This window comes from Saimiri boliviensis, chromosome 13 (assembly GCF_048565385.1).
Source record: "Saimiri boliviensis isolate mSaiBol1 chromosome 13, mSaiBol1.pri, whole genome shotgun sequence".
Lineage (NCBI taxonomy): Eukaryota > Metazoa > Chordata > Mammalia > Primates > Cebidae > Saimiri > Saimiri boliviensis.
In genome coordinates this window covers 93,338,453-93,626,810 of record NC_133461.1, presented here as the reverse complement: position 1 = coordinate 93,626,810, position 288,358 = coordinate 93,338,453, and the positions used below count along the sequence as shown (strand labels likewise).

General features: G+C 39.1%; 2 protein-coding genes and 1 long non-coding RNA gene across 5 annotated transcripts; 2 read left to right on the top strand and 1 right to left on the bottom strand.

Moving 5' to 3' along the window:
• The first annotated feature begins 53,632 nt into the window (after nt 1-53,632).
• On the top strand, nt 53,633-245,912 carry LOC141580851 (uncharacterized). Of its 2 annotated transcripts, XR_012513236.1 has the most exons (6): nt 53,633-53,792; nt 207,849-207,937; nt 224,129-224,292; nt 224,891-224,972; nt 239,975-240,165; nt 242,923-245,912. It is a non-coding gene; the product is annotated as an uncharacterized LOC141580851 (long non-coding RNA). The 2 variants fall into 2 exon arrangements; XR_012513237.1 differs by lacking the exons at nt 53,633-53,792; nt 207,849-207,937 and adding an exon at nt 214,135-214,253.
• LOC101045716 (arylamine N-acetyltransferase 1) lies at nt 109,778-123,211 on the bottom strand. 2 transcript variants are annotated; one of them, XM_003935569.3, is made up of 3 exons: nt 123,122-123,211; nt 113,562-113,640; nt 109,778-111,053 (listed from the first exon to the last, which is right to left on the bottom strand). In XM_003935569.3, the coding sequence occupies exon 3, from the start codon at nt 111,045-111,047 to the stop codon at nt 110,175-110,177; it is 873 nt and encodes a 290-aa protein (XP_003935618.1). In that variant the 5' UTR covers nt 111,048-111,053; nt 113,562-113,640; nt 123,122-123,211; the 3' UTR covers nt 109,778-110,174. The 2 variants fall into 2 exon arrangements, with proteins under 2 accessions (XP_003935618.1, XP_010344408.1); XM_010346106.3 differs by lacking the exon at nt 113,562-113,640.
• A 6,015-nt stretch (nt 245,913-251,927) lies between the features above and the next one.
• On the top strand, nt 251,928-282,828 carry ASAH1 (N-acylsphingosine amidohydrolase 1). The gene is made up of 14 exons (XM_003935568.4): nt 251,928-252,082; nt 261,959-262,005; nt 266,657-266,747; nt 267,973-268,059; nt 270,499-270,577; nt 273,987-274,061; nt 275,568-275,613; nt 276,060-276,204; nt 277,043-277,097; nt 277,521-277,602; nt 279,264-279,395; nt 279,500-279,623; nt 280,056-280,112; nt 281,343-282,828. The coding sequence occupies exons 1-14, from the start codon at nt 252,005-252,007 to the stop codon at nt 281,430-281,432; spliced, it is 1,188 nt and encodes a 395-aa protein (XP_003935617.2). The 5' UTR covers nt 251,928-252,004; the 3' UTR covers nt 281,433-282,828.
• Nucleotides 282,829-288,358: the final 5,530 nt, after the last annotated feature.

Below are 288,358 nucleotides of genomic sequence, written 5' to 3'. Positions count from 1 at the left end.
GTAGATTTCAAAAGTCTGGCCCTGTATTCAATGAAGTAAGAATGGTTCTTTAACTGTTTTGCTATTTATTTCTTTACATTACAGAAAAATGTATCAGGCCCCAATTGCATGTTTCTGTAAATAAAAATTCCCTATTATTAAAATTACTCTTGGTCTGGATGTGGTGGTTCATGCCTGTAATCCCAGCACTTTGAGAGGCTGAGGCAGGAAGATTGCTTGAGCCCAGGTATCCAAGACCAGGCTGGTCAACATGTTGAAACCCTGACTCCACAAAAAATACAAAGATTAGCTAGGCATGATAGTACATGCCTGTAGTTCCAGCTACTTGAGAAGCTGAAGTGGGAATTTGAGTCCAGGAGGTTGAGGCTGCAGTGAGCTTCTACACTTCAGCCTGGGCAACCGAGCAACATCCTGTCTAAAATAAAATAACAATGTCAATACTGCTTGGCTTATAATTTTAAAAAAATACACCATATAAATTCTGATTAAAGAAATATAATAAAAGTAGCTCTGCAACTTTAGATAAGTCACTTAATCTCCCAGAGCCTCAGTTTCCTCATCTATTACAGAGTGGAGTTGAACTATATGATCACAAAATCTAGAACAGTGATTTTTCACCAATGGGATATAATTAGTATCTATAAAAGTTATACATGGTTTGTATTATTTTTTCCTATTTCTTTATATAATGTTACACTATTAAAGGAGGCATGTCAAAATCCCACATCACCTTTGATAGGATTCCAGAAGAAAACCCTTTGCGATTTCAACCCACATTCCCTTCCATCTTCAATTTAAAAAAGAATTACAAAAAAAAAACTGAAGTGAAAAGTTAAATTAGAATAATGTTCCTGTGTATAGTTTTTTTCCCTCTTTCCAGTGTTTTTCTCCTCGATACATGTAATTGGTAATTAAATACATTTCTGCTGGTCTTGTGGCCATATGCCTACAATAAGGAAAAATACATTTGTGCTTTTTTTCCCCTCCACTCCTTTTGTTCTCAGTGCTGACTTTTGTCGCAGTGAGCTGTCCAGATTCCCGTGTGCTGGTATCCATGGGCTCCGTCTTACCAAGCTGCCAGTCTCTAGTGTCACACCTTACTGCCTTTAAAGATTGCCCTTGCTGTGGGAAGTGTGGTGATTCCAAGCCTCCTCCCTTCTTGGGCTGCAAGGCGAAACCCAGTGAATGTGTGTGTTCAAACAGGAACTAGAACTCTGGTACTTTTCTGTCACCCATGAGGACCCAAACCTGTTACCATAGCTGCCCTTCTCATTCTTTCCATCTGCACATCCTCCCCACCTGCCATGGGCTGTCACCAGAAGCAGGGGTAGTGGGAGCCCTGAAGAGAGGAATTGAGGAAAGAGGTGCTTTCTCCTTCTAAATGATGAGAAATAGGGTCCATGGAACTCCTAGGGGCTATCTTTGCTTCTGTGATATATGAAATCTGTCCACATAGAAATTCCCTTGATGGATTTGGACAAAGTAAATTGAAAACCTGCTGAAAAGGATTCACAGTTCTAGACACCATTAATAATATTTGTGATTCATGGGAGGTCGTACAGGAGTATTGAAGAAGTTGCTTCCAAATCTCATGGATGACATTGAGAGGTTCAGTACTTCAGTGGAGAAAGTAACTGCAGATGTGATGAAAATAGCAAGAGAGCTAGAGGACGTAGAGCCTGAAGATGTGACTAAATTGCTGCAATTTCATTATAAAACAACATCAAAGATGCTGAAATGCCAAAGATTTAGAATATTTCGAAAACTAAGTTTATAAAGCAGCAGCAAGGTTTCAGAGGTTTGACACCGATTTAGAAAGAAGTTCTACTGCAGGTAACATGCCATAAAACAGCATTACATGCCACAGAGAAAACTTTAGTGTAAAGAGCCAATGGATGCAGCAAACTTCATTGTTATCTTAGTTTTAAAAATTCCACAGGCACCCCAATTTATAGCAACCACAACACAATTAGTCAGCAACCATCAACATTGAAGCAAGATCCTCCACCAGCAAAAATATTACATCTTACTAAACATTCAGATAATCATTAGCATTTTTTAGCAATAAAATATTTTATTTTTTAAATTTTACTTCTAAGTTTTGGGGTACATGTGCAGATCTTGCAGGATTGCTACATAGACATACACATGCCATACTCTATCCCCCTGTCACCTACATTGGATATTTCTCCTAATGTTATCCCTCCCCAATCTACCCATCCCTTGCTATCCCTCCCCTAGTCCCCCAGCCTCCACAGACCCTGGTGTGTGATGGTTCCCTCCCTGTGTCCATATGTTCTCATTGTTCAACACCTGTTTATGAGTGAGAATATGTGGTATTTGGTTTTCTGTTCTTCTGTCAGTTTGCTGAGAATGATGGTTTACAGATTGATCCATGTCTCTGCAAAGGACATGAATTCATCCTTTTTTGTGGCTGCATCGTATTCCGTGGTGTATATGTGCCATATTTTCTTTATCCAGTCTATCATTGATGGGCATTTGGGTTGGTTCCAAGTCTTTGCTATTGTAAACATTGCTGCAATGAACATACCTGTACATGTGTCTTTCTAATAGAACTATTTGTAATCCTTTGGTTATATACTCAGTAATGGGATTGCTGGGTCAAATGGTATTTCTATGTCTAGATCCTTGAGGAATCACCACACTGTCTTCCACAATGGTTGAACTAATTTACATTCTCACCAAGAGTGTAAAAGCATTTCTATTTCTCCACATTCTCTCCAGTATCTATTGTTTCCAGATTTCTTAATGATCACCATTCTAACTGGTATGAGATGGTATCTCAATGTGGTTTTCATTTGCATTTCTCTAATGACCAGTGATGATGAGCATTTATTCATATATTTGTTGGCCTAATATATGTCTTCTTTTGAAAAGTGCCTGTTCATATCCTTTGCCCACGTTTGATGGAGTTTTTATTTTCTTATACATTTGTTGTAGTTCTTTGTAGATTCTGGATATTAGCCCTTTGTCAGATGGGTAGCTTGCAAAAATTGTTTTCCTTTCTGTTGGTTGCTGGTTCACTTTACTGATTGTTTCTTTTGCTGTACAGAAGCTCTGAAGTTTAATTAGATCCCATTTGCCTATTTTGGCTTTTGTTGCTCATGCTTTTGGTGTTTTAGTCATGAAGTGCTTGTCTATGCCTATGTCCTGAATGGTTTTTCCTAGGTTTTCTTCTAGGGCTTTTATGGTGTTAGGTCTTATATTTAAGTCTTTAATCTATCTGGAGTTCATTTTTGTATAAGGTGTAGGGAAGGGGTCCAGTTTCAGCTTTCTGCTCATGACTAGCCAGTTTTCCCAACATCATTTACTATACAGGAAGTCCTTCCCCCATTGCCTGTTTTTGTCAGGTTTGTCAAAGATCAGATGGTTGTAGGTGTTACTTCTGAGGCCTCTGTTCTGTTCCATTGGTCTATATCTCTGTTTTGGTATCAGTACCATACTGTTTTGAATACAATAGCCCTATTATTGGGTGGGAATCTATGTCTCCTTATAGGTCATTAAGAACTTGCTTTATGTATCTAGGTGCTCCTGTATTGGGTACATATATATTTAGGATTATTAACTCTTCTTGTTGCATTGATCCTTTTACCATTATGTAATGTCCATCTTTTTCTCTTTTGATCTTTGTTGGTTTAAAGTCCATTTTATCAGAGACTAGGATTGAAAACCCTGCTTTTCTTTTGCTCTCCATTTGCTTGGTAAATCTTCCTCCATCCCTTTATTTTGAGTCTATGTGTGTCTTTGCATGTGAGATGGGTTTCCTGAATATAGCACACCGATGGATCTTGATTTTTTATCCTATTTGCCAGTCTGTGTCTTTCGATTGGGGCATTTAGCCCATTTACGTTTAAGGTTAATATTGTTATGTATGAATTTGATCCTGCCATTTTGATACTACCTGGTTGTTTTTCCCATTAGTTGATACATTTTCTTCATTGTGTTGATGGTCTTTACCATTTGGTATGTTTTTGCAGTGGCTGGCACTGGTTGTTCCTTACCATATTTAGTGCTTCATTCAGGAGCTCTTGTAAGGCCGGCCTGGTGGTGATGAAATCTGTCAGCAATTGCTTGTCCACAAAGGATTTTATTTCTCCCTCACTTATGAAGCTTAGTTTCCTGGGATATCAAATTCTGGGTTGAAAATTCTTTTCTCTAAGGATGTTAAATATTGGCCCCTACTCTTTTCTGCCTTGCAGGGTTTCTGCTGAGAGAGCCTCTGTGAGTCTGATGGGCTTCCCTTTGTGGGTAACCTGACCTTTCTCTCTGGCTGCCCTTAGCATTTTTTCCTTCATTTTAACCCTGGTGAATCTGACAATTATGTGCCTTGGGGTTGCTCTTCTTGAGGAATATATTGCTGGTTTTTCTCTGTATTTCTGGTATTTCCCTGTATTTGAATGTTGGCCTGCCTTTCTAGGTTGGGGAAGTTCTTTTGGCTAATATCCTGAAGAACGTTTTCCAGCTTGAATTCATTCTCTCCGTCACATTCAGGTACACTGATCAAACCTAGATTAGGTCTTTTCACATAATCCCATATTTCTTGGAGGCTTTTAAAAAATTTCTTTTCACTCTTTTTTCTCTAATTTTACCTTCTCGTTTTATTTCATTGAATTGATGATCTTCAATCTCAGGTATCCTTTCTTCTGCTTCATTGATTCTGCTATTGAAACTTGTGTTTGCTTCATGAAGTTCTCTTACTGTGTTTTACAGCTCCATCAAGTTATTTATGTTTCTCTCTAAGCTGGTTATTCTGTTTAGCATTTCATGTAACCTTTTTTCAATGTTCTTAATTTCTTTACATTGGGTTAGAACATTTCTTTAGCTCAGAGAAGTTTGTTACTGCCCACCTTCTGAAGCCTGCTTCTCTCAATTCATTAAACTCATTCTCCATCCAGTTTTGTTCCCTTGCTGGTGAGGAGTTGTGATCCCTTGGAGGAGGAGAGGCCTTCTGGTTTTTGGTGGTATCATCCTTTTTGCACTGGTTTCTTCCCATCTTCATGGATTTATCTACCTTTGGTCTTTGAAGTTGGTGACTTTTGGAGGGGTTCTCTGAGTGGATGTCCTTTCTGTTGATATTGAAGGTATTTCTTTAGTTTTTTAGTTTTTCTTCTAACAGTCCAGCCCCTCTGCTATAGGACTGCTAGAGGTACACTCCAGACCCTGCTTACCTGGGAATCATCCATAGGGCCTGCTGAACAGCAAGGATTGCTGCCTGTTCTTTCCTCTGGTTGCTTCATCGCAGAAGAGTACCCACCAGATGTCAGAGCTCTCCTGTATGAGGTGTCTCTTTGGATATATGGGAGTCAGGAAGCTGATTGAGGAGGCAATCCGTCCCTTATCAGAGCTCGAGTGCTGTGCTGGGAGCTCTGTTGCCCTATTCAGAGCTGCTGGGCACAGACAATTAAGTCTGCTGCAGCGGAACTCACAACCACCCCTTTTCCCAGGCAAGTTGGAGCATTATTTATAAGCCCCTGACACACTGCTGCCTTTTTTCAGAGATGCCCTTCCCTGCAAAGGGGAAGTCTAGTCACAGTCTGCTTGCAGAGATGTTGCTGCACTGCCGTGGGCTCTGCCCAGCTGCTATGTAAACTTCCTTTTGATTTTGTTTACACAGGTAAGGTTAGAACTGCCTTGGTAATGGTAGACGCCCTCCCCCCACCACCAGCTTGACTATCCTGGGTCAAGCTCAAACTGCTGTCCTGGCTGCAAAACTCTCAAGCCAGTGGGATTCAGTTTGCTGGTCTTTATGGGGATGGGACCCTCTGAGCCAGATCACTTGGCTCCCTGCCGTCAGCACCCGTTTTACAGGGGAATGGGTGGCTCTGTCTTCTAGGCATTCCAGGCACCAGTTAAAATGACCACCCAGATTTGTGCTGGAAACCTGCAGCACAGGCTAAAACAGCCACCCAGATTTGTGATGGAAGCCATGGTGCTTGTCTGCCTGGCAGGAATCTCCTGGTCTGTGTGCTTGGTTGGAAATGCAGAGATCACTCACCTTCTGCATTGCTCTCACTGGAAACTGCACTCTGGAGCTTTTCCTATTTGGTCATCTTGGCAGAAGTCCTTTGTATTATTTAAATAATGAGCAAGATTGAATATTCTTTTTCAAACTCATACACAGAGCCTTTGGCTTGTGGGAAATCTTAGAATATACACCAAGAGTTGAACAAAATGGTATGTGATAGATATGATTGAATAGCGCCAAATTTGATCTGCCGTTACTATAGATCTGTGACTTTGATGTCCATTACATAAGTGACCTAAATATATGTGTGCTTAACATAAAATATATGTAAAATAATTCCTGATATTGATAATAACTTCCATTTTTATAAGCTTTCTGTATGCTGGGGAAACGACAAAATACTTGAATAAAGTTTAAAGGAAAAAACTATTAAAAATAACACTACCTACAATAATTCTAAGTAGTATATAACAACTTAACTTTGACCACAAAGGAAAAAAAAAAGTAACAGACACATTTTAACATTTTTATATTGTCTATTCCTTAACCGATTGTTGTAGTTTCTGTTCTTTTTGATAGTTTTATCTTTTATTTATTTTTATTTTTTTGAGATAGAGTCTCACTCTGTCACTCAGGCTGGAGTGGATGGGTGACAACCAGGCAACCTTCATCTCTTGGGTTCAAGTGATTGTCCTGCCTCAGCCTCCCAAGTAGCTGGGATTACAGGTGCATGCCACCAAACCCAGCTAATACTTGGTATTTTTAGTAGAGATGACATCTATTTAGTAGACATTTTGCCATGTTGACCCGGCTGGTCTTGAACTCAACCTCAGGTGATCTGCATGTCTTGGCTTCCCAAAGTACTGGTATTACAGGCATGAGCCACTGCACCCAGCAAGTTTTATCTTTCAGTCTTCCTACTTGAGATATAAATGGTTTACTTCCCACAATTACAGTACTACAGTAGTCTTAATTTGTCTGTATTCTTTATTTTGCCAATGAGTTTTATACTTTCAGATGTTTTTATTGTTACCCATTAGCATCCTTTACTTTCAGACTGAAGAACTCCCTTTAGCATTTCTTGTAAGACAGGTTTGGTGGTGGTGAGTTCTTTCAGCTTTTGATTGACTGGGAAAGTCTTCATCTTTCCTTCATGTTTGATGGGAAGCTTTACCAGATAGAGTACTCTTGATTGACAGCTTTTTTTCTCTTCAGCATTTTGCATATATTATCCCATTCTCTCTCTTGTCCTTCAGGGTTTCTATTGATAAATCCGTTGAAAGCTGTACTGGGGCTCTGTTGAATGTGCTATGTTTTTTCGCTCTGGATTCTTTGAATATTTGTTCTTTGTATTTGAGTTTTAACAATTTGAATGTAATGTGCCTTGGGAAAATCCTCTTTGGATTGAATTTTATTTATGATCACCTAGCTTCCTGTACCTGAATACAATTATAGTCTTTCTTTAGATTTGGGAAATTTTCAGCCATTATTTCTGTAAGTATCCTTTGTAGATATTTTTCTCTCTCATCTCCTTTAGAAATTCCTATTATGTGAAGGTTAGTTTGTTGGATAGTGGTCCATAATTCTTATAGGACTTCTTCGCCCTTTTTTATTCTTTTTTACTCTTTTATCCTCTGATTGAGTAATTGCATATGTTCTGTCTTCAACTACATTGATTCTTTTCTCTGTTTGAGCAAGTCTGCTGTTGATGTTTTCTAATGAGTTTTTCCAATTTAGTTATTATATTCTTTATTTCTGAGATTTCTATTTGGTTTTCAAAATTGCTTCTATTTCATTTTAAAATTTCTAATTTTGTTCCTGGATTGTCTTCCAAATTATATTTAGTTTTCTATTTATATTTTATTGTGATTCCCTGAACATCTTTAAAATGACTGATCTTATTTTGAGACATTTCATAGATTTTTAATTTTCGTAGACCCTTTGTTAGTTTCTTTTGTTGGTGTTATATTTCCCTGTGTTTTCAGAATCCTTGCCTTTTACACTAATACCTTTGCATGTAAGGAGACAGCCACCTCTTCAGCTATTGCAGGTGTTCTTTAGTGGTGTTAGATTTTTACTTATTAGTATCAAAACTTACTTTCTTTTTTTTTTTTTTTTTGAGACAGAGTTTCGCTCTTGTTACCCAGGCTGGAGTGCAATGGCGTGATCTCAGCTCACCACAACCTCCGCCTCCTGGGTTCAGGCAATTCTCCTGCCTCAGCCTCCGGAGTAGCTGGGATTACAGGCACGCGCCACCATGCCCAGCTAATTTTTTGCACCTTTAGTAGAGACGGGGTTTCACCATTTTGACCAGGATGGTCTCGTTCTCTTGACCTCGTTATCCACCCGCCTCGGCCTCCCAAAGTTCTGGGATTACAGGCTTGAGCCACCGCGCCCGGCCTCAAAACTTAATTTCTATCCTGCTGTTGTTCCTCTTCTGAGAAGAATTTATAGTGCATACCAGAACCAGAACAGTACCCTGGAACTGACTTTCTGCCCTACCATTATTTCCTGGTTTGGGAAGGTCTTACACTGAACACTGGAACTTAAATGCTGCACTAGAACTAAATCACAGCCCTGCCTTTGTTTCCTAGTCTGGTGAAAATTTATAGTGAGCACCAGAACTCAAATGTCATCCTTTTAGTTGTTCAGGCCAGGGGATGTCCCCAGGCAAACGCCTGGGATTTATGGAAAATAAGACTAGGGATTGGGGCCTTCCCATGAATTATGCCCCCTGCAGTGCAGTGAGTGGTACTGGCCAGTCTCTTCAGTATGGCATTCTCACCGATCTGAACATAGAGTGGCTACCAAGTTGCTGCAATCAGTGCCGTGCACTTTGGCCTCAACTCACCTCAGGAGGTTCACTTCTCTTGGCATGCCTACTGGTTCTTGTAGGTCAGGACAAAAGTGGGTTTCCCACAGAGATTCTCAGATCTATGAGGAGATTGGCTGTCTACCTTCAATTCTCTCCTCTCATTCAGCAGCTTTGGGCTTAGGAAAATTTTCTGTGAGTGGCATTATGCTGACTTGGGGAGAGGATGGCACAGTCTGAAATGACTGTTGCTTTTACCAGTTGTGGTTTCTTTTGATTCTGTGGGTCCAGGGTGTTTCTTTATTTTCTTTATCTGAATTCTGGTAAATTTATGATGCTTCTCTTGTCTTTGAATAGTTTATAATTGTATTTTGGTTGGAGGAGTGATGCCAAGGCATCTTCTATTCCACCATTTTGCTGACATCATCCCCTAATTGGACTCTTAAACTCTTCCATGGCCCATTTCTTTCATGGATAATTGTCTAATTGCGGTGGTGGGGTTTTTTTGTTTTTGTTTTTGTTTTTGAAGGGCAAAGACTGGTATTCTTACTCTGCTAGCTTGCTGATATCATCAATGAGTTTTATTTTTTATTATAAATGTAATGCATAAATGTGAGAAAGACAATGGGAAGTGGGACTGACAGAGGCAAAAATTTTGGTTTTTTAATGCTTCTCTTAGAAGAAATCATTATTACAGTTTGAGAACATTTTTATGTGTCTATAGGTATGACCATAAATTTTTTTCCTCATTGGCACGCATAGTCTATTATTATTAACCATAAATTATTCCATTTCATAATTAAGCTATAATTTAAAACCATTTCTCTATAAAAGATACTTAGTTTATATTTTTTGTCATTACATATTATGCTATAATCTTTATACTTACACATGATTTCAGATATGTATTTACTTCTATAATGAATTCTTGTAAGTGAAAGTGCTGAGTAAAAGTGTCTACATGTTTGTATAGATATTGCCAGATTGCTCTATAAAAGAGTTTACCAATTTTATTCTCTGACTAAAAGTGTATGAGAGTGCCTATATTCCATAGCCTTGGTAACACTGAGTACAACTTCATGCTCTTCACCATGTGATGGGTAAAAATTGTTGCTGTTGTTTTCATTTTTTTCTATAAATATGAATGACATTGAAAATCTTCATGTTTAGTGTATATTGGTACTGTTTTTTCTCTTCAAACTACTCATTTATGTACTTTTGACATTTTTATTAATTTGCAAGTTAGTTACATATTAGGGAAATTATTCCTTTATTATATTAAATGCTATCAGATATGTTGAAAATATACTTCCAGCTTTTCATTTATAGGTTAAATCTCTTCATGTTTTTAAACTGTAATTTTTTTCCATATTCATGAGTGGTATTTCTTGATAATCTATTTTTTGCGAGCTGTTTTTCTTTTCAAAAAAATTCATCTTTTGTTTTAAATACAGGGAGAACATGTACAGGTTTGTTACGTGGAAATATTGTGTGATGCTAAGGTTGAGAGTATGGATCCTGCCACCCAGCTAGTGAGCATAGTACCCAATAGATAGTTTTTAAACCTGCTCCCTCTTTTCCCCATCTAGTAGTTCATGGTGTCTATTGTTTTCATATTTATAACCATGTGTACTCAATGTTTCACTCCCACTTATAAATGAGAACATGACTTTCCTGTTTCTGCATTAATTTGTTTAGGATTATGGCCCTCGGCTTCATCCATGTTGCTGCAAAAGACAGTATTTTGTTCCTTTTAATGACTGTGTTGTATTCTGTGGTGGATAGATATCACATTTTCTTTACCCAGTCCACCATTGATGGTCACCCGGGTTAATTCTATGTCTTTACTGTTATGAATAACAGAGCAGTGAATATATGAATACATGTGGCTTTTTAGTAGAATTATTTATTTTCTTTTGTTTGTATAACCAGTAGTGGGGTTGCCAGGTTGAATAATAGCCCTGTTTTAAGTTATTTGAAAAACCTCCAGACTGCTTTTCACAGTGGCTGAACTAATTTACATTCTCACCAACAGCGTGTAAGCATCCCCTTTTCTCTGAAGCCTCACCAACATCTATTTAAAAAAAAAATTGTAATAATTACCATTCTGACTGATGTGGATAACTCATTGTGGTTTTGATTTGCATTTCTCTGAGGATTTGTGATGCTGATCATTTTTTCATGTTTGTTGGCCACTTGGATATCTTCTTTTGGGAAGGGTCTGTTCATGTCCTTCACCCATTTTTTAATGTGGTTATTTCTTGTTTATTTGTTGACTTGTTTAAGTTTCCTATAGATTTTGTATATTAGGCCTTTGTTGGATACGTAATTTGCAAGTATCTTCTCCCATTCTGTAGGTTGTCTGTTTGCTATTCATAAATTGTTAAAATTTTAAGTTTTCAAGTTGATATTCATCTTTTCTTATATAATTTTTACCACGTTTTGAAATTTTCTTTATCTCATTATTTTCAGCATGTTCATTTGTATTCCTTTATAATTTCATTTTTACCAGTAATATTTTTATCTATCTAGAAAGTTATTTTGAAGCTTTTTGGAACTCCATCTCATCCTGTTCCCCAAAAGCTAGCCAATTACCCAATACCATTTATTGAGTCATCTATCTTTCCCACATTGATATGAAATGTGATATTTATTTGGCTATAAATTCTTTCATATATTTAGACATATTTTTCTTGTACTTCAAAAGGAATCTGTTTTTCTTCTTAAACCAGCACAAAGTTTTCCTAGTTACCTAGCTGTTTGTTTATTATATAAGTTTTACTCTCTGAGGGGCCTGTTTTGAGTTCTGTTTGAACTGGAGTGCTTTTTGGACCTGATAAGATTTTCAGGGTGAAATCAGAACATTCAGCAGACAGTTGGGCAAATGGGTCTTAATCTTTGAAGAGAAATCAAGAGTAAGATACAACAGTTGAGAGCAATTAGTTTGTAGGTGATAGAAAAAAAAAACATGAGAGTGAATGAGAATTCATTGAGAGAAATTCTGAGGAAGATGTAAACTGGGAGGCTTTCAATGTGGTGGAATTTTTCCACACTTGTAAGCATTTCTGTCAAATGTTGATTCTTAAAATTTCTTTGCTTTTAAAAATGTCTACCAACAGGAGAGACAATATACTGAAATATTCATCTAGAGTTGAAAATCAGAAAATCAGTGAATATTAAGTAGAGGTTAGGACTCTTACATACTTGAAACTTTAAAACACTGACTTTTAAATTTTATTGTGACCTCTGTGATAGTATGGATGTGGTGATTTGGGTGTGAAAGTGTGTGTGTTGGGGTGGGGGGGGGGTGTTAATCTTGTTCTTCATTAATCTGAACTCTTAGAGGTCAGAAACTGTCTTGTTAATTTTTTAATCCTGGAAGCAGAAAAGGTGCTCAATAAATGTTATAATCAAATATACCAAGCTGCCCAAGAGTAGGCCAACAAACTTGTTTTATTGAACCAAACAGGCAGGAGATAAGTTTCTGTAGTTGTAATAATCTTAACTTCAGTGTGGACATTGCCAGCTCTTTTAGATTTAAATTATCTTTGCTTAGACTGATAACTTGTGGATCACTTGTGAATTATGGGCTGCTATAATTAATTATTCTAAATCAGCTCAAGAGCTGACCTTGTATGTATGGACTATTATTAAAAAATAAAAATTAGATTTAAAAAAACATCAAGTAGACTGAAGTTTGCTGGTTTTAGAGGATTAGGCTATAAAAACTGCCACCTTTTTTACTTTTTAAATTGAGAAAGGTGTTTCATCTATAGGATGTAAAGCAATTCTATTTACACATACATTATCTCACACACATCCCACATCCTAGCCTTCACAAGTGCTGCCTTGTAAAGAGGAGGGGAAGGCAGATGTCCTCCAGGGAAAAAAGTGCTAGCACATTGTAGGAGTTACCAGCAGAGTCAGTCTACTTTTCCTGTCTGGGTGAGTTTCTTGCTGATGTTACCCTTTGTCCATGCTCAGATTTTAGGAAATCTATACATTTTTTTAAATTCTTGGGTCTGGATTAGTAGCTCAGAGCTCAGAGTTTGATGGAGCATAATTGAGAGACTATAATGGTGAAGAGCAAGATGTCTTTGTCAGGGTTGAGGATGGAGTTGAAGAAGACTTCATTGTTTCCAAAACCCATTTTTAAGAAATAATTTTTAAAAGTTTACCAATAATTTTGTATCTTCTTTGACTCTTTAATCAGCAATAATGACTCAATCATTCACATCTTTGAATAGTACAAAATATTTTGACATAGTTATCCATTACAGAAACCATAGTGTCTGAGAATGACTGATTAAATATTAGGAATTTGAAGAAATCCATGGGTCATCTAAACAGCATATATCAATTTAAAGTGAAAAAATTATTTCATGTACTTATTCAAATCCATTAGAATAGGTGTTTCTGTGTTGTAGTTTGTATGCTTTAGTTTTACAAAATAAAGCTCTTCCTTTTCATTGATCAATATTTGAGATTCTTCTGGATGTTTGATCAGTGAGGCTCTCTCAGTAACAAAGAGAATTAATCTGCAGATTCTAATATAGTTCTGTTTTTCAAATATTTGGTGCTTCCCAGTTTTATGTAAAAAGTCAAACAGAATCATCTATTTTTGGCCAATTTGAGTTTGGATAGAACTAAATATCATAGAAATCAGTACTAAGTATTACATCACCCATACAGTATCCATTTTTGAATTTTTGATTCAGTTTATGTGCTCATCCTGTGTCCTAAAATATACAAAGCTAAAGCACCTAGCACACTGTCTGTCATTAAGTAGGGTCTCAAAATTAATGTCTTTCACTGAAAATTTAGAAGATTTTTAAGGGAAAGAAACTAACATTCATATGTAGAAAATTATGAGGGATAATAGGAGACACTTGGGAGTATTGTAAAGTGACTTTCATTATAAGTAATCAACTTTTATTATTGTATTTTAGTCAGGAGGAGGATGTAGAACACTGATGCATAAAAAATGTATATGCATTTACACACAGAATCTCCAGAAAATATTGTCTTTTTCCACATTTTTTTCTCTAAGTTTCAGAGCATTGATGGTTAAATGTTTTAGATTAAGTGACTCATAAGCCTATTCTGCCAGATTTGGATGGTTGCGAGCCTCTACAGTTTTGTTAATGAGTGTCTGCACAGCAGCTTCCATGCCATTTGCCAAGAAACAACAGACACTGGATATTAATGTAAAAAGTGTCTGCATTGGCTTGTGACATACCAGCATGCATATTTCTCTAAACATCTTTTATAAAAGACTAAGAAATATAGTGTTACATGCCAAGTATAGGGCTCTTAAAGTTTTTAATAGACATGAGAAATGTGCTCCCACTGACAGAGGGATCAGGTTTCTAAAGTGTCATACCATAGGTAATTTCAGGGTGAGAAAAGGAGTGGAAATGAGTGCTCACTTCTGCCTGGGAGGCAGATGATGTGGTTGCATCACAGGGAGTAGGAGGTGGAGAGGGTAGAAGATGCCGAACGAGAAGAGCAGAGCGCCTGGAAAGAACCTCAGTAGATGACAGAGCAATGAAATTTATTCTTTAGAAAACCAGAGTTGTGAAATATTCAAGAGAGGGAACAATGTCTAGATAGATGGATAGAACATTTCTGTGAAGTCTATTATTTTAAATCCCTGGATGTTCCCTGTTAGAAGATATATAATAAAAATCCACTGTATTCTTTAAGGTTGCCTACCTGCTTTCCCATATGGCCTCTGTGCAAAGACAAAACCAAGTGCACTTCTTGGGCTTAAAGATAATACTTTAAAGCATCTTGTTTAGGCCAGACATGATGGCTCATGCTTGTAGTCCCAGCGTTTTGGGAGACTGAGGGGGCAGATGACTTGAGCTCAGGAGTTCGAGACCAGCCTGAGCAACATGGCAAAACCCTGTCTCTATGAACAATACAAAAATTAGCTGGGTATGGTGGCTACGTGCCCGTCATCCCAGCTTCTTGGGAGGCTGAGTTGGGAGGATTGCTTGAGCCCAGGAGGTTGAAGCTGCAATGAGCCAAAAATGCACCACTGTACTGCAACCTGGCTGACAGAGAAAGACCCTGTCTCAAAAAATAATAAAAATGGAAACTAAAGTATCTTGTTTAAAAGCCGTTATGGTTAATTTTTTATGTCAACTAGGCTGGGTCATTGGGTGCCCAGTTCTCATATGGGAACACCCTCACAGACACACTCAGAAATAATGTTGAATCAATTCAATCCATTGAGGGCCCGAATAGAACAAAAGGTGGAGGAAAGAGGATTTTGCCCCTCCCTGCTTTGTTTTCTGCCTTACCACTTGAGCTGGGACATCTCATCTTCTCTTGCCCTCAGACTGAGATTTATACCATCAGCTCCCCTAGTTCTTGGGCCTTTGGGCTTGATTGAATTCACCACAGTCTTTCCTGAGTCTCCAGTTTAGAGATGGAAGATCATGTGACTTCTCAGTTTCTATAATTGCACTTTCTTGTTATTTATCCTCTACATCAAATACCGGTATCTATTTAATTAAGGACTCATGGACAAAGGTGACAGAGAGAACATGGTGGAGTTGTTATATACAATATCTGAAATTAATAAAAAACTAATTTGTGTGATATACAAGGTACTCCTTGCCATCAACAAGAATAAGACAGAAGTCCTAGGAGAAAAAGGCAAGAATATTAGCAGACAATTTACAGAAATGGTTACAAGCATATGAAGAGAAGCTTTAATTTATTATTAATTATAGAGTTGCTGATTCAAACAGCCATTAGCTATTATTTTACTCCCATAAGACTGGCAAGATATTAAAAAGTTGGATAAGACCTAGACATCCTCACCCATTTATCTACCACATGTGGGAATATAGGAGATAGACTTGGCAGCCATTCTGCAGAGTGAGCTAGAAGTACGGTGGCAAATACACACACACACACACACACACACACACACACACACACGGTCCTAGGTGAGAGTGTTGGTGTGATTATATATGATATATTACAAATTACAGCAATTCTGCTTCTCAGATACATTACAAATAAATTCTCACCAAGTCCATATGGGATCATGAAACTGTTCATTTATAGCAGTGTTTGTGGTGGCAGAGAGTTGGAGGCAATCAGGGAGAGTAGGTAGAGAAAATTGATGCTTGCATACCATAGAGTTAGTAGTAACAGATTAGATGTACACAAAGCCATATGGATTAGAGTTTTAAACTATTGTGTTAAGTGAAAGTAGAATGAGATCCATTTATGTAAGTTTAAAATGCATGCCTACATACATACACATGGGCATATACACACAAACAATATGCATTTTATTGCTAAAGTTTTACAGAGACAAACCCCAGCCATTTAGAATGAAAAAAATGAATAGTATTTAACTTCAAAGAGGGAAATTTATAATAACTTGGCATTTTAGCCCTTCTTGAGCTTTTCTCTGTCTCCCTTGCAGAGTCTAATTACAGTTTAGAGTGACAGCTCTGTGCACTGATCTAAACTAACACATTGAACATATATATATATGTATATATATACTGTGTACAAAGTTTATAGAATTTGTTGTGATTATCACATTCATGCTATAACAACCTATGATAGATCACAGCATCTGACAGTGGAAGTCCTCCTGAATCAGGATGCAAAGTATAGTATTTCACAAATCTGTTTTCTTCAATTATTTTTGGTAATATCTTTTTCATTGTAGAAAATGTAGAAAAATATAAGAAGAAAATTTTAAAAGTACCTATGATCTCACCATTCAGGACAGCTACCTTCAACATTTGATGAATATATGTATGAATTATCCTTTTTGTCTATGCTATTACAAAACTGTGATCATATCATATTGTAGTTATTTTCTTATACAATGGCTTTGTTCCAGATATATTTTAATTTGGCTTATATAGATATACACAAAATAAATAAAAAATGAGTAGAAGAGAAAGGAGAATGATAGGAAAAATTAGACTAGGGAAGGCAAGAGAAAGTCAGCTGTGAGGTCAGTATACAGTGTGTGATGAGCTCCAGTATGTTTCAGAGAAGTGGACCATATACTGGCAGCCAATGTTACAATCCAGGGCATGATTTCTAGAGTTTATAAAACATATACTTCCATGAAATCATGTGATGCACAGCTCTTGCTGACAGTTGGCCTAAGGAACTCCTCTCTCAAATCGTAATCAGTAGACAAAGAATTAGAGCCTTCTTAATGTTTTCCCAGTAATTACAAAACTATTCTTTCTGGGTCTTGGGAAAATCTCTTTGCAAAGTCTGCATCTGCATCTGATGAGGGGTTCACATTCAAAATACACAAGGAGCTTAAATAACTCAATAGCAAGAAAACAAATAACCCAGTTAAAGATGGGCACAGGACCTGAATAGCTATTTCTTAAAAGAAGATAGACAAAAGGCCAACAGATAGATGAAAATATGCCCAACATCATTAATCGTTAGGGAAATACAGTCAAAAACACAATGAGATACCACCTTGCACCTGTTAGAATGGCTATTATCAAAAAGGTAAAGGAAACTGAGACAGGAGGATTGCTTGTGCCCAGGCGTTTGAGGCTTCAGTAAGCTCTGATCATGCCACTGCACTCCAGCCTGGGCAATACAGTGACACCGTTAAAAAAAAAAAGGGCAACAAATAACAAGTGTTGGTGAGGATATGGAGGTAAGGGAACCCTTGTACACTGTTGGTGGGAGTTTAAATTATTATACCCTCTATGGGAAAAAGCATGAAAGCTCTTCAAAAAAATTAAAAATAAAATTAATGTGATCTAGCATTCCTACTACTGCGTATATATTCAAAGAAAATGAAATCAGTATGTTGAAGATACATCTGCAGTCATATTTATTGCAGCATTATTCACAATAGCCAGATATGGAATCAAAAGTATTCATTAACAGATGAATGGATAAAGAAAATGTGGTATATATACACAATGGAACACTATTCTGCTATAAAAACGAAAGTAATTTTGTGACTTGCAACAACATGGATGAACCTGGAGGACGTTATATTAAGTGAAATCATCCATGTACAGAAAGGCAAATACTGCTTGATCTCACTCACAAGTATAACCTAAAAATTTTGATCTGGCAGAAGTAGGGAGTAGAATGGTGGTTGCCAAAGAATTGGGCAATGGTGGTTGGGCGTTGAGAAGATGCTGGTCAAAGGATCCAAAATTTCAGATAGATTAGGAGGAGTAAGTTCAAGAGATGCATTGTACAACTTGGTGACTATAGTTAGTGATATGGTTTGGCTCTGTTTCCCCACCCAAATTTGGTAGAATTGTAATCCCCAGGTGTCAAGGGAGTGACCTGGTGGGAGGTGATTGTATCATGAGGGCAGTCTCCCCCATGCTGCTCTTATGATGGTGAGTTTGCATGAAATCTGGTCTAAAAGTGGCAGTTTCCACTGCGCACTCCTTCTCCTGCCACCTTATCAAGAAGGTACTTGCTTCTCCTTCCCCTTCTGCCATTGATATGTTTCCTGAGGCCTCCCCAGCCAGGCAGAATTGTGAGTCAATTAAACCTCTTTCCTTTACAAATTACCTAGTCTCAGGTGGTTCTTTATAGCAATGTGAAAATGGACTAATACAGTTAGTGACAATATATTGTATTATCAAAAATGCTAAAGGAGTAGATTTTAAATATTCTCACCAGAAAAATAACTTTGTGAAGTAATAATGTGTTAATACTGCTTTTCAAAAGTGTATATGCATTTCAGAACATCATGTTGTAAGTGATAAAAACACACAGTTTTATTTCTCAAACAATTTTATTTGTTAATTAAAGCAAATAAATGAACTAGTATGTGGGGCTGGTACCACAACATCTAGGACACAGGAGCTCTGTGTCAAGGGTTCCTGCTTTATTACGTGGCTTTATTGTCACTGCATTATACCTTTGTAAAATATAGTTGTGTGTTTTCCAGCCTAAAAAACGTGGTTAAGCAACTGAATGTGTCCTTGAAGAAAAATAACTGCTAGTAATATCATCAGAAGCCAGACCCAAAAGGCTTTATAAGACCTATTTAATCCTTTTAAATGCAAATGTATTTAAATATGTACCTTCATGTATTCATTTGAAATAAGCTGCTAACTCTAAATATTTAAATATGCCCAGCTGCACTCCTGTAAATTGTGCAGAGCAAATTTTATTTTCTACCTATCATTTTCTGCTGTATTTCACACGCATGAAAAGCCAACGCTCTGATTTCAGTTTTAGTCAATAAATATTTGTGATTGAGGATGTGTTTTCAATCACCGCCCTGGGCAATATGGTAAATGTCACTTGTCCCTAGTTCAAATGGACTTTGAGACTATATTATGTCTCATCAGCTATTCTTCTTTAGTAAAATACCCTGAGAGAAGGTTGCATATTAAGAAATAATGTATTATTCCTCGGGAAGATTTATGTTTTTATAGAACATATTTGTATTCTTACTTCTGTATCTTTACTCTTCTCCAGGCAAAGTGATAAATCTAATAAATGTTTTAAAATTCCATCAATGGCCTCCCTCCTGTATATCCAGTTGCTCTTTCTTTATTCTTATAAATATTGAAATGCCTGCAGTATCTTCTGTGTCTCTTGCCCTTATTCACCCTCTCCTTACAATTTACAGCCAAAGATCTTCCCACTGTCCTATTACTCAACTCATATTTCTCCTTCCACTGCAATTCTGGCTCTACTCCTTCACCAAAAACAATTTGCTAATTAAAAAAATAAAAATTTAATAAGTAAACTTATTTTCATAATTTATAAATTACAATTTATTATATTTAATAAATTTTTATAACTGCAGACTTTTAAATAACTGTAAAAAGAATACCTGTATATACTTCACATAGATTTGCCAATTACTAACATGTTGTCACATTTACTTAATCTCTGTCTCTTCATTTTCCCAAATATCTTTTTAGAATAAATTGCCAACATCAGTATACCTCACTTCTAAATACTTTAGGTATTTCTTAAGAACAGAGGCATAGTTTCCCATAATGACTGCAATTTGCATATGCACAAAATTAACAATAATTCTATAATAGAACCTAAAACGTAGTCCTTACTCAAAATTTCCTAATTGTTACGAAAATATCTTTAGAGCCATTTTGGTTTTGGTTTCTGCTTTCATTTAATCATAACTTCTCAATCTCTTTTAGTCTAAAACATACAATTTCCTTTTATTGTTTTTGTTTTGAGGTGATCTTTTTGAAATATCCAGGTCGTATCTTCCAGAATGTCCTGCATTCCAGATTTGTCATATCCTCTGGGGTGGCAGGTAGGATATATGAATTATTTGTCCCCTGTGGCAGGCAATGCATTATTTACTTCATTGGTCTTTCAGATAGCTATTATGACCATTCCCAGGTCTCAGAGTACTCCCTAAAACTTTCAGGATACCCTTCCTCTTATTGGGAGATAAAACTCCAGACACTCATTTTCCACTTCCCCCAATTCTATCAGTAAAGAACACTAATTATAGCCAGGTACAGTGATATGTTCCTATGGTCCCAGCTACTTGGAAGGCTGAGATAGGAGTATCACTTGAGCCCAGGAGTTCGAGGTTGCAGAGAGTTATAACCTTGCTACTGCACTGTAGCCTAGGTGACAGAGTGAGCAAGCCCCTATCAAAAAAGAAAACACACACACACACACACACACTCACAACAATAATTAGATGTTAATATGACTTTAATAATTTTTTATTATAATCCTAGTAATCTTATTTTCTCATTTTCAACAATCAAAATGTTTCCCCTATAGACTCTGAGTTGTCAGGGAAATTTAGGGTAACAGGTGCATCTTAAAAATGAAGAAACAGAAAACCATGTACAGAATAAATTTTGAATACCAAAAGACTTTCATCAAATTCAACATATTGACTTTTATTCAGCACTCACTACATGCCATGCATTGTGGTTGTGGACACACAGATAAGTAAGAAATGATAGCTGTCCTCTGGCGACTTGCAGTCTGATTACAGACACAAGAAATTTCATACAAGCCAGTCCCTCTCAAGGCCCTGTAAAGACACAAATAGTAAAGAACAAGACAAGAGAGGGAGCTATGCTATGTCCATGGTGACCCCAGGGGCCTAATGGAGAATGGCAGGTGAACCAGGATCTACTGGACAGTCAAGATCTTGCCTAAAATTGAAGGGATGGAGAGGGAGGAGCAGTAAAAATTCCACATTCCGTTGGCAAAATTTAGTGCCAAGTATATCTCACAAAGAGACAAAAATCTGTTTAAAGGAGCATTAAGGAATAAGTACAACATGGAGATGGATATTTTCATCTGGGTTCTTTCAGTGCTGTGTGGGTGACTGATTCCTCAGTATTCATAGGAAGTGCACTGGCAAATTTCTACCTAGATTTTTTAGCCAACCTGTTTCAAGTGGTAGACACCAGGATGATAGGAATGGGTTGCAGATTTCTAGCAATATACAGTTTCAGCTTTGTAGCCTCTTGTCCCTAATTCTGCTCATGCAACCCAGCTCTAGGGTCTGCAGCTGAGCCATGAATTTATAAGCTGCTCTCTGCAAGGGATATATAATTGTCCTATGGGAGGGTCCCCTGCCTGATCTCTGTCTTCAGACACTAGGTAAATAAAATCTCTGAAATATTGATGAATAGAAATGACTATTAATAATGGGAAAAGGAAACAGCAAGATCACCCATGTGAAAAGAGAGAGCACACTTCACTTGAAATCCAAGCTGTTGTGATCATGCTTAGCCATCCCTGATTGTTTAGTGGGAGGGCAATGAACCCAGCACTAGAGGACATTCTGTCACAGAGAGAATGCAGCTGGAGGAATGATTGAAATCACTGTGTGGGTGGCAAAGGAAGAAAAACCTTTGTTAAGGAAAGAACAGTCAGTATTTTAATATTGCTACTCTTGCACTAGGAAGCCAAGAATTCCCATTGGCTCTGCCTTGTGGGATAACAGACAGGATGCTTGGACACCCTTGGAGTGGAATGAATGGGGAGCTGTTGGAAGACAGCTGTTCCCACACTGGCACCAGCTTTTGAGCATCCTCCTCCTTTCATCAATTTCAGCATCAGAATCTCTGTTGGAGAGAATGGTGAGGCCCCTGCCTGAAGGGAGTCTAAGATACAGGCACTCAAAAGTGGTTATTGTGTGCTTACTATGGGCTGACACTGTGATCCTCAGTGGAAATCCAGTGATGAGTAAGGTAAGCCTAGTCCTTGCCCCCTTGGGATTCTGGGAAAGATAGAAAAGTCAGTCAGTCAAAATCAAGTAGACAAGGATTAACTGCAAAAGGGCTTATTAAGAAGGTGATGTTGAAGCTCAGGTGAGGGTATCTAAGCAAGTGCTTGGTGGGTCAGGAGGAGAAGGTGAGGTAGTAATGAGCAGGGAAAACTTTCAGGAAGGAATGACTGAACTGCAACTTGAAGCATAAACAGAAATTAAGCAGGAAATGGAATGAAGACAGTGTTCCAAGTAGAGAAAAATCTATGGCCATGGTGTATGATCTGATGCACAATTTTATTTATTTATATTTTTTAATTATAGGCTTATTGGGCACAAGTGCTGTTTTGTTACATGGATATATTACCTGGTTGTAAAGCCTAGGCCTTCAGTGTAGCCATCACCTGAACAGTCTACATTTTACCCATTAAGTAATTTCTCATCTCTCACCGCCCCCATCCTTTTATCCTTCTGAATCTCCAAGTCTGTCATTCCACTCTATGTTCAAGTGTGCACCTTACTTAGCTCCCACTTATAAGTGACACTATGTGGCATTTGACTGTCTGTTTCTGAAATCACCTAAGATAATGGTCTCTAGTTCTGTGTTGCTACAAGTTCCATCATGTGTGTTGCTAAAAAGACATGATTTTAGTATTTTTTATGACTGAGTAGTATTCATATATGTATACATATGTATGTATATATATCACATATATATCTCACATTTTCTTTATTCATTCATCTATTGATGGACCCTTAGGTTGATTCTATATCTTTGCTATTGTGAATAGTGCTGCAGTAAACATGCTAGTGCAGATACCTTTTTGGTATAATGATTTCTTTCCTTTTGGGTAGAAACTCAGAAGTGAAATTGCTGGATTGAATGGTAGTTCTATTTTTAGTTCTTTGAAAACTCTCATTACTGTTTTGCATAGAGCCTGCACTAATCTGCATTCTCACCAACAGTGTATAAGCTTTCCTTTTGCTTCATAATGCACAGTTTCCTACAATTTACTCTCCCTGAGGAATGGAGAACAATGAGATGGGAACAGAGTGGAAAACCAAGTCGGGAGACTGTTTTAATTGCTCAAGTGGAAGATGATTGTAAAGGCAAAACTGACGTCTTTCCCTTAGACTCATCGTATCCACCATTTTGGTAATAAAGGCTACCATGTGTCTTGGGGGGAACAATACACACTGTGGCCTGGCAGAGGATGGGGACAGGGGAGAGAGAGCTTCAGGAAGAATAGCTAATGGATGCAGGAGTTAATACCTAAGAAAAGGGATGATCTGTGCAGCAAACTATGATGGCACACATTTGCCTATATACAAACCTGCACATCCTGCACATGTACCCATGAACTTAAAATTTGAGTAAAAAAAAAAAAGAGTACCATGTGTCATGGCTTAGAAGTTTTGCACCTTGGCTGGGCGCGGTGGCTCAAGCCTTTAATCCCAGCACTTTGGGAGGCCGAGGTGGGTGGATCACAAGGTCGAGTGATCGAGACCAACCTGGTCAACATGGTGAAACCCCGTCTCTACTAAAAATACAAACAATTAGCTGGGCATGGTGGCGCGTGCCTGTAATCCCAGCAACTCAGGAGGCTAAGGCAGGAGAATTGCCTGAACCCAGGAGGCGGAGGTTGCGGTGAGCCGAGATCGCGCCATTACACTCCAGCCTGGGTAACAAGAGCGAAACTCCATCTCAAAAAAAAAAAAAGAAGTTTTGCACCTGATGTAAATTTTATTATTTTATTTTATTTATTTTTTGTTTAAGACAGAGTCTCACTGTGTTGCTCAGGCTGGAGTGCAGTGTTGCGATCTCGGTTCACTGCTGCCTTCACCTTCTGGGTTCAAGGGATTCTCCTGCCTCAGCCTCCCGAGTAGCTAGGATTATGGATGCACATCACCACACCCAGCTAATTTTGTTTATATTTCTAGTAGAGAGGGGGTTTCACCATGTTGGCCAAGCTGGTCTGGACCCTATGTAAATTTTATTACAATTCACACAATCACTATGCAAACAGAATTGTAGACTAACATATACCAATTGAGCTGTAGATATTGCTTGCTTTCTTTATTCAGGAAGCCACTTCTTTTGAAGTCTGGCTCCCTTGCAATGCAACTAAAAATTTGCCCAAAATTGTTTATAATTTTACTTTAAGAATAATTCCGTTTTGTGCTTGGTGGTGACCACTGATGTAGAGAGCTGCTTTGAAAACTTCTACAAAGACATTTGGCTAGGTGACTAGGAAAGGGAGGAAGTTAAGCATGATCCCAGGTTTCTGAGTATGGGAGACTATAATTGGGGCCCCAGTGAAGGAGCAAATCTGGACTAGGGGCCTGGGATGGGATTGCAGAAGATTCTTGAATGTATGAAGGAAGAAAGATTCTTTTTCTGGATCCTATTATTGCTGAAATGACCCACATAGGAAAGAGCCTAGACAACATCAAAGACAAAAAAGGAATATGGCAGTGAATTTAAAATTGACCTTCACCTAATGAAACAAACATAGCTCCATGGATTTTTCAGTCATTGTTGACCCAGAAATTATGCATTTCCAACCCTTTATTTAACTGGTGAGCAGGAGGCCTGCACAGGTTAAGTCACTTGAGCAAGGTCATATAGTAAGAGAACTTAATTTCTTTATGTCGACTAATTGCAAAACAACATAAGTTGCTTGACATATGTGTGGTATATCCTTCTGTGTACACAAACTAGCTGTAATTTATACTTTGCTAAAATCTCTTTTTAAATTTTCTTTTCTATTAATGGAATAATTTTCTGAAATTTGCAACACATTTTCTTTCATTACCATTTGTGTCTCTGCAATGAGGATCTTCTTTAAAAATCCCTCAAAAGGTAACTATATTAAGCAATAATTTGGATAATCTAAGTCCTTGATATTAGGAGCCTTTTCATTCTCTTCTTCCTGCCTTTTCTCTTTTGTTGTTCCTCTCCTCCAGACTAATCAGAACAAACAATATGTTAGGGTACTTTAAACCGTGTGTGTAGGTATGTGTATGTGTGTGCCTCTGTGTGTGTGTGCCTGTGTGTATGTGTAGTCATTGAGTATTTATTTAGCAGAGAACTTGGCTGTGCTTCATGGGGAAGGAGAGAAGAGCCATCAGGCGCCCCCTGAACCTCTCTCTTCTACTGTCCAGCACAGTTTCATTCTTGCCTCAAATGTGAACACTTGTTCCACAAAATAACAATGTTGCCATTAACCTGAGCCATCCTCCTTAGATAGGAGCTTGTGTTTCTAAGTGTTCCCCTTGGGGACTTCAATCCTGGTTCCCATACTAAGAAGTTTGTCAAATAATTCCTTTCAATTTTCTCATGGAGAGAGATTCCAGTGAGTTTCATTTCCTCCACCTTTTCATGTTCCCAGTGTCTCATCCTTAAATCTCTGGTCCCAGGGTGCTCAGGACTCCAGGACCTGGTCTTTCGAGGGTCTGTCCTCTGGAGAAGAACCATTTGTCACTCTCTAGCAATAGTTTTTTTGTGTGTTTTTTTTGTTTTTGTTTTTTATCTTTAGGGCACTACTCTCAGATATAGAATTAAGTTATCTAATTAAATACCCAATACTTTGTTTTTACCCTCTTGCTTGTAATTACTGTGTCTGTTTTAAATCCTGGATCTTGAACTTTATTAACACCTATGTTTTTCGCCAGTATACCCCAGCAGCTGGCAAAGTACTTGACAACTGATTGATGATAATATCAGCTGCAATAGTGAATTAATTAAATTAATCAAAAGGACCAATACTGTGTTATCCATTGTACAAAACAGGGTTAGGTTCATCTGTGGATGGCAACATCTAAGAAAACTATGGCTTAAATAAGATGAAAGCTTATTTATTTTTTTATCTTAAATGATGGAAATACGTGGTCCATGGTGTAGGGTGGTTTTATGACGTTCTCAGGGACCCAGAATCCTTCTATCTTGTGGTTCTGCACCCTCAGTATGTGGCTTCTGCCTCATAGTCCAAGATAGCAGTATGAATTCCAGCTATCATGTTTGCTTACAGCAATAAGGCAAAGGGGGCTTGTATCAGTTATCATGCTGCAGTGAAGAAATACCCAAGACTGGGTAATTTACAAAGGAAAGAGGTTTTACTGACTCGCAGTTCAGCATGGCTAGGGAGGCCTCAGGAAACTTACAATTATAGTGGAACAGGAAACAAACATGTCCTTCTTCACATGGTGGCAGCAAGGAGAAGTGGAGAGCAAAGGCTGGGCAAAACCCCTTATAAAACCATCAGATCTCCTGAGATCTTGGGAGGTGTAACTATCACGAGAACAGCATGGAGGTAACCGCCCCCATAATTCAGTTACCTTTCCACAGCAAGTAGGGATTATGAGAACTGCAATTCAAGATGAAATATGGGTGGGTACACAGCCAAACTATATGAAAGCTAAAGATGGAATGGCTATTTTTTTTAAGGATATTTGCTATGTACCAAACAGCTTTCCCCTGGAATTCATATGTTGATGCCTTTATCTTCAATATGGTATTTGGAGATGAGGCACTTGGAAAGTAATAAGGCTATATGAGATCATGAAGGTGAGGCCCTCATGATGTGATGAGTACCCTTACGAGAGACACAAGAGAGCTGTGTGCGCATTCTTTCTCTCTTTGCCTTCTCTCTCTCTCTCCCCCCACTGTCTCCAGCCTCAAGTGTACAAAGAAGAGGCTGTGTGAGCACAAGTGAGATGACAGCTGCTTATAGACCAAGAGAAGAGCCCTCAGAATGAAACTACCTTGCTGGCACTTTGATCTTTTACTTCCCAGCCTCCAGAATTCTGACTAATAAATTAATGTTGCTTAAGCCACCTAGTCAATGGTATTTTGTTATAGCAGACTGAACTAATACAATACTTTTTAAATGACATACATGATACTTTCAATATGGGTAGATCATAGTTATATGACCATACTTAGCTACAAGGGAAGCTGAGAAAAATAATCCATGCTCTGAATAGCTTTGTGCCCAGTTAAAAACCGGGTATCCTATTAGAAAGGAAGAGGAGAATGGATACTGTCAACTTGGCATCCAAACATACCCTTTTTATGCAAACTTTGTTTCTAAATAAAGACAATAGCAGAATTTTGTCTTTGTCTAACATGAGGCAATCATCCCTTAGACAACTAAAAACATGATAACTGTCTCCAAAAAAGATGGTTTAAAAACTAGTCAACCCACATTCCCTGACTTAATACCCTGAATTTAAATGATGAAATATAAGGGTAATGAGTATTAACACATTTGGTGTTATATGGTACGAGAATGAGAGAAAATAAACTTGGCTAGTATGTACACAAATGTATTCATATCAAAATAAGTGTAAAATACTCATAATCACTGTAGTCCTTTTTTTCTACAGCTGGTCACGTTGCTGTCACTGGTATTTATAACTATCCTCTTCCATGATGCATTCTATATTTCCTTTGCCCTCAGCAAACACATCAGCTGGTCATGGTTCCCTGTCTGGTAGTTTGACCCAAACTTGATTCTTGAAAGGTCTGAGCCATTAGTGGTTCTGCTTGTATTGGTTTTAGTCTGATACTGACTTTAATCACAGGACATGACAGTATTCAAAAGTACTCTAGGGGATCTCCCGCATTCCATATACTCCTACTTGCCCTCATTGAGTAGTGGCAGCCTACTTTCCCCTTGACAGTACAAATCTCTCCTGCCAGTACGGTAATCCCTTCTTTGTCTGTGGATACATGAGCATATGGAGCCTAAAGTATTCAGGTGGTAGTCTCAGCTACCATTGCTGTTTCCCCTATTGGAAACACGTCTCCTGTGTGAACGAAGGCTTGTAGACCTGCTGCTTAATACGAAGTTCTGAATATTGAAAAGATGTAGAGGTGGTGTTCAGAGGAGCCAGTCTTTTGAGTGCCACGACGTGGTTCCTGAACTCACAAATCCTGGTGGTGGAAGAAATAGCACTAATTATTGATTTTTGATTTAGAGGATATACCACAACCTAGAAGATTTATAGGATATACCACATCCTAGGCTAGAAGATATTACTTCAGCCTCACAAGCTTCCTTCAGGTGACATTGTAATTTTGAAAGGTCATTCTACAAATCTATCAGGTCAACAAACAGAGAATAATAGGCAGCAATATGAGATGATCAGTGAACTCTATAAGCATAAGTCAATAGCCTCACTTCAGTCACTGTAAAATGAGTTTCTTGGTAATAAGCAATTTTGTGCTAGCACGAAGGTGAATAAGGCAGTCATGGATGAGGATTTTTGCAGATACTTTGCAGGTAGGAAGGCAAATCTGTATTCCCAAGGTCTGTTCTAGTAAGAATAAACTGGTGCCTCCTGTATGATAGAAGTTGTTATGTGTAATCAATCAGCCACGAGGTGACTGGCTGGTCTTCCCAGAGAATGATGCTTTCCACTCCATCCAGCCTTCCTACAGTCCCCTATAATTCAAGCCTGTTAGGTTACCTTCCAATTTTGGCTGTTGTATAAGATTGGGCTACCAAGCTTATACTCTGAGTTTGACCTCTTCCTTTAGGGGTAACTGCTTATTAGCAATTTATTGTTTTCCAGATTTTCAGGGCCACCTAAATCCCCTGTGCTGTTTCTTTTATTCCTCCTGCACAGTTGCTTATGAAATGTGAATATTGCTACTGTCCATGGTTTTATCTTACCTATACATATTTTGGATTATTTGGGTATCTTGTCACTTTGTTAAAGATGTGCTTCATGGCTGTGTGTGTATATGTGTGTGTATGTGTGTGTGTGTGTTCTAATATATTCTAGATGCTGCTTCTGGTTTTCTTTCTTTGGGTCATAGAGTGAGAGAATTCAGGGAGATTAAAAATGATGCCTCTGCTACAAATATTCTGTTTTCAGGTTCTATTAATATTATTTCAAAGCTCCCCAGTCATCTTAATGTGCTGCCAGAATTGAGAATAATTTCTCTAGAGGAGTGGAGAAAGAATAATATTTGATCAAGCATCTAGATTTGCTGTCTTCCTTTCGCTGCAAGACTAAAGGGTACTAACAGAAGTTGGAGAAGTCTTAAGAGACCTCTGTACATCCAAGCTCAAGGTTCATCCACCAGTATCCAAGCCAGGGTTCAAGCTTGTCTTTATCCCTAGAGGATCCCTGGGCAAGGAGCTCCCTGCTGCTATGTGATTAAATTTGATTAAAATTCAGCACAAACACCTGAAAATTTTCACAGTCAGTGTTCTCTGGGACAAGATTTCTCACAGCCATTCTTAGCCATGACTGAACCGTGTGTTTGACCAAAATTTCTCATTTACCGTAATGCTTGATACATAGGTTGGCTCCCTCATTAAGTAGGTTGCAGGTAGTTCAGGACAACTTATATATTCTAAGGCCTTAGGTATTTTTGAGATACCATCCTAAGTTTCTGGTTTTCAGTATTGCTATTTAACTCTAGGTTTTGGTCTGTGGAAACAAAATAAAACTAAAACTAAAACAATTAAACCTCTTGCCCCCACAAACAAAACAAAACAAAAAGCATTAAACTTTCTCCCAAATGTAAGGATAATTAGTTATTTCAGACTAGGAATGTTAGGCATAGGGGCTTCAGAACCTTTGTTTCTTTATCTCTTTGGCCCACTTCTCTTTATACCTCCTAGTGACTCTCTGGATTTTCTCCACATGTGGGTTCAGTTTCTAGCATGTTTATTGCAGCAGCTGCTATAGTTGTTATGGTCAGAACCTGGTTCTCCAAAGTGAATATTGATTCTGCATGGTTTCCTTATCCAAAATATCAGTTCTCTTGTCTGCCAAGGCTTTCCTCTGAGGACAATTCATGTCCTGTTCCCTTGTGTAGCTTCCAGTGGCAGGTAGTCTACTTCACATTTTTTGGAGCAGTAATTTAAAGGAATTGATTTAAGGCCCCATAGAGTGATGTCACTCATGCTTCCTAAGTCAGAAGACCTGAGTTTTAGTCCTGGCTTTGTTAGAAAACAGATGACTTTGGATTCAGTGTTATCTGCTGAGATAACTAAAAGAGACTGGGGTAGGGTTGAATATCCTCAGACAGAATTGAGGGACTTGTATAATGTTCTTAATACTAAGAGCAGGGATCTTACAATAGACATGGCATTCACTCACTTTTCCTTGTTGAGTCTTTTTCACTGATATGCAGTGCTTTGGGGATGTTAATACTCTACCAGGTGTCAGCCTGTATTCTGGATTGAACTTGTGATTGTTTCACAGTTTTCCTTTGTGATAGGGATGTAAGTAGAATTGGGCCATTATACCTTCTTCAAATGTGCTCATAATAGGATTTTTGTAATCATGGTATCTGGGGACTCTATTGCTCTTAGCAATCAAAAGTGGACCTTGTACCATATGTCATCAAGACAAAGTTCCAAGAGGTCACTAGATAAACTCATCACAGGCAAATGTCGATGCTCACTGTATTCTTTCTCCTTAAAATTGCACTTGTCATTAAAAAAATGAGGGGGCCAGTGAGGTGGCTCACACCTGTAATCCCAGCACTTTGGGAGGCCAAGGCAGGTAGACCATTTGAGGTCAGGAGTTTGAGACCACTTGGCCAATATGGTGAGACCACATCTCTACTAAAAATACAAAAATTAGCCAGGCATGGTGACAGGTGCCTATACTCCTAGCTACTTGGGAGGCTGATGTAGGAGAATTGCTTGAACCCGAGAAGTGGAGGTCACAGTGAGCCAAGATCGCACCACTGCAATCCTGCCTGGGTGACAGATTAAGACTCTGTCTCAAAAACAGAGAGAGAGAGAGAGAGAGAGAGAGAGAAAGGGGGGGGGGGTTTAGTCTTAATACACTTTTTTAAAAAATTTAAATTAAAAAGCCTATAACAGGCCAGGCACGGTAACTCACACCTGTAATCCCAGCACTGTGGGAGGCTGAGGCAGGCAGATCACAAAGTCAAGAGATTTAGACTGTCTCTACTAAAAATACAAAAATTAGCTGGGTGTAGTGGCGCACACCTGTAATCCCAGCTACTCAGGAGGCTGAGGAAGGAGAATCGCTTGAACCCAGGAGGCAGAGGTTGCAGTGAGCCAAGATTGTGCAACTGCACTCCAGCCTGGTAGCCAGAGTGAGACTCTGTCATAAATAATAAAATTTATCATCTTAATGATTTTTAAGTGTACAGTTCAGTAGTGTTACATATATTCAAATTTTTGTGCAACCAATTACAACACCTTTCCATCTTACAAAACCAAAGCAACTGCTCCCCATTCCCTTCTCTTACCCCCGGCAACTGCCACTTGGCCTTCTGTTTCCACAGATTTGACTACTATAGGTATCACATATAATGGAATCATACAGTATTTGTCTTTTTCTGACTGCCTTATTTCATTTAGCACAATGTCCTCAAGGTTCACTCATGTTGTAGGATGAGAATTTCATTCCTTTTTAAAGCTGAATAATATTTAATTGTGTGATATAGCACATTTTGTTTAACCATTCATCAATTGATGGACTCTCAGAATAGTGTGGCTATGAACATGAGTGTGCAAATATCTCTTCATGACCTTGCTTTCAATTCCATTGTGTATTTACTCAGAAGTAGAATTGCTGGATCATATGATAATCCTATTTTTAACTTTTTGAGAAATTGTATTACTTTTTTCCATAGTGACTGCACCATTTTGGATTCCTACCAAGAACCCACAAGGGTTCCAGTTTCTCCACATTCTTGCCAATGCTTATTATTTTCTTGTTGTCATTTGTTTTTGGTAGTAACTATCCTAATGAGTGTGAAGTAATGTTGTGGCTTTGATTTGCATTTTCCTGATGATTAGCAATGTTGAGCATATTTTCATGTGCTTATTCGCCATACATATATCATCACTGGGAAAATGTCTATTCAAGTCATTTGCCCATTTTAAAATTGAGTTCTTTGTTTTGTTGTTGCTGCTGAATTGTAGGAGTTATTTTATATTGTGGATATTAACCTCTTATTAGATATCTGATTTATAAATATTTTCTCCCATTTCATAGGTTGCCTTTTCACTCTCTTGATTTTGCCCTTTGATGCCCAGAAGTTTTAAATCTTGGTGTCCAATTTATCTATTTTTACTTTTGTTGTCTGTGCTTTTGGTGTCATCCAAGAAATTCCTGCCAAATCCAATGTCATGAAGCTTTCACACTGTGTTTTCTTCTTAGTGTTTTACAGTTTTAGGTCCTATGTTTGGGTCTAACATTTAGATCCATTTTGAGTTAATTTTTGCACAGTGTTTAGCTTCTATAACTTTTTGAGATGGTTAATATCCCTGAAATTGGCTCTCTCCTTTCTGCTCTAATTCTGACAAGCTTTTCAAGGTCAGTGAATTTGCCTAAGATCTTGCCTGTCAGACTTATCTCAAACGTAAAAGTTCATTTTGATGACAGCTCCAAAGGGACTACAAGAACTGGATGAGGCAGGTCCTGTACTGCAAATAACTGAAGGAGATGATTTGTATGAAAGAACCTTCAAAAGTATAAAATGATAATCACATGTGCATGGAATAATATTGGTTCTACTGGAAGTACACACTAACCACATTTTTAAATTGATTTCTGTGAGGTGAAGATGGATGAGTATACTTAGAAATAGGGAGATTTAGGTAACTACAAAAGGATGCCTGTGCCAAATATATTATGTGACTAAATGTAATATGAATAAAGCACAGGTGTGTGCATGTATAATATGTAATATAATAATATGTGTACACACACATACATATGTGTATACTTTTTCATGTATTCTCTTTCTTGCTTTTTTTCTTTGCCTTCCATCCTCAGTAACTAGTCTGGTTTCCTTGCAAAGGTTTGTCTGCTCTAAAGCAAATTGAAATCCAATCACAGGTAAAAGAACCCCTTTCAGTGCCCTTGAGTACATTGTAGTTTACACCGAAGGAAATGTAGAAGTACTCATGTGTGAGCCTTTCCTGGTCGGCTCACATGTCCTTGGCAGGACACTTCCTCCCGGAAGCAGAGATAGGGTACAGTGTAGAAGCCATATGCTCACAGACGTGACAAGGACTTAATTGGATCAGGGAAAGGAGAGAGGCGTACTGATTGTGAGAAGTGGTGCTGAGTAGTTGGCAGGTGTGTTTGGGTGTGGGAGAAGAATTTGCATTTGGATAGGTGCCCGGATCTGAGGGTGGAAACTGGAAATTAGATAGGCAGGTGCCGGTGAGAAGCAGAGCTAAAGGAAAAGACGGGAAATAGAAAATGAAATTGTGGTGGTGGAGTTGCACTGGCGAGGGGTGTAAAAGAAGAAATAGAAATCTTGGGGAGCAGGAAATCCAAATGAAAGAAGAGAAACTCACCAGGGCATATGGAAAAGTCTAGACAGTACTTATACTAAAAAAGAACAAGAAAACAAGAATGAATGTAGAAGTGACTCTTCTAGAGTAAAATGAAGAGCATGCCATGCCGTTTTTTAGAGGAAGGTAGGAGTGTAATAAAGAACAAAGTATGATGATTGTATGAGGAGAGTAGAAACATGTAAAGGAGATTCATTAATATGAAGATAAGGAAATAGGTTTTATTTATTATTTAAAAGAGAAGAATTTCAGAGCATCTGAGTTTTTCTATATTTTTTTTTCAGAATGCACAGAGTTTTGCCAGTGATCCTCTTAAAACTGGAATTTAATTTCCTTTTTCCTTGAGGCATTGACCCTATATGCTACATTTTCATTTTTGTATGTATAATAAAGGAAATACACATCAACAAACATGAATTTCCACAGCATTTCCTCTAACATTTTATATTAAAGAATATCTTGTGTAAGTATTTATTTTCCTAATTCAGTGTCGTATATAAAGTGTGTTTACTACGTTTGGAGGATCAGAAACTATTAAAGGAAATGTCACATTAGGACCATGTGGTTTTGAATTACATAGCTGCTCTTATGCTAGTGGTAGGATTATATCTTAGAAACTCCTTTCTCATTATGTTCTACGGCAGGAATTGACAAACTTTTCTCTAAAGGGCCACATAGTAAACAATTTGGATTTTGCTGGCTACTTGATGCTACATGGTCAACAAAACTTAATCTGTTATTTACAAAAGCAGCCATAAACAAAACAAAATTGAGTGAGCATGGTTGTCTTCCAGTAATATTTTGCAGACATTGAAATTTGAATTTTATATAATTTTCTCTTTCTTTTTTTGAGAGGAAGTCTCGCTCTGTTGCCTAAGTGGGAGTGCAGTGACTCAATCTTGGCTCACCACAACCTCCGATTCTGGGTTCAAGTGATTCTCCTGCCTCAGCCTCCTGAATAGCTGGGACTGCAGGTGTGTGCCACCATGCCCAGATAATATTTTGCATTTTTAGTAGAGACGAAGTTTCACCATGTTAGCCAGGATGGTCTCTATCTCCTGACCTTGTGATCTGCCTGCCTCAGCCTCCCAAAGTGTTGAGATTACAAGTGTGAGCCACCACGCCCAGCCTATATAATTTTCTTTTGGCATTAAATATTATTATTCTTTTTTTTAACCATCTAAAAATGTGAAAACCATTCTCAGCTTTCAGGTTGTGCCAAAACAAGTTGCCAGTCAGATTTGGCCATAGGTTTTAATTTACCGAATCATGCTTTGTGTTACTACACAGTGATTTCTTGTCATTTCATTTGCTTGTCAGAATTTCACTTAGTAATTTTTTTCTGATGTTTTGTAAATCAATTTTTCAGAACATTTACATTTCCAGAGACCCCACTATTTCTAAGAGACGTACATTAATTTTCAGAAACACAGAATATGTAACTCTTTTCTGTGTGGTGTAGTACACAGAAACTAGAGTTTCTGCTAGTGTAGTAATTCTACACTAGCAGAGGGAATGATTTTGTAAAAGCACAAGTTGGATTTAATTATTAGAGTTTTGCCTTCAAAAAATAGCTAGATTTGAGTCTTCAGAATAAATATGAGAAAATGCCAAATGTAATTATTGGTTTATAGCCAGCAGTAAGATTTTTTTCAGAACTGAAGAACAAGCTAAACTTCATTATTTTAGACTAATCAAAGTAAAGCTTAGTAAAGACTTATAATCCAATGTAAGTCCATCTGATAATATGGTTGATTAAATTATTTTCAGGAAATCCAATCTACTTTAATAAAAGATAAGTATGGTTTAATGTAAATGAGTGTATCTAACTTACTTAAGAATACTTAAGCATTCTTTATGTTTCTTATAGGAATAAGTTGTTTCAATATCATTTTTATATAATTTACTTAATCTATCTGTAAAGAAAGATTTTGATGTCCAAAACAAAGATACAGCTCAGCTTACTCTGTTCTAATGATTTCAAATGCCTTTCTGGGGTTTGAAGTGTCATAGCTACATGCTGATACATGCCTTTTAGAATTAATAACTTTGAGAAAATGATGAGGTGCCTTCACTTTATAGATAATGTGATGTTGTGAGAAGAGACTGTTTTGTAACTATTCTACAAAGAAATTTTGCTTATGCCTTTCAGATTGCTAACAAGTTAAACCAAGTATGATCTCTGATCTTGTGGTTGCTGACAAGAAGAAGGAAAAGGGAAGATTAAAAGTCTGAATAAACATAGAGTGAAAGGATAATAAAATGAGTATTGTTAGGTCCTTAATAGGGCTCAATGTATGGTACCTATCTTCCCCACCCAATTCAGAAATCAGTTGAAAAATAACACTGGAAGTAGGCTTGGAATAGACCAAATTATCAGCTTTATAAAGGCCAAGCTGTTAAAGGGGTTTATAATATACCTTTGGCAAATTGTCTTTAATACTGAACGCTATCATAAGAAAGCGTACTCAGCTAGTCACTATTTGTCCCAGTGGAGGCCAGCTCTTTGTATACATTCTGCATGGAGGACCATGCAGAGCGCTGCAGCAATAAATGCCCATCCATGCAGAGCAATATGAGATAAAGGGAGAGAAGGCATTGAGTGAAGTAGTGAAGTAAGGGGCAGATACCTAGAATTTTTGGTTTATTTACTCTCCAACTGAGAAATGTTTACATCTGGGTTTAGGGTACAGTTTGTTCAATACATTGAATAAATTAATGAGTACATAAATAATGCTGGAATTTCCTAGGACTTGGGGTAGTCCTCCACTAGGCTGTGGCTGGCTGAACCCACCATAATCAGGCAAAGTGTAGCACCTTTCCACCATTCATAGGCCAAGCCTCTGAGCTACAAAGGGAACCTCCATTGGGAATACTGGAGGAAGAAGATAGGTTTTGAATGGATGGCAGAATCCTATGGAAGCAAACTTAAGCTCGTCTCCTACCCCAGCCTTAGCTTTTACTGCTCTCTTTCTTTTAGTTCTTACCATGACTTGTCATCCATACTCCATACTGTCCTCATTGTCTGGAATAACTGTCTATAATCTCCCCCAAGGAATTCCTGTCCATTATCCAATTCAAGGCCTGTTGCAAGGAACATCTTTGAAACCTACCCAACCTAACCAAGCTATTGTCCTCATCACATTAAACCATGCCCAAACCATGAGATTGGTTATCATGGGAAGTAATCTGGGCTTCTGGAAAGATATTGATGGTTGGAGTAAAATACTAATTGCTGCACTCTAATGCTGTTCTCAAATCTCAGAATCTGTGGGCACCTATATCTCTTATGCCAGACTTATGGGATACAAATATGAATAAGATTGTCTCTCATGAAAGGTCATTCCAGCAGAAGTAAGAGACATGCAACAAGGTATCAGAAGGGCTGCAGAGGATGTGAACTGTAAAGTGCTGTAGAAACACATTAAGACACAGTTAGTTCTGTGGGTAAAGGAGAAAGATCGGCAGGGAAGATGGGATTAGGGAGGTACATGTAATGTAGAAAGACTTTGTACATACACGTCACAGGAGCCTCCTACAGATGAAGACGTTTCAATTAGGCAGGAGGAATACAGTTTACAGGTTTATTTAACTGCATAGTGAACATAGTTAATAATAACATATTATATATTTCAAAAGTGCTAAAAGAATAGATTTAAATGTTCGCACCACAAAAGAAATAGGTAGGTAAGGTGATGGATATGTTAACTAGCTTGACGAATTTTTCTGTAATTTACAGATTTTATCATTATATATTGTGTGCATGTATCAAAATATCACATGTACACCATAAGTATATACAATTATATATTGAGAAAAAATTGAACAAATATAAACACAAAAAGGAGAGGCACATATACACGTACAAAGAAATCCCTTACTGTTTTGCTGGGTACTGCCCTGGCTGTGATATCTGGAACTAAGACTTCGTCTTATAACCATGAAAGGGACCACCTGAGGACAAACCTCACCTGCAAGGTTAGGTCAAACCTGTCAAGGAAGGCAAAACAAAAAAATGAAAAGAAAATCGGTTCCTGACTTTGTTGACCTACTGAATTAAGCAACCCTGAGGCAGGCTTACCTTTGGACTTCTTGTCGTATGAGATAACACGTTACCCTTTTCATTTAAGTCAGTTGAAATGAAGTTTTCTATTACAAGAATCAAAAGCACCGTAAAGAACATGTAATTCAATGCTAATTCAGTTTATGCTTCCAAAACATTGCTTAACTGATTCTCTCATAGCAACAATCAACTATTACAACATTCTTCATAGAAGAGACTATTCAAAGAGAAAAGTGAAATTATATATACATGTTTGTAATACGTAACTATCTAAGAAGTGTCTGAATTTCTTTAATGCATTTCTGATTCATCCTGCCATGTATACTCAGCCTGGGCTACAGGCAAGAATGTTTTCCACAGGTCTGCTGCCTCACTACTGCTGTCATCTTTTAATGATGGCTTGTTGCTGCAATCCAGAGAAACGGCACTTACTGACAAAATAGTAGCTTCCCAGTTTCACCTGGGAAAGAGACTATACCCATGTGCTGTGAAAATTGTTGCTTTGAGGGTCAGACTGCTGATTAAAAATGATTGGAAGTTAGAGCCGGCAACATGGTGATGCTGTTTGCTAGGTTTGCAGGGCCCTCCATGCATGCTCCACAGCTCCTGCGTTGCTCCAGATCTGCCTGGCTACTAACTGACATGCCATTGACAGACTGTGCCTTATCTAAGGGAGTTAGGCAGAACGCTGATCTGATCCTGCAACTCTGCTGAGATTATGTGAGCAACCAGAAAAAAGGTTCTGATAAATAAGTGTAACATTTGTCGAATCCTCACCAAACTTAATGTATGAGATTTAGAAAGATTGGTAAGGGAATGGAGAGAAGCAAGAAGAAATGATTAGTAACTTAACTGTATAAAGGAATGACTTGTTAACTGTATAAGGAGTATTATAGGAAGCGTGTATTTGTATAAAGTGTCCCTATGAGAACATCCTGAATTAAACTCAGACTGAGACTCTGTTATCTCTTATTTGTACAGAAAGCACAGAAATTTGGTAAAATATTAAATTGGTCCTCAGATAGGATTGAACAAAGTACGAGAAGGAGCAGGTACCCAATGGATAAGAGAGGAAGCAGCATTATGGCATAATAGAATGCCCACTGGAGAGGGATTTAGATCCTGAATACAACCCTCGTCTTTCTGGCTATGTAATTCTGGGATAAGTGAGTATATTATCTGTAACATGGACGTAATTACACATACTATGTCCATCTCATTCAGCCCCTGCAATATTTAGAGTACAATAACCCAAATCCAATTTACCAACAAATTAGAGAGCTGGAGTTTATGAAATTGTCATTTGTTGGGATGAGTTTTAAAATTTGAAGGTATAGCATTAAAACATAATTCAATAAAGACTAATTTCCAGGCTCAAATGCAATATACTTCAAGTGTAGCTTTTTATATGCAACTTATCCATAAATGGAACTAAGAATATGTGTAGAAGGAAATAGGTAGCATTTCTTTAGTGTAATATCCTTAATGATAAATCTCCTCACCTGAACGTCTGATGTGCAATGTAGAACAAAGTTTTGAGCCTCTACTCTTTGGTGAAGGCTTGATATGTAAATAACTTATTCTGCTGATTAAAGTAGTTCCTTAACTTTAGTCCCAGGAAACAGGTAACAAGGTTAGTATTTTGTTATTAAAATTAAGGAGTCCTGCCAAAAGACTCTAAGAACTGATAAACAGTTTCAGTAAAGTTAAGGGATATAAACTCGGTGTACAAAAATCAGCAGCACTTCTATACATCAGTAACTTTATAGCTAAGAGCCAGATCAAGAACATAACCCCATTTAGAATATCCACAAGAAAAATGAAATACCTGGGAATACATCTAACCTAAGAGATGAAAGACCTCTACAAAGAGCACTTCAATACACTGCAAAAAGAAATCAGAGACAACACACAAACAGAAAAATTTTCATGGTCATAGATTGGAAGAATCAATATCATTAAAATGATACTGCTCAAATTTTACAGATACAATGCTAAGCCTATCAAATACCAACATCATTTTCACAGAAATAAACAAACTATCGTAAAACCCATATAAACCAAAAAAGAAGCCAAATAGCCAAAGCAATCCTAAGCAAAAAGAGCAAGGGGCATCATATTGCCCACTTTCAAACTATATTATACAGCTACAGTAACCAAAACAGCATGGAACTGGTACAAAAACAGACACATAGATCAATGCAATAGAATAGAGAACCTAGAAATAAAGCTGAATACCTACAACTATCTTATATTCAATAAGATCAACAAAAATAAGCAATGGGGAAAGGACTTCCTTTTCAGTAAGTGCTGCTGAGATAACTGGCTAGACATATGCAGAAGAATGAAACTAGACCCTTTTCACCAGGTACAAAAATCCATTTTTTTTTTTGATAGCTTAGTGCATTTTATTGGTTTTCTTTCAGAGTCATTCTACAAAAGAGCAAAGTTAAAAACCAAGGCCCTGGCAAGAGGGTTTGAACCTTCCTCATTCTAGGAGCCCCCCACCAACTCCTCCATGTCCCCAGCTGTGTCACTGCTGCAGTTCATGGGGGGTGGGGGGCTTGCTATTTTTGCCCCCCACCAAACCCGAAAAGGGAAAGACCTACCATCTAGAAACGCCTTCCCCTCACCCCAATCTCCCTGAAGTTGCTCCTGGTTACAGAAGGCAATGGCAGGAACTGTTGGGGTCCTGCAGGAGTTCTGAACCCTGATAGACTAAAGATTTAAGTACAAGAACTCAGACTATAAATTCTGTAAAGAAAATCTAGGAAATTCCCTTCTAGATATTGGCTTTGGCAAAGAACTTATGGCTAAGTCCCCAAAAGCAATGGCAGAAAAACAAAAATTGAGAAGTGGGACCTAAATAAACTAAAGGGTATCTGCACAGCAAAAAAATTACTAAACAGGCAACCTATGGAATGGGAGAAAATATTCTCAAACTGCGCATCTGACAAAGATCTAATATCCAGAATCTATAGCGAACTTAACAAGCAAAAAATAAATAATCCAGTTAAAAAATTGAAAAAGAACATGACCAGACACCTCACAAAAGTAGACATACAAGTGGCCAACAAACATGAAAAAACACTCATCATCGCTAATCACCAGAGAAATGCAAATCAAAACCACAATGAGATACCATCTCATATAAGTCAGAATGGCAATTATTAAAAAGTCAAAAAATGACAGATACTAGCAAGATTGCAGAGAAAATAGAAGCTTCTATAGTGTTGGTGGGAATGCAAATTGGTTCATCCACTCTGGAAAGCACTTGGAGATTTCTCAAAAACTTAGAACTACCATTCATTCTAGCAATCCTATAACTGGGTATATACCCAAAGGAAAATAAATTGTTCTACGAAAAAATGCACACACTTATATACTTTTCACAGCACTCTTCACAATAGCAGAGAATGGAATGAACCTAGGGGCAACCTAGTCACCTGTAAGTGGTAGGCTGGATAGAAAAAAAAAATGCATTATTTATATATCATGGAATACTGTGCAGCCATACAAGGAATGAAATCATGTCCTTTGAGCAACGTGGACACAGCTGCAGGCCATTATTCTGTAAATTAACGCAGGAACAGAAAAGCAAACACAGCATGTTCTCACTTATACGTAGGCACTGAACACCGAGTGTACATGAACATAAAGATGGGAACAGTAGATACTGGGGAATAGTAGAGGGGCAAGGAAGCGAGGAGTATGAGCTGAAAAATTACCTATTGGGTACCATACTCACTTCTGGGTGATGGGATCATACATATCCCAAACTTTAGCATCATGCAATATACCCATGTAACAAACCTGCACATGTATGCCCAAATCAAATATCAAAAATAAAATGATTTCTATAAAAACACCCCACCACCACCACACACAGACACACAAAAGAAAATTAAGGAGTCTAACCAGTATTCCTTGAGTGAGTCTGTGTTTGAATCCAGGATTTTCAGCAGAAAATAGCTGTAAGCCCACTCTATCCTTTCAGCCTGTGCTCTGTTAAGATCTCCAGATCTTCATTTTAGAAAAGAAGTTGGCATCAAATGTTGGGGCAATATCCAGCAAATTAATGGCATTATAATTTGAAAGGAGTAGGCCATGTCTCTAAAAAAGGGGTGCAAGTAGACTACTATTTAAACTTATCAATGGGGTGTCATATTAAAAGTGTCAAATTGAATTGAATACTTTGGTGAAGATTGAGATTTACCAGAGTGAAAATTTTACTTGAAAATTCTGGTGGCAAGAGGGCTTTAGCTTAGCTTTATCTAACTTAAGGTGAGTAATTGAGGTAGTTGTGGACAGAGATCCTGCCAAGTTCTAGCTGAGGTAAGCTCTAGGTTCAAATTTAGAAGTCGTTCATCTAGCACTACAGATCGTAGAAAATCCACCCTCGCATACATCAATAGCAATCTGTGCCACAGTCACATTTCAAGTCAGAATCATATTGAGAGCAGCTTGTTCCCAAATCTGCTGTCATTAATAATCTCAACAGCCAAGTCCATGGTTTCCCACTGGGTTTTATTGTACTTTAGGTTTTTTTTTTTTTTTAAATGACATTTCTACCGTTAAATTGAATCAATCCTTAAGTGGCTTTGTTTGTATTTCCTGGACAGCTTCACCAGTAGCGTTCTTTTGTTGTTGCTCCTGGAGATCCTTCCCAAGCCAAGAACACTGAGGCACAAGTCACATGTTTCTCAACATTCAACAAACAAGATTGGCTTCAGACTATTAATACTTTGATAATAAAAAAGAAAAGAAAGGGTTTTTGGCAGTTGGTACAGATAATTAAAACTTTTTCTGTTTGGAGAATGGTACGCATCAGTTTAGAGTTCTTCACTTTTCCTGGTGTCAGTTTCAGCTCTATTGAGATTGAGATTGAAGGTGAAATGACCTTTTAGATGCAACTGAAAATTATATATGATTATGTGCAAAGAGGAGCTATTTTGTGATTCATACAGCTGGCCTATAAATCAGAAAGATGGCTACAGTCTCTCCTGGATTTATCTCATAAAGTGACATCCAGTGATAGTGAATTATGTCTTTGGATGAATTTTGCCAGATAGTTAAAAACAATTATACATTGAGATATATTCTCTAGGAGAATAATTCTCTAATCTATGATAAACTATTGGTAAAGTTTAGCGGGAAATAGAATCAACTAGAATTTTGCAGTATACAAAAGACATTGAAAATGTCATCCCCCCAAAAAAAGAAAATGTCCTCCCAACTAAAAAAAGAAAATGTCCTCCTTTAAAAGACTTGTGGGAGGATTGCAGAGAAACAAGTAACATGAAAGACAAATAAATCAAATATTCCAGAATTTATATAAACACTGGGGATGGTGGAAAGATGTGAGAGAGCAGGAGATGATTGCATTCAAACTAGAAAGTTTAGTCATTTATGAAGTAATGAGCCTTGACCCAGTCCTAAAAGAAATGTTGGAGCAGCGTTGATGAAAATGTATACAAACAACATGTATACTTTTCATTTCTCAGAATTTCATGACTTAGAGACATTTTTAAGGATGTTTACTGTAGCATTTTTATGACAACAAAATGCTTGCAACAAATTAAAGATCCTGATTGAGAGGATTAAATAAATTATATGTAAATGTATAATATAAATATAATAGATAAATATAATAAATAATATTTATCCATTTAATACTAGACTCAAGAAATTAAGTTAGAAAATTGTCCTAAATCATCCTGATTTAGAGGATTAAATAAATTGTGTATCTATTCAATATTATCTATTAACAGACTAATACAGTAATTTAGAAAACAAAAGTAATATGCTATCTATATACTTCTCTATTATTAGGATGTTTTTAAAAACAAAATAGAACATTAAAGTTTTATTCTGCCCTGATTTGCCTCTTTCCTGCCTCCTTCCTTCTTTCTTTATACAGAACGAATAGCACTTAAATAAATTAAGATACATTCATGGAATCATACTTTGGAGAAAACAAAGTGACATGGGAAAATTCCCAAGTTATCTTAACTTCTAAGCCAAGTTAGATAAAGTTTGCAAAGTTACAATCCAAAATTTGCCAATAAAAAAGTATAGGAGAAATGGAAAAAATGATTAGATGATCATACACTAAAATGTTAGTGGAAAGTGGTAACAGGTTATTTTAATTTTCTTCTGTAGATTTGCTTGCTGAATTTTCTCAATAAATATATCTTACCTTTATAATTAATGTTTAAGAATAATATAAATTTATGAGGAAGTGGGGAAAAAAAGGTGTGATTGGGAAAGGTGGCAGGAGATTTTTCCTGAGAAAGGGGTTATTCCTGAAGCAGGATAGTGAGGCAAAACAAAGACCAGTTTCCCTGAAACCACAGGGTAATGTTGAGGCTAAATAAATGTGGAATATAGTGGATGGAATGCCTGGAATGCTAGACTCAAGAAATTAAGTTAGGAAACTGCCCTTGACTCTTGCACAGAACAAACTGAGGTAAGCTCTAGGTTGTTCATATTTAGAAGTCGTTGATCTAGGACTATTGATCGTAGAAAATCCACCTTTGCATACATCAACAGCGATCTGTGCCACAGTCACATTTCAAGTCAGAATCATGCTGAGAGCAGCTTGTTCTCAAATCTGCCATGGTACCAGAACCACAATTTTTCTGGGAATGTTGTCTCTGCAGTAGTATTTATGATGGCCATGTAAATACAAATGCATTCAGATCAAACAGATACTGATCATGGGTCAATTCACTGTGTAAGTGAGACCCATAACTGGAGAAAATAGTATATCGTTGTTTGGTAATTGATATGGTTTGGCTGTGTCCCCACCAAAATCTCAGCTTGAATAGTGGCTCCCATAATCCCCATGTGTCATGGGAGGGAGTCTCTGGGAGGTGACTGCATCATGGAGGTGGGTTTTTCCCATCCTGTTCTTGTGATAGTGAATAAGTCTCACCAGAGCTGATAGTTCTATAAAGAGCAGTTTCCCTACACATGCCCTCTTGCCTGCTGCCATGTAAGATGTGCCTTTGCTCCTCCTTCACCTTCTACCATGATTATGAAGCCACCCAGCAATGTGGAACTGTGACTCCATCAAACCTCTTTTTCTTTATAAATTACCCAGTCTCGGTTATGTCTTTGTTAGTAGCATGGAACAGACTAATACAATAATTTAGAAAACAAAAGTAATATAACACTATCTATACACTTTTGTATTATTAAGATTTTTTTTTAAAAAATAGAACATTAAAGTTTCATTCTGTCCTGATTTGCCTCTTTCCTCCTTCCTTCTTCTTCTTTATATAGAATGAATAGCACTATGCATTGTTATTCTGTAACATGCCTTTTTTCACACAGCACACCTGTCTTTCCAGGTTTAATACACAGAACCTACAGAGGTCATTTCAAGCTAAGTTCTGATGCATTTTCTTCTGCATCATAATTTGTCATCTGAATTGATTCAGATCAAAGCCCATTCCAAGTTTGCTTAAAGAACTTAGTAACATATCCCAAATGGCCCAGCTCACAAGTGTAGAGCTGGTTTAGATGTAGCCCTTCTGACTCAAGCAAGTGTTTTTTTTTTTTTATCTTCATTAACTGCTTACTTGCCCCTCTGTGAAAATTGCTGAAAAATTAATGTACTAGGTCCCTTCTTTAATTATAAAGGGTAATTAAATTTTCTAAGGCAAGTATGTCTGGGCAAACTGGGTTCCTTTATGAGTTAATATTGTCCTCACTGAAGGAAGAAAATAGGAAGACCACACTGTAAAGACAGCTTTGCCAATTTCTCTGGTTGACCAGATCCCATGTAAGGAATAATAAAAAAAAGAGAAGCCATCCCATAGCTATTAAGACATTACAGTGTTGTGTGTTTGATGACACTCAAACATCAAGAAGGAAAATGTATTCTGTGGACCAGGGCATGATAAAAGAATAAAGCAAAAATAATCACTCCCCTGGCCAAGTTCTCAGAGGAACTATGCACAAGTTTCTTGCTCAGAGCAAATTCATCATGCTGTTCCTGGGAGATCTTAATTCCCTCGCTAGCCCAAAATAAGACAGTAAATCAATTCACAATTTCAATGTGATAAATTTTCCATGACTCTGTCAAGAATTTGGAATTTATACCTTCAACATACTTTTTTTTTTTTTCAGAGACAGGGTCTTGCTGTCACTCGGGCTAGAGTGCAGTGGCATGATCATAGCTCCCTGTAACCTCAAACTCCTAGTCTTAAGCAGTCCTCTTGCCTCAGCCTCCTGAGTACCTGAAACTACAGGCACCCACCATACCTAGCTCATTTATTTTTTATTTTTTATTTTTATAGAGATGGAGTCTTACTATGTTACCCAGAGTAGTCTCCAACTTCTGGGCTCAAGTGATCCTCCTTCCTTGGCCTGTGAGCCACTGTGCCTGGCCCAAAGTACTTCCTGAGCTCTTCCTCCCAGCTTCCTGATGAGGCAGGTTAGTATTATGTGATTTGGATACCACAAGGCTAATCTGAGGGTGTGGGAAGTTAAAGTCATGTACCCCAGACTTCATAGATACTCTGCATAGCAAAACTGAGATGCTTTGGAAAGATATTAAGTGTGCCTTTATGCTACATAGGCATTTCTTACTCAGGTCTGTCTGAGAAAATCAAAATATCTGCTGTGCAGCACTGTATTTGTTCCTGTGGAGTGACAGGCATTTCCCATGCCAAAACCTTCTGTTTTACTGTATCACAGAGTGTACTTGGTCCCAGCCTGCCTTCATGCTCTCTTTATTTAGTCAATAGCTTTCCCAGGGACTCTCTGCTGTGTTAGTGGAGACACCCAGGAAAGTGATGCCACCCTTGACCTTGAGTTGCTCACAACTGATTTGAGAGAAAAGTATACATATTTGTAGAGCAATGTACTCAAAACCATGAATTACTATACAGCAACCCACATCTTTATTCTCTTCTAAGACTCCAGGGAAATATAAATAAGTGGACACTGAGAGTGCTGATAAATAGTCTTGATATTACCTGTCATGATTTATAAAGGATATTTTAAAACCGTATTTCAAGAAGTGGATTCAGTGCCCATTAAGGCCTTTCTTCATCATAGGCAGTGACAACAGCTACAACATTATATTCTCCTCTCTGCATAAGCTTTGGCATCATCCTAAGAGGCATTACAAAATATCACCACCACCATGGCATAGTTTTAGGGAACTCTTTGTCTATAACATTTTCATCTTTATCTGTCATCAGGAACTCCACCATCATATTTTCATTCCAATATAGTGTAGGAAGCCGTGTGATGGAGCAGAAAACCACAGACATTGTTAGATCCAGGTTGGATTTTTGTTATATCATTTAATTAAATTTGTAGCCTTAGAAACACAGTAGTTTTGTCATGAGGGCCCCTGTTAAATCATTGCAGAAAGCCTCTGAGAAATGTGCTAAGTGCTGGTTAGCAGCTTGTATAGGAATTTCTGTCTTCTTCAGCGGCTGGCTTCTTAGCCATTAATAGGAGTTTCAACACAAATTTCTAAGAAATAAGTTATGGTAAGCAAAAATCCAGTAAATTTTGCAACATTATACGTTTGTCAAAAATAAAACCATAAGAGGTAAAGATGTGTTTTTTTTTAAAACACATATTAGTGGAGACATATGGATTGGCCAATTAGGACCAAGTTTCTACTTTGTACACATTGAAAAGTAATTTTCCTTTTAAAAAGCAAGTAAAATGAAGAATATATATGAATATTTGTATGAAATTCAGTACACTAACAGATTTCTGTTCTTTCAGAATTTTATATAATACATATATATACCCTCAACAATTAAATATATATTATATATATGCAGATAGGTGGAGATGTTTTATATATTATATATATTATATATTATATGATGATCCACTGGTTGTTCAGAAGACTAGTTAATTTAAATATATGTATATGTATGTTTACATGGGTGTATATATAATATAATAAATATATATACATATATGTGTATATATTATGCACACATACATATACGTATATTTATATGCTTGCCTCTTCACAGGAAGAGTGGATCATCATTCCTAAAATAATACTTGTGACAATTTCTATCTTTAAACTGAGTTCATAATTATGATCACCAGCTCCACATTTCTTAAGAGTTAGGCACTCACTATACAATGCAATGTGAGGCAATTAGAAACAGTATGACAGTCCAACAAGCATTTATAATGTAGATGGGCCAAACAATGTGGACAATACACTTATTTATTTACTTACTTACTTATTTTTGAGACAGAGTGTCTCTTTGTTACCCTGGCTGGAGTGTAGTGGCATGATCTCGGCTCACTGTCTCTTGGGTTCAAGTACTTGTTGTGCCTCAGCCTCCCAAGTAGTTGGGCTTACAGGCATACACATCCCCATGCCTGGCTAATTTTTGTATTTTTGTAGAGATGGGGTTTCACTATATTGACCAGGCTGGTCTCAAACTCCTGGCCTCAAGTGATTCACCAGTCTTGGCCTCCCAAAGTGCTGGGATTGCAGGTGTGAGCCACCATCCCTGGCCAATACATTTGTTTTTTAACTTTGAATTTCCTCCATGAGTGATATCAGTGAATTTTTGAGTGAAACAATATGGCCTCACTGAGCAGAGGAGACAGACTGTGGGAGTCAGACCAGATAATTGTTAGCTCTGCCAATTTCTATGTAGGTCAGCTTTAATTCTCTTAAGGAGGAATAAGATAATTTGTAGGGTTATTGTAAAGATTAGCAATAATATACGTAACTGCCTAACCCAGCTCCTAATAAACAGTAGTATCTAATTCCTATTCCAGTTGAAAAGATGGAGGAATCACCAAGACTTGGAGGGACAAAAAAAGGGTGTGTGTGTGTGTGTGTGTATGTGTGTGTGTGTGTAAGGCCGTATTACCTAGATGCAGAGTGGATCACCACCACCATAGCATAGTTTTAGGGATCTCTTTGTCTATAACGTTTTCATCTTTATCTGTCATCAGAAATTCCATCATTATATTTTCATTCCAATATAGTGTAGGAAGCAGTGTGATGCAGCGGAAAACTGTGAACCTTAGACCCAGCTTAGATTTGTGTTCTATCCTTTAATTAAATATGTAACCTTAGATAATTCAACTTGTTTCTCTGAATCTTGATTTTTTTTATTTATAAGATTATGTGATATCAAGTTGGTAAATGCCTAAAACAAAACACTGAATACAAAATTAGGGAGCAAGGCCAGCTTGATTCTACCTGGGAGAAATGATACAGAAAGAGTGCAGTCAATGTGGAAAGTGTTACAGCTTCTAGGAAGACTGTCATCAATACAGCTAAGCATAACAGGGCATGCAAAATACAGACAGATGGAGATCATGTATAAAAATGAGTATAAAAGGGTTTTCTCCTTGGGCTTATGGGAGTCTAAAACATCTAGGACTCATACTCCTACCTTCATCTGTGTCATCGTTAGCTACTTGACCTTGATTTTTTCTTTCTCTTTTTTTTTTTTTGACTGGAGTCTCGCTCTGTCGCTCAGGCTGGAGTGCAATGATGCGATCTTGGCTCACTGCCACCTTCACCTCCCAGGTTCAATTGATTTTCCTGCCTCAGCCTCCTGAGTAGCTGGGATTACAGGCATATGCCAACACACCCAGCTAATTTTTTTTTTTTTTTGTATTTTTAGTAGAGATGGGGTTTTACCATATTGATCAGGCTGGTCTCGAACTCCGGACCTCGTGATCCACCCACTTCAGCCTCCCAAAGTGCTGGGATTACAGCCGTGAGCCACTGCGCCCAGCCTATGACCTCAATTTTTATGCACCATTTCTGAGCTCCTCTTGACTTGTAAATTAGAATGGCCATATTCAATTACACAAGAATCACAGAAAGTAAAGAAAGAGCCAAGTGGAGAAAGATAAGATAACCTAGGTAGCCTAAAACTCCTCATAGAATGAAAAGTTGAAGGACTAGAGACAGAAGGCCACTAAAACATGTCAAGCATCAATGATCTGGACTTAATAATGAGAGCAAAGATGATTTAAGTAGTGGCTTTTTGAAGGCAGATCAGCAAGGAAGAGTTCTGTGAGGTTCTTTGGAGGGGTTTTTTCTAACCAGCCCTCAGTATTCATGAAGAAGGACTGTCTGGTTTCCGAGCTCCAACTCTCAGGCTTTATTTTCTGCCACACAGGTTGTAGTTTGTGTGGCTAAGCTCTCATTTAAGGCTCTCTGTCCTCTTACTGTTTTTAAAACTCCGACAACTCTTTTCCTGTATTTAGACAATTATTTACTATGTGAATCTCCGTCTCGCTCTAGGATGCTGAAGACCTTAAGCATTTATCTTCCCAGGTCTGTGCCATGTGATCTAGGGTCAGCCCATCAGATATCCTTGCCTGGCACGGCTAGGCAAAGAAGCATGGATAATGCAGCCACCTCTCTGTGCTACTGGTTGGGACTTTAGCAGTGACATCCTTTTTCCAAGGGAAGTAGTAGCAGTGATGCTAGTGTGCCCTGGGTCCAGGGTTGACGGCAGCAGTGTCCTCTCTCTTTAGCCTTGCTTAAGTGATTTAGTTCCAAATCTCATTCTAGGACTTGGAGAGTGAGAGAAGAGACCCTGGATCAGTGACTTGCAAACTACAGTGTGTGTAAGAACCACAGGAGTTCCTGTTATAAAACCCCAGATATGCAAGCCCCACCACCTGAAATCTTGATTCCACAGTGTAGGGAAGGGACCCCCACATGTTCCTTTTATTTTTAAATTTTATTTTATTTTATTTGAGATGGAGTCTTGCTCTGTTGTCCAGGCTGGAGTGCAGTGGCATGATCTCGGCTCACTGCAACCTCTGCCTCCCTGGCTCAAGTGATTCTTTTGCCTCAGCCTCCTGAGTATCTGGGATTACAGGTGCTCTACCCCATGCCCAGCTAATTTTTGTACTTTTAGTAGAGATGGGGTTTCACCATGTTGGCCAGGCTGGTCTCTAACACCTGATATCAAGTGATCCACCCACCTCAGCCTCCCAAAGTGTTGGGATTACAGGCATGAGCCACCCACTGCACCTGCTCAAATCTTCCCTTTTAATCAGCACCCAGGAGATGTTGATACAGGTGACCTGTGGAAGATGACTTGGGAAGTAATTCCTGGAATGATCAGTGTGAATGATGCTGAAAGCAGTTAATCTGCAAGTGGCTGCTTAGGACACAACACTCTCCCTGTTTACTCACAAAGGAAATTAAGCTACAGAGTTTCACTTGGAGTTATTCTAGGAACCTTGACTCACACTCCAGTGCTTTATAAATCCAAAATTCTCCCTATTTGATTTTACAAATCTTGCTGGACTGCTTTATCTTGTGAAAGATTGGCCAGCAGCGGTTCTGGTAATCTTATCTGATCTCGATTATGAGTGTCTCTGACTCTCAGAAGCAGTAAATTGTTTCTGTAATTCTATTCTTTTCTGTGAAATCCTGGAGCACAGCACTGAACACAGGTTGCTATGTAAAGTTTTACTCTTGCAAAAGCAAATGAAACATGGAACATTTAATTTCTTCCACTTGAGCTGTAGTCAGCCAACGTACTCATTAAAACTCTGCCTCCTTTCATAGAAGCAGATGGGAAAGAGTCCTAAGGTCCTTTTTTTTTTTAAGGATGAAAAAGGAATTTCATAAAAGAAGCTTAGCCAATACTAAATGCAGCAAAATATCCTGAACAGTTGCTTCTGTGACTTGAAAGGCTGCAAACTGTCTCACAACATCTTTATAGAATAATAATGACAATTTTTAGAAAATCCTAAACTAGAGGGGAGAAAGAAACTCTACCTTTAAAGTAATGAAATAGGCTGGGCGCGGTGGCTCACACCTGTAATCCCAGTGCTTTGGGAGGCCGAGGCAGATGGATCACCTGAGATCAGGAGCTCCAGACCAGCCTGGACAACATGGTAAAACCCCGTCTCTACTAAAAATACAAAAATCAGCTGGGCATGGTGGAACGCACCTGTAATTCCAGCTACTCTGGAGGCTGAAGCAGGAGAATCTATTGAACCTGGGAGGCAGAGGTTGCAGTAAGCAGAGATCAGGCCACTGCATGCCAGCCTGGGTGACAGAGTGAGACTCCGTCTCAAAATAAATAAATAAATAAAATTTAAAAATAAATAATGAAATAAAAACTACTTGAACATTCTCAATCCTTCAGGGCTCTAGTACAGGTGTCCCCAGGCTTTTTGCACAGGGGGCCAGTTCACTGTCCCTCAGACCATTGGAGGGCCGCCACGTACTGTGCTCCTCTCACTGACCACCAGTGAGAGAGGTGCCCCTTCCTGAAGTGCGGCGGGGGGCCGGATAAATGGCCTCAGGGGGCCGCATGTGGCGAGGGCCATAGTTTGGGGATGCCTGCTCTAGTATTTACAAATTTTGAGAGAAAACTAATTTCTGAAAATTCTTTTCTGATCGCCATCCTTTTGCTTTCTAAAGAAAAGCATGCTTACAAGATGATGTATTTGGTAGGGTTCAATCTACCTTTTCAGTCATACAAAAATAAGATGCCTAAGGTCTTTTTGGATTTTGCCCATGTCCACCTTAATCACAAGCCTCTCCTCAGTCTTTTTCTACAGGAGAGTTAGCCATTAGATAGATATCATCTCAAATGTAGTACCAGTTCAATATGGGCATATTGGTACTCAATGTATATTCAATCAAGACAGCATGAAAAAGCCTCACTTTCTCACTCTCCATCCTTATTCTATGACTAAAACCACTGTTGATGTAACCTTTCGGGGAAGATAATAACAGTGAGCTGCTAGTGAGGCTCCAGGCATCTGGAATCTTACTATGAACTCCCCAATTCATTCCTGGCCATCTACACTGCGACAAACATGCAGTCCACTTAAAGTAAATGACAGGCCGTTAAAACCAGTGGTAGTTTCCAGAAAGAACAGGCTTGAGCCTCCCTAAAGAAGCAAAAGCTCTTGACATTGGTCCACCTCCACCAAGGATACATTAAGGCTAATGTGGCTAGAGGTGTTGGCATTTCTTGCTGCTTCAGCTCTTTAGCATACTTTTTCCAGTATTGTCTAAACAGTATTTTAAACAAACTGGCATCTGTTCTACACCAGCTTCCTAAAAACCCTGAGAGATATAACACACAAGATAGCATAGCACACACACACACACACACACACACACACACACACACCAAGCTAACATTCAGAAAGATGTTAGACTCTGTTATGGGTTAAAGCATGCTGTCTTCCCCCATTCATATGCTGAAGTCCTAATCCCCAATACTTCAGAATATGACTTTACTTGAAAACAGGATATTTACAAAGGTAATTCAGTGAAAACAAAGTCATTAGGGTAGACCCTGATCCAATATTATAAAAAGGGGAAATTTAGAGATAAGCCCACAGGGAGAACATCATGTAAAGATAAAGGCAGAGATCAGAATGATGCTTCCGCAAGTCAAGGAATGCCAAAGATTGCCACCAAGTCACCAGAAGATGAGGGGGAGGCATGGCACGGAAGACAACACTTTAATCTGACTTCTAGCCTCCAGAACCGTGAGAAAATAGGTTTCTGTGGTTTAAACCACTCAGCATGTGGTACATTGTTTTGGGACCCTTTGAAAATTACTGTAGACTCTATCCCATATTTATTTTATCAAGCTATGAGGTTGTGTTATCTATTGGTTGTTTAGGTTGAATGGAATATGATTCAATGGCTACCTCTTGGAAGGAAGAATCTGTTCATTATACTCTTGATATCAGAAATCTGGAACATGTGGCGTATTCCTTTGTCCACTGATGGAGGAATGTCAGAATAAAGTCACTAGGAAGATGTCAGTTTCACTAGTGTTTATGAGACTTCTTTGTTAGCATCAGTAAAAATGCATTCAGACTCTCCCCAGTGCAGAGAATCATGGTGGGTTATTGAGATATGTGGAATCATAGCTAGTTTGGTTAAAACAGCACCTCCCTAGAATAGATCATCAAAAAAGCAAGGGAGCACTGATTAGTGCTTCCCAAATGCAGGTGTGCATGTAAATCGCCTGTATATTGTTCGAGTTCAGGTTGATTTAGTGACAATTCAGATTGATTTACTAAAGAGCTCCCAGCTGATGTTGATGCTCCTGTTCCAGCTGGCCACACTTTAAGTAGCAAACTCGTGTGCTAAATGAGAGCGCTGGCACCTCACAGCTGCCAACAGTCTTCCAGGCCTGAGTCAACCAGGCGTGATTTCATAGGTGGGATGTGCTGCGGTATTTCAGAGGAGAGTTGCCATTAGAGAGCCTTGAAGGACTTGATATTCCACACGGAAAAGATGGGAGCCATGGCAGGTCCATATAGCAGTGCTTAGGGAGCAAAGAGACCAGAAAAAGTGGCGCTAGAACAAAGGAACCAGGCTGACTGGCATGGTGAGTGGTTGGAAGAAAGCCGTGGATAACAAAGATGGAAAGGTATGTAAGTTCAGGTGGGGCAGCTGGCTGGCTCTGTAATGAGGAAGAGCTAACAGATGGACACTGCAATTGCTTCTGACTGGCCTGGACAACAGAGTGTATTCCCTGGCCAGGAGGTAATGCTATTTGGGTTCTGCAGTTGAACAGGATTTCAATAGAGGTTCTGAGGTTAAGTGAAGTGGCTGCTTGGAATGGATGAGACTGTTAAGCTCAGTTAAAATACAGAGTTGAGGTTTTCCTCCCTGTCTAGGTAGGGCCTTGTCATAGGTTTTGAGGCTGAGTTGAATGCTGTTTACACTCCCAGGTGTGATAGAATTAGCCTCCGCTCTGTGCTGAGATGTGCTGTGGTGGTCATCTCCAAAGCCTCCCCTTAGTGTGGACTGTGAGGCCATACTGAGTGCTGTTTAAACTTCCGGGTGTTTAAAAATTGTTCTCTGCTCTTTGCCAAAATGCACAGTGGTGAGTGTCTCTTTCCCTGGATGGGAATTTGGGTAGGGTCTGAGGCAACCCAGGTAGGGCTTCCCTCCATTTCTGGCTGGGAGAGATCAGTTGACTTCATAGGTGAGCTATGCTGTTTGCTGATATATCTGACTTGGCACCATGAGTGGCAGGGACATAGAGCTACCACCAATATCTGCATTCCGATTGCTGCAGGGTCTGCCTCCTTGCTTTGTTTATATTTTACCTCAGGTGGAATTGGCATGCCATTAACCCCTGAATTCCCTGTGAGATGAGCACAAAGCGGGCTTTCTGGGAAATGTCTCAGAATGTAAGAGAAGCTGATATCCATCTCCAGTTCTCTCTTTCCACTGCAGAAACCAAGGGCCATGGGTAATCGAGTGGTGGTGTGCTGACTTAGGGCATGGGGAGGAGTTATGTGGTCAAAGTGAGACAGTTCCTTCTACCCTTTCAATGCTACCTTTACTCAGGTTTTTCATCTACATATGTGTCTCAAGCCTATTTCCAAACTTTGGGGTTTTCACCAACGTGCCCTGTGGTTACTTGCTAGTTGAACTATCTGTGGAGGGTAGTTGGTATGCTTTGCCTCTGTGTCCCCACCCAAATCTCATGTCTAATTGTAATTCCCAGTGTTGGAGGAGGGGCCTGGTGGGAAGTGATTGAATTACAGGGCAGACTTCCCCCTTGCTGTTCCCATGATTGAGTTCTCACAAGATCTGCTTGTTTGAAGATGTGTAGCACCTCCTTCTTTGCACTCTCTGTGTCCTGTCAGTCTTGTGAAAATGTCCCCACTTCCCCTTCACCTTCTGCCACAATTGTAAGTGTCCTGAGGCCTCCCCAGAAGCAGAAGCCTGTAGAGCCCACAGAACCATGAGCCAATTAAATCTTCTTTTCTTCTAAGTTAATCGGTCTCAGGTAATTCTTTATAATAGTGTGAAAACAGACTAATATAGTAGTAAAGCCCAGGGCATCCTTCCTATTCCACTATGTTGCTTACCACATTTTAGGTGCTCTTAACACACACACAAAGAAACAATGGAAGGTGCCGGATATACAGATTCGCTTTATCCAGCCTGGTTGTTGGAAATAGGCATTATTCCCAGCCTGTGTGAGATATGAATATTGTTTCTCTTAATCCTTTTTGGTTGTGCTTTCCCCAGCTTTAGATATTTTTCTCACATATGTGCACTGATTAGTACTCAGCTGAATAGTTGAAGGCAACCCTCTTGTAGATCTCTTCAGTACTTCGCACTGAAAAGTTGGGCCACTCCACTCTCCCCACACACTCTATCTTGTATCCTAAACTCAGAGAGTCTGCTGGTCTTCACATAGGATTCCCGTTCCTTCATTTCACACTGGAATCTCTTTCAAGGCATTACGGTAATAGTAGATACCACATAATTTTTTTTAATGCCTTTCAGGAATCACTCCCCTTTGTTGTCTCATAGCCAATGTCCTTAAAACCATTATTTTACTTTTTTGTGTCAATTTTGTATCTTTTCAGGTGGGAGGGGAAATCCTATTACTACTCAACCTTGGACAGAAGTAGAAGTTACTGAGGCAATTGTAAATTTTATAAAATCTACTCTGGGCTGACTCTTGAGGGAAGCTGTGTTTCATAAGATGGCTTAGAATTGTATGCTGCTTTGATCTTAGGTCATCTCCATCTAAACCTGTGTTCCCAAGATCTTCCTTCGCTATAGGCTGGAAATGCCAAGCCCCACCCACTATACCAACACGCTACATAGTGGACCGGATAATACACATTAAAATATTAAAACAAGGAGTTTATGAATGTTAGAGATAAGAAACAATCGTTCAAAGGAAAAATGACCTATTTTCAAGTGAGACAATGAAAAGTTATTATTTACTTTCTGAATATCCTGCCAAAAGCAGACAGTTACTTTCCTCAAGTGACTCAACTGTATACTCTCAAAAGAGCTAGCTCTCATGTTTTTGTGAATTTCAAAAAAAAAATGACATAGACAGTGATAAACACACAAACATTATTTGCTTCTGGAGAAGGTAAATTTTCTATATGTGCTTTTAAAATTTTTCTCTTATAATTTTTATAAGGTATTGTGATTCTGATTAATAACGCATCCAGGGCCATGTTGTTTCTTAGCCTTTTGTATTCTTATGTGAAAAAATTTTTAGACATTTACCTGCTCGGAGGTCAGTTACCAAACTTAGAATAATGGTAAACTGTCTTTTATACAAATGTTTTCCAGATGACTTCTGGATAGCACCAAAGGTTTATACCAGGCGTCCCCAAACTTTTTACACAGGGGGCCAGTTCACTTTCCCTCAGACCGTTGGAGGGTCGCCACATACTGTGCTCCTCTCACTGACCACCAATGAAAGAGGTGCCCCTTCCTGAAGTGTGGTGGGGGGCCGGATAAATGGCCTCAGGGGGCCACATGCGGCCCATGGGCTGTAGTTTGGGGATGCCTGGTTTATACTGTCACCTTGTAACTCTTGATGGTTTGGTACTTAAAATCTAGAAAAGATGCCAAAATAAATAGGTATACCTATTATGTTCCATATTTTTAATAAGCTCTGATGATAGTGTTTAAATTACCTGGATATCAAGTCTGTAGAATGGGAATGCATTTACTACAACAGAAAAACTCAACCTATTCTTGGATAGTAATATATACATAAAATATTGTTAATAAGAATATATTTCAGCTCTTTTAACCTTTTAGGACAGTAGACGCATCATTATTTTCATGGGTAAATACTAACACAATGACTGCCAAAAAGTTGATTTCCAAGAATATTTATTTCCAGATTTAAAATACCTTTGTCAGCCAGTGACAATTAGAATAAATACTTTACAGATAAATTAGAAGAAGCTTGTCCAACCTGAGGCCCGTGAGCTGCATGCAGCCCAGGGTTGCTTTGAATGTGGCCCAACACAAATTCAAACCTTCTTAAAACATTAGGAGATTTTTTTTTTTTGGCGATTTTTTCTTTTTTTTTGGTTTATCAGCTATCACTAGTTTTAAATGTATTTTATGTGTGGCTCACAACAATTCTTCTTTTTCCATGGTGGCCCAGGGAAGCCAAAAGATTGGATACCCCTGGATTAGAGCACTCCAGGAGTTTGTCAGTGCCCTCACTAATCCAAATAAGTTCTTACCCTTAGGGTAATACTGGATCAAATTCTTATGAAGTAGATATGTATTATGTCAAAGGATTAAAACGGCGATGATGGGAGATCTCCAATTACCCTTTGACATTTACCTCTTCTTCTTTCTGTCTCCCCATTTCTTTCTCTCCCACCTCGAATCTTGATTTACCAAGTGCATTAGTTCTCTATTACACATAACAAATTACTACAAATTCAGCTTCTTAAAGGAGCACCCACTTCTTATCTCATAGTTCCTGTGGGTCAAGAGGGAAGACATAGCTTCAGTGAGTCATCTGTTTAGGGTTTCACAAGGCTACAGTTAAAATGCCAGAGGGGCTGCAGTGCTAGATGAAGGTTTGGCTGAGAGGTTCTACTTCCAAACTCAGGTAGGTTATTAGAATTCAGTTCCTTAAGGCCATGTCTTTGAGGTCCTCGTTTTCTGGCTAGATGCCATCTGAGTATTGCTCACAGCTCTTTGAAGCTATCTTCAGCTCCTTGCCACATGGCTACCCCCATTGTTCATTGTTCCCTTCACAACACCTCAGCTGTCCATCCAACAAAAGGCTAATATCCAGAATCTACAAACAACTTAAACAAATTTACAAGAAAAATAACAACCTCATCAAAAGTGGACAAAGGATATGAACAGATACCTCTCAAAAGAAGACATTTATGCAGCCAACAAAAACATGAAAAAAGCTCATCCTCACTGGTCATTAGAGAAATGCAAATCAAAACCACCATGGGATACCATCTCACGCCAGTCAAATTGTCCCCAGGACAATCACTCCTGCTTTGAGTCTCTTCTAAAGAGCTTATGCTATTAGGCCAGCCCACCCAGAATGATTTCCTTTTGATTAAATTAAAGTCAGTAGATCAGGAGCTTTCATTACATTTTCAAAATCCTTTGACCTTTGCCATATACCATAACCTAGTCACAGGACTAAAATCTACCATATTCATCGATCTCACTCACATTCAAAGAGGACTGTGCACACCTTTGGCTGGGATTATTAGGGACTATCTTAGAATTTTGCCTACAACACCAGCAAGCCACAAGACTTTCAAAAAACAACTCTTAAAAAATGCTATTCTACTAGCTATTGGGATGAGACTGTGCCAGTGTAAGAGGCATGAAAAACTAGAACATTTTCCAGCTGTTCCAACTACAGGTTTCATAGCAATTAAAGGCAAAAAGCTGAACCAAACTATAAGGACCCTTGTCTTTTCTCTTCACCTATAAAATTCCAATCCTGTTTGACTCTGGGAGTTATCTGGCCTTCGGGGGCTTTGTGATATGCATTAGCTGAAAAGAAAGCTTCAGCTTCTATTTGAGACACTTAAACTACTTTCTTGTGAAAATGATGACTATTAGAGTAACCTACTTTCTTCTATTTGATACTGTTGGTTAGCCATCTAAGAAAATTCAGAAACAAAACCAGTTTCAGTCTTGTCAAGAACAGATTTCTAATCTTCCCTCACACCTACTCAGAGGTGCCTGCTATAAGCTACGTGATAGAAATGGAAACTTCTGGAAGAAAGCAAAATAAGAATAATCTCAGATGCTTCATGAAAGGACTGAACCAGATATTCTTGAGTTTTGACACTAGGAAATAGACTCATGAGCACAGGCTTTCAAGTGTGAGCTAAGATGATTGACACTGTGAATGGACACTCGACAAACTGCATTAGAGTACATGTGGGACAAGATACTGAGAACTGCTTTAGTCTCCCAAAGTAGTTGGATAAGCAAAGTAGACTGTTTTCTAAGGTCAGTGGAACAAGAGTACAAGAATTGTAGTTATTTATTTTTAAAACATGATTCTGTTTCCTGATAGGCATTCAAAGAAACCCTTTGCATTTCTTCTTGATGAGCCCACCTTCAATTTAGCAAGCTATGCTTCTGCAAACTGGAATAGAACTGTTTGGTATCTTATTCCAATGGACTGCTCAGAATTCAGAGAAAATATTCTATAAGAAATCTATCGATTATAAGCAAATCACTGAAGAACAATGATGACTCTAGTAATGAAATTCAGAACAATGATTTTAAAATGGATAAGGCTTTGAAAAATTACCACTACTTCTTGTTGACAGGCATGGAGTGAAATTTTACTTATTCAGCTACTAATCATATGTAAACAAGCCTTTTGGAGATCGTACCACTGGTTTAAAATATGATGATTCTGTAGTATATATGACCTATTTTGATTGTCTATATCTGCAGAACTTCTTATAATAAAATATTGTACAAGATGCCTTTACAAAATCTCTTGAATTCAATAGCATGTATTTGCAAAGATTCAACAGGAACATTTTTCATTTGTGTGTGTGTGTGTGTGTGTTTGTTTGTTTAGAAATATAAGAGAATTTTAATGAAATGAAAATGCCTATGTAGTAATCAAAAAGTGAGAAGAAAGTCATACTTTACTCCCATTTTTGGTTCTTTTTTTTTTTATTATTATACCTTATGTTCAGGGGTGCATGTACAGAATGTGTATGTTTGTTACATTGGTATACACGTGCCGTGGTGATTTGCTGCACCCATCAACCCGTCATCTACATTAGATATTTCTCCTAATGCTATCCTTCCCCTAGTTCCCTCACCCCACAACAGGCCCCAGTGTGTGATGTCCCACTCCCTGTGTCCATGTGTTCTCATTGTTCAAGTCCCACTTAAGTGTGAGAACATGCAGTGTTTGGTTTTCTGTTCTTGTGTTAGTTTGCTGAGAATTATGGCTACCAGCTTCATCCATGTCCCTGCAAAGGACATGAACTCATCCTTTTTATGGCTGCATAGTATTCCACAGTGTATATGTGTCACATTTTCTTTATCCAGGCTACCATTGATAGGTGTTTGGATTGGTTCCAAGTCTTTCCTATTGTGAACAGTGCCACAGTAGACATATATATGCATGTGTCTTTATAGCACAATGATTTATAATCCTTTGGATATATACCCAGTAATGGAATTGCTGGGTCAAATGGTATTTCTGGTTCTAGTTCCTTGAGAAATTGCCACACTGTCTTCCACAGTGGTTGAACTAATTTACACTCCCACCAACAGTATAAAAGAGTTCCTATTTCTCCACATCCTCTCCAGCATCTATTGTTTCATGACTTTTTAATGACCGCCATTCCGACTGGCATGAGATGGTATCTCATTGTGGTTTTGATTTGCATTTCTCTAATGACCAGTGATAATGAGCTTTTTTTTATGTGTTCGTTGGCTGCATAAATGTCTTCTTTTGAGAGGTGTCTGTTTGTATCCTTTGCCCACTTTCGATGGGGTTGTTATTTTTCTTGTCTATTTGTTTTAAGTTGTTTGTAGATTCTGGATATTAGCCCTTTGTCAGATGGATATATTGCAAAAGATTTTTCCCATTCTGTAGTTTGCCTGTTCACTCTGATGATAGTTTCTTTTGCTGTGCAGAAGCTCTTTAGTTTAATTATCCCATTTGTCAATTTTGGCTTTTGTTGCCATTGCTTTCAGTATTTTAGTCATGAAGTCCTTGCCATTCCTGTGTCCTGAATGGTATTGCCTAGGTTTTCTTCTAGGGTTTTTATGGTTTTAGGTCTTACATGTAAGTTTTTAATCCATCTTAAGTTAATTTTTGTATAAGGTGTAACGAAGGGGTCCAGTTTCAGTTTTCTGCACATAGCTAGCCAGTTTTCCCAATACCATTTAATAAATAGTGAATCATTTCCTCATTGTTTATTTTTGTTAGGTTTGTCAAAGATCGGTTGGTTGTAGATATGTGGTGTTATTTCTGAGGCCTCTGTTCTGTTCCATTGGTCTATATATCTGTTTTGGTCCCGGTATCATGCTGTTTTTGTTACTATAGCCTTGTAGTGTAGTTTGAAGTCAGGTAGCATGATATTTCCAATTTTATGCTTTTTGCTTAGGATTGTCTTGGCTATGTGGGCTTTTTCTTGTTCCATATGAAATTTAAAGTAGTTTTTTTCTAATTATGTGAAGAAAGTAATGGGGATAGCATTGAACCTATAAATTGCTTTTGGCAGTATGGCCATTTTCACAATATTGATTCTTCCTCAATAGGAATCTTTTTTTACTGCAAGGATATACAGTCATGTGCTGTATGTGATGGACCACATATGTGACAGTGGTCACATAAGACTGTAATACTGTATGATTACTGTACCTTTTCTGTGTTTAGATATATGCTTACCATTGTGTTACAATAGCCTGCAATATACAGTAATGTGCTACACAGGTTTCTAGCCTAGAAGTAATAGGCTGTCTCATAGAACCTAGATGTGTGCCTATATCATCTAGGTTTGTGTAAGTATACTCTATGATGTTTCCACGATGACAAAGTTCTTCTAGAAATGTGGCCTAGTACATGAACTATGGCTTATCAAATCCTAACCTTATAGGCTCTGAAGATCTTGAAGAAGGAGGGATTTCTGTACAGTTAGATATTGGAGTTTAAACTTGGTAGAGGTGAATTTTGATATTCATGGACTCAAGCTGAGAGGAGCAATACAATTATTTATGGAAGATTGAATATATATTTTAAAAAACTGACCTTAGAGGTATTACTAGGTCCCAAGACATAAATTAATTCTATAGCCTTAGTATTGTATTATTTTTGTTAGCCATACAACAAGAATGTCATTATGTATTAGTTAACATTAAAATAATACCAAGCAAGAAAATTGCTGAATAAACTTGATTGGTTAAATCCTTGCATTTGGCTATTAGGTAGAGAGACTCAGAAAATAAAACTTCTGTCCTGCCCTTGTGTAAGCAAACACAGCTGGGAAAAACCTTATATTCCCAAAAGCTTTTCATTCTGTGAAAGCCATGAAGACAGGAATCTCCTGAAAGCCATCAGTATCAGGGACATTCTCAATGTCATGCTGCCTAAGATCTAATTTTTAAAAAATCAAAACAGATTGAAGGCTGCAAACAGTCACTCATGCCTGTAATCCCAGCACTTTGGTAGGCCAAGGCAGGTGGATCACTTGAGGTCAGGAGTTTGAGATCAGCCTGGCCAACATGGCAAAACCCTATCTCTACTCAAAATACAAAAATTAGCCAGGTGTGGTGGAGTGCACCAATAGTCCCAGGTACTCAGGAAGCTGAGACAGGAGAATCACTTGAACCCAAGAGGCAGAGGTTGCAGTGAGCCAAGATCACACCACAGCTAGCAACAGAGCAAGACTCTGTCTCAAAAAAAAAAAAAGAAAGAAAGAAAAAGGCTGATTCAAACATGGTCCTTTCTAAATTGTCAATTGCCAAGTAATTACTTGCATTACAAACAGTATTGATAAATCACATGTCTTCTTTCTTTTGAAGGATAATCATCAGAGGTAGGCCTGCTGTTTAACAATGGGAGAGACAGGGTTATATGTGGCACTCAATGCTCCACCTGCATCTTTCTTCATATTCCCATGCCCAGCTGTGATGGTCAGTAGACAAGTGGATCCAGAGAATTCTGAAAAGGGCGTGGTGATGACGGCCCGGGTTGCTTTGGGATGGTAAATTGGATCATGCTATTAAGTAAGATACTCTGACCAGCAGAGGGGATGGCTATAGAGGAAGGGACTATAGAATGCATAGGGAAGAGGGGAGAGGATTAGCATTACCAGGAGGTGACCTAGCCCGTAATCAGCTCCAGTGGGGCTCAAGTTTGTCCTAGTAGCCTTTCTTTAATTTTCTTTCTTCTTCTTCTTCTTTTTTTATATTTTATTTATTTATTTTTATTTTTATTATTTTTTGAGACAGAGTGTCGCTCTGTCACTCAGGCTGGAGTACAATAGTGCAACCTCGAGTCACTGCAACCTCTGCCTCCTGGGTTCAAGAGGTTCTCCTGCCTCAGCCTCCTGAGTAGTTGGAATTACAGGTGACTGCCACAATGTCAAGCTAAGTTTTGTATTTTTAGTAGAAACGGGGTTTCCCCATGTTGTCCAGGCTGGTCTCAAACTCCTGACCTCAGGTGATCCACCCACCTCAACCTCCCAAAGTGCTTGGATTACAGGCAAGAGCCAACACACCTGGCCCCAGTAGCCTTTATTTTCTAAGGGACCAGAAGGAGGAGTTCACTGAAGTGCTGGAAAAGCTTCTTCCAAAATGTGTGTAAAGAAGTGGTTTGAGTGGTGCAATGGGTGAGCTCTGGTGGACCGGGCATGTGACAACTGACTGCACTTTAAGGAAGGACTTGATGCCCAGCTTCTGGAAGCACTGTTAGTGAACAGCTTTTAGCTGTGAGCTCCTCCACAGTTTCAAATAGCAAAGAGTTTCATCATTCAGGAGCACTTCTGGGTCAGTGACCCACTGTGGCAGGTGTAGAAAAGTCCAGACATTTAGTTTCACATCAAGACAATTCTGATGGGTCACATATGCCCCTCTGGGACTGTCTGAGGCTTTTTGAGACCAGCAGCAAAGTTCTGTGTTTTTTCTCTTCAATCCTACTTCTGCCTCATCCCTTCTACAGGTGTGAATGCTTAAAAATATCCTATGCACCAAACTTTTTCTCAGCATCTGCTTCCAGAGAACCTGATAAATGCACATTCAAATTAGGCTAATTTGAGGAGGATTTAATAAAGGGACTCTTCACAAAGTGTAGACAACATGAAAGGCAGCCACAAGGGATAGTGCATTAGCCCAGGGATATTAACAGGAACTGTTATTGCTTTTTGGCTCATAGGGAGTAAAGGAAGAAGAAGATAAGGAACGCAGAAGAAGACAGTTGTCATGGGACAAGGGCGTGAAAGCAGTGGGCTTCCAGGTGAAGGGATTCAGCCAGACCCAAGTAACTCTGCAAAGCGTATTAGGGAAACAGTACTGAAAACAAAATTTTCTCTAAATGTAGAAAACCTCTCCGAAGTAGAAGGGTAATAGGAAAAGAAAACAGTTTTATTATTGAATAAGCATTGAGCCAGAATACAATGTACATCCCAGACAAGAAATTACAGAGGTAGAAATCTCATCCTTTTATAAAGCCAAGAACATACAACCCATTACATGTTTTCAAGAGAAACAACTGGTCCTTGAGTAAGAGGGCTAGACAGCACCGTTTATCACACCTAGTTCAACCTAGATTCACCTGATAACCAAGGTGACCATCTTGTTAACTAATTGGATTTATCCGGAGGAACAGCAGATTCTTCATATCTTTATGACAAAAGATAGATCTTTTGCAACTTGGAACAAAACAGTCACTGAAGTTTAGCTCCTCCCTCTCACCCCTATGGAAAATAGGGATGATAACTTTCTTGATATTTACATTTCAGAGATGGCTCCCAGATCCTTGAAAAAGACATTCTAGAGTCACAAAGCTGGCAAGCAGCTTATTGCTTCTAAAAAGATGTACACACATTTCAGAGACACAAAAAGAACGTACCATTACATGTTTTCTGAAGTAAATGCTCTAAGCAAGGGGAAGAAGAGGTCTCTTCCCTTATTTTCAGCAGGAAGAAATAAACCCCTTATTTTTAGTTTTTATTTGTCTTTACCAGAGTCACTAGAACACATACAACCTGGCTCTTCTTCCTTCTAATTTCCTGTAAGACTCCACATTGACTGAATCTAACAGGAAGCAGAAGGCAAAGAAACCTGTTAATGCAGTCCATATAGCATGCCTTCCTGAGACAACAGCAGGGTAGAAATGAATGGAGAGTGTATCCAAGGAAGCTAGCAGATATCTGACACCCAGAGGAGCTTAGAAGAGGGAGAAGGTTTCAAGATGTATGAATAAAAATGTCAAATGCTCTAGAGAAATCAAGTGAGATAAGACTTGAAAAAATACCCACCGGACTTAAAGACAGATTTATCCATCTTCAACAATTTCAGTTGAGTAATAAGAGTAGAAAGTATGTTGGGCTAGTTTGAGCAGTGACCAGAATGTCAGGAAGTAGAGATAAATGGAAAGAACTCTTCCACCGTGATTGTGATGAGAAGGACAGAGGCTGTACAGATAATATTTACTCTACTTTCTAGAGTGTAAGACGCTTTTTAGGATGGCACATATGAACGTGTATAATCACTACTAAAACATATTTTGTCAGACCAGGCATGGTGGCTCATGCCCATAATCTCAGCACTTTGGGAGACGGAGACAGTTAGATCACAAGGTCAGGAGTTCAAGACCAGCCTGGCCAAGATGGTGAAACCGCATCTCTACTAAAAATACAAAAATTAGCTAGGTGCCTGTAATTCCAGCTACTTAGGAGGCTGAGGCAAGAGAATCACTTGAATCTGGGTGGCAGAGGTTGCCCTGAGCTGAGACCACGCCACTGTACTCCAGCCTGGGCGGAAATAAATAAAAATTAAGAATGTTGTGTCAAATAACATTAAAGATTTTACTGCATTAAAGATTTTAATAGAAAAGGGTCCTGATCCAGATTTTAAGAGAGGGTTCTTGGATCTCACACAAGAAATAATTCAGGACAAGTCCACAGTTCAAAGCAAAAGGAAGTTTGTTAAGAAAGCAAAGGATTAAAAGAATACCTACTCCATAGACAGAGCAGCCCCAAGGTGTGCTGGTTGCCCATTTTATGGTTATTTCTTGATTATATGCTAAACAAGGGATGAGTTATTCATGCCTCCCCTCTTTAGACCAAAATGAGGACAACCAGAGGTCACTCCTGTGGCCGTATTTATTTTGGTGGGTTTTGACCGGCTTCTTTACTGCAACATGTTTTATCAGCAAGGTCTTTACGACCTGCATCTTGCACCGACCTCCTATTTCATCCTGTGATTTAGAATGCCTTAACTTTCTGGGAATGCAACCCAGTAGGTTTCAGCCTCATTTTACCCAACTCCAATTCAAGATGGAGTTGCTCTGGTTCACAATCCTCTGCCAATGGCTGGGAATTCAGTTTTTCAGGTTTCTCTTGGGGTTACCTTGGCCCAGAAGGAATCTGTTCAGTTGGTTGGGGGTGGGGGCTTAGGATTTTAGTTTTGGCTTATGGTAAGCATGTAGATGGTGTTGAGCTAGGCAGACTGAAGAAATTGAGTCAAGTTTTATGAACTGGAGAGAGTAAATTAGGGAAATACTTGGGTTGCCAGGCAATGTGGAAGTCTCATGGAACTTGGAGTGGCACCAATCTGTCTATGATCTGTCTCAGAACAATGTGAAATCAGTCATTTAAGAAAATATGCACTGAATTTAGCTCTCATTGCCCTGATAGGTAAGACAAAAATTAAATGAGTTACATAGTTTTCATTTTTTGAAATAGAATAATTTTATTTATAGACAATTATTTTTGAAATTGAATATGGGGATGAATCTAGAATTAATACCCATCTGTAAAAGCCATTGAATAACATATCAGGTAATGTTCTCAGCTCCAATTTGTGGAAGATAGAGAAACATTCACAGAGGATTAATTATAATGAAGAAACTAAAGGCTGGGGAAAAAACGCAGCTGAAGGGGATGTTACCCTTAGGAAAAAAAATTTGTCATGTAGCCTTAGGGGGACAAAGGGAATAACAGAGAAAGAGAAAAAATGTTAAACTTTAACATGTTAAAGACATTTCTACAGGAGTTTGAAAAAATACGGTCCAAAGTGTTGCTTCCTGATATTTTGACAACAAATGAAAAGGTTAGCATTTAGAATTAGGTGGTTAACAGATCTGCTAACTGCCTCTCTGAAATATCAGATGTCTCAACTGAGCTTTAGAAAGAGCTGGCTAAACATCAATGCATGCATGGCTGAGTTCTCTGAAGTGTGTCTGCTTGAAAAGTTGACATTCCATGCTATTGATTTGTGTGTGTGTGTGTAGGTAAACATTTTTGTTTTTGTTTTTTTTATTCTCTCAGCATTATTCAAGTATAACCGATGGATGAAAATTATGTTTATGGCATACAGTGTGATGGTTTGATTTATTTATACTATGTATGATGAAACCAAGCTTGTTAACATATCCATCGCTTTAACTTACCTTTTTTTTGTGGTGAACATTTAACATCTATTCTCTTAGCAGTGTTCAAGTTGATAGTATCTTACTATTAGCCATAGTCACAGGGATATATAATAGATTTCCAGAAATTATTCCTCTAGGTAAATGAAAACTTTTTATCCTTTGAGCAACATCTCTTTGGCTAAATGAATGACTATTATTTTATGGTAACCTGTGATCCTATTTTGGTCAAGTTTTAAATCTTAACATATTTGGTAGGCTTCCCAAAATCAAATTTTAGCTTCAAAATTAAGTCTTTTTTCACTTCTAACTCTGGGATGCTACAGAGGGTGCCAGAAGCATCCAAAAGAGAGATAAACAGGATTATTTGATATGTTAAATTATATAAGAAACATTGTCAAATAAGAAATGATGTTTAACCTTCAAGTTATATTTTAATGAATATGTTATTAATATATGTTCCAAAGTTGTATGGGATTTCTAAAATTCTAATATGCCTGGGTATATGTTGTTGGTCATAATTATGACTGATACAACAATCAACATAATAACATAATGCTTACTATGTTAAACTGTAGACTGCAGAAATAACCAAATTTCTTTATCAATTGTGTCTTCAACTATGACTCTTTTAAGTCATTTCCACAGTTAATTACTTAATTCTGATGCAGTTTGTGAAAACTTCACAAGCATGAAAATCGTAGAGTATTGAGTCTTTAAGGAGGTTCATGAAAAGGATGGAAAGGATCCTGACAAGCATGCTTAGGTACAAGTTTCTGATAACTTCAGGATCATATCATTTGAGGTAAGAATTCCTGGAATTGTAAGGAAGAGATGGATTGGTTTATAATACTGCTAACTCAAGCAGGGCAAAAATTAGTTGAATAGCCGTAAAATGTTTTACCAGATTTTCGCAGTTAATCAGTCAGTATTGAAATTGTTTAGATATGCATTTGAATAAACTCTATAATCCAAGTCAAATTACCTATGATAACCCATCATTTATCAGTGCTATGATCCTAAATTGGAGAAACAAAAATTTTAAGAGAGATTTAAGAGAATAGAAGCCCATTGGTAAGCCTGAACTCATGGAGAGCATGGACGGCTGCCCCATTCTTCCTGAGTCCTTAAAGCTCTTGTTATTAAAGATCTGTATTGTACAATACATCATAGAAGAGATAAAATGACCTAAATTAAAAACATATGTTGGTGTGGTAACTGTTCTAAATTGCTAAAATGGTTTATGACCAATGTTTGATGTGTCAAACCCATATTCTTGGGAAGACAATAGAAACTTCAGGTACATTTTTGCTACCTGTTGGGCCATTTAAACATTTATAGTGGGATTTCATTCTTTATTTTCAGTGCATGTTTTCTGCTTGTATAAAAGCTTTCCCATGCAAAAGGGCTGATACAACAGTAGCTAAAAGATTATTAGAAAACATGTTTTTCTCATGGGACATTCCTGGAGAAATATCCAGTGAAAGAAGTACCTGTTTCATTGAGCAAATTATGAAACAGTTAAATAAGGTATTATAGAATCTACAGGATTTGGCAACTTTAACTGAATTGCCTGGATTGCTTTGGTCAAAGATACCGAAAATTAATGACAGTCAGATTTATTTATAATGTAAAGCATAAGTTGACATCTTGTACGATAGACACAGGAAGGCCTGTGCCTCTAATAATAGAACCTCATGTATCTTCCAATACTAAATTCTGATATAACAAAATGCTGCAAGGCTTTAATGCATTGTTTCAAGGTATATTTTCATGAGGTAAAAAAGCTTTTTATGGTTCACTGGCTGAGGACAGTCAAACCCTTCACAATCTAGACTGTAGAAGTTGAATATTCTGAGGACAACATCAAAGAAAGACCACCCTTGCCATACACGCTGCAGCCAAACTTTGTGACCTTAAACCTTGGGTCAGTAGTTTCTCAACTCCAGACTCATGGAAGGGCCACTCCAGGCTCTTGGAACCATACACCCAACAGATCTTAAATAAAACTAACCAGGGAAGTTTCTCCCCAGAAACACATGACAACCTTGATGTAGACAACTTTTCTCCAACATCACACCTCAAGACTTCTCTACTATGATGAGACTCTAAGGAACAGTAGAAGTGAAAAGGGGGCTGGGCGTGGTGGCTCAAGCCTGTAATCCCAGGACTTTGGGAGGCCGAGGCAGGTGGATCACGAGGTCGAGAGATCGAGACCATCCTGGTCAACATAGTGAAACCCCGTCTCTTCTAAAAATACAAAAAAGTAGCTGGGCATGGTGGCGCTTGCCTGTAATCCCAGCTACTCAGGAGGCTGAGGCAGGAGAATTGCTTGAACCCAGGAGGTGGGGGTTGCGGTGAGCCGAGATCGCGCCATTGCACTCCAGCCTGTGTAACAAGAGCGAAACTCCGTCTCAAAAAAAAAAAAAAAAAAAGAAGTGAAAAGGGGGTCTGTTGTGTGCACTCATTGTGTATGCTTTTATTAAGGATTTTGCAGCCAGCCTTATACATGGACAACCTTAGGCCATCATAGATGGAAGGTAAAGGGCCACCATAGGTGAGAAATTTTAATGGTACTTTCATTGCCTCATAATCAGTCAGACACAACATGAGTTCACCTCTTAACCTACATCACAGGTTAAAGAGAACATTGCCAGGAGGACTTCACTCATCTGGAGGGGCATCGTTTGTTAGGTCTCTTTTTCCAAGCTTTGGAATAAATGAGGCAATTATTAGAAATTTATCCTTCATAAAAGGTTCTATAGCAGAATCTACTCAGACTATGGTTACACAACAAGCTTTAAATTCTCTTGCAAAAGTTGTTCCCAAATAATAGAATTGCTCTAGATTACTTACAGGCCAACAGAGAAGTATCTGTGCGGTTGCTGACACTTTTAGTTGCACAGGGAGGAAAACATTGATTCTATAGAGATTCCATTGTAAGAAATTAATGAACCAGGTGCTTGTTTAAAATGAATAGGCTCTGTCAAGCTTATTATTTGATCTATTTGATTTCAGATGGTTTGGTTCAAGGAGGCCCTGTCTAAAAAATATACTCTAAACTCAATATTATCTTCCTGATGTTCAAAATAGTAGTCTCCCTCATATGCTGTATTCTCTCAAAAGTTGTAAATGTTTGCAAGCAGCCATCTCTAGGATGTCAAATAATCTCTCATCAACTGAAAGGATAAGAGTTCAAAAAAATGTGTGACCATGAGAGCACCATAACCTATGAATGACATGCTGAGACCAGAAACCCCAAATGATGGTGACAAAGAGTAGCACTAAGAATCAAAGTTTTTGTCACCCAAAGTGAGAATCTGACCAAATAGGGGGAATTTTTTTTTTTTTTTAACAAAATTATGTGATGTCATTGTTTTGGACTGAACTCATGCTCTAGACTCCATCTAGTGTTCATGAAAAGGATGGCAAAAACCGTAATAGAGTGACTTATGTTAAGGGTGACATCATCTAAGATTAAAAACTAAGATTTTAAGAAAACAAACAGATCCTGGAACAGACCAGGTTTTGTATTTCTCCTATAAATAGTAGATTCCAACACAAAGAGTTCCCCTCTACCTTTACCAAAAAATTACCTGATATTTACCATGGTGAAAGTGACATTAGTGACTAAAGTTCTGGTCAGTTTCTCAAAATCGAGAGGATGACTAAAAGGGGGAAATTGTTAAATTAAGTTTAGCCTAAAGCTGCCTCCCTACCTATTTTAAGTTCAACCTAAAGTTTTCTCCACACATAGTAAACTGAAACTTAGCTGAATGTGTACAAAGATTAACCTACTGTTGTGCCAATCACCAAGTTTTGGCCAATCAAAGGGGGCCAACTAGTCAAACTGTATTTAAATAAGGCAAATGTCACTTAAAAATTTTTTGTTCTTTAAAATTTTTTTATGTAAATCAGATTTTGTTTAAGATGTGGGGTTTTGTTATATGAATAACTTCTTTGGTAGTGATTTCTGAGATTTTGGTGAACCATCACCTGAGCAGTATATACTGCTCAATGTGTAGTGTTTTATCCCTCTCCAGCCCCCACCCTTCCCCCTGAGCCCCTAAAGTCCAATGTACCATTCTGAGGCCTTTGTACTCTCATAGTTTCTCTCTCATGTGTGAATGAGAACATATGATGTTTGATTTTTCTTTCCTGATTGACTTCACTTAGAATAATAGTCTCCAACTCCATCCAGGCTGCCATGAATGACATTAATTTGTTCCTTTTTATGGCTGAGTAGTATTCATATATATGTGTGTACATATGCATATGTGTGTATATGTGTGTGTGTAAACACACACACACACATACATATATCACATTTTCCTTATTCACTTGTTGATTGATGGGCATTTGGGCTGAGTCCATATTTTTGCAACTGAAAATTATGTTGCTATAAACATACATATGCAAGTATCTTTTTTGTGTAATGACTTCTTTTCCTCTGCGTAGATACCTAGCAGTGGGGATTGCTTGATCAAATGATAGATCTACTTTTAGTTATTTAAGGAATTTCCACAGTTTTCAAAAGTAGTTGTACTAGTTTACATTTCCAACAGTGTAATAGTGTTCCTTTTTCACCACATCCATGCCACATCCGTATTATTTTTTGATTATTTGATTATGGCCATTCCTGCAGGAGTGAGGTGGTATTGCATTCTGGTTTTGATTTCCATTTCCCTGATAATTAGTAATAGTGAGCATTTTTCCATATGCTCATTGGCCATTTGAATGTCTTCTTTTGAGAATTGTCTATTCATGTCTTTAGCCCACTTTTTGATGGGATTTTTTGTTTTTTTCTTACTGATTTGTTTGAGAGCTTTGTAGATTCTGAATATTAGTCCTTTGTCAGATGTATAGACTGTGAAGATTTTCTCTCTGTGAGTCATGTATTCACTCTGCTGATTATTTCTTTTACTGTGCAGAGCTCTTTTTAGTTTCATTAACTCCCATCGACTTAGCTTTGTTGTTGTTACATTGGCTTTTGGGTTCTTGGTCACGAAGTCTTTGCCCAAGCCAATGTCTAGAAGGTTGCTTCTGATGTTATTTTCTAGAATGTTTATGGTTTCAGGTGTTATATGGTTTCAGGTCTTTGATCCATCTTGATTTGATTTTTGTATAAGGTGGGAGATGCGGATACAGTTTCATTCTCCTACATGTGGCTTACCAATTATCCCAGCACCATTAGTTGCATAGGGTGTCCTTTTCCCCCTTTGTTTTTGTTTGCTTTGTAAAAGATCAGTTGGCTGTAAGTATTTGGGTTTATTTCTGGGTTCTCTATTCTGTTCAATTGGTCTGTGTGACTGTTTTTATACCAATGCCATGCTATTTTGGGAACTATAACCTTATAGTATAGCTTGAAATCAGGTAATATGACGCCTCTGGATTTGTTCTTTTCGCTTAGTCTTACTTTGGCTCTGTGGGCTCTTTAGTTCTATATGGATTATCGGATTTTTTTTTTCACTTCTGTGAAGAATGATAGTGGTATTTTGATGGGAATTGGTTTAGGTTTGTAGATTGCTGTTGGCAATAGTCATTTTCACAATATTTATTCTACCCATCCATGAGCATGGAATGTGTTTCCATTTGTTTGTGTCATCTATGATTTCTTTCAGTACTGTTTCATGGTTTTTCTTGTAGAGGTCTTTCACCTCCTTGGTTAGGTATATTCCTAAGTGTTTTATTTCTTTGCAGCTCTGTAAAATGGGTTGAGTTCTTGATTTGATTCTCTGCTTGGCCACTGTTGTTATATAGCAGAGATAGTGATTTGTGTGCATTAATTTTGTATTAGTGAGATTTGTTTTGTGGCCTATTGTGATTGATTGATCTATTTCTTTGGGATAGTTCATTGATAGTGTATAGAAAAGCTACTGATTTTTATATGTTGATTTTCTATTCTGCCATTTTATGAAATTCATTTATGTATTTGAACAGTTTTTGGTGATGACTTTAGGGTTTTCTATGTAAAATATCACATCATGTGCAAACAAATATAATTTTACTTCTTCCTTTCCAATTTGGAAGCTTTTTATTTCTGTTTCTTGCCTAACTGTTCTGTCTAGAGCAGTACTGCATTGAATAGGATTAGTGAAAATGAGCACGTATATCTAGTTCCTGATCCTAGAGGAAGGCTTTCAGCTCTTCAGCATTGACTATGAAGACAGCTATGGACATGTCATGTATAGCCTTCTTTGTTAAAATATATCATTTCTAACCTATTTTGTTGAGAGTTCTTATCAAGCTCAGGCCTGGGGGACGGGGTGACACGTTTAATGTAAAACTGTTCTTCCTGTCCTCTTTAGTGTATGTTTTCTTATTCTTCTGTTATATCCAGGTGCTGTGATCTCTATCCCAAATTTCTTGTCTTCGGTGAAGGTGGTTCATAGGTGCAGACAGCACTCAGTAGTCCTATTCCACCATCTTGCTGATGTCATTTTGTCACTGTTGATTGAGGAGAAATCCAAATCCTTCCCCAAACAGATGTGTTGGAGGCAAATGTATCTTTAAATTGTTAAAGTTTTAAAGGCTGGTAACTTCTCCAGCCCACTTCCCTGAGGACAGTTTGTTGAATTCCGTGATTGTCTCCTCTTTACCAAAAGAGTTGCAAAAAAAACCACAAATTTATGTTTAAATTAGTGAATTTAAGCTGAATTTTTGGATTTTACTGCAGAACTTGAGATCAGTGGAGGAGTTTCTGGGCGGGTTGAGGCATCAGTGTTTGGGCAGGTTAATAATTTGAAATTTCTTTGGATATTTAATATTGAAGCTAAATGGAGGAAGGATGAAAAGGCTCAGTTTCTGCTGTAAGCCGTTGCTCTGCACAGAAGCAGTGCAGCCCTCACTCCTAGCTTGTATCCTACCCAGCACAAAAAGCCTTTAAATCGCTCACACCTTTTTCTTGGAAAAGGTTTTCCCTTTGGGGCTTTAATCATTTACCCCCTACCAGCTTCTAGATCAGGCATCCCCAAACTTTTTACACAGGGGGCCAGTTCACTGTCCCTCAGACCGTTGGAGGGCCGCCACATACTGTGCTCCTCTCACTGACCACCAATGAAAGAGGTGCCCCTTCCTGAAGTGTGGCGGGGGGCCGGATAAATGCGGCCCGCAGGCTGTAGTTTGGGACTCCTGTTCTAGATTATCAAGTTATCCCTTCTAATCACATGTTACACTCCCTGAGAGGAGTTTGGTTAAATGTAGTTTCTTCCTTTCTGTTTCTTGTTATTTTAAAATGTATACGTTATTGATTAGATTGGGGCTTTATGGGACTGTCTACCTGGTCTGATCTTTAATCCAACTCAATTTGGGAACCAGTGACAAACAAATAATCAAAAGAAAAGCAAACACATTTCAGTGTCAATTTGTTAGAAAAGACTGGGCTGCACCATACCACATCCCCAAATTCTTGTAAAAAATCAATAGCAGGATGATTAGGCTATTATGGCTGTCTAGGCTGTGATTCTCAAAGAGGTAGATCCAGTTGAAAGAACACACACATACATCCCTCATGGTTGAAACTGTGTTTAGTCAAACATAATATAAATCATGGCAATTTAAAGGGAGAACGTTAAAGTAAGCTGTTGATTCCTCGACTTAGACATTTCATCATAGTCGATGTCACCATGCCACATTTTTGTGTAATGGGGATTGGGTTCCTTTTTTCTTTTCTTTCTTTTTCTCTTGTCTAATGCTTGATTAACACTTGCACCAACTCACGAGAGTGTAGTAAAATTGGGGCTATTGGAATTGTGCCTGTTTTGGTAGAAGGTGTTTGAGAAGGGAAGTGGGTATGTTTTCCTTTTTAGTTTTTCTTTCAGAACAAAGCTGCCCACACATTCCCAAATAAGAGAAATGTGGGGAGAAAAGGCGTATTTTTGCTTGGGAAGATTGTGTTCTCTTTAATGTGCAGGCTATTTCAATGGAAATGATGCCTTGGAAAGGACAATTGTTATTTATAAAGGAAGCTCTCTTTAGAGGCAAGACTTGTCTGAAATTCCTAAAATGTTATTTATGCTTTAGAACATTTCTCTGAGTTTCCAGCAGTCCCTTTTTCTGTTCGCCTACTATTTAGGGACCCTAATTTCTTGGTGACTTGTTGAGGATGATCAGAGTTATGAACAGGGCAATACTACATTTTAAAATTCCCTTTGAATCCTGTATTCTGACTTTGTCTTCTTCACCTTAACTCCACCGGCCACTCAATGCCTTCAGAGCCTGTAACATCACACTGGGTCAGCCAGTGGAGGTCATGCTGTCCCACCTGCTAGGCCTACATCTGTCTGTGTTTTTCTCAATTCCGTTTTTTAGGGAAAAACTTCCTTTATGATTGGTAAGATTTGTGGAATTTTGCTGGCAAATGGGAGTTGCTTTGCATTAAAACGTGCAAGCTGTGACTCAAGTGCTCTCCTCTAACAGCAGCCAGAATTTAACAAGCATTTACTCAATTCCTGTTTTAAGAAGTTTACATATATTAACTCATTTCAGCCTCACGACATTCCTAATGACACGCTTTCCTTTGCTCCATTTTCAGATTAGGAAAAGGAGGCTCAGAGTGGTTGGGTAATTTGCCTGAAATCAATTAAGTGGCAGAGCTAGAAGTTGAACCAAGGCAGTCAGCTTTGGGGCCTTAACAGGCCATCATTGTGCTGTGCCCTGCTAGTTAATTCCACTCACTCCTGACTGCCCACCAGCTTGCTCCCACAGTGTACCCAGGCCAGACCTACTTCCTTGGGCAAGTGGATCATTTCTTCATCTTTGCTCTAAGTAGTCAGGTAGAAAAGTCTGATAGATTCTTTGGGGGCCTGGCCAGTTATCCTTCTTTTTTCCCCTCCTTTCCAACAATCTACTTGTTTAAGTCGATTCCATAATTCAGATTACTTTGAAGAAGAATGTCTCTATTAGACCTTGAGCCTAAACTATGTGTTTTTTTTCCAACTTTTGCTAGAACACTGTTGTGGTATCAAAGCGTTGTCCAACTATTAATATATTTGGCTTTCATTTGGCTGTTATTCTTTATATAGTTTCCTAGGAGTTTTCTAGAGAAGCTAGGGGTAAGTGGCAGAAAAGAATTCCTTGGACCATTTAGGAATATTCCTTGATCCTAAACCAAGATCCTTTCAGCAACACAGTATTTGATCCTAAATCCTTAACACTGTGAGCCTATATTAGGTTTGAATTCTGGATATTCAAGTCACTAGTTTTATGTGCATTTTAATGGGGATTTAAATTTACTTAATATTTGCACATCTTAATGAAGATTTACATTCTCAAAGAAGTATGAGAATTTTTGTATCTGGGCAGCTATCTACACTGATCAGGGTTTTCAAGTCACAAGCAACAGAGACTGACTAAAGCAGGCTTAGAAGTGAGATTATGAATGACAGAAACTACCGTAGAGCCAATTTGATGGATAGCTATCAGAGAGATAAACCAAGAGAGTTTATCAGTTTATTTCATCTCTCTTTTTCTCTCTTGGACCATAGGCTTCTTTTTGCTTATCAGCTGCATTCTTTTCTCTCTGTATATACCAGCTGGTTCCTTCTGCTTACATTTAGATTTCACTGTCTCCACATTAGAAAGCACAGGGATATTTGACAGCCTCTTTCTCTCTCTGTCTGTCTGTCTCTCTCTCTGTCTCTCTCTCTCTCTCTGTCTGTTTTTTTCTCTCTCATGCACACACACGCCACACATATATACAAATACACACATCATTATCTCTTCACTTTAGTTTCTACAGATAATTGACTGTGTTTTTTTCTGTTTACCAATCCCAAATTTCTAGGATAAAAAAGTAATCAAAATTATCTTTTCAAGTCAAGCCATAGGCACTGTTGGTCATCCTATGGATGGACTTCCCTCAAACCATTTAATCAGGGAGTTCAGGGAGGGGGCTGTGGTCCTTTCTTCAGTTCAGTTCAGAAGGGGTTGTGGAAAAAGTCCTCAAAATGTGTCTAAATCATGTATTTTACTAGTAAGACTATTTCACATTAAAGTGAAGATACTAGGTTATGCCAAAATGGAGGCTTCCTATTGAATTCTTGTGTGTCAAAAGAAAGGTTCCTTCATAGGTATGTTAGACATATACTGCAGCATAGCAAATTACTCCAAAACTCAGTGGCATAAAATAACATTTATTACCTTGCAATTTCTGTAAGTCAGGAATTCAGGTGTGGCTTAGCTGGAGCTTCTGCATCATAGTCTCTCACAAGTTGCAGTCAAAGGGTCTTCTGGGGCTCTAGTTATCTGATGGCTCAACTGGGGAAGGGTCCACTCCCAATCTCACATATGTGGTGATTGGCAGAACTGGGTTTCTCACAGGGTGTTGGATGGATGGAACCAATTTCCAGCCTTTGGTGGGAGGCTTCCCTCAGTTCCTCACCATGTAGGCCTCTGCATAGGGAAACTTACAACATATGACAGCTGACTTTATCAGCGTTAGCAAGCGAGAGAGCAGAAGAGTCACAGTCTTTTACTATCTAACCTTAGAAATGACATACTTTTGCTAGTATTCTATTCATTAGAATAAATAGACCATGTTTATTATACATGGTGGTTGTACAAGGACACTGATGCTAGGAGGTGGGAATCACTGGAAGACATTTTAAAAGTCTGCCTACTCTGGTGCCTAATGCTCACCATCCCTCCCAAATGCAAAATTTATTCTTAAATCTTCCACAGAGGTCTAATCCTATTACAAGGAGAAGCCATGATTTGAGCCCCTTTCCCTTAGAATTGGATTGGTTTATTTTAAATGAGAAATTCCTCATCTTCCTAGAATAAATTGAGAAGTTGCTTTGTAATATTACTTACAAACAGAGAAATTAACATTTGTAAACTAAGAATGTTGACCAAAGAAGACTAAAGTAAGACTAATATTTTCAGCCTGACTTTACAGCTTTCCTTCATTTGCTGACCAAAAAACCCCAGGTTCTATATTTTTAGCCCTCATTTTAGAAATGAAGATACCCACCAATAGAAGATTAGCTGGAAAATGAAAGAAAAACACTACTTCTTGCTACTCACTGCAGTATCAAAATTGCCTAGCCAGAGTTTCTGCTTTTTTAGTATTACATTTTTGGGTTAGCTCTGGACAATACCCATCATTCTGTGGGTGTGATAGCACCAGGTGCTGTTGGTAAGATGTAAGATGAAGGAAAAGTTGGGCAAACTGCACAGCAGTGCATTTTATGTGCTAGAGAAATTATGCAGACAGTGAGCTTTAAATGGAGTAAGAAATGGGAAACAAAGTGATAGCCGAAATTGGCTGGGAAGGCTTTGGAGAGATAAGAATGGAAGCAAGGCTTAAAGAATGAGTCAAAATTAAGTGAAGAAGATAGAGTGACATTATAGGCAGCTGAACTTCCAGCTGTGACAGAGAAAAAGACTTAAATTTTGAAGAAAAGTTTTCACAAGGCACTCAGTACATGAGCTATGCAATTAGACAGCAAATAGCACCTATTGATAGTGATTCTGCAATGATCAGGTACCACAGAGTATACAGAGAAGTAAGTACAAACACTGATTCTTACCCTTATGGAATGGTCCATCTAGTTGGAAAGATAAGGCATTAATGTAGAGTAATAAAAGGCTGAAAATAAAACCTCCTGATGAGTAATACACATAACAAAGGTTACAGGTGTTCAAAAGTGTGAGGAATCATTTCTATGGTGAGATTTATGGTGGCTTTAAGCAATTGTATCTTCCTAAACTCTCTTTGAACCCAGAAATGGAATGCTAGGTTGTTTGGACAGGTGGACACAAGTGAGGTAGTGGTGGCGGTAATGAGTATTTCGTATACAGAGAATAGCGCAAGCAAAAGTGACAAGTCAGAAAAAGGCAAGATTTTTGGAGAACAATTTTATGTAGAACATAGGAATTACTTGATTTTGCACAGGGAAGTATGACTAAGCACAGTGGGGGTGGCATTTTGAAAAAAAGGAAAAGGACCATTTCAGCCAAAACCAGGGAACACAACCTGGAGCTTCGGTTCTTAATGAATTATGGAACAGAAAGCATTTCCATTTGTTCTCTTGTAGGTGGTAGGGTGACCAGAGTATTTTCCATTTTAGCTCTCCCTGCATCTATAATTCAGAACTAGACAAGAGCAATGACTGAGGTGCTGTTTTTATAAATTGTTGTCTTGGGCAGCTGGGAATGGTTTTAAATGATACTGTTTGGAACTGACTTATTCTGGAGCACAATCAATCAGTTCATCTTCTCCATTTTACTGCTATTTTTGTGCGTGTAGAAGAATGGGGGTAACTTTTATTTTCCTATTATATTCCAGTGATCTTGCAGAGGCAAATTATCATGACCAAATACATAACAATTGTAACGAAATAAAGCTATTGATAGATACAAAGGTGTGTTGGTGGTCACTGGGGCCTCTGTTGTGTTTATTTCTAATTTTCCGTAGTCTTTATACTATATCTGACTTTAGCAGTGCCCTTTAGGTTCTTATAATTTGCTGCTTTAATTTGCCTTGCACCACGTATGCACTAATGCCTTGTGTTTAAGTGTGTCGTCTGGGGACCAGAAACCTTTGACTTTCAGGCCTCATCTCAGATCTAAGGAATCGGAATCTGCATTTTAACACATTCTTTTAGCTGATCTGTATGCACATACAAGTTTGTAAAACACTGGTATAATACATCCAAAGTTCCTGCCCGAAGGAAATAACAGATGCAGGGCTTCCCTTGGCCTCCAAGCCCTGCATTAATGATGGACACCAGTTTCAGCCCTTGAGAATCTCTTGGCCTTGAATCTTCCATAAGGGGTTTTGGTGTGCTAGAGAAAGATTTTAAAAATGGGTGCTAAGGTAATATGAAATCATGGAAATTCACCATGGGATTATATAAGGAGATGTGGCTTCCAATTTACTCTTCGTCTTTCAACTGGACCACTAAGCTCATCGCGGAGCTCATGAAGGAATAGGGCCACAGCACTGGCATTTTTCTGGGACTAATACTTATATGTGTGAAAAGCAGGTGCAGCTGGAAGGCAGAACACCTTCCTTTCTAGATCCCCAGAAATTAAGGATCCATTTTACACTGACTTCATATGTATCCCAGAGCTGAGGCAAAAGCCCAAGAGGGAAATGTCATGGGGTGGGGCGAGGCAGCACCTACAGTGTACTTTGCTGCAAGGTCAATTCAACCGTAATCAGCCCACTCTGTGATCAGCCCACCCCCCAAAGAAACTAGCAGCCCCCTGCAGTAATAACCATTCACTGTAACCACTGTCAGCTACCTCCAAAACTGCTGCCCGCACCAGTGATCTGCCAGCACACCCAAAGGACAAGTGCCATCTCATAGCACAAAGTAATTCCTGGAACCCTCAAAAGGCCAAGAGATCAGGGAACTAAGTGCAAAAGAGAATAGAGGTTTAAGACCTAAGAGAAACTCATTTATGACCCTTGGGTGTCCATGAGAAAAACATGAGACCAAAAAAGTGGTCAGTGGCACCTTGACCGTGTTCCACAAGAGGAATCAGAGTCTCTAGCAGTCCCTTTTCGATTCCTCCACGTGACATCAAAGATGGCAAAAAGGAAAGAGGAGGAAATGTGGAAGGAAATGGAAGAATAAGTCTTAGGTGGAGAGATTTTAAGTTTTCCAAAAAGCCAATGAAATCTTACATTTTTTTTCTCAGGACAAATCATGCCAACAAGAAAGGAAGCAATCAGAAAGACCAAACATGTAATTAAAAGAGTGTTTCATTCACCTGAAAAAAATTCCCAGAGGAGTAACTGGATCCAAAAGAGAAAAAGTAGAAAGACCTTTTATACAATATTTACATAGTCTGAATATCAGCTTTTAATTGAGCTGATTTTTGATGATGGAGCTTTAAAAATTTTTTTTTATTCAAATCTCTTATTACCAGGTTTTAACCAGGACAAACAACCAATATCCCTGACATTTGAATCTTCCAGGTGACTCAGAACCAACCAAACAGAAACACATAAGGCATCTCCAGAGAGGTGCAGGGCAATCCCCTCAAGAGCCAGAGCCACCCCAAAGGCAGCTCAAAGAAAGGAAAGTTTAACTCCCCACCAATGGAGCACACCCGCATTTTTGTCTGGCCCTGTTTTCCAGGCCACATTCTTCCCAGCTGACCACACACACAAGCTGACCTTCAAGTGTGCCCTATCAGTGGAAGATTAAAAGAGACAGTTGGTGAGACAGGAAATCAAAAGCTGTCCATGGAAGGTGAAAGGATCAATAACAGATGGGTACTCCAAAAAGTCAAGAGCCACATAAATATCAAAGTAATTCTTCTTTTGAGTTAAAGGATTTACACCTCCAAGGGATTGATTTCCTGACCCAGTATTGAACCCAGGTCATGGTAGTAAAGGCAGAGAATCCTAATCACCAGGCTATAGGATCAAGTTCCTTGGTAGTAAATCCCACAGGGGATCCAGAATGAGCATTTGAGAATTTAAAGGATTTTAACTTTGCTTCAGGGCAGATTTTTTGCTCTTTAATTTAGTCAGTAGGCTAATTTCTAAGGCTAGCCATGACATCAGTATGTGTCTTTCTTTTAATTTGATCCTTCCATCAATACAAATGAGGTAATTATTTAGGGAGCTCTCTAAAAATCTTTTATTTTTTAATTTAGGGGTCTTTCTAATTTAAAGGATTCATCTCTTGGCCACTGACAATTAGAATTTCCAAGGGTGCCCTTGTTCCAATAGTGACTCAATCCAATAAGCCTCTTCATGGAAAGCTCAAAAAATTTCAGGAGGAAATTTTCCAGGTTTAGAATAAGTTTTCTCATACAAACAAGAAGTGTTTCTGGAGAGGGCATAGAAGAGGCAGTCCCAGTGATGAAAAAAAAAGAAAAAATTCCTGCCAAGAATAGGCTAAGAAAGCAAAAGACTCTTGCTGCCTCAGACAGTTAAGGGTGGGTGTCTGTGCATACTCCAGTATCCCACAAATTTGGAGAGTGTTGCCAGTCTCAGGCTTGTTAATCTCTGACACTGGGCAGGCCCTCTTGGAATTGGATTTTTCTAGGACTCAACAGGCAGTAAGAGTTGAAACGATAAAAGCCCCTTCTAGATGGAACTTATTAAGACAAACACCCCTGAGAGCTTACCATGTTCAGAACAGAGTGTGCTGCTTAAAATTTGGCATGTCTTGGGTTCCCAGGCTTTTTTCAGATGGACCAGTGGATGTGGCCTGATAATTTCCTCCCCTGCTGCCCCACATGGTGAACAAGAGAGACTGCTCCTGCTTTGTTAAGTTAAGCTCTCAAAGACATAAGACGAGAAGAGAACTTCATTCAGTTTTCTATTTTGAAGACCCGTTGCAAAATTTTTCTAAATAGACATTTGTCTGGTCAAAACTGCAAAACTCACCAATCCGCAGAGCTGATTTGAACAATGGCTTCATCAGGGTTTTAGACCCATGTTCTACCCTATAGTACCCCTCTTATGAAAAAATGATACAAAAACACAAAGAAGAACTGTTTCCGGGAGGAAACAGATCGAACAATACAAATATTTACTTCAGAAGTACACCAGAGTCACCTAAGACTAGTCATACAAATGCTTTTATGCCATTGTTCAACACTTTGGAGAGGAAAAAGTGACCATTTGAGATTTCTACTGTCTGCTCAATGGAATTCCACAGTCTGCTCAATGGAATTCCACAGAGACCGGAAGCCTGCCTGAAATACTCGCCATTTCGCCAGACTTTCAGGCACTGGGCTCCCTTGACTGCACTTTCCAGAAGAGCAGAGAGGCTTTTGCAGCCTGCTCACAGCCTCAAAACTGAAAGGACAAAGGCAAAACTTTTCCTTCATCCTCTGAAGATTTGCTGAAAATTAACTGACAAAAAGCAGGTTAACAGGAGAAAAGACATACAAGCTTATTAACGTGCATTAGGGGAAAAAGGGCAGAGGTTAACCCCAACCCAATGGAGTAGAGACACTTACATACTCTTCTTCTTAGGGGAAAGGAAAAAGGGGAGGTGTGCATATTCTATCTGAAGCTAACATGAGACCCATGTTAGATCAGACAGGATATAACACTGCATTGACTAACAAGGCTTTGCTGAGTTATTAAGGGATTTGGAGTGAAAGAAACCTGGTTTCATTGGTTCTACAAGTTTCCATCTATGTGACCTTGGCAAGTTAATTCAACCCTGCTAAGTTTAATCTGGGAAAAGGGTCCTTACCTTATAAAGATGTGATGAGACTAATTAAGAGATTGCCTGGAAAGTATTTAGAAAAGTCTATGGAATGCAGCATCAGCATTACTATAAACAAAGTAAATAAAATTGAAAATAGGCAGTTTAAAAGATTGGTTGTAACCCCTAAATTCACGGAAGAGCCTCTGAAGTATAAAACTTGGCAGCATGTTTTATCTTTACACCACTCCTCAGCCACCCGACTCCTTTATGGCCTCTGAGAATCCCATTCACAGCATAAAAACTCAATTATAATGGAATTTATTCAATGTTAAAGGGATCATCTTGAATTAGTGGGGAAAGTAGGACAAGATATTTAATAAAATCATTTTAGACAATTCAGAAAACTGACTGTCCATCTGAAAAAAAAGTTATATCGTATCTCACTATCCTTCTCCCAAATAGAATCTAGATGGATTTAAACATCTAAACATCAAAATCCCTATAAAGGATAATTAAATTGTACAACAATGTGGTGGTGACCATGAGGAAGAGTAGACCTTCTTCTTACACACACACACACACACACACACACACACACACACACACACAGGCGGAGAGATTCTCTGATGTCTTAGTCCAGTCTCAGTCTTAGGCAGGCCGTGTTTGCCTGCCCGTGGGGTGGGACTTTCTCAGCATTTTTGCCCATTGCCCCCTTCTCCTCATAGTAGATTAACTCTGCCTTATATTTGCAGCTGGCCTTCAGTGGGAGTTTTTCAGCTCTTCCCCGAATGGGAACAAACCTATAATGGTATTGGTAGGGTGTAAAAGAATCATCAGTTTGTAGTTTACATGGCTTCTTCTCATTTTAGTGTATGATGAACATTCTTTCCAGCTGTATGCATTCTAAATCCAGTATGGTTTATTGTTCCTTGCCTGGAGAACTAATGAGTTTCTCTTCTACCCTTTCCCAAGCTGCAATAAATCTTCCTTTAACTTTCTTCTGAGGATGATAGCGCTTTCTGCATTCTTCCAAGGGTTTAGTACTTTTTCTCAATAGGAGAGAAAGTCTCAGGCAGAACTTACACATTTGTGCATTTCCTTTTGCAACCACCAATCCATTCCTGTACACTTACCCTACTGACGAGGGCTGTTTCCAGTCTTCCATCCTAATCATAATCTTTCTGATGAGCACCTGTTGACAACCTGTGGAAAAGAGCATGCAATGAGGATGGACAACCTTTGTCCCCCTCCCGCCACATGTGGCTCCACCAGCTGTTACAGATTGATAAGCCAGCCCACACAGGGGTTCCAACAATTTTGTTAAATGTATAACTAATTTCCTCTTACCCACTTGCCTTCCAGGTTCCGCCACAGGTGAGCTAGTCTACGGATATAATCTCTGCTTAAGATTCCTGTTCCTCCTAGTGATTTAGCTGTTTGGTTGACTTACAAAGTCAGCTCTCTCATTGGTTCAATAAAAGTTATGATTATGTACTTCACCTGACTTTTTCTCTGTTTTGGTGTGGAAGTGACACTCTTCCCAGCTTTTGACATTTCAGGCAGAAGTAGAAATCCAAAGATTAATAAAAGTAATGACTCAAATGGGACAGAAAGAATAGGAATATAATGCAACCGATTGTTCAGCTAAAGATTTAATTTGCAGTGTTGTTCGGATTCGGAAAAAATTATTTTGATAATTCCAAAAAATATTGAAGAGTTATAGTTTAGAAGAGAATAAGACAAATAGCCCATTTTGTAAAGAAAGAGTTTAGTAAAGTACTGCATATTTAGAATTTCGAGAAGGCAATGCTGGTTAATCCCCACATGCGTGAATAAACTGAATAGCCAGGGAGGGTGGAGGGAAGGTCTTTGGGTCTTTGAAAGCTGAGCAGCAAACTGGGTTCTGTGTTTACTCCTGGGCTTGCTTGGTGTCTAAAGCAATGAGCACATGGGAATAAGGCTCATTCACTATAGCCCGGAGAGACTAGTAATGACACACTATTCGTGTACCTAGCAAGGAGAGAGATTAACCACCATCGAAGGACACTGATACCTTCATGTCTTTGGCTCTGGCCCAGAAAGACATTATTACAAAGTGGACCAGTTTTATCAATCAAAGCATGAAGAAAATCTCCTAGCCTGTGGCATCAAGGGAGAGAAATGACAGTAAAGTTGACTGATTCGGCCCCTGTGCTGAAAAAAATCGAGAGATGGTATTGAATTTATCCTTTCACAAGAGACTCTTTAGTTTTCCAAACCTTAACTGATAGTGTAAAACAAAATTTAGATAACAGATATGAAATCCTAGAAACTTAGAGTCAAGGGCATATTAATCCTCTCTTTTCATTTTTACCTGATATAGGCATTTGAAATAACTAATGGGAATTTTACTCAAAGAATTATGCAACTGTTAAAAAGAAATTCATTCTCTGCTTTCATCTCTCGAAGGGATCCAATTCATAACTCAGAGCTGCAATTAAAAATTCACATCTTCCATTTTCTGTTTCGTTCTTATTCTCTGGCAGTTTCGGAGTCTCCCCACATGTCACATGAGCCCAGACCATATTGTCAAATCCTGGGCCTAAATGACATTTGACCTAGTCTGTGCCCATTCCCACATCCCACAGCTCTTCACTATGTAACACTCATGGGCAAATTCTCCCCATTTATCCCACCTCTTCTGTCCTGTCTCGTTCAGCTCACTCTCTTAATTCTGTAATGTTAAAGTAGAGAAACAAGCCTCACAGACTTCCTCAGGGTTGGATTTGGAAGACACAAAAGAAGTTGGGGAACATTCTCACTCCAACAAATGTCATCCCTATTGCACAGGACTTCGTCAACAAATGACTAACACCTCCAGAAACATGTTGAGTGGTGGGAAAGCTAGTACTTCCTAAGGCACTCTATTCTATTTGTTTTTGCCAAAATTATTGGAAAAAGTACTAAATTTTTTTTAGATATTAACCAAGTCTGGATGCTTTAATACTGGTAAGAATCAAAGAGTAGTGAGACTTTAAGCAAGAACATAGAAGGAAAACAAATAATAAAATAACATGTGACAGAAGATTGTTAGGGTTAAAGAGATCTAATAAAGTCCAGTTTATCCTTTAGATTTATGTTACAGGATTTAATTTTTTGTCAGGTATATTAAACACTCAGAATATTTTATACTGTGCTCTATGCTGCCTGTCTTAGCTTCATATAACTTGTTTTCTGGTTAAGCTATTTGTGTATATATGTATAATCTGAAGAAAAATGACTTTTAAACATTCAAAAATATATAAGGAAATGTTTTTCTAATTTTATTTTTAATTGACAATCATACATATTTATGGGATCAAACATGACATTTTGATGTATATTTACATGGTGGAATGATTATATCAAGCGAATGGATACACTTATCAACTCAAATACTTATCATTTTGTAGCAAAGCATTTAAAACCTACTTTTTAGCAATTTTAAATATGTAATGTATAATTGTTTCTTATAGTCACCATTTTGTGCAATAGATTTTTAAAGCTTATTCCGCCTATCTAAATGTAACTTGGTACACTTTGATCAACAATTCTCTTTCCCCATCCAGTCCCTTCCCCAAGCCTCTGATAAACACCATTCTATCCTCTACTTTTATGAATTCAACTTTTTTAGATTCTCCTTGTAACTGAGATCATGTAGTATTTTTTTCTTTCTGTGTCTGGCTTATTTTGTTTAACATAATGTCTTCCAAGTTCATCTATGTCATCATAAATCACAGAATTTACTTCTTTTAAAAAGCTGAATCATATTCCATTGTATATATTTACCACATTTTCTTTATCTGTTTATCTTTTGATGGGCACAGGTCATAGTTCTATTTTGATTTTTTTGAGGAATCTCCATACTATTTTTCATAATGTTTACACTAATTAAATTTCCCACCAGCAGTGTACAAGGGCTTCCTTTTCTCCATATCATTGTCAACACATGATATCTTTCATCTTTTTGATAATAGCCATTGTAACAGGTATGAGATGATATCTCATTGTGTAAATGTCTCATTTATTTGTGCTTTCCTGATGGTTAGTGATGTTGAGCATTTCTCCATATACCTATTGGCCATTTGTGTGCCTTCTGTTGAGAAATGTCTATTCAGATGCTTTGCCCATTTTACAGTTGGTTGTTTTCTTACTGTTAAGTTGTTTGGGATCCTTAACATATTTTGGAGAGATTAATCCCTTATCAGATGTATGGTTTGCAAATATTTTCTCTCAGTGTAGATTGTCTCTTAGCTCTGTTGATTGTATCGTTTGTTGAATAGAAGCCTTTTAATTGGATGCCATCCCATTTGTCTGTTTTTGCTTTTGTGTCTATGCTTTTAGGGTCATTTCCAAAAACATCATTGCCAAAACCAGTGCCATAGAGCTTTTTCCCTATCTTTTCTTCTAGTAGTTATACATTTTCAGATTCTACATTTAAATTTCAAATCCATTTTGAGATTATTTTTATATGTGGTTTCAGATACAAATGGATACAGGTGGTTACCAGTTGTCTCAACAGCATTTATTAAAGAGAGTATCTTTTCCAAAGATGAATTAGCCAAAAATGCATGGAATTTTTTTTTTGGCTTTCTCTTCTGTTCCAATGGCCTCTGTGTATGTTTTTAATGCCAGTACCATGCTGTTTTGATTACAATTACATTATAACATGTTTTAAAACCAAGGATTGTGATTACTGTTCTTTTTGCTCAAGATTTGTTCTTTTTTCTCTCAAGATTCTTTTGGCTATTGGGATTTTATTTCATGGTTCTCTATGAAGTTTAGGATGACTTTTTCTGTTTCTGTGAGAAATATCATTGAAGTTTCGATGGAGATTCCTTTGAATCTGTGGATTACTTTGGTTAGTATAAACATTTTAATAATAGTGTTTTTTTTTTCCAATCCATGAACACAAGTTACCTTTTCATTTATTTATGACTCTTGCAATTTCTTTCATGAGTGATTTACAGTTTTCAGGGTACAGATCATTTACCTCCTTTGTTACATTTATTCCAAAGTATTTCATTGTAAATAAATATTGTTTTAAATATTATAAATAAGATTTTTTTCATAATTTTGTGAGGGGCTAGTGTTTAGCATTAGTGTATAGAAGTGCTACTGATTTTTGTGTCCCAAATCTTTGCTTAACTAATTTATTAGTCGGACACTTTTTTGGTGATGTTTTCAGGGTATTCTATATATAAGATCATATAGTCTCCCAATAGGGTCAGTTTAACTTCTTCTTTTCTGATTTGTATACCTTTTATTTCTTTTTCTTGCTTAATTGTTCCGACTAGGACTTCTAGTGCTATGTTGAAGAGAAGTGGTGAAAGTGATCATCTCTATTGTTCTCGATCTTAAAGCAAAAGCTTTCTACTTTTTATGATTGGGCATGATGTTAGCTATAGGCATTTCATATGTGGCTTTTATTGTGTTGAGGTAATGCAACTTTTAAAAGTTTTTTTAACATTAATATTTTTATTAAAATGTATATTATAAATATAAATATTAATATATATTTTGGACAAATTGTATTTGTCAAATATGATTTGAAATATCATAATTGTACACATTTCTGTAGTACAGTGTGCTGTTTTGATATATGTATATAATGTGGCATGAATAAATCAAGTTAATTAACATATCTATTACCTCAGTTACCTATCATTTTTTATGGTGAAACATTTTAAAATTAATCTCATTTATTTTGAAATATATAATACATTATTATTGATTATAGTCAGCCTGCTATACAACAGATCTCAAAAACTATTCCTCCTATCCATCTGAAACTTCTTACCCACTGATCAGCAAGTCTTCATTCCCTGCATCCCCATTCCCATCCCACTAGCCTTTGGTAACCATCTTTCCACTCTCTACTTCTACAAGTTCATCTCTGTTAGATTCTGCATATAAGTCGGGTTTTGTAGTATTTGTCTTTCTTTGCAAGGCTTATTAGCATAATCTCCTCCAGATTCAGGCATCCTATCTCAGTGATGGGATTTCTCCCCGTTTTAAGACTGATAGTATTCCCTTGTGTATGTACACCACATATTCTTTATTCGTCCATTGATGGGCACTTAGATTGAAATGAATAGCACCATATCTTGGCTATTGTGAGTAGTGCTGCGATGAAAATCAGAGTGCAGATATCCCTTTCTACTAAATATTACATTTCTACTAAATATTACATTTAATTTCTTTGAATGTATACCCAGAAGCAGAACTACTGGGTGCTATAGTGGCTCTATTTTAGTTTTTTTGTTTTTTTTTTAAAAAAAACAAAAAAACAAAAAAAAAAAACCTTCACACTGTTAGAAATAGAAACCACCGTCTTTTTTAAAACCTAATCTTGAGAGTGACACACTGTCTCTTCAATTAGTAGCCTTTTATCTCAGCTTAAGAATACTCTTTAGTAACCCCTGTAAAGCAGGCCTAGTAGTGATGAACTCTCTCAGCTTTTGTTTATCTGAAAAAGCTTTTATTTCTCCTTTATTTTTTAAGGACACCTATGCTGAGTAAAGTATTTCTGTTTGGAAGGTTTTCTTTTTCACTATGGCACTTTGACTATATCATCCCATTCTCTCCTTGCCTACAGGGTTTCTGCTAAGAAATACACTGAAAACCATATTAGGGCTCCTTTAAGTATGATGTTTCTTATCTCTGCTGCTTTCAGTGGTCTTTCTATGTCTTTCTTTATACTAATTTGATTATGATGTAGTCTGGTTAACTTTCCTCTGGGTGAAATTAGATTGGCAGCCTGAGCTTTCTGGATGTTGTCATCTTTCCCAAAATATGGGAAATTTTAAGCCATTCTTTGCTTAAATATGCTTTCCAAGCCTTTTCCTCTATCTTTGAGAACTCTCACTATGTGAAATTCAGTTCACTTGCTGGCATCCCAGAATTCCTGGAGGCCACCTTTTTTTTTAACTAGATTTTTTCTTTTTTTTTTTTATATTATACTTTAAGTTCTGGGTTACATGTGCAGATTGTGCAGGTTTGTTACATAGGTATACACGTGCCATGGTGGTAGTTGGCTGCATCTATCGGCCCATCATCTAAATTAGGTAATTCTCCTAATGCTATCCCTCCCCAATCCCACCCCCTGCTATTCTTCCCCTAGCCCCCCACTCCCATGTGTGATGTTTCCCTCCCTGTGCCCATGTGTTCTCATTGTTTAACACCCATTTATGAGTGAGAACATGCACTGTTTGGTCTCTGTTCTTGTGTCAGTTTACTGAGAATGATGGTTTCCAGTTTCATCCATGTCCCTGTAAAGGACATGAACTCATCCTTTTTTATGGCTGCATAGTATTCCATCATGTATATATGTGTCATATTTTCTTTATCCAGGCTACCATTGATGGGTGTTTGGGTTGGTTCCAAGTCTTTGCTATTGTGAACAGTGCTGCAATAAACATATGTGTGCTTGTGTCTTTATAATAGAATAAATTATAATCCTTTGGGTATATACTCAGTAACGGAATTGCTGGGACAAATATATTTCTATTTCTAGATCCTTGAGGAATTGCCATACTGTCTTCCACAATGGTTGAACTAATTTACACTCCCACCAACAGTGTAAAAGCGTTCCTTTTTTTCTACATCCTCTCCAGCATCTGTTATCTCCTGATTTTTTAATGATCGCCATTCTAACTGGTATGAGGTGGTATCTCAATGTGGTTTTGATTTGCATTTCTCTAATGACCAGTGATGATGAGCTTTTTTTCATACATTTGTTGGCTGCATAAATGTCTTCTTTTGAAAAGTGCCTGTTCATATCCTTTGCCTACTTTTTGATGGGGTTGTTTGTTTTTTGTTGTAAATTTGTTTAAGTTCTTTATAGATTCTAGATAGTAGCCCTTTGTCAGATGGGTAGATTGCAAAACATTTTTCCCATTCTGTAGGTTGCCTGTTCACTCTATTGATAGTGTCACTTGCTGTGCAGAAGCTCTTAAGTTGAATTAGATCCCATTTATCTATTTTAGCTTTGTTGCCATGGCTTTTGGTGTTTTAGTCATGAAGTCCTTGCCCATGCCTATGTTGTGAATGGTATTGCCTAGGTTTTCTTCTAGAGGTTTTATGGTGTTAGGCCTCATGTTTAAATCTTTAATCCATCTAGAGTTAATTTTTCTATAAGGTGTAAGGAAGGGATCCAATCAGCTTTCCACATATGGCTAGCGAGTTTTCCAAACACCATTTATTGAATAGGAAATCCTTTCCCTATTGCTTGTTTTTTTCAGATTTGTCAAAGATGAGATGGTTGTAGTTGCATGGTGTTCTTTCTGAGGCCTCTGTATCTCTGTTTTGGTACCAGCACTGTGCTGTTTTGACTATTGTATCCGTGTAATATAGTTTGAAGTCAGATAGCATGATGCCTCCAGCTTTGTTCTTTTTGCTTAGAATTGTCTTGGCTATGCAGGCTCGTTTTTTGGTTCCACATGAAGTTTAAGGTGTTTTTTTCGAATTCTGTAAAGAAAGTCAATGGTAGCTTGATGGGGATAGCATTGAATGTATAAATTATTTGGGCAATATGGCCATTTTCATGATATTGATTCTTCCTAACCATGAACATCGAATGTTTTTCCATCTGTTTGTGTCCTCTCTTATTTCCTTGAGCAGTGACTTGTAGTTCTCTTGAAGAGGTTCTTCACATCCTTTGTTAGTTGCATTCCTAGGTATTTTATTCTCTTAGCAGCAATTGTGAATGGGAGTTCACTCATAATTTGGCTCTCTGTCTATATCTGGTGTATAGTAATGCTTGCAATTTTTGCACATCGATTTTGTATCCTGAGACTTTGCTGAAGTTGCTTATCAGCTTAAGGAGATTTTGGGCTGAGTTAGTGGGGTTTTCTAACTCTACAATCATGCTATCTGCAAGCAGGGACAATTTGACATCCTCTCTTCTTATTCGAATATCCTTTATTTCTTTCTCTGGTCTTTATTTTTTTCCGTAGCCAGAACTTCCAATACTGTGTTAAATAGGAGTGGTGAGAAAGGGCATCCTTGTCCTGTGCCAGTTTTCAAAGGGAATGCTTCCATTTTTTTGCCGATTCAGTATGATACTGGCTGTGGGTTTGTCATAAATAGCTCTTATTATTTTGAGATATGATCCATCGATGCCTAGTTTGTTGAGAGTTTTTAGCATAAAGCACTGTTGAATTTTGTCAAAGGCCTTCTCTGCATCTATTGAGATAATCAGGTGGTTTTGTCTTTGGTTCTGTTTATGTGATGGATTATGTTTATGGATTTGTGGATCTTGAACCAGCCTTGCATCCCTAGGATGAAGCTGACTTGATTGTGATGGATAACTTTTTGATGTGCTGTTGGATTCGTTTTGCCAGTATTTTATTGAAGATTTTTGCATCACTATTTATCATGAATATTGGCCTGAAATTTTCTTTTTTAGTTGCATCTCTGCCAGGTTTTGATGTCAGGATGATGTTGGTCTCATAAAATGAGTTAGGGAGGATTCCCTCTTTGTGTATTGTTTCAAATAGTTTCAGAAGGAATGGTACCAGCTCCTCTTTGTACCTCTGGTAGAATTCAGCTGTAAACCCATCTGGTCCTGCACTTTTTTTGGTTGGTAGGCTATTAATTGCTATGGAGGCCTTCTTTATTCTTTTTTATTCTTTTTGCTTTTTGCTTCTCTGATAGAATAATTTCGAACATCTTGTTTCTGAGCTCACCAATTCTTTTTTCTGCATGGTCAATTTGCTATTGGTGTTTTCTATTAAATTTGTTAGTTCACTTATTCTTTATGTCTAAGATTTCTGTTTTGCTTTTTATTATTTCCATTACCTTGTAAAAACCTCTCATTTTTTTATGAATTTTTTAGATTTTATTTAATTTTTAATCCATGCATTCTTGTAGTTCCCTGAATTTCTGAATTCTTGGTCAGTCATTTCATAAATCTCCATTTCTTCCGAGTTAATTACTGGAGCTTTATTAATTTCTTTTGTTGGTATCATATTTCCATAATATTTTATAAGTCTTACGTTTTTACACTGATGGCTGCACACTTGATGAGACTGCCATTTCTTCTGGCCTTTGCAGGTTTTCTTTGGTAGAGATATATATTTACTATTTAGTCTAGCTTGAGATTCTGAATGTGCTGGCTGATGGCAACACTGGACAGACATACCTTGGTGTCAGGTTTTGTAGTTGTGCTAGGTCACATCCTATTCTTTGAGGTGAAATGATATTGTTGGCTGAGCTCCATTGTCCAGTGAGACCACTGGCTGGACTCTGAGGCAAGGTGGGATTGCTGGCTTGGTTTTGCAATTGTCCTGATTGAGGAGAGTTGCATATTGTCTTTCCTAGGTAAGAGTGCTGTTGTCTGGAATCTATAGCTGGGCATAGCTGTGTGCTAGACTCTGAGGCTGAGTGAGATCTCTAATATTGTTGCTTAGCCACATAAGGTGGTAAGGGCCAGAAGATATGTATGGACTTGGGCTTGCCTCCTGGTCTAGGGTATATTTAAACAGAGCACTAAGGCTTGGTGGAATCATCACTCTGAAGCTGGGGTTAGCTGAGACTAGATACTTTCCTCTGTGGGTAATAGCTGACCTGCAGTTGTCTCCTGGCTTGTGGAAGATTTTAGGAGAGCACTAGGGCTTAGTTGGATCACCTCTCTGCTGGTAGGTTTGGGCAAAACCAGATGCTGCCTCTGTAAATCACTGACCTCTAGTTACTGAGGTCTGGGCAAGATTAAATGCAAGCACCAGAACTTTGTTGGATCACTTTTTCATGATTAGGGTTGGGTAGGGCGAGATGCTCATTCTGTAGGTAATCATTCACCTAAATTTGCCTCTTAACCTGGGGAAGACAATGAAATCACACAGGCTATATGAGGAAAGCTGGCTAGAGATTTGAGCCTGGAAGACTCATAAACTGTGTTTCCTGCAGCATGATGCTGTTGGCTCATTTCTCTGGTAGATGCCTCCACTAGCTAGAAAGTGGAAAAAGCACTGAGAACCCTTTGCTGGTCCCTATGAGCCCTATCCTCATTCTTTGTTTCTAACTGGCTTCTGGTGGTCTAGCTTTACCAGTACTCCTAATGTGTCTTATGGGACAAGACAATAGTGAGCCTCCTGCAAAGAGTCCCATAATGATGGGGAAGCTGAATGTCTACCTCTAACTCACATTACTGCTATAAAAATTGTGATCCTAGGGGAATTATCTATGTGACACTCTCTTCCACCTTCGGGGAGGAGAGCAGTAACCCTCAAAGAGAACCATTCCTCTTACTGTTCGATCATGGCCTTTCTTGGTTCTGTGCTCCAAGAGGTGTACCGAACCTCACTACTGAGTTCTGGGATCTTCAGGATGCTATTCGTGCCTTGGGATAGTAGCTGGCTGGATTTCTGAGGGGTAGCGTGGGGTGGGCTGCGAAGCCAGAGAACTCTTATTACACCATTGTGCTGCCATCACTTGGAATATCTTTATTCAAGCATCTGAGCTAAGAATATTCTTTAAATTTTTAGAAATTCCTTAAAAGGAAACTTTGTAAAAAATAAACATTGAGGAACAAAGTTTATTATTCTTACATACTTGTTAGAATATGTTAGATAATGAAAATCTGAGGCTGAGCCTCTCCACACATTGGAATACCTCCTTGGTAGAAATTAATATGGTTGGAGAAGTTGTAATTGATATCCTGTGGGGTGGATGGAATGCTAGAGATGAAGTGCTCATAGCTGCCAACAATGTGCATCTTTTCCACCAGAGGAGCTCCCCACTTTGTCTTGCTTGGTTGCTGTCTACTCACCATGAGGGACATGCATTCTCTGCACATTTTGAACACTTTTTAGATCTTATTTTAGGAATAGTCTAGAATTGCACTGTGGTGGAGGCATAAAATGATGAATGTCCCAAACAAGCTCTAAATGGGTAACCTAACCCAGCAGAAGTGTGGGAGGCCTTCCAGGTACTTGAGGGTGATCAATAGAACTCAGAGTAGTCCTCCAGTGGAACTCCAAGGTCATTCTTTGTTCTGATAAAGATGACATATAATGGGGTCTCTCTTCTGTAGACTCTGCCCATGAGAACATAGACCTTTTCCTTCCATTCCTGTCATGTCCTCATCAGGACATTACACACTCAGCCATTTGAGATGCAAAAAAGAATTCCAACATGTACATTCCACACAACTTTACTGTAAAGTTTGGAATCTCATACCAGGTTTTTCCATCCAGAATTCTCATTCTTGTAATCGTCCTCAAACTGCTCTGCTCAATTCTCAGCCTCTTTTTCTGATTCTTCCTTTCTCTCTGCTTTATAAAAACTGATTTATAGTGCCCTGACCCTCTTGCCTTATATCAGTTGTCAAATAAAAACAAATCCAGAGTTGCAGTAGGGAGAATGCTCTCATCTCAGAAATCCATAAGCAACTCAAATTAAACAAACAAAAAGGGCTTTTCTTTTATATGGTGTTGGGAAAGGTCAACAATAAAGGTGGGTTGAGCAGATGAGGCGTAGTATTCAGAATGCATGACCTGATTTGACTGGATATGTGTCTTGCTGGGGTTTGCCAGTTCTTGAGATAAGCTGATAAGGGTGAATACTCTGAATTTTAATGTTTGTTCAAAGTTGAGAGTAAGGTAAAGTTTAATATCCTTTGGGGAAGAGAGAAGCCTCCTTAAAGTTTGGTTAAGGTCAAGCAGAGGGTAAGAATGGGCAATTATGAAGTGTAGTTCTGAGCTTTGGGTCAGCGTTACAATCACCTGGGACACTTAAAGAATCTCAATGTTCAGGCAGCATCCCAAACCAATTACAACATAATATCCAGAGGATTCAGACCCTGGCCTCGTTATTTTTTAAAGCATCCTAGGTGACTCCAGGTGCAGCTTCACTAGACTACATTAGCTCTACATGAGCTCCCGGAACAATCTGGCCAATCTGGTGTCTTTAACATCATACCGTGTATGATACTGACATCAAAGTCATTATCTTGAGCTTGACTTTCTATCCTGTATTCCAGATCCATATATTCACATGTCAGATAGATGTTAAACTTGGATTTTTCCATATACTTCACTTCAGCGTTTTCCAAACTGAACCCATTATTTAGCCTGACTCTTCATCTTCTTTCTCCTAACAATACAACCATTTACTTACTCTGTCACCAAGTCTGAATCCTGAGAGTGTCCCTCAGTGCCTCCCACTCTGGCCTTCTCTACCTATGGTTAGTTACCAAATTCTTTTGATCCTGCCTCTTAGATATTGCTCTAATCCTGTTCTATTTCTGTAGTCTCACAAACTTGACCTGGTCCAGGCCCTGATCTCTTATCTCCTGGACTAGTGCAAGAGTGTCCTAAATCATCTCAGCCTGGACTCATTTCCACCATGCCCATCATTCTTGCCTGCACCAGACTTACTTTTTCTATCCAGGTTTCAACAAAAAATTACATGGCACATAGAGAAATAGGAGAGTATAAACCATACACTGGGGGGGAAACAGCAGGTAGCACAAATGGACTGAGAGTGACCAGATGTCAAGTTTGCCAGAAAAAGACTTTAAAATAGCCATTATTAGCATTATAGCTTGAAATACTTCCCACCATTCTCTAGTTGTTTCTTCACTTTCCTGATTGTTTCCTTTGCTGTGTAGAAGCTTCTCAGTTTGATGCAATACCACTTGTCTATTTTTGCTTTGGTTACCTATGTTTTTGAGGTCTTGCCCCCAAAAAATTTTTGCCCAAACCAGTGTCCTGAAGCATCTCCCCAGTGTTTCCTCCTAGTAATTCCATAGCTTCGGGCCATACACGTATGTGTTTAATCCATTTTAAGTTGATTTTTGTATATAGTGAGAGATAGAGCTCTTATTTTATTCTTCAACATGTGGTTATCAAGCTTTATTGGCACCATTTATTGAAGAAACTTTCCTTTCTCCAAAGTATGTTGTTGGTGCCTTGTTGAAAATCAAGTTGGCTATAAATGTGTGGATTTAATTCTAGGTCATCTATTCTATTCCATTGATCCATGTGTCTGTTTTTATGCCAGTACCATGTTGTCTTGGATATTACAGCTGTGTAGTATAATTTGAAGTCAGGTAGTGTGATGCTTCTAGCTTTGTTCTTTTTGCTCAGGATTCCTTTGGCTATTTTTTGTGGTTCCTTATAAATTTTAGTATTGCTTTTTCTATTTCTGTGAAGAATGTCATTGGAATTTTGATTACATTAAATTTGCAGATCATTCTGGGTAGTACAGACATTTTAATAATTTTTTTAATTCATAAGCACATGATATTTCATTTTTGTTCCTCTCTGATTTCTTTCATTCATTGTTTTTAATAGTTTAAATTATAGAAATCTTTCACTTTTTTGGTTTATTATTACCTATTTTATTTTCTTGTAACTATTTTAAATGAATTTTTTCCCTTGATTTCTGTTTCATATTGTTTACTGTTGTCATTTAGAGTTACAATTTTTACGTGTTGATTTGGTATCCTGCAACTTTAGTGAATTTGTCAGTTTTAATAGTTTTTTGGTGGAGTTTTGTGTTTTTTTTAATGTAAGATCATGTTGTCTGCAAACCATGATAATTTAACCTCTTCCTTTCCAATTTGGAAGCTTTGATTACCTTCCCAGCTTAATTTCTCTGACTAGGAGTAGAAGTACCATGTTGAATAAAAAGGGGGAAAGTGGGCATCTTTGTCTTGTTTCATATCTTAATAGAAAGGCTTTCCTTTTTTCCTATCCAGTATAATGTTAGCTGTGAGCTTGTCATATAGAGCCCTTACTGTTTGGAAGGATGTTCCTCCTATACCCAGTTTGTTGTGATTTTATCATGAAGGAATGTAATTGTATTAAATGCTTTTCATTATCTATCGAAATGATTATGGTTTTTGTCCTTGATTCTGTTGATGAAATGTATCACTTCTTTTGGTATATTAAGCCATGTTGGATTCACCCTGGGGTGAATCTCTTTGTGCTTCTTTTGTATTAAAGTCAATTTTATTTGATATGAGTATAGCCACTCCTACTCTTTTTAATTTTTGTTGCATGAAATATCTTTTCCATTCCTTTCCTATCAGTCTGTTTGTGTCCTTATAGGTAAATTGAATTTCTTATAAGCAGTTTCAAGTTGTTTTTATAAAAAAAAAAGCCACCTAGCCACTCTATGATTTTGTTTTGTTTTGTTTTGTTTTTTGAGATGAAGTCTCACTCTGTCACTCAGACTGAAGTGCAGTGGCACAAGCTCAGCTCACTGCAACCTGCACCTCCCAGATTCAAGTGCTTTTCCTGCCTCAGCTTCCCAAGTAGCTGGCACTACAGGTATGTGCCATCACGCCCAGTTAATGTTTTGTATTTATAGTAGAGATATGGTATCACCATGTTGGCCAGGCTGATCTTGAACTCCTGACCTCAGGTGATCCACCTACCGTGGCCTCCCAAAGTGCTGAGTTTGCAGATGTGAACCACTGCACCCAGCCCACTCTATGCCTTTTAATTGGAAAACTTAACTCATTTACATTGAACATATTATTGATAGGTAAGGACTTACTCCTGCCATTTTCTTCTTTTTCTATTTTTTCCTAACTCCTCTCTTTTTTCTTCCTTTCTTAATATTTTCTTCTATGGTTAAGCAATTTTCTTTGGTAGTATGCTTTAATTCCTTGATTTTTTATTTTTAGTTTATTATAGGTGTTTGATGATAGCTTTTTAATGGCTGAGACAGTTGGTACTGACAGCAATTCTCACACGGATCCCATTCTGGCCAGGGAGTAACAAGGACTCGACTGCTGGTGGTTATGTGTAAAGAAAGAAAGGGATGGTCTCAGTTCTGCCAAGGATAAATTTAGTGTACACCATGAAACTAAACTTAAACTATGCTAAAAATCAGGCCTGAGATCTGAGTGTAAGACTGAGCATGAGGTCGTCAGGATACTTGTCAGATGGAGGTTCACCATACTCTGCCAGTCTGGTAGGTTACTGGTATAGCTAAGGCACCAGCTTGAAGACGACACTTCAAGAGATTGGGGTGCACTGTTAATTACCTACTGCTGAGTAATAAGTGGCTTAAAACAGAAACAATTTATTAATTTGTTTCTTTGATTTGGGGGACGTAAGGAACTGGTTTGCAGCCAACAGCTAGAGAGCAACTGAAGCCTGTCAATAGCCATGTGAGGGCATTTGGAAGCAAATCCTCCCGAAATTGAGCTTTCAAATGAACTGCAGCACCCAACCCCCAACATGTTGATTATAACCTCAGGAGAGACACTGAGCCAGAACTCTTCAAGTAAACTATTCCTGACCTATGGGAACCACAAGGTAAAAAATATTGGTTGTTTTAAGCTCCCAAGTTTAGGGATTATTTATTATGTAGTGATAGTGGACTATGCACTAAAAAACTATTAAATCTTTATTTATTTATTTATTTATTTATTTATTTATTTATTTATTGCAGAAGTTAGGTTTGCTTTTTCGGCCAGGTTACATATCCAGTCATGAGGACCAAGAGCTTTAGGCAAAAATTGGGACTGGTATGCAAGGAATTTTTCCTTTTCTGAGTCTTACTATTAGGGTGAGAATTGGTCCAACTCATCCTATAAGCTCATTATGTAAAAGGAGAAAAAAAAAATGTGTAAATCATGTTATTCTCAAGGATGACTGTAAAAGGTTTTGCTTCATCTATAATGGCAGCTCTGAGCCTGAAGCCAATTAAATGCAGAACAATATGAGCATCTTGAATGCAGAGAAGATACTTCTTGAAGCACAGAGAGACTGTACTTTTGATGCATGTCTAGATAGTTGAAGGGATGAGGGAAAGGTCATTCTTTCTACCTGAAAAAGTCTCTCAGTAATGTTCCCACCCAGAGTCGTGTGTATGGGGAACACTTGGACAATCACATGTGTCTTTCTGAAAGAATACAAACAGAATTTAAAGGCCCCATTATTGAGGGGTCATATACTGACATCAAGAGCATATTCTGACCTTCCAAAGCCTTCAGAGTGTTTCTTTAAAGTTTTATTTCAGCCGGGCGCGGTGGCTCAAGCCTGTAATCCCAGCACTTTGGGAGGCCGAGGCGGGTGGATCACGAGGTCAAGAGATCGAGACCATCCTTGTCAGCATGGTGAAACCCTGTCTCTACTAAAAATACAAAAAATTAGCTGGTCATGGTGGTGCGTGCCTGTAATCCCAGCTACTCAGGAGGCTGAGGCAGGAGAATTGCCTGAACCCAGGAGGCGGAGGTTGCGGTGAGCCGAGATCACGCCATTGCACTCCAGCCTGGGTAAACAAGAGCGAAACTCTGTCTCAAAAAAAAAAAGTTTTTATTTCAGTGCCCTTAAAGGCGATGAAGCTCTGTTGCCCAGGTCTCCACACATCCCTGTTGCCTCGCACATGGCCTACCTGGGCATTTGCATCGTGTGCTGAAAGCTTTGGAAGCTTTTCAGTTGAAGATCCCTCCCATTGTGCATGGCAATTTAGTCCCCATGACTGTACTTATCACTCACAGAGAAATTAAAAAACAAATGAACAAACAAAAACAAAAGAAACAGATATATGCATGTGACCCTTTTATGATACTGGAGGACCACAAGTTCAGGCATCCAGAATCAGTAGGTTAAACAGAAGGAAGCGAGAGTAGCAGCTAATGTTCTAGTTTGCAAATCAGACACAGCCTTGGCATCATGAAGAAATAAATAATAATAAAGAGGTAAACTGTCCATCAAACAATAGGACCATAGGTCTAATTTCTCATAAAAAATAATGTAGCCAGTCTAATATCACCAGCAGCAGAACTTTCTCATGTAGCCCTGAAAGAGCAAAACAGCAAAGAACAAATCTAATAAATTAGAAGTAGACATTTCTTACACTGGCAAGAAAATAATATTCTTGGTTTTGCCAGGAGAAAAATGAATAATACTCAAGTACTTCATTACATCTGGCAGTAATAGGGGCAGTGAACAGACTGTACTGAGAACATGCTTCTCCCATGGTCAGTCACTTTCCTGTTTTGTTCCTCGCATTAATCTCAATTCATCTTAATCACTTTAAAGTGGGAGAGAGTGGATGATATCATCAGTAGATATTTGTCGGGAGTGGTTATAAATGAAGTTTTAAATATACCTAAGGGACAGTGATACTGCTTTTCACAACCAGTACCTGTCTGTTTCAATGCTTATTCTTGACTTCTCCAGTAAGAAACAGTTGCTCATAATTTGGGTAAAGTCAAGGGCCAGGTCGCATCTCAACACCAGGTTTAAAAAAAGTCATGGCCAGATTCCTATTTCCAGCAGGACAGTAGACCAGACTTTTTTTTTTTTTAACAACCATCCCACCAAAAGCAATTTTAAGGGCTGGATTAAACATTGTTTAAAAATAACTTCAAAAGCAATTTCTGAGCAGGAAAGAAAATAAGAAATGTTCATCAGTGGAAAACAAAGTCAAGAACAGTTAGTGAGCACTGATGGCATATACCAAACTCCGGGAACCTTGGGGTTCTGTTATTCTCCTGGCTGAGGAATGAGGGGAGCAAAAGATAAGCCTAGAGTACATCCAGCGTGCAGATAATAATAGAAAACCGTCTCATAAGGCTGGGTTTCCAAATGCTACATCTCTGGTATAGAAGCAAATTAGAAATACACTCCTAAGAAGAGTACAGCAATGAAACTTATCTTCCTGTACTTTGGCAGAGAAAAATAAATTAATTGTGCAGAGAAGCTGGGCACAGTGGCTTACATCTGTAATCCCAGCATTTAGGGAAGCCAAGAAGGGAGGAGCACATGAACCCAAGAGTTTGAGACCTGCCAGGGCAATGTAGTGAAACTCCATCTCTACAAAAAAAAAAAAAAAAAAAAAAAAAAAAAAGTAATAAAAAATGTAGCTAGATGTGGTGGCACACACCTGTGCTCCCAGCTACTTGGGAGGCTGAGGCAGAAGGATTGCTTGAGCCCAGGAGTGATCATGAGCCAAGATGATTGCAGTGAGCCATGATGATGCCATTGTACTTCATCCTGTGCTACAGAGCAAGACTTTGTCTCAAAAGAAAAGAAAAGAAAATGTACAGAGAATTCACAAAACTAATCCCTTCTCATAAATCTGTTACCTGAGTTCACATACCCTATATTGTCCAGAAAAACTACAACCTAAGAACTCCCTGGGCATCCCACAGTCACATGTCAGGAAGTAAACATAAACACTCTCTGGAGTAATGCATTTTGAACTCTGGACTTTGTCCCTTTATTAAAGTTCCAAGGAAAATAAGCACACAAGAAACAGACACTATGCCCACATGTGTGCATGCAATACACATTTGGGAAATTTCACCTTGATGGAGGGCCAATAAAATCGTGGTGAGTAGAATTCGACCTCTCAAGTCTGGTATTAGAATTACCAGACTCAAAATATAAAAGAGAATGTCTCACATCTTAAAAAAGAGGAGATTGAAACAATAGTAAGAAACAAAGGCCATAACATGAAAATTGAGATTTGAGAAAATAGAAATTCTCAAATACATAAAATAGTATTTGAAACAAAAACTCAAAGTATGGGTCAAACAACAGATTTTATGTGCTAACAAAAGAATTGATATTCAGGAAAACTATTTCAAAAAAAATCCCAAATATAGCAGGAAAACAGAATTTACCTCTAGATTCAATACAATCTCAGTCAAAACCTAATGGACTATTTTTGTAGAAAATGAAAATATGTTCTAAAACGTATGTGAAAATGCAAAGAATCTAGAATAGCCAAAATAATTTAGAAAAATAACAAATGTAGAGGTTTCACATTACCTTAATTAAAGCCTTACTGTAAACCTACAGGAATCATCAGTACAGTGTGTAGTATTGGCATATGTATAGACTTATAGATCAATGAAACAAACAGGAACAAACATGCCTACAAATATGCCCACAATTTTCTTTTTAAAATATCAGTGTAATTCAATAGAGAACGGACATCCTTCTCAACAAATGGTGCTGGAAAAATTCAATATCCAGCCAGATGCAGTGGCTCATGCCTGTAATCCTAGCACTTTGGGAGGCTGAGGCGGGCGGGTCACTTGAGTTCAGGAGTTCAAAACCCACCTGGCCAACATGATGAAACCCTGTCTCTACTAAAAATACAAAAAAAAAAAAATTAATTTGGCATGGTGGCAGACGCCTATAATCCCAGCTACTTGGGAGGCTGAGTCAGGCAAATCGCTTCAACCCAGAGCCAACATCACGCCACTGCACTATAGCCTGGGAAACAGAGTGAGACTCCATCTCAAAAAATAATAATAATAATAACCATATAAATAAATAAGTAGCCAGTCAACCAACCAACCTTTTTCTATACTCTATTCTCACATTATGCATGAAAATTCATTCAAAGCATTTCATAGACCTGAGTATAAAAGCCAATCTGTAAACGTCTAGAAGAAAACCATAGAATACAGTGGATAGATGTATGAATGTATGCGTAGGTATAAAATAAGACTCAACAAATACAAGCTGTAAATAAATTGATAATTGGACTACATCAGATAAATATTTTAATGGAAGTATCTGTTGAACATTAGGGTGTGAGAGATACTAAATATACAAACAAAAAATGTCCAGACCATATGTGAAAATAGAGCTTTGACTTTAAACCTGCACCTACCTGCCCAAGTAACCAACTCCTTATTTCCTGAGACTAGCTTGGTCGTAGAGACCTCAACCAAGGCAGCGCTGAAGGAATCAAAAAACAGAAACAAAGATTGAGTGCATAAGTGGGATCAGAGTGGGACGCCAGGGGTCTGGCAGTATTTCCCAGCTGAAATCTCAGAGCAGACTGTGACTCATGTATTTATTCTTTGTGAACATGTGATTATTTTTAATAACCGGTGCTCAGTGTTTCTCCATAGAATAAACATAGACTGAACAGACAGATAGTGCCTGTTCACTACTAAAACAGAAATAAGCTAGAAAGCACTCTTTGCAACAAGGTCAGATACCTGTGTTTTAGGAACTGGTTTAACTAGCGAGTGACTGGTCCATATTGCCTTCTATTCTAGCAGTTTTCTGCCTAAGGATGGCTCTGTGTTCCTTGCAATCATCTCTTGGCAAACAACATATACTCCATCACACACGCCAAGACCTTCTGTCAAGGCCTTCTCCCAACACTTATTAACAAGAAAAAAAGTAAAATTGAACCAATCCAAATGCCCATCAATGATAGACTGAATAAAGATATGGTACATATACACCATGGAATATTATGCAGCCATAACAAGGAATGAGATCATGTTCTTTGCAGGGACATGGATGAAACTGGAAGCCATATTCCTCAGCAAACTAACAAAGGAACAGAAAAACAAACGCCACACGTTCTCACTCACATGTGGGAGCTGAACAATGAGAACAGGGAGGAGAACAACACACACCAGGGCCTGTCAGGGGGTAGGGGGTGAGAGGAGGAAGAGCATCAGGACAAATGGATAATGTATGGCATGTGGGGCTTAAAACCTAGGTAACAGGTAGATGCGTACAGCAAACCACCATAGCACACATATATCTATGTAATAAACCTGCACATTCTGCACATGTATCCCAGAACTTAAAACAAAAATTTTTTAAAAATAAATACAAACAAGCTAATTTTACAAGTTAGGAAAGAAAAAAATAAAAACAGGAAGCTAGGCTGCTCTAAGTCAGGCTTAGGAACAGGCTTACAGAACACCAAAATTGCCATCTCTAGTGACAATCCAGGACGCCAAACTAATAACTAATAATATATTCTGTAACAATTGGCTCAAAATGGCCAGGACTTGATTCACTACTGACAGCCTCCCTAATTTTTGTCCCCACTTCCAACTTTGGACCAGTCAGAGAAAGCCAAACATAACAAATTGCACAGGATGCTCCGTTTCTCCTTAGCCCACCTGCAGATTTCCCATGCCAGTGGGCTTCATGCAGGACACGTCGATGCCTTCCCTCTTTCCATTAGAACCTCTCCCACTCTTCTGCCTGCCTTTGGGCTCTGACAAAATGCAGTGATTGTGGCTGACTCCCTTGCAAGCTAGGAATGAGGAGCCTCTGCCTGTTCTAGTTTGGGCAGTGTTTCTTTATTTCCATGCATATTATTTCCATTTTACAGTGAAAAAAACCGAAGCACAGAAATGACAAAAATCACCCTTGTTTCTGAGAAAGCCTAGGTGTTTTCATCTCTTTGTTTTGCACTCAGTACATATTCATCTGTCAGTGAAACTCAGTACAGAGATATTCTTTATAAATATTGTTTGAGCAGCTGATCCTAGAAAAAATAATAGGTGTGCTGTTGTTTCTTCATTATATTGTAGGTCTATTTAATTTTGTATTAGGTTGGTACCAAAGTTAATTGCAGTTTTGCCAGTTTCTTTGGCACCAACCTGATAGTCAGGTTCTTGCAAAAACCATTACTTCATGTCTTAGTTTTCTTCTATCAAGCTCATGCCTGTTTTCTTCAAATTATGTTTCTCCTTGTTTGTTCATTTTTGCTTCTATCTCAGTAGAAGCCACAGCAGTTTCTCTGTGCTACCTTTATCACTTGGGAAATGTGTTTCCCTGTCTAGGTATAACAAATTCAGAATAAATCGCCTTTGTTTTTATCCTTTAGTTGGTCATTGTTTAGTTCTGTAGGTGCAAGGTAGTGTAGTCTTGGTTCCTGTTTATCCAAATATAATGACAGAAAAGATGGAAAACATACTCTTCTCACAAAACACCATGAAGTTTTGGCCTCAAAAAATTCCAGTGCATCGACAAAACCAGAAGAGTTAGTGGCAACAAGGGGTTTAGATAAATGCGCGATTACCTGAGACTGCAGGATTGCTGAGGAACAAAGTGGTAACCAGAGGCAGCACTGCCTAAGAGTGGGGAAAATTCTTGGTAATATTTTTAAAGTGCTTATTAGATACCCCTAGGTATTCCTGTAAATACTTGTTAGAGTTCTTTGCAAGCCCAGGAATATTAGGGAGTAGAAGTAAGAGCTGAGACATGTTGATTATTACTGTTAAAGTGACCACATTTTCAACTTGTAGACATTTCGGTTCTGACTGTAAAATGCTTGTAAATGGAATATTTCCCTACTGACCAATAAATAAGTTCAGAATTGTTTTATTTGATATTCGTATTGTTCACTCTTTCCCTTTTCCTAAGGATAGGTACTTCTCTTCCTATTTCTTCCAATAGCCCCATTCCCCATTATCTCATGGAATGGTGGACACTGGTAGTTAATTTTTCAGTGAATCTCTTGTTCCAGTATAACATACACAAAAGTACTCAAGTCACAGGTATAGAGCTTGATACATTTTAAGAAAATGAACACGTCATCAGAATTCACATCAAAACAGGACATCACCAATACCCTAGAAATTGTTTTTGTGGCTCTTTCCAGTAAGTAGCCACTATTCTCAGTACAATCATTATTTGTATGGTTTTCCCCTGTCTATCAATGGAATTGAGTGCAATGTACAGTTTGGTGTCTAGCTTCTTTTTTGCAACATTGTGTTGTGCACAACTGTAATTTATTCAGTCTCTTTGCTAAATGATATTCTAGTGAATAAACATAACACATTTTATTTATCCATGCTGCTATTAATGGGCATGTGGATTGTTTGCAGTCTGGATCAATTATGAATAGTGCTGCTATGAATATTCTTGTATGTGTCTCTTGGTTGACACATATTATATATCCAAGAGTAGAAATGCCAGTGGGAGGCAGATATTCAGCTTTAGTAGATTCTACCAAGATGTTTTCCAAAGTGATTATACAGTTTTCACCAGCAGTGTATGAAGGTTGCATTGCTCCCCTTTCCCATTAATTCTTTTATTTAAATTTTACTTTTAAATATATTTAAAATACTTAAGGTGTACAACACATTTCAATAAACATAAACAGTGAAATGATTACTATGTTTATGATTACTAAGGAAATGCTAAATCTCATCCTATAAATCCACTCTCTTAGGAAATTTTAAGTGTACAACAATAACTGTAATTATCTGGTTTTCAATTTTTATTTATTTTTTCAAGACAAGGTCTCACTCTGTCACCCAGGCGGGAAGTGCAGTGACACCATCATGGCTCACTGCAGCCTCAAACTCATGGGCTCAAGAAATTCTCTTGCCTCAGCCTTTCAAGAAACTACACCCAACTAATTTTTTTTTAATTTTATTTTAGAGATAGAGTCTCACTCTTTTGCCCAGACTGGTCTCGAACTCCTGCCCTCAAGTGATCCTCTTTCCTCAGCCTCCCAAAGAGCTGGGATTACAGGTGTGAGCCACCACACCTGGCTGTAATTATCATAGTATACAGTAGATCTCATCCTATATAACTGCAGGCTTGTACCCTTTGACCTACATGTTTTTGATTTTTCTCTCCTCCCTTCCCCTGTTAAACAAAATTTTACTCTGTTCCTGTGTATTTAACTATTTTTTAGAGTCCACTTATGAAATCATGTGATACTTTTCTGTGGCTTATTTTAGTATAATGACCTCAAGTTTCATCCATGTGGTTGCAAATGGCAGTATCTGCTTCTTTTTTAAGGCTGACTAATATTCCATTCTGTATAAATGTACCACAATTCCGTTGTCCACTAATCTGTCAGTTGACAGGTTGACTTAATATCTGGGCTATTGTGAATAATGCTACAATAAACACCAGAGCACAGATATCAGTACAAGGGGCTAAATTCATTTCCTTTGGGTATATAACCAGCAGACAGATTGTTGAATCATATGATAGTTCTATTTTTATTCTTTGAAAAACCTCCATACTGTTTCCTATAATGGCTGCATTAATTTACATTCCTGCCAACATTGTATGAAAGTTCCCTTTTCTCCACATCATGAAGAGCACTTGTTCTTTCTTGTCTTTTTTAAAATAGTCATTTTAACAGGTGTGAGTGGTTAGCTCACTGCTGTTTTCATTTATATTTCCCTGATGACTAATGATGTGGAGCATTTGTTCATAGAGTTGTTAGGAATTTTTGTGTGTTCTTTGGGAAAATGTTTATGTGGGTCATTTTTTAATCCAGTTACTTGGTTTTTTTGCTATTGAGTTGTATGAATTGCTCTTTTACTTTGGATATTAACCCCTTATCCAATGGATGGTTTGCAAATATTTTCTTCCAGTCTACACACTGCCTTTCCATTTTGTTGATTGTTTTCTTTGCTGGGCAAGTGCTTTTTAGTTTGAAGTGATGCCATTTATCTATTCTTGCTTTTGTTTTCTGAGCTTTTGGTGTGTTATCCAAAAAAAAAAAAAAAAAAAAAAAAAAAAAAAAAAAAATTATTGCTTGGCCAACATCAAGGTTTTCTCATAAGTTTTCTTCTAGGAGTTTTACATTTTCTGGTTTTGTGTGTGATCTTTTATCCATTGAGAGTTCATTTTGGTGTATCTATGTGAGATAAGGATCCACTTTCATTCTTTTGCCTTTGGATATCCAATTTATCTAACACTATGTGTTTAAGTAGCTGTCCTTTCCTCATTGTATCTTCTTAGAAGCAAGTCAAAAATTAACTGACCATATATGTTTGGGTTTATTTCTGAGCTCTCTATTCTGTTCCATTACTGTATGAGTCTGTTTTTACTCCAGTACCATGCAGTTTGGATTAGTATAATTGTGTAATATAATTTGAAATAAGGAAGTGTGATGCCTACCACTTTGTTCTACTTTCTCAATATTACTTTGACTATTTGGGGTATTTCATAGTTTCAAGTGAATTTTCGAATTTTTTAAAATTTCTGTGAAGACTTCTGCCAAGATAGCTGAGCACCCCTAGTGGACCCTTCTAGTCCATGCCGTTCTCTTAACCCTATTACAATAATCGTAAGTTGAAGAGGGAGAACCGTGTAAGAACAAGTCTGCAAATTAAACTCTAGTCCTGATGCTGGAATCCACAAACAGAAAATCTGAGTTATGGATAAGCCAAGATTCTGATTCTGAGGCACAAAACACACTCTTAGATCTTAGGCATCTAATATCCTATCAGTATTTAATCAAGAAAGTGGCAGGCAGATGACAGGGGTCAGGGAGCAAGCAATATAGAACAACTTTTACTAAATAATGACCTAGTACCAAAAACATTACTGACATTAATTGATCCATATAACAAATATTTGTTGGGAGTTTAGTTCTGGCACTGAACTATAAAACCATTATTCCCATTTTATGTCTGAGGAGTTGGAGCCACATATCTAAAAAGTAATTTACCCAGTGTCCACAAGATTTCAGCTCAGACCTATATAAAGAAAAGCTCATGTTTGTTCTCTTATGGCAAAGTGTGGAAGGAAGTAAAGTAATTTAAGAGACTAGAAAGAAGATCAGAGGAAGTCAGCATTGAGGAAGACATACATAGCCCCATAATATCCTAAGTCTTCAAAAATGTAATACAAATTATATTAGCCAACAGTGTTTTAATATACTTTATAGACAATAAGTTTTTTCACAATATTCTATTTACTCATCTACCAATAAAACTTTTCTAGGAGTTCAACAATAAACCAACATTAAAAGCTTTCTAGCATAAATCACTGATTGCCAGGATAACCAAAGGCCATCTTTAAAATACCTTTATTATTATTATTTCAAAAGGTTTGTGGTTATGTTTCTTTAAAAAGCTGTTTAATTACATATGCTGAAATTTTTATGGTGAAATGATTTGATGTCTAGGAGTTTCTTTAAAATAATGTAAGGATACAGAAGGCACCCTTATCAGTTACCAACTGATGGGTCATCGGTTGATAACTGGTGAGCTAGGTAATAAATACACAAGTTTGTTTTACTCCTTATTCTAAATAGTAAAAAATCTATCACCATGTTTGGGCACAAGCTTTCCCTCCAAGGAAATATTAAATATATTTTTCAGTGCTTTTTCTATCTCTTCCTCATTCAGAGTCTTGAACTCTATCAGATCTGTATTGTCCTTATAATTGAATCTCCTATAGGTGAGGGTGAAGCCCACTAAACAGTGAACCCCATCTGGGGTCTGCAAGGAACAAAATGATTTGCTAGTAAATACAGAGGCTGGAGATGTCTGCAAGTATGTATTCATAGACTCAAAATCTTCAATTGTTCGAGGCTCAAGAGTAAAGGAGTAGATTTTTCGGTATTTGCTGCTTTCTATGAGATCGGAATTAAGAAATTCTTCATTTGGAATGTACTGGTCTCTTCTGATTTGGTCTAGATACCAGAATCCATTCTCTTCCGTCAAACGGAAGATGCAAGGCACCTGAGGTTGATCCTTCCCAGAAATCAACTCAAGAGGCTGCCATATCTGATATGAGCGTCCAAACCCAGCATCGACAATGTAGTTCTTGCCATCAATGGTCACCTGTAGGAGAAGGTGAATCATGCCAGTGCTGTATTTTTTGGCTGGAGTGCTATAAACATACCCTCCCAACATCATGGTTCTAAAACCGATTGTGGTCAGAGCCCAGTACAAAAGATAATTGACCTGGAGACACCACCCACCCCGATTTCTTCTCACAATTTGATCAAAAATGGCCTCTAAACCCAAGTCCATGGCTTCCCCACAATGGATGTTAAGGTTCTCAAAGGGAACAGCTCGGATCTGGTGCTGAAGAATGTCAGTTAATGTTTCCAAGTCCAATTTGTTCAGTGACTTCTTATAGCCAATTCTTTCAAGATATGCTTCAATGTCCATGATCCCCTAAGCAAAGAAAACAAAACAAAAGCAAATCATATTACTTTTACACTTGGATTTGAGTAGGCTAATTATGGCTATATTTTAAATATGTAAAAATACAATAGTTGTTAGTATAATTATTTCTAGTGCTTTTATTGTATGAATTCCTTTTACATGCCTAAGTTCACTTAATAGTCCCAGAATCCTATAATAAATGTATTATCACGTCTTCTTTCAAGTGTGAGAAGTCGGAAATCAAGAATAATGATGAGTCAAAAGATAAACAGCTTGTTCATGGTTCTCTTGAATAATGATGAATAAAAGAGAGATTCCAATTGGTATCAATTAAAATAGGCTTGTAAACATCTTCTGATGTAGGCAGAAGAATCATGCAATAGCATGTATAGTGTTCATGGTGCCTGACCCACTCAATTTCCCATTTAGCTGAGCCTTATACAAACTTCCCCACTCAAATAACAGTATTGTTTCACTCATCCATTGATTGATTAACTCAAGAAATAGTTTACTGGATAGCAATAATGTGTTTCCTACTGATCTAGTGCTTGCTTACTCTCGAAAATCTTACATTTTAGTGGGAGTTGGAGTGACACCCATAGGAAACTGAATACATGGATAAAACATGCAATATGTTAGACTGTAGTAAGTGCCCTGGGAAAGCTAAAGCAAAGAAAGGAGTTAGTAAGTGCACAGGGAAAGCTTCCATTTCAAATTAGTTGGTTAAAAAAAAAAATCACTAAGACTTGGAGCATGCCAAAGAATAAGCCCTGAGGATATGTGTGAGGAGGATTGTTCCAAGCAGGGGAAGAGAAAATAACAAGGCCCTAAGCTGAAAACTGCCTTGAGAGTTCAAAAAGCATTCAGGAAGTCAGGGCGACTGGAGCACACGAGTGAGAAGGAGAATGGATTGAGATGCGATCTGATAGGCAACTGCGGCCTTGGAGCTAAGACTGGCATTTTGGCTTTTACTCGAAGTGAAATGAGAAATATAAATGAGAGAGGCCTCAGGGAAGGGTTGTAATTGAACAGTGTTTGCCACAAGCAAAGTGATCTTTCTGGCTACTGTACAGAGAATAGGCTGCCTATACTGAGCCTTATGGACAGTCACATGAACTAGGTGAGACCAGTTTGAACACATAAGCCCTAAGACCAGTGCTGAGCTCATGGATAACATATGACCTAAGTAGGTCCAAGACTTTATTGAGGAACTTCTGCTGAAACGTAAGCATGAACATTCTGCTACAAGGTAGAAGCTGGTGGGGTATTCATTCGAAGCTATTGGTGAGAACCTCTTGAAGAACAATACTAACGAAGAGTTTACCAAGTTTACAAAGAAGTGAAAAACAGGAGAAGGTAGAATGAGGATAGATCTCAATGAAGCTGAAAGCTGTCTTTTAACTTGCAGGTAATGTGAACCAAAAAAATTAATGCCCCTTTATTTTGTTAAATCTTTTAGAAAAAGTTTTTTAAACCTGCCATCATAGAGTCTTCATCTTTGGAGACTCTGATTCTAACAGTGCTGCACAGACCTCAAGAATAACTCTTTTGTGATGTGGTATGGCCGGAGGATGACCTTGTACAAATGGAGCTGCCCTGAGTTGAATGGTGATAAGTGAAGCATCTTCTTTTCCCTTCTGTTACCATTTCTTCTGTATTCTCCTGTTTTTCCTTTCTGACCCAGCTATCCTTCCCATACTGCCGGTTTCCAACTTTCTCTCTTCTTGATGTCTACAACATTATTTCTCCTAAATCTATTAGATGGCATTTCTTCTCAGCCTAACTTGCACCAGCACCCTTTCTTAGCATTTGGACAAGCTCTAAAATTCTATCACTCAGACAAAGAGACAGAACAAATTGTAGCCAGACAATGCTAACCTCTCTCTGCCCCCTAACCTAGAATCTGTACTGAGGATATAAAGAAGAGAGAAAAGCTGATCCGAAAGGAAGAAGGGAGTTTTTACATACCTGAACATTTTGATTCTTACTTAGAATATCATTCCTTCTATTAAGAAATTACTTTACGTCTCTTTATTTGGTATAATTTGTTTACAAGCATTTGTTTCCCCCTTTTTCTTTCTTTCTCTCTTGTATTCTCCTTGTTCCCCTCCCTCCATCCTTCCCCTCCTTTTCTCTTTTTCTTTAAGGTAAAGTGTTGATTTGGAGTTTAGCAACTGCCAGGTCCATTTGAAAGAAGTCAGTTTTGTTAAGAGTCCTGGATAGAGCAATACGTTGTAACCAAATCACACTTGAACATTCTGTGAGTGAACATAAGAAATTGTGCATTACTGATGTTGTGCTTCCAGGTGGAATGCTGAAAGCACTTGGAAAGTAGTTGCCAGGAAAAGAGCTCACTGAAAACACTACTAGCTTTATATATCCACTGGTAGAACCTCTGTGCAGTGATACATCCCTCCCTTTCACCCTTTCATCTTGATCATAAATATAAGACTTAAAGGAGGCAGAGTGAACATGCTTAGGGAGCCCACTGAGAGCTCTCAGAAAGGCACTTAATACCTCTCTTAGTAAGTTGAAAGTAGGTTGATCTTCAGTTTTAATCCAGAAGGCAGAATGCTACTTCTTCCTGGCTTAAATTCTAGAAATAAGATAAAAGAAAGTTAGAAATATGTAACATAACTTCTTTGAAAACAATAGTTTTGTAGATCATAAAGTATGACGACTTCCTAAAAATCACAAAACAGAGGGAATGGACTGCATAGTAAAGTGAAATTTGAGTTGTATAAGAAAGTGTGTAGAAACTAACTACAGAGATGGGTGCAGTGCTGATGGGGCTAGAGCTTTCTGGCTTACAAACCTGGAAGCTGAGGAAACCACCAGGAGCCAGGCTTCCACAGCCTCCAGAGGCAACCCGCCAGTTGATGAACTGCCATGAGATTAGCAAGGAAGAGTAAACCAAGTTCCATGCCCCAAATCAATACCATGCCATATTACCAACACATCAGACCAGGAAGTAGTGGTAGCACCTGGTCTTCCTCTGGGTACAACTATAACTGGGAATGTCGAGACAGATAAACAAGGTAAGGCCCTTAATGTATGATGCTACTCAAAGGAAAGAAGAACCATCTGCATACAGAAGAGAAAGAAGGACCATCTGCATGCAGAAGAGAAAGAAGGACCATCTGCATGCAGAAGAGAAAGAAGGACCATCTGCATACAGAAGAGGAAGAAGGACCATCTGCATGCAGAAGAGAGAGAAGGACCATCTACATACAGAAGAGGAAGAAGGACCATCTGCATACAGAAGAGGAAGAAGGACCATCTACATACAGAATATCTGCCATCAGAGCATCTCTTGTCATATTCACCTCCCCTTACCTCCACTAAAAACACTGAGGAGTCTGTGAAAGGAAATTCAATTTTGGGACCCCAAACTCATTTAGCCAAAGGAAAGAGTCAAGCTGGTAACTGGGTCATGCAAACCTGCCTCCCCATTTTTGGCTCCTAAATAAGATAGCTACAAGATGAAAAGCAACACACATCCCCATATTTTGCCCTCAAGGAAACTCCTTGTGAGCTGTTAAAACCTCACCATGACAAATTGGGAGACATTAACATAATAATAAACCATAAGCTTACAACTGCTTTAATTGACAAAGATGCAACTATATCTCTGATAAATCCTACCTCATTTAGAAACCCCATTCCTCAGAGTAATGAAAAAAATTAACATGGTGGATGTGTCTAATAAGATGATCTCATGTTTTAAGTCCAAACCTATGCCTTACCATTTCATCGGGTTCAGCTCCCTCGCCGCAGGCTCTAAGTGTGACACGCTCAGTAGGTCCCATATGTCTCTTATATGCCCTGGGGCCCCTGTCAGTCTTTTGGGCTGTGATCTTGTCAACATTCAGAATGCCATATCTCTTTTTCATCAAAAGGTGAACTTTTTTTAGAATTGGGGCCAGGAGACCAAAAATACCAAATTACAAAATGTCCTGACAGTGTACCACAATTTAATGCTAGTAATGTTAAAACATCATCTTGTGGCCAAGAAAATGAAACAGAGACACAGAAGCAAATATGAGGCGAGAAGAGAAAGTACCGGAATAAAGAGCAGGAAACAGTAAAACTCCTTTTCGCTTCCCCAATCTTCCTGTTAACATCAGAAGACGAGCGCTGGCTCAAGGATGTTCCCTGCCACTTACGGTCTCAATCAAATACAGATAAAGGGAAAATATTCTCAGCCACTCCAATAAAGGCAGAGATAAACCCAAAGAAACCTGTACCCAACCTTAATACCCTCTACGACAGGAAGCCATAAAAGGAATTGCCCTTATTATACAAGATTGCCTAAAAAGGGGCTCATTATTATATTCCCTGTAAAGAAACCAGGCGGGAGAGGATGGAGATTTGTGCAGGACTTGAGGGCAATAAACAAAATTGTAATGCCCAGGCACCCAGTAGTCCCCAACCCACCTACCTGTCTATCAGCTACCTGCCATCGGCCAGTATTTCTCAGTTGTGAATCTCTGCAGTGCCTTTTTTAGTATTCCTATAGATCCAGACAGCCTGTATTTGTTTGCCTTTACTTGGAAAGAATGGCAACATACGGGGACTGTAATGCCCCAAGGGTATACGGAAAGTCCCACTTACTTTTCCTAAAAACTAAAAGCTGATTTAGAGGATTTAATTTTTCCCCAGGCCTCAATACTCATTCAGCACGTGGATGATCTTCTCCTTTGTTCACACACACTGTCTTTCTCCCAGGAAAATAGTCTACATTTACTCAGCCAGCAAGGAACACAAAGTCTCCAAAGGCAAACAGCTGTGCTTCCTGCAAGTTAAGTATTTGGGCCATATTATCTCAGTTCAAGACTGAGTATTAGCCCTGACAGAGGAGAAAAACTTTAGCTTTCCCAATGCCCATCACCAAGAAACAACTTAGAGAATTTGGGGGGCTGGCAGGCTATTGTGCAAACTGGATACCAAATTTCTCCCCTATGGCTCAGCCTCTATATGCATCCCTAAAAAATCAACAGCCTGATTCCGTCGTGTGGACTCCAGAGAGACAGTCAGCTGTATAACAAATAAAGGAAATGATAACTAATGCCCCAGCCTTAGAGCGCCCAAACTACAAGTTGCCTTTCTCCCTTTTTGTACATGATACTGGAGGTACTGCGTCCAGGGTACTGACCCAGAAATATGGTGAACATCGGAGACCTATAGGCTATTACAGTCAAGAGCTGGACCCTGTAGCTCAAGGGCTGCCTCCTTGTATGAGAGTAATAACAGTCATGGCCCTTCTGTACAAGTCTGTTGAAGAAATAATTATGGGTTTCCCCCTTACCACTTTTGTGCCACATTCTATTGAGACCCTTCTGAATTCTTACCGTACTCAATACCATATTATCTGTCAACCAGTTAGCCTCTTATGCAATTTTGCTGTTATCATCTCCCACTATTACTATTTCCTGCTGTAATAATCTTAGTCCAGCCACTCTCTTGCTGGGCCCTTCCAACAAGACCCCTCATGACTGTGTTCTGATGGCTAACCAACTTCTCACCACGGGGCCAGACCTACAAGAGATGCCACTGGATAATGCTGAGAAAGAATGGTATACAGGTGGGTCTTATTTAAGAGAAGATGGAAATTTTCTAGCAGGACATGCTGTGGTTACGTTACTAGGGGTAACTGAAGCTAGTCCTCTTCCCCAAGCCAGATCAGCTCAATGGCTGAAGTGATTGCCTTTGTTTAAGGTTGACTCGAGCTTGTCAAGTGACAAAAGACAAGGCTGCCAACATTTGCACTGACAGCCACTATGCTTTTGGGGTTGCTCATGACTTTGGGATGCTATGGAAAAAGAGAGGATATTTAACTTCCTCAGGGCAACCCACAGAAAAATGGACAAGTATCAGAGCTGTTAGAAGCTATTCTAAAACCAAAACATTTGGCAATTTAAAAAATCCCATGTAACTCAACATTCGACAACACAAGAAGTCAGGTTAACCAATTGGCTGAAACCACAGCTAAAAAAGAGCAGTATCTGGGCCACCAGGTATGTTATGTAAAATGCAGATTTCCTGCATTTTTTCCTCTGTCCCTTTTGTTAGTGTCATCTTATGTTAAAAATGCAGATTCACTGAGCCAGACAAAGCCATGAATAACTATTTTTCCCTACTCCCCTCTTACATGAATACTGTGCTTCTCAGCATTCCGTCCTTTCCCTTTTAAATTTGGAGCCCTCAAAATAATCTTTGAAGAAAGGCATAGACCTGTCTCCCAGGCGCACATCCTTAACTTTGGCAAATACATCTCCTAAAATGATTGCGACTTGTCTCGTCATTTTCCTTGATTGACAAGTCTATGCCAACCCCAGCTGGACATCTCACCATCCACACCAGATTCGAGCAACAAAAGGTGGAAACAGAGCTATACATACATGAAATGATGAAAAAACAAAATGAAAATACTATGAGATTGAGATTAGAAGAAAAGACCATAACATGAAAATGTTACCCCCCCCCAAAAAAAAAAAAAACGAAACAAAAAAAACCCACAACCAATTCAAGAAGAAAAATAAACGGAATGAAAAAAAAATATTTTACAGGTATCTGGGGCTATAGACCATGTAAAATAAACTCAATAATAAACAGCTAAAAAATAAAGTGAGAATAGTTTTATGAAAAGAAATATTTCATACTTTACTAATTAAGGACAGAAATGGAACTAATTAATGATGAACAGAACACATAATTAATGATCAACAGAAAGGAACTATATAGATACATCACATTGCTTATGTGGAAGAAAAGCTTGCTATTCATAGTAAAGGCTAATGAAATGATAAATCAATTAAGATAGAATCTAATAGAAAGCAGTTAAGGATAATCCAATGTAAAGACAATTGGTGCTTCTACAGTGGAGAACTCAAAAAGTGCAATAGAAAAATGTATGGCACTATTCACAGTAGCAAAGCCACAGAATCAACCTAAATGCCCATCAATGACAGATTGGATGAAGAAAATCTGGTACTTACATGCCATGGAATACAGTGCAGCCACTTGAAAGAACAAGATCATGTCTTTCATGAAAACATGGATGGAGCTGGAGGCTATTACCCTTAGCAAACTAACATAGAAACAGAAAATGAAATACTGCATCTTCTCACTTGTAAGTGGGAGCTAAATGATGAGAATTAACACAAAGAAGGAAACGGCATACACTGGGGCCTTTCACAGGCTAGAGGGTGGGAGGAGGGAGAGGATCAGGAAAAATTACTAATGGGTACTAGGCTTAATACCTGGGGTGATACAACAAACCCCCATGACACAAGTTTACCTATATAACAAACCTATACATGTACCCCTGAACTTAAAAGTTAACCAAAAGGACAGGTGCGGTGGTACACACCTGTAAACCCAGCACTTTGAGAGGCTAAGGTGGGCAGATCACAAGGTCAGAAGTTCGAGACCAACCTGGCCAACATGGTGCAATGCCATTTCTACTAAAAATACAAAACCTAGCTGGGTGTGGTGGCATATGCCTGTAATCCCAGCTACTCCAGAGGCTGAGGCAGGAGAATCACTTGAACCCAGGAGGAGGAGACTGTGGTGAGCCGAGATCGTGCCACTGCACTCCAGCCTGGCGACACAGTGAGATATATTCTTGTTAAATTATTAAAAGTCAAAATTAAAGACTACTCAAGCATCTTGCAGAGAAAGAAAATATTTCATAAAAGAGAAAATATCAGGCCAGCAAGAGAATGTTATGCAGAAATATCCTTCAGTGAAGTAATAAAAGTATATCTTCAAAGTATTGAAGGAAAGTGTTAGCTCCAAATATTCTGGTTAGTATTTCACTTGATCATAAAGGCAACATAAATATCAAGGTAATATCAAACATAAAAGAGCTTAAGAAATGCAATAACTGAGCTATCCTGATAGTTTGTTTCATGGCCAGTGAACAAGTAGATGAATATGAAAAGGAAGAAGTGACAAAGTCACACTAAAGGAGTGTTAGTGAATACTGGCTCCTTTCAATACAGAACAAAGAGTAGAAAGGTTATGAGTTAAGAATATTGAATCAGCCCTTTTAGCTTATATGGAGGTAGAAATATGAAGTTAAAAATTCAGTCTGAAGATCCAGAAAGACCAGATTCTCGGAGACTCCAGTACTGTCAACACTGAAATTGTTAAATGACAAAGTTTTAGGCACAACAGTTGTTAAAGTTTATTAGAACAGACAGCAATTCATGAGTCAGGCAGCACCAGACCACAGGTGGCTCAATGATCTGCTGAGGAAAGGGGAGGGCAAGAGAGAAGCTTTTACAGAATGTTCACAGGAATGAGACAAAGAAAAGATACTGGGTTGGTTAGAGTGAAATGTCCCTAGTTAGAGGTTAGTTGACAGTTGATTGATGAAGTCTCTGGTTTTCTACTCTTTACAGGTAAACAGTAAAATAAATGAAAATGAAACCACAGGAGTCACTCAGTCTGATGGCCCCTCAATTAAAAGATTTTTAACAGAACATATTCTGGTTAAATTATTGAAATGTAAAGCCAAAACATATCTAGCTATAATAAAATAAGGAGGGGTAGTGCTTGAAGGGAATTAGAGAGTACATTCCCTGTCTAAAGTAATTAGAAAACATTGAAATATATATATATATATATCGTGACTCAAATGAGACCCCTTAGACCTATTGGGTTTGGGCACAGTGGCTCATGCCTGTAATCCCGGCAGTTTGGAAGGCTATGGTAGGTGGATCACTTGAGATCAGAAGTTCGAGACTAGCCTGGCCAACACAGTGAAACCCTGTCTCTAATACAAAATACAAAAAAAAAAAAAAAAAATAGCCAGGCATGGTGGCACACACCTATAGTCCCAGCTACTTGGGAGGCTGAAGCAGGAAAATCACTTGAACCCAGGAGGCAGAGGTTGCAGTGAGCCAAGATCATGCCACTGTACTCCAGCCTGAGCAATAGAGTAAGACTCTGTCTCAAAAAAAAAAAAAAAAAAAAAAAAACCCTATTGGTTTCCACCATAAGTACAGAAGGGTATAAAATAAAATAGGCTTGCTCAGGGTACCTAAGAGGGAATGTGGATCTGGCAAGGACTCAGGTCTGAAGTTATCATGGGAATGAAAATGAATGAATAACTTTCAGTAACTTACCTGGATCCCTTCAGATCTCTTTTACCATCTCACAGTGCCCCTGGCCTGCCTTCTGTGTTCTTCTATTTTAGGGCCTGTACCTAGACTCTCTTTGGAGGACTCCTAAGGGCTCCTGAAGCTGCTTTGCCCTCCTTTGCAGGAGCTAAAAGTGCCAGGTATTTATGTCCTGCCAGGGTAATCCTGGATCGATGACTTAGTAGGAGGTCTGGAAAGCCTAGCGTCCTTGCTTTGAGTCTGGGCACACTTTGGAGTTGAAATTCACATCCAGGCTACATCTGGGGTTTTCCTAGCACTTCCTTCAGTCACTTGCACATGGATTCTTGTGTTGGTATCTGGTTTGGGGGAACCTGACTTAGGCCACGTTGGTGGACATTTTAGGAGAACTATGTAAAAGAAAGGTAAGATGCACAGAATGAGGCAACTTCTAGAGGGCGCTGAATGTTGGGCAAAATGCTTGTGTTTTTCTGCAGAGTTCACGGATGTTGTTTAGTTGAATGATCAATTTCAACAGTTGACCAGCTATTGTGATTTATTCCTACATGACATGGCACTTTAGTAATAGATCAGATTCTTAGATGTTGTACACCTGGAGCCCAGGTTGAGCGGCAGAACTCATTGTTCAATTCCAGGTCTCTAGAATCAATATATGTTAAATATACAGCAGTGGTTTTCTTTTTCTTTTTGGTTAAAGAAACATTTATTCTTTCTCTAAAAGAAGTTATAAACAAGAGCCAAACATAAAAGAATTAAAAGCAGATAAGGCCGTGCGCAGTGGCTCACACCTGTAATCCCACACTTTGGGAGGCCAAGGCAGGCGGATCACCTGAGGTCGGGAGTTCAAGACCAGCCTGACCAACATGGAGAAACTCCATCTCTATTAAAAACACAAAATTAACTGGGCCTGGGCACATGCCTGCAGTCCCAGCTACTCGGGAGGCTGAGACAGGAGAATTGCTTGAACCCAGGAGGCAGAGGTTCTGGTAAGCCGATATCACACCACTGCACTCCAGCCTGGGTAACAAGAGCGAAACCCAACTCTAAATAAATAAAACAAATAAAGCAGATTCACGCAGAGGTAGCCTGCCTATGAGATAGGGCTGTTATGCCTTAAGGCTAAAATCAGCACAAGTACAATTACAGACAGATAAAATCTTCTACACCTGCTGCACAGATTTCTGGCATTAATGATTAGAAGAATTATAAGGAGAGCTAATGAGTGGCTTCTCTCTCTCCCCCCGCCCTCTGTGTGTGTGTGTGTGTGTGTGTGTGTGTGTGTGTGTGTATGTGTTGCATGTTTTTCTTTTCCCATTCCTTCTCTTTTCTTTTGTCTCTGCCACCATGAAGGAAGAGCATGGTACCCCACTAAATTGATGATAACAACCTAGCCCCTCCTAAGCTAGCCCTTTGAGTCTCTAGATGAAAAGGAGTTGCTGGACTAGCCACACCCAAAGACCATCATTCAGCAGTTGTTACTGTCCAGAAGGCCTGCATACCGCTCACTGGTCCCACTTAATACCTGCTGGGGCCAGGATGGTGCTGGGGGTACTTGCAACAGGCCAGAAAAGCAAATCTAAAGAAAAAAAGCCGCTACTACTGAAGACAGCAAAGGCCAGACAAAATAAGTCTCTGGGCAGTGTGCAGATAGAGAGTTGACAGTTTAAAAATTCCCTTTGAGGAGGAAGGTGGTATCACCTGTTTTGTGTTTCAAGCATTCAAGAGCAAACAGTGTGCCTGTCTTTTGTTTTTTAATCAGAAAAGAGCAGGTGTACGGTTGTTGTGGGCATCAGTTAGGGCATGGAGCAGCGTCCCGGGTAGAAAGCCCATCAGGCCCCCAGCTCCTAGGGTTGTTTGCCCAGGCCAGTCTCCTCTCTTCTGTAGAATTCTGCAAGTCCATGTTGAGGGGGTGATGCTCTCAGTCTGACAGTGAAGGAGTTAATTTTTTTGTCATTCATTCCTCTTGGAGATCCTCTCTCCTAAGCATGCTTCCACCATGATAAAACTTCCTCCCAGGTGCAGTGACTCACACCTGTAATCCCAGCATTTTGGGAGGCCGAGGAAGCTGGATCACTTGAGCTCAGGAGTTTGAGACCAGCCTGGCCAGGATGGTGAAACCCCGTCTCTACTAAAAATACAAAAAAAAAAAAAAATACAAAAATTAGCCAGGCACAGTGGCCAGTGCCTGTAATCCCAGCTGCTCAGGAGGCTGACGCAGGAGAATCATTTGAACTCAGGAGTAGGAGGTTGCAGTGAGTTGAGATTGTATCACTGTACTCTAGCCTGGGGAACAGAACAAGGCTCTGTCTCAAAAAAAAAAAAAAAAAAAGGAAGAAGAAAAGAAAAACTTCCCTCCAGCAATTCCCATAGACAACGCAAACAACAGAATCTAAACTTCCTGGACATCTGGGATCATTAGAGACTTTTTATCAGGTAGTGCAACAGCAGCAGGAATTATTATGAACTTGCTGCCTGTAGGACTAACTGGGTCCTTTAGGAAACATGCCACTGGGTGAGCATCATTGTTACAAGTAACCAAGAGGAGAATCATGTTGAGAAAGTTGCCTTAAACTTAACTAGCTATCTTTTATTATATGTATTTAATCCTCACAACAACTCCTTTAAGTAAGCAGTATTCATAGCTCCATTTTACTGAAAAAGAAACTGAGTTTTAGAGAAACTAAGTGACTAGTCCAGGTTCTCACAGCTATAAAGTGGCTGTGACTGTAAACCTAACAGTTTGAATCAAGCACCTGTGACTGTCACCACTACGCTGTGGAGTAGTGACAGCATTAGACTCCAAGTATGTGCCAATTAGACTTTCTGAACAAACTTATACTTGAAATGCAGGCATCATGTAGAATCAGCTTTCCTGTACTCACACTTCAGATAGGATCAAACCTCAATTTCAAAGTATGCTGCAAGTCCCTTACAGAGAGTTCCACTTACCAGGTTTTTTCAGCCGGCAACCAGGAACCAGACTGAATGAAATCCTCCCACATCCAAGGGCTATAAGGAAGTCCTCTCACTTCCACAATGTGCAGGGGAAGTACTCTCATTGGCTGTCCAAGTGGCCCCACTCCCAGAGTCACTTTAGGATCACCCCAGGGAACTCTGGGAAATGTAGTTGCAGGGCCTCAGGTTGTTCCTGTGAACCCCTATTCAAATCTTTCCATTAAAAAAGTGTGAAGAGTTGTATTGTTCAATGATCCCCACGCCACCAGCTGGGAGGACTGTGCCCTTGTATTTCAGCTGGTTCCTGCTCTCTGGGAGCCTGACACCAGATGTCCCATGTGTGATGTGGAACGTGAGAGCCTGGAACAGGTCCAGGAAAAGCAACTGGTAACCTAGAGGAGGCAAAAGAGGAAGATGAAAGGTTTTAATCACAGTCCAAGTTTATGGCATACTTTCTTCATCAATTCCCATTAGGCCTCTTTTAAAAAAATTTCTTCCCTTCAGCCATCATCCTCATTCCCACTGGCCTCTCTACCCAAAGGCACTGGGTAATGTGTCTGAAATAATTCCATGGATGAGAGTGACATATGTCATATGGCTTTGTCTATGCTGGTGTTTTTTATTTACATTAATGATACTGGTCTATAACTCCTGCTGTTATGCGTTTTTCTCTACACAATATATTTTTTGTTTATTTATACATAATGTATATGTTTATGGGGTACCATGTGATGTTCTGATACATATATACATTGTGTAATAATCAAATCATGGTAATTAGCACATCTATCACTTCAAACATTTATCATTTCTTTGTTTTGAGAATATTCAGAATTCTCTCTCCTAGCTCTTTGAAATATATAATACATTATTGTTAGCTGTAGTCACCTTACTGTGCAACAGAGTAGCTACATAACATTATACTTTTGATCAACCTCTCTCCATCTCCCCTTCCCCTCATTATCCCAGTTTCTAGTAGCCACTATTCTACTCTTAACCTCTATGAGGTCCTTTTTTTTATTATTATTGCATGTGAGTGAGTTGTCCACAAGTGAGTGTTGCCTTGTGCCGTGCCTTCGACACCTGCTGTCTAGACCATGCCTCTGATGTCCTGCCATGTAAACTTGGGGCTCTATGGAAAGCCTTTCTCTTGGCATGTCCTCTGGCAGGGTAGAGATACTTGAAAACTAATTCCCTGGGACCGCTATTCAGCCCAGGATGATGGGAGTTAGAGATTAAATATCTTCGTGCTCTACCTGGTCAGGTGGAATTATTTTTAGGCTTGTATAACACTGCCTCCTGGTGTTGTCCAGTGGAATCACATTTTCTTTGTTCACAGGTGACTTGTCAATAATGTACCCTTTATTGATTCTCAGACTGCCCTGGTCTCACTGTCCCACTCCTGCACTGGTGCTTCCTTAAATTACCTCCCCAGTAATCTACCTGAATGTGAATCTTTGTCTTAGAGTCTGGTTGAAGGCCAGTTTAGTCAGCTGGTTGTGAAGTGGACTGGAACTTGGATTCCTCCTGCTGGGGTAGCAGATTCCCCTCTGACCCAGGGTGGGTCTAAATGCTCCCTCTGAGGCCTCCAGCCTAGAATCAAGGGCCTTGGAGGCTCTGCCCAGTGCTGTGTTCCACTGCAGTGGGGTCAGCACTAGGTTCCAATGCAAAATCCCACACTCACATTCCTTTTGCATCCTAAGGAAGTAGATTCTCTCTCCGCACTGTGCTGCCTGGGCTTGTGAGGATATTTGTTGAACTTGACGGCCCTGCAGGGGATTGAGTACTGGAGGGTTCTGTTTGGCTACCTTGTTCCACTCTCTATTTTATTATTTTTGATGCTATTGTGATGGATTGTGTTTTCCTGATTTCTTTTTCAGTTAGATCATTATTGGTGTAAAGAAAAGCAACTGATTTTTGTATAATGATTCTGTATCCTGCTACTTTACTAGGTTTATTTATTCTAACAATTTTTATGAAGTTTTTTGGGTTTTCTATATGTAGGATTATGTCTTCGGCAGATAGAAATAATTTTCCTTTTCTTCTTAGGCTTATTTTTTATTTCCTTTTGTTTTGTTTTGTTTTTTAAGTCCTGGCGTATGTGTGTAGGATATGCAGTAGTTTGTTACACAGGTAAATATGTGAGTTGGTAGTTTGCCACACCTATCAACCTATCACCTAAGTATTAAGGCCATCATGCATTAGCTGTTTTTCATGATGCTCTCCTTCCCCCCACCCCTGCCCTCCTCACCCCGACAGGTCCCAATGTGTGTTGTTCCCCTTCCTATGTCCATGTGTTCCCATTTTTCACTTCCCACTTATGAGTGAGAACATGCAGTTTGGTTTTCTGTTCCTGTGTTAGTTTGCTGAGGATGATGGCTTTCAGCTCCATCCATGTCCCTGCAAAGGACATGATTTCATTCCTGTTTATGGCTGTGTACTGTTCTGTGTTATATATGTAGCACATTTTATTTGTCCAGTCTATCAGTGATGGGCATTTAGGTTGATTCCGTGTCTTTGCTATTGTGAATAGTGCTGCAATGAACATACACGTGCATGTATCTTTATAAAAGAATGATATATATTCTTTTGGGTATATACACAGTAATGGGATTGCTACATTAAATGGTATTTCTGGTTCCAGGTCTTTGAGAGATTACCACACCATCTTCCACAATGATTGAACTAACTTACTTTCCCACCAACAATGGAAAAGCATTCCTATCTCTCTGCACCCTTACCAGCATCTGTTTTTCTTGACGTTTCAATAATTGCCATTCTGACTGGAATGAGACGGTATTTCATTGTAGTTTTGACTTGCATTTCTCTAATGATCAGTGATGCTGAGCTCATGGATAAGAAGAATCAATATGAAAATGGCCATGCTGCCCAAAGTAATTTATAGGTTCCATTCTATTCTCATCAAACTACTACTGTCATTCTTCAAAGAATTAGAAATTTTAAAGTTCATATGGAACCAAAAAAGAACCTTTATAGTTAAGACCAATCCTAAACAAAAAGAACAAAGCTGGAGGCATCACACTACCCAACTTCAAACCATACTGTAAGATTATAATAACCAAAACAGCATGGAACTGATACAAAAACAGACAAAGAGACCAATGAAACAGAATAGAGAATTCAGATCAAAGACCACATATCTACAATCATCTGATCTTTGACAAACCTGACAAAAACAAACAATGGGGAAATAATTTGCTATTTAATAAATAGTACTGGGAAAACTGGCTAGTCATATACCAAAAATTGAAACTAGGCCCCTTCCTTAAGTCTTATACAAAAATTAAGTCAAGATGGGTTAAAGACTTAAATGTAGAACCCAAAATTATAAAAACCCTAGAAGAAAATCTAAGCAATACCATTCAGGACGTAGACACAGGCAAAGATTTCATGATGAAAACATCAAAAACAATTGCAACAGGAATGAAAATTGACAAATGGGATCTAATTAAACAAAAGAGCTTCTAAACAGCAAAAGAAACTTGATCAGAGTGAACAGACAACCTACAGAATGGGAGAAAATTTTTACAATCTGACAAATGTCTAATATCCAGAGTCTGTAAGGAACTTAATCAAGTGTACAAGAAATCCAACCCATTAAAAAGTGGGCAAAGGGCATGAACAGACACTTCTCAAAAGAAGACATTTATGTAGCCAAAAAACATATTTTTTAAAAGGCTTATATGTACTTGTTATTTTTTTCTTAACTAATTGCTCTTGTTCTTACATCCCCTTCTATATTCAATAGAAATGGCAAGAGTAGGCATCTTTGCCTTGTAAAGATCTTAGATGAATAGCATTCAGTTTTTCCCACATTAATAAGAAGTTTTTTTGGGGGGTGAGGGGGTGCCAAGATGGCTGACTAAATGCAGCCAGATAGAACAGCTACCACCAAGGGACTAAGATGACTGGTGTACTCCTTACAGACATTCAGAGGGAAGGTACTGAAAGTGAACAGAGGGAACACACAGAAGCTAGACCGAGGGAGGGAAAGCCGGGAACCCCTATATAGGGCTACTGTATACCTGGACTTGTTCCTGTGCCCCCAACAGCTCCAGGGGAACAGGTGAGTTGGATTGGTAAGGAGCAACCCACTTTCACCATGGGCCTCTCAAGCCCCAGCAGGATACCCTTCAACCACCATAGACACTAAAGTTGGGAGCAAACCAGCTGATGTGGGGCCCAAAGGGTTTAGTGCAGGAGCATCTGTAGCAGAGCATGGCCAGGGATAGCCATCACCTTAGGGCTCTACTTGTTCCCATAGAAGACTTAAGCCATTAGAGAACTGTGAGTTATCAGGGTGAACTCTGCAGGGTGGTCTTGCTCATAGATAGGACCAGTCCAATCTGAGCACCCCTCGACTTGCTGGCCTCTCTCAGGGCCCCAGCCTGCCCACACCTTCTTGCAGGGCAGCCTTGGGTGCCCTGGTTGGCCACATCATAGCTTCCTTACTGGCACACTATGCCTAACCTTCAAGGAGCTCCAGCATGGCAGCCCCCATACCTATGCACCAGCCTGCATGCACCCTCTCCACATTGCAACTTCCCCAGGATCCAGTGCAGCTCCTCACATTGCTTTGCTGGCATGTGTTTGCATAGGCAAGTTTTGCTTTCCTTGACCTACCAGTGGGCGAGTATGTGTGCATTCCACCCTGCCACTGCTATGTCAGGAGTACAGTCTGCCACTCCTCCCTCCACCAACCATCATTGCAGATGGAGTCTTGGCAGGCACAGAACCAGCCAGCCCTGCATCCACCAGTGCCTCACTCTTTTGCTAACACTGCTGAGGGAATGGAACTAGGCACAGAGAACAGTGAATCCTCACCTGCCCTAAACAACCACTCCTGCTTACAGGGCACAGAGAAAGCACACAGACTTGTGTTATCTGCCAGCACCCTGCCTCCAAGGCAATACCACCACCAGTGTGACTATGCACACATCTGCAATCAGGCTCCCCTGCAAGCTCCCATATCCCCACCTCCCACCAGCTGCATTACCTCCACTACTGTGATGAAGAGAGGCAGGCACTCTAGTACCTGCTAGCACTCCACCTCAGCTGACAAGTGTGTAACCCACCATGCTGCCACTACCACTGCTGCTGGTACATGTGAACAAAGATGGATCCCGCTGTAGCAGCACTATGAAATGCTTTGGCTGACACCACCCATCAGAGTGTAGTGACCAGTGACCCAGGAGTACCATGACCCCCCCAGAACAGTGGATACCTAACCTCAAGGAGCCAGAGGACAACGTCAGGGCCCAAGACAAGTCCCCCAGAGTTAAAGCATGCAGTCCTGAAGCTGGGAGCTGAGCAGTGCCCCCCTTAAATCTTCTAGAAATAAGGTCAGTCACCTGATTCCACTTTATACTGCAATCAAACCCTCAGGGTCATCAAATAGGATAAAAGGAAAAAAATGCAAACATCAGCAACCTCAAAAAGTGGTGGAACATAAGCCCACAAAGATGAGAAAGAACCAGGGCAAGAACCCTGACAACTCAAACAGCCAGGGTGTTTTCTTTCCTCCACGCAACTGTGTCACCTCTACAGCAAGTGTTCTGATCCAGGCTGAGGTGGCTAAAATGACAGAAATAGAATTCAGAATATATATGAATGAAGATCATTGAGCTACAGGAGTACATTAAAATCCAATCCAAGGAAGCAAAGAATCACAATAAAACAGTGCAGGAGCTGACAGACAAAATAGCCAGTATAGGAAAGAATGTAACTGATCTGACAGAGCTGAAAAACACACTGCAAGAATTTTATAGTGCAATCACAAATCTTAACAGCAAAATAGACCAAGGAGAGGAAAGAATCTCACAGCATGAAGACTAAATTTCTGAAATAAGACAATCAGACAAGAACAGAGAAAAACGAATGAAAAAAAAAATGAACAAAACCTCTGAGAAATAAGGGATTATGTAAGAAGACCAAATCCACAACTCATGTTGTCCCTGAAAGAGATGGGGAAAATGGAACCAACTTAGAAAACATATTTCGGGATATCATCCATGAGAACTTCCCCAACCTAGCTAGACAGACCAACATTCAAATTCAGGCAATGCAGAGAACCCTAGTAAGATACTTCGCAAGAAGATCATCCCCAAGACAGATAATCATTAGATTCTCTAAGGTTAAAAATGAAAGGAAAAAAATGTTGAAGACAGTTAGAGAGAAAGGTCAGGTCACCTAGAAAGGGAAGCCCATCAGACTAACAGCAGACCTCTTAGCCAAAACCCTGCAAGACAGAAGAGATCGGGAGCCAATATTCAGCATTCTTAAAGAAAAGAAATTCCAACCCAGAATATCTGGCCAAACTAAACTTCATAAGCAAGAGAGAAATAAGATCCTTTTCAGACAAGCCAATGCTTAGGGAATTCATTACCACTTGCAAGGGAGTGGTACAAGAGCTCCTGAAGGAAGCACTAAATATGGAAAGAAATGACCATTACCAGTATTAACCTTGAATGTAAATTAGCTAAATGCCCCAATTAAAAGACACAGAGCGGCAAGCTGGATAAAGAATCAACACCCATTGGTATACTGTCTTCAAGAGACCTATCTCACATGTAATGATGCAGACAGGTTCAAAATAAAGGGATAGAAAAAAATGTACCAAGCAAATGGAAAGCAGAAGAGAGCAGAGGTTGCAATCCTAGTTTCAGATGAAACAAACTTTAAACCAAAAAATATCAAAAGAGACAAAGAAGGGCATTATATTGTGATGAAAGGTTCAATTTCACAAGAAGACCTAACTATTCTAAATACGCATGCACCCAGAACAGAAGCACCTGCATTCATAAAGAAATTCTTAAAGACCTTCAAAGAGACTTAGAGTTCCACACAAAAATAGTAGGAGATTTAACACCCCACAGACATTATTATATCATCAAGACAGAAAATTAACAAAGATATTCAGGACCTGAACTCGGCACTGCATGAAATGGACCCGATAGACATCTACAGAACACTCCACCCCAAAACAATAGAATGTATATTCCTCTCCTCACCACATAGCACATACTCTAAAGTCAATCACATAATCAGAAATTAAATACTATTGAAATCATAGCAAACAATTTCTTGGACCACAGTGCAATCACATCAGAAATCAAGACCAACAAGTTCACCATTGACCCAGCAATTGTATTACTGGGTATATACCCAAAGGAATATAAATCATTGTATCATAAAGACATATGCATGTGTATGTTCACTGTGGCACTATTCACAATAGCAAAGTCATGAAACCAACCTAAATGCCCATCAGTAGTAGATTAGATTTTATAAAAAAAGGTGGTGCATATACACTATGGAATACTATGCAGACATAAAAAATAATGAGATCGTGTCCTTTGCAGCAAAATAGATGGAACTGGAGGCCATTATCCTTAGCAAACTAACAAAGGAACAGAATATCAAATGCCATGTGTTCTCATCATTTTGCAACCAATTATATGTGAGGGGAGAGACAGAGGGAGTGGAGCAATAGACACTGGAGCATAATGGAGAGTGGAAGGTGGAAAGAGGCAGAGGATCAGGAAAAATAACTAATGGGTACTATACTTCATACTTGTATGACATAATCTGTACAACAAACCCTCATAACCCAAGTTTAAAAACCTGCACATGTACCCCTAAATTTAAAATAAAAGTTAAATTTAGGCCAGGCATGGTGGTTCATGCCTGTAATCCCAGCATTTTGGGAGGCTGAAGTGGGCAGATCACTTGAGTTTGAGATCAGGACCAACCTGGCCAACATGGTGAAACCCCATCTCTACTAAAAATACAAAAATTAGCCTGGCATAGTGGTGGGTGCCTGTAATCCCAGCTACTTGGCAGGCTGTGACAGGAGAATCATGAACCCAGAAGGCAGAGGTTGCAGTGAGCCAAGATTGCACCACTGCACTCCAGCCTGGGTGAGAGAGAGAAACTCTTGTCTTAAAAATAATAATAATAAATAAATAAATAAAATGTCAGTAACTACATAAATGAAAGGTGCACCTAAGCAACAACCTTAGAAGCCAAGCCAAGGATTTTCCAGCAAATTGTGCTTGTAATCTATGCAGACTGGGTAAATTCCTCTCTTCTCAAAGTCCCAAAATTTCTTGAGGTCCATAGGCCTGTCAAAAACTAACATTCTTTGCTTACTGCAAGGTCAGAAGAAATACGTAAAAATACCATATGGACAAGGTACCAGGCAAGTCTTTCTCAGGGGCTTTTTATCAGCTCTATAAAGTCAAACTCAATTTCTCAAAGCAACCTGATTATATCTGAAAAGTTGCCGTTCCAGTCAAAGCCTTGGTACAGAACCAATGTCTCCAATATGCCCAGTTACAGAAGAAAACATGCTTATTTAACTCATGCAAATAACTATATTGCAATAAAATAATAGTTGCACATCGTTTCCAAATTTTGGAGAAATCAGGTAGAGAGAAAGGTCAGTATTTCAACTTTGCTGACAAAAGTATACTTGGCCAACTGTAGTAAGCTATAAATAACTCAAAAGAGAAATAGTTTTCCTGAGGCTTCTTCAATCAGAGAAGCAGCCATCCAAACAGGATGTTGACCACGCACCAAACAAGATGTTGACCATGCAATCTGAGTATATCTGAAAAGTTGCCATTCTAGTCAAAGCCTTGGTACAGAACCAATGTCTCCAATATGGCCAGTTACGGGAAAAAAATATGCTATTGAACTCATGCAAATAACTATATTGCAATAAAATAGTACTTGCAAATAGTTTCCAAATTTTGGAGAAATCAGGTCGAGAGAAAGGTCAGTGTACCAACTTTGCTCACAAAAGTATACTTTGGCCAATTGCAGTAAGCTATAAGAAGGTCAACAAAAAGTAGTTTTTTCTGATACTTCTTCAATCAGAGTAGCAGCCGTCCAAAGAGGATGTTGACCATGCACCTTGGAACTGCCATCCATAAACCAAAGAACTTTGTGCCAGTCAGGTGAGAGCTGTTTATTGGGCACTGCAGAATCCAGCAGCTCCTCACACAGTTCCAAAGTCAGCCCTAGGTGAAAACAGGTTCCCTGCTCATGAGTATCTCCTTCTTGCACTCCCTGGTTGCATGATCCCGTATATAAGAATTCCATCTTATTAGGGAATTCTTCCGGGCAGTGCTATCCCCATTAAAGTGTTCTCTGACAGCGCCCGAGATAGCATGGGTAATTGAGGTGTGAAGATGATTTTACGTCCTTCATTCATGGGATAATTTCAATTAATGTCCTATCTCAAGGCGGTAAATCATTCATTGCCCAATTAAACTCCTTTAAACTTAATTTGGCTGAAGTTTTTATTTTAACATAGAATAAATTGGCTTGGGGTTCTTTAATGTTAGGTGAGTACCAGGGTCTCCTTTCAGTAAACCTAATCGTTGATGGTGTTATATCAAGGCCTTTGTTTTAACCTCATCAATTTTTATTTGTGTATTCAGTTTTTTAATAACTATCTAAAGATTTCCACTCTGCTAGGATGAGTCCCATGACTCTTCCCCCTCACATTTTTAATTGCAACTTATTCAAAAGTTAAACAGAAAACTGCATTATCTCTTATTAATACTATATAAAAATCTTGTTTAAAAGAGAAAACCATATTCTACATTTATGTTAGGTTATTATCAGTACTAAAGCTAATTTTAATAAAACCTTATAAACAAATCCATCCAACCTCTGTCAGCTTTTGACCACATGAGATTTCCTTAGACCTTTTATATCCTCTTATTTTTCCTATTTTTCTATTTCTCCAACTTTTTAGATTTATCTGATTTTATTAGTATCATCTTTTTTTCATTTTGAAAAAACCTTTTTGAAAAACCTCCATACTAGAAAAAATTAAATTTCCTTTAGCAAAACCACATCTTCATGTCTTTCTTATAACCTTCTTCACCAAAAATACATCTTACTTTCTTTATATATTCTGTATATAGAATTCATTCTCTTATACCTAGTAGTTTTAATTACATATATTAACTTTTATTTTAACTCTTAGAAATTCTAATTTCCAGTGAAAAACATGGGAAGTCATTCTGAACTGTTTATATATGTATTTGTAGGTTAAAATCATTTCATAATGTTTAGAAAGCTGTTTCCTTAGTTTTTTTTATTTTTTTTTTATTTTTATTTTTTTTGAGACGGAGTTTCACTTTTGTTACCCAGGCTGGAGTGCAATGGTGTGATCTTGGCTCACCGCAACCTCCACCTCCTGGGTTCAGGCAATTCTCCTGCCTCAGCCTCCTGGGTAGCTGGGATTACAGGCGTGTGCCACCATGCCCAGCTAATTTTTTGTGTTTTTAGTAGAGATGGGGTTTCACCATGTTGACCGGGATGGTCTCGATCTGTTGACCTCGTGATCCACCCGCCTCGGCCTCCCAAAGGGCTGGGATTACAGGCTTGAGCCACCGCGCCCGGCCTCCTTAGTTTTTTTTTTTATATTAACAGATTGAAATATATTTTATGTCATATTAAAAATAAAATTCTAAAGTATATAAACAAGCATATTTAATAAGTAATGTTTCAATATTTTAAATTACTTAAATGGCTTAGATATTTCATGATTATCTATTACTTTATTTAACATAACATGACTTTAAGATTTTAAGTTACTGAGAAGAATTTTGAAACTATGACACACTCCCTACTGACTTCCCTACTCCTCCTGGGTCCCTTACCCATGGACACAACAGTGAAGTGGCTACACTATCTGTGATATATACCCTGGGGTTCGTTGTTGCATATGGGGAAAGAATTCAGGACAAAGTCATATGTGGGTGGGTTAAGGAGTGGAAAGTTTAATAGAAGAAAGGATATGAGAGAGCATTTCCTTGCAAGAGAGAGGAGAGAGGGGAAGGAGGGAGGGAGAAAAAGAGAGAGAGAGAGAGAGAGAGAGAGAGAGAGAGAGAGAGAATCCGAAAAAGGGCGGATGCAGCAGACCGCAGCAGATTTTATATGCAGGCTGGAGAAAGTGGTGAACATTTCTTCCATGAGGTGGAAAACAAGAGGGACCTATTGTAGAAGACAGATTGCAAGAATGAAAATGCCAGATAGAATGAACTTATTTGAGGAACCAGACGCCCTGATCCTAGGGCTCACAGATTGGTTAGATCAGGTTTGATGTCTGTGTAGTTCGTGGGGAAGGCTGGTTGCCTTGCCCTAATGTTCTTATGCAAATGGGCATTCCAGTTGATCGGTGCCATCTTGCCTGCTCCTTTATATTATAGGTGGCTGGCAGAAAAAGGGAGATACAGCCACCACCTTGAACATGTTCTTAGTTCCTGTGGGCATTCACCCATGCAAACGTCCAGCCTGCAGGCTGCTCCTTGTTAGAAAATGATTTGGGGCTGCTTTTCATTGAAAAGAAAAACCTTACAGAAGACTCCCATACCCTTACTATCTGCCTAAGTAATTTCTTCTTAACTCCTGTACCACAAGGATGGCTATAAAGGGCAGGGCTCACTTGGGTCTTGAATGTACACAGCAATTGTAGAGCTCACAACGGAGGTCAGAGCTGTGAGGTTAATGTCTGACCCTTCCCAGCATAGCCAGGAGGCACAAGTGTGTCAGGGAGAACTCCACAGATGTCCCCAGGCCTCACTATTTGTTTAGAGCCTAAAATCTAATGGCTCCAAGACATAAGCTCACAGAAGTGTCAAACAAGTATGAAAACTGTCACAGAAGCAACATTTTGTGAGTTAAAAATCTAGGGGAGATAGCTTAAACTTACCATACCAGTAGATCTAGGTGAAAATGCCTGAATTGTATTTAACTCTGATAATTCTAAAGACGTTTCTATTTTATTTTACCAACAACTTAAAAACTCGTTTTATTTGCCCAAAATTATTGAAGTCCTACGATATAAAAGGCATCTGAGTTAATTTATATTTTCCTGATATATTTTATTTCAGCACTTACTTTTTCTTTAAGCCAATTAATTAGAGCTCTTTCATATATTGGGTAGTGAAATATATATATGTATAAGCATACAAACATATGAGTCCAAACAATGCTTTTCTTTATTTTATTTTTGAGAGGGTCCCTGAGGGTCTCAAATACTCAGTTAATATTGCTACCAGCTAAGATTAGGAAGTTAAACCCAGAACCCAGGAGAGGAGGAAGAGTGCAGGACTGTGATGAATGTCGCTCACGTAAAGAGACCACCAGGCAGGCTTTGTGTGGGCAATAAGGCCATTTATTTCACACTTGGGTGCAAGCAGGTCAAGCCCCAGAAAGGAGTTAAGCAAATGGGGTAGGAGAGAGGATTTGTTATATAGCCTAGGGCAAATGATTAGTTAAAGGTGGTAATCTGTCTTAGGGAGGGGAAGGGTATCACAGGATGCATGACTACAAGGGTAAGGATTGGTAATCTATCTTGGGGAGGGAAAAGGTGTCACAGGATGCATGATCACAAGGTAGTGGTCATTTATTATAAAAAGGCATGATCATAAGAGTGGAGAGTATTGGTTGTAGTCAGGGGAGGGTGTGGTAGATTACATAGTTACAGGGGTCGGCGTCTTGAGAAACCCAGTATCCAGGGAGAAATTTTTGCAAGGCTGAACAGGAATAATGGACACAGGTTGCAGAGCAATTAGTTGAGACGGTAACAAGTTGTTTTACTTTTTTCTGTGGCCCCCTGGTTACTTGTGGTTGATTCAGACTTTCTGGTTTCTGAAGACCATACAGAGCGGTACGCGTGGGTCACCAATGCTAAAATGGCCAGGCTTGGAGCTGGAGGCCTAACAGGGACCATATGATCACTCTCCTGAATGTCTGATTGCAGCGAGGGTCTTCCCTTCCCTTCCAAATAAACAGCCTAAAATTAATACTTATCATAGTACTCATTTTAATTACTACATTAGCCCTAGGATTAGCCTATGAATGAATCCAAAAAGGACTAGAATAAGTTGAACTGGTAATGAGTTTAAACCAAAACAAATGATTTTGACTCATTAAATTATGATTACTCATAATTACTAAATGCCTTCAATCTATACTAATACCACCTTGGCCTTCATTTCATCTCTAGCAGGAATAATAATTTACCAGTCTCCTCTAATGTCTTCAATTCTATGTCTAGAAGGCATAATGCTGTCAATATTCATCATGAGCTCCCTCGTAACCCTGAATTTGCATTTCATTTTAGCATCCATATTACCCATTATCCTTTGCAGCCTGCAAAGCCACTGTAGGCTTAGCCTTATTAGTTACTGTCTCCAACACCTATGGCCTAGAGTACATATAAAACTTAAACCTTCTTCAGTGCTAAAAATTATACTTCCCCTGAAGGGAAGACCCTCACTGCAAACAGACATTCAGGAGATCCAATATGAAGGTCCTGAGTGTTGCTACCTCTGCTGTTCTCCTCTGTGAATGGGGCTGGACCCCATCCTTCCTCCAATGTAAACAAATGAAAGGATCTGTCACATATGCCTAATACCTACAGATTAATTAATTAATCCATCCTATACAATGGTTTAATTTTTAAATTTTTTTTTAAACTTTTATGTTTCAGGTGTATGTACTGGTTTGTTATATAGGTAAACTACATGTAACAGGAGTTTGGTGTACAGATTAGTTTATCACCCAGGTAATAAGCATAGTACCTGACAGGTAGTTTTTCAGTTCATTACCATCCTCCCACCCTCTACCCTCAAGTAGACCCCAGTGTCTGTTGCTCCCTAATATGTGTCCATGTGTACTCAGTGTTTAGCACCAACTTATAAGTGAGAATATGTGGTATTTTGTTGTCTGTTCCTGTGTTAGTTTGCTTCGGATAATGGCCTCCAGCTCTAGCCATGTTGCTGCAAAGGGCATGATCTTGTTCTTTTTTTATGGCTGCATAGTATTCTATTGTATATATGAACCACATTCTTTTAATCCAGCCTATCATTAATGGGCACCTAGGTTGAGTCCATGTCTTTGCTCTTGTGAATAGTGCAGCACTGAACATGTGAGTGCATGTGTCTTTATGGCAGAATAATTTACATTTCTTTGGGTATACACCCAAAATAGGATTGCTGGGTCAAATGGTCATTTTGTTTTAAATTCTTTGAGAAATCACCAGGGTGCTTTCTACAGTGGCTGAACTAATTTGCGTTCCCACCAGCAGTGAGTAAGTGTTACCTTTCTCCACAACCACATCAGCGTCTGTTATTTTTTGACATTTTAATATTAGCCATTCTGACTGTTGGGGTATGGTATCTCATTGTGGTTTTAATTTGTACTTCTCTGATTGGTGATGTTGAGCCTTTTTGTATATACTTGTTGGTCATGTGTATGTCTTCTTTTGAATAGTGTCTGTTCATATCCTTTTCCCACTTTTTAACATGGCTGTGTTTTGCTTGCGGATCATGCTTTTCTTATCTAAATGCACAAAGGAATGAGTAGCCCCAGCCATAGTAACCACTCATTGTGTATGCTGTGGGCCACTTCCAGAACTGCAGCCCTCACCAGTGACTTATCAGCCATCACACACTCAAGGGTAGTGTTCTCTCAGAGTCTAAAGTAATCCCTGCTACTATTCTCAAAAGCCAAAGAGTTGAGGGAACTCGATTCAAGAGAGAGCAGAACTTTAGACCTAAGAGAAATCTTCCTATGACTCTTGGGACTCCACAAGGAAGGCAGAAGACCTTTTAAAGGGATAGATGGCACACTTTTCTGTGTTCCTTAAGGGGTCTAAGGATCTCTAGAAGTTTCCTCTATATTTTTTTCATGCGGTATCAAAGATGGCAAAAGGAAGGAAGAACAGGTATGAAAGGAAGCGGAAGAACAAGTTACAGAGGAAAAAAGTCACGCCAACAAGAAAGGTACCAAACAGAGGGAGCAAACATTAAAAAAAAAAAAATTTAAGATGGCATCTTGTTCTGTCACCGAGGCTGGAGTGCCTTCTTAAGATCTGGGTTCACTGCAACCTCTGCCTCCCATGTTCAAACAATTCTCCTGTCTCAGCCTCCCAAGTAGCTAAGACTACAGATGTGTGCCACTACACCCAGCTAATTTTTGTATTCTTAGTAGAGACAGGGTTTCACTATGTTGGCCAGACTGGTCTCGAACTCCTGACCTCAAGTAATCTTCCTGCCTCAGCCTGCCAGAGTGCCAGAATTACAGGTGTGAGTCACCTCACCAGGCCAAAAGAATGTCTTAAAGGAAGTTTCAGTTGACTAAAAGCAGAGGCCTTTTTTTTTTCCAAAAAAAAGAAAACTCTATATCCTGAATATCAACTTTTAATTAAGCTGACTTCTGACCATAGAGCTCAAAAAAGCTTTTTTCCTCTAATTGTAAGTCCTACTCAAGTTGTTTTACTGTCACGTCTGCTGATAGATGGGCTTCCATCACCAAACAGGCAGATGTGACCATTCCACAGTGTGGTGTTCTCACTACAAAAAGAAATGGTAACCATGTGAGGTGATAGATGTTCCACTTAGCTTTATTATGATAATCATTTCAAAATGTATATATGTGTCAAAACTTTACACGGTACACCTTAAATATATACAATTTTTGTTTGTTAATTATACCCAATACTACTGGGGAAAAATAAAACCTTTAAACATTGAGCACAGTTTAAAACTTGACAATGACATTTAACTGACAGAAGTTCGATTTTGGTTTTACTTCTCAGAAATAACGTTTATTGCTGGAGAAAGTGATTTAACCTCAATACTACTGAGAGCTCTTGATACTCCCTTTAGTAATCCTAATTTACTACAAGAGTAATTCTCTGATAGAAGAGGATTTAAGAATCTTTGGTGGGTGGGAAGGACTATTGTAGTTGAACAAAACCCATTCATAACTCAATAACTTACCCTGAAGGACAATTGTAGGTACCTGGAAGATACTAACTTAATGATCATCCTCTCTCATAATCTTTTTCTCTGATTGTGTCAAAATTTATGCTCTCAGTAGAGGGCACCTCACTTGAATCTTTCATATTTCACTCCATTGATTTCTCTGATTATGGAGGAAGAAAAGTAGATTTCTTTGCCTAGATTTGGAAGTCTGTGCTATTAATTTCAATTCAAGGAAATGGTTCATAGATTTAAAATCTATCAATTCTAGAAGTTCTATGAGGCATGGGATCTCTAAAATTTGTTTTGGGTTTACTAATTTATTTTGCCTTTGCTAGCAATTTTAGTGACTAAATTTTTTCTAAATTATTTTAACTTCCCTTGTTGTCTCATCATACATATATAAATGATTTTAGTTCTTAGCTTTCCTAAAAACAATTTCGACATCACTTGAATCTTTTCCCTCTGACATTATGACATTCTTTAATCTGTTTTCTCTTATGAAGCTTCTATTTGCATTTTTAAGTTGGAGTAAACTCTCTGGGATGTGATTGTTATGTGTTTTTTTTTTTGTTTTGTTTTTTTGTTTTTTGTTTTTTGTTTTTTTTGAGTTGGAGTCTTGCTCTATTGCCCAGGCTGAAGTACAGTGGGGTGATCTCGGCTCACTCCAACCTCTGCCTCCTGGATTTGAGCAATTCTCCTGCCTCAGCCTTCTGAGTAGCTGGGATTATAGGCACCCACCACTGTGCCTCACTAATTTTTGTATATGTAGGAAAGATGGGGTTTCACCATGTTGGCCACGCCGGTCTTGACCTCCTGACCTCAAGTGATCCACCTGCCTCAGCTCCAAAAGCACTGGGATTACGGGCGTGAGCTACCACACCTAGCCTGCCTTGTGTTCTAATATCATATGGATATTAATTACTGATCTTCCCGTGGACTTGTGGAAGACAAATGATAATGAAAAGGAAAATGTTCTGAAGACTGCTGGAGGTTGGAATGTTAGCATAAAAAGGAGAGAAATCATGGATTCTTCCCTACCATGCATTAGAAGAACACCTTTGAGGACAGCTGGGGAAATTTACTTAAACCAAAGTGAAAGTGTATTAGCTTCAGCATTTAGGCTGACACTTCTATGGTATCGTAGCCTTCAGCTGAGGACATAAAACAGGCACCAACAAAGGTAGGAGGGCTTAGTTCAATCCCCAAGGCTGAGAGAGTTTTTGCAATGGGTACGTTTGCAGTGGGAATCAAACACGGAAGAAAGGAATTCAGGTAGAGCCTGGATGGTAAACTTGTCCCCGTTTAACTTGTGGACGCTCTCATATTGTAGCAGCCTAAGCCAGAGTTACATTCACATTTAAGAGCAGCTGCTTAGAAGAGTCTTCTGCAGTTATGAGATTTGTACATTAATAGGAACAGAAATGGAAAGTCTAGGAGAGAAAGAAATTTTATAGTTTAAGGATTTAACTTGGAGTTTTTGCAAACAGTGATAGAGAGCTCTCTTCCATCGGGAAGAAGGCAATGTAGCGAAGACTGATCGAGGATACAGAAGGTGAAAGGTTTCGAGATTTAGAACTAGAGCAATGGCAATGTAGAGTAGTAGGGCTGAATCCCTTGGGGTGCTTTTGGCTTTAGTAACAAAAAACCCAAATCAAAATGTCTCAACAATAAGGGTATTTACTGCTCTGTTTTTCCACAAGTTCTGAGACAGGATGGATTCCCTGGGCCACAGGTAGCTGAAGCAGGGGCATATACAACTTGAAAATATCCCGAGGGAGGAGATCGGTTTTTTTCTCCTATGGTCTATTTTTTAAAGTATGGGCCAGGCGCAGTGTCTCATAGCTGTAATCCCAGCATTTTCAGAGGCCGAGGTGGGTAGATCACTTGAGGTCAGGAATTGAAGATCAGCCTGGCCAACATGGTGAAACCCTGTCTCTACTAAAAATATAAAAATTAGCTGGGCATGGTGGTACATGCCTGTAATTCCAGCTACTTGGGAGGCTGAGGCAGGAGAATCATTTGAACCTGGGAAGCAGAGGTTGCAGTCAGCCAAGATTGCTCCACTGCACTCCAGCCTGGGCAACAGAGCAAGATTCCGCCCCCCCTCCTCTCTCTCTCTCTCTCTCTCTCTCTCTCTCTCTCTCTCTCTCCATATATATATATATATATATATATATATATATATATACACACACACACATATATATGTGTACACACACACACACACTTCCCAGAAGCCTTCCCTCTAGTAGATCCCGTTTTATGTCTTACTGGTCAGAACGAAGTCACATGTCCATCCCTGAAAATCAGCTGTTGTCAGAAAATAGAAATACCATGATTAATCTAATCAGTATTTACTCCTAAACTGACAATAGGGTGCCCTTTTCTCACTAAAATGAGATTCTAATAGCAAGACAATGAGAGAAAGAATGCTGTTTAGACAAATCGCCATGCCAAGTTTTAAGATTTTCATCAGGACCCTAATGAAAGTGTGAAACACATCAATGTTTCTCAATCTCAGCACTACTGACACCTGGGTTGGATGAGCCTTTGTTGTGAGGGGCTGTCGTGTGCATTGCTTAGCAGCATCTCTGGTCTCACCCACTGGATGCTGATAGCACTACCTAGTGGTAACAAACAAAAAGGTCTCCAGACATTGCCGGTGTCTGCTAGAGGTGGAGAGATGGCTCTTGGTTGAGGATCACAGAACTAGACTAAGAAGCCTACTGAGTTACCCCCCAGTGGCTGTATGGTGTCTTTATGTACTTCAGTGCATTATTAAATTATAAAGTGGGGATAAAAAATATCTGTGTCACAAAATTGCTTAAGAATTGATATAGTTTGGTTCTGTGTCCCCAGCCCAACTCATCTCAAATTGTAATCTCCACATGTCAGGGGAGGGACCAGGTCGGAGGAGATTGGATCATAGGGATGGTTCATGGATTGTGGGGATGGTTTCCCCCATGCTGTTCCCATATAATGAGTGAGTTCTCATGAGAGTTGATGGCTTTAAAACCATCAGAGGGAAGGTGCCTGCTTGCCCTTGCCTTCTGCCATGGTTATAAGTTTCCTGAAACCTCCTCACGATGCTTCCTTTTAAGCCTGTGGAGCTTTAAGTCAGTGAAACCTCTTTCCTTTATAATTTCCCAGTCTCAGATAGTATTCTTTATAGCACTGTGAGAACGGACAAATACAAGAATTAAATGGAAATTTATGATAGTGGTTGTAAACTCTAACATCATGTCCAGATATTAGTTTTTATTGATTTTTCTATAGTTCTAAAATTTCCTTTAATAACCTTGCTCTTTCTTAAAATAATAAAAAGTTAGGACAGTGAGATGTTCCTAAATGTAATGATGCACCTTTCCCTTCCTGCTGGTTATTTATGCATTTATCATTGCCATCTTTCTAACCTTCCCAGAAGAGACAGAAAAAATACTAAGAGTTTCAAGAATTAATCACTTTCTCAGATTGAAATGCAGCAGCAGTGCAAAGTGGTGACAAAGTCAGATGTGTTGGTAATAAGTAAAGCATTCTAATGAAAAATACTGAGAGGAGATAGTTTAAGATCCTATAAAGCATCTCTTTGTACTGAATTGTTGGTCTCTCGTCATCTGTTGTCATGTGTGTCCTGTGTTTGGTGGGTGGCATTTATAGAGGCACAACTCCATTGTTTTTTTTTTCTTTTTTTCCTCATGAGTTCATCCCTACTTTAGTCATTTTGCTTCATGCCTTTGAATGCTGAGATGAAAGAGACTTCAAGATCTCATTACTCTTGGGGCATTTATTCAGAACCTTAATTACATTTCATAATTTCTTTCTTTAAAAGTTGTATAAAGTTGGCTGGGTGTGGTGGCTCACGCCTGCAATCCCAGCACTTTGGGGGTCTGAGGCAGTGGCATCACTTGAGCTCAGGAGTTCAAGACCAGCCTGGACATCAGAGTGAGACATTGTCTATTAAAAACAAATAAAAGTTGTATGAAGTGTGATGTTTTAAAATTGCTATATATTTATTAAAAGTTTTCAAAGCTTTTTTTCCTGTAAATTAATCCTTAGAGCCACCGTCTACTTATAAGACAACCTAGACCTCTGTGTACCCCATAGAAGTATGTCATACATTTTTGTGGTATGTTAATTCTACAAGTTATCAGGGTCTTTTTTTTTTTTAATTAACACCAAAAACTTCTGAGTGCGTGTACTTAGGTGTGTGTGTGTATAACTGGTGGGTAGAAAAGATCCAGTCCCTATCAGGTAGAATGCAAGGAGGAGTTCCTGAGCACTACTTTGAAAGTGAACCTGGGTTTATGGGCTCTGAGTGCAGCTGATCCTAGTACATTTATGTCTAGAAAATAATTAGTTCATTTATGCCTAGAAAAACCCTGTGGATGGACCACAATATTTTAGACCTTAACTCTTCATAGTGGGATTGTGTGGAGCTTTAAAATTTCTTTATTTCTTTATGTACTTTCCAAGTTTGTATTAATATACAGGAATGGCATTTTGAATCAGAAACAAAAGTAAGTCTACCAGTGAGCCCCCATGTGATTATGCATATTATTTGGAAGCAGGAAGTATATACAGTTCCCTGGAGATGTGTCCAAACTTCCAAGGGCAGCATAGCTTTCTTCCTTTGTCCAGCTATTACAGGTGTTACGGAAGCCTAGAAATTGATGGGTCAAGTCAGAAGTTACATCTGAGCATATCTAATTACAAATGTAATTCAGATAAATTACAGAGTCACTTTCTGACTTTAGAATGAGGTTCCTTAATGATATTTGTTCTATTTAGGGACTGCGGTTCTGGAAGCAGTCTATGCTTTTGAACTCTACCTCCTTCACTCTCACTAACCAGGAGTACCTATGCCCTTAGGCACTAGTGTAGTGACCTGCTACAAAGAAAATGCCCAGTGTGGCTCCATGCACTACTGGTTAATAACCATGTTTTATGAAAAGTCTCAGCATTGCTCTGCTGTGCCATGCCAGTAGGTCAGCACTCCCCCACCTCCAGCGAACACAAAGCAGGGCTGGTAGGCTAGTTGTCCTGATTCCATCCAGCCCTAATCGTATTCCTACTCCAGCCCTAGTCAGGATCTGGTTCCAGGGAGCTATACATCAAGCCAGTAGCAGTTAGGATGTCTACTTAAGTCACAGGATCCACAGGTTTGAAAGAGGATATTATGGAGATGCATATAACCGTGTATGTTTTTGTTTTTAAAAACAGCAGGTTTAGGCCAGGTGTGGTGGCTCACGCCTGTAATCCCAGCACTTTGGAAGGCCGAGGCAGGTGGATGACCTTAGGTCAGGAGTTCAAGATCAGCCTGGCCAAAATGATGAAACCCGGTCTCTGCTGAAAATACAAAAATTGACTGGGTGTGGTGGCAGGCGCCTGTATCCCAGCTACTTGGGAGGCAGAGGCAGGAGAATTGCTTGAACCTGGGAGGTAGAGGTTGCAGTGAGCTGAGATCATGCCATTGCACTCCAGCTTGGTGATGCTAAGAGTGAAACTCCATCTCAGAAAAAAAAAAAAAAAAAGGCAGGTTTACAGGTAGCATTTTTATAGTATCCAGTTATACTCAGGAGTTACATGATAGAAGGACCTTCTCTTTAAGGACCTGGATCTGTATGTTTCTGAAAGGTATCTGATATGTATATTTTAGACAGAATCTCACTGTCACCCCGGTTGGAGTACAGTGGTGTGATCTCTGCTCGCTGCAACGTCTGCCTCCCAGGCTCAAGCAGTCTTCATGCCTGGTCACCCAAGTAGCTGAGACTATGGGAGAGCCCCACCATGCCCGGTTAATTTTTGTATTTTAAGTAGAAATGGGATTTCACCATGTTGGCCAGGCTGGTCTTGATCCCCTGACCTCAAGTGATTTGTCTGCCTTAGCATCCCAAAGTGCTGGGATTGTAGGCGTGAGCCACTACACCCAGCCATTATATTCTTTTATTAATCCTCCTATAATTGTATAGGAGGATTAATAAAAGACTATATAAGAATAAATATATTTATATATATATACATATGTAAATATATATATATTTTTATATATTTATATATAAATATATATATTTATATATAGATTAAAAATATATACGGATTAATAAAAGAATATATAAGACTGCTTTGTCAAGCAAAATTAAAATGTAATCAGATTCCAGGCTTCTCAGATCCTGCCCAAAGAGATATATGAGAAAATTTTATCTCATCTGATAATTACCTCTGAGCTGGGCCTCCTGCTTGTGAGACCAATGCAAATGGTGAATGTATCTGCCCTGCCCAGAACAAAAATCTATTATTCTTCAAATGTCACTCCCGAATCATGATAATTTATTTCCTTATCTTTATTGTTAACAACTTAGAAATTACAACTCTTTCACTGAGCTGCTCAAACCATTTTTATTATTACTTTTGAGAATATAGATGTATTTGCACTTTGCATTGTCTTGGGGAGAAATAGCATCAGATAATTACAAAGTTAAGTAGTGAGTTTTCTACCTCAAATCTAGGCTCAGGCCACTTGGCTGCTTAAAATTCTAATTTCCTGAAAAACAAGATCTGTGGAATCACTGGGACTAATAACCAACTGTCTAAATAATATCTTCAGGTAAAGAAAGATAATTCACCCCAACTAGAATTTTTCTGTCTAATCTTTAAATTCCAGGGCTTCTTGTTAACTTGTATAAGAGTTTCTAATTTAAGCCGGATGTGATAGCTCATGCCTATAATCCCAGCACTTTAGGAGTTCAAGGTGTGAGGATGACTTGAGCCTAGGAGTTAGAGACCAGCCCGGGCAACATAGGGAGATCCCACCTCTACAAAAAAAAAATTTTTTTTTATTAGCCATGTGTGGTAGCACCCACCTGTGGTGCCAGCTACTTGAAAGGCTGAAATGGAAGATTGCTTGAGCCGGGGAGGTCAAGTCTGCAGTAAGTTGTGATCACACCACTGTACTCCAACCTGGGTGACAGAGTGAGACCCTGTCTCAATGACAACAACAACAAAAGGCATTTCTAATTCATTTGATCTTAACATCTGGAAAATCTTAAGAATGAAATTTTCTCTTGTGAAATGAAAAATATAAAAAAAAAAGAAACATGCTTTTTTTGTTTTTTGTTTTTTTTGTTTTTTTGTTTTGAGACGGAGTCTTGCTCTGTCACCCAGACTGGAGTGCAGGAGTGCGATCTCGGCTCACTGCAACCTCCACCTCCCGGGTTCAAGCCATTCTCCTTCCTCAGCCTCCTGAGTACCTGGGATTACAGGCACACCACCATGCTCAGCTTGCTTATTTATTTATTTATTTATTTATTTATTAGTGGAGCTCTGCAACCTCTGCCTCCCACACTTAAGCAATCTTCCTGCCTCATCTTCCCAATGAGGCAGGAAGATTGCCTCACTGCGTTACCCATGATGGTCTCTATCTCCTGACCTGATGATCTGCCCACCTCAGCCTCCCAAAGTGCTGGGATTACAGGCGTGAGCCACTGCACCCAGCTGGAAACATGCTTTTTTATATAAAAGTTTTTATTTAAAAATTCCAAGATTTTGTTAAACTAAAACACCGCTAATTGAAAATCAAAGGCATTCAACAAAACCTAGTATTTTGTTGTGTTTTTCTCATACTGTAGACATATTCAATTCAGTCAGCATTTAATTATGTACTGGTCAGAAATGCTCACTTGAGCCTGATCTTAATTCAGGATATTGTATGAATGTGGAAGCCTTTAATATTTGATCCATAGTTTAAAATTATGTATTATTATACAGGGTATCAGTGTATTTATTATCTATTTATTGCCTATCCCTTTTTTTTTTTTTTTTTTTTTTTGAGACTGTCTTGCTCTGTCACCTGGCTGGAATCCAGTGGTGCAGTCTTGGCTCACCACAAACACTGGCTCCCAGTTCAAGAGATTCTCCTACCTCAGCCTCCCAAGTAGCTGGGATTACAGGTATGCAGCACCACACCCAACTAATTTTCATATTTTTAATAGAGATGGGGTTTCACTGTGTTGACCAGGCTGGTCTTGAACTCTTGATCTCAGGTGCTCTCCCCACCTTGGCCTCCCAAAGTGCTGGGATTACAGGCATGAGCCACCGTGCCCGGCCCTATTTATTACATGTCTATATATTTACTTACTTGTTTTTGATTCTTAAAAGTATGACAACTGAATGTAAGGGCAGCTTGCTTTCTTTGTCCAAGACAGAAGGCATAAACCTGGCCTCCTGCGTTAGTGCGGCATACACCATTTCAGTAGTGTGTATCACCACCAGATCCTGGAAAGCAGCTGCTCATGGCTTCTGAGTCTACAGCTGAAACAGGAAAGCAGCTGAGAGAAGTATTAAATCAGTTGTCAGAGTCAGTCCTCAGTAAAGTTTTATGCCTGGGCCAACAAACGTGAAAATAAATCCATATAGGGTAAAAAGGAAATGTTCTTCTTGTCCAATTAAAAGATGATCACTAGAATGATGTCACACTGTGTGGGGCCACACTTTAATATGCTAGGGTGTGTCCAAAGATGCCCAGGACCTCATCAATGAACACCTCCTCCTCTGAAATTACGCTCTGCATGATACATACAGCCCCAGGACACGCACTTTTACATAGGAGTGAACAGAAAATGTTCTGAGGCACTTAATTAAACTTACAACAATAGCCTGGATAATAATTATGGGCAAGTTACCTCTTACATCTCCATTTCTTTATATGTATTAGGGGATTAAGATCATCTCACTCATCAGGTTTTTATAAGAGTTGAATTAAATTAAAACACATATATTAGAATATAAAATGTCAGTAGCAGGCTGGGCATGGTGGCTCACGCTTATAATCCCAGCACTTTGGGAGGCCAAGGCAGGAGGATCACTTGAGGCCAGTAGTTTAAGACCAACCTGGCCAACATGGTGAAAACCTGTCTCTACTAAAAATACAAAATTAGCCAGGCGTGGTCACACGTGCCTGTAATCCCAGCTACTCTGGAGGCTGAGGCAGGAGAATCGCTTGAACCTGGGAGGTGGAGGTTGTAGTGAGCCGAGATCATACCATTACACCCCAGCCTGGGCAACAGAGTGAGACTCTTGTCACAAAATAATAGTAACAGTAATAATAATAAAATTTCAGTAACTACATAAATGAAAGGTGCTCATAAACAACAACCAAAGAACTCCATGAAGTTGTTTCTAAGCTTCACAGTCATGGTGCGGCTGGCACACAGTGTAACCAGCCTGTACTGCAAGGGAATTCAGAGAGAAAAGGCAAGAAAAAGCAAATAAACAAAAGCCTTCTACCTATAAAAAGCGATCAACTTTTCAAATAATCACTTCCCCTTTCCTTGAGATGCTAATGTCTGGGGTAGAAAAACATGTCTTTAGTATATTCCTGCTGGCAATGAAGATTTGGTGAATTCCATGTTGCTTGTTTGATAGCATTACTGAGTTTTGCCCATTTTATTATGTCATTACACGTGCTTTTTCAAACTACACTGTTATCTGATAAGCCTCCCCCAGAGAGAGTGTTGCTGATACCAGCTACCTTGCAGGAATGATTAAAGCAGTTTACAAACATAAAGTAGGTAGCACAGTGCCTGATCAATAAATGTTATTATGAGAGGAAGGGAGGGAAAAGTTGGAAAAAATAATAAAGTGAATACAATTGCTGCCATAAAGCATTTGTTTTCAAGCTTGAAATCCTCAAGGAACCCCTAATTCTACCCAAGGAAAAAAACTGCGGCAAATTCTCTGACAATTTTGATGAGTGAATAATGCATTTTATTTGTTGTTGTAAGTATTTCTTACTGAGATCTCTAAATAAGAAACAACTTCTCTGCAGATGTGATAGACAAACATATACGGGTTTTTTCTTTCTTTCTTTCTTTTTTGGAGATGGAGTCTCTGTCATCCAGGCTGGATGGAGTGCAGGGAGTGCAGTGGTGCAATCTGGGCTCACTGCAACCTCCGCCTCCTGGGTTCAAGCAATTCTCCTGCCTCAGCCTCCTGCGTAGCTGAGATTACAGGTGTGCACCATACCCAGCTAATTTTTGTATTCTTAGTCGAGACAGGATTTCACCATGTTGACCAGGCTGGTCTCAAACTCCTGACCTCAGGTGACCTACCTGCCTCGGCCTCTCAAAGTGCTGGGATTGCAAGTGTGAGCCACTGTGCCTGGCCTGATTTTTTTTTAAGTAGGTATATCTGTTACATATCAATTAAAAAATTAAATTTCATTTTAAAAAGCTAAAACACTGAAAAAATACACGATTCTTCATATTAAAGAAAAGTTCAAAAATATACAAAAATAAAAATATGTATAATCAAGTGCCACATGCCCATTTCCCAATTTTAATAAAAGTTGATACAATCAACTTTTTTTACTTAAACTTGAGTCAAAAGCTAATAAAGCTATAACCAAGACTTATTCATCTACAAAATCTATACTTTGCCTTCCTCACCCACACTGAAATATCTTAAACAAATGAATGGTTATTTCATACATTGAAATGAATTTTACCTTGATAAAAGTGAAAGGAAAATTTTGTCATTAGTATCAGAGGTAACTTCAGGAGCTCAAAGTCGACATAAAGCTGTTCAGTGAATGGACTCCAGAAGGTGGGCTTGGGCAGACATCAGAAGAAAAACATTGCTAACTTACAGTTATAATGTTTTCAGGGACATGTCTAATTGTTTACTTGTAAAACCACATACATATAGACTTTTAATAATACACTGTTTCGAATCCTCTGTTTATAGCATTCTGTTTTGATCAAGTGCAAAGAGTAAAAAGTATATTTATTTTGAGAACTAGTATGTATTATTTTAAGAAGAATTTTAGCTTTTTTAGAAGACAACATAGAAAAAGCTGCAACCACAAAATAATAATGCTGTCTCGTGGGTCTAAAAGTGTGTGTGTGTGTGTGTGTGTGTGTGTGTATGTGTGTGTATGTGTGTGTGTAAAATACGAGACAATAGCATACAAATCGGGGGAATAAATGGATTAAAAGTCGCAATTTTTTTCAGGTTCTTTAAAAGTCTTAGGTTCATAGTGATATATGTGCTGGTCTGTTAGATAGGTAAACTCATGTCATAGGGGTTTGTTGTATAAATTATTTCATCACCCAGGTAATAAACATAGTACCCCATAGGTATTTTTCTGGATCCCCTTTTTTTCCCACCCCCACCCTCAAGTAGACCCCAGTGTGTGTTCCTCCGCTCTATGTGTCCATGTGTTCTCAGCATTTAGTTCCCACTTATAAGTGAGAACATACGATATGTGGTTTTCTGTTCCTGCGTTAGTTTGCTAAGGAGAACGGTCTCTAGTTCCATCCATGTTGCTGCAGAGGACATGATCTAGTTCTTTTTATGGCTACATAGTCATCCAGGGTGTATATGTACCAGATATACATTTTTAAAAGCTAGTCTATCATTGATGGGCATTTAGGTTAATTTCATGTGTTTGCTGTTTTGAATAGTGCTGCAATGTATAAACACATGCATGTGTTTTTATGGTAGAACAATTTATATTCCTTTGTGTATATACCCAATAATGGGATTGCTGGATCAGTGGAAATGCTGTTTTTAGGTCTTTGAGGAAGCACACAGTTTTCCACAGTGGCTGAACTAATTTACACACCTACCAGCGAGTATAAGTGTTTCCTTTTCTCCACAGGCTCACCAGTATGTTACTTATTTTTTTAATAATAACCATTCTGACTGGTGTCAGATAGTATATCATTGTGATTTTTTTTTTACAAAAGTTTATTCTTAAATGTACAACAGTTTCGAGACAACCCTTCATTCTAGCTATAGGTGGCAGAAGATGTTATGGCAAGGAATACAGATGTTTAAATACAAACGAAATCAAGGGTCATCATCTCTTCAGGTGCAAAGACTAGCTTATTTTTTCCAGTTTCTTAATTCCACCTCTGGCCAGGGGCCCCTTCCCTGTGGCCTTCCCTTCTAGCTCCTCAAGTTTCTTCTGCTCCTCTTTTTGTTTCTGCTTGAAAACCTTATCTTCCTTGTCCACCTCCTTGGCCTGCTTCTTGGGCTGTTTCAGAAGTTTCTTCTTGCCACCTCTGTGGCCATACACAGCACCTGACACCCCTTCCACCCATCACTGTGGTTTTGATTTGCAGTTCTCTAATGATCAGTGATGTTGAACTTTTTTAATATGCCTGTTGGCTGCATGTATTTCTTCTTTTGAAAAGTGTTTATGTCCTTTGCCCACTTTTTAATGGGGTTTTTTGGTTTTTGCTTGTAAATGTAAGTTCCTTATAGATTCTGGATATTGGAGGTTTGTCAGAAGTGTAGCTTGCAAGTATTTTCTCTCCTTTGATAAGTTGTCTGTTGATTGACAGTTTCTTTTGCTGTACAGAAGCTCTTTAATTTAATTAGTTCCCATTTGTCGACTTTTAGCAATTAATATTAAGCTTTGTTAAGTCAAGGGACATGTAATCTCTAAAGCAACCACTGCAAGGATAAAATAGGAAAAATTTCCAAACAATGGAGAAAAGAAAAGGAATAATTTAAAAAATTCAACTATTCTTAAAAAAAAAAAGCAAAAAATGAATCAAGTACATATGGGGAAAACAAATGCAATAAGACAATAGATATAAACCTAAAATATCAGCAATTATGTTAAAGCATTTACAAAATACATATTGTCAAATTGGATTTTTCAAAAACAACTATATGCTATTGATGTATGTGTAGCAATATTAAACAAAACAGAAGGCTTGAAAGGAAATGAGGGAAAACTCTAACAACAAAAACAAAAAAGCAAGATGGTGTAGCTATACCAATGTCATACAAGCTAGTCATTAAGACACATGAGAATTAAAAAGAGCACTTCATAATGACAGTATTTCATTTGAAATTATAAAATTCTGAATGTACAATCATAAGAAAGGATTAATTCATCTGGAATTATAAAATTCTGCATGTACAATCATACAATAAAATAAAATCAATATAAATAAAGACGAACTACAAGAAGCAATAGTGAAACCTGGAATCATAATGGGAAATTTCAATGCCTCTCTTAAATTAGTTAATAAAACCAGTGCACAGAAAAATCAGCATGAATAGATTTTTTTATACAACATGGCTAACAAACTTGACTCTCATGAACATATGTAGAAAACTTCACCCCAAAACTTTAAAATACACAATGTTCCCAAACATGTAATGCAAGTGCTAACCAATTCCAAAGGGTTGAAATCATATATACTGTGTGCTTTGCCTACAATGTAATTAAACTGGAAACCAATAACAAAAAGAGGACTAAAACTTTCTAAATATTTGTAATTTTAGAAAGACACATATAACTAAGCCAAGGATCAAAGAAGAAACCATGATAAAAACAGAAAATATTTTGAAAGTATAGCAAAATGTAACAACATATCAAATTTTTGGGATATAGCCCAAGCAATACTTAGAGGAATAATTTATATTCATTTATATGAATTTTAAGCATACATAAGAAAAGTAGAAAGGGGGAAAAATAACCATCTAAAAATATCTAGCTCAAGAAATTAATTAGGAAGTTGTAAATTAAGCCCACGAATTTTAAAAGAAGAATGAATGAAAAGAATAAAGAGGCTGGCCACAGTGGCTCACACTTGTAATTCTAGCACTTTGGGAGGCCAAGGCAGGTGGATCACGAGGTCAGGAGATTGAGATCATCCTGGCTAACATGGTGAAACCCCATCTCTACTAAAAATATGAAAAATTAGCCAGGCTTTGTGGCTGGCAACTATAGTCCCAGCTACTCAGGAGGCTGAGGCAGGAGAATTGCTTGAACCCAGGAGGCAGAGGTTGCAGTGAGCCTAGATTACACTACTGCACTCCAGCCTGGGCAGCACAGTGAAACTCTGTCTCAAAAAAAAAAAAGCAGAAATTATGAAAAAGAAAACAAACAACATTAAAATTTGTTTTCTTAAAGACTACTAATATGGATAAACCCTGGTCAGAGTGACCAAAAGACACAAAGACCAACAATATAGGATTGAAAAGGGGATTATTGTCATGGACTCAGAAACAGTAAAAAGGAAAATTATACCATATTATAACCAATATTATAGCAATAAATTTGAATATGTTGATAAACTTAACAAATTTCTGAAAAACTACAATGCACAAAAAGGTCACAAGAAAAATAGAAATTCTAAATAATCCTGAAACTATTAAAGGAATGGAATCTATAATTTAAAAAATTCATACAAAGAGAACATCCAGCCTAGATTACTTTGCTGAATTCTACTAAATATTTACAAAACTTCTATAAACTTTTCAAGAGAATAGAAAAAGTAAGTACTCCTTTCCTAACTTCTTTTATGAAATTAACCTAATGTTGGTATACAAACTTGATAAGGACATTCCGAAAAGAAAAATTACAGAAGAATCACTCCTGAAATTGAAACAAGCACTCCTGAAACCTGAAAAAATAACATTTAAACATTTGTTTAAACAATGCTTAGATTTGCCAGTAACATCTAAAAAAGATAGTAGCCCACAACCAAGTTGGATTTATTCCAGGAATTGGAGGTAAGCTTGCTATTCAAATATCACTGTACATACGATAAAATGTCATAGAATTTTGCATAAGCATGCATAGAAAAGTGAGTGCGTGCAAAAACTGATGAAATGTTCTACAGGGAAGTAACAGGCAGGATCATCATATGGCAGAAAGCAAAAGGGCCAAGGGAGAAAGCCCGCTCTTGAAAGCTCTTTTTGCAACAGCATTAATCCATTCATAGAGTAGAAAGCCCTCATGACCTAAACACCACTTTTTAGGCCCTACCTCCCACTACTGTTGCATGGGTTATTGTTTCAACATAAATTTTGAAAGGGACAAACGTTCAAATAATAGCATTATTTAAAATATTGTTAAAATATAAAATTATTCTTGATTATTATATATTGACCTCATATTCAACAGCCTTGATAATTACATTGGTGAATTCCAGTAATTTGTAGATTACATAAATAAAAGAAAGCCAAGTGTTATTCATCAAGAAAATCGGAGAATGACCCCAAAGGCATTTTGAAGATCTTCATGGCTGCCTCTCTAATCACAGTCCAAGAGCTTTAGAGCCTTGTGGGCAGAATGGTTTCGGATGATGGGACCAGGGTTCCCTCCATGGGCTCTCTATCAGGGCTGTCTCAGGACCCTGATCCATGCATTCTAATGCAGCTCTCCTTGACAACACTGACTGTTCCAGAAGGCAGATTGTAAACCTTCATGGTGGCTATGTGGTTCTAATTCTGCAGGCTCACATAGTGCCAGAGCTGAGGAGGCAAGACTTTCTTCAATTAAACTTCAAAAAGTGTTATGGCAAGTGATGGGGCCCAGACAAAGATGTCACAGGGGTGGAGCCACCACAGAGAGTTTGCACCAATGTAATGCCTAGTGAAGCAGTGGGAACAGGGACCCCCGGGACTCTGAAAGTGTGAAGCCACCAGTATACAATGCCAGCCTGGGAGAGCACAGGCATGAGACTCCAACTCATGAGAGATGCTTTGTGAGCTCAGCCCAGCAAAGTCACAGGGTTGTCTGAGGCCTTGGGAGCCCAACCCAAGTGTGTCTGAAAGGCAGGCCTTAGAGTCAAAGATTTTTTCCAAGCTTTAAAATGTAGGGCCCTGGCCGGGCGCGGTGGCTCAAACCTGTAATCCCAGCACTTTGGGAGGCCGAGGCGGGTTGATCACGAGGTCGAAAGATCGAGACCATCCTGGTCAACAAGGTGAAACCCCGTCTCTACTAAAAATACAAAAAAACTAGCTGGGCATGGTGGTGCATGCCTGTAATTCCAGCTACTCGGGAGGCTGAGGCAGGAGAATTGCCTGAGACCAGGAGGCGGAGGTTGCGGTGAGCCGAGATCGCGCCATTGCACTCCAGCCTGGGTAACAAGAGCGAAACTCCGTCTCAAAAAAAAAAAAAAAAAAAAAAAAAATGTAGGGCCCTGTTGGTTTGGGAACTTGGGACCTGTTACCCCTTCCTTCTTGCCTATTCCTCCCTTTTAGAATGGGAATGTCTATCCTGCACCTGTCCCACCACTGTATTCTGGAAACATGTAAATAAATTGTTCAATTTCACAGGTTTATCGGGGGAGAGAATTAGCCTCAGGGTGCATCATGCTTCAGTGTCACCATTTCTTCCGTTCTTTAAGGGAACACAGCAAATGATCAGCCATTAAGCTGGGAAGCTTCTTCTTACTCCTAAGGGCTGTTTATCTCTAATGGCCTTTAAGACCCTAGGTGGATAAGAAACTTCTTTTGCCAGCTTCTTTTGAATGTCTGCCTACAAATTCTTAACTCTGCAAATTGTCTTCCATTTAGATAGAACTCTGGACTTTGGACTTACTAGGGCTATTGAGATAGAATTAACATATTCTGTATGTGAGAAGGACATGAGTTTTGGGCTACCACATGCAGAATGCTGTGGTTTGAATGTTTGTCCCCCTCCCCAACTCATGTTGAAACTTGCAATGCAACAGTATTGAGAGATGGGGCTTGATGGGAGGTGTTTACATAACGATAGCAGAGCCCTCATGAATGGATTAATGTGATTGTAAAAAGCACTTCCAGGAGGGGGCTCTCTCTCTTGGTCCTTTCACCTTCCACCACATGAGGATTCAGTGTTCTTCTCCCCTCTGGGGGATGTAGCATGCAAGGTGTGTCTTGGAAGAAGAGAATGGCCTCACCAGATACCAAACGTGCTGGTGCATTGACTTTAGACTTCCCAGTCCTCAGAACTATGAGCCAATACATTTCGGTTTATGAATTACCCCATCTGTGTTATTCTGTTATAGCATCACAAAATAGGCTAAGACAAAAATTAATTTAAAACAGACTACTTACAACAGCATAAACAACACATCAAATAAATAGTAATGAATCTAATGATAGATGCATGAGATCTTTATGCAGAAAATGATTAGACATTATTTAGAGATGTTTTTTAAATCCTAAGTAAATTAAGATTAGATATAAATTAATGAAAACATGTCATTTATTCCTAAATTTATCAATACGTTCAATGAAATCCCCATCTAAATCCCAACAGTTTTTGAATGAAAATTGACGAGCTAATTTTAACATGCATATTAAAATGCAAGTAGTCAAGAATAGTAATACAGTCTTAGAGAAGAACAATGGCGGGAGAATTGCTCTGCTAGATAGCATGACTTATTTAGCTCTAGAAATCAAAATTGAAAAATAGGCTAATGAAATAATAGAGAGCTCAGAAATGACCCACTCACATGGACATCAAATTCATGACAAATATGATACTGCAAAGCAGTGAGAAGAGTTTCTTTTTAAAAATGAAACAATCTGTAGCTCACACCATAAGCAAAAATCAATCCTAGGTGGATTGTAGATCTAAAAGTAAAAGGCAAAACAATAAAGTTTCCAATAAACAGTAGTGCAGAAAATCTTCATGACATTGGGCTATAAGAAAATTTGTACACAAAATGCACTAATAATATGCATAAGACATAAAAGGCACTAATTATAAAGAAAAAAGATGAATCCATTGAAATATAATAATAGAAATGCTGGGTTGCGAATACAGGGTCAAAGTAGCTGAACAGGCCCTTCGGCAATCATCTCCTTACAGGAATTTCAAATGGAACAACTATCCTTGCAAGAAGGCACCCTCAAAAGAGCTAAAGAAATCAAGTGAGGTATCACAGTATCTGGTTTTAGCATAATAACAAGAAAAGACGCACAGTGAACAAGGTAGAAAGGATAATCTTTCATTGCCTAAACCACCTCTCCTCAATCACAGGCATCATAGAGAGGAGAGAGACAATTCCTGCTTGGGAAAGGGAATGGGAGGTGAGTATGGGAATTTGCCTTAGAACTTAGAGTCAGGCCCGCCACAGTGCAGCACAGCACAGGTAGAGCCCCCACAGTGCCTGATTCCAAAGCTGGGGAGGGCACATTTAGACCTTCCCTGGGATAGAAGAGAATTCGCTGCCACAGTGGGAGGAAATCAAGTCCTGGCCTGCTTCACCACTGGCTGACTGAAGCAGAAACATTTCATAAAATACAGTATCCCTTCATGGTAAAAATCTCTCAACAAACTGGGTATGGAAGGAAACGATCTCATGACAATAAAGACTATATATGACAACCCACAGCTAACATACCAAATGGAGAAAAATTAAAAGCCTATCCCCTAAGATCTGGAACAAGACAAATATGCCCACTTTCACCACTTTTACCACTTTTATACATTTTAATAGTACTAGAAGTTGTAGCCAGAGTAGTCAGACAAGGGAAAGAAATAAAGGGCATCTCAATTGGAAAGAAAGAAGTTGGACTATCCTTGTTTGCAGATGACATGGTGTTGTTATATTTAGAAAAACATAAGGACTCCACAAAAAAAAACTGTTCAAATTGATAAATTCACTCAAGTTGCAAGACGCAAAATCAACATTTAAAAATCCACAGCATTTCTGTTTTTTTCTATTTCTGCGAAGAATGTTGTTGGTATTTTGATAGGGATTGTATCGAATCTGTACTTAGCCAATAGCCAATTGCAAAGAATCTTAAAAATAAATCAAGAAAGCAATCCCGTTGAATCCTACTGAATAGCTACTTTTAAATTTTTTAGGCGTAAATTTAACCAAAGGAATGAAAAATCTCTGGAAGGAAAATATAAAACACTGATGAAGGAAGCTGAAGAGGACACAAAGAATGAAAAGAAATCCATGCTCATGGATTAGAAAAATTAATATTATTAAAATGGCCATGCTACTCAAAGTTGGTACAGAGTCAATGCACTTCTTATCAAAATAGCAATGATATTATTCACAGTAATAGAAAAAAAAAATTCTAACATTTGTATGGAACTACAAAAGACCCTGAATAACTGAAGTAATCTAGGGCAAAAAGAATAAAACTAGAAGCTTCACATTTTCTGTCTCAAATTATACTACAAAGCTATGGAAACCAAAGCAGCATGGCATTGGTATAAAAACAGACACATAGACCAACAAAGCAGAATAAAGAACCTAGAAATAAATCCATTACTCCCAATCACCTCATTTTTAAAAACTGTTACATTATAATTATATGTATTTATGAGGTATAATTTGATGTTTCAATACATATATGTGTTGTATAATGATCAAATAAGGGTATTTAGTGTGACCATTACACATTTGTTCTTTCTTTATGGTGAGAACATTCAAAAGCCTCTCTTCTAGCTATTTTGTACTATACAGTATCTTAATGTAAGTTGTCACTATATTGTGTAAGAGAACTTTCAAACTCATTTTTTGAGGCCAGCATTATTCTAATATCAAAGCCAAATAAGGACACTGCAAGAAAAGAAAATTACAGACAAACATTCCAAATGACCATAGATTCAAATATCCTCAACAAATACTGGAGCAGAGCAGGTGCTCAGTAGACCTTTCTTTCTCCCTCCCAAGTCCATTGTAGGCTTCATGCCTGCTTGCCTTTGCTCAGTTTGTACTTTTGGACTGCAAAAACCATTTCTCAACCCCTCAGACCCTACTCAAATAGCATCCCCCTTGCCAAAATTGATTTTCCCTTTATCTAAGTATGAAATCCAACTCTGGAACGAATTTTCCTGACTCAACACCACCCTGATGTCAGAATCAAGTCCACTCATCCAGCCCACCCAGGCTTGGTCCAGAGCCTTGCAACTGGTGGTCCTCAATGATTTTTTTTGTGTTCCAATGAGTTCCCTCTGACTCCCCCAATTCTCCTTCTTCTTTGCTTATCTATACACCATGTCCTTCATGCCTCAGTACTTTTCTTTAAATCTTCTCTGACCCCTGCTGCATAGCACACTCCATCCTCTGACTTCTTACTATGTCCACCCTCGTAAGTTGGGTTATTATTTATTGTTGCCTTATGACATCTCCCCAGTGATTCTTTACATATCTTGTGAAGTTGCTTAAGGTTTAATCTTTCCAAACTGCAAATCATTAGAGACAGGCAGAAACAGTGCCTTCCTTGTATTTCTATGTATCTTTCATGAGGCTAAACACAACGTTGTGCATATGAGTACAGAATAAATATTTGCTTTGATTTGGTTTGTGAGAGCACATGTGTAGATTTATCCCTAGGGCCCTAGCAATATGATTGAAGAAGTATGCTTCATGCTCTAATTCTCTCTGCCATGCTTCTGAAACTTGAGACCTTACAGAAATTTCAGAATGCATGCACAGTTCTTCTGGGGTCTGCAGACTCCCCCAGGGACTGCTAGTCATGCACCAAAACCAGTTCTCTCCTTATTTCTGTGCACATTTCAATATGGCCACTTCTTAGCCTTTTGCTGTAGCATATCGCTGACATTGAGACAATTGCAAAAAAGTGAAAGTGAGGTGTGCCACTTCCAGGCTGGTGCGTCCAAACCAAGCTTCTCAAGAGGATGCCATTAATTTGCATAGCCCCAGAAAATGCTCCAAAATTTCAATTTTACCTTAGACCAATTCCCTAAAATCAGGTATTTCATGCTCTCTCTTTCCTATCTACCTTTTCACCTCATCTACTATTATCAAATAGATGATTATGTAGTATTACCACGTTGAGGATGTGAAGAGTGTCCTGGGACTAGGTGTGCCAAACGACCAAGACACAGTTCCGCCATGGAGATGGTCCCAGTGTTCTAGGCAAGGAACAGACAGCAAATATAAGGCAAATACTGTGCAATAGATGGAGAGCCATAAAAACAAACTGGCCAGGAGAGAGTGAGGAAGAGGATGAGAGAGAAGGTATTTCACAGGGAGGGATTTGTAGTGTTTGGAGGTTAACATTGAGATGTTTAGTGGGGTTGAAGTGTAAGTTGAAAAGACAATCTAGAGAAGTACATGGTGATAGACTTCTAATCTTACAAGCTTTTCTAAAGCTTGTAATCTAAACTCTAGAATTTGAACAGAGAGGAAACTGAATGAAGCCCACAGAAATCTTTATTCAAAACCCAGCATTCCTTCTCCTAACTCTCACTCACCTGTTAGGGAAACTGGTCACAGTCCTGATATTTTATTTACTCCTTCTTCTCTCAAATATATGACTCAATTGTCACCTGTTTGTTATGGATTTTCTGAAAGCCTTACAATTCTATTCATCTATCACTTAAATTGAAAGAACGGTGATAATTTTCACCAGGAAAACTTGATTCATGAGCTCTTCAGCTATAGCTCATGTCTCACTGAGCACTGTAATTCTCTGCTGTCTACACATCCTGGCCAAAGTAGCAAAACTCTGAGTGAAAACCCAGAAATAGAATCTCAATCCAGGTTCAGTGAGTGAAGAGATATTGTCTCTTTTGTTACCAAGTTGATGCTAACTTGGCCCAGAAATAAAATGTAGATCAAAGCCATACATTTTGATATACAAGAAGATCCACACTAAACTTTTATTCTCTTTCGACCTATGTTCAGTGGCTTAATACTCCAAAGACCAGGTTTACCAGGAGTACTGTCCTAGATGTCACCACTGATCATTTTCTATCGAGTTGCCACAAATCCAGGAGAATATTAAACAGGTGTTAAGCAGAAGTTCCCAGAAACATACAGTGTGCATTCTTGCATCTCCTGCTGTTAAGTTTGCCTCTAGTGGTTTTAGTTCTTCCCTGCAGTGTCAACTAGTACCTGCCATTTCCCATCTCCCTCCCCTGTCCCATGACTCCACTCCTGTAACCTAATAATGCCTCTTAGCTGCATTAGATTAATTGCACCATTTGTTAGAAAATCCAAGGAGGATGTAACAAGAGAGAAAGTTAACAGTTGACTCAGGTATTTCTCACTGAATCTTAATCCCATGTGTTCAACGCAGTGAAAATTAAAGGCTAGGATAACTTCAAAACTGGAAGGGTGCTTAAGCCTATATTTAAAAAAAAAAGATGCCCAAAGCCACTCAGCTAATTAGAAACATCCATCTTCTAAGCTGCCTTTTGGACCTTCCTGGACAGCAATATAGATGTTAATAAAGTTGCAACCTGAGTAATCTGAAACTGAAAACTAAGGCTTGTATTCATCTGATTCCAGCTAAGGAAAATGATGAGCAAATCTGAAAGATAAACATAAACATTACTGTTTGGCTTTAGGACAGTGGGATACAAATGTTTTTCCTCCCACTGCATTTATTATTAATAAATATATCTTCATTTCTCAAATGAGGTAAAAACACTAACCCATTACTGTATCCAGGAATTTCATGTAACACTTAATAATATTTATGGGTAATGATAATTACACCAAATAAATATAAGCTGGGAATTCAGGACTTAAAAAAATAAAGCAATTTTCCCATTATTTTTATGTCAGAAACAATTGTTTGCAATTTGTGCAATTTTTAAACACAAAATGTTGGGATTTAGAAGATAAGTCTGACTAATGCTCATATAACTATATAAACAAAGCTTTGGGGTTAATATCAAAGATCAAATCTAAGTTAATTCATTGTATATTCCAAAACCTATCTAATGTCTTTTAATATTTGCTCTTGTTGTAATACAGTGGGTTAGGTAAAAGAGGGAACAAGAAAAAATACTGTAATTCTGAGTATTAATTCTCATTCACTGGAAAGAGACAGATGAGGAAGGAATGAATGAGACTGTCTGTTTATATAATCTTACATGTAGAAAACCCTAAAGGTTTCACCAAAAAACTGTTAAAAGTGATAAATTCAATAAGGTCGTAGGTTATAAAATCAACATACAAAAGTCAGTAGCATTTGTATACACTAACAGGAAACTATCTGGAAAAGAAATTTTTAAAATAATCTCGTTTACAATAGAATCAGAAAAAATACTTAAGATTAAATTTAACCAAGGAGATGAAAGATATCTACACTAAAAGCTATAAAACATTGATAAAAGAAACTGAAGACAACAATAAATGGAAAGATATTCTGTGTTTATAGACTGAAAAAATTAGAATTGTTAAAATGTCCATAATACCCAAAGCAATGATTTACAGATTCAATACAACTCCTTTTAAAGTTCCAATTTTTTTATAAAAATAGTGAAAGAAATCCTAACATTTATATGGAACCGAAAAAGACCCTGAATAGCCAAAACAATATTGATCAAAAAGAACAAAGTAGAAGGCATCACACTTCCTGATTTCAAAAATGTTATGAATCTATTGTAAAAACAAACAAAAAAAAGAAGAAGAAAAAAAAAAAAAAACCAGGCACCTCAACCAATGAAACACAATAGACAATAGAATGCCCAGAAATAACCCCAAGTATTTGTGGTCAGTTGATATTCTACAGATGTGTCAAGAACACAAAATTGGGAAAGAACAGTCACTTTAATAAATGGCATTCTTCGGCACATGGATATACTTATCTCACACTTAAATGCAAAAGTCAACTCAAAATGAATAAAATACTTAGACATAAGACCTGAAACTGTGAAGCTACTAGAAGAAAATTGGGGATACTCTCCATGACGTTGGTGTGGGTGGTAATTTCTTAGATAGGACTCTAAAAAGCACAGGCCACAAGAGCAAAAGTGGACAAATTGGGATTATATTCAACTCAAAAGCTTCTGCACAGCAAAGGAAACAATCAACAGAAGTAACAGACAACCCACAAATGGGGAGAAAATATTTACAAACCATAATCTGATAAGCAACTAATATTCAACATATATAAGGAACTCCAACAATTCAAGAGCAAGAAAAAAAAAGAAAAAGATTTAAAATGGGCAAAGGTTCTGAACAGATATTTCTCAAAAGAATAGAAAGGAACAGCTAACTGATACATGAAAAAATGCTCAGCATCTTTAATCATCAGGGAAATGAAAATTTGAACCACAATGAGATATTGCCTCACACCTGTTAAAATGTCTATACTCCAGAAGAGGAATGCTAAGTGTTGGCAAGGATCTGGAGAATAGGAAACTCTGGTATGCTGTTGGGAACATAAATTACTACAGTCATTTTAGAAAAAAGTATGTAGTTTCCTTAAAAAAACTAAAAATAGAATTACCATATGACCCAGCAATTCCACTCTGGGTATATATTTAAAGGAATTGAAGTTGCTATATTGAAGAGATGTCTGTATTCCCATGTTCATTTCAGCATTATTCACAATAGCCAAGATATGCAAGCAACATAAGTGTCCATCAATGGTAGAAGGTATAAAAAAAATAAAACCTACTATATGTACACAATGGAATACTATACAGCCTTGAAAAGAAGGAAATTAGATGAAGCTAGAGGACATTGTGCTAAGTGAAATAAGCCAGGCATAGAAACACAAATACTGTATAATCTTGTTTGTGGAATCTAAAAGAAAAATGATATCATAGAAACAAAAAGTATAGAGGTGATTACCAGCAGCTAGGGGAGAGGAGGAAGGATGGGGAAAGGGAAGGATGCTGATCAAAGGGTACAAAGTCTCTGTTAGACTGGAGGAATAAGATTTAGTGATTGATTGTACTACATTTTGACCATAATTAATAATAATATGTATTTCACAATTGCTAGAAAGAATGGATTTTTAACATCCTCATAATACCAAAAATATATATATTAGTTGGTAAGGTGATGGATATGTCAATTATCTTGATTGACTCTTTCTACAATGTATATGTAGATCAAAACATCACACTGTACCCCATAAATGTGCACTATTATTATCTGTCAATTATAAGTAAATACTGAAGAGAACTAAAACTTAATCTGTATAAAAATGAAGGAATCATAAGTATGGTGCAAAACTACTGAATTTAATAAAACCAGGCAGCAGGAATATAAGAAGATCATCATAGCTCTGCACATACTTGTTCTCAGATTCTGTTGCCCAGAGATGTGAGGAGATTATAAACCCCTTGAGGACAGTGTATGTTTTCTCCCATTCTTCTAAGTGCCATATAGGCATGAGAGTTAGCATTTGGGAGGTAAAAGGGCTATAGAGATAACACTTTTCTGTAAAAGATGGGGCTTAGGTGTGTGTGCTGAGGTTTGCCCAGAGTTACAGAGCTAGGAAAAACCCTGGGTCTCTCGACTCCTAATCTGATGCTTGCTATTCTTATGCTTGCTACCTCTGGTACACAAATAAATATTATTATAGGGAAAAATCACAACAACTGCCTTCTAAAGCTAAGTTCTCCTGGGCATAAGGACTCCTCTGGATTTCAAATTATTTGTTAAGATGAAGGTCCATTATGATGGAGAAAATGTAATACTTTTCTGTATGTGTTTTTAATGGGATTTGACCTGTGGCACCTTCCTCTGAGAACTTAAGAATTTTCCAGCCATCATTGATTATCTTTATGAAGGTAGCTAGAAAAGAGTGGGAGCTTTACTTTACAGAGGAGGAAACCAAGGGGTGAGGTGACTTCTGGAAGGGACATCAGTGAATGAGTGGCAAAGCTAAAATAATGATGTGTTTAATCTTCATTAGCGAGGGCAGGGACTGAATGTGTCCAAAGGAAATATGGCTTGCTGAGAGTGTTCTAATCAATCATGGTAGATGTAGGTCCAGTCACCAAACAGTCTTACCTCACAGCTGTTTCCCTCACCCTGGGAAACAGACATTCATATGACTTATCTAGTTATATACTTGCTCACATATCAACAGCAATTTATTTTATTGCAAAATGTTCAGTTTCTTCTAACCATCTTTTTCTCTCTTCTTAGTGACCCCAGGGTGCTAGCAAGCCATTCATCACACACAGAACCACACAAGGAGAATGACTCACACACACATCAACAATCTCTGTCTCTGTTTCTTACTTTTCCATCTCAATAGACTGTGTTGAGATTTACTTCATTTCTAAATACTTAGTTGGATTTAAAGTGCATGAAAGGTCAATCTGTCTATTCACTTCTTTATATAACTGCAATGAAACTATAACTATAATATGGGGTACATGCTGTTTGATTTTTTAAAATGGCAATAATGTTGTTTCAAGGCTATTCTCTGATGTTATGGGGTGGCCAAGAATATTTGCTTATTAAGAGGAACCACCCATTAGGGACCAGAAATTGGGTTAGGATGCTGTTTTTTTAATAATCACAACAAATCTATGAGATACATAACCTTAAACCCGTTCTATTGGTGAAGAAACAAGACTATACAACAAGAAATGTCAGAACTGAGATGTGGAATGTGCACCCTCCACTACCACACTGGGCTCCTAGGCACTGGGAAGAGGTGAGACTATTTTCTGTGCCTCAATGTTGTTATTTGGGCCATTTCGCAGTTGCCCTCCAAGTTATTAGCCCTTTATGTGTCTCTGGGGCTGCATGTGGGTGCATAGAATAAGCACATATGTGTCCACAACAGCCTTGCTTTTCCTCTGTGCAGTGATGTATTGGAGGTTTTTTGTTTTTTGTTTTTTTTTTTTGTTTTTTTTTTGAGACGGAGTTTCACTCTTGTTGCCCAGGCTGGAGTGCAATGGCGCGATCTCGGCTCACCGCAACCTCCGCCTCCTGGGTTCAGGCAATTCTCCTGCCTCAGCCTCCTGAGTAGCTGGGATTACAGGCACCCGCCACCATGCCCAGCTAATTTTTAGTATTTTTAGTAGAGACGGGGTTTCACCATGTTGACCAGGATGGTCTCGATCTCTTGACCTCGTGATCCACCCACCTCGGCCTCCCAAAGTGCTGGGATTACAGGCTTGAGCCACCGCGCCCGGCCGGTTTTTAATAAACAGGACAATAAAAGAACATTCCTTCCATGAGGTGGAACACAAGAGAGACCTATTGTAGAAGACCGATGACAAGAATGAAAATACCAGATAGAATGAACTCATTTGAGGAACCAGACACCCTGATCCTAAAGTTCAGGTGGCGGCTGCACCCACGTGTCTTGACTGTAATAAGGATGAAATAAATGGGATGTATTTCTTGCTCATATACTGTTCTTATGCACATGAGTGTGTGTGTCTGTGTGTGTGTGCATCTCTGTGTGCTGGTGTGCTCTAACAGGGCACAGCCAGGAGAGCCCAGTCAGAGAAATCTGCAGCCTCAGTAGCACCGTTCTTTGCCTGACAATAAAACACCATGCAAGACTTGCCGCTGAAGAGAGATCCTGGCCTGCCCCGGAGAACCGACTGAGAATGATAGAATGTGTGCATCTAGCCTCACATGCTTTCCTTCCTCCACAGGCACTTTGCAGATACAACCGCTCGTTTTGGAATGTCTCCCTGGCAGGTGACCTTGAAGCATCCACTCAAGTTCTTTGGGGGTATAATTTGCTCCATCTAGAAATTCAATTAAATTGAATTCAATTTCTCAAATATTTATTAAGTAATAATTATGTGCACAGTAGTGTATTAAATACAAACCATGAAAGATGTAGAGATTAATAAGTTATGATCTTTTGAGGAGTTAATTTTATAACATAATTAAGATATTTATCTGAATAATGATCATAAAAGGCTAAGTGTTAAGAGTCCTTGTTTACCACTGAGCTGAGTCATCGTATTGGTAGAATTTTAACCACCAGAGTAAAGGGTGTTTACTGCATAGAGAAACAGCATAGGCACAGGCTAGGGGAAACAGCATATTTTAGTTTTGACTGGTACATGGATTGCATGAGGGAGAATAAATGACAAGCCTGGCTGCAAGGACAAATTGGGATATATGGTGGACAGAGATGGAGAAAGAATCTTTCCAGATGGTGATCAGAAGGTCACTGGTGACTTTCCCAGAAGGCATTTTGATGAAGTAGTGCAATCAGAAATCAGTTTGAAAAACTATAGTAGAGGAAAGCAGCACTTTGGGAGGCAGAGCAATTAAATGTCAACCAGTCTTATAAGACCTGGAGGTTAAAAGTTTCTATTGTAACAGCATATTCTGCCTGCTATTTTCTTTTTCTAGTGTTTGGCATAAGAGCCATTAACCTAAAGCATCAACTCCTGATTAGCTAATGAAGCATCTTATAAATCAACATAAGGGGTTGCTAATTCTGACTCTACACTCACAGAATTGCAGTTTTCACTGTTGTCATTAGTGGTAGTAGAGCAGCAGGATTAAGTAAATTGCAGTGCTTTAAATGATGATTAAATACAAAAGAATTTCAAAAGATGTTAGTCTGTTCACTGAAAGATGCTGAGCTTGACTGTAATTCGTTAAGCTTTCCACAGCATGTGAAACATGCAAGAAAAGTTCTTTTCCCAAAACTACCTCAGAGAAGGTCATCACCAATTTGGCAGCCATTGCTACTACTTTTTTTTTTTTTTTTTTTTTTTGAGATGGAGTTTCGCTCTTGTCACCCAGGCTGGAGTGCAATGGCGCGATCTCGGCTCACCGCAACCTCCGCCTCCTGGGTTCAGGCAATTCTCCTGCCTCAGCCTCCGGAGTAGCTGGGATTACAGGCACATGCCACCATGCCCAGCTAATTTTTTGTATTTTTAGTAGAGACGGGGTTTCACCATGTTGACCAGGATGGTCTCGATCTCTCGACCTCGTGATCCGCCCGCCTCGGCCTCCCAAAGTGCTGGGATTACAGGCTTGAGCCACCGCGCCCGGCGCTACTACTTTTAAATAATTAGGTTATGGCTTAGCTACAGGGTCTAATTGTAGTCTACAAGTCAATACTATTTCAGTCCCTAAAGGAAATAGGGACTTTTTGCATTTATAACTCAGAATGTTCTACAGTATTTCTAAATAAACTCTGTAATCTGAAGCGGGTTTGTCCTTTTGTCTGCAGAATTGTATCACAACCAATCAGGTCTGTTATTGTTTTTTGAAGTTATTTTTGTTTTGTTTGTGCAGAAATATCTTAGCTATTAGGAATTAAATGTAAGGGATTTTCAACAGTTCCTCCTAGCTCTTTCTGGCAAAAAGGTAATTGAGCAAAAAGGTTAACAGATTCAGAAACTTGAGGTAAAAACATGTAGGAAGAAAAACAGGTTAATTCGGTCCAACTACACCCCTCTTTCTTCATGTCCTTAGTCTGTTGCTTAAGCTTTTTGTTTGCTTTTTGCAAAGAATCTTTTAAGGAGGCAATTTGGATTAATTTAGAGCTCAGAACACAAAATAAGTGAAACTCAGAATCCCAGAGAGAGGCTCACTAAGAAATTCAGGCCCAAAAGAGAGATCCCTTTTACATGCCTCCAGGTGTGAATTAAAAAGATACATCCCACTATTTTTTTCGTGAGAGGGTTCTGATCTCTCTTTTTCTCTCTTTTTTTTTTTTAACATGTCTTGCAAATAAACAATTCTATCCAAATTAAATGTCACCACTGTGACCACTTTAATTCGAGGTTACCTTTAGAAAGGCGGAGCCCACTGCAGTTCTGTCTGACCTAGTCAGACTGAATCCTCCCTATAAGATTGGGTCCTGTTTCTGTCATGACTTTCAAGTGCTCTCTCAAGCACAAAGCCCTGTATTCAAAAGCCAAAAGGATCAAAGTAACCTACCCCAAAGCCCTTAACTGGATCCAATCTAGTTAACTCTTTAATCTAATTTTATTTTGGACCGTGCTCAGACTCTAACTTAATCAGATGTCTCACCTCTTAACTGAATCAAATTCAGTAAAACAGGGGAAGAAGAAAATAAAAGCGGGGGTCGGGGGGCTGGGCTTGGTAACTCACAGCTGTAATCCCAGCACTTTTGGAGGCCAAGGCAGGTGGATCACTTGAGGTCAGGAGTTCAAGACCAGCCTAAACAACATGGTGAAACCCCCTCTCTACTAAAAATACAAAAATTAGCCTGGTGTGGTGGCATACACCTGTAATCCCAGCTACTCAGGAGGCTGAGGCAGGACAATTGCTTGGATCCAGGAGGCAGAGATTGCAGTGAGCTTAGATTGCGCCATTGCACTCCAGCCTGGGCAACAGAGCAAGACTCCATCTCAAAAAAAAAAATAAAAAGAGATAGTAAAAGGAGCAAAGCTTGCTCAGACAAACTTGGAGAGCTCAGAACACAAAATAAGTAGAACTCAGAATCCCAGAGACAGGCTCATTCAGGAATTCAGGCCAAGGAAAGAGATCCCTGGGCCCAGTGGACCCTGGAGGGCACTTGCACGGTTGCTTTCTGTCCCTGGGGTGGTCACTTGAAGTTCAGATCCTGTGGACTGGGTCAGTCTGTTAAAGAAGAACCCAAAATAAGTTAAATTTAACAAACTTTTTTTGAGCAAGAAAAGGGTTCTAGATCCAAGCAACCCTCTAGACTGAACAAAGATGAATCAGAATGCCCCCACCTCCCATGAGGCGAGCTACATTTATAACCAGAAAACTAGAAATGTCAAAGAGACGACCTAATTAGTGCAGTTTGACCAAGGCTTTATTTGAGCATAATTTGTTAGTTTTCGGCCTGGCATTGACAGGGTTTCAGTGCTGTGCTTCCCTGAGATTTGGTCACTTGGTTACACGGGTAAACTTTTAGGTTAAGTTACAGCTTGTTTACACATCATCTATGGTATAGTTCACTGAGGAGACCAATTCGGACAAACCTTATTACCCAAGTGCAAAGGACGCTTTGAGCCAAACTTAATCTAACACTGTATTTAACACACTGAATACATCACCAAGGAAAAAAAAACAATATTCTAGCCGATGTGGTAGTGTGCACCCATAGTCCCAGCTGCTCAGGAGGCTGAGGCAGGAGAATTGCTTGAACCCAGGAGTTCCAGGCTGAGTCACTTAGCTATAATTGCACCACTGTACTCCAGCCTAGGCAACAGAACAAGACACTGTCTCCAAAAACTGAAAAATTTTTTAAATATATTCCTCCTGTCTAATTGAGGCTTTGCACCCTCTGACCACCATCTTCCCATTCCCCTGTATCCCCCCACCAGCCTCTTTTGATCAGTATTTAATTCTGTTTCTTTGATGTTGATTGTTTTAAATTCTGCAAATAAGTGAGAATTTTCTATTTGTCTTTCTGTTTCTGGCTTATTTCATTTATTGTTCTCCACTTCCATCTGTGTTGTCATGGCCTTTCTTTTTTAAGGATTAATAGTATTCCATTATGTCTACATACTATATTTTCTTTTTCTTATTATACTTTAAGTTCTGGGGTACATGTGTAGAACGTGCAGGTTTGTTACACAGATATACATGTGCCATGGTGGTTTGCTGCACCCATCCCCCCATCATCTCCTAATGTTATCCCTCCCCAATCCCCCCACTCCCTGCTATCCCTCCCCTAACCCCCCAATCCCCAACAGGCCCCTGTGTGTGATGTTCACCTCCCTGTGTCCATGTGTTCTTATTGTTCAACTCCCACATATGTGTGAGAGCACGCAGTGTTTGGTTTTCTGTTCTTGTATCAGTTTGCTGAGAATGATGGTTTCCAGATTCATCCATATCCCTGCAAAGGACATGAACTCATTCTTTTTTATGGCTGCATAGTATTCCATGGTGTATATGTGCCATATTTTCTTTATCCAGTCTATCATCGATAGGCATTTGGGTTGGTTCAAAGTCTTTGCTATTGTGAACAGTGCCATAATAAACATACATGTGCATGTGTCTTTATAGTAGAATGATTTATAATCCTTTGGGTATACACCTAGTAATGGGATTCCTGGGACAAATGGTATTTCTAGTTCTAGGTCCTTCAGGAATCGCCACACTGTTTTCCACAGTGGTTGGACTAATTTACACTCCCACCAACAGTGTAAAACCATTCCTATTTCTCCATATCCTCTCCAGCATCTGTTGTCTTCTGATTTTTTAATGATAGCCATTCTAACTTGAATGAGCTGGTATCTCAAAGTGGTTTTGATTTGCATTTCTCTAATGACCAGTGATGATTTTTTTCATGTTTGTTGGCTGTATAAATGTGTTCTTTTGAGAAGTGTCTGTTCATATCCTTCACCCACTTTTTGATAGGGTTGTTCAATTTTTTCCTATGAATTTGTCTAAGTTGTTTGTAGATTCTGGATATTAGCCCTTTGTCAGATGAGTAGATTGCAAAAAATTTTTCCTATTGTGTTGGTTGCCGGTTCACTCTAATGATAGTTTCTTTTACTGTGCAGAAGCTCTTATGCTTAATTAGATCCTACTTGTCTATTTTGGCTTTTGTTGCCATTGCTTTTGGCGTTTTGGTCATGAAGTCCTTGCCTATGCCTATGTCCTGAATGGTATTGCTTAGGTTTCCTTCTACTGTTTTTATGGTGTTAGGTCTTGTGTTTAAATCTTTAATCCATCTGGAGTTGATTTTTGTATAAAGTATGAGGAAGGGATCCAGTTTCAGCTTTCTGCATATGGCTAGCCAGTTTTTCCAACACCATTTATTAAATAGGAAATCCTTTCCCCGATTCTTACTTTTGTCAGGTTTGTCAAAGATCAGATGGTTGTAGATATGTGGCATTACTTCTGAGGCCTCTGTTCTGTTCCATTGGTCTATATGCCTGTTTTGGTACTAGAATCATGTTGTTTTGATTACTGTAGCCTTGTAGTATAGTTTGAAGTCAGGCAGCATGATGCCTCCAGCTTTGTTTTTGGGTTTTTTGTTTGTTTGTTTGTTTGTTTGTTTGTTTGTTTGTTTGTTTGTTTTGCTTAGGATTGTCTTGGCTATATGGTCCCTTTCTGGGACCTCCATATGAAGTTTAAGGTGGTTTTTTCAAATTCTGTAAGGAAAGTCAATGGTAGCTTGATGGGGATAGCATTGAATCTATAAATTACTTTGGACAGTATGGACATTTTCACAATATTGATTCTTCCTAAGCATGAGCCTGGAATGTTTTTCCATCTGTTTGTGTCCTCTCTTGTTTCCTTGAGCAGTGGTTTCTAGTTCTTCTTTAAGAGGTCCTTTGCATCCCTTGTTATTTGTATTTCTAGGTATTTTATCCTCTTTGTAGCAATTGTGAATGAGAATTACCTCATGATTTGGTTCTCTGTTTGTCTGTTATTGTTGTATAGGAATGCTTGTGATTTTTTCATATTGATTTTGTATCCTGAGACTTTGCTGAAGTTGCCTATCAGCTTAAGGAGATTTGGGGCTGAAACTAGGGAGTCTTCCAAATATGCAATCATGTCATCTGCAAATAGAGACAATTTGACTTTCTCTTTTCCTAATTAAATACGCTTGATCTCTTTTTCTTGCCTGATTGCTCTGGTTAGACTTCCAATACTATGTTGAATTGGAAGTGATGAGAGAGGGCATCCTTGTCTAGTGCCACTTTTCAAAGGGAATGCTTCCAGTTTTTGCCCATTCACTATAATATTGGCTGTGGGTTTCTATAAATAGCTCTTATTATTTTGAGATATGTTCCATCAGTATCTAATTTATTGAGAGTTTTTAGCATAAAGGGCTTTTTAACTTTGTTGAAGGCCTTCTCTGCATCTATTGAGATAATCATGTAGTTTTTGTCTTTGGCACTGTTTATGTGATGGATTACGTTTATAGATTTGTGTATGTTGAACCAGCCTTGCATCCCAGGGATAAAGCCGAGTTGATTGTGATGGATAAGTTTTTTGATGTGCTGTTGGATTTGGTTTGCCTCTATTTTATTGATGATTTTTGCATTAATGTTCATCATGGATATTGGTCTGAATTTTTTTTTGGTTGTGTCTCTGCCAGGTTTTGGTATTAAGATGATGTTGATTTCATAAAATGGGTCAGGGAGGATTCCCCATATTTCTGTTGTCTGGAATAGTTTCAGAAGGAATGGTACCAGCTCCTCTTTGTACCACTGGTAGAGGTAGAAATTCTCATAAAATTTGGCTGTGAACCCATCTGGTCCTGGACTTTTTTTGGTTGTTAGGCTATTAATTGCTGCCTCAATTTCAGACCTTGTTATTGGTCTATTCAGGGATTCAGTTTCTTCCTGTTGTAGTCTTGGGAGTGTGTAAGTGTCCAGGAACTTAACCATTTCTTATAGATTTACTGTTTTATGTGCATAGAGGTGTTTGCAGTAATCTCTGATGGTAGTTTGTATTTCTGTGGGATCAATGGAGACATCCCCTTTATCATTTTTTATTGCATCTATTTGATTTTTCTCTCTTTTCTTTTTTATTATTTTGGCTAGCAGTCTATCTTGTTGATCTTTTCAAAAAACCAGCTCCTAGATGTACTGATTTTTTTGAAGGTTTTTTTGTGTCTCTATCTCCCTCAGTTCTGCTCTGATCTTAGTTACTTCTTGTCTTCTGCTAGCTTTTGAATTTGCTTGATCTTACTCCTCTAGTTCTTTTAATTGTGACGTTATGGTATTGATTTAGATCTTTTCTCGCTTCTCGTCTGGGCACTTAGTGCTGTAAATTTCCCTCTAGACCAGGCATCCCCAAACTTTTAACACAGGGGGCCAGTTCACTGGCCCTCAGAACGTTGGAGGGCCACCACATACTGTGCTCCTCTCACTGACCACCAATGAAAGAGGTGCCCCTTCCTGAAGTGCGGCAGGGGGCTGGATAAATGGCCTCAGGGGGCTGCATGCGGCCCACGGGCCGTAGTTTGGGGACACCTGCTCTAGACACCGCTTTAAATGTGTCCCAGAGATTCTGGTACATTATGTCTTCATTCTCATTGGTTTCAAAGAACATCGTTATTTCTGCCTTCATTTCATTATTTATCCAGTAGTCATTCAGGAGCAGCTTGTTCAGTTTCCATGTAGTTGTGCGGTTTTGAGTTAGTTTCTTAGTCCTAGTTCTAATTTGATTGCACTGTGGTCTGAGAGACTGTTTGTTATGATTTCTTTTTTTCTGCATTTGCTGAGGAGTGATTTACTTGCATTTATATGGTCAATTTTAGAGTAAGTTCTATGTGGTGCTGCGAAGAATATATATTCTGTAGATTTGAGGTAGAGAGTTCTTTAGATGCCTGTTAAGTCCACTTGGTCCAGATCTGAGTTCAAGTCCTGGATATCCTTATTAATTTCTGTTCTCTGATGTGTCTAATATTGACTGTGAAGTGTTAAAGTCTCCCACCATTGTTGTCTGGGAGTCTAAGTCTCTTTGTAGGTCATTAAGAACTTGCTTTATGTATCTGGGTGTTCCTGTATTGGGTGCATATATATTTAGGATAGTCAGCTGTTTTCATTGCATTGATCCCTGTACCATTATGTAATATCCTTGTCTCTTTTGATCTTTGTTGGTTTAAATTCTGTTTTATCAGAGAGTAGGATTGTAACCCCTGGTTTTTTTTTTTTTTCTCTCCATTTGCTTGGTAAATCTGTCTCCATCCCTTTGTTTTAATCCTTTGTGTGTTTTTGTATGTGAGATGGGTCTCCTGAATATAGCACACCAATGGGTCTTGACTCTTTATCCAATTTGCTAGTCTGTGTCTTTTGATTGGGGCATTTAGCCCATTTACATTTAAGGTTAAAATTGTTATGTGTGAATTTGATCCTGCCTTTTTGATGCTAGCTGGTCATTTTGCCCAATAGTTGATGCAGTTTCTTCATAATGTCAATGATCTTTACAATTTGGAATGTTTTATGCAGTAGCTAGTACCTGTTGTTCCTTTCCATGTTTACTGCTTCCTTCAAGAACTCTTGTAAGGCTGGCCTGGTGGTGACAAAATCTCTCAGCAGTTTCTTGTCTGTAAAGGATTTTATTCCTCCTGTGAAGTTTAGTTTGACTGGATATGAAATTCTGGGTTGTAAGTTCTTTTCTTTAAGGATGTTGAATATTGACCCCACTTTCTTCTGGCTTGTAGGGTTTCTGCTGAGAGATCTGCCGTGAGTGTGATGGGCTTCCCTTAGTGGGTTACCCGACCTTTCTCTGTGGCTGCCTTTAGCATTTTTTTTCTTTATTTCAACCCTGTTGAATCTCATGATTATGTGCCTTGGGGTTGCTCTTCTTGAGTGGTATCTTTGTGGTGTTCTCTGTATTTTGTGAATTTGAATGTTGGCCTGCCTTGCTAGGTTGAGGAAGTTCTCCTGGATAATATCCTGAAGAGTGTTTTCCAACTTAGTTTCATTTTCCCTGTCACATTCAGGTACACCAGTCAAACATAGATTTGGTCTTTTTACGTAATCTCATATTTCTTGGAGGCTTTGTTCATTTCTTTTCACTCTTTTTTCTCTAATCTTGCCTTCTCACTTTATTTCATGGAGTTGATCTTAATCTCTGATATCCTTTCTTCCACTTGACGGATTTAGCTGTTGAAACTTATGTATGCTTCGTGAAGTTCTCGTGCTGTGTTTTTCAGCTTCATCAAGTTGTTTATGTTTTTCTCTACACTGGTTATTCTAGTTAGCATTTTATCTAACCTTTTTTCAATGTTCTTAGTTTCCTTGCATTGGGTTAGAACATGCTCCTTTAGCTCAGAGAAGTTTGTTATTACACATCTTCTGAAGCCTCCTTCTGTCAATTCATCAAACTCATTCTCCATCCAGTTTTTTCCCTTGCTGGTGAGGAATTGTGATCCCTTGGAGAAGAGGCATTCTGGGTTTTGGCAATTTCAGCCTTTTTGCACTGGTTTCTCCCCATCTTCATGGATTTATCTACCTTTTGGCTTTGAAGTTGGTGACTTTTGGATGGGGTCTCTGAGTGGGCATTCTTTCTGTTGATGTCGAAACTATTTCTTTCTGTTTTTTAGTTTTCCTTCTAACAGTCAGGCCTCTCTGCTGCAGGTCTGCTGGATTTTGCTGGACGTCCACTCCAGACCCTGCTTGCCTGGGAATCTCCAGCAGGGGCTGGAGCATTCCAGGAAAGATTGTTGCCTGTTTCTTCCTCTGGTAGCTTCGTAACAGAAGGGTACCTGCCAGATGTCAGCCAGAGCTCTCCTTTATGAAGTGTCTCTTAGTCAGGATAAACTGTTGTCAGGGAGCCACTTGAGGAGGCAGTCTGTCACTTTTCAGAGCTCAGGTGTTGTTCTGGGAGATCTGTTGCTCCATTCAGAGCTGCTGGGCAGGGACATTTAAGTCTGCTGAAATGGAACCCACAACTGCACCTTTTCCCAGATGTTCTGTCCCAGGAATATGAGGGCTTTATTTATAAGTCCCTGATGGGCTGCTGCCTTTTTTCAGAGATGCCCTGCCCAGCAAGAAGGGAGTCTAGTCACAGGATCCCTGCAGAGGCCTTGCTGAGCTGCCGTGGCTCCACTCAGTTGCTGTGTAAACTTCCCAGCATCTTTGTTGACACAGCTAAGGTTAGAACCACTTACCCAAGCCTCAGCAATGGTGACACCCCTCCCCCCACCAAGCTGGAATGTCCCAGGTTGAGTTCAGACTGCTGTGCTGGCTGCAAGAATTTACAGCCAGTGAATCTTAGCTTGCTGGTCTTCATGGGGGTGGGACAGTCAGCCAGATCACTTGGCTCCCTGGCTTCAGCCTCCGTTTTTTCAGGGGAATGAGCGGTTCTGTCTCACTAGTGTTCCAGGTGCCACAGGGGTATGAGGGGAAAAAAAAACTGCTGCAGCTAAAATGGCCACCCAGTTTTGTGCTAGAAACCTGGGGTGCTGGTGCTGTAGGCACTGGAGGGAATCTCCTGGTGTGCAGGTTGTGAAGAACGTGGGAAAAGTGCAGTATCTGAGCCAGAGTGTCCTGAAAAGTCCCTAATGGCTTCCCTTGGCTAGGAGAGGGAGTTCGCTGGCCCCTTGCACTTCCTGGTTGGGGTGACGCCCTACCCTGCTTTGGTTTGCTCTCCTTAGGCTATACTCACTGTCTAACCAATCCCAGTGAAATGAACCTGGTATCTCAGTTGGAAATGTGGAGATCGCTTGCCTTCTGGCTCTCTCTTGCTGAGAACTGCGGACCAGAGCTGTTCCTATTCAGCCATCTTGGCAGCTTCCCTGTACCACATTTTCTTTAACAACTTTTTTCTGCTGATAGACATTTAGATTGATGACATAACTTGGTGAATATGAAGTGTTCCAATGAACTTTTCAGTGGTGGATAGCTCTTTGATAAACTGATTTTAATCTTTTGGATAAATAACCTGCTGTGGAATTAGTGGATTAGATACTAGTTCTATTTTTAGTTGTGTGGGTTTTTTTTGTTGTTGTTTTTTGTGGGGTTTTTTTTTTTTTGAGGAAACTCCATATAATTTTCCATAATGGCCATATTAATTTACATTTCCCCCAACAGTATAAAAAGGTTCCCGTCTCTCCACTTCCTCACCAACACTTAGCTTTCCTCTTTTTTATAATAGCGTTTCTGACAGATGTGAGGTGCTATCTCATTGTGGTTTTAATTTGCATTGTCTTAATAATTAGTGATATTGAGCATTATTTTGTATATTTGTTGGCCATTTTATATCTTCTTTTGAGAAATGTCTATTCAGGTCTTTTGCTCCTTTTTAAATGGATTATTTGTTTTATTTCTGTTGAGTTGCTTTAGTTCCATATATATTTGGATATTAACTTCTTATCAGATGTTGGGCTTACAAATATTTTCTACCAATTCATAGCTTGTTGCTTCACCCCGTGCTTCCTTTGTTGTACCTGTACTTTTAGGGTCAAAACTAGAAAATCATTGCTTGGACCAATGTCATGTAATTTTCCCCCTATGTTTTCTTCTGGAGGTTTTATACAGTTAGTCTTATGTTTCAGTGTTGAATCTATTTTGAGTTTATTTTTATATATGGCATGAGATAAGGGCCCAATTTTATTCTTCTGTATATGCATATCCAGTTTTCCCAACACTGTTGATTGAAGAGATTGTCCTTTACCCACTGTGTGCATGTGTGTGTGTGTTTGTGTGTGTGTGTGTGTGTGTGTGTGTGTGTGTGTGTGTAGAGACAGACAGAGAGACAGACAGACAGACAGAGACAGAGACACACAGAGAGAGGGAGACGGGATCTCACTCTGTTGCCCAAGCTGGAGTGCAATGGTACAATCTTGGCTCACTGCAGCCTCTGCCTTCCAGATTCAAGTGATTCTTCTGCCTCAGCCACCCAAGCAGCTGGTATTACAGGCATGCACCACCATGCCTGGATACATTTTGTATTTTTAATAGAGACAGAGTTTTACCATGTTACGTAGGCTGGACTCCAACTCCTGAGCTCAAGCAATCTGCTCACCTCAGCCTCCCAAAGCAGTGGAATTAAAGGCATGAGCCACCACACCTAGCCAACACATTGTATATTCTTGGCACATTTGTTGAAAATCAGTTAACAGTATATTTGAGGGTTCACTTCTGGGTTTTTCCTTCTATTCCCTTCAATAAGTCTATATGCCAGTGCCATGCCATTTTAATTACCATTGTTTTGTAGAATGGTTTTAACTCAGGTCGTGTGATACCTCCATCCTTGTTCTTTTGTTCATGACTGCCTTGGCTATTGAAGGCTTTTTGTGGTTCCATATATTATTTGAGAACAGTTAAACCCAGCACATTGACTCACACCTGTAACCCCAGCAGTTTGGGAGGCCAAGACAAGAGAATTGCTTGATGCCAGGAGTTCAAGACCAGCCCAGCAACAAAAGAAAACCCTATCACCTCAAACAACAACAACAAAAATTAGCCAGACATAGCGGCCCATGCCTGTAGTCCCAGCTACTCAGGAGTCTGAGGCAGGAGGATCACTCAAGTCCAGAAGTTCACAGTTATGGTGAACTATAATCATGCCACTGTGTTCCAGCCTGGGCAATGAAGTAAGACCCCATCTCTTAAAAACATTGGGATTTTTTTTTTAAATAACATTGGACTTTGGGTAGTGATTGAATTGAATCTGTAGATTACTTTGGGTGGTATGGACATTAGAACAATATAATTCTTCCAATCCATGAACACAAAATATCTTTTCATTTATTTGTGTCTTGAATTTCTTTCATTAAAATTTTATAATTCTGAGTGTACAGGTTTTTACCTACTTGGTTAAATTTATTCCTATGCAGTTTTTATAGCTATCATAAATATGATTGTTCTTTTGATTTCTTTTTCAGAAAATTCATTGTTACTGTTTAAAAATGCTAGTGATTTTGGTGTGTTGCTTTTGTCTCCTGCCACTTTACTGGATTTGTTTATTAGATCTAATATTTTTGTGACATCTTTAGAGTTTTGTTTGTGTAAGAGAATGTAGCTTCAAACAGAAACAACTTCACTTCTCTTCTTTTAATGCATTTTATTTCATTTTCTATTCTAATTACTCTGGCTAGGACTTCCATTACTATGTTAAATAGAAGTGGTGAGAGTGGGCATTAGTCTCTTGCTCCAAGATCTTAGGGGAAAGTTTCGGTGTTTTGCCATTGAGTATAAAGTTAGCTGTGGGCCTATAATATATTGCCTTTATTGTGTTGAGGCACATGCCTTTCTCTACCTAATTTATTGAGAGTTTTTATTACAAAAAGATATTGAATTTTTAATGCTCTGTGTCTAATGAGATGATCATATGGTTTTTGTGCTTTATTCTGTTAATGTGGTATATTGCATTTATTGATGTGCAGACACTGAACCATCCTTGCATCTCAGGGATAAATTCCACTTCATCACGGTAAATAATCCTTTTAATGTTCTGTGGAATTTAGTTTACTAGTATTTCATTCAAGATTTTTGCATCTGTGTTTATCAAGGATATTAGTCTGTAGGTTTTTTTCTTTCCCTTTGGATGTCCTAATCTGGCATTGGTATTCAGTGTAACGCTGCCTTGTGAAAAGAATTTAGAGGGATTTTCTCCATTTTGACTTTTTGAACAGTTTGTGAAGGATGAGTAGTAGTTCTTTTTAAACAGGTTTAGTTAATTTAAATTCTGAAATTCAGCAGTGAAGACATCATATCCTGGCTTTTCTTTGATGGCAGACTTTTTATTACTGCTTTGATTTTATTACTCCCTATCTGTTCATGTTTTGTATTGCTTCATAGTTTCATATGGGTAGGTTGTATGTATCCAGGAATTTATCCATTTCTTCTAGGCTTTCCAATGTGTTGTCACATGGTTATTTATAATATTCTCTAATTATCCTTTGTATTTCTGTGGTATCAGTTGTGATATCTCCCCTTTTGTCTCTGACTTTATTTATTTAGAGCTTTTAAAAAATTTAGTCTAGCTAAAATTTGTTGACTTTTTTATCTTTTCAGAAAGCTAATTTTTCATTGATCTGTGTATTTTTCCTTAATCTCAATTTTATTTATTTCCGCTCTGATATTTATCATTTTATTTCCTTCTGCTAATCTTGGGTTTGGTTTGTTCTTGCTTTCCTAGTTTCCTTGAAATACATTGTTAGGTTATTTATTTGAAGTCTTGCAGTTTTTTGATGTAGGCGGTTATTGTTATGAACCTCCCTCATAGTACTTCTTTTGCTGCATCCAGTGGATTTGGTGTATTGTATTTCCATTTAACTTGCTTTAAGAAATTTTTAATTTTCTTCTTAATTATTCATTGACCCCTTGATTGTTAGGAGCATGTTTTTTAAATTTCTTCATATTTGTACAGTTTCAAAAGTACCTCTTCTTACTGATTTTTACTTTTGTTCCATTGTGATCTGAGAAAATACATCATATGGCTGACTTTTGACTTTGTTGAGGCTAGCTTTGTGGACTAAAATCAGTTCTATCCTGAAGTATGTTTCATGTGCTGATGAGAAGAACACACGTTTGGTATCAGTTGGTTAAAATGTTCTGTAAATGTCAGTTAGGTCCACATGATAAGAATGTAGTTTAATTCTAATGCTTCTTTTTAATTTTTTGTCTGAACAATCTGTCTATTGCTGAAGGTGGAATATTGAAGTTCCCTACCATTGCTGTATTACAGTCTATCTCCACCTTTCTATCTATAATATTTGTTTTATATATTTTGATGTTCCAATGTTGAGTGCATATACATTTACAATTATTATATCCTCTTGCTGAATTTATCTTTTTATCATTGTATAATGACCTTCTTTGCCTCTTTTTACAGCTTTTTGTTTGAAGTCTATTTTATATGATAGCTACTACTGTTCTTTCATGTTTTTCACTTGCATGGAATATCATTTTTTATTTTTTTCACTCTCAATCTACTTGTGTTTCTATAAATGAGGTTAGTTTCTTGTAGGTAGCATATAGTCAGATCTTTTTGAAAGATCTATTCAGCTGCTATATTTCTTTTAATTGGAGAATTCCATTTATATTCAATGTTACTATTGATAGGCAAGGAGTTACTACTGCCATCACATTATTTTCTTTCTGGATGCCTTTGTAGTTGTCTTTTCTTGTCCTCATTTCTTACTGTTCTCTTTTGTGGATATGTGATTTCCTCTCATAGTATGTCTTAACTTCCTGCTTTTTATTAATAGTGTATCTATTACAGGTTTTTGCTTAGTGGTTGCCATAAGGCTTACAGAAAACAATCTTATAGTTATAATAAGTTATTTTAAATTTGTGACAACCTACCCTTGATCACAAAGTAAAGAAATAAGCAAAGAAAAAAACTAAGGTTTACACTTTCACTTCATTCCTTTATCCCACATTTTGACTTTTTGTTATTGTATTTTTTATCTTTTCTATCTCTTGAAAATTGCAGTCACTATTTTGATAGATTTGTCTATTAGTCTTCAGACTGGAGACATAAGGGCTTTACATACTACGAGTATATTAGAGTATTCTGAATTTCTCTGGGTACTTACTTTACTGGTGAGTTTTATTCCTCTTGATGTTTTCTTGTTGCATGTTAGCATTCTCTCTTCCAGGTTGGAGAAGTTTCTTTAGCATTTTTATAAAACAGGTGGTGATAATGAAATCTCCCAGTTTTTGCTTGTCTAGGAAATTCTTTTTTTCTCTCTCTTTATAAAAATCATCAAATTTATTCTAATATCTAGTTTTTCTTCAAACTGTAGCTACAGGACAATATTTTTGTAATTTAAAATTCATTATCAGGGGTACAGAAAACATTAATAAACTGACAGTGAATGAAATACTAACAGTGAATAAAATTACTAGGCCATGCATTTATAAAAGCCATGTTTCATAGTAAAACATTCTAGTTATACTACTTAACTGAAAGAAACATCCTTTAGCTCCTTACTTCCAATTATAGCACATTCTCATTTTGATGTAATTTATCCTTTTCACCCAGTTACTACTATGCCCAACAAAATGTTTTCAAATCTTATACCTTCCTTTACCAGTTATGAAGTATGACTTCACTGTTACTCTTAAGGAGTTCTTTAAAAGAAATTTGAAATTTAAAGTTTCACTTTGAACCTGTTTAATCAGAAAGTATTCAATATCACTACCATGTGACTTAAAAATGAAATAAAAAACAAAAGTCATGTCTATGTAATCAACGAATTACTTGATAAGACATTTTAACTATTTTACAGTTCTGCTTAGCACAGTAACCTGGTTCCAAGGTACTACAGTGTTTGACATTTTTATTGCAAGCTCTAAACCATAGTGTTATTCCTCTCAACAAGCCATCTCTAAGAAAATGGCAGTTTCAAGTACAAAAATTGTTCTATCCAGTAGGTGGTTTTCTATATAGTCAAGGTAACAGAATTCTTTATAAACTTACATTTTTTAAAATGCAAAATGTCTTGATAATTACCAGCTGTCTCAAAGAATAAAATAAGAAAAATGCAGCAAATAGGAGTACTCATTGATTAACATTACTTTATTTTGAGAAAACCAGAAATGATTCTAAGAAATGAGCAATAATAATAAAAGATGTAATTAATATGCTGTATCTTTTTCAAGTCAAAGCACACTTTTCACCTCAGACACGACAGTTCTGACTTTTACATTCTTAATTCCCTTTGTCCAGAACAGGACCCCATTTTAAATAGAGTTCATTTGAATTGAATTCATAATCTAAAATCATTTTTCCCTACAGGATGTTTTCATTTTCAGTACATAAACTGCTAAGCAACAAATGACTAAGTCAGTTATAAAGAATTTGTTCCAAAATAAATGCTAATTTGCAATAACTGTCAATAGAAACCTATAAACTTCTACCCAAGTCTAAAAGCTACTACAGTGTTGCGGTCAGAACTAATATGATTCTTCCATTTGGTCAGATTTCATTTACTAAATAATACTGTTCAGAAATCCAAAGAAGAAACTTTATTGGGTTTTTCCCAAGCTGCATGATTTTCCAAATGATTTTCTCCTGTTGCAGAGCCTGTTCAGTCCTTCAGTCCTCTTTTAGTCATTTAGCTTCTGCAATGTTTTTGTGGTGTTCCTGTTTCTTCTTTTGCTCCATTTTCCTGACCTCGATCATTTTGGCCAATTTCCAAGACAGTACAGTCCTTGCTAATAACAGTAGAATAAGGGCCAAAATAGGTTGTAAGGAAGCCATATGGATCCTTTGCAGCCCATTGCACAACATACGCAGCCCAAGCCTTTATATCAAACATCTTCATAAACTCTCTTATGAAAACTGGGGCTTATGTTTAAATAGTGACCTCTAACTTTTTCCTGGTATTACTAGTGACCCAATCATGATTTCCGATGACCCTTGGTAGTCTGTCTTCTTGAGTTCTACTGTACATATCTGAGAGACAGTTTAAATTTCTATCAGGGCCACAGATCCATGAGGGCCCCGTTCACCTCTGCCCCTTAGCCTTGGCAAGCGCAGGCTCCTTGTTGTGCAGAGCCAAGCATCCTGGGGGATCCTGGATTGCCCCACCACACCTTGTGCCACCCCTGTTTTTGCTGGACCCTTGTAGAAAACCATGGCAGTGGTTGCCACTAGCCTCCCCTACATCGCCCCAGGGGTTCGGATCCCACTCCCCACTCACCCTTGTCTGGGAAATTCTATGTGTCTCTTTCGTGTTCGAAGGATAGCTTTGCTCAGTACACTATTTCTGGTTGGTTGCTTTTGTTCTTCAGTATTTTGAATATGTCATCTCACTCCCTCCTGACCCCATAAGGTTTCCACTGAGAAGTCTACTATCAGATGTATTCAGATTTCTTTATATGTATGTTCTTGTTTTCTGTTACTGATTTTAGGACACTTTCTTAGTCCTTGATCATTGAGAGTTTGATAATTATATGACTTGGAGTAGTCTTCCTTGGGCTGAATCTGCTTGGGGACTTTGACTATCTTATACCTGGTTGTTTATATCTTTCCCTAGGTTTGCAAAGTTTTCTATTATTAGTTTTTTGAATAAACTTTCTATTCCTGTCTTATTCTCACCTCTCTTTTTAAGGTTAATGCCTTAACATCACCCTTTTGAGAGTGTTTTCTCTATCTCATAAGTGTTCCTCATTCTTTTTCATTCTTTTTTCTCCTCTCACTATGTATTTTCAAATACGCTGTCTTTGAGCTCATGAATCCTTCCCTCTGCTTGATTAATTCTACTGTTGAGAGACTCTCAGGCATTTTCACTATGTCAACTATATTTTCAGCTCTAGGATTTCTATTTGATTTTTGAAAATTATTTCAATCTCTGTTGCATTTCTCACCAGAGAATTCAGAAACAATTCTGTTTCTGAATTGCTTCTCCGTGTCTTATTGAAGTTTATCAAGCTTCCTCAAAACAATGATTTTGAATTCTCCCTCTGAAAGGCCACACATCTGCATCTCTCCATGGTTGGTCACTGGTACCTTATGGTACCACTGATACCTTTTGGTGAGGTCATAGTTCCCCAAACATCCTCGACACTTGTGAACATACATTGATGTCTGGGCATTAAAGATTTAGGTGTTTATTTTAGTCTTCATAGTCTGCCCTTGTGTATACCCATCTGTCTTCAGAGTGCCTTCCAGAAATTCAACATAGACTGGCTGAGTGTCCTAAACCTGTGGTCACTGCAGTCATTACAGCCCTGGAGAGTGCCCTAAGCCCATATATGCTGTGATTCTAGTGCAGACTCCTAGATGTTCAGTTCTGATAGACGTGGAGAAGAACAGAAAGAGTTCCCTGAGTTCTCAGGCGAAGTTACATGCTCACTTTCCTTTCTTTCCCTCAAGCAGAAGGAGATTCTCTGTGCTGCACTGCCTGTAGTTGCAGAAGGGCAACAAAGACACTTCTGTAGCCACTAGAGCTGGTCCAAAGCTAGGTTGCGCTTGAAGCCCATGGCCTTCCAGCCAGTACTGCAGTGACCAAAGGCCTGCAGTCACTACTGCCTGACTGCCACTGATGTTTATTCAAGGCCCAAGGCCACTTTAGTCAGCTGGTGGTGAAGCCTGCCAAGATTTGGATCTGTCCTTCTTGAGTGGCAGATTCCCTTCTGGCCGAGGGTGGGTCTAGAAGCACCATATTGGAGCAATGGCATGAATTCAGGAATTTTGAGGTTCTGCCTACTGCTGCATTGTGCTATGGCAGAGCTGGTCCTACTTTCTAAGGAAAAGTCCATTCTACTTCTTCCTCTCCTTGTTCAAAGCAGAAGGATTCTCTCTCAATGCTGCACTGCCTGGAGTTAGGGGAGGGGCGATAAGAACACTCCCATGACCACCACAGCTGGTTTCACTCTGGGTCGAAGCACAAGCCTACAGCCTCCCAGAACAGTGCATCACTGGGGTTTACCCAAGGACCGTGATTACTATAGCCTGGCTACCACTGAAATTTATTCAGGGCCCAACGCCACTTCAGTCAGCTGTTGTTAAAGGGGACTAGTACTCCTGATGGGGTAGCAGACTTTCATCTGGCCTAGAGCAGGTCTGAATTCTTCCTCCGGTGGACACTGACCTAGAAACAGTAGCAGTGGAATTCTTTTCTTTCTTTCTTTCTTTTTTCTTTTTTTTTTTTTTTTTGAGATGGATGCTTGCTTTGTCACCCAGGCTGGAGTGTAGTGGTACGATCTTGGCTCACTGCAACCTCCACCTCTCGGGTTCAAGCGATTCTTCTGCCTTGGCTTCCTGAGTAGCTGGGACTACAGGCAGCTGCCACCACATCCAGCTAATTTTTGGCAGACACGGGATTTTGCAATGTTGGCTAGGGTGGTCTCGAACTCCTGACCTCAGGGGATTCACCTGCCTTGGCCTCCTAAAGTGCTGGGATTATAGGTGTGAGCCACTGTGCCTGGCCAGTAGCAGGGGAATTCTGCTGAGTGCTGTGTACCACTGTGGTGAGAAAGACACTGAGTTCCAGTGCAGTCTCCCACTCATTTCCTTCTGTTTTCCTTAAGTATAGATTCTGTCACTGCAATGCACTGCCTGGGGCTGGGATAGAGTGGTATAGGCAATGTAAGACTATCCTTCATATCTTCTTCAATTTATCTTTTCTCATTATGCAAAACCAAGTACTATAATCTCTCACCTGATTTTTTGGTTTGTGAAGGTACTTTCTTGTGTAGATTGTTGCTCAATTTAATCTTCCTTCTCAGGGTTGGTGGGGAACTCACTGGAGGGTTCTATTTACCTGTCTTCCATTTTCTTTATAGTGCTGAATGATATTCCATTATCTGTATATAGCACAATTTATCCATTCACCTACTGAAAGTCATCTCAGTTGCATAATGTTTTGGTAGTTATGAATAAAGTTACTATAAATATTTGTTTGTATATTTTTATGTGGACATAAGTCTTCAGCTTCTTTGGTTAAATACCAGTAAGCACAATTGCTAGTTCATAAGGTAAGACCATGTTTAATTTTGAGAAACCACCAAACTGTCTTCAAAAGTGGATATGGCATTTTGCATTTCTATCAGCACTGAGTGAGAGTTTCTTTTGCTCCATATTTCTGCCAACATATGTTGTTGTCAGTGTTCTGGATTTTGGCCATTCCAGTGGGTGTGCTGTGGTATCACCCTGTGGCTTTAATTCACGCTTTTCTGACTATTAGACTATTATTCATATACTTATTTGTCATCTGTATATCTTCTTCGGTGAGATGTGTATTAAAGCCTTTGGCCCATTTTAAAAATCAGATTGTTCATGTCCTTATTTTTGAGTTTATGAGTTCCTTGTATGTTTCGAATAATATTTTTTTGGCTGACAGATCTTTTGCAAATATTTTCTCCCAATCTGTAGCTTGTCCTTTTGTTCTCTTGGCAATGTCTTTTGCAGAGCAGAAGTTTTTATTTTAATGAAGTTCGGCTTATCAGTTCTCTCCTCCATGCATCATGCCTCTGTTGTCGCATCTAAGAAACCATCACCAAACAAAACGCCATCTAGATTTTCTTCAATGTTACCTTCTAGGAATTTTATAGTTTTTTATTTTACATTTATATTTGTGATCTATTTTGAGTCAGTTTTTTCAAAGAGTGTAAGTTCTGTGTCTAGATTCATATTTTTTTAATGTGGATGCCTGAGTGAGCACCATTTGTTGAAAATGTTATCATTTCTCAGTTGAATTCCCTTTAATCCCTTGTCGAAGATCAGTTGACTCATATTAATGTGGATCTATTTCTGGACACTCTGTTCTCTTCAACTCATCTACCTTCCAATACTTTTGCCAATACCACATTTTCTTGAACCCTGTAGCTTTCTGGTGTCTTAAAGTAGCACAGCATCAGTTTTTAATTTCTTCATAGAAATTTAAATTGTTGTTTGTTGTTATCTATGAAATAACTAGCTGATATTTTGGTGGAGAATGTAAAAAATTTATAGATCAAGTTGGGAAGCAGTGAAATCATTACAGTATTGAGTCTTACTCTCCAGGAATATGAAATATCTATTTATTTAGTTCTTCCTTGATATTGTTTATCAGAGTTCCATAGTTTTCCTCATATAGATCTTGTACATATTTTGTTAAATTTGTACCCAAGTATTTTATTTTTGTACGCTAATATAAGTAGTGTGATTTTTTAATGATAGATTCAGTTGTTCATTGCTGGTATATAGAAAGGCCTTTTGGTATCAGTCTTGAACTTTGCATCCTGCTATAATTACTTATTAGTTCCAGGAGGTTTTTGGATCAATTATTTTGGACTTTCCACATAAACATGTCATCTGCAAAGGAAGATCGTTTTATTTTTTTCTTAATCTGTATACCTTTTCTTTTCATTCATTTTCTCATTGCATTAGCTAGGACTTCCAGTATAATAAATGGTGAAAGGGAGTATTCATGCCTTTTTCTTGACCTTAGTGGGAAAGCTTTCAGTTTCTCACCATTAAGCATAATGTAAACTGTAGGACTTTTGTAGGTATTCTTTACCAAGTCGAGGATGTTATCTACTATTCCTAGTTTACTGAGAGTTTTTATTATGCCTGAGTGTTGGATTTTTACAAATACTTTTTGTGCCTCTATTGATAAACTCTTGAGTTTTCTTCTGTATCTTGTTGATGTGACAGAGTACGGTAATTGATTTTCTAATATTAAACCAGTCTTCCATAACAGGGATAAATCTTTCTTGGTCATGGTGTATAATTCTTTTTGCATTGTTAGATTCTGTTTGCTGTTTTCTTGAGGATTTTTGCATCTATATTCATAGAAAGTGTTGGCTTGCAGTTTTCTTTGCTTTTAGTATCTTTGTCTGATTTTGGTATTAGGTTAATAATGGGCAATAAGTATTACCTCTGCTTCTATCTTCTATCTTCTGAGAGAGACTGTAGAGAATTGGCATAATTTCTTTCTTAAATGTTTGATAGAATTTAAAAGTGAATGTATCTATGCCTGACACCTTCAGCTTTGAAAAGTAATTACTGATTCAATTCTTTTAATATGTATATTTAGGTTTCTTTAGAATGTATATTTCTTTTTGTGTGAGTTTTTGCAGATTGCACCTTTCAAGGAATTGGTACATTTCATCTAGGTTATGAAGTTAGTGGACATAGATTTATTCATGATATTCCTTTATTATTATTTTCCTGTCCATAAGATTTGTAGTGATGTCCCCTTCTTCATTGCCAATATTATTCATTTGTGTCGTTCCTCTTTTTTTTCAAGTTACCTTGGCTAGAGCCTTGTCAATTTTATTTTTCTTTTCAAAGAACCAGCTTTTGTTTTCATTGATTTTCTTTACTGAATTCCTGTTTTCAATCTCATGTATTTCTGCTCATATTTATTTTCTTCTGCTTCCTTTGGATTAATTTGCTCTTCATCTCATTTCCTAAGATGAAAACTTAGCAGATTGATTTTACATCTTTCTTCTTTTTTAATATAGGCATTTGATTCTATAAATTTTCCCCTAAGCACTACTTTCACTGCATCCTACAAATTTTGATGATAAATTGGGGTTTTGTTTTCATTTAGTCAAAATTCTATATGCAATTCATTGTCCACATCAATATCATGAGGCATTTCCTCTCTGTTTTCATCTAGAAGTTATACAGTTTCAGGTCTTATATTTAAGGCTCTGATTCATTTTGAGTTGATTTTGGTATATGATGTAAGATGAAGGTCTAATTGACTGTTGGACATGTGGATATCCACTTTCCTCCACACCATTTATTAAAGAGGTAGTTCTTTCCCTCATTGTATTCTTGGCATCTTTGTAAAAAGTCATTTTGGCTGTAAATGTGTGGATTTATTTATGGGCTCCTTAATATGTTCCATTGCCCACTGTGTCCATTTTTATCTTCTTTTGATGTTTTGCTTGGAGTTTTGTTTCTTGAGATGGAGTATTGCTCTGTTGCCCAGGCTGGAGTACAGTGGTGCAATCTCAGCACACCACAGCCTCCACCTCTTGGGTTCAAGTGATCCTCCTGCCTTAGCCTCCCAAGTAGCTGGAACTACAGTTGCACGTCACCATGCCCAGCTAGTTTTTGTATTTTTAGTAGAGATGGGGTTTCCCCATGTTAGCCAGGGTGGTCTCAAACTGCTGACCTCTGATAATCTTCCTGCCTTGGCCCCTGAAAGTGCCGGAATTACAGGCATGAGCCACCATACCCAACCTGATATTATTTTGATTACTAAAGCTTTGTAGTAGATTTTGAAATCAAGTAGAGTGATTTCTCTAGCTTTGTCCTTTCTGTTCAACACTGCTTTGTCAATTCAGAAACTTTTGTGCTTCTATGCAAATTTTAGAATTGTCTTTTCTATTTTTGTGAAAAATTTCATTGGAATTTTGGTAGGGACAGCATTGAATTTGTAGATTGCTTTGAATAGTATCGAATATTGTGTAATATCCTTTCTTCCAATCCATAAACATGAGAATTCTTCACATTTATTTGTCTTCATTTTTTATCAGTATTTTACAGATTTCAGTGTACAAATCTTTCAGCATTTTATTTTTGTGCAAATTATAAATAAGATTTAAATTTTTTGTTATTAGTGTATGGAAACACTACTGATTTTTGTATGCTTGTTTTTCTAAAACTTTGCCAAATTTATCTTTAGTTTTAACAGTTTTATGGTGAAGTCTAAAGTGTTTGTCCATAAGATACATTGCCATCTGCAAACAGAGACAATTTAACTTCCTGATTTAGATGTCTTTTATGTGGGTTTGGGTCATAATCCCAATAGACACAATCCAAACATTATAATCTCTAATGCTGAAATTCTTAAAGATCAAAATCTCTTAAGTCTAAAATTATTAACATCTAAAATCCGGAAAATCACAACCACAGGATAGTTGTTAGGCAGAAACATTACTTTGCTATTGTCCTTTTGAAGAAAAAGCAGGTTTCAATTAAATTCCCAAACCATAATGACAGATTTGAAATTAGGTGCAACCAAAACTTCGAAAAGTGAATTTCAATGTTTTATCAATAAAGTTTGTTTTTCAATTCAGCACAATGCAGTTGGTGAAAAATTCAGGTAAATGAATTGGCCATGTAATAGGGCAACAATGTAAACTTCAGTTTAAAATGCATCATTTGCCTGACGTTGCATTCCTCCCAGCTAATGACATTCCAAAAGCTTTTAATAAATTAGCCACATTTTGAGTTAATTTTTGTATAAGGTGTAAGGAAGGGATCCAGTTTTAGTGTTCTGCATATGGCTAGTCAGTTGTCTCAGTACCATTTATTCAATAGGGAATCCTTTCCCCATTTCTTGTTTTTGTCAGATTTGTCCAAGATCAGATGGTTGTATATGCGTGGTGTTATTTCTGAGGTCTCTGTTCTATTCCATTGGTCTATATACCTGTTTTGGTACCACTATCTTGCCGTTTTGGTTACTATAGTCTTGCTACAAAAAGAATAAACTACCTAGGAATACAGCTTACAAGGGAGGTGAAGGACCTCTTCAAGGAGAACTACAAACCACTGCTCAAGGAAATAAGAGGACACAAACAAATGGAAAAACATTTGTGCTCATGGATAGGATGAATTGATATCATGAAAATGGCCATACTGCCCAAAGTAATTTATGGATTCAATGCTATCTCCATCAAACTACCATTGACTTTCTTCACAGAATTAGGAAAAAGTACTTTAAATTTCGTATGGAACCAAAAAAGAGCCCATATACCCAATATAATCCCAAGCAGAAAGAACAAGCTGGAGGCATCATGCTACCTGACGTATATTTGATCTTAAAAAAGCTTTCACTTTTTCATTGTTGAGTATTATGTTAACTGTGGGCTTTTTGTGTATGACCTTTATTGTGTTGAGGTACAGTCCTTCTATACCTAACTTGAGAGTTTTTAACATGAAGGGTTGCTGATTTTTGTCAAATGCTCTTTTTGTATCAGTTCAGATGATGTTTTTCCTCTATTATGTTAATGTATATCACATCTATTGATTTGCTTATGTTTAACCATCCTGTATCCCAGAAACAAATCACATTTGATGATAGCAAATGATCCTTTTAATGTGCTATTGATTTGGGATTCTTAGTATTTCACTATGGAATTTTACTTCTGTGTTTATCGGGGACATATGCCTGTAATTTTATTTTCTTGCCTGGCTTTTATATCAGGGTAATGCAGTCCTCATAAAATGAGTGTGAAAGTATTTCTTTGTATTAGATATTTGAAAGAGTTTGAGAAAGACCGGTGTCAGTTCTTCTTTACATATTTAGTAGAATTCGTTAGTGCCACCATCAGAGCCTGAGATTCTTATCCTTTTATTTTTAGTTTTCATATAATAATTGCACATATTTATAAGATACAGAGTGTTATTTGGATATGTGTGTGCAATGTGTAATGATCAAATAAGGGAAATTAGCATATCATATCCATCACCTCAAATATTTATCATCTCTTTGTGTTTTCAACATTCAGAATTCTCTCTTGTAGCCTTTTTAAATAACATACAATTAATTATAGTTAACCATATTTACCGTGTAATAGTATATAGCAACATAACTCCTTCCTCCTATCTAGATATAATTTTGCGTCTCTTAACAAACCTCTTGCCATCCTTCCCTCCCCTGACACTTCCTAGGCTCTAATAACCACAGTTCTACTCTCTACTTCTATGAGTTTACAATTTTAGCTCTACATGGAAGATGATGTGGTATTTATCTTCCTGTGCCTGACTCATTTCACTTAGTTCAGGTTCATCCATGTTGCTGTGAATGACAAAATTTTATTCCTTCTGTGGTTGAATAGTATTCCATTAGGTATATATTATATACCTTTTTTTAATCCATCTGTTGATGGTTATTTAAGTTGATCCCTTATTTTAACTACTGTGAATAGTGCTTCAGTAAACATGGAGCTGGGGTGTGGGGAGGGTGCAGATAGTCCTTTGCTATTCTGATTTTCTTTCCTTTGAATAGATTCCACTGGTGGGATTGCTGGATCATATCGTTGTTCTACTCTTAGATTTTTAAGACACTCCTGTCTGTATTGCATAAGATCTGTACAACTTTACATTCCCATCAAGAATGTACAAGTGTTCCACCTTATCCACATCCATACCAGCATCTGTTATTTTTGTCTTTTTTAGAATAGACATTTTAACTGGGGTGAGATAATATCTTATGGTTTTGATTTGCATTTCCCTGATGACTTTTGATGTTGAACATTTTTTTCATATATTTTTGGCGATTTGTATGTCTTTTAATTTTATTTGCATTTTTTTAAAAAATGTCTATTCAGATCCTTTGCCCGCTTTTAAAGCAACTCATTTGGCTGTTGCTCTCAAGTTGTTTGAGTTCCTTATATATTTTGCATATTTGCCCCTGGTTACATGAATAGCTTACAAATATTTTCTCCCATTCTACAGATTTTCTCTTCACTCTGATTGTTTCCTTTGCTATGGAGAAGCTTTTTAGTTTTGTATCATCCTTTTTTATGTTTTATTTTATTGGCTGTGCTTTTGAAATCTTAGTTATAAAATCATTAGGTAGATCAATGTCCTGATGCTTTTTCCTATGTTTTTGCCTTATAGTTTTACAGCTTCAGGACTTACATTTAAGTCTTTACTCAATTTTGAATTGATTTTTATATATGGTGAAAGATGCAGGTCTAGTTTTATTCTTCTGCATGTGGATATCTGGTTTTCCTGGTACAACTTATTTTCTGCTTCTATAAGTTTGACTATTTCAGATACCTCATATAAGTAAAATTGTGCAGTGTTGTCCTTCTGTAACTGACTTATTGCACCTCTGTTTATCTGTGTTTTTGCAAATGATAGACTATCCTTATTTCAGATACCAGTCCATTGTGTGCATACACCACAATCTCTTATCCATCCATTTATTGATGGTTATTTAGGTTGTTACCATATTATGGCTGTATTAGTCAGGGTTCTTTAGAGGGACCAAACTAATAAGATATATATATATACACATATATGTATATATATATATATGAGTTTATTAAGTAGTATTAACTCACATGATCACAAGGTTCCACAATAGGCTGTCTGCAAGCTGAGAAGCAGGGAAGCAGGGAAGCCAGTCCAGGCCCCAAAGCTAAAGAACTTGGAGTCTGATGTTTGAGGGCAGGAAGCATTCAGCACAGGAGAAAGATGTAAGCTGGGAGGCTAAGCCAATCTAGACTTTTCACATTTTTCTGCCTGCTTTTTTTGCTGGCAGCTGATTAGATGGTACCCACCCAGATTAAGGGGTGGGTCTGTCTTTCCCAGGCCATTGACTCAAATATTAATCTCCTTTAGCAACACCGTCACAGATATGCTCAGGATCAGTACTTCGCATCCTTCAATCCAATCAAGTTGACAGTCAGTATTAACTATCACAATGGCTATTGTGTATAATGCTGCAATAAACATAGGAGTGCATACATCTATTTGAGAACCAGATTTCAATTTTTTGGAATATATCCCCAGAGTAGGATTGCTGGATCATATAGTAATTGCATTTTTTTAGGAAGCTTCATACCATTTTCCATAGTTTAAAATAAAATTAACAATGATTTTGGCCAGGCACTGTGGCTCACACCTGTAATCTCAGCACTTGGGGAGGCTGATGCTGGTGAATCACTTGAGCCCAGGAATTTGAGACCAGCCTGGAAAACATGGCAAAATTTTGTCTCTACAAAGAATACAAACATTAGCTAGGCATATTGGCACACACCTGTAGTACCAGCTACTTGGGAGACTGAGGTGAGAGAATGGCCCAAGCCCAGGAAGTCAAGGCTGAAATGAACTGTAGTCACACCACTACACTGCAGCCTGGATGACAGAGTGAGACCCTGTCTCAAAAAAACAAGAAAGAATGATTTTAACAGTACCAGTACAGTAATGCAATGTCAAGTATTTGTTTTTACATTTACCTTTGTAAAGTGAGTTTATGCTTTCATATTCTTTTATCATTTAGCATCCTTTTGTTTCAACTATCATATACTTTTATGTTGTCATTTAGCATTCTTTTGTTTCAACATAAGAATCTCTCTGTAGCATTTCTTTTGAGGCAGATGGGATGGTGATGAATTCCCTCGGGTTTTATTTACCTGGGAACATCTTTATTTTATTTTATTTTTAGACAAGATTTCTTCTGTCACCCAGGTCAGAGTGCAGTGGCATGATTTCGGCTTACTGCAGCCTCAACCTACTGGGCTCAAACTATCCACTTAAATCTCAAAAGTAGCTGGGACTAAAGGTGTACATCACAATGCCTAGTTAATTTTTGAAGAGGTGAGGTTTCATCATGTTGCTGAGACTGGTCTCAAACTCTTGAGCTTGAGTGATCCACCAGCCTCAGCCTCCCAAGTACTGGGATTACAAGCATGAGCCACCACACCCAGCATTATCTGGGAGCATCTTTATTTCCTCCTTCATTTTAAAAAGACAGTTTGCTGGGTATAGAATTCTCGGTTGGCATTTTTCCCCCTCATCCCTCTGAATAGATCATCCTTCTCACTTCTGGCCTGCAAGGTTTCTGCTGAGATATCCACTGATAGTCTTATTAGAGATCCCTTTTCTTTCTTTCTTTCTTTCTTCCTTCCTTCCTTTTTTTCTTTCTTTCTTTCTTTCTCTTTTTCTTTATTTTGAGATGAAGTCTTGTTCTGTTGCTCAAGCTGGAGTGCAGTAGCACAATCTCAGCTCATTGCAACTAGAGGTCCCTTTTATGTGATGGGTCATTTCATATAAAGTGTGCTTTCCCTTACTGCTTTCAAAATTTTCTGTCGTTGACTTTTAAAGATTAATTAATTTTATTGATACAATTATAGACATTTATAGGGTACATCTGATATGTATGCAATGTTTAATTATCACATAAGGGTTATTGGGATATCTATAACCTCAAATACTTATCATTCCTTTGTGCTTGAAATATTCCACATCTTCTCTCCTAGCTATTTTGAAATATACAATAAATTATTCTTAACTATAGTCACCTTACTGTGCTATCAAACACTAGAACTTACTTCTTCTATCAAACTGTATTGTGACAATTCAATCATAACATGCCTTAAAACAGACTTCTTTGGGTTCTATTTGGTGTCTATTTGGGTTCTATTTGGTGTCCTTTAAGTTTTATGAATCTGGATATCCATTTCCATCCTTAAATTTTGAAATTTTCTTGTAATTATTTTTTAAAATAAGCTTTGTGCTTGCGCTCTCTCTCTCTCTCTCTCTCTCTCTCTCTCTCTGTCTCTCTGACAGAGTCTCGCTGTGTTGCCAGGTTGGACTGCAGTGGTACATTCTGGGCTCACTGCAACCTCTGCCTCCTGGGTTCAAGCAATTCTCCTGCCTCAGCCTCCTGAGTAGCTGGGACTACAGGCATGTGCCACCACACTCAGCTAATTTTTTGTATTTTTAGTAGAGATGGGGTTTCACCATGTTGACCAGGATGGTCTCAGTCTCTTGACCTTGTGATTAGCCTGCCTTAGCATCCCAAGGTGCTGGGATTACAGGCATCAGCCACTGCGCCTGGCCACCTCTCTCTTTTTCCTCCTTAGGTTCCCATAATATATATACTGGTTTGCTTGGCAGTATTTCACAAGTCTCTTAGGCTTTCTTTACTGTTTTCTTTTTGTTCTTCTGATTAGATGATTTCAAATGACCCATCTTCAAGTTCATTCATTTCTTTCTTATGCTTGATGAGTTCTGATGTTGAAGCTCTTCATTAAATTTTCAGTTTAGTTATTATATTCTTCAGCTCTAGAATTTCTGTTTGGTTATTATTTGCCTTTTTATCTCTTTGTTCATTTTCTCATATTGTTCATGTGTCGCTTTTCTCTGATTTTGTTTAGTTATCTATGTCCTCTTATAGCTCACTGAGCTTCTTAAGATGATTATTTTAAATTGTTTATCATGTAACTTATAGATCTTTATGTCTGTAAGATTGGTTACAGAAGATTTATTTTGTTTCTTTGCTTGTGTCATATTTCTCTGATACTTCATGTTCCATGTAGCTTTGCATTGGTGTCTGTACATTTAAATAAGCAGCCGCTTTTTCTAGTATTTACAGATTGGATTTAGCAGTGAAAGACCTTTAACAATCAGCCTGGCTAGATATTTTATGAATCTCCCAAAACTTTTTTATGGATGTGCACATTCTGCTACTATCTCTTTTGCCTTGGAGAGAAGTCTCAGGATTGTGCTGCTTCTCCCAATCCTGCAGAGTTTTGCTGGGTGCTAAATGCTGCCTTATCCTTTTCTCTAATACAATGCATTGATATGCTGGGGCATGAGGTACAAGCTCAATTTCCCTTTCGCTCTTCTGAAAAGAAAATTCAGGATTGTGTGCGTTTCCCCAATTGCATTAAGCCATGCCTGGTACTGAAACTCATCCTCTCCTTTTTCCTAGGGAAGTGCACTGAGATGCCAGGATGTTGAGTGCAAGTTCCACTCCTCTCTATTCCTCCTTCAGCGGTGATCTCAGGATTGTGTGACTTCTCCCAATCCTTCAGAAATAAGCTAGCTGCTGAGACACATGTTATCTGCACATCTGTGCCATCTACAGAAATGCATAGCATCTGCTAAGAACTGTGACATCACTAATATCCTTGCCACTGCTAGGGGCCATGCTTGTTGCTGGCGGTTGTGCCAGCCAGGAGGGATGACACTGGCAGGTGCAATCTGTGCTGGGACCTGTGACCAGCACCAACAACTGCAATTAGTGCAATAAGTGCTGGCAGCTGCAACCCATGCTGGATATCAAAGGCTGCATGACTATGGGAGTTTGCAGGCTTCTGAAAATCTCATCAGTTTCAGGGAGACCCACCAAGGACTGTGAGTTATGGGCTGGGGCCATGACGGCTGCTCTTAGGTGTGTAGGTTTGTTGGAGGCCATATGGCTGCTGGAGCCCACACTGCTGTTGGAGGCCATGCCAAATGCTGACAGCTACCCATCCCAAGTCTGTTATTAGCTATGCATAGGTATTCCAACTATGCTGAATCCTTCAGTCCTTTGAATGAGTCAAGACAGGAGCAGTTTTCTTGGACAGTGCCCTATAAGATGGGGATGTTGAATGTAACCCTTTGTCTCCTTTCTCCTTGGAAGAAATTGTGGGCCAAGTGGATCTCTCACAGTGGTGAGCTATGCCAATCTGAAGGAGGGAGAATGTGGGCAAAGTGAAACTGCTCTTTCCCACCTATTTCAATGTGGCCACTCTTGGTTCTGTGCTCTTTTAGGTTGCTGCAACTTCTGCACTGGGTTCTGGTATTCTCACAAAGCTGAAATGTGTGCCACAAGAAGGGAGATCGATATCCTTATTCACAGACAGCCTGAGTAGATGAGAACCCAGTCTAAAAACATGTTCATTGGACAAGGAACATAAGAGAACCATGTTCCTGGACAGTATAGGAAGAAATAAAGGTCTATAGAAGAGCCTTTGAGCTGGAGAAGGAACGTGAGATTAGTCGTCATTAGATACCTTTCTATCTCAAATTCTATCACTCCTCACACATCTATATGTCATGCTCATACGTTCACCACACACCTTTGTGCATCTTTCTTCTGCTAAAAATATCTTTTCTCCATTCCCTTTTACAAGTCTTATAAGTCTTCTCACTTAAGATCCAGTTTGTATGTTGTTTCTATGATTCTCATGATAAAGTTGCTTTCTTTTCTTACTACCAGAGTCTTTGTATACCTTTTTACTATAGAAGCAACCACACTTTGGTGCAACCATTTACAAGTTTTTTCACTATTAGACATGGTTTTATGTCAAGTTTTGTCAATATCTACCTGTGAGACCTGGGCCAAGTGGTATTGCCTCTTTGAGTCTCACCTTCTGTGTAAGATGGCAAAGACAAACTAATTGATCCCTCAGGGACCTTCCAGCCTTATAGTTCTGTTTTTTAATTCCATGGTCCCTTGATCTATAGCAAAACAAATTGTGCACTTTAAATGGCTAGTTTTATGTGTCTTGCGCCATAATATGATCTCTGTGGGAGAAAGTCCCAAAGTGAAGACCAGGGGCCAGAATTCTGAGGGATTAAGGTGGGGAAAGAGAAATTATTCTTGGTGCCTCCAAGTGGTGCCAACATAAAGTTAAGAAAATTACAGAAAGTCACGTGTGTTTTCTGGTTGCCAACTATTCCAAGCTGTGCTTCATTTGTAGTTGGTAAAATTTATATACTTCAACTGAGGCACAGAGAAATACCTTTCTAAAAAGCTGCCTATTTCTGAACTCAATTTTTTCTGCAACTGCTATTTCCAGTGGCACTGATTTTTCTCCTTCAAGTTGTTATATTCATATTTGCCTTAAAATTTGTATAATTTTGTCAATATTTAGCCAGATTCTCAACAGATTAACTCAATCCATCCATTTGAAGTATTAACTCTTTATTTGGTCTATCTTTCTCTTTCTCTTTTCCTCTTTTTCCATAAGATAGCATTTGGAAGCAGCAGAAAACTTACATTTAACATCATAGGTTATCAGGGAGGGTGTCTGGTCTGTATATATACTGCTGTTGACCCCTGGTCTGTATATACTGCTCTAATGTCTGACTTTGTTTGATCTTTTAGCACAGACTCTTTAATTCAGCAGCCACTGGTCTTTGGAATCCTGTGCTAGCATCTCTTAAAATATGAGTGGTTTGGAGGCCAAGGCAGGCAGATCACCTGAGGTCAGGAGTTCAAGACCAGCCTGACTAACATGGTGAAACCTCGTCTTTAAGAAAATAAGAAAAAATATATATGAGTGGTCCTTCCTGATCTTTTAGGCATAATGCCGGTGTCTGCTAATGATGACCACGTGCTTTGCTGTTATCCCCAGTTCTGAGGTTCCTATACCTTGCAGCCTTGACATTCTAACCCAGGTATATCTCCCAGTTGACTACATTTTTCAGCACTTCTGGTTCCATCTCACAATTAGTTTAACTCTCAACTGTTTATCTGACTCCACTTGAGACTTAAGATGCCACCCTAATGTCCACACAAATGGGGACCTCCATCAGCCACCTCTGGCTTATCTAGTACCATGTTGTGTCATAATAACACATTCCAGAGAAATGGAGCACCATTTTTGTTGTTCTAAAATCCCCTCTCAACCAAATACATTTAGGTGATTCTATTTTATCATTACAGTTTCCCCCTTCTTAGAAAATCTTTTTTCTTGCCATTTTCCAGGGGTAAAAGCCTCAATCTCATGTTCTAGTTTCAATGGTTTAAAGATTGCTGGGAATTGATGGGGTAGAGAATCTCTAAGGGACTCAAAAGGGGAAGAAATGGGATGCATTTCAAAATTTATTACTCTACCATAATTAGAGAACATGTCTGTTGAGGTGAAGTCATTTTTTTTTTCTTTTTATGTTCTTAATTCCCACATTACCCTTAGCTCTCTTCAAGCTGCACAGGGTTGCAAACTCAAGCACAGTTGAGTATGCCTCCTCCAAAAGGTCACTGAAACACAGAGACAGGGATCAAGGCTGTCACTTACTCCTGTCAGAATTCCCAGTATGCATACATGAAGGCAAAATTCCAGATTAGATAGTGGGAGTATTCAGCTTTGAGTTTCAATCGACCCAGAAAATTAGTCGTTTGTTCATCATTCAGATTCAAGGTGATTGGGTTCAAGTTTCTTCCTTATTTAAGCCCAGAATGACAAGCTGCCTCTGGCTTCTCACCTTTCCTCTTCACAATCTGTGGGCTTAGTTAAAATTGGTTTCTTCAAAGTGAAAAGAATAAAGAAACCTTGGATAAGGCTGTTAGAGTATTGATCCTAAACTTTAGGAGACAAGTAAGCATAAAGGTAAAATCCTATTAAATTCCAACAACTCTTCCCTAGGTAATTCAAAGTCTTTCTTTTTAGAGAATTTTTTTTTTAAATTTGCGCTCTTCATTTGTAGTGGATAGAGATAATACGGAACTATGTTTAATGGCTCACACCTGTAATCCCAGCACTTTGAAATTAGACAGAACAAAATGTGATGAAATTAGAGACAGAACAAAAGAATGACTTATCTTACACATATTTTCATCTCCAATCTCTTCGTTCAATTGTAGCTAAAACATTGGACAATTGCTTTGGACTTCTCAGCATCCAGTCTTTCCTATCTGGAATGAATTTCAAAAAGTAGAAGCTGGTCCAACATTCTGCATTAGAACCTGAAGGCCAGGCAGATACTCTGTCTTGATGATCATGTGAGAGCTAGGAAGGTGGACATGAGACCTAGACTCAGCCCATCTGATGCTACATTAGGGACTTTGAATCCTGAAGAGTAACGCACAGAATATGGGTGTCTTCTTGTGGTGACTGTGGTGGGTCTAGGGTCCTACAATGTGGCCGTGAGTCTGGGGAGGGGCACAGTCCAGCAGCAGTGGTTGTGGATGTCCAGTGACCTGAGCACGCTCTTTCTGTGGTATGATCTTTAGTAAATCTTGTCTCTTTGTATGGTTGCCTTGTTGCCAAACCTCCTTATCAATTTTAACATTTTTGGATCTCCTTATAATAAATTATTTCTCTGTTTAGATAAGCAGAGTTAATATAGGTGGTTGCAGCTAAGAAGCCTGGCAAGTGCAGAAAAACTAAGCCCAAGGTAAAATCCACCTCTCAGCTCATCTTCCTCTTTCAGCGACCTGATACCTACACACAGCAGCCTGGCATCCTAGCCATTCAGACAAGCAACTGACTCACTTAGTTCTTGGAAACATGTCTTAAGAGGTACATTGGCAAACATGATCTCTATGGGAAGTTGTTGGGAATTTTAGAGGGTCTGCAAACCCAGATGGTCTGAAGTAACTAGGAATATTGCAGAAGAGATTTCTGTCTATGAGGCTACAGCCCACAATTGATCCCATATACTCTGACATTGCTCACAGTTTCCATTTTTCAAGGTCTTCAGTCTGCTAGATGCTACAGAGAAAATGACGCCACAAAAAAAATGCATAAGGGACTAATAGATATCAGTTTCCCTGTGATCCCTTCTGGGGGTATTCACATTTTGAGTAAGAGAGCAATATGATGGTGATAGAATGATGTCCGTGCAGTGAGTGAGCATGGAGGCTTTTTTTATGCCTTTTGGACCGGTCCATCCGTGTTCATTTATATGGTCTGGGTTCCCCTTGGGTCTGTTTCTGTGGATAATTTAAACACTACGATAAATTTTTCTAGCAAGTGTCTGGAAAACTGAAGAGTAATTACTTCCTGATGGCTAAACAAAAGAATTAAAGTGCTGTTTATCTCAGTGCTCTTCTCTTTTTTTCTTGCCAAAAATTCAAACAACCTGCTGTTAGGTACTTTTACCAGAAATAGCATTTGTTACTCTCAAGTGTTTTGTTTGCCCTCCGATGAGATAAGGGACTATTACTTTAAACTGTTACTCTTTTTTGTGGAGGTCATATTGTAACTGGCAGAAGCATCTGGCTGCCCACTGCTTGCAGAAAGAAGTTACAAATAATAACGAATTGTGGTAAGAGGAAGGACGATTTTATTATTCGTGGTAGCAGGGAAAAGCAGAAAAAAAGTGCCACCTTTTCATCTGTGGAGAGAACATGGGAACGTGAGTTTTTAAAGAAAGGGTTCGGAATGCAGAAGAAGCAAAGTGGGTAGGAGGTGCCAGGTGGCGTGACTTGCTCTGTGGTCCTCTTATCGTCCCAATTGGTGAAGGGGCTGGCACCATCGTGGATCCTGCCAGGTTATAAATTAGTCACTCTTCAGCCAGGTGTAGGCTCCATCCTCGAAGTAATCTTTTGTTGAAGAAGAATTCCAGATGTACCTGGTCTCTATCAGAATCCAACTGCTGAGCGTCTAAGGAAATATATGAGCAGATAAGAGAGCATGGGCCAGGTGAGGTGGCTCACACCTGTAATCCCAGCACTTTGAAAGGCCAAAGTGGGTAGACCACTTAAGATCAAGAGTTAGAGACCAGCATAGTCAACGTGATGAAACCCCATCTCTACTAAAAATATCAAAAATTAGCTGGGTGTGGTGTCACATGCCTGTAATCCCAGCTGCTCAGGACACAGGCAGGAGAATCACCTGAACCTAGGAGATGGAGGTTGCAGTGAGCCAGGATCATGCCAATGCACTCCAGCCTGGGCAACAGAGCGAGACTCCATCTCAAAAAAAAAAAGAGAGAGAGAGAGAGTGGTATATGTTTATATGTTTAACAAGCACGTATGTGGATAAATGTGCCTAAGGCATGAGAGTATAGACTGGGAAAGGAAAGGGCGTGCAGGTTCACAGCCCATTCCAAGGCTGTGCTTTAGGATGAGCAGTAACATACATTCATTTTGTCTCGAAGTTGTATCTTGAGACAGGGAAGTGGAAGAGGAAAAAAGAGAGAGAAAAAAATAGTTTAAAATGCAATTTGAGGCTTAGCTGCTAAGCTGCTGGTTACCGTATTGAAGAACCTTTACATGTGGTTCCTCGTCATTATCTGGCTCTCCAAATGACTCCTTGGTAAATGGCACTGACAGCATGGCCAGAGACATCACGTGATCATATTCCCACAGGTGTTACATGAGGGTACTTTGTCTAATTGTTGAGTTTAGTTCTGGTAACAAGTAAGCAAGGGTCATAGTCACAACATGTTCAGAGGTGTTTGGACCAGAGCAACTCCATTTTGAATAGTATTTGGGTAAAACAAGGGTGAGACCTACTGGGCTGCATTCCCAGTCAGTTAAGGCATTCTGAGTCACAGGATGAGACAGGAGATTGGTATGAGATACACAAGTCACAAAGACCTTGCTGATAAAACAGGCTGTGGTAAAGAAGTCAGCCAAATCCCACCAAAACCAAGATGGCGAAGAGGGTGACCTCTGATGGTCCACACTGCTCATTTTACACTAATTATAATGTATTAGCATGCTAGAAGACACTCCCACCAGCGCCATGACAGTTTACAGATGCCGTGGCAAAGTCAGGAAGTTATGCTATATGGTGTAAAAGAGTGAGGAACCCTCAGTTCTGAGAATTGCCCATGCCTTTCCTGGAAAACTCATGAATAATCCACCCCCTGTTTAGCATATAATCAATAAATAAGTATCCTTAGTCCAGCAGCGTAAGCTGCTGGCCTGCCTATGGAGTAACCATTCTTCTGTTCCTTGACTTTCTTAATAAACTTGCTTTCACTTTACCCTCTGGACTCACTCATTATCTGGCATAAGAATTCACCTGAATCCTTTCTGGCACAAGATCTAAGAACCCTTTTTGGGGGTCTGGATTGGGATCCCTTTCTGATAACAAAATGAGAACTGCTAATAAGGATCTGATGCTGTCGCCTGTCTATTTAGTTTTAACTTCTCTCCCTCTCCAAGAGGTTATCAGAAAAGATAGTTAGATAACTCATGTAAAATATTTCTGATCTCTGTAGCACTGAGGTATTGTCTTCTTTGTCTAAAGTGGTTTAAAATTGTTCTTAGAAGAAATATAAAATTAGGAAATTAGTTAGAGTTAAAAGAGACTTTAGTTAAGGGTCCTATAATCTCACTCCCTGATTTAACATTTCTAAAAAACCAAGAACCCAAATGAAGGAGTAACATGATGTGAACTATGTTGAATATTTCTAACTAGTCTCTTGACTCTTCGTCCAGTGCTCTCCCCACTATATCAAGCAGCCAGGACCGTTGTGTTGTTTATATATATTTACTTAGATGTTTACACAAATACCTATGTACGAGTAAACAGATAAATACAAATATTTGAAGGAGAAAGATTAGCAAGACAACATTCACAAGAAAATGTGAGACAGACATCTTCAAGGACCCATCAACTCAGTACTAAAATGCTTTATAAATTTATTATCATCTGGAAACCATCAAGATGACTTCATAAGACATAATTCAAACATCTTTTAGAAGCCATGATTTCCAAGGTCATATAACACATGAGTTTAAAAAAAAAAAAGATGTATTCCTGCTGGGAAACAGAAAAATTGGTCCAACAAGTTTGTAGGAATAAACTATTCTGTAAATGGAAATTATTTCTCCTGATTTTCAAACTGCTGGAGGAGGCTTCACTTCTTTTTTAACTATATCTGCTGACATCTAGTGTTAAGCTTAGTTGGTTGCAGGCACATATCTAGGAAATCTGCATTGGAGAGCTGGGTATTAAACACTCATCCATGAAATGATTTGGGAGTATCAGCTTTTCATTAACCAGTTTTCTCTACACTTGGCCACACTGGGTGAGAGGTATCATTGTTCTATTTGCCTTTCTCTGTTTTGAAAATAACATCTGACAAAATAATTTAGAGAAAGGGGTGATATTGTACCTTGATTTGTTTTGCTGATGAAGAATTCCCTTTTGAATATACTTTATGCTTAGTTTTCCAGTGTTGATGATCTCAGGTAGCAAACGTTATCCTTCTAATTTATGTGGCCTTATTCATTCAAACTCATATTTGTTTCAATTATCTCTTTGGTGAAAGAACAAGAAATCACTGAAACATAGAACTAGAAAGAATTTAGGGCCGGGTGTGGTGGCTCATGCCTGTACTCCCAGCACTTTGGGAGGCCGAGGCAGGTGGATCACCTGAGGTTGGAAATTTGAAACCAGCCTGACCAACATGGAGAAACCCTGTCTCTAATAAAAATACAAAATTACACAGGCATGGTGGCACATGCGTATAATCCCAGCTACTCTGGAGAATCGCTTGAACCAGGAGGTGGAGGTTGCGGTGAGCCAAGATCATGCCATTGCCCTCCAGGCTGGGCAACAAGAGTGAAACTCTGCCTCAAAAAAATAAATAAATAAATAAATAAATAAATAAATAAATAAATTATAGAATTTAGATTCATGGTGTCCAGTTCCCCTCATTAGTGGAAAAATCAAACTCTGTAAAAATATTTTAAAGAGGTTTATTCTAAGCCAATGCGTGACTTCAGCCCAGGGAAAACACAAAACCAAGAATCCTTTTGTAAGTGGTCCTGAACTGGTAGGGTTACATATTACTTCTATACATTTGGGAGACAGGAGTTCCAGGCCAAGACATACATCAGTACATAGAAGCGATACATTGATTCAGCCTGAAGCAGCAGGACATCTCAAACTGAAGGCTTAAAAGCCGTCAGTGGATTTTAGGGATTCTTGATTGACAACCTGTTGAGAAAGTTGTCTAAAGACTTGAAATTAGTAGAAAGGAATGATTGGGTTAAGATAAGGTGGTTGTGGGGGCCAAGGCCTTTGCTTTGCAAGCCTCTTAGGTGGTAGTCATCAGAGTGTATAGACTGTAAACATCTCTTTTCAAACTTTTAAAGGTGTCAGTTTCTAAGCTAATCTCTCCTAGATCCTAGATCATGGAAAGATCTAGAAAGGAAAGGCCTGGTTGCATTAATGGCGTTCTCTATAGATGTAAATTTCCCCCGTAGAAGACAACTTTGCAGTGTCATTTCAAAATATGTCAAAGAAATATATTTTGGCATAAAATATTTTGATTTCCTTCAGAGTTTGCTATCTGTCGTGTGATGTTATAATAGAGTCAGTTTGGAAAGTAAGCCATAGTATATCAGGTTAATAAAAACCCATGTAACAAAATGTTATGGCCAGTAGGGTGTAACTTGACTTTGGCTTTGCATGGCCTTAGTTCTTGTTTTTAATTTGGTATCTTATTGCCATGCACAGTCTGTTTTGTCAGTCTTATTGTTAGAGGCATTTAAACCAGAGCAACTCCATCTTGAATAGGAGCTGGGTAAAATGAGGCTGAAACCTACTGGGTTGCATTCCCAGAAAGTTAAGGCATTATAAGTCACTGGATAAGATAGAAGGTCAGCACATGATACCGGTCATAAAGACCTTGCTGATAAAACAGGATGCAGGAAAGAAGCTGGCCAAAACCCACAAAAACCAAGATGGTGATGAGAGTCACCTCTGGTCATCCCTACTGCTACACTCCCACCAGCACCATGACAGTTTACAAATGCCATGGCAACACTGGGAAATTACCCTATACGGTCTAGAAGGGGAGGCATGAATAATCCACCCCTTGTTTAGCATATCATCAAGAAATAACCATAAAAATGGACGACCAGTAGCCCTGAGGGCTGCTCTGTGGAGTAACCATTCTTTTGTTCCTTTACTTTCATAATAATCTTGCTTTCACTTTACTGTGTGGATTCACCTCAAATTCTTTCTTGTGCGGGATCCAAAAACCCTCTCTTGGGTACAGGATTGGGAGTCCTTTCCAGTGACGTTATGATCTTATTTTAACTTTAATGCTGGTCATTCATGCCTCAACTCCAGAGAGGAGGGGGTATGACAAGGCATATCTGACCTCCCTTCCCATCATGGCTAGGAATTCCATTTTGGGGGTTTCTCTGACATTCCCTTGGCCAAGAAGGGGTCTGTTCAGGCATCTGGGGGAACACAGGATTTTATCTGTGTTTTATACCCTGATCCTTCTTGCACTGGTGGAGGCAGAGAAGAAAACAGGTATGGCTTTCTCAGAATTCATAGCTGATAAGGCCAACCTCAGAATAAGAAATTTAAACCAGAGAAAAAGGAATTTTTGGATCAGTTAGTCTGACTGATGAGAAAACCCAGACCTCAAAAATGTAAGTGTCTTATCCCAGCTCATTCAGCAGACTGGAAGCAAGACCCCGGCTCACATCCGTCTCTGCTGCACCACACTGCCTCCTTCACCACCTGAGAATACAAGAGTGGCAACAAACACCTTTCTTACTTCTGAATGTAAGACATAGGAGGACACTGGAATGGGCAAGTTGTGACATGCTTAAAACCTATGCAATATTTTATGCTCCTGGGTTTTCATATCCTCAGGTGGCTTGCAGTTAATTATAATATCTTTCTCCCCTCTAGCAAGCTTTTAAATGTTATCAAGGAAGAACATTGGTCAATTATCCCTCACAAGACTTTTCCACTACCTTTTATGAGTTATGTGTAGTAATTTTACTTTAACTAGAAAGAAAAGAAAGAAAAAACAAAACAAAAAAGGCTGACACTACACTACTGTCTTCCTAAATATTTTTGTTTTTTCTTGTCTTTTGTACCAGATATTGAAGGCTGCCAGGAGTCATCACTTGCTTTGAAAAAAAAAAAAGGTTCCCTCACCTCCTCTGTGTCACTAATGGTTTCTGGTTTATACATGGAAGCCTCTCTGTAGCTGTGAGCTCTCACTTTCATTTGCCTGGGCTTGAAAACTCAGAATTCATTAATCACTCCACTTGATCTGGTAACAAAAGGCTAGGGAAATGGTTTTCCAGAAAAATGAAAAGATTTCAATCCCAGTAGAGCATGGGAAGGGTTCGCTGGCTCAGAGAGGAGAGGAGGTATACCGCAGTATTACTAAGCAACAAGTCACTAGATGGCAGCTACTCTTTACTATTTAAAGAACCAGAGTGAATAGTTTCTATTTTAGAAAGTGGATTTTTGGGCCTTTATAGGAAGGCATTATAGCACCAGCGCTTGATAGGCAAGGACGAAAGTGAAGCTGCTTGTCGGTGTTATTATAATGAATATACTATTCCTTTTCCTTTCATCTGTGGCTCGGTACAACTATTTTCAGATGCTCTGATTATTTTAACATTTTTATTGACTAGTTATTTGCTTTTTTAACTCTATAGAGGTTACTCATTTTCAAAGGATTAGGAGATTCATTAATCAATAAAACTGTTGGATATGTTTTCTCTTTTAGGAGATTCTTGAAGATCTTGCCATGTTTTTGAACGATGACTCTGAACTTTCACATGAGAGAAACATACTGTGCTATACTTTAAGAATACTGTGAGTCTCTATTGATATACTTCCTATGTTATGGCTCATTTATGTAAGCAGTGAGTATGCATTTATATGTTAAACATGAGGAGCAAATAGAAATGAATCAAACCTTGTTACATAGTTATTTATAAACTATTTGGGCAGTCTCACCTTTTAAACAACTCACTTTTCTTTAAGTTATAGTGAGTCAAACATAAAGGAACAAGACACGTAGATTACAGGAGGAAAAATAATAATTGGGAACTGGAGGACATCTTGGAGGATGGCATGTAAGATCATGTCTGTTTAAGAATGATATAAGTGTAGCTCATGCCTATAATCCCAGCACTTTGGGAGGCTGAGGCAGGTAGATCACCTGAGGTCAGGAGATCAAGACCAGCCTGGCCAACATGGTGACACCCCATCCTTACTAAAAATAGAAAAATTAGCTCAGCATGGTGGCACACACCTGTAATCCCAGCTACTCAGGAGGCTGAGGCAGGAGAATCACTTGAATTCAGGAGGCAGAGGTTACAGTGAACCGAGATTGTATCACCGAACTCCAGCCTGGGCAACAAGAGCGAAACTCCATCTCAAAAAAAATAATAATAATATCAATAGTGGCAGTGGCATCTTAAGATGTGACTGGACAACAGAGCACATAGGGACATATAGATAAGGGAAATTATAAATAAATTTCTAAAAAGATAAGATAGAAAGTTGAAAATACTCTTTGTTCTCACTAGATCATTGATCTTAAGGGAAGGAAACAGATATATCATTTTTAAGGACTTCAAACTTAGGTTTTATCAATCATTTTAATTAAATTAAAATATTTTTAAATGAAAAATCAAAATCGTGCTTTGGCTGTTTGCATGTGGGCTTATGTGAATTATAATTAAATGAAATACGGTGCTATAGATGGATCTGACATCATTGCCCCATTTCTTTTTTGTTTTGTGCAGGTTTGGAGGGTTTTTGTGTTTTGTTTTGTTTTTGTTTTTTTTGAGACAAGAGTTTCACTCTTGTTGCCCAGGCTGGAGTGCAATGGTGCGATCTCGGCTCATTGTAACCTCTGCCTCCCAGGTTCAAGCAATTCTCCTGCCTCAGCCTCCAGGGTAGCTGGGATTACAGGGACCTGCCACCATGCCCAGCTCATTTTTGTATTTTTAGTAGAGATGAGGTTTCACCATGTTGGCCAGGCTGGTCTTAAACTCCTGACCTCAGGTGATCTACCTACCTCGGCCTTTCAAAGTGCTGAGATTACAGGCATAAGCCACCACGCCCAGCCCTCACTGCTCCATTCTTATCTTGAAACAATGTTCTCCCACTTACAATCACCCCAAAACTCCCTCTCCCCATAAAAGATGAATATTTATATTGTTTTTATTACCATGAATTTTCTTTTATGTATATCTACCGAAATTGCCTCTTTTTAACTATTTACTCCTGTCTGTCAGGCTAGGTAAAGTCTGCCATTTTGTAAAGACCTGTTGGGCCTGTTGGCATTTGTAGACAGAAATATCTCACAGTAGGGTGGGAGGCCTTGACCAGGGACAACTTGGCTGAGAGTTCCTGGTCTAACCTCTGGGGACGAAGAGAAGGACTAGGCTTACAATTCGTGCTGAGCAACTCTTCATAACTCTGACTTATTCGAGTGACCTTTCAAGAAATGAAATTAAACCCCAGTTAGAAAAATTAAACGCTCCCTTTTCCATCTAAAAAAAGTAATGTGCATTCTGGAGACACCCGTTGCCTGGCAACAAAATGCATACTTCCTTCTCCTTCAGGGAACTGCCAAAAAAGATATAAATGCTAGGAAGAAAATTGGCCATAAAAGAGACTCAATAAAATAAATCTGGTGATTCTTAGAGTAGGAGGAAAGCAGATTTACAAAATTTGCATGTTGTGTGTTTCTGTGTGTGTGTGTGTGTGTGTGTGTGTGTGTGTGTGTTTCCGTGTGCCTGCCTGCATGCACATGGATTGGGTGGATGGAAAACATGAGATAGAAACACAACAGTCTACAGAATGAATTTATTTGTTTATTCATTGTATTGTGGAATGAGTGGAAATAGGCAGGTATAACGGGAGGATTCCTGCTTTAGAGAAGAGTAGTGTTAGCCATCTGTATTAGTCCGTTCTCATCCTGCTAATAAAAACATGCCCAAGACTCAGTAATTTATAAAGGAAAGAGGTTTAATTGACTCAAAGATGAGCATGACTAGGGTGGCCTGAGAAAACTTATGGCAGAAGGGGAAGCAAACATGTCCTTCTTCACATGGCAGCAGCAAGAAGCAGTGCCAAACACAATGGGGAAAGCCCCCTAGAAAACCATCAGATCTCATGAGAACTCACTCACTATCACGAGAGCAGCATCAGGGTGGACATAAATGAACCCATGATTAAATTACCTTCCACTGGGTTCCTCCCACAACACTGGGGGATTATGCGAACTAAATTTCAAGATGGGATTTGGGTAGGGACATGGTCACACCATATCACCATCCCCCCAAAGCACTAACTGTGCAATTAGTTGAGAGAATAAGAAAAAAAAAAAGAGAGAGTAACAATGATAGAAAAAAGTGACCCTTTTTATTTGTATTGTTTAAGAAACTAAAGCATGGAGAGGTTTGCCTACTTGCAAAAAGTCAGTAACTGATAACTGGCACAGCTGGTTTCCTCTCTCTTAAAGAGTACTTTGAATGTTTCAGAAGTCACATGCACACCCCTCCACCTCTCTACACCTCCTTTTTCCCCTGAAGAAAACTAGATTCCCTTAGTGGTATCTCATATACACTTTTTTATTGTGGTAAATTATACATGACATACAATTTACCATTTTAACCATTTTTAGGTCTGCAGTTTAGTGGCACTAAGAACATTCGCATTGTTATGCAGTCATCAACACTTTCCATCTCCAGAGCTTTCTCATCTTCCCAAAATGAAACTCTGTACCCATTGAATAACCATTCCTCCCATTATTCCCAGCCCCCAGCCCCTGACAACTACTATTCTATTGTCTGCCTCTATAAACTTGACTACTGTAGGTACCTTATACAAGTGGAATCATAAAATGTTCTTTCTTTTGTGGTTGGCGTATTTCACTTAGCATGTCTTCATTATGCACCAGATCTTAAAGGCTGCCCAGAGTCACTGCTTGCTTTATCCATGTCAGAGTTTCAAAGTTTATCCATGTCAGAATTTCCTTTCATTTTATCTATGTACCACATTTTGCTTATCCATTCACTCCTCTGTGGTCACTTTGGTTGTTTCCACCTCTTGGTTATTGTAAATAGTGCTATTATAAACATAGGTGTGACAGTATCACTTCAAAAATTCTGCTTTCTAGTCTTTCTTATTTATACACAGAAGTGGAATTGCTGAATCATATGGTAATTATATAAAGATATCTATGTTTTAAGAACTGCAATACTGTTTACCACAGTGGCTTCACCATTTTCTATCCCCACCAGTACTGCACAGGGTTCCACTTTCTCTATGTCCATGTGAACATCTGTTATTTTCTGGTGTTTGTTTTGTTTTGTTTTGTTTTGTTTTTTGAGATGGAGTCTCGCTCTGTGGCCCAGGTTGGAGTGCAATGGCACTATCTTGGCTCACTGCAACCTCCATCTCCTGGATTCAAGCAAGTCTCCTGCCTCAGCCTCCCAAGAAGCTGGGATTACAGGCACTCCTACCACCATACCTGGATAATTTTTGTATTTTTAGGAGAGACAGGGTTTCACGGTGTTGGCCAGTCTGGTCTCAAACTCCTGACCTCAGGCGATCTGCCCACCTCAACCTCCCAAAGTGCTGGGATTATAGGCATGAGCAACCATGCCTGGCCTATTTTCTGGTTTTGATAGTACAGTAGCCATCCTAATGAGTGTGAGGTTTTATCTTTTTGTGGTTTTGATTTGCATTTCCCTGATGATTAGTGATGCTTAGCATCTTTTCATGTGCTTGTTGACAATTTGTATATCATCTGCAGAAATAACTGTTGAAATCCATTGCTCATTTTTGAATTAGGTTATTTTGCATTGTTGCTTTTAGGAGTTCTCTAAATGATAGGGACAGGAGGAAAGAAATTCTGGGAGGGCAGGTCCAGGGTGAGAGCCTCACCCTGAAGCCTGAAACTGAAGCACAAAGTGAGAATTTACATCCCAGTTTCCTGCTTGAATGGTACCTTTTCCAGCACCACACATGGCCTGCCCCACCCCTTATCCTGTGCCCATAAAAACCCAGGCTCAGCCAGCAGAGAGAAGAAAAGCATGATAGTCTCTAATAAATCTTTGTATTTCTGTGGTCTCAGTTGTTCTGTCTCATTTGTTTATGATTTTACTTACCTGAGTCCTTCTTTTTTTCTTAGTCTAGCTCAAGATTCATCCATTTTATTTATCTTTTTAAAAAGCCAACTTTTCAGTTTTCTTTTTTTCAGATTTTTAAATTTTTTTGTCTCAATTGCAGTTGTTTCTGCTCTAATCTTTATTATTTCTTTCTACTAATTTTGGGTTTGGTTTTAGCTTGCATTTCTAGCTACTTTAGGTGCATTGTTCTGTTGTTTATTTGAAGCCTTTCTACTTTTCAGTGTAGGAGTTTAATGCTATAAACGCCTCTCAGCACTGTTTTTGCAATAGCCCGTAAATTTCGATATGTAGTGCTTCCATTTTTATTTGCATATAGAAATTTTCCATTTTCTTCTTAATTTCTTCATTAATTCATTCATCATTCAGGAGATGTTTAATTTCCATGTGTTTGTGTAGTTTCCAAGATTATTCTTTTTATTAATTTCTGGTTTTGTTCGATTTTTAAAAATGTGTTGAGACTTGTTTTGTGGCCCTAAATGTGGTCTGTTCTGAAGAATGGTCCATGTGCTGATGAGAGGAGCATTGGTATTCCAGCACTGAGTGTACAGTTGTTTAGAATTGTTATATCCTCTTGCTGAATTGACCTGTTTCACATTAGATGGTGCCCTTCTTTGTGGTTTTGTGTTTTTTCACAGTCTGTGACTTGCAGTGTTTTATATGATATAACTTTAGCTACTCCTGCTTTTTATTTGGTTTCCCTTTGCATGGAATATGTTTTTCCAATTTTCCCTTTCAGTCTGTTTATGTCATCGGTGAAATGGTTTTCCTTTAGGCAGAATATAGTTGGGTCATGTTTCTTCATCCACTCAGCCATTCAATGCTTATTTTACATTTCAATAGGTTTTTGAGGAACGGATGATATTTGATTACATAAATATGTTCTCTAGTGGTGATTTCTGATATTTTGGTGCATCTGTTATCCAAGCGGTGTACACTGTACCCAGTGTCTGTTAACTCTGCTGATTATTCCTTTTGCTGTGTAGAAGCTTTTTAGTTTAATTACCTTTTATTAGTATCGATGGATAAGAACCTACTGCTTACATTTTGTTATTTGTTTTCTGGTTGTTTTATAATTCCTCTCTTCTATTCTTCCTTTCTTCCTTGTGGTTAAGTGATATTCTATGATGATATGTTTCAATTCTTTGCTTTATATTTTTAGTGTATCTATTATATGTTCTTACTTTGTGGTTACCATGAGCTATAACAAGTTTTTTGGGTTCTGTAGCTTTTTGAGATGGAGTCTTACTCTGTCACTGAGGCTGGAGTACAGTGGCACAATCTCAGGTCACTGCAACCTCTGCCACCTGGGATTCAGGTGATTCTCCTGCCTCAGCATCCCAAGTAGCTGGGGTCATTGGCACCTGTCACCTCACATGGCTAACTTCTGTATTTTTAGCAGGGAGAAGGGTTCACCATGTTGGCCAGGCTGGTCTGGAACTCCTGACCTCAGGTGATCCACCCACCTCAGCCTCCCAAAGTGCTGGGATTATAGATATAAGCTACCATGCTCAGCCAATAAGTTATTTTAAATGGATGACAATTTATCATAAAGTAATGAACAGAAACAAAAGAAAAACTAAAAAAAGAACTCTGACTTAACCCACGCACACGCATTTTGCCTTTTTTTGTCTCAATATACATATTTTTATATTGACTATCTTGAAATAGGTCACTGTAGCTATTTAGTTTTTGATAGATTTGTCTTTTAGTCATCAGAATACAGTAATTCTTGAATTATATGCCACAATTACAGTATTAGAGTATTCCAACTTTGTCTGTGTACTTACTTTTACATATGCATTTTATACCTTCAATTGTTTTCTTATTGCACCTTAGTGGTATTTTTTTTTCTTTCAGATTGACAAACCCCCTTCAGTATTTCTTGTAAAACATGTCTGATGGTGATGAATTCCTTAGCTTTGGTTTATCTGTGCAAGACTTACCTCTCCATGCTATTTAAATGACATCTCAGTTGACAGGTATTCCCCCACTCCCTTCATCATTTTGAATATATTATATCCCTCCTGATCTCTATGGTTCCTGTTGAAAAGCCTGTTTCCAGATGAATTGGAATGCTGTTTCTCTGGCTGCCTTTTTTTAATACATTTTATTGCACTTCAGGTTCTGGGGTACATGTGCAGAACATGCAGGATTGTTGCATAGGTACATACATGGCATTGTGGTTTGCTGCCTCCATCCACATCACATATATCTGGCATTTGTCCCCATGTTGTCCCTCCCCAACTCCCTACCCACTGCTGTTCATCCTCTAGTCCCCCCAAGAAGACCCCAGTTTGTGATGCCCCCCTCCCTGTATCCACATGTTCTCATTGTTCAACACCGATCTATGAGTGAGAACATGCAGTGTTTGATTTTCTGTTCTTGGGTCAGTTTGCTTAGAATGATGGTTTCCCGATTCATCCATGTCCCTACAAAGGACACAAACTCATCGTTTTTTATGGCTGCATAGTATTCCATGGTGTATATGTGCCACATTTTCCTTGTCCAGTCTATTGTCAATGGGTATTTGAGTTGGTTCCATGTCTTTGCTATTGGGAACAGGGCTGCAATGAACATTCGTGTGCATGTGTCCTTATAGTAGAATGATTTATAATCCTTTGGGTATATACCCAGTAATGGGATTGCTGGGTCAAATGTAATTTCTATTTCTAGGTCCTTGAGGAATCGCCACACTGTCTTCCACAATGGTTGAACTAATTTACACTCCCACCAACAGTGTAAAAGTGTTTCTATTTCTCCATGTCCTCTCCAGCATCTGTTGTCTCCAGATTTTTTAATGATTGCCATTCTAACTGGCATGAGATGGTATCTCAATGTGGTTTGGCTTTGCATTTCTCTAATGACCAGTAATAATGAGCATTTTTTCGTATGTTTGGTGGCACATGCCTGTAGTCCCAGCCACTCCTGAGGCTGAAGCAGGAGAATACCCTGAACCTGGGAGATGGAGGCTGTGGTGAGCCAAGATCATGCCACTGTACTCCAGCCTGGGCAACAGAGTGAGACTTAATCTCAAAAAAAAAAAAAAAATTTCCCTGTGTTCCCAAGTAAATATTCTCACTCTCTTCCCTTTTATTTTCCTCATGGAAGGGGGTTGGACTATTTGGAGTTGGGGAAGGGGTGATACAAACACTCTCATGGCTATCATAGCTGAAACTGCCCTGGGTCAGATTCAAAGTGCACAGCCTCCCAGACCAGTGCGGTACCTGGGCATACCCAAGGTCTACAGCTGCTACTGCCTGACTCCCACTGATGTTTATTCAATGCCCAAAGTCACTTTATTCAGAAGGTGGTGATGCTTTCCAGGACTTGGTTTTGGAACACTAAGACAGCAGATTCCCTTCTGGGTCTGGAAGCTGCATCCAGAAGCAATGGCCTGGAATCAGGAGCTGTGGGATTCTGCCCAGTGCTTTGTTATACTATGGCTGAGCTAGTACCCAATTGCAAGACAAAATTCCCTGTACTCTTTTCTCTCATTTCCCAAGCAGAAGGAATCTCTTTCCATGCTGCTCTGCCTAGAGTCAGGAGAAGGGTGACACAGGCAATCCCATGGCTCCCAGGTCACACCCCAAGCCTACAACCTTTGAGACCAGTATCAGAGTTTGCCCAAGGACCACAGTGCTATGGCCTTGCTGCCACTGATATTTATTCAGGCCTTGAGGCCACTTCAGCTAGCTGGTGGTAAAGGAAGTTGGAACTTGGGTACCCTCTGTTGGAGCAATGGATTACTCTTTGGCCCAGGACTGGTCTAATTTCTTACTTTGTGGGCACTGGTAAAATTCTACCCAATTCTGTTTTCCACTGTGATGACGTGGCAGTCTGTGTGGGACTTTCTCTTCTCTCTCTCTCTCTCTCTCTCTCTCTCTCCCTCTCTCTTTCTTTTTCTCTCTCTTCCTCTCTCTCTCTCTCTCTCTCTCTCTCTCTCTCTCTCTCTCTTTCTCTCTCTCTCTCTCTCTCTTTCTCTCTTTCTCTCTCTCCCCCACTCCCCAAACATACAAATTCCCTCTCCAGGCTGCACTGCCTCGTTCAGGAAGAGGGTAATGTAGGCAATATGAAAATGTCCTTTCTACACTCTTTAATGTTTCTTTTCTTGCTATGATGCAAAAACCAGGTACTATGTGATCTCCCACCCACCCAGTTTTTTAGTTCTTATGAAGGTGTATTATTATATGGGTAGTTGTTTAATTTGGTGTTCCTGTGGGAGTGGGGGTAGGAGGGTAATTGTTCAAGGGTTCCATTAGACCATTTTGCTCTACCTCTCTCTGAAGAGCACATTTGTGACTGTTAACTCATTGACTGAGAGAAAAACAATGGTATATTCCATTATGTCAGTGGCTCTGGATGTTTTCTGGATTACAAATATCTTTGAAAAATAATTAGACATGCACATATGCTCTTGAAAGTGCCTGCTTATATATGCATGCATAAACACCTCCCCACACAGGAAAACACACATAATTTTAGGGTTGTTTTTTTTTAAACTTGGCCAACGTCTATTGGCAAGCCTCTGTCCTGACGCACAACATAAAATGCCTTGTGAATCCCATAAGTTGCTTTCTGGTCTCATCTCTTCCTTTGCATTTCTTTACTCCTCATGGAGAAACCTCCATTTAACAGCCATGATTTTTTATGCAGTCAAATATGAGCTGGGCTCCAGGCAAAAAGTAAATAAAAGCATAGACTGTCTACTAGGCAAATATATAGACCACATTCTTTCAGTGGTGGCTCTGATTAATTTGTTACCTAAGCAGTTGGTGTAAATACAAGAGAGAGAGGCTGTAGTTTCCAGAACAGAAATAAAATCTACATGCTGATGTAGCGTCTGCATAATGAGTTGGAGAAAGTTGGGACTGAAAGGCACGGCAGTGCTCTGTTGCCTCACACCCCCAGCTTTATAAACTAAGATCCAAACAAGCAGAGTGACTCACTCATGGTGAAATAGCTAGTTGGTGGCAGAGCGAGGACTAGGACCTGTTCTGCTGGTTACTAATTGAGAGATTTAATACATAAATCATCAAGTATGTACCTAACCTTCTGACATACGTAATGGTTTATGAAAAACACAAGATGTCATATGCATGTATAAAGATTTAATTTTCTTTAAAGATACAGATCACCATTTTAATTTGCACTTAATGGGGAGTCACTATATTTAGAGTTATGCAGAGCGTCATCCTACAGTTATAAGGGAGATTAAAAAAATAGTAAGTCACAGTAACAGCAAAGGATGCTGACACATGTTTAACAGAAGTAACACTGTGGTTGTCCCTTGCACAATGCAGAGATTAGGGGCACCAAACCCCCAAGCAATTGAGACTCTGTGTATAACTTTTGACTCCACAACAATGTAGCTATTAATAGCTTACTGTTAATCATAAGCCGTACCAATAACATAAACAGTTGATTAACATATATTTTGCATATATATTGTATACTGTATTTTTACAATAAAATAAGCTAAAGAAAAGAAAATATTATTTCAAACACCATGAAGAAGAGAAAATATATCAACTATTCATTAAGTGAAGTGGACCGTCATAAAGGTCTTCATCCTTGCCATCTTCATATTGAGTAGGCTGGGGAGGAAGAGAAAGAACAGAGATGGGTCTTGCTGTCTAGGGGTGGCAGAGGCAGAAGAACATCCACGTGTAAGTGTGCTCGTGAAGTTTAAGACCACATTCAATATCTTTTATACATTTGTGTTTAGAGTGTACAATAAACAGTAAAGTGCTGAACAATGTTTCATCGAAATAACACTATCCTTATTCATTCACCCAACCAGCACTACTCCAAGCACATTTACATACAATGTAGACCATAGAAATTACACTATACTGATTTATTGAGCCACATCAGAATGTTACAAATGTCATTTATGTGTTTATATTTCCCGTGTATAATATGGTGCAGAGAGAGCAGTACAAATGGTTTCATGAAAATAACATTGATTCATTTTACAGTTATCTCTTAATAAAACACAATGTACATGTGTCTCTTCACAGAGATTACACAATACTGTTCAGAATGCTGTAAAAGTTGTTTCACAGATATGACAGTATATTGATTCATTTATACAACTAGCACTCTTAGAAACATCTTTTACCCATAAAATTTTATGAAGTGTATACGATTCACCAGTACAGTGAGTTTTACAGAAAAGACATTACGCTTGTTAATGCATACAAATAACTGTCCTAGTAAAACATCTTTTACACGTGTATCTTAAAAGAATATACACCATGCAGCATCGAGTGCTGAACTCAGTGCTTCATAGAAATAAAACTGATTTATCCATACAAGTTGACCTCTTAGAAATTCCTTTACATGTGTCTTTGGAGAGTGTAAAACATCCAGCACAGGGAGCAGAACAAAGTGTTCCATTAAATAACGTGGGACTGATTTATTTATTCAATTGGCACTCTTAGGAACACATTTACACATCTCCTTAAAAAGTGTATGATGGGGCCGGGCATGGTGGCTCATACCTGTAATCCCAGCACTTTGGGAGGCCGAGGCAATTGGATCACCTGAGATCAGGAGTTTGAGACCAGCCTGGCCAACATGGTGAAACCCTGTCTCAACTAAAACAATAAAAATAATTAAATATATTAGCCAGGCATGGGGGCGGGTGCCTATAATCCCAGCTACTCAGGAGACTGAGGCAGAAAAATCGCTTGAATCTGGGAGGCAGAGGTTGTAGTGAGCCAAAATCTCACCAATGCACTCCAGCCTGGGCCACAGAGCTGGACTCAATCGGAAAAAAAAAAAAAAAGGTGTGTAATGGGCAGAAGAGTGCTAAATGAATGATTCAGTGAAATAAAATCCTACTGATGCAGTTACATAACTATATTTCATATGGTTTGGATATTTGTCCCCTCCAAATCTCATGTTGAAATGTAATCCCCAGTTTTGGAGGTGGGGCCTGATGTGGGGGTGTCTGGGTCATGCAGGCAAATCCTTTATGAATGGGTTGGTGCTATCCTCATGACAAATGAGTGAGTTCTTGTGTTGAGTTCACATGAGATCTGGTTGTTTAAAGGTGCCTGGCCCCTTTTCCCTCTCTCTCCTGCTCACGCCCTCATTGTGGGATATGCTGCTACCCCTTCACTTCTGGTGATGACTGTAAGCTCCCTGAGGCCCGTCACCAGAAGCTAAATAGGTATTAGCACCATGCTTGTATAGTCTGCAGAACCACAACCCAATTAAACCTCTTTGCCTGGCCAACATGATGAAACCCCATCTCTACTAAAAAATACAAAAATTGGCACATGCCTATAATCCCAACTGCTTAGGAGGCTGAGTCGGGAGAATCGCTGGAACTCAGGAGGCCAGAGTTTGCAGTGAGCAGAGCCACTGAACTCCAGCCTGGGCAACAGAATAAGACTCCGACTCAAAAACAACAACAAACCCTCTTTGCTTTATAAATTACCCCACCTCAGGTATTTTTTTATAATATTGCCAAAATCTCCTAGTACAGTACTCTTCAAAATATTTTTAGACATGTATCTGTTGAGAATGTATAGCATGCAGCATAGAGTACTGAATGCAGTACTTCACAGTAATACCACTATACTAAGTCATTCCTACCACTGCCACTCTAAGTATCTTTCATACATGTGCCCTAGAATATATAATGCACAGATTTTTTTTTTGAGACAGTCTCACTCTGTTGCCCAGGCTGGAGTGCAGTGGCATGATCTTGGCTCTCTGCAACCTCTACCTCCAGAGTTCAAGCAATTTTCTGCCTCGGCCTCCCTAGTAGCTGGAATTACAGGTGCCCACCCCTGGACTTGGCTAATTTTTGTATTTTTAGTAGACACAAAGTTTCACCATCTTGGCCAGGCTGGTCTTGAACTCCTGACCTCATGATCCACCCACCTCAGCCTCCCAAAGTACTGATTATAGATGTGAGCCACCACACCCGGCTGAAGCACAGATTATTAAACACAATATTTCAGATGTAAAATGGTCCTGATTCACTTAAAATGAGTACTTTAGAAAATAACTTAATACATAATTCTTTAAAGAATATATACCAGGCAGCAGAGTAGTAAACACAGTAGTTCAAACAAATTATAGTATCTGATTCATTCAGGTAAGTAGAAATCTTAGAAACATCTTTTAAACACATTTGTTTAGAGAATGTATAACATGTAGCACAGAGTTTCCCAGACATTTCACAGTAACGATAAATTCATACAACTAGCACTCAGAAATACCATCATACATGTGTCTTTTGTTCTTTTAAAAACGAGCCTCGCTCTGTGACCCAGGCTGGAGTGCAGTGGTATGATCTCAGCTGACCGCAGCCTCCACCTCCTGGGCTCAGACCATCCTCCCAACTCAGCCTCCTGAGTTGCTGGGACTGTAGATGTGCACCACCATACCTGGCTAAATTTTGTATTTTTTTGTAGAGACAGTTTCACCATGTTGCCAGGTGGGTCTCAAACTCCTGGACTCAAGCAATCCACCCACCTTGGCCTCCCAAAGTGTTGGGATTACAGGTATGAGCATGTGTCTTTACACACTATTTAGCCCAGACTGCAGAACAGAGTATGTCGCATCAAAACACTTGATTCGTGTTTCGTCCAGACAGCAAGGATTCTCATAAACATGACTTACACGTGTCTCTTTAGAGTGCATAACAAGCACAACAGATGGAAATACAGAGCTTTCCATCTGTTGTTGTTATGGGCTCAGTTGTGCACCCCCACAAAATTCATACGAACTCCCAAGCCACAGAAGGTCGGGCCATAACCATATTTACATATAACCATACAGTGAGGCATGGTAGCTCATGCCTGTAATCCCAGCACTTTGGGAGACCAAGGTAAAAGGATCACCTGAGGTCAGGAGCATGAGACCAGCCTGGCCAACATGGTGAAACCCCGTCTCTACTAAAAATACAGAAATCAGCTGATTTTTATATTTTTAGTAGAGACAGGGTGGCACACGCGTGTAATCCCAGCTACTCAAGAGGCTGAGGCAGGAGAATTGCATGAACCCAGGAGGCGGAGGTTGCAGTGAGCCGAGATCGCGCCATTGCACTCCAGCCTAGGCAACAAAGTAAGACTCTGTCTCAAAGATAAAACAAAAAAGAAAATGATATAACCATATTTAGAAATAAGTTTGTAAAGAGATGATTAAGTGAAAACGAGGCAGCCAGGCCTGTTGGCACATGCTTGTGGTCCCAGCTACTTGGGCCATTGCTGGAGCCCATGAGGTTCAGGCACTGTCAGCCGTGATCTCACCAGTGCACTCTATCTTGGGTGGCAGAGCAGGACCTTGTTTAAAAAAAAAAAAGGAGGCAATTAGGATGGAGCTCTAATCCAATCCAATAGGACAGGTATCCTTATAAGAACAGAAAGAGGCTGGGCACAGTGGCTCACACCTGTAATTCCAGCACTTTGGAGGCTGAGGTGGGAGGTCAGGAATTTGAGACCAGCCTGGCCTACATGGCAAAATGCTGTCTACTAAAAATACAAAAATTAGCTGGGCATGATGGTACATGCCTATAATTCCACCTACTTGGGAGGCTGAGACAGGAGAATCACTTGAACCGGGGAGGCAGAGGTTGCAATGAACAGAGATCACACCATTGCACTCCAGTGTGGGCAACAAGAGTGGAACTCCGTCTCAAAAAAAAAAGACCCCAGAAGTGAACATGTACAGAAAAGGAGTCACGTGGGGACAGAATGATAAAGTGGGTCGTCTATAAGCGAGGAAAAGAGGAGGAACCAAATATGCAAACACCTTAGTCATAGACTTCCAGGCTCCGGAACTGTGACAAATGAACTTCAGCTGTTTAAATCTCCCAGCGAATGGTGCTTCATTAAAGTGATCCCAGCAAACTAGTGCCGATTTTGTTAGTGGGAGGCAGAGTGTGTCCGTAACAAAGTTCTAAAAATGTGGAAGTAGATTTGAAACTGGGTAATGGGTGAGGGTTAGAAGAGTTTTGAGGTACAAAACATAGATTACCTTGAAGAGATTGTTGGTAGAAATATGGAAGGTAGAAACAATTCTGATTAGATCTCAAGCGGAAAACAGTATCTTGCTGGAGAATAAAGGCCATCCTTGTTACATCAAGTGGTGAATGCTTGGTTGAATCGTGTTCTAGCATTTTGTAGAAAGTAGAATTTGTGATAAACTTGGTTATTTAACTAACTTAGCAGATTTCTGAGCAAAGTATTAAAAGTGTGGCAAAAATAAAGCAATTTCTGGAAAAAACACCAAGAATGTGGCTGGAAAATCACCCAATAATGAGATTATGAGTGTGACTCATAGATCTACTTAGGCATCTCAGCAGAAGCCAGGAAGAGGGATGGGGCTATACCAGCAAATACACTGACAGCTTGGATGAAAGAGGACAGAGATGGTACACAATGAAAGAAGAATGTCAGACTTCTGGGATTGTACAGGAGGGAACACTAGAGTTGTGAACATGTGTCATCCTTCAAGTAAAGAAAGGAATTACTCTGAAAGTGACTCAGAGATTGGCAGGACTTCAGCTACCACCACAAGCAAAAAGAGCACAGTCACCTCCTTGGGTTTAGCAACCCAGGTCACCACCACCTAGGACCTCAGGGTAGGACTGTCACTCAGGCTTTGGGGTTGGGAGTGTTGCCTTGGGCTCTCCTGGGAGGGTTGTCACCCAGGGCTGTTGAGATTGACTTGGGGTGGCTGGCAAAATATTATGGAAAATATTAGGGAAAGTTATAGGTTATAGTCTTAAATTTTTTGGAAGGCCAAAAGGTTTTATTGGGACAGGTTGAGAGTAACTGGTCCTTTATATTAGGGAAGAGATAGGAACAATAAAAGGCTTTCCCAGTTTAAGTCTGTTTACCCTGCATCCCTTTGTCTCTACTCTGTTTACTCATTTAAATTTTGTGCTGGATGGTCCTCTCAGGGGGAGATCAAAGGGGAATTACCTATAATAGTGTTTACTCTGGGCTGCAGCAACCTAAAGCTTTTATCATTCATAAAACCACTCTTTTAACCATGTTAATTATCCACAAGCATGTTGATTTAAAACCTCTGTTATGAATAAATGTATGGATGTATGGGAAGTCTTGGTCGATAGGCTGCAGTCACCCTCTGAAAGCAGCCAATGACCATCCGTAGCCCACTTGAATCACTGTAATGATGTGAGAGTACCTTTGTTCATCCATTGTTGAGTCAGGGCTGCAGGCCAGACCTCTGGAGGTGGTGGGCTCGTCACAGGGCGATGGGAGCAGGGTTGCTGCCCAGTGTCATGGAGGCAAAGCTTCTTACCTATTGGGCTAGAAAGGTGGGACTGCAACCATGGTGTGCTCAGAAGAAGACACAAGATCAAACCAAAGATAATTATCCTTGAGTCTTAAAAGCTAATGACATTTTTCTGATATGTGTTGGAGTTGCTTGAGACTCATGACCTCTCTCTTCCTTCCAATTTCTGCCTTTTGTAATGGGAATGTCTGTCTTATGCCTGTCTCAGCACTGTGTTTTGGAAAAAGATAACTTGCTTGATTTCACAGGTTTAAACCTGGAAGGGAATTTCTCCTCAGGAGACATCATCCACACTAGATTTAGGTATTCTGATAAGATTTTGGACTTAGAGTTGTTACTTCGGGTTTTGAAATGAGATAAATTTACTTTGCATGTGATAAGGCCATAAATTTGGGGACCCAGTGGATAGAATGTTATGGAATGAAATGTGTCCCCATAAAATGTATATGTGGAGATCCCAAACCCCAGTACCTCAGGGTGTAACTGAATTTGAAGATAAGGTCTTTAAAGAGGTGAATAATTTAAAACGATGCCATACAGTGGAAGCCTAATCCAATTGGTGTCTTTATAGAAGAAGAGATACCTTGGTGGCACCTGCATAGAGGAAAGGCCACATGAGGACACAGTGAAAAGACAGCCATCTGCAACCCCATAAGAGAAGACTCAGGAGAAATCAGACCTGTCACCACTTGAACCTCCAGCCTCCTGACCTGTGAGAATATTAATTTCTCTTGTGTAAGTCTCCCAGTAAATTATATTTTATTCTGTCAGCCCTAGAAAACTAATCCATGGTGTTTTGCAGAAATAATATTATCCTCATTAGGTTAAGCAAACTAATGAGGATAATACTAAAAAAAATCATTTTTAGAAACTAAAATCATTTTTAGAAACATGCTTATACATATATCTTTAAAGTGTGTGTGACATGTGGCAGGGTGCTGAACACAGTGTTTCACATATATAACTATCTTGATTCTTTCATGCAATCAGCACCTTCAAAAACCTTTTTTTTACAAGAGTGTATAACTGCAGCACAAACTAGGAAACCCAGTGTTACTCAGGAAAAAAACAAGATTCTGACTCACTAAGGGAAAAAGAGCTCTTAGAATTGTCATTCACACTTACGTCTACTGAGAGAATATAATGTGCAGCACAGAGTGCTAAGCAAAGTGCTTCACAGATTATCCTGATTAATTATTGCAAATAGAACACTTTGAAATCTTTTAAATGCCTTGATAGATATTGGATAACCTGTGGTACAGACTGCTAAACAAAGCATTTCACTAAAAACACAATTGTGATTCATTCACACAAGTATTCTTACATTTTGTAGGTACATGGCTTTTTGGAGAGTATGTAACATGCTGCATAGACTGTTGAACCCAAGGATAGAAAAAACATCCTAATTTATCCAGGTAAGAAGAGCTTTTAAAAATCATATTCACACTTCCTATATAGAGAGACTATAACATGTAGGGCAGAGTGGTGAACAATGTGTTTCACAGAAATACTGCAGTAACACTATCTTGATTCATTCAGGCCACTAGCACTCTTAGAAATAGCTTTTATACATGACGTTTAGAGCTCATACAGCACAGAGGGCTTGATTTGCTTTGGATTTATGTCTGTATTAGTCCGTTCTCACACTGCTGTAAAGATACTATCTGAGACTGAGTAATTTATAAAGAAAGGAGGTTTAATGGACTCACAATTCTCTGTGGCTGTAGAAGTCTCAGAAAACTTACAACCATGGTTGAAGGTGAAGGGAAAGCAAGGCACGTCTTACATGGTGGCAGGAGAGAGAGTGAAAAGGGGAAAGTGCCAGTACCAAACAACCCTCTCTCATCAGAACTCTATCACAAGAACAGCATGGTGGAAACAGCCTTCATGATTGAATCACCTCTGACCAGGTTCCTCCCTTGACATATGGGGATTATAATTTGAGTTGAGATTTGGGTTGGGACACAGAGCCAGACCATATCTCTACCATATCTCCACCAAATCTCATGTCAAATTATAATCCCCAGTGTTGGAGGTGGGGTCTGATGGAAGGTGATGGGATCATGGGGTTAAAGTTCTCATAAATGGGTTAGCACCATCCACTTGGTGCTGTTCTCATGATACTGAGTGAGTGAGTTATCATGAGATCTGGTCATTTAAAAGTGTGTAGCACTTTTCGCTCTCTCTCTGTCCTGTTCCTGCCTTGTAAGATGCCAGCTCCCATTTTGACTTCTACCATGATTGTAAGTTTCCTGAGGCCTCCCCAGAAACAGAAGCCATGATGCTTCCTGTACAGCCTGCAGAACCATGAGTGAATTAAACATCTTTTCTTTTAAATTACCCAGTCTCAGGCATTTCTTTATAGTAGTGCAAGAATGGACTTAATGCTTAAAAGTACTGAACAGAAATATCGTGTCTTTTTCATGCAGAAGCACTCAGAGGCATCTTTATACATTGTCTTTAGAGAGTGTGTAACATGCAACACTGATTGTTGAACACAGAGTTTCACAGAAATAACCCTATCCTCATTCATCCACAGAGCAAGCATTCTTATAAATATCATTTATACATCTCTTTTTAGAGAATAGCATGCAACTCAGGGTGCTGAACTTAGCAATTCTAGGAGATGACACTAATCTGATTCATTCAGGCCAGTAGCCTTCTTACAATCATCTTTTACATGTGAAATACAAGTTGGTGAATGCGGAGTTTCATGAAAATAGCGCTATCCTGATTCTTTCACATAATTAGCAATCTTAGAAACAAATTTTATATATATCTCAAAGTACAGAATGTTCTCAGCATTACACAGAACAGCATCCTGATTCATTAAGGAAAAAGAATTCTTAGAAACATATGTTATACATGTTTATTTACAGAAAAAACACGTATTTTTAATGTGTGCATGTATAACATGCACCACGGGTAGTAAATTTGTTTCACACAAATAACACTATCTTGATTTATCTGATTCATTTATACAAGTACAGAAGTAACACTGTCCTGATTTTTAGAACAGTGTTACTAAACGCTGTTGGAAACATCTTTTAAACATGTCTGTTTACGGATCTATAACGTACATCTCAGCATGCTAAAGAGAGTGATTCACATAAGTGACACCACCTTGACTCAGTCTGGAGAGAACATTCTTATAAAAATATTTTGCTCGTGTCCCTTTAGAGAGTGTACGTCATGCAGCAGAATGATGAACCCAGTGTTAGACAGAAAGAATGGTGTCTTGATTTGTTCACGTAAAAAGAAACCTTACAGCCAGGTACAGTGACTCACACCTGTAATCCCAGCACTTTGGGAGGCCGAGGCGGGTGGATCACCTGAGGTCAGGAGTTCGAGACTAGCCTGGCCAACATGGCAGAACCCCATTTTTACTAAAAATACAAAAAATTAGCTGGGCGTAGTGGTGGGGATTTTGGTGGATGCCTGTAATTCCAACTACTTGGGAGGCTAAGGCAGGGTGAATGGCTTAAACCAGGGAGACACAGGTTGCAGTGAGCCAAGATTGTGCCACTGCACTCCAGCCTAGGTGACAGAGCAGGACCCTGTCTCAAAAAGGGAAACCTTAGAATCATCTCTCACACTTCTATGGAGAGTGTGTACATCCAGTACAGATTGGTGAACACAAATATTTCAGACAAAACATATGCTGATTAATTAGCATATTAGACACATCTTTATATTGGTGAATGTAGGGTTTCACAAAAATAGATGTGTCTAATACGTTACACACAACTAGCATATTAGACACATCTTTGACAGCTGTCCCTTTTAGAAAATATATAACATGCAGCACAGTGTGATAAACATAGTGTTTGACAAAATAACATTAACGGGCCAGGTGCAGTGGCTTACACCTATTATCCCAGCATTTTGGGAAGCCAAGGTGGGCAGATCACTTGAGGTCAAAAGTTGAAAACCAGCCTGGCCAACATAGTGAAACCTCATCTTTACTAAAAATACAAATAAGAAGAAGAAGAAAGAAGAAGAAAGAAGAAAGAAGAAAGAAGAAAGAAGAAAGAAGAAAGAAGAAAGAAGAAAGAAGAAGAAGAAGAAGAGGAAGAGGAAGAGGAAGAGGAAGAGGAAGAGGAAGAGGAAGAAGCAGCCAGGCTTGATGGTGCATGCCTATAATCCCAGTTACTTGGAAGGCTGAGGCAGGAGAATTGCTTGAACCTGGGAGATGAACGTTGCAGTGAGCCAAGGTCGTGCCACTGCACTCCAGGTTGGGGAACAGAGTGGGACTCCATCTCAAAAAACAAAACCAAACAAACAAAAAAACAACAAAAAACCACCACTATCTTCATTCAGTCACATAAGTACATTTAGAAACCTCACTTAGAGCACTCTTTGAGATGTGTTTCTACATGTTATTATGTCATTTGAGTGTCTAGAACCTGAGGCACAGTGTTTCAGAGCCTCCTGATTTATATTCACATCAAGTATTAGTATTAACAACTTTCACATGTAGCATATTAGCATGTAGAGCATGAAGCACAGAGTGCCAAATACAGTTTTCCCAGAAATAACCTATCTTGATTCATTCTTGCAAATCACATTCTAAAACCCTTTTTTTTTTAAGACTCTTCTTTTATACATCTATGTTGCCAGAGCAGATACAATGAAGCACAGATCTATGAAAACAGTGTTACAAAGCAACAGCCAAAACCTGATCTTTTCACACCAGGCACTGCTAGGAATATCCTGATACAAATATCTTTAGGGAAGAGGTGGATAATTTGATGAGCTGGGGATCTGGGATCTGGCTAAGCTGATGGAACACTTTAGATGCAGGTGCAGATGTGTCTGGCAGAAGTGAACCGAACATGCATGAATCTCCTGCAAACTGGCAGTGATGCTCAGAAAACCTAGGGCGCAGGGCCATGGCCAACACTGGCTGTGGTGATCAGTGAAGGCCTCTGCATTACTAGGCTCAGGTGGAGACCTACAGCACCTGCACAAAGTACAGTTTCACCACTTACAAAAATGTAAAACAAAAATGCAGGCTGGCCATGGTGGCTTATGCCTGTAGTCCCAGCACTTTGGGAGGCCGAGGCAGGTGGATCACATGAGGTCAGTTTGAGATCAGCCTGGCCAATGTGGCAAAACCAGGTCTCTACTAAAAAATACAAAAATTAGTTGGGTGTAGTGGCACATGCCTGTAATCCCAGCTACTCGGGAGGCTGAGGCAGAGGACTTATTTACCTGGAAGATGGACGTTGCAGTGAACTGAGATCACACCACTGCACTCCAGCCTGGGCAACAGAGTAAGAGTTCATCACAAAAAAAGAAAGAAAGAAAAAATGTATATGGATGCAACACACAAGTGCCAGGAGTCAATGGGTCCTCCTGATGGGCCAGCCAGGGATAGTGGCAGATAATGTCTCAAGAAGATACTTTTGCAGTTCTTAGGACCCCTTATTCAGGTGACTGCCAAACCATGGCAGTTCCTTCTTCTCCTGCCAAACCTACCATGACCACCCTTTTGGTAGAGGAGATGTCCTGTCTACCAGAGCCTCCCCATCAGGTGCTGTCTTCTTTTGCCACGGTCAGGGGCAATGTTCTGGTTGGGATGGATGGCTTGGTGGGAGGGTGCAAAAATCAATGAGAAGGGCTGTATAAAATATTCATGTCTAAATAATTTATTCCTCCAATTAGCATTCTTAGAAATATCTTTTATACATGTGTATTTAGACAGTGTATAACAGGCAACAGAGTGGTGATACAGTATTTTATTGAAAAAACACTATCTTCATTCATACCCACAAGTAACATGCTTAGAAACATATTTTATACATTTGCCTTAAGACAGTTTGTAACATACAGAACAGAAAGGTGAACATAGCATTCCATTGAAATAACACTACCATGATTACTATTTGCAACTGCCACTATAAGAAACATCTTTTACATGTCTCTTTGATGAGTGTGTAATATACAGCACAGAGTTTTAGGCATGTGTTTTAATTAAACAACATGAACCAGATTCAGGTATGTTGTACAATTTGGGGGACCAAGTGTCATCTGAACCATTAGGCATCTACATTCAAGGGAAAACAAGCAAGAAAGAAAACAAAATAAATACTGTGACTCTTCTGATGCATCAGCTGTCAAGAGACCATTTTGGGGAGTAGGTGTATAGGGGGTGCCTAAGACCTTTGACATTCAATTTAGGAACTCATTCTTCTCACATTTATCCCATTTTTGGGAGTTGGGCATATAGGGGGTACCTAAGACCTTTGACACTCAATTTAGGAACTCATTCCTCCCACAGTTTCTGTTAGAGGCCAAAAAACCAATTACTAATGAAGAATGTGACTGAGATCTTCTCATGGGTGACCCAGCCCAATCTTTAGGCAACTCAATGTGCATGTAGGAGGACTCATCAAATAAATATTTGATCTGCTTTTAAAATAACAAAAGCCTCTTGAGTTAAAAATGAAATATCCACCCTGGGCAACATAGCAAAACCTCATCTCTATAAAAATTTGCCAGGCGTGGTGGCACATGCCTGTAGTCTCAGCCACCTGAGAGGCTGAGGTGGGAGAATTACTTGAGCCCAGGAAGTGGAGGCTGCAGTCAGCTATGATCATACCACTGCACTCCAGCCTGGGCAGCAGAGTAAGACTGCCCCATCTCAAAGAACAAAAGATGGAATATGATTTGCATGTTTTTTAAAATTCTGTTAAATAGAAAGACAAACATCACATGTTCTCATCAATTTGTAGGACCTAAAAATCAAAATAATTTAGCTCACAGAGATAAGAGGATAGAAGAATGGTTACCAGCGGCTGGGAAAGGTAGTGAGGGGTGAGAGGGAAGGTAGGGATGGTTAATGGGTAAACCCTAAAGACTAATCCAGAAAGCTCCTAGAACTGGTAAATAAATTCACTAAAGTTTCAGGATACAAAATTAATGTACAAAAATCAGTAGCTCTGCTATACACTAGCAGTGACCAAGCTGAGAATCAAATTAAGAACTTAGCTGCTTTTACAATACCTGCAAATATAAAATAAAATACTTAGGAACATTCTTAGCCAAGGAGGTGAAAGATATCTGCAAGGAAACCTACGAAACACTACTGCAAGAAATCAAATGATGCAAACAAATGGAAACACATCAGATGCTCATAGATGGATAGAATCAATATTGTGAAAATGACGATACTGACAAAAGCAATTTACAAATTCAATGTAATTCCCATCAGAATACCACCATCATTCTTCTGCCTGACTTCAAAATAATATGCTGTGAAGCCATAGTAACCAAAAATCATGGTCCTGGCTTAAAAACAGACATATACACTAATGGAACAGATTAGAGAGCTCAGAAATATATCTGTACATTTACAGCCAAGTGGTTTTCAACAAAGGATCCAAGAAGATATAATAATATTCTATTGTATGTACATATATTTAGGGTTTTCTAGATATACAATCATACCATCAGCAGACAGCAACAGTTTGACTTCCTCTTTACTGATTTCAATGCCCTTTATTTTTTATCTCTCTGGTCTGATTGATGTATATACATACATATGTGTAAATATAAAACTCAAAATGGTAAAACTACCAGAAGAAAACATAGGAGAAATGCTTCAGGACATTGGTCTGGAAACAAGATTTTATAAGACCTCAAAAGCACAGGGAACAAAGCAAAAATAAACACAGGGATTATAGCAAACTAAAGAGCCTCTCTGCACAGTAAAGGAAATAGTCAACAAATTGAAAAGACAACACACAGGATGGGAGAAAATATTTGCAAACTACTCATCTGACAGGAGATTAATATCTAGAATATACAAGGAACTCAGGCGTTTTAACAGCAAGTAAATAATCTGATTTTAAAATCAGCAAATGATCTGAACAGACATTTCTCAAAATAAGAGCTACATATGGCCAAGAAAGATATTTTTAAAATGCTCAGCATCATCACTAATCATCAAGGAAATGCAAATGAAAACCACAGTCAGCTATCATCTCACCCTGGTTTGGATGGCTATTATCAAAAATACAAAAAATAACAAATGCTGGCAAGGGTGTAGAGAAAAGTGAATTCTTTTACACTGTTGGTAGAGATATAAATTAGTATAGCCATTATGGAAAACAGTACAAAATTTCCTTAAAAAGCTACAAGCAGGGGCCAGGCATGGTGGCTCACTCCTGTAATCCCAGCCCTTTTGAAGACCAAGGCGGGTGGATCACTTGAGGTCAAGAGTTTGAGACCAGCCTGGCCAACGTAGAGAAACCCTATCTCTACCAAAAACATAAAAAATTAGCCAGGCATGGTGGTGAGTGCCTGGAATCCCAACTACTTGTGAGGCTGAGTTCGAGAATCACTTGAATCTGGGAGGTGGAAGTTGCAGTAAGCCAAGATCACACCACTGCACTCCAGCCTGGGTGACAGAGCAAGACACTGTCTCAAAAAGAAAAAAATATGAATTGAATTCTATGATCCAGCTCTCTACTGGGCACTTATCCAAGAAGGAGGAAATCAGTATATGAAAAAACATATCTGCACCCCATGTTTTTTGCAGAACTATTCACAAGAACCAAGATATGGAACCAACCTAGGTGTCCAGCGGATGAATGCATAAAGAAAATTTGTTATATATACACAATGGAATACCATTCAGCCATAAAAAAGAATAAAATTCTGACATTCATGGCAACATGGATGAAACTGGAGGGTATTATGTGAAGTGAGATAAACTGGAAACAGAAAGTTAAACACTGAATGTTCTTACTCATGTAGAAACTAAAAAAAAAAAGATCTCATAGAAGGAAAAAGTAGAACAGGATACTAGAGGCAGAGAAGGGTAGAGGGAAGGGGGTGATATGGAGAGATTTATTAAAGGACACAGATTACAGCTAGATAGGAGAAATAAGTTCTAATGTTCTATGACACTGTAGGGTGACTACAGTTAGTTAACAATAATATATCACTTCAAATAGCTGGAAAGAGGATATTGAATTTCCAAACACAAAGAAGTGATACATATGTGAGATGATGAATATTCTAATTACCTTAATATGATCATTATACATTACATGTATTACAACACCACTTTGTACCCCATAAATATGAACAATTATATGTCAATATTTTAAAACATTTAACATTTTAAAATATTTTAAAAAGAAAGAAAAATGGTAAGTACACAGAAAAACTGAGAATACCATAACACTCTAATTGTGGTATGCAATCCACTTATGCAATTTTCCTTCAGCTGGCAAGGCCAGCAATATACCTTTACCGTCCTACCAGAAAGTATAGCAACTTTCTGGCTTTGTGTCATAATCTTATTCAGAGAGAACTTGATCACTTTTTGCTTCCACAAGATACTACACTGGTCTATTACACTGATGACATTATGCTGATTGGATCCAGTGAGCAAGAAGCAGCAAACATACTGGACTTATTGGTGAGATTTCTGTGTGCCAGAGGATGGGAAATAGATCAAACTAAAATTCAGGAACCTTCTACCTCAGTGAAATTTCTAGGGGTCCAGTTGTGTTGGGCCCGTTGAGATATTCCTTCTAAAGGTGAAGGGTAAGTTGCTGCATTTGGCCCCTCCTACAACCAAGAAAGAGGCACAATGCCTAGTGGGTTGGAGGCAACACAATTCTCATTTGGGTGTGTCACTCTGGCCCATTTATCAAGTGACCCAAAAGGGTACCAGTTTTGAGTGGGGTCCAGAACAGGAGAAGGCTCTGCAACAGGTCTAGGCTGCTGTACAAGCTGCACTGTCACTTGGTTCACATGATCCAGCAGATCCAATGGTGTTTGAGGTGTAAGTGGCAGATAGGGATGCTATCTGGAGCCTTTGGGAGGCCTACACAGGTGAATCACAGCAGTGGCCTCTCGGATTTAGGAGCAAGGTCCTGCCATCTTCTGCAGATAACTACTCTCCTTTTGAGAGATGGTCTTGGCTCGTTACTGGGCTTTGGTGGAAACTGAACCTTTGACTATACTATGAGTCAACAAGTCAACCATGCAACCTGAACTGCCTATCATGAAGTGGGTACTTTCTGACCCATCTAGCCATAAAGTGGGTTGTGCACAGCAGCATTCCATCATCAAATGGAAGTGGCATATACATGATCGGACCCGAGCACATCCCGAAGGCATAAGTAAGTTCCATGAGGAAATGGCTCAAATGTCCATGGTCTCCACTCCTGCCACCCTGCCTTCTCTCCCCTCACCTGCACCGATGGCCTCATGAGGAGTTCCCTGTGATCAGCTGACAGAGAAGACTAGGGCCTGGTTCACAGATGGTTCTGCATGATATGCAGGCACCACCAGAGAGTGGACAACTGTAGCACTAACAGCCACTTTCTAGGATATCCCTGAAGGGTGGCAGTGAAAGGAAATCTTCCCAGTAGGCTGAATTTTGAGCAGTACACCCAGTTGTGCACTTTGCATGGAAGGAGCAATGGCCAAATGTGCGATTATATACTGATTCCTGGGCTGTAGCCAATGGCTTGGCTGAATGGTCAGGGACTTAGGAGAAGCACGATTGGAAAATTGGTTACAAAGAAGTTTGGGGAAGAGGTATGTGAATGGACCTCTCTGAGTGGTCAAAAACTGTTAAGATATTTGTATCCCATGTGGGTGCTCACCAATGGGTGACCTCAGCAGAGGAGAATTTTAATAATTAAGTGAATAGGATGACCTGTTCTGTGGACACCACTCAGCCTCTTTCCAAGCCACCTGGGCACCCTGGCTTTTGCATACGTCTTTCGAAAAGGCTGCCATAGCTCCTTTTCTCTTACATTCTGTGCACCTACAAGCTTAGCAGTATGTGGAAGCTGCCAAGCTTAACACGTGCACTCCCTGGAGCTATGGCCTGAGCTATATTTGTGCTTCTGTGAGCCAAACCAGAACAGTGGGAATGTGGAGAACAGTGTCCTGAGACTGACCAGTGTAGTGTGGCCCTGTGCCTAGCCTGTGAAACCATTCCTTGCTCCTAGGCTTCTAGGTCAGAGGCAGGAAGAACTGTCATCAAAGTCTGAAATCGCTTCAGAGCCTTTTCTTCATTATCTTGGCCATTAGCACTTGGCTCCCTTTCTCTTAGCAAATTTCTCTAGCAAGTGGTTACTCCACAGCCTGCTTGAATTTCTCTCCTGAGAAAAAAAACTTTTTCCTTTCCGTGCCACATGTCCAGGCTGCAAATTTTCCAAACTTTCACACTGTGCTTTCCTTTTAAATATAAATTCCCACTTTAAATCATTTCTGTGCTCCTGCATCTGAAAATAGGCTGTAAGAAGCAGCCAGACCACATTTTGAATATGCTGCTGCTTAGAAATTTCTTCCACCAGATGCACTAAATCATCATGCTTTAGTTCAAACTTCCACAGATCCCTAGGGCATGAATAGAATATAGCCAAGTTCTTTGCTAAGGCACAACATAAATGATCTTTGCTCCACTTCCCAATAAATTCCTTATTTCTACCTAAGACCTTATCAGTATGGACTGGACTATCCCTATGACTATCAGCATTTTGGTCACAACCATTTAACCAGTTGTAAGAAGTTGCAAAGTTTCTCTTATTTTCCTTTTTCTGAACCTCCCAAACTCTTCCAACCTCTGCTTGTTACCCAATTCCAAAGTCACTTCCATAGTTTCAGATATCTTTATAACAATGCCTCACTCCTTGATACCAATTTTATGTATTAGGCCATTTTTGCATTGCTATAAAGAAATACCTGAGACCAGGTAATTTATAGAAAAAGAGGTTTAGTTGGCTCATGGTTCTGCAGCCTGTAGAGGAAGCACATCATCTGCATCAGCTTCCAGGGGGGCCTCAGGAAGCTTACAGTCATAGAAGAAAGCAAAAAGTGAGTAGGGATCTCATATGGCAAAAGCGATAGCAAGAGAGAAAGAAAGGTGGGTGTGCAACACAGTTTGACTTGACGAGATCTCATGAGAACTCACTATCACAAAAACAGTACCATGCCATCAGGGATCTGCCCTTACGATCTAAACACCTCCCACAGGTCCCACTTCCAGCACTGGGGATTACAGTTCAACATGAGATTCGGGTAGGACATCCAAATCATATCACATTTATATGAAAAATCTAAAATAATCAAATTTATAGAAGCTGAGTAGAATGGTGGTTGCCAAAGGCTGGAAGAAGGAGAAATGGAAAAGTGTCAGTCCAAGGGTACTGTTATGGTTTGGCTTTGTCCCCACACAAATCTCATCTTGAATGGTAGCTCCCAAATTTTCCACGAGTCATGAGAAGGCCCAGTGGGAGGTAACTGAGTCATGGGGACAGGTCTTTTCCATGCTCTTCTCATGATATTGAATAAGTTTCATGAGATCTGATGGTTTTATAAAGAGGAGTTCCCCTGCATACACTCTTACCTGCCATCACGTAGGATGTGACTTGCTTCTTTTTGCCTTCCGTCATGATTGTGAGGCCTCCCCAGCCATGTGGAACTGTAAGTCAAATAAAACTCCTTTCTTTATTAGGAAATAACAAAGGTATATGTCTCTATTAGCAGCATGAAAACAGACTAATACAGGTACAAAGTGTTGTCCATATAAGATAAATAAGTCCTAAAGCTCTACTGTACAGCATAGTGCCTACTAGAAACAATACTATATTGTATGCTTAAAATTTTGCTTAAATGGTAGCTCTTATATGAAAGCTTATCACAAAAATAGTAATACTAAATAAGAGGTCAGGTGAAAGCTTTTGGAACTGACAGATAGGCTTATGGCATAGATTATAGTGATTGTGCCATGGATATATGCTAATCTGTGAACTCACCAAGTTATATATATTAATAATGTAAAGATTTTCACATGTTCAAAATAATGTTTTAAGGGTTATTTTTTGAATGACATAAGGAGGGAATGAAAATACAAGTTGCATTCTGGGAGAAGATGTTGACAATACATTTAACAAGTAAAGGGTATTTTATGATAAATAAAGAGCAACCAGGCATGAGTTATAAGAAAACAATTGCTTAATTTTTTAAAATAGGCCAAAACAAGCAGATATTTCAACAACGGAAAATGTGAAAGCCCATAAAGTTGTGAGTAAATATTCAGCCTTATCAACAGCTGTGGTAATATTTAACAGCTGGTCCTTCAGTGTGAGGAAAGCTCTGACTTGTAGTATTTGCTTATTTCTGTGTTGTAAATATCATAGACTATTCAAGTTTCCAGTGTTAAGAGCCAACTTCAACACTCAATGCTTTAATAACTAGGGAACTGCAAAATAAAACTACAATGAGAGAGCATTTGCAGTCACCAAACTGCAAAATTTTAGTCAGTTAATACCAAAGTTGGCAAGAATAGGAGGCAATGGGAACTGTCATCCATTGTTTGTGGTAGTAAGTAGGATTCATCACCTTGGCTGATTATCTGCCTATTCCACAACTCATAGATTCCACTTTTTTGAATCTTCGCATTTAAGTTATGGACTCAATTTTGACATCCAAGAGTAGATTTTATCTTTCCTACATGATCCTGATAAAAGAAAGTAAAGGGTTATGGTTGGCTTAGCTGTGCTTCCTGTATTTTTACTAGAACAAAAACAGAAATCCAGAAACTTTAGAGCCTGGAGAATAGAAAGAAAACCTATCTCCGACATAGTCTGAGATAAAAACCTAATCCCCAAGGTATCACACCCTTAGGTCTTTGACCCAATCCTTCTTCCAGAACCCACACTTTTTCCAATGCCCATCACATTAGAGACTTTTTACATATAGGCTGGAGAGTGTGAGTATCATTTCTATGCGTAAGAAGAGAGTGAGAGAGTGAAAGAAAAAAAATGAAAGAAGTATAGTTGAGGAAGAAAAGAAAAGTCGTGTTAGAACATGAACGCATTTTCCCACAAAACATTGCTATTTAGAGAAGGTAGTTCCTCACCTCTAGAAATAGTCAAAAAATCAATCATCAGCGTATTTATTATGCACCTAAACTATGTCAGGCATTGTGCTAGACATTGCAAATATGGTGATCGATGATGTAGACATGATCTCTGTCTTGATAAAGTTTACAGATTACTAAGGAAGTCAGACATGAAACAAATAATTCATAAATGATCAATGAAATAATTACAAGTGTGCCAAGTACTGACGAGGAAAATTACAGGATATTTGAGAATTGGTTAATAGGGTGAACAAACTTAGTTTGGAGAAATGTAGGTCAGGGAAGGCTTCCCTAAGGAGGACAGGAGTTAAGCTGGACTCTGATGGGTGAGTAGGTGTTGTAAGTGTTAAGACTTGCATGGGAGAAAATATTCCATGCATTGGAATCCTGTGTGCAGGAACACTGAGATAGGAGACAGCAGGGTGTCTTGGGGGAACTGGTTTTTGGCTGGAAGGGAATGAATGATGAAGAGTGATGAAAAAGCCAGAGAGGAAGTCGGACCCAATCTTCTGAGCAGAGCCTTGGGAGCCATATTGAGAATTCTGAGCGTGGCCATCGGAGCAATGGGAAATCATTAAAAGGCATTAAGCAGGGAAGCTATATTATCAGATCCGCATTTCTAGATCATTCTGGTTGCTGTTTACAGGATGTTTTGAAGATCGAGAGAGTCTATGTAGGAATTCACTGCAGTGGTAGAAGAAAGAAATGATGGTAGCCTAGACTAGGATGTTGGCAGGGAGGGTGGAAAGAAGATGACAGATTTGAGAATTATTTAAAACAATTAACTGTCTTAATGATTAGAATTAAATATAGGTGATAAGGAAAAAAGGGAAGTCAAGGCAACTTCTAAATTTCTGGCTTGAGCATGAAAGTAGATGGTAATGCTATCTACTGAGATGGAGGATGAGCAGATTCAAAAGGAGGAGGGAAAACTGATGAACTCAGTTTCTGACTTGTCTTAAGGTACCTATCAAATGCCACATAAAGATATCAGACATAGAATCTGGACACAGAAGCCTTGGGAGGAAATGAAATCACCCTGGAAAACATTGTAGACTAATACAAGTTAGATAGGACAGAGACCAAGGATTTCCAACAGTAGTGTGATTTAGTGGAGGAGGAGGTCGTGAAAGACTATGGAAATGAAGTCAAGAAAGGACGCAGAAAACCAGCAGGTGGAGTATAATGGAAGCCATTAAAGGGAGGCTTTTTAAGGAAAGGGAAGCGGTCAATTTTATCTAATGTACTGAAAGATCCAATAAAATGAAAATTATCTTTTGCCTTGAAGAGCTCACTGGGTACCTCAGCAAGAGCATTTGTGGCAGAGTGGTTGGCGCAATATCCAGATGGAGAAGTATTGGTGGGTGAGTGAGAGGTGAGGAAAAGAATATAATAAAGTCAGTTCAATGCTTTTAAACTTAAGGCAACAGTAATAAATGCAAAATATTTTTGTATTATGTAGACACGGTAAGTTTGTATTTTGCCAAGCAGAAATTTTTTTTTAATTCTACATACTAGTGTCATTATTTTATTAAGAAGCATTACATTTCAGAAAATAGGAAGGATATAAAGGAATAATGAACAGTCTTCAGAAGAAAACAGTAACCTTAATCTGATTCATATCTGTAACTTGCTATACAGGTAAATAATGGACAGCACTATCTTATTTTTTTCTTATTTTGCCACAGACACCTAAAAAAATATCTCCTGATGGTCTTATAGTCCATGAATCAGTATTTGGGAATTTCCAGTGTAGTTTTCTTTTGAAGACTTTGACTATGAATGGGGGAGAGTGAAGCTACTAACAGGATCCAAGAGAGACATTTTTCTTAACATAGGAGAGACTTGAGTACATGTAAATGTCAATATCTAGAAGTCAGTAGAAAAGAAGAGGTTGAATACACAAGAGAGAGAAGTCATAATTTATGGTATGGTATTCCAGAAAAGGAAGGAGAGATCGGGCTTAAATAGAAGAGGCAACTGCTCCATTGTAGAAGGAGAGAAGTAGAAAGGGATAGAGATAGATATAGACAATACATCTATGATGTATGGCAGAAAATCAAGGCAATTCATTTCTGAAATTTATATTTTCTCTATATAGAAGAAGACAAGGCAATCTTAGAGCAACAGAAGAAATAATAGACAAAGTTTGAGAAGCTTTCAAAGAGTTAAGAGAGATAATATGCCTGAGAAACACAGATTTGCTGCATAGTATTGAGGGCCCAGTAGATTGTCTGCCTTGGATTTATAATGACACCTCATCTGCTGAGTAGAAGTCAATAGTCCAGGTGCAGGTATATAGAAGACATAGATAGTTGTATTCACCCAGGGTTGGGGTTTTACAGAATGGACAATGAAAGGATAAAAGGGAGAAAGTTTAATATTATTGGCAAGTGACTTGTTAAAATGGTGGCCCACAGAACCCAAGCTGCAGAGGAGAGGCCAGGAAGAAAGCAGGTAGGTTGATGAAAACAGAAAAACCCACTGGAGGAGAATATTTCTCTGACCCCTTCGCAGGACTTGTGACAGGGGTGCCTCACTTACTCTGCCTGCCGTTCTCAACCCCTCATGGGAGGGAGTTCACAAGCAAATGAGGCGAGAACTGGAGTGGACAAGCACTGGAACTGGCTAGCCACTTCGGCACCGGTAGGATCAAACTACACTCACTCAGACTCCCTGTGTTCTACCCCTCAGGAGCGAACACACAGGTGAGTAGGTATAAGAGCTGGAGCAAGCGCTTTCAGGCACCAGCAGGAGCGAACTCTGTGCAGACCTCATGGCGACGTCCAGGCAGGGTGCCTGCAACTCCCAAAGCCCCAGAGGATGTGTTACAGTGCTCATTTAGCTCTGCCATCCGTGGACAACTTGAGTGTTAAATGCTCAGTGGGCCCTCTGCCCTTTTGCATGAGGTGGCTGCCCTCCTCCGGTGAAGGCAAAGGGCCAGTGTGACAGCCTTTTGTACCTGCACTGATGGTTCCTGGGCTCTTGTCCAGCATCCAGGAGAAATGAGGTCACACAAACAAATTGAAGGATGGTAAAGGCAGTGTATTTTATTGCCGATAAAAGTGGCTCTCAGCAGGAGGGGGAGCTAAAAAGAGGATGGGGCGGTAGGTAATCTTTCCCTGGAGTCCACCCATCTCTGGCTGGATTCTTCTCCAAAGTTAAGTCATCAAGCTGTCCCTCTGAAGTCAAGCTGCTTCTCTCCAATGTCCATCTATTTCTCTCCTCTGCTGGCTGAGTCTGGGGTCTTTATAAGCACAGGATAGGGTGGGGCAGGCCACGGGTAGTTTAGGAAAAGACAACATTTGAGCAGGAAAACAAGGACGTAAGTTCTCACTTTAGGCAGTGGTTTCAAGCTTTTCAGCTTGAAGGTGGAACTTCTTGCCAGAGATCTGCCCATGATCTGCCTAGACTTTCTCTGCCTTCTGCCTCTATCGCTGTAACTCTGTCAAAGAACAGATATAATTGGGTGAAATATCTAGAAATCTAAGAATTCTATACTCTAGATACAGCTGTTTGTGCGTAAGATGGGTATCTTCCATTCTAGTCCTTCCTTTACATAGACTACTTTATATCTGAATTTTACGGCTTACATAAGGTTTTATCATCTGACCTGGAAATTTAGTGTAAGTGGTGAGGCATACATGCCTCAAAATCAGAAAACATAGGCAAGGTTGCATAAGCTAAGTCTCAGATTTCTCATCCATAAGATGGGGATAGTAACAGCACTTACTGTATAAAAATGCATATTGACTTTCCAACACCCAACTTAAAAACATCTGGAAAATAATTCATTTGCATTCTGGTAATTTCTTATTTTAGACACTCCTTGGGTTATAATGTCAATGTAGTTATTTTAGTTAGTTCGTTATTCAATGAGTATTCATTGAGTGCTGCTATATGCCAGACATTACTCTAGCTGCTGACAGTACAGGAGTAAACAAAACAGAAATCCCTGTCCTCATGGAGTTTGCATTCTGGTCAGAGGGAGACAGGTGCTAAACAAATGAAAAATAAAATATGTACTATGTCAGGTGTTGATAATGTTTGGAGTCAGGTGAAGGAGAATAAGGAGGATAGGAAGTATGTACTGAGTCCTACATTATACTTATATATAATGCTATAGGAAGGCCTCACTAATAAGAGGCCATCTGAGCATCTGGCTGTGCCACATGGGTATCTGGGAAAGAATATTCCAAACAAAGGCAGCAGTAGGTGCTGTGTCCCTCAAGTAGAATATATTTGGCATGTTTGGAGTCCAGAAAGAAGGCCAACGTGATTGGAGCACTGTGAGAAAAGGGGAAAGTGGTAGAATATAAGATAGGCTGGTTGGATCAAAGTAGCCTTGTGGGTTGTGGTAAAATCATTGACTTTAGGCCAGGCATGGTGGCTCATGCCTGTAATCCCAGGACTTTGGGAGGCAGAGGAAGGCAGATCACCTGAGGTCAGGAGTTCGAGACCAGCCTGGCCAACATGGTGAAACCCCATTTCTACTAGAAATAAAAAAATTAGCCTGGCATGGTGCACACCTGTAATCCCAGCTACTCAGGAGACTAAGGCAGGACAACTGCTTGAATCTGGGAGGCAGAGGTTTCAGTGAGGCACTCATTCCTCAGCGACAGAGCAAGACTCCATCTTTAAAATAAATAATAATTGACTTTAATTCTGAGTGGGGTGGGGTGGAGTCATTGGGGGATTTGGGGGCCAGGAGTGGCATGCTTTGATTTTGGTAGAGATTAGATGGGGGGTGGGAGAAAGCTGGGATACCAGTGACAAGGTGGCTGCAATAACCAGATGAGAGTAACCTGGAAGAAAGCAGAAGTGGAAAATGGTGAGAAGTGGTTGGATTCTGGATATCATACATTTTGAAGGTAAAGCTAATAGGATTTGCTAGTGCATTGAGTATGTGGTAAGAAAGAGAAAAATCAAAGTGACTGTAAGATTTTTTTGGCCTAAGCAAACCAGAAAGATGGAATTGCCATTTACTGAAATGGGAAATATTTGGTGAAGGGACAGTGTATTTTGGGACAGAGAGAAAATAAGTTCCTTTGTAGACATGACACATTTAAGATGCCTAGTAGATATCCAAAGTAGATGAGGCTGAGAAGTAGCTACATATAAGAATCTGAGTTCAGGAAACACGTCTGAGCTAGTGACATAAATTTGGGAATCACCGTCTTAGTGCATTTGTGCTGCTATAACAGAGCACCTGAGATTGGGTAATTTATAAAGAACAGATATTTGTTTTCTCAATTTTGGAGGCTAAGTCCAAGACCAAGACAACAGCCTCTGGTGCGACCTTCTTAACTGTGTTTTCATCTGGTCAAAGGAAGAAGAGCAAAAGATGCCAAATGTTTGGTGAAGCCTTTTTACATTTTCTTTTTCTTTTTGGGGGATGAAACACAATTTTATTTGTTAATTAACCATTTATGTTTTCTCTCTTTTTATTTTACTTTATGTTCCAGGATACATGTGCAGAATGAGCAGGTTACATGGGTAAACATGTGCCATAGTGATTTGCTGCCACCATCAACCAATCACCTAGGTATTAAGCCCCACATGCATCATCTATTTGTCCTGATGCCCTCCCTCCTCTCGCCCCACCCTGACAGGTGCCAGTGTGTGGTTTTCCCCTTCCTGGGTCCCTGTGTTCTCATTGTTCGCTCCCACTCATGAGTGAGAATATACAGTGTTTGGTTTTCTGTTCCTGCGTTAGTTTGCTGAGAACGATGACTGTGAAGCCTTTTTAATAAAGGCCTTAATTTCATTCACAAGGGAAGAACCTTCATGAAACCAACTCTTACTACCAGCACACTGGCAAGATTTAAATTTCGGAGGGGACACTTTAAACCACAGTTGTCATCAATATTCAGATGGGATTAAAGTCATGAGAGTGAAAGAGGTCACATTAAGTGGTGAGCATAGACAAAGAAATGATGTCTGATGACCAGGTCCTAGGGCACTCCCACATACAGAGATCACTTGATGAGGAGAAACCAGCAGGGGCTATTCAACATGTGGCCAATGAGTAAGGGAAGAATCAAGAGAGTGCTACCCCAGAAGCAAAATGATGTAAATATTCCAATGTCTAAGATATGACCATGGAACTTGGTTTTTGAGGTAAAATGGCATCCAAGAACATTTTCAGAAGTCAAGAAACCAGAATATTGAAAGATTATCTCTGTGGATATTGAAACCACCAAGAATGTCGCCTAGAGTCATATTTTAAAAAGTGACAGTGAGATAGGTGTCAAAACCGTCAGGGAGTGAGGAGAAGCAGGGGCTCCCCAGAGGTCTACAGATAACTACAGTGTGATGGCAAGTCAAGTAATTGTGAATGTTCTGGAATGTTGAAGTTTCCAAGTCAAATAATTGTGAATGTTGAAATTTCCAAGTCAAGTAATTGTGAATGTTCTGGAATGTTGAAGTTAAGTCGAATAATTGTGAATGTTGAAATTTCCAAGTCAGGTAATTGTGAATGTTCTGGAATGTTGAAGTTTTCAAGTTGAGTAATTGTGAATGTTTTGGATGTTGGTAACAATTAGGTTGGCTGTATAAAAGTGTTAATATTCAAACATATTTTATCTATATAAATGGTCATTTCATATATTCAACCAAATATAATAGATCATGTGTAAAATATGTTTCAGTTGAAGTTGCCTTTATAAGATATATATAAGAGTCCTATATATGTAAGAGGACTTCAAAGGTCCACAGAAAATACATGCTATAAAAAAGCTATGTATGATTTCAAACTGTGTTTGCACCAAAATAAACTCATTCTATCTTACTGTAACATGTCTCAAAGCTGGAGCTACTAAGAAGGATGTCATCAGATAGAAAAAAAAGTCCCTATCTGAGCAATACAAAGTCTGTAAAATTGATGCAACAATATTAAATTTATGGTAAAGCTGGGGTGGAAGAACTCAATTAAAAAAGGGATGAGACATTGTTGGAGATGAAACCCACAATGCCAGATCATTACATCGATTTGTGAGAAAAAAAAATGCATCATCTTCATGCCCTAATTGAAGAGGACTAACAATTAACAGCACAAATAACAGCCAACAGCATAGACATCTCACCTGGTTCGGCTTACACAATTACAAATGAAAAATTAAAGTTGAGCAAACCTTCCACTCAGTGGATGCCAAAACCATTACACCCAGATTAGCTGCAGTCAAGAGGAGAGCTTTTAAATGGAAATTTTAAACAAGTTAGATCAAGATGCTGAAGCATTTATTTGAAGAACTGTAACAGGATGACTTTATCAGTAGGATTCTGAAGACACGGCACAATCAAAGCCACGGCTACCAAGAGTTGGAAATGGTCCATTCAAAGCAAAAGCAGACTGGGCCAGCCATGGTGGCTTACACTTGTAATCCCAACACTTTGGGAGGCCAAGTCAGGTGGGTGACTTCAGGCCAGGAGTTCAAGACCAGCCTGGCCAGAATGGTGAAGCCTCATCTCTACTAAAAATAGAAAAATTAGGCCAGGCACAATGCCTCACATTCCTGTAATCTCGGCACTTTGGGAGGCCGAGGTGGGTGGATCATTTGAGGTCAGAAGTTTGAGACCCTCCTGGTCAACACAGTGATAGCCTGTCTCTACTAAAAATACAAAAATTAGCTGGCATGGTGGCATGTGCCTATAATCCCAGCTACTCCAAAGGCTGAGGCATGAGAATTGCTTGAGCCTGGGAGGCAAAGTTTGCAGCGAGCTGAGATAGCACCACTGCACTTCAGCCTGGGTGACAGAACGAGACTCCATCTCCAAATAATAATAATAATAATATAAAAATACAAATACAAAATTATTCAGGAGTGGTGGTGCATGTCTGGAATCCCAGCTACTCAGAAGGCTGAGGAAGAAGAATTGCTAGAACCTGGGAGGCAAAGGATACAGTGAGCCAAGATCGCGCCACTGCACTCCAGCCTGGGACACAGAGCAAGACTCTGTCTCTAAAAACAAATAAAACAAAGCAGTCATGAGCAAAAATCATAGCAACAGTTCTTTGGGATGCTCAAGGCATTTTGCTTGTTGATTTTCTGGAAGGCCAAAAAGTGACATCTCCTGATTATTAGAATCTTTTGAGAAAGCCAAAAATCTTTAGCAGAAAATGCTCAGGAGATTCTCCAGAGAGTCCTTCTTCACCATGACAATGCTCCTCCCCATTCCTCTCATCCAACAAGGGCAATTTTGCAAGAGCTTCCATGGGAAATCTTTCTGACTTTTGTTTCCTAATCCTAAAAAATCTGTAAAGGGCATCCATTTTTCTTCAGTTAATAAAGACTGCATTGACTTGGTTAATTCCTAGGAACCTCACTTTTTTAAAGGATGGACTAAATGACTGGTATTATCACTTACAAAAGTGTCTTGAGTTTGATGGTGCTTATGTTAAGAAGCAAAGTTTATAGTTTTTCTCTTTTAATTTCATGTTTGATGAACTTTCTGAAGTCCCCTTGTGTATATATATATATATATATATATATATATATATATATATATATATATATAAGTGTTATATTCTTTTTCAGTTGTAAAATCCCTGAGATCTGGAATTTGTATTTCACTGCATGTGTATGTTCCATAGCACCTAGATATCTGCTCTTCATTTAATGGTCATTTAGTACTTTTTATACACACATCATTACTGTAATGGTTATTGTTGGCTTCCGTTGTCATTTCAGGGTGACTGTCATACTCCTCACCTTTCTGAACTGGGAAACAGTTGAGAAATATACACAGGCATTAGAAATATACACTGGTTAGATTCTGCTTTCTTGCTCGTTAGGTTGAAACAGAGAAAACAGTTTTGACCCGAGGCCAAAACGGAATTCCAACACCTTCTACTTTGGAATGAACTTGAGTACTCAGTCATTTGACAAATGCAAATGACTTTTCAGGGTCACAGCCAATTTCTAACACGAGGGGAGTGAGCTGAGGGGAGGGGGAGGATGGAGGCGTAGAGACAGGATGTGCACCCTGGTGGCAGGAGGTGCTTATAGGCCCCATTCCTTGACTACCTTCTCTCCACATGTCCCAGAGGTCTCCTCTGAGGTGCTTTCTTCAGAATCTTCACAACTATCATGTTATAACATTGTGATTTTAAAGTTTGTTGATGGTGTGCCACTTTGAGAAAATGTGGTCAAAGGCAGCAGCTACTTTCATGTCCGCTCCTGTCATCCAACGCTTGCTGCAGTGGGATGACCACTATGGGTAGGCAGATCTGAATGAGAGCGTCAGAAAAGAGGCCAGGTCATTCATGTTCTGTGACCTTTTCACCTATTTACCAATTAGATACAGCTCTCCTTCCCTAGGGAGACATGAATAGAGGGGATTGCAGAGAAAGGTAGAAGTTTTCTCCCAGAAACTTCTGATGCTAGATCCAGGTTTTGTGATACCTGAATCTTACGCAATTTGAATGTTCCTTTTTAAGGAGAAGAATACAAAATTACAAGTGTAAAATTTGGTAAAAGGCTGGGAAGGGGCCTTGCATGAGCAAGTGAAGGTAATAAAACTTCAGCTTCATAGATTTACTGTACATCCTCCTCTCCTCTTAAAAAGGGAGAAATGTCTATTTTTATGTGTATATCAGTTAGCAGGCTCTCAGATACAATAATTTAACTTGCAAGCAAACCAACTTGACCTAGCTTCAGTAACAGAATAGTGGGTGACGTAAATGAAGAGTCCAGTTGTTGGACAGGCTCTGTAGTTGGTTGAGCTAGCATCTTGACAATGTCATGCATGACCCAGTTTGTTCCCATCTTTCCACTGTCCACAGTATCAGTTTCATCTTAGGCGGCTCCCTTCAGGTTTATAGCATGCATGCCAGCAGCAATGGGGATTCCTAGCTTCCTCTTTTCTATTAGAAGAGAGAGAACAAGGCCCAGCGTGGTGGCTCACACCTGTAATCCCATCACTTTGGGAGTCCGAGGCAGGTTGATCACCTGAGGTCAGGCGTTTGAGAGCATCCTGGCCAACACAGTGAAACCCTGTCTCTACTAAAAACACAACGAATTAGCTGGAGTGGTGGCAGCCACCTGTAAGCAAAGCTACTCAGGAGGCTGAGGCAGGAGAATCGCTTGAACCTGGGAGGCGGAGGTTGCAGTGAGCTGAGATTGTGCCATTGCACTCCAGCCTGGGCAACAAGAGTGAAACTCCATCTCAAAAAAAAAAAAAAAGAAAAGAAGAAAGAGGACAATTGCTTCAGTTATAGAGCAAAGGTCCTGAACTTTAAACCATGACCTGTTTGGTTTAAGAATCTGAGTGACTAAGGCCTAAGCCAAGCACTGTGGCAAGAGGGACAGGAAGACTTTAAATGTCATAAGCCAACTGGGGCTTGCCCCCAAAGATAAGGGTAAGAATGTGTCTCATCTAAGTCACATAGCTGCCACATAATAAAGAAGTGGAGTTGAGGCTGGTGAAACATTCCCAATGTACAATATTAAACCAGATGGTAGAGTCTGGATTAATGACTGAAATGTTTTAAAGTTCCAAGATATGTGTTGTATTTAAAGTCTCCTCCATCTTTATTTTTCTCTACCACTAGACTGAAAGCCCATGAGGGCAGGAATAATGTGTTCACTATTTACCCAGCATCTACATTAAGTGCTCAATATGTATAAGAGAATAAATGAATTTAGCACAAACTAATTAGAAATAAACCCTTGGAGATTAAATAGGTAACTATAATTACTTATGTAAAATGGCACTATGAAATATGGAACTATGCAGAAATAGGAAGTCAGAATGGCAAAAACGTTGAAAGATAATCACATTTGAGTTAAACTGAAAATAATTTTGGGATCAGAACTACAGGTCTCATCAAGAAAAGTAAAAATAGAACAAAGGACTTTAATTGGCTCCTCAAATTCCAACATGTTTGGGGTGTCAGGGATTCAATGAGACATCAAAAATGTTTCAATAGAAACAGAAAGGTAAGTGCAAAGTAGAGAATAATTGATGTCGGGGGAACAAAGGGAGAAAGAGCATTAGGACAAATACCTAATGTATGTGGGGCTTAAAACCTAGGTGATGGATTGATAGGTGTAGCAAACCACCATGGTACATGTATACCTATGTAACAAACTTACATGTTCTCCACATGTATCCCAGAGCTTAAACATTTTTTAAAATAACTTTTATTTTGATATTATATAGAGTGACAATTATATTAAACATGAACACTAAATTTGTAGTTCTGTAATGGAGTAAAGTACAGTACCAATACACCTCAAGCTGAAGGTGATGATTTAACATTTTTCTTTATCTATAAATAAAACAAGCTGGGCACAGTGGCTCAAGCCTGTAATCCCAGCACTTTGGGAGGCCAAGGTGGGAGGATCGCTGGAGCCCAGGAGTTTGAGACGAGCCTGGGCACCATAGGGAGACCCTGTCTCTGCAAATAAAAAATTACCTGGGCACAGTGGCATGTGCCTGTAGTCTCAGCTACTCAGGAGGCTGAGGCAGGAGGATACCTTGACCCCAGGAGATTGAGGCTCAAACAATCCTCCTGCCCCACTGTACTCTAGCCTGGGTGACTGAGTGAGGGAGACCCTCTCTCAAGAAGATAAAAAAGAAATAAAAATAAAACATGAAGTAATCATTTTTAGTGTGATAAAGTTACTAGAGAAAAACAATAATTTTGTATGATCTCTAATTTTCCATTTTTAAACATCTTTTCTTACCTAGATCCCTTCCTGAAGAGCTAAACAAAAACCTGTTTGAAACTCAGAATGCATTTTAAATACACTAAGCCTTGAAAAAAATTAAGTAACCCATTGGTTACTACTTCTGATTATTTCTCAAACTGAAACATTATCTTGACCTTTTAGTAAATCATTTTTGTATATTCAGTTTTACTAAATCGAGCCAAACCTGTTCCAGGTGATGTGGTGTTATAGGTGATAGATTTCATTTAGGGTGGGGTGGCTAGGTTGCAATGCTTTGAAATCAAGACTCCACCTCAGAAACTTAGGAATGTTGGGTAGGAGATTAGGAAGTCCACAGCTTGCCAAGAACTTCAGCTATTCCATAAACAATCTGATTACATATGCTGATTATTGCACACTAAACAGGTTATCCGAGTCTTGATGCTTCTGTACGGTATTGAACCACCCTTGCCATGGTCATAATCATGCATTTGTACATTTAAATTCAATTTTCTGTGAATAGGTCAGTATGCCAAAAACCACTGCCAAGTCTCCTGCACACACCTTGCCTTGACTTTCTGTGCATTTCTAGTATAGGCTTAGGCAAAAAAGAAGAAGGAGAAGGAGAAGAAAAATATGTATGTATAACAAAAAAAAGACATGCATAAAATGGTTTAATTTTAAGGAAACAGATTTACATTTTATCTGAAAAGATAATCAACAATATATAATAGGCCTTTGGAAGTTAGATGCCTAATTCTCCGGCAGTGGTGCCTGAGAATAGTATGTCAATTGACAGCTTTTTTCCATAAAGAATCTGATTTTGCTAGGCTACCTAATCACCAATTAACATCCTTTCATAGGGGAAAAAATATGCTTGGTGACAGGTTTAAATCGCTCTCAAGAGTACTGAAGATGAATGATCTTCAAATCAAATAGCTATATGATTTAGTAATAACTAAAAGATGGGAATTCTCTTCTTCCTGGCACACTTATTTTAAGCTCCAAGGCACTTCAACATATTCAACATTTAACACGTGTATCAACATTACACATTTTTTTTCCGGAGTGAAATGACTCTGAATGCCTTACAGAATTTGCCCTGCTCTCCTTAACTCTCTTACTTTATCTATTAATACTTCCTTCTTCCTTTTCCCTTGTTCCTTCTGTGCCAGACTTCTGCTGTAGCTGAACATGCCAGGCACATTCTCCCTTTTAAGCCTTTTAACAGCTGCTGTCTCTGCCTAGAATATTCTTTCTTGGGCACCCACAAACTAGCCTCCTGGCCTCCCTCAAATGTCTGCTCAAACTTCACCTCCTTAATCATGTCTATCTGTTCCTCTTATTTAGAACTGTGACTCTCCCACTTCTGAGCTCCACACTTGGTGCCCCTGGACCTGTTTTTTCTCCGTAGCATTTATCACTAACATCCCATGTAATTTTCTTACGTATTATGTTTATTGCCCATTTCTCACCAGAACATAAGCCTCCTGGTGGAAGAACTTTATCTTATTGTTGTTCACTGCTTATCCGCAGTGTCGGGAGATGTGCTTGGCACATTGTAGGTCTGCAGTAAATATTTTTATATTAATAACGAATATTTCTACCATCTGAAGCCTTACTGTTCATGCAGGAAGTCACATGTGCTTTAAGCATGTGTTATGTTTCAAAAGTGAAGCTTCCTCCTTAAGGGGAATAACACTGTCATCTACTCCCTTTAAAAAAAAAAAATAGGACAAAAAAAAGCAAAACATATCACCTTCTCATTTCCCCACCTACAACAAAAAGACTGTTGAGTTTTCTAAAGAAATAATACAAATAGATAAAACTGCAATGTGCTGTCCTTTCTCTCACATGCAAAAAAAAAAAAAAAAAAAAAAATTAATGGAGATTTCAGCGCGTGCTGAGCTTCATCGAAGCATTAAAACATTGCTGGGATGTCAGAGACTTAACGAGGAAGTGCAACCCAGAGGTCAGGATTTCCTGGTGGACTCTGGAATACAACCCGGGCACCTACCCGCGCGACGGCGCCCACGGATGGCACGAAAGCCAAGTGAGTCCCCCTGCCGAGCTGCTGGCGCCCGCCTCCTCCCAGGCTGAGCTCAGCTCCGCTAACCTAGTCCTCCGCCAGGTGGGAGGAAACACAGCCTGGCACGGAGAGAAGGCTCGCGGGTCCCCCCGGCCTTCCCACCCGAGTGTCTGCGCGTCGCCGATGCCCCACTTCCGAGACTTGGGAGCTCTGCTCTGAAAGCCCAAGTGGGTAACCCACAGCCCGGAGGACCTGACTGGATTCGAGGATTCGATTCTCTCTCCCTCCCCCGCCACTCCGCTGCTCCTTGTCCCTGACCCCGCGGTGAGGACGAACAACTCCACTCATTTCGGGCCCGCTTTCCTCAGAGGGCAAAGATGGGTCAGGGTGAGATGGTACATTGGTGTGGAGACTCTGGGTCCGTTTCGCGGGGACTGACGGTGCTCGGTGACCCGGGACGGGCGGCACCCGCCTGCAGGAGGCGCCCCCGCGACGCTGTCCGGGTGAAGCTCCCGGCCCCACCCACGGGGCGGGGTTCCGGCTCCGGCTGGGTCCGACCGTTGCCCGCGGTGGTCGAGGGGAAGGGATAGATCAGGCCGCGCGCCAGAAGCGAGCGCGACTCTCCTTCTGCGGGTCCATTCCCAGCCTGCAAGGCTCGCTGTCTGTCCGCCGCCCTTTTCCCTGCATTGAAAAGCCCCGTCCTTCTTCCCAGTCCCGCCTCCTTCGAGCGCCCCCCCCACGCCACCGCCTGGAATGGTGCGGTCGCGGGTCACGCGGCGGGGTGGGTGTGGCCTGCGCCCGGCCCTGGCGACTCTTCTTGTTCCCTCTGCGGGTAGCCGGAGAGTGGCGTTGGCTGCTGGAGCGATGCTGGGCCGGAGTCTCGTCGCCTTCGTCCTTCTGGCGGCCGCAGTCAGCTGTGCCGTGGCGCAGCACGCGCCGCCGGTGAGTGAGCTTGAGCCGGGGCACGGAGACGGGCGTGCAGGTGCAGGCGCAGGTGCGGCGGGGCGGGCGCGGACGCGGAACACCTGGTCCCGGGCAGCCTCTTTACGGGGGTCTCTGGTTTGTGCACAGGGGCGTGGGTACAAAGCGGGCTGGCGAACCCCGTCGTCGGTTGATTCCGTGCTACCTGGAACTAGAACACCTTTAAAAGAAATCCTAATCTCTGCAGGATACCTGGCTGTGATTCGCACATCCTCAGATTTGAGGGAGTGTGCTTGAACCACCGGTTCCAGGCTCTTGCATTTTGAACTGTTTAAATAAAGTGTTCCGGTCGACCTGTGTGCATTACTCAGTCCAGCGACGGACTGCTTGATGGCCAGGTGCTTTCTCTCCAAGGAGTTGAGCTCAGCACCGGATCCTTCGAGGCACTGGGAGAAGCTGATTGGTCCCAAGTCTGGGCGGTGCAAGCCGCTGAGAGCAGGCCCCTGAGGCCCCCCCGTGGCCTCTTGCACCCAAGTCATGGGATCGCCTGCCCCGTGGCTTTTTCCCGCAAGCAAGTCACAGGGCCACGGACTTCCTAACTGTAAGAGACAGTGAGGGAAGAACGTGACTCTTTCGTTTTACAGAAGAGGAAGTAGACCTAGAGTGAGAAAATCTTTAGCCAGAGGTCACATTGTTGTTTACTGAAGCATGCCTGAGCGCTCTTTCATAATTCATTTCGTTATAAAGCGTTTGTCTTTGCCAACAGATCGGATAAGTAGGAACCCGGCGCATCTGGCCTGAGACTAGATGAAGATGGTCTTGAATAGCTTAGGTAGGACGTAGAAAGTGGAAGCAAGATGTGCATTCTCTTCTTTTATACCTGTAAGGAGAAATTCTTTCAAATCATGGTGGGATATGACTCAGCCATTAAAACAGATAAAGTGTTCAGTAAATAAAAGTAGAATCCAGAATAGTATATACAGTTTTTCCTGTAACGGGAAAATACACAGTACATACATGTGGACATGATTGAAAGACCATCAAATAAAATTGCTTTACTGTGGGTAGGGAATTAATTTGCTTCAGGGTAGTTGGTATTAGGGGAATTTTGAAAGAATTTGATATTTTATTTTTATTTTATTTTATTTTATTTTTTTTTTTGAGACAGAGTTTCGCTCTTGTTACCCAGGCTGGAGTGCAATGGCGCGATCTCGGCTCACCGCAACCTCCGCCTCCTGGGTTCAGGCAATTCTCCTGCCTCAGCCTCCTGAGTAGCTGGGATGACAGGCACGTGCCACCATGCCCAGCTAATTTTTTTTGTATTTACAGAAGAGACGGGGTTTCACCATGTTGACCAGGATGGTCTCGATCTCTCGACCTTGTGATCCACCCGCCTCGGCCTCCCAAAGTGCTGGGATTACAAGCTTCAGCAACCGCGCCCGGCCTAAGAATTTGATATTTTAATACTATCAGGGCCCTTTATTCAAAGACCACCAGGAACACACCAGGAGTTGAACAAATTGGGTTTAGTGTTCTTTGAGGCAAAGTAAAACACACACCATGAGCGACCGTAGGTTGTAGGAAAAAAATCCATTACAGAATTTGAACTTAGGTTGCATGATGTGGGGTAAGACTAAGGAACCAGGCTTTGCTGTAGATAGAATACTTTTAGAAAGTGGGGGGAATTCTGTGATTAAGTAAAGAAACAACAATCATTCTGTTTAGCAAGAGAAGGGGATGTTTGGTGCTTTGTGAGTTGCAGTGTCCTTGTTTTTGTCTGTGCTTGGACAAAATCCTCAAGTGGCATTAATTTGTCTCATTGCATCACATTTCAGATTAATCTTATCTGAGTTAGGTATCAGTGAGATTGTTTATGTCCAGGAGGAAAACAGAGCTTACCTGGCCATGAGTGTCAGATCAGCTTGTAATAATATTGAGGTGTAGCTGTGGAAGTCAGAGCAGTTTTGGTTGTTGGAGGCTGTTTTTTCTTCTTTCTCAATAGCTTTATTTATTCTAGCAAAAGTATTTTAATAGCTATTTTCAGAAGAATCAATAACCTTTCATGGATATAATAGTTCTTGTCTAGAACAGCAGTTATCGAAGTCTAGTGTGGTCACTGGTGTCAGTTTGAGAAGCTGTTTTCACAAATTTTCAATGAGAAAAATAAGGATGCAAAACTAAAATTATTTATAATATTAATCTTTATTCTGATTATATGGACTTCCAGTTTTCATTGTTGCTAACATGTTCTTAAAAATAAACTAATGGCAGAGGTGAATGTGTTATATGCATGGGATTTGTTTTAACATCTTCATTTGGACGAATAAAAGTTTGGACCCTCCTGTGACAAAGCCTCATTAATTTTTTTTACTGGCCTGGAAAATCCTGGGATCCATGGGCTGAAGGACCTTTAGAACCTTACAAAAGTTCAATGACTTCATTGTCTGAGAAGAATATGCAGTTTTTCAATTGGAGTCATTATATAATAAACTATACCCTCATGGTAACAAAAGATATTTCAGAACTACTTTTGATAAATATGAATAATGAGGACTGGCTTAAATTGCAAACAAAGGTCATTTGATTTGGAACATCTGTAAGGATTTTTTTTGTTTGTTTTTGAGGTTTTTCACAGTACTCGTATGTTAAGGTCCTCCTGAGTTATTCTTCATCACTGAATTTTTTAGGAGCCTCTTAAGAGATGATGGTGGTCAGGTGCAGTGGCTCATGCCTGTAATCCTAACACTTTGGGAGGCCAAGACAGGAGGATCATGAGGTCAGGAGTTCGAGAGCAGACATGGTGAAACCCTGTCCCTACTAAAAGTACAAAAATTAGCCAGGTGTGTTGGCTCGCGTCTGTAATCCCAGCTACTCAGGAGGCAGAGGCAGGAGAATCACTTGAACCTTGGAGGTGGAGGTTGCACCAAGCCAAAATCACACCACTGTACTCCAGCCTGGAGTTCTTAAACTTTGTCACAGGAGGGTCCAAAGTTGTATTCGGCCAAATGAAGATGTTAAAACAAAACAAATCCCATGCACATAACACATCCACCTCTACCATTAGTTTATTTTTAAGAATATGATAGAGGAAGACTCCCTCTCAAAAAAAAAAAAGGAGATGATGATGAGGCAGTGGCACGAGAAATGTCTGGAGAGATAGCTCCAGATGACATCATCAAGGGTTCTATAGACTCTTACAAGGATTCAGAGATTTAATGTAAAAATCTCTGAATTCTTATTAAGATGGGAGGATCTGTAACCATCACTGGGAGGCCGTTAGATGGTTTTAGACAGGATAACATTTTCACTTTAAAAAGATGAGTCTGGACTGGAGGGCAGCAAGAGTAGATCTGAGGAGACTAGTCCAGAAAAGAAGACAGGGTGCATTGAAGGATGGTGGCACAGGGATGAGGGATAGAAGTAGACGTTCTAGAGGGTAAATGAGCAGAAGGAAGGATTGGGTGCGGATGAGGGAGTGAGGTGTGTGTGTCCTGCTCATTTCCGAACTGCTTCGCTGGGCAAATAGTGGCATCACTGTCAGGGAACATGGGGAGGGGAAAGCTTGGGGGCTAAAGAATGAGGATCGTTTTCATTCGGGGTATGTGTTAAATTTCACATGGCAGAAAGACATCCAGCAGACCACTTGGACTGTCACTCAGAGACATCGAGAGTCATTGGCATTATGATATTATTTGAAACCCCTGGAGCAGACGAAATCACCTAGAAAGAGGATAGAGAAAGAGAAGAAAAGAAGTACACAAAGGCTAAGTAATTTGCACATGTATGAGTCAGGAAGAGGAGAAACTGCGAAAATTAAAACAGGAGAGGCTGGGCTTGGTGGCTCATGCCTGTAATCCCAGCACTTTGGGAGGCTGAGACGGGAAGATCACCTGAGGTCAGGAGTTTGAGACTAGCCTGACCAATATGGGGGAACCCCGTCTCTACCAAAAATACAAAAATTAGCTGGGCATAGTGATGCATGCCTGTAGTCCTAGCTGCTCTGGATGCTGAGATGGGAACATCGCTTGAACCTGGGAGACAGAGGTTGCAGTGAGCCGAGATCGTGCCACTTTACTGCAGCCTGGGCAACGAGTGAAACTTTGTCTCAAAAAAAAAAAAAAAAAGAAAAGAAAACAAAAAACCAGGAGAATAAGTGTGTGACAGGAAGCTCAGGGAAGAGACTGTAACAGATTAACTATGTTGAATATTACTGAGTTGTCAATAGTGTTATGATGTTGAGTAACTAGAGGACATTGGTCACCTCAGCCAGAGCAGTGTTGGCAAAAAATAGCTTGCAGTAGGCTGAGGGTGATCTGCAGGAAAGGACTATAAAAGAGAGATGGCTGCTCTGGGTAAAAGATCTGAGCCACTTCACAAAATGTGTGAAGATGAAATATAATGGAATAGTAATTACTTGCCAAAGTAAAGTTGTTTTTATGCATCAGCTTCTCATATGAGTTACAACATTGTTGACATTAGCTATTGAATCAGCTTTAGCAATGATTTTCACACAGTTGCTGGAAATCTCAGTCCCTATCTGGCCTTGGAATTTATTGCACTGCATCTGCTTTTCCCTCCTACTTCCAAAGAAGGAACACACAAGTATAATCCGTTTACTTATTCAACAAATACTGCATGCCTGCTGTATGCCGGACTCTTCTAAAGGCTGGGAATGTATCAGCCAATGAGATAGATGAGGTCCTTCCTCTCATGGAGGGTTTATTCACATTCCTTTGACCTAAATATCAGTAGTGTAATAGGAGGCCATCCCATCAGAGCCCAGAAGACAAGTGAAGACATTCACATGGTCATGTGAATTGTTATACACATAAGAAGCATGCCTCTTCATATTCAGTGTTTCTGCTGAGTTATAAATATGAGGACATTATAGGTAACATCTTACCTGGAAAATAGTTGTTGATGAATTCAAGAATTGAATTAAATGTCTTGCTAGAGTTGTTCGGCTTCTGATGGGTATGAAAACTGACATGAGCTATATACTTTATATTATCTTTCATTGTCTGAGTATTTGAATACAAGCATACAATGGCTTTCTGAACTTTTATACTGCGTTATTAGAAGCATACATTTCATTGAGGGTCTTCTAATTCTGCAAGGCTCAAATATTTTAATGAGCTGTGCAAATTATGTCATTTTTAGGGGTATGGAGCATCATTGAGACCTTAATGAAATAATTTTCTCTTTATATTTTTGTTTTCTTTAGAATGTTGTGTTCAGTAGCTCTGTAATTAGTTTCTCTTAATGAATGGGGAGGACAGAGAGGCTTAAGTTTCTGTCAAATAACCAGAAAAATTAGAGAACTTGCTGACCCAGGCGTTATTTTAAAAACATTTTCCAGAGAGGTTTTTGGTATTTTTCTTTTCTTTTCTTTTTCGAGATGGAGTTTCCACGTTTGTGGCCTAGGCTGGAGTGCAATGGCACAACCGTGGCTCACCGCAATTCTGCGTCAGCCTCGTGAGTAGCTGGGATTACAGGCATGTGCCACCATGCCCAACTAATTTTGTACTTTTTAATAGAGATAGGGTTTCTCCATGTTGGTCACACTGATCTCGAACTCCCAACCTCAGGTTATCCACCCACCTTGGCATCCCAGAGTTCTGGGATTACAGGTGTGAGCCACCGGGCACAGCCTTTGTTTTTTGTTTTTTGTTTTTTTGAAATGGAGCCTCACTTTGTGTCCCAGGCTGGAGTGCAGTAGCGCGATCTTGGCTCGTTGCAACCTCCACCTCCGGGGTTCAAGCGATTCTCCTATCTCAGCCTCCTGAGTAGCTAGGATTACAGACATGCACTACCACACCCAGCTAATTTTTGTACTTTTAGTAGTGATGGGATTTCACCTTGTAGGTAAGTCTGGTCTTGAACTCCTGACCTCAGGTGATCAACCCGCCTTGGCCTCCCAAAGTGCTGGAATTACAGGCATGAGCCACCATGCCCACCCCAGAGAGTTTCAAATGCATTGAAACATCGGATTTTTACCACTTCTCTCCACTCTTAGGAGACAACTGGGGGACAGCGAGAAAGGTAGAGAAGGGGAACAAGAGAGAGGGAAAGAGAAAGACAGGTACTGGGGGGAAAGAGTTAGAGTTGATTCTAAGTTGAATTTTGTTTCCTGTGGGAGGGTGTAACACAGTATACCATCCAGACTACTTAATATCTCTTCCTGTCATCTATTTAAATTTTTACTTACCTCAGTAGAGTTGTGTGTTATTAAAACTATGTATACTTGACCGGGTGTGGTGGCTCACACCTGTAATCCCAGCACTTTGGGATGCCGAGGCAGGCAGATCACAAGGTCAAGATATTGAGACCATCCTGGCCAACATGGTGAAACACTGTCTCTACTAAAAATACAAAAAATAGCCAAGTGTGGTGGCATGCGCCTGTAATCCCAGCTCCTTGGGAGTTGAAGCAGGAGAATCACTTGAACCCGGGAGGCAGAGGTTTTGGTGAGCCAAAATCATACCACTGAACTCCAGCCTGGGTGACCGAGCAAGACTATGTCTCAAAAAACAAACAAACAAACAAACAAAACAAACAAAACTATGTATAGTTAAACTTGGGAGATAGTAAGAAACTTTAAGTAACATTGAATAAGTTGATTATAATTCTGTTTTAGGGCTATTTGTGAGTTTTGAAGCTGTGTCTGCCTGTAGAATTCTTTTTTGAGGGTGACGAAGTAGTTCTTTTTCCACCCCATCCCCCAAATGAACCCTTTTGCATAAATGACTCAGGCGTTAATGCCATGCGAGCCCCTAAATACTGTGGCCTCATAGCTGCTACCTTTCTTATTTTCACTCACATTTATTCTGTTTTCTTGCAGCCAGATCCTACGCCGACTTCGTGTTTGTTTATTGCAACCGAGGGTGGTTATCAGCCTCAGACTCCCACGTGCATTGTTGCCGGCTTACTCTTTGCCTCTTACCTCTGGGGCAGGTCAAATTCACTCCTAATACTAGACAGAGCATTTTCAACTTTCCTCACAGTTGTTTAGTAAGAAATGTGCCTGTAATTGGATGTTCATTTTGGCCTTGGAACCCAGGGCATGCAAATATGATTATTTGAAAGGGATAGGAGTCATTACATTTCAACTGATTTGCCGAGTTGATTCTAGTGATCATCAGAAGCCCCAAACTAAGTGCAGATTATTCTGTTTGGAATTAAATCGAGGCATTGGTTTTATTATCTCTGTGGGAAGCTGTTTGGTAGAGCAGGGGAAGCCATAGACTCTGATTTTGTCACCAGCTGTGTAACTTTCTGCAAGTCACTAATGGAGCAGGGTCATGGGTCCACAGCATGATCATAAAATTAAGCACTCAGGTTACGTACTCATCACAGTATTCCCAACTCACAAGAAAATAATGGTCAGATAAACAAGAAAATATAAAGCAGAGTATCTCATCACAGCAGAATTTATTTACAAATTTTCAAAAATAAAATGAAGCTGCAACCAAAATAAGTCTCTAAGTAGCTCATTTATTAGCAATATAAGGAGAGCCATTATCAGTGGCGGGTTAACTACGTTGTACGATTGCAGCGGCAGAAGTAAGTATTGCGGGCAAATGAAATTCTTTTCCATGTCTTTAAAAGAGAAACGTTGTCCTGGATTTGGGGAACAACATCACTATCAAAGAACAAAGCATGTGATTTTGAGTGATTTTTCTTGATTTGCAACATTACCAATACAGATCAGCTGTTGATATTTATTAGATGATCAATGCCAAGTTTGAAGTGACTGAAGGATTAGCCTCTATGAATCATCTGTGTAAAACAAGTGTAGACGAGGATGTTTTCAAAGAAGTTGAGAAAATAATGATTCAGTATAACCTGAAATGGAATCTGCTAAGATGCATAAAAACTGACGGTGGTAAAAATATTTGTGAGAAAAAAAAGGCTGAGTTGAGCAAATTCACAAAACTTATGAACATCCAAGGTGCTGAAGGCTTATGGTTATTTATTATAGTATTCCTTTTTAGATACTTTGTGGAAAATATTGGAATCTCACGGGTGTTATTGAACCAGCAATGTAAACCATGAGCCTCATTTGTTCTTGGGGATTTGTGAATTTTTGTCAGAAATAGAGGTTGGGTATCCTGATGTCTCTTGTGACAGAGCCATTAGATAACTTAGTAGCTGTACAGTTTTGCAGTCCTTGAGTTCACAGTTGACAGTGAAATTTTTCTAAACAAGTACTGCCCCCATCCACTATTATTGAACATGAATTACTTTGGAAATCAGCTTTTGCTACAGACTTAATTTTTTTGTTGTTGTTTTTTGTGTTTTGTGTTTTTTGTCTTTTTGAGATGGAGTCTCACTCTGTCACCCAGCCTGGAGTGCAGTGGCTCGAATTTGGCTCACTCCTCCTCCCAAGTTCAAGGGATTCTCCTGCCTCGGCCTCCTGAGTAGCTGTGACTACAAGCATGAGCCACCACACCTGGCTATTTTTTTGTATTTTTAGTAGGTATGGGGTTTCACCATGTTAGCCAAGATGGTCTTGATCTCCTGACCTTGTGATCTGCCCACCTTGGCCTCCCAAAATGCTGGAATTACAAGTGTGAGCCGCTGTGCTGGGCCTTGATATTGTTTCTTAGTGAATTCAACCCAAAATTACAAGACAAAGCCACACATATATGAGAAACTTACACTGCAGTAAGGCAAAATTGACAACTAATGTTTGAATCACAAGTAATGTCAACCTACTTTATAGATTCCCTGTGTTGTCAAAAGCTAAAACAAGATGTGAGACCTCCATTCTTACACATCTTTGCAACAGATACATTTTCTGAGTTCAAGCTATAGTTCTGAGAGTTTCCTTCCCTACTCCACTTCCTTTTATTGTGGATTTATACTTTTTTAAAATAATTATTTTACTTTCACTGCATTGGTTCTCTAGAGGAAAGGAGATAAACATACTTGCTATGTTGAACGAGTAACAAAAGAATCATAAATCTGTATGGACTTTTTTTGATAAGTTTAGGAGAAGATTCTCCTTTTGCTGCTAAGCTTGGGCAACTCTCCCTAAAACTATCTCATTCCTTCATTGTCTCAGGCAGTGACCTCAGTGTTGGGGGCTGTCCTCACCTCAGGGAGCACAGAGTCTGGTATTGACAAGGGACACAAACAAATGGATATAATACAGTGTCATAAACATGGTGACAAGCATGTGTACAAATGCTGCGGAAGTACAGATGAGGGTATGACTGTTTTCATATGGAAGATAGATGAAGACTTCGTGAGAAAGAAAATATTTGAACTGAATCTTAGAAGTTAGAACCAGAAGTTCAACAGGTAGGGAAGAGGCATTCTAGCAAGAGAGAATACTGCATGCAAAGGCATGCAAGGGTGAGAGATCATAGGAAGTGCTTGTGTTTGGCTGTAAATACTAAGGGGAGTGCCAGGAGATAAGGCTGGGATGGTAAGTTACGGAAAGATGATGAAGAGCCCTGTGCTGTGTGCCCTGAAAATCTGGTTTGGGAGGCAAAGCCTGGGACAGGTTGCAATACACATGGCTCATAAGTTCAGATAATACATGCCATCAGGTTATTTACTTTTAGTGCTAAGTCAGCCTCTCTAACATAAACATTTTCCGTCTGCTTTCTTAAATTTATTTGTTACTCAGTATGTTTGCAATATGAGAGCCAAATTATAACACCTAGCACCTTTGCAAATTGATTTGAAACTGAAAATCCACTTAGTGATTTAGGATTTTAGAAGTTTTCTCTGGAGGAAAAGACTTAATTTAAGAGACATTGAAATGGTGTAAAAGAGCAAAATCAGATTTGATTTTATCTTCACGGATTGTTAACTACTTTTGCAAATTGATTATTCCGTTAGCAAGCATTTGTTATTTTCTGAAACTTAATTTTCTTTGCTTTTTAGTGGACAGAAGACTGCAGAAAATCTACCTATCCTCCTTCAGGACCAACGTGAGTAAACGTCAGATATCCAAACTCCCTTTGACCTTTGCAGAGTGTTTTCCTCTATGTAATAATCTCTCATAAACTAATGATAGTGAATAAAAAACTTAAGTCATGTTTTCTATCCTGTGACAGAGGTTTGTTTCTGAGATTTGTATATTATACATTTGGCTGAGATCTTAGACAAATATGAAAATATCTTTCAATTCAGATGCCCAGTGCTAGCCTATCAAAATCATAGGAAAGAAAAGGCTTTTCATTCTCCACTAAATTCTTCTATCTACCACTAAGTGTTTTTCTCATCTTTGACAAATGTAAGGGCTGTGTTTGAAATGGCCTGTGATTCTCTGTGGTGCCTGGATCTAAACCACCAAATCATATTGGAACAAAAAGCATAGAACCTCATATGTGAAACGTTCTCAGAATAAACCTTGGCATGACAAAGCTATCAAGAACAAAACAGGATTGGAACACCTAAGAGGAGGACCAGAATCATGTTTCAGTGTGTTTAACATTAATATTTTTAGTCTAGATTTTGGTCCTTCCAAATCCTTCGTGTTTAAATGGGCCTGTGAGAAAGACACAATAATAGCTCGCAGACTCGGGGTACAGAACAGAAGAAGGAAGGAACACAGGTATAGGGGACAGTGATCTTTTTCTCCTACTCTGCCCGTCTCTGAAAGCAGCCTGCTGGTTGCGGGCGAAAACAGTACAACTCTAACAAGTGGTATCGAGATGACATTTTCAGTTTCTGCAACATTCCAAATTATATACATTGTACTGCTGTTGTCTAAACTATGTATTCTAAATAGCCTCTGTCCCACATTGCATGAAACTGTAATAAACTAAATTCTTGTGACTTACTCACCTTTATATAAAAAGAGGTCAGTATTTGGCAGGAAGTAATTTCGAGGTAACCAGGTTTTTTTGTTGTTTTTTTGTTTTGTTGTTGTTGTTCGAGATGGAGTTTCACTCTTGTTGCCCAGGCTGGAGTGCAATGGCGCGACTCTCTGCTCACTGCAACAACCTTCGCCTCCCAGGTTCAAGTGATTCTCCTGCCTCAGCCTCCTGAGGAAACCCCATCTCTACTAAAAATAGAAAAATTAGCCAGGTGTGGTGGCGGGTGTCTGTAACCAGTTTTGATGCTGTTCGGATCCAGTGTTGATTCCAGCTCTTTCTTCAATGGCCTGCCATCTGAAAGTCTTCCTTTCTGTCATCACTGGCATCATCCTGGCCTTCGGTGACAAGTCTGCCTTACTGATTGTGTCTCTCAGCTGAATGTTTCGTGAGGTGCCTTCCACGTTTAAGGCCTTTCCTACTCCCTTTTAAGTGCACTTTACACATGTCTATAAATCGAATGCCCTGCAAACGATAAACCTTTCCTGATTGGGCATTTTACTGATTCCTATTGCCATGTGCACATGAGTATGTCTACATATTCTGTACATGCATGTATACATATACATATATACCCCTAAACACATACACATTTTTACGTAGACATGATGTGTACATTTCTTTCCTAGCCTTCATTTTTCTGCTGAGTTTCTTTTTACCTCACGTCCCTGCTTTCCTACACAAAAAGCCTCAGCTTTGCTCTCGTCTTTCTCCTCTCTGACCTCTAACAATGGATCTTGAGATCTGGGAGACAGGTGTGGATGTTTATGTAGCTTTGAATGACAAACAGTCATCCTGGACCTGTGAGATCATGCCTTTCGATTAAGTACATACACTTGGGCAGCATGCATGGGCAAATGTGAGGAAAAAAAGAGATAACCTGTTTAGCCAGCATGACTAGTCGAATCAGTGCTGGAGTTAAAGGAACTGAGAGTTTGATCACCCCTGAATCCATCTGAGTCCGTTCAGCATTTCTTTCCCACTGCTCCCTGGGTGCCTCGCACCTGCACTCTTGTATATGTGTTCTTTCCCTTGGCCTCGTTTCCATGCCACCTGGGTAGCCACGTGGGTTCAGCCCGTGTAACAGATACTATGAATAGCATGGACATAGGAAACACTAAGTCTCAAAAAAGATTAAAAGATATTTTCTGTGTGCAGTAAAGTAGGAAAATACACTGTGATGACTACCATCGATTGAATACCAGTGCTGCTGTTTTTTTAATCTTTGCATTTTCATGTAGTGTCTTCACTGTTCTTATAAGATAGATACTCTTTTATTCTTATGGTAAAGTGAGGTGCAGAAGTTAAATATTGAAATGTTTTAGAAAACTCTTTAAGTCCAGGCACGACAGCTCACACCTGTAATCCCAGCACTTTGGGAGGCCAAGGCAGGTGGATCACGAGGTTAGGAGATCAAGACCATCTTGGCCAACATGGTGAAACCCTGTCTCTACTAAAATACAGAAAATTAGCCGGGCATGGTTGCATGTGCCTGTAGTCCCAGCTACTCGGGAGGCTGAGGCAGGAGAATCTCTTGAACCGAGGAGGTGGAAGTTGCAGCGAGCCGAGACTGTGCCACTGCACTCCAGCCTGGCAACAGAGTAAGACTCCATCTCAAAACAAAACAAAACTGTTTAATGAGATGTAAAATGTGTTACTATGGCTAAGCTTTAGTTATTAAAATATTTTTGTTTATTAGATTAACCGGGTCTCTCAAATTCTAATTAGTGCAGATTTGATGGTTGAGACGTTTCTAGGTTCTCATCATGCCCACTTCACTGTAATCCATTCATTGGCTGTTGATTGTATTGAATTCATCCCCTCTCCGTCACCTCTCTGAGATCCATGAGCCTACCCAAGACTCTAGAAAAAGAATCAGGAATTTACGGCAGATATAGGGGCATGATTTGGGATTGGTTGGCTGTTATGAGGTGAGGAGCAGCTGATAGGAATTCATGGGCACGACATGCATAGCTCCAGCAAGCCACTGAGTTATCTTTGCTGTTAGACATAGAAATCTAAATGCACCCTTGAAGGGAGAGGGGAGGCTAGTACACCTGCCCATAACAAGGGGAACGATAATTGCTTATTTAATTGTGAGACAAAATTTTACATGTGAAATTGTGGTCCATCAGAAATGGAATTAATTTGTTGTGATTAAAAGCTTTTTTCTAGAATATAAGTATTATGGTATTTCATGTAGATATCAGCTCCTAAGAAAATGAGGAACTTAAAAGAACAAAATTCATTCACTATGATTTTGCTTAAATGTACATTTCTAAAATTGAGTATGCTTTTCTTTTCTGTCTAAATCACAACCTTAATGGCTGCTAGTTAACAGTTTCATAAAACTTCATACATATACCAGGGCCCCAAGTTCTGTAGCATTATTTAGAGAGCCAAGTAATTATTTATGGCAGCCGAAGTATTATGGCAGTGGAAATACAAATAGAACCACAGTTCATGACTTCAGGTAATAACCCATCCCCAGCTATAGACGTAAGTCTAGATAACATTTTAATTTAGGAGACTGGTCCCATTGTGGCACACACCAGAGTCACCCTATGAGTCTCAGGATCAGATCAGTGGAACAGATGATGGTTATTTTTAGGCATAGGTTTGTTAATACTGTTAAATCACTAAATGGCACACCCTTAAAAGCTATTTCAGTTTAGTAACAAGAGCCAGAAAATAATGTTCCTATAGCGACAAAGGTAGTTGTAGAATTCATCCACCAGAAATATGGGCCAGCTCCATTGATAAGTGAGTGAATGTTGCTGTGTCCTCAGAAACTGCTGCATGTAAGCTAAAGAGTAGGCAGTTGGAGGATGGATATGACCGAATAGGGCTTGGGCTTCAACTTTGTACAGAAAAATGAGAAGAGAGGAGGTGTATAGTAGGGAAGATTAGGATGGCTGACAGAAAGAATCATGCAGGATCTTGAAGCTGATCATGGGAAGCTAATAAATGTTGCCACTCTGGGGCTTAAAAGGTGATCTTCCTGGCCGAGCACAGTGGCTCACACCTGTAATCCCAGCCCTTTGGGAGGCTGAGGTGAGTGGATCACCTGAGGTTGGGAGTTCAAGACCAGCCTGACCAACATGGAGAAACCCCATCTCTACTAAAAATACATAATTAGCCAGGCATGGTGGCACCTGCCTGTAATCCCAGCTACTCGGAAGGCTGAGGCAGGAGACTTACTTGAACCCGGGAGGCAGAGGTTACGGTGAGCCAAGATTGTGCCATCCCACTCCAGCCTAGGCAACAAGAGTGAAACTCCATCTCCAGAAGAAAAAAAAAAAAGGATCTTCCTGAACTTCCTGAAGCCAACACTAGAGACAATGATTTGGCAATAGTGTTAGACTCTCTGAGAGAGAATTCTGAAACTGGAAACCAATTGAAGAAGTATCTAGAGCCTAGACTAAATTTTTGCAGACATTTAGAGGGGGGAAATGGTAGCTATTTCCCATCATTGATAATCAGGTTAGAGTTCTTAAGCCGTAATTGATTTTTTCACATAAAACCAATTCACATGAACCTTCCCTACTATGTCATTCTATGCCAAGATCCTGTGATCCCTGATGATTGTATTCTCAACCTAGAAGTACTAGGTAGAGAATGAACTTTCTTTGCAAATTTTGGTTTGGGTAACCAAATTCTACACTGTTAAGAATATGCCTCTCATATATCCTTATAGATCTATCTCGCTAACCCTCACAAAAAACCCTTTTGACATTTCAAGATGCTACCCCTCTCATTACAGGTACAGAGGTCCAGTTCCATGGTACACCATAAATCTTGATTTACCACCCTACAAAAGATGGCATGAATTGATGGTTGACAAGGCACCAATGGTATGCCGGGAAGGTTAAATCTTTTCTTTCTTTATTTTTTTATTTTATTTATTTATTTATTTTGAGACAGAGTTTTACTCTGTCACCCAGGCTGGAGTGCAGTGGCACAATCTCAGCTCACCGCAACCTCCACCTCCTGGGTTCAAGTGATTCCCTTGCTTCAGCCTCCCAAGTAGCTGGGATTATAGGCCCCTGCCACCACACTGGCTAGTTTTTATGTGTTCAGTAGAAACGAGGTTTTGCCATGTTGTCCAGGCTGATCTAGAACTCCTGACCTCAAGTGATCCATCCGCCTCAGCCTCCCAAAGTGCTGGGATTACAGGTATGAACCACTGTGCCTGGCCATATTTTTTGTTTTATTTATTTATTTCCCTTCCAAGGACCATGAAGACTACATATTAAATCTTTTATTTCTAACTTTATTGAATGTTACTGTATTTTTTAATGAACACTTCATGAAATTACCCACAAAATAGTTTAAAATTGTGCTTTTGATACCTTTCTGTCATATACAGTAAATGATAATAGAGGAAAAGAGGTCATTCCTCTGTAGCTTTTGTTCTTTTTTGTAAACTTTACCTTTGTTTCTTTCCCTTTGTGTCATTTTCCTTCACGTGAATAATTAAGAATCAATTTCACTTTAAAGATAAAATTAGATTTACTGTGTTAATATGTTAATTGAGGCCAGGCATGGTAGCTTATTCCTGTAATCCCAGCACTTTGGGAGACTGAGGCATGCAGATCACCTGAGGTCAGGAGTTCAAAACCAGCCTGACCAACATGGTGAAACTCCATCTCTATTAAAAATACAAAATTAGCTGGGCATGGTGGTTCATGCTTGTAATCTCAGCTACTTGGGAGGCTGAGGCAGGAAAATCACTTGAACTTGGGAGGTGGAGGTTGCAGGGAGCCAAGATTGCAGCACCCCACTCCAGCCTGGGTGACAGAGCGAGACTCTGCCTCAAAAAAAAGATATATGTATGTATGTGTATATATATATATATGTATATATATATATATACACACACACACACACACACACACACATACACACACACATATATACACACATAATATATTTGAAATATTGTCAAATATACATATATTATGTAATATTGTCAAATAACAATCTCTTTTAGCTGCATATGGGTGAGCCAAAAGGTAATATTAAATGTTAGCATTTCATTATGTCTTTTAGTAAGCATTTTATTTATTTATTTTTCAGCTAAAAGTTGTAATAGGTTCTGTGAAAAATATGGTAAATACATTCGTGCCAAGTGGAAAACTTATGCAGATGGTGGATGAAAAATTGGTAAGAAATGTTATTTCTCACAATAAATTTTAAGCACATATACATTACACACAAAAATCAGAAAATCATCTGGTATTTAAGGCATAATTCAACAGCCTCTTCTCAGGGACTTGGACAAATTTGCATTAATCTGGCTCACTGTCAGAACTTCAGAGGGACTTAAATTTGGGGATCAGTAATATTAGGATAACAGCGTAATAAATTATGGTTTTGTTAAAGGATGGACTACATTATGACAGGCAAATAAACACATTTCATCTGGGAGTATGGTATTTCCTTCCCTTTAAGTAGTAAGTTCACTATTGAAGACTTGGTTTTTTTTAAGTATCTCAGGGACATCCAGAGATTTTATTAGGACATACTCACCCTGTGCCCACGTTCTGTAGAGTTCCTCAGTAGCTCTGACCCCAAAACTCACTTGGGTTGAGTGTTTCTGTGCAGTCACCAAACCATTTCATTTTCATCCTGGCCATGTAGGAAGACTCCATTTATCAGCCCGTTTTTGTTTATGCAGAATCAATGAAACACCTAGGGCCTGGCCCCTAGAACTGCTAAAGGGATCCTCATCGCTCTTTATGGCAGATTTTGGGCACTAATGACATTTGGGGTTGGGCTGCTTTTTTCTTTTCCTTTTTCTTTTTTTTTTTTTTTTTTTTTTTTTTTGAGACATTGTCTCACTCTGTAGGCCAGGCTGAGTAAAGCTGGGACTACAGGCATGTGCCACCACTCCCAGCTAATTTTTTGAATTTTTAGTAGAGACGGAGGCTTGCTATGTCACCCAGGTTGGTCTCCCTACTCCTGGGCTCAAGCAATCCTCCTAACTCTACCTCCCAAAGTCTTGGGATTGTAAATGTGAACCACCATGACCAGCCTGGGGTGGGTATTTCTTTGTTGAGGGTCTGTCCTATACATTGCAGGATGCCTGGGCTGGGGTGAGTATCTCTTTGTCTCGGGGCTGTCCTGTACATTGTAGGATGGCTGGCCTGGGGTGGGTATCTCTTTGTTTCGGAGCTGTCCTGTACATTGTAGGATGCTGGCCTGGGGTGGATGTCTCTTTGTCTCGGGGCTGGATGGTTAGCAGCCATCCAGCTAACCATCATTGCAGGATGTTTACACTGTAGGATGGTTAGCAGCCTCCCTGGCCCCTACCCACTCGATGCTGGTAACACCCCCTCTGTTGTGACAACCAAAAATGTCCTTAGACATTGCCAAATCTCCCCTGAGGGGCAAAACTGCCCCGGTAGAGAATCATTGCCCTAGCAGCTGAGTGCTCTGGGGACATTGTCTGTATGGCACTTGTACCTGCCAGCAACCAAACCCATTATCCATCATGTTCATGCTCTTGGAGCTTTTGTTTAAGGCTGTCCTTTATGTTCATACTTACCGGACCTCCTCAAAACAAAAAATGCTGGCAGGAGCAAAAGAGGTTGAGGTCTCCATGTACCCCACATGCCCTAGTCTCCCCTCTACTCTGAATGTTATCAGGGAGGGCAGCATTGCAAAGTGTTTTTGTGCCACACCTTGGAATCAGACAACATTGGGTTTTAAGGCTGGATCAGTCATATGCTAGCTGTGTGTCTTGGGACAAGTTTCTTAACCTATGAAACCTCAGTTTTCTCATCAGGAGAATAATACTAATATATATTTCACATGGTGGTTGTAAGGATTAGATGACACACCGTTTATTAAGCATAGTGCCTGAATGTAATGAGTGTTTAATAAACACCCATTCAGTCACATTTGTTTGTTAAATGGCTGAAACATTCCACTTGGGCAATGCTTTGAGTTCCTAGGGGGAAAAAAATAATAATTGGTTAAAAAAATGAGAGTCATGAATTTTAACACATTATCTCAGCAAAAGGCCATGAACTTAAATAAGTTGTATCTAGACGTTAGTAGTTGCCATTGAGAATAAATATATGTCCACCGTTGAATTTGCTCAGTGTCTGTGGTTTGCTAACAGAATGCAGTTAATTCATCTTAGCCTAAGATCAGCCATTAACCGTGACACAAGGCTGTGAACGGCTGTGAACAGTTCAAGTTTATCTCCATGAGTGTGGGAAGAAAATGGTAACAAGGGTATATGCCAATGGCTAGAGGGTGGATTCGCACAGAGAGATAAGGAGTGCTTGTTACGATGTTTTTGTGTTGTAGGTCATGTTAGGTCATCCAGGTGAAACTACTCTACTTTCTGCCTTCTCTTGAGAATGGTGGAAAAATAAGGCAGGAAAAACAATCTGAGAATCAGGTCTCCCTATAGGGGCCCAGTATTGAGTATTTCATAGAATCTTTTTATAAATACATGATGTAAAAATGCTTTAAAAAGTAACTCCTATCACTTACTGTGACAGCAACATCTAGAACAAATTATATGTCAAAGAACTAGATTTCAAAGCTTGCTTTTTAGGTTAAATGCTTATTAATTTATTTGTTTTCCAGCCTAGCCTACTTGGCAACTTTCCTGGCCCTTTTGAAGAGGAAATGAAGGGTATTGCCGCTGTTACTAATATACCTTTAGGTAAAGTTCACTTGGAGGCTTTTAAAAAATGAAACGAAGCACATTTACATATTTCCATTGAGGTGTGATACACATACAGCAAAGTGCACAGGTCTTAGGTATACAGCTCAGTGAAGCTTCTGAAATGCATACCTGCATATAGCCGTGACTCAGATCAAGATACGGAAGAGTCCAGCTCTCCAGAATGCTCCATCATGCCCCTTTGCAGAAAATACTGCCTCCTCAAGTAACCACTATTTTAATGTCACTATAGATTGTTTTGCCTCTTCCTTAACTTTCTGTAAATAGAACTGAACAATATGAACTGCTGTGTGTGATTTCTTGTACTTTAATTATAGGTAGTGTGCTATTGTTTGAACAGGGTATTTGGGTTGTTTTCAGATTTGGGATATTAAGAATAAAGGAGTTATAAATATTCTAGTACATTGAAGAGGGCCTATGCACTCATTTTTCTGGATATATACCTAGGAAATGAACCACTGGGTTTTAGAGTGATTGTGTTTTAGAGTTGAGCCTTGTAAATTCTGCCAAGCAGTTTTTTTCTTTTTTTTCTTTTTCTTTTTTTTTTTTTTTTTTTGGAGATGGAGTTGCACTCTTATTGCTCAGGCTGGAGTGTAGTGGTGCAATCTCAGCTCACTGCAACCTCCACCTCCCCCGTTCATGCAATTCCCCTGCCTCAGCATCCCTAGTAGCTGGGGTTATAGGCATGCACAACCCTGCCTAGCTAATTTTTTATATTGTTAGTAGAGATGGGGTTTCTCCATGTTGGTCAGGCTGGTCTAGGTGATCCGCCCGCCTTGGCCTTCCAAAGTGCTGGGATTACAGGCGTGAGCCACCGCACTCAGCCAACAGTTTTTCAAAGTGATTACAGCAGTAGAGTCAGCATAGTGTGAGAGTTTTGGTTTTCTCCACTTGATAATTCTCCACTTGATAGTTCAGTGTTTTCTTTTTTTTTTTGTTTTTTTACAGTGTCAGTCTTTATTTGAGCCTTTGTATTGAGAGCCAAAGTATCCCATTTTAGTTTTAATTTGCATTTCCTTGATGACTAATGAGATTGGACAGTTGATTGATCTTTTTTTTGGTTTGTTTTGGAGAAGGGCTGTTAAGGTCTTTTGCCCTTTTTAACATTGGATTGAAGGAATTCTTTGCATACTTTGAATATAAGTCCTTTGTCAGATATATGGATTCTGAATATCTGCTCCCAGTCTATGACTTTCATTTTTATTTTCTTACTGGCATCTTTGGATGAACAGAAATTTTTAATTTTAGTGAAGTCTAGTATCTCAGTCTTCTCTTTGAATAGTGCATTTTGTATCCATTTAAAAAATCTTGGCCTACCCCAAAGCCATATATGTGCTCATGTATTTTCTTTTTCTTTTTTTTTTTTTTTTTGAGATGGAGTCTCGCTCTGACACCCAGACTGGAGTACAGTGCTGTGATCTCGGCTCACTGCAAACTCCACCTCCCAAGTTCAAGCAATTCTTCTGCCTCAGTCTCCTGAGTAGCTGGGACTACAGGCACAAGCCACCACGCCCAGCTAATTTTTGTATTTTTAGTAGAGACAAGGTTTCACCATGTTGGCCAGGTTGGTCTTGAATTCCTGCTGTCATGATCCGCGCACCTCAGCCTCCCAAAGTGCTGAGATTACAGGCATGAGCCACCACACTCAGCTATGCTTATATATTTTCTTCTAGATGTTAATATTTACTTTTTACATTTAGACCTGTGATCTATTTAGAATTATTTTTGTATATGCTATGAGTTATGGGTCAAGGTTCAGGTTTTTCTCATATGGTATATCCAGTTAGTTAAAAACCATTTATTCAAAAGGCTATCCTTTCCTCAGTGAATTGCGGTGGTATCTTTGATATAAATATACAATACATATATACTCTCTATATATACAATGTGTATGTTTGTGTGTATGCACACACACACAAAATCAGGTGATGATGTATATGTGGTTTTGTTTGGAGAATTTCTGTTAAGTTTCATGTACCTATTTTTCTTTGTATCAATACTATTCTACCTCAGTTACTAAAGCTTTATAGTAAGTCTTAAAAATTAGCTAGTATAATTCTTCCAACTTTTTTTTTTTTTCAGAAATCTTTTGGCTATTTAAGGCCATCTGCATTCTCATATAAATCTTAGAATCAGCCTGTCAACTTTGAAAAAACAGCATAATGGTATTTTGAAGGGATTCTAATACTGAGTTTTCCAATCCATGAATACACATCTCAGCGTTTATTTAGGTTATTGATTTCTCTGAGCTGTATCTTTTCTTTGCAGGGAGAAGGCCTTGCATGTCATTCATTAAAATTATTAATAGATATTGATGTTTTGAGAAGCTATTTTTAACATGTCAATTTAAGCTTTATGGCATTTAATTAAAAAGATTTTCCCCATGACCCCAAAAGTTTCATCTTTTGGCTACCAAAGCAGCAGTGTCAATATTTTAAATAACCGATAGTACCTTCATTTTCTAAGAGAGATGTTTGAGAATTTGTGAACATCGGTAGTATATATATCAACAAAAGTGGCTAGTTTTGTGTGCTGCTGCTTTAAAAAAAAAAGATTTAAAAGTTAGTCAACATATTGGACATATATACTCGCTGCCTTTATGAAAGGCAAGTCTAATTCCATTATTATGTAATAACTCTAGCAAATACCAAACATAAATACCTTATTGATTAAGAAAAATAACATGATGTGTAAGTAGTACAAATTTATTCTAAATTATTAAAAATGTATAGTAAGAGTAGAAGTTCACCAAATTAAAAATTTAATGGAAATAAAATAAACATTGGATTGGGGTGAAAAAAACATGTTGAGCTTAACATGTTAATGTTAAATGGGACAGAAATAAAGTATACTGCCTACCTTTGAATTAAATGCTAAATAGCAGTATTACACATTTTGGGAAAATATTGAAAAACTAAAATGCTGTAGAATGGAGTTTCTTGGCAGCTCTGTACTAATTTTATTAATAGTTATTGAAGCTTCTTTTACACCTTAGAAATTTTAGTCAAACTTTAAAAATCTGGGCAAATATGTTTCTAGCAAACGGCCAAGAGCCAGATGTATTAAGTGATTATATTTACACTCCCAAAAGAAAATATAAAGTGAAGCATGTTGAGAAACATTTTGGACGTCATGTTGCAGAACAATTGCAACTTGCCCAGAGGTTCAGCTGCCCGAAGGTGGCTTCCTTGGTGACTTGTTTCATCTTGAGTCTATGGAGTCCAGGCTAGGAAGAAACCACCATCCAGCCAGCCATTCCGGCACAGCCCCACTGGCCAAAGCATACACTCACACAATGAAAACACTTAAATGTCTTCTTAAAACAAATGTTTCTCCCATTGTCATGGTTCTGTATATTAACACAAAATTTTCCTTTCTTTTCTCACAGGGGAGATCATTTCATTCAATATTTTTTATGAAGTTTTTACCATGTGTACTTCAATAGTAGCAGAAAACAAAGAAGGTAAATGTGCATTGAGGGAGGGTGGGTGGTACAAAGTATGACATAAAGAAAAATCTTCCAAATAAAGGGATTAGAACTTTTTTTTTAATTGAGCGTCACCCTGTCGCCCAGTCTGGAATGCATGTCGCAATCTTGGCTCACTGCACCCTCTGCCTTCCAGGTTCCAGCAGTTCTCTGCCTCCGCCTTCCGAGGAGCTGGGATTACCGTTGCCCGCCACCATGCCCAGCTAATTTTTGTATTTTTAGTAGATACAGGGTTTCACCATCTTGGCCAGACTGGTCTGGAATTAGAACTTTTAAAATCCAGGCTTGCTATGTAAATTCTTTGTCTGTTACACAGAGCTTTTTATATCTTGGTAAATTTTTATGAGTGCACTGAAAACTCTCCTTATTTTAAGACTACTGTACTGCCTATTAAAGTCGAATTCAAACATGCAAAAAACCCAGAAGAAAAGTTTCAGGAGTAGAAACATTCTTCTGTTCCTCATATTCTACTTATACCCATCCACATGATTTGATTTATAAATCCGCATGATTTATAATATTCTACTTATACCCATCTACGTGATTTGATGGAAGCGCTCGCAGGAGGTGCTTCCTTATCTTCATATATGTCATGATATCTGTCCTTTTCTTAAGACCCAAAACACACATTCTCCCATCATTTCCCAGCCAGGCGGCCCTGTGTATACCAGCCTCACTTTCCCATATTTCCTGACTGGTTCCCAGAGTACAAAGCACAGAACGACTTTGCTGACTCACCCTGATCTTCAGCCTATATACTCTGCGTATAAATCTGCCTGTAACTTACCCTTGAGGTGTCCTGCTCTAGGGGACAATGCCTGAAGGGAAACATTTGATGAATCACATTAGTTGAGGCTCATATTTCTGTGTCCTGATAGAACCATGTAACAGTGCCAAAAAATGACCATTGATTGCTTTTCCCATATTCTTATCTTAACCTGGAAACCTGTGCTCTCAGATTTTGTGGGGTTATCTGGCAGATTGACAGTGACAACAGTTCCATCTGGTGAAGGCTTAGGACATTAGGATGTTTCTTCTTACTTATTGTTTGAAGAAACAATTGTGAATATAAATTAATCAGAGTTAGATGCCTGGTGCAGTGACTCACACCTGTAATCCCAGCACTTTGGGAGGCTGAGGTGGGCCGATCATCTGAGGTCAGGAGTTTGAGACTAGCCTTGCTAACATGGTGAAATCCCATCTCTACTAAAAAAAAAAAATACAAAAAAAGAAAAAGAAAAAGGAACTAGCCAGGTGTGGTGGCATGAGCATATAACCCCAGCTATGTGGAAGGCTGAGAGGTGAGAATTGCTTGAACCTGGGAGGCAGAGGTTGCAGTGAGCTGAGACGGCACCACTGCACTCCAGTCTGGGCAGCAGAATGAGACTCAATCTCCAAAATCAGTTAATCAAAAGTAATTGTCCATCTTTGATTTAGAATCTTAACTGCTATTACATGTCTCTTCTGTGTACCTTTAAATAGGTCATCTAGTACATGGGAGAAATATGGATTTTGGAGTATTTCTTGGGTAAGTAAAGAACACAGATCTGTTTTCTATAAGAAGAGTAGGTTGTATTACAGTGATGAAAAATAAGTCCCAAGTCAGGGCCAAAATAGGATCATAAGTGAAGATAAATGGATTCCTGAGTGTTGAGACAGGACGGGCACACTGCTATTTTATGTGTCCATCTTGACCTTTCTGAAAAAATAAGAGTGTTGTAATTAGCATCCTAAGTTTGACTCTGAAGCTCATTTTTTTTATACGCTTTGTGATATTGAGAGAGTTACTCAGCTTCTCTGAACCTCAGTTTTATTATTTGGAAAACAGAATAAAGATATCATATTGTAAAGGTCTTGTTAGGATTGATCATAGCAACTAGCTAGATGAAGCTCCTAGTGAAATGCTTGGATCTCATCATCATATTCATTATTTCACTGTGTTTCTTAAATATCACTGAAACTTGTCTCTTGTAGGTGGAACATAGAAAATAATACCTGGGTCATAACCGAGGAATTAAAACCTTTAACAGTGAATTTGGACTTCCAAAGAAACAACAAAACTGTCTTCAAGGCTTCAAGTTTTGCTGGCTATGTGGGCATGTTAACAGGATTCAGACCAGTAAGGAATCTGCTGTTACATGATTTTACTGGTAGCTTTTTGTCCTTTTACTATTATGTAAAGGGTGAAATCTAAAAATATGGTGACCTAAAAAGAATATAAAGCCCCTTTTCATCCCCTTGTACTTCTTGTCACTTCATAGGTATGAGATCCCGTGGTAGAGAAGAGTAGAAAGGAAATGGAGGTTTCTGAGCCTGTTCTGGGATAAAGAGCATGTGGCCAGGTGTCAAGGGCTGGGAGTCCACACCTGGCATCTGCTCCGGGGTCTGCCACTCACTTAGACAGGTCAGGCATTCATTCCCTGCTTTCAGTTTCCTGTTCAAAAAGTGTAGCCAGTAATATCCCACTTACCTCACATGGTAGATTCAAAAATGCTTTGAACTTTTTTAAAAGCCTTGCATGGGGCCAAGTGCGGTGGCTCAAGCCTGTAATCCCAGCACTTTGGGAGGCCGAGGCGGGTGGCTCACAAGGTCAAGAGATCGAGACCATCCTGGTCAACATGGTGAAACCCCGTCTTTACTAAAAATAAAAAACATTAGCTGGGCATGGTGGCACGTGCCTGTAATCCCAGCTACTCAGGAGGCTGAGGCAGGAGAATTGCTTGAACCCAGGAGGCGGAGGTTGCAGTGAACTGAGATCGCCCCATTGCACTCCAGCCTGGGTAACAAGAGCAAAACTCCGTCTCAAAAAAAAAAAAGCCTTGCATGGTTTTGATTTATTTTTACCTTCTCCATTACCCAACCTAGGCATTTATATCCCACCCTAAAGTACAGGGAGTGACAGGGCCTTAAAGAGCATGATTGATGTGTCTGACTTTTTTGCTTTGTCTTTTTCTCAGGGACTGTTTAGTCTTACACTAAATGAACGTTTCAGTATAAATGGCGGTTATCTGGGTAAGTAGCGCATTCTGAAGTGAAATGGGAATTGCAGAGCTTTTTTTTTTTTTTTTTTTTTTTTTTTTTTTTCAGATGGAGTCTTGCTCTGTAGCCAGGCTGGAGTGCAGTCGTGCAATCTCAGCTCACTGCAACCTCTGCCTCTGGGGCTCAAGCAATTCCCCTGCCCCATCATGCTAGGATTACAGGCATGTGCCTCCATGCCCGCCTAATTTTTTGTATTTTAGTAGAGATAGGATTTTACCATGTTGGCCAGGATGGTCTCCATCTCCTGACCTTGTGATCCTCCCAAAGTGCTGGGATTACAGGCATGAGCCACCGTACCCAGCCTCAGAGCTTTTTCATGAGGAAGACTGAACTGTGCCTTCTGGTTACATCATCTAACCTCTTCCTGTTCCTGACAGTTTGTTCAATCTCTTCCAGGTGTTCTAGAATGGATTTTGGGAAAGAAAGATGCCATGTGGATAGGGTTTATCACTAGAACAGTTCTGGAAAATAGCACAAGGTAAAGTGTTTTGTTGCTGTATTATCAAATATTTATTTTAAATTACTCATATTAAAATATAAAAATATTTCTCAAGCTCCAGCTTAATCCTTTGAGGAACTGTTGCAGAATTTCTTAGGTGAACCTCTGACACTCAGGTGGAATTATTCGTGTTTTCTTTGTGCATATTGTGTGTTTTATAGCAAAGAAATGAATTACTTAAAAAGCACTAGGGATACTGACATTCTGAAAGGCACCTATGAATATTTTTGGTATACAAAAAAAAATTACCCACATATAAAAGAACAATTTTACAGTAAAATCTTCATGTAAGTGGTGGTACAGACCAGGCACAGTGGCTCATGCCTGTAATCCTAACACTTTGAGAGGCTGAGGCGGACAGATCACCTGAACCCAGGGGTTTGAGACCAGTCTGAGCAACCTGATGAAACCCTGTCTCTTCAGAAAATACAAAAATTAGCCAGGCATGGTGGGATGTGCCTGTAGTCCTAGCTACTCAGAAGTCTGAGGTGGGAGGATCATCTGAGCCCAAGGAGGTTCGAGGCTGCCATAAGCTGGGATCTATCCACTGCACTTCACCCTGGGTAACAGAGTGAGACTCTGTCTCAAAAAAACAAAATAAATAAATATAAAATGTAGCACATATTAACCTACAAGTTATATTCTGCTTTGGTATAGAAATCTTACAATAGCAAAACTGTCTTTCCTTCATTCAGCCTCCACTGCGTCGAAATAAACGGGCATCAATCCTATTTTTAATACTTCCCAGGGAATAAGAGTTAATGTTAGTAGTGTTCTGTGATAACCCACTTCAATTTTTAATAGTCCTAATTTTCAAGACGGTTTACTTTGTATTCCCTGAGTCCTATATGCTGTAATGAATATCATTTCCCTTTGTTCACTTGCTGAGTGAAAGGCATGGACAGTAAGGGTGGAAGATGATCACTTGAGGCCGCTTTGTTTCTCCTTCAGATAAGAGGGACTTCCTAAAATTCTCACTTCCCGTCTCAGTGTTCACCACACAGAGGCAGGGATTGCTTCTCCCAGAGTCATTGGTCACCATTCCGTTTTAAAACTCACATTGTGTCTGGGCATGGTGGCTCATGCCTATAATCCCAGCCCTTTGGGAGGCCAAGGCAGGCATATTGCTCGCACCCAGGAGTTCGAGACCAGCCTGGGAAACATAGTGAGAACCCATCTCTAAAAATAAAAATAAGTAAAGAACACAGTCCTGAGATACTTGTTTTCCTTTAGTTTCCACAGAGCTAAACATTTCCATCCTAAGTCAACTAAAAATGTTTCCCACCACTATCCTCAGCAGACTAACACAGGAACAGAAGACCAAACACTGCATGTTTTCAATCATAAGTGAAAGTTGAACAGTGAGAACACATGGACACAGGGAAGGGAACATCACACAGGGCCTGTCGGGGGGTTGCAGGAAAGGGGAGGGGCAGAACATTAGGAAAATACCTAATGCATGTGGGGCTTAAAACCTAGATGACGGGTTAATGGGTGCAGCTAATCACCATGGCACATGTATACCTGTGTAACAGACCTGCATGTTCAGCACTTGTATCCCAAAACTTAAATTTTAAAATAAGTAAAATTATTTACTAAAATGAAATAAAAAAGTTTTCTTTTTAAATGTTTCTATGTAGTTATGAAGAAGCCAAGAATACACTGATCAAGACCAAGATACTGGCCCCAGCGTACTTTATCCTGGGAGGCAACCAGTCTGGGGAGGGCTGTGTGATTACACGAGACAGAAAGGAATCGTTGGATGTATATGAGTAAGTATGTTTGTTCAAGCAGAGGTAGAAACAGGTGCATACACTGACATACTTTGAGTTTTAAGGCATGTAGCCTAAGAGGGAATCTCTCTTTTTGCATCTAGACTCGATCCTAAGCAGGGTAGATGGTATGTGGTACAAACAAATTACGACCGTTGGAAAAATCCCTTCTTCCTTGATGATCGCAGAACGCCTGCAAAGATGTGCCTGAACCGCACCACCCAAGAGGTACCTTTGCTGTGTCTTACTTAGAAAGAAACTGTTGCCATGAAAGATTCTCTTCGTTCTGGCATTTTTCTTCAGCCTTCAAATGACTTATAAACCTCCTGTTATTCAGTATCTCTAGCCAATCTCCATTGAGTTTTTGGTTTGTTTTTTTGACTTAAATGCCAATTTGTGCTGTACTTTCCCTTTCTTGTTCTAATGCTGGATGCCACTCTGTAGCTGAATAACAAACAAGTGAGAATTTAAAAGGCGCAAGGAGTGAGAGGAAAGTAATCCATGAAAACTGTTACCTGTGTTTCAAACAGTGACTCCCACAGAACATCCATCGGGGGAGGTTGATTAAAGAGTATCTTGGTTTCTAAGGACCTGTTTGTGTAGATAAGCTGTTGGCTTCTGTATTTAATTACCGAACAAAACTATTTTTGTCTGTTTTAGAGTATATCGCTGGAAAGCATGTATGATGTCCTGTCAACAAAACCTGTGCTCAACAAGGTATTTTAAATATGATATGTATACTTGCCTTTTAGGGAAAGAATCTGGTCCTATGTTTTATCTTTCTCTGTTATCTTTGATCAGTTTGAGCACAGAAGTTATGTTCACCTAGGGCTGATATTTTTTAAAATATTTTTGTGTGGCTAAAACTATAACTTTTGGAATACAACAAAGAAATTGATCATTGAGTCTTGATAGGTCAGAGTATTGTTTCTAGCTTTATTTACATGGCATTTGAATTAAGTCTGGCATTTTACTTTTATCCATGTCTATTAAAAATCTCACACTATACAACTAACACCTAAAAGTCAACAGAACAAAGTCTGAAGTCCATTTTTAGACAGAGCTCTGTGTCTTGGTAGGTTAGGGTTTCCCTTAAACTTTACTACATCTTTTTATGTAGTAAAGATGTACCCCGCACCACAGATTAAAAAATGCAAAAAGTTTCCTAATCATCCCACCATTTGCTACCAGTCATTGCTTGAACATTCTGAAGATGCCGCTGTAACTATCCCACTTGTTCCTTCTCTTCCTGGTCCTTTTCCCCAACTCTCCCTAAAGTAAACATGCCTCCTTTACCCCTGCCAGGACAATCAGGTCACCCTGGCTCTCACAGGAAGCCTTCCTTCAGTTCCTGGACTCTGCCATACTTTCATTTTGCCTACCCCGTCTATGAGCAAGTCACAATCCCATGACTGTAGTGTGTGATCCATGAGTTTGGGTGTGCACCTTGTGAGCTAGGTGCCTGCAGTTTCCCCCACTGTATTAGAAATGCTTTAAGGATAGGGATAGCCAAAGTTCCACGTTTTTTCCTCCATAGTACACCGTGAGGCCTTGCAGGACTGTCAGTTGTGCATCAAGGAGGGTTAAGGCAGTCTTAAAGCATTGGTGGTGAAGCAATGTGCTGTCAGGAATAAGCTCTTGTAAAGAGCTGGAGATTCTTTGCTGAGCCTGTTTATATTCATGACCTGAAACATGGTCCTATTGAAGTTGGTTGCTTTAGTTATTTGATGTTACTGTATAATGATTAGCTAATACTATATAAAATGATTATACTATATTAAATATATACCTTCTATAACATGCTTTCCATATATTAACATAATTATATTTATTATTTAATATTAAATAACTTGATAAAGCAAGTTCTACAGGTATAGAAATGCTTATATATACCTGAACATCTCTGAATTGAAAACATCCTTAAAGTAAAAACAACTTTTCTTTCAGCTAACCGTATTTACAACGTTGATAGATATTACCAAAGGTCAGTATGAAACGTACCTGCGGGACTGCCCTGACCCTTGCATCGGTTGGTGAGCACACGTCTGGCCTACGGAATGCACCCTCTGAGACATGAAGACACCATCTCCATGTGGCCGAATACTGCAGCCTTCTGACCTTCCACAGACTAAGACTTGGGGCAGGTTGTCTTTGAGTCAGGAGCCCATCTTCCCCTAAATGTTTACAATTCACAGACTATTCTTTTTGCCCTATCAGTTGATTTTTCTTATTTGCAGATAATTCTTTAGGTGAAGTAAAACAATCATCTAGAATTTATTGAGTTTTGTTTCACTTTGACATTTGGGGATCAGGTGGGCAGTGGAACCATGGTGAGCTCCACCTCCCTGGAATAAATGGAGAGTCAGCATGTTTAATCCAGCACATCTGTGTGAGTAACGTAACAGTCAACAGTCAACATTCTTCAGTTTTTCACTTTTATCTACATATTTGTATGTTTTCCTATATAGCAGCCTTTTCCTTCTGGTTCTAACTGTTATTAAAATTAATATACTGGCCAGGTGCGGTGGCTGACACCTATAATCCCAGCACTTTGGGAGGCCAAGGTGGGTGGATCACAGGGTCAGGAGTTAAAGACCAGCCTGGCTAAGAGAGTGAAACCCCATCTCTACTAAAATCTATAAAAAGTAGCAGAGTATGCTGGCAGGTGCCTATAATCCCAGTTACTTGGGAGGCTGAGGCAGGAGAATTGCTTGAACCCAGGTGGCAGAGGTTACAGTGAACCGAGATCACACCACTGCACTCCAGCCTGGGTGACAGAGTGAGACTGGGTCTCTAAAAAAAATTAATATACCATTGTCTTTGCTGTTAGTGACAGCAATATAACTTTATTACATGTGATTAGGGAAATGAAGCAGACATTCAATCACCTTGTATTTCTTTAAAGGGAAAAAAATGGGCCGTTGACTCTAAATAGCACTTTTTGGGGTTCGAGAAGTAATCAGTATGCAAGGAAGTCTTTTATGCAATAATTAAATGTTCCCTTTTTCATAATTAGTCTACCTCCTAGTAACCCTAAGGAAGTTGCTAACTTAAAAAAAAATGCATCCCAAGTTCTGTGAATTTAGTAAATAAACAAGTCAAAGACTTGTGGAAAAATAGGAAGTGAATCCATTATTTTAAATTCTCATAAGTAGCATTCATGTAATAAACAGGTTTTTAGTTCTTCAAATCAACATGTATTTTTAAAGAACTTTTAATAGTTACTAAAAATGTTTTTCGGAAATCAAACTACTTATGAAAAGTACTAATAGAACTTGTTAACCTGTCTAACTTTCACGATTAACTGTGAAATGTATGCCATTGGTATTTGTACAAGACTGTGTCCACTTCATTTTGTATAATCACAGTTGTGTTCGTGACACCCAATAAACAGTCACTGGAAAGAGTGCCAGTCAGCAGTCATGCACGCTGATTGGGTGTGTACATCTGTGTTGGTTTGAAGGTGGGGGATCATTATCGAGAAATACAAGCTGAACATCGTATCTGAATTAAATAAGGGTTATGTAAGTGGGTTATTAAATATGACTAAATGGTCACAATCTTACATGACTAATACCACCTCTTAACCAGATAATATCAACCCAATTTTCAGGTGTTCAAAGGCAGTTTTTCCCCCAGATAGGAGGTGCTTCCACAAAACTAGTGATCCCAAGATTACTTTAGTGAAGCAAGAGCATTTACATTAAAATAGGATTCCATTAATGCAAGAAGAAACTTTACTCAGATTTTGTACCTCTTATAAAAAAGAGAGGTAAACTTGATGTCTTTTTTGTTCATGTTGTAACCTTTGATATGCCTGATAATAAGGAGGTGAGATGCTAATTGTTTCAGACTGAGATCTCAGGAGGAAATCAAAGTTTAAAAGAAATAACAGGTATTAAGATTTTAGGAAGTAATTGTTTAGTGGTAAAGCAGTTTTAAAATAGGATGTACATGATAAGCCTATTTATATTACACTTTATACATGTACTTATGCATAACTAGGTATATATCTAGAATATGATGATTGGGAGAATATTAACCAAAATGCTGACTATAGTTCCCGCTGGATAATGGCAAGGCCATTTTAATTTTGAGAGGACAAAACTTAGTACCAGTTGGACATTAAAGAGACCCTGTTTTTAGAAATACTATGAAAAAATAAGGTCCAGGTTGGATCCAAATCATGGGCTGCATCTGATTTCACTGCCTAGTTTTAGGGAGTTTGATTTAAAATGGAAGTCTGATTCATACCTGTATTCCTTCACACATCTAGCTCCACAATCACTCATCTTAATTATAGCTACTACTTACCAATTTATGTACCTGGCTTCATAATAGTTAACACGCTTGACCTAGATTACCTCCTCAGCCAACCCGTTTCACTTGGAATCACACTTGCCAACAATGGAAGAAAGGGTAACTTGTTGAAAGTTGTGTTATCAGAAGGGCTTAGACCCAGGATTTCAGCCGCATCTGTCCAGCTCCTGTGCTCTTACCACAACATCGGAATTCTTAACTTTCCAAGTAGGATTGAGAAACAGCTCTGTCCTCTGATACCCACACTTCTGCTGGTGTGGACCGGGCCACTGTACCAAGCCTGGACACCACTTTGTCACTGCCTTGTACTTGTTCTGTGTCAATTATTAATGTTTCCATAGGGAGTAGACACCCTTCTGTGTTAGGAGCTGACAGGTCACTTGTTTTTCACTACTCCTGAGTGAAAATCATGCCCAGCTTGTGGGGAATGCATTAGAGCGCCTCAGTCTTTCTGTGGCCATGACCCAGGACTACATTAAAATATGAATAGTTTGGAAATTTTTAAAAAGTCACTATAAAAGCTCACACAATCATTATTGAAGTTAGTCTCACAAAGTGTGAGGGACAGTTTTTGTTTATTGGTGACAATTTATAAAATATTTGCCAGCTTAGCATGGCATATGACACATGTGGCCAGCAGGCTCCAGACCACACCGAGCTGCGTGCTGGCCATGTCTACAAGCCTGGGGAAGTGTGGCTGGGTGCCTGACCCTTCACACCTTGCTGAGGTCAGTCAGCTCACATGAAAATCAGTCCTCTCTTTTTCCGTAGGGCACTCACTGGCTCTGATGTTGATAAAGTGGGTTTCCCAGCCAGGTGCCACAGGGGATACTAGACTGGTATGTGTTGAGCAATTCTCTATGGAAATTTTACAGTAACTGAACACGTTCAAGGATGCTTGTCTAGGCAGAGGACAAATTTCTTTCCTGACTATGATAATAAACATCATTGTCTACCTGCAGGACAAAGGTTGGATGAGTTGGTTGGTCCAGCAGTCCATCTTATAACTCAAGGGGTTCCTAAGCTTGGAGTTCCTCGGCTGTGATACAGACCATACATCATAACTTGGGTTGTCACTCATCACCTCCTTGGGGTACTTGGGGGGACAAATGGAACTCGCGAGTAATACAGTCCCTTTCTTTTGACCCAGGAGTCAGTCTGCCAGCATCCATGAAGCTGTAGCAGGCTAGATCATTAGCTTGCAAGCAGGGTAAAATCTCAGACCCTTCACAGTGTCTGGCAGTACGCTGCACCCAGGTTCCGGGTATGCCTTGAGATACTGATCGCTCAACCCTTGGGGCAGCAGGGCAGGGTCTAGGCATGCAAGCCCCAGGGCTGCCCCCACAGCCCCGGCTTCCTCTGGGGCTCCTTGGAGGGCAGGCTTGGAAAGTGATATGGTTTGGCTCTGTGTTCTCACTCAAATCTCATCTCGATTTATAATCCCCACGTGTCAAGGGAGGGACCAGGTGGAGCTGCTTGGAGCAGGGCGGTGGGTTCCCCCACGCTGTTCTCGTGATAGTGAGTTCTCACGAGAGCTGGTGGTTTTAAAGTGCGGCACTTCCTGGTTCTCAGACGCCCCTCCTGCTGCCTGGTGAAGGAGTCGTCCGCTTCCCCATTGCCTTCTGCGTCTGTTAAAAGTTTCCTGAGGCCTCCCCAGCCATGCGGAACTGTGAGTCAATTAAACTTCTCTTCTTTATAACTTAGCAGTGCGGAAACGGACTCATGCAGAGTGGGAAAGACTGTACCCCATGGTGGTCTCACAGGCTGGAAAAGGAGGTGGGGGGCATGCAAGGCATGGAGAAAGTAAAAGTCACTGGCCCTGTGGACCACAGGAGACGGGGGCCAACTAGGTTGTGTCTGCCTCAAATACAAAATCCACATAAAGGTATCCAGCCACTATGTCCTCATTGGGGGCCCTCCCAATTGTTTTTCACCAAGACCCAAACTCGGCTTGGGCGTCCTGGCCTCAGTGGTAGCAGTGACACCTGGAACTTGTTGCTCCCGTAGGAAGGTCGAGCAATAGCACCTGTCCTGCAGGTGTCATAGACAAGGGCCTGTGGCGCAGCTGGAGTTTATGTTCCAGGTGCACGGAGCCCAGCCCACAGCCCCACTGCAGAGGCGGGAGGGAGGCACAGAGGCAATGTGGGCTCCTGGTGGATTCAGCTCCAGGCAGTAGCCCAAATGTTTACTTCACATGTATCTGATTCCTGTGTCCCTTTCTAGCTGGCGGGCCAATTTGGAGGCATCTGAGCTGGCTGCCTTTGACTGTTTAACAATTCAAGTGCTTTCTGCAAAATAGGGCGTTGTTATTGTAAAATACTTGATTTGAATTTTGGGGGTTTTTTTTCTTTTCTCTCGCTCTCTTTTTTTTTTTTTTTTTTTTTTTTTTTTTTTTTTTTTTTTTTTTTTTTTAGACAGAGTCTTGCTCTGGAGTGCAATGGTGCCATCTCGGCTTCCTGAAACCTCCACCTCCCAGGATCAAGCGATTCTCCTGACTTAGCCTCTAGAGTAGCTGGGATTACAGATGCCAGCCACCAAGCCCAGCTAAATTTTGTATTTTTAGTAGATTTGGAGGTTTCACCATGTTGGCCAGGCTGGTTTGGAACTCCTGACCTCAGGTGATCCACCCACCTCAGCTTCCCAAAGTGCTAGAATTACAGGCATGAACCACCGTGCCTGGCTGGTATAGAAATTTTGATTGAATTCAAAATTCTTTTCCCAAGATATTTTAGTAGTACATGTATCAATGACAGTTAAAAAAAATAATTTTTAAATATTCCAATTTCTGTAAATCCTTGAATGCTTATACAGCACTGCTTTAATTTATTACTCAGGCATACAATTGAATCCTTAATGATTTTTCAAAAATGTGAGGAGATCATAAAGTCTTGACCAAGAATTGTGCATAGCAATTTCAAATAGAAAAATAGGTTATAAAAACACATTCAGAAAAGTCTAGGCCGGGCTCAGTGGCTCACGCCTGTACCTAGCACTTTGGGAGGCCAAGACAGGCAGATTGCCTGAGCTCGAGTTCAAGACCAGCCTAGGCAACATGGTAAAACCCCTTCTCTACTAAAATACAAAACATCAGCCAGGCGAGGTGGTGGGCGTCTGTAACCCCAGCTACTCAGGAGGCTGAGGTGGGAGAATTGCTTGAACCCAGAAGGCAGAGGTTGCAGTGAGCCAAGATTCCACCACTGTACTCCAGCCTGGGTGACAGAGCAAGACTCTGTATCAAAAAGAAAAAGAAGAAAAAAAATCTATAGTTTTGCATATTTGATGTGTAATATCTCCCCTGATACTTTACCCTCTGTTCATTACTTAGGCATTTCATAATTAATAGAAAACGTAATGAATGTTTCACCAAGTCCCCATATCCCCTCTCATTTACAAACACTGTCCTTTTTGGTGTGTGCTGTGACGTGCAAACAGGCCGAAAGGTAACAAAGCTCTGATTGCTTCAATTGCTTCATCATCAGCTGGGTGGCCAGGGACACATGACTTAACTCCTTGCATCTCCATATCTGCCTTTGTAAAATAAGGATTTAGATCCAGTTTTCTCTAAGGATTTCTCTAGCTTTATAAATCTAGATTTAAGTTGTATCTCAGTTCAGCAGAGAATCCAGTAGCAGCCGGTACCCAGATGTGGTTGGACTCGGGAGAACCGTTGCGGTCTTTGTTACTCATATACATGCATGGGTGAAATCCAGTCAAGACTTTCATATCAGGAATTTCAAAATGATGCCGTACTTGGCAGGAAGCACATGCAATTTGGGCAGTCATGGGCAAGTACCCAAGATGCCACCGAAATGGCCTGGGAGCTGCAAATGACATTTTATACATGTATAACATATATAAGAGATGATGTATATTTTATATATATATATGTACATAAAATTTATACACTATGTATAATTTGTACACGCACAGATTGACGGTAAATATGTTTAAATTTGAAACCATAGTACCTGAATTCAATGCCAACCCTCTTCAAATATTAGAAAAACATAATAAGGCTGGGCATGGTGGCTCACACCTGTAATCCCAGCACTTTCAGAGGCCAAGGAAGGAGCATCACATGAGGCCAGAAGTTTGAGACCTGCCTGGGCAACATAGTGAGACTTCATGTCTACTAAAAATCAAAAAATAATTAGCTGGGCACTGTGGCATGCATCTATAGGCCCAGCTACTCAGGAGCCTGAGGCAGGAGGAAAACTTGAGCCTGGGAGATGGAGGCTGCAGTGAGCTATGCTGGTGCCACTACACTCCAGCCTGGGTGGCAGAGTGAGACTGTCTCAAGTTTTTTTTTAAAAAAAGACATAATTTACTTTATTCTCTATGATAGTCCAGTGGTCAACACAAATTCATCTCTTCCCACATTGTGGATGAGAAATAATGAGGTGGGGTTGATAGCACTGTTTCAAAATATTATGACAACAGATGGGAGTTCTAGCAAGTCAACTGCAAGGTCACGCATGCCCAAGGCTGTGTGTGGGTGAGTGAAATCTCTTTATGCCAAGGGGCAATAACCAAAGGAAAATAACTTGATGTATACACCAGCTCTTGTTTTTCACATGCAAGGTTCAATGGACCGTACATATTACCAAATGGAGTAAGACTTTTCGTCTTAGTTACTAAGAGAA

Coding starts and splice junctions, on each gene's coding strand:
- LOC101045716 (XM_003935569.3), bottom strand. CDS start 111,047: ATGGACATTGAAGCATATCTTGAAAGAATTGGCTATAAGAAGTCACTG.
- ASAH1 (XM_003935568.4), top strand. CDS start 252,005: ATGCTGGGCCGGAGTCTCGTCGCCTTCGTCCTTCTGGCGGCCGCAGTC. Junction 276,205..277,042: donor TGTTAACAGGATTCAGACCA/GTAAGGAATCTG, acceptor TCTTTTTCTCAG/GGACTGTTTAGTCTTACACT. Junction 279,396..279,499: donor GAATCGTTGGATGTATATGA/GTAAGTATGTTT, acceptor TTTTGCATCTAG/ACTCGATCCTAAGCAGGGTA.